General features: G+C 39.2%; 7 protein-coding genes and 1 long non-coding RNA gene across 21 annotated transcripts; 2 read left to right on the forward strand and 6 right to left on the reverse strand.

Annotated features, from left to right (window-relative positions):
* Positions 1-52,608: 52,608 nt before the first annotated feature.
* LOC101166173 (claudin-11) lies at positions 52,609-56,708 on the forward strand. The gene is made up of 3 exons (XM_004082161.3): positions 52,609-53,005; positions 53,145-53,309; positions 55,559-56,708. The coding sequence occupies exons 1-3, from the start codon at positions 52,780-52,782 to the stop codon at positions 55,825-55,827; spliced, it is 660 nt and encodes a 219-aa protein (XP_004082209.1). The 5' UTR covers positions 52,609-52,779; the 3' UTR covers positions 55,828-56,708.
* A 1,768-nt stretch (positions 56,709-58,476) lies between these two features.
* On the reverse strand, positions 58,477-88,885 carry slc7a14 (solute carrier family 7 member 14). The gene is made up of 10 exons (XM_023951554.1): positions 88,781-88,885; positions 72,592-73,085; positions 72,118-72,354; positions 69,745-69,962; positions 68,857-69,003; positions 66,605-66,813; positions 66,373-66,520; positions 63,548-64,043; positions 63,239-63,475; positions 58,477-63,110 (listed from the first exon to the last, which is right to left on the reverse strand). The coding sequence occupies exons 2-10, from the start codon at positions 72,896-72,898 to the stop codon at positions 62,815-62,817; spliced, it is 2,295 nt and encodes a 764-aa protein (XP_023807322.1). The 5' UTR covers positions 72,899-73,085; positions 88,781-88,885; the 3' UTR covers positions 58,477-62,814.
* A 28,271-nt stretch (positions 88,886-117,156) lies between these two features.
* On the reverse strand, positions 117,157-121,945 carry LOC101166426 (eukaryotic translation initiation factor 5A-1). The gene is made up of 5 exons (XM_004082162.4): positions 121,824-121,945; positions 120,644-120,818; positions 120,446-120,550; positions 119,096-119,227; positions 117,157-118,900 (listed from the first exon to the last, which is right to left on the reverse strand). The coding sequence occupies exons 2-5, from the start codon at positions 120,803-120,805 to the stop codon at positions 118,838-118,840; spliced, it is 462 nt and encodes a 153-aa protein (XP_004082210.1). The 5' UTR covers positions 120,806-120,818; positions 121,824-121,945; the 3' UTR covers positions 117,157-118,837.
* Positions 121,946-125,489: 3,544 nt separating this feature from the next.
* On the reverse strand, positions 125,490-131,125 carry slc2a2 (solute carrier family 2 member 2). Its single transcript, XM_020713737.2, has 12 exons — positions 131,005-131,125; positions 130,778-130,873; positions 129,945-130,141; positions 129,710-129,834; positions 129,467-129,582; positions 129,225-129,387; positions 128,790-128,896; positions 127,276-127,356; positions 127,061-127,165; positions 126,871-126,972; positions 126,287-126,490; positions 125,490-126,191 (listed from the first exon to the last, which is right to left on the reverse strand). Exons 1-12 carry the CDS (start codon positions 131,017-131,019, stop codon positions 126,000-126,002), a joined length of 1,503 nt encoding a protein of 500 aa, XP_020569396.1. The 5' UTR covers positions 131,020-131,125; the 3' UTR covers positions 125,490-125,999.
* Positions 131,126-131,684: 559 nt separating this feature from the next.
* On the reverse strand, positions 131,685-201,456 carry LOC101155647 (TRAF2 and NCK-interacting protein kinase). Of its 11 annotated transcripts, XM_023951368.1 has the most exons (37): positions 201,069-201,456; positions 185,368-185,433; positions 165,104-165,160; positions 164,153-164,278; positions 162,228-162,338; positions 161,496-161,586; positions 161,040-161,170; positions 160,908-160,962; positions 160,357-160,435; positions 158,717-158,892; positions 157,270-157,336; positions 156,982-157,180; positions 155,154-155,270; positions 154,327-154,413; positions 152,403-152,591; positions 151,609-152,121; positions 148,005-148,169; positions 147,499-147,753; positions 146,481-146,587; positions 146,259-146,374; positions 145,595-145,692; positions 145,426-145,449; positions 145,085-145,093; positions 144,580-144,648; positions 143,304-143,410; positions 143,001-143,103; positions 142,013-142,147; positions 141,822-141,921; positions 141,512-141,682; positions 141,289-141,432; positions 141,018-141,152; positions 140,820-140,920; positions 140,595-140,744; positions 138,380-138,397; positions 137,225-137,384; positions 134,507-134,646; positions 131,685-133,730 (listed from the first exon to the last, which is right to left on the reverse strand). In XM_023951368.1, exons 1-37 carry the CDS (start codon positions 201,123-201,125, stop codon positions 133,647-133,649), a joined length of 4,512 nt encoding a protein of 1,503 aa, XP_023807136.1. In that variant the 5' UTR covers positions 201,126-201,456; the 3' UTR covers positions 131,685-133,646. The 11 variants fall into 11 exon arrangements, with proteins under 11 accessions (XP_023807136.1, XP_023807141.1, XP_023807142.1 ...); XM_023951373.1 differs by lacking the exon at positions 154,327-154,413; XM_023951374.1 differs by lacking the exon at positions 151,609-152,121.
* LOC110017523 lies at positions 181,579-182,570 on the reverse strand. The gene is made up of 2 exons (XR_002292945.1): positions 181,933-182,570; positions 181,579-181,848 (listed from the first exon to the last, which is right to left on the reverse strand). It is a non-coding gene; the product is annotated as an uncharacterized LOC110017523 (long non-coding RNA).
* Positions 201,457-202,962: 1,506 nt separating the features above from the next.
* pld1 (phospholipase D1) lies at positions 202,963-240,881 on the reverse strand. Of its 4 annotated transcripts, none has more exons than XM_020713736.2 (26): positions 240,815-240,881; positions 225,709-225,915; positions 224,655-224,824; positions 223,306-223,448; positions 222,371-222,482; positions 222,106-222,171; positions 221,563-221,621; positions 221,352-221,444; positions 220,247-220,399; positions 219,703-219,852; positions 218,624-218,707; positions 216,553-216,634; positions 216,224-216,334; positions 214,044-214,229; positions 212,654-212,837; positions 212,443-212,571; positions 211,459-211,577; positions 210,875-210,988; positions 209,754-209,864; positions 208,662-208,750; positions 208,370-208,483; positions 208,213-208,262; positions 207,990-208,124; positions 206,594-206,747; positions 205,725-205,842; positions 202,963-204,476 (listed from the first exon to the last, which is right to left on the reverse strand). In XM_020713736.2, the coding sequence occupies exons 2-26, from the start codon at positions 225,881-225,883 to the stop codon at positions 204,252-204,254; spliced, it is 3,126 nt and encodes a 1,041-aa protein (XP_020569395.1). In that variant the 5' UTR covers positions 225,884-225,915; positions 240,815-240,881; the 3' UTR covers positions 202,963-204,251. The 4 variants fall into 4 exon arrangements, with proteins under 4 accessions (XP_020569395.1, XP_011488473.1, XP_011488472.1 ...); XM_011490171.3 differs by lacking the exon at positions 240,815-240,881 and adding an exon at positions 236,111-236,210; XM_011490170.3 differs by lacking the exon at positions 240,815-240,881 and adding an exon at positions 234,809-234,982.
* On the forward strand, positions 238,674-241,492 carry LOC101167158 (growth hormone secretagogue receptor type 1). The gene is made up of 2 exons (XM_004082164.4): positions 238,674-240,693; positions 240,850-241,492. Exons 1-2 carry the CDS (start codon positions 239,778-239,780, stop codon positions 241,161-241,163), a joined length of 1,230 nt encoding a protein of 409 aa, XP_004082212.2. The 5' UTR covers positions 238,674-239,777; the 3' UTR covers positions 241,164-241,492.
* The last annotated feature ends 2,301 nt before the right edge of the window (positions 241,493-243,793 follow it).

The following is a 243,793-nucleotide window of genomic DNA, read 5'->3' on the forward strand; positions in this document are numbered from 1 at the left end:
TTAAGTCTTTGATGCACCAATTTTCCCGTTTCCATCCAATCTTTGTAAGTGACTGGGCTAAAAGTCACGTTTCATCAGAAAGCTTGTATGTTTCAAATGGAAACAAATAAAGTGAAGACTGTCTTTGAACATACTGATGGTGTGAACAAAGTGTGCTTTAATTTCATGCCTGGGGGTTGTGCTTCTTGATTGCATATTTTTTTGTACATTAACATGCAGGAAAGACTAGGAAAATATATAATTATTTTCTCGTCTTTTGTAAAATATAAGTTTTGACCTTTTTTTTCGAAAGTTGAGGTCTTCCCAGTGTTGTTGCAGTTTATTTAATTTTTTATATAAACATGGGTGGATCAGTTTCTTCATGGCGTGTCAAAGGGGGAAAACCAGGCTGCAGCAGACTGTTGTGGTGAGCAAGATGTACATGTTGAGTTCCACAGGTTAATGTCCCCCTGGCTAACACTGAACTGTAATAATAGGTGAGAGCTGCGCCCATTACTCCCATTGTCGTAGGAGAGGCTGCTCTGTGCTGAGCTGGCAGAGCTGGGTGCAGGGGATTACATTAATACAAGCCTCCATGCCTCTCTCCAGCCGTTCACAGCAATTTGCAATGTGTAGAGTGGGAAAGAGGAAGAGCAGATGAAGGAAGACGAGGGGGAGCTGTTGTGCCCAACTCGCCTCCAAACCTGAGCAGCTGCTAAGTAATAATAGGAGATGCAGTACAAGGCCAATATGTGCAAATCTGTGTCTCTATGATCTATTCTAACCTAATCAGCCTCATTCCCATATTGGCCATTTGTCACTGCATTAACTTGAGGCTTCCTAACTACGCTGACAGCAGACAGCCTTATTGGCCAGCTCTGACCCGATAAAATGGTGCCATCAAAGGAGGACATCCGATCTGCTCCTCTCTTTCTGCTCCTCTCCTAAACTGCTAGCGTGCCGAGCTGCTGGAACACATCTGAGCCAGAGATCATTTCTATCATTTTATAGACCACTGATACGTTCACACTTCAGTATTTAGGGATGGGAGCAAAGCTAGTGAGGCTCTGCTTTTGGCCACCTGTAGCTCTGGACTCATCCAAGCCAGAGGTGGAGGGACTATCCAACCATTACACAGAATATAATAGTACTCAGAAGTAAAAAGGAAGCACCTGAGTAATGACTGGAGAAACTGCAAAAAGGATAGTTGTTAAAATATACATACATTTTTCATGTTCATTGTTGTGTACATTGTGTTTTTTGGGAAGACTCAATGATTTCTAGAATAATCTGTGATTCATTTCATCCATTATGCATATATTTTAAGAAAAAAGTGTTGTGGGGAAGAATCAATATGCTATGTTTTTTATGTTGGTCAATATCATCAAAAAACATTGGATTTAAACCTTTTTTTTCAATTAGTTTCTAGGACTTAAATAATTGTTACTTTTACCCTGCAGTGCATTATTGCTGCTCTTGCAAAATTGTAAGCCTTCTATAAGGTGCCAATTTTGTCAAAGGTCAGGGAGTCTAAACTAAACTTTGTTAGTGAGATTTACATTTAGAAATCCTCACATTGACTGTACAGACAATTAACTTTTCATACAGCGATCTGTCAAATGTTGTGCACCCCAACAATAAACACAATTTGCTAGTTAAAAAGGGAAATGTTAGGGGCTGAAAAAAGGACATCTTTTACCTTATCTTTTAAATTGAAGCATAAAAAAGCTAATCTAAAAGCTTTAAGACATACTGATGAATGTTGTGTTTTTGGTTATTTTAGTAGGTTCTTGTGGCATTTTTCTGAGGATTTGTTCATTCAAATTGTTGAGAATCAAGACCAGATGAAAAAAAAACAACCTTTACACGCTCCCTGCTCCGCTCCATTCTAAAGCATCCACTTGTAGACAAATAGATCCATGTACATCTTTGTTTTCCTCCTCCGAGCTGGCCTCTCATTACTGAGAACTAGAAAGCTCCAAAATTGCTCAGCATTTTTGTTGCGCCTGTAAAGTTTGGTTGGAGTGTGTAAACAGGAAGATGACGGGAAGTGTTGGTAGACGTACTCTGCACCAATAGTCTTGCTCACAACTCAGAGGCAAATTTCTAATGAACCACTTCCTCTCTGCAGAAACTACATCCCAGAAAACGACACAGGTTTTATGATTTTGGCTGCAAACACAATCATGATTAAAGGTTTGGGACAACTTAAAGGACTTTAACTTTTTAAGGTTTGTGTGGCCACTTTCAGTTTTGTTATCAGACAAGCTTCAACCTGGAAGTCGAGGAGCTCCTTTCTTGTTTAGTTCTATCACAACTTTGTAAACAAATGTTGAAATACCATTCAGCAAGAGTTTTGTAAAGTTATTTACCTTCTACTCAATATAAATAATATGTAAAGAGTTACATTTCTAGTTCTACATGACAACCTTAATACACAGGCATCTTTTGGGGATATTACCATCAATGTCAGAGGCTTTGGACAGCCCTGGAGAACCTATGGGAGATTTCAAAAAAATAATGCTGCATTGTCACCAAACCTAATGACCAACACTGCACACCACCCACACAATACACTCTTGACCCACAGAGCATTCATGCAAGACAGGTCCACTGCAGTGATTGATGGGAGGACATTGCTGCCACAGTTGGAACATCATTGTTTCTAATGGATTTCTGTTATTTTTTTCATTTTGTCATCCATGTGTTGGAATGGTCTCAGCTCCAAAATAGCAAAATAGACATCATACAAGAGTTTTTTTTTTCAGTCAGCTTAGTTCTCCACCCTTTTTCCAGGTAATTTTATGAAGATGCTTCCTGATTACATAATTTCAATTGGGATTTAACTACATATGTGTATTGAACATGGGGTGCCATCAGCAGTATTTTTACATGATTAATTACATAAAACGCTAAGGGATTATTAGTTAAAATAAAATCTCAAGTTGCATATTGATAATTTTTGCTTAGCTCAACCTTAGATTGTCGGTTTGGGGGGGTTGTTATCCAGCAGGATCTTAAAGTGAAGCTGCTTCTCCGAGTCTGGTGAAGTGGTTTGGACATCTGGGAAGGATGTGTTTCAGCAGGAGCATTTAGACACCTCCCTCAGGGAAGGGGCCTTTGGGCAGACCCGGGGCTCGCTGGAGAGATTATACCTAGCGACTGTCCTGGGAAAGCTTCAGTGACTGAGATGGGTAAAGTGTCTGAGTAAAGGGAAGTCCAGAGACGTCTTCTCGACTGTTACAACTGCAGCTCAGTCAGGGATGAGTGGCAGAAAATGGACAGATTGACAAATTAGCTTAATTGAATGCGACTGCTTTAAAATGAGACAGAAACAGGTCGGGAAAGGTGCTATTTATCGGTCACATTATTCCGGGGAACGGTTGGGTGATGGACCGGAAAAAGAGACACTTGTCAGAGCCAGCGCAGGCTGCCTGCTGAACAAGCCGGGATTGGACTATGCTTGAATTTTTATTTGGAGACCAGGTGGATTTAAATTTGTGTACCAGAGCGTAATTTACCGTCTAAAACAAACCCCCTTTCTCAAAAATGTATGAGTGGTTTGGCACCAGATTTCACTCACTCAAATTATTGCTGTGCCTCACGTTAAGCTTTAATGTAAGAAATTTATGAGCGCTGAAGCAGAAATCCATGCTCTGTTCAAGCACACTGACAAGACCAATTACATCGCAGCTTGATCCTCGGACATAATAAAGTTATCCATGTACAGGAAAACGTAAATCTGACAAAAGTTGGGAGCAGGGTCACTCTTTGTCTCACTAAATCACTTGCCGTCTCAACTGCTTAATCTCTCTCTTTTCTCCAATCTGTACCTCATTCCCTCTGCTCCTTCTCTGTCCTCATTCACACACTCCTGTCTCCCTTTTCCCCTCGTCTCCCTCTCTATCCGTTCTTGCTCGGTCCGTTTTTTTTTTCTTTTCATTTCCCTTATGTTCAAATGCATTGCTTACTCACTTTATTGATCCCTGTCCCTGTCTTTGCTACTGTACTCTTAAAGTCTCTTGCCAGATCTGTAGTCTTTGCCTCACCCCGCTGTGATTCTGCTCTGCTCACCCAGCATATAATGATGTATTCTTCTGCTAACTTTGCTAACTTCTCCTTCTGTCTGCCTCCCTTTGCCTGCCTCACACCCATTATGCTCCTTCTCCTCTTTCTGTACTCTCCCCTTATATATGTCTCAGTGTCTCTGTCCTTCTCTCTGTTCTCTCTGAGCGATGGCTCTATCGATTCTCCCAGTGATGATATTGCCCAAGGACGACCACAGGGCTGAAAACCTCTTTAACTTCCCAGAGTCTGTGCGTTTTTATTTATTTATTTATTTCTGTTTGGGCCAGAGACTGGTGGGTGGGAAAGACACAATCTGGCAAGCATTATTACTGATCAGCAGAATGAAAATGTTCATTGAAAATATTTAGATTGTAGGGGCTGCAGGAAGCTTGTTTATTTTTTTTTTCTATTTGACTTATTTATTTTGGTTTATGCTGCTTCCATGAGTTTTATTTTGGGGTGTAATTACTTAACATAATCGGTGAATCAAGTTATATTCATGCGGTCCATCGATCTGCCAAGGGGCAAATTGTTAATTTAAACGACCTATACCTTTACAAAATCGTTTTATAATTAAATAAATCAATTATATTGATATTAAAAAATACCATTTGGATTGAGGCACAGTAGGGATATTTTACAATAATGTAAAGATGACCATTGCAGCGTCAACACACGTGATAGCAGCAGAAATGATCAAGCCATCATTCCAGTCTTTTGTAAAGACATCAGACCTGTCAGTGTTTGTAGGATCTTCTAATGATGTTCCCTTTGGATTATTTTGACATGGAAAAGTAACAACTTTATGAAACCAAAATTTATTCTTGTTTACTTGTTTGTTTGTACATATATTTCATTTACAATTTATTATCTTGCAAGAAATGCAAGGAATCTGGAAAACTTCACCTTCACTGTTCAGTACCAAGATATTTATCTTTGAGTCACACTCTCTTAAGTTTTGGCTAAAGGTGTCCTGGTTCGATTTTAGGTTGGATCGTTTTAAAACAAATCAATTTCAACAATATATTGTATTGGCAACCACAAATGATATGAATCAAATGGTTGTTAAAATGTATCGTTTTACCTCTAGTTTTTATGAAGACTATCTGCTCTATTTGTGGACGGTACTTGTAATTATGTCCCACAAATGGCTGGAAATCGTCCTGCACTTCTGGCTTACACAGCAGGTTCATAAACACGAGTGCCTCCTGTCAAAGCTGCAGATGTTTCCAAAGTAGCCAGACTGTCAGCTCTAACGTAAGATACGCATCTAAACTCTTACACACACGTGCGTGCATGCACATGCAGATCAGAAAAGATACAAGAGCTGGAATAAACAATAAAAAAGTCGAGTCTGCAGACTGTCTTTTTTCTCCTTGGTGTATATTTATTTAAAATCCCTGACATTTTGAGCTGCACAGCAGATATTTATTCAATTCACTGAAAATGAACCTGCTGTGGTGGCTATTGTAGAAATTCTGCCTTGCATGCAGCTATCCCGCATTAGTGCTGCAGGATAGCTACAAGGAAGCAATTTGTTTTGGTTACAGTATTTCCCCGTAAGTACAGCCGGTGTGTGGACAGAATCTGGAATGTGCCTTCCTTCACTTCATCTGCATTCATCCCCAAGAGCTGCACCTAATTCAGGTGCATAATGTTGAGCTGTCAAGTAACCACTCATAAAGCTCAAAACTAATTGAAAACATTCAGCAAAATGCTGAACAAGCAGGACTGGAATCATATATCTTCAAGACATTAAATTAAGAACATTAAGTAAGAAAACATCCCATGCAATTTAAACTCACAGAAATTGCCCCATTGCGTTGCTTATAGATCACGCCTCCAACCAAAGTTATAATGGAAGATTTGTTGTTAGGTGTCACTGACAAATTTTGCTATTCTCAAAGTTTTTGCAGCTGAGTAATGTTTAGCGTTTATCATCAGTCTTCAAAGGTCATCTCACATTCCCGTTTAATTAAGTGTCCATGAATAACAATGCACATGTGGTCCGACGCTACTGTCTGTTCCACAAAGACATGCACACTTACATTCTTACTGGTCACGAGGGTTTCATTATTGAATCTTTCAATTCTGATCAAACTCAAAAAGACACTTTAAAATATTTGAATTGATGCAGCGCTGATCAACAGACTGTTTAAAGAAAGGTAAAGCACTTTTAAGAAATTTGGTGGATTTAAGCATCTGGAATTATTTAATGAACCAAAAAATCTAGGACTCAACTTAAATTAGAATCACCTAGAAAGGAAAAAACACAAATTGTTTTTTCATACGATAAGAAATAAATTCAGGCATGAATGGGTTAACGAGCATAATCTTTTTTATTTTTATGCTATTTGCATTTTTTTCTATACTTTTCCTTTGCAAATCGAAACATTGTCACATATAATATTTCCCTTTCAGAATATTTGAACAATTTTTTGTTGAGATGTTTGCTTAATGTGGCTCATGGTAAACAACCTTTCAGGTTTTGGGATGTGTTTCGTATTATTAATTGTACATACTGGCAAACGCAACTCCTTTTTGTGTCTAAGTAACTTTTTGTGAAAACAATGAAAGCAAAGGAAAAAAAAAATTCAAGTACAAACACAACTTTATTTATCTCAAAGGTAATCAGCTCTAAATCATTCCTGAATCAGTTTCTCTGACCCAGAAGGTGCAGAAAAAGTGACAAAACTGAGTTGTTACTGATCAGAAAGAAGAATTTAACATTCTTGACCAGAGCTTGTCAGTAAAACATTTATGGCCCACATTCCATTTAGTGCTGCATTCATGTAATACCAGTTCAGATCTGAATATACTTCTCTCCAACTCTCATGAGCTCCCACCCTGCAGAGAGATGCTAAATTTAACTTCCATCTGACAATTACATTGTTACCACAAAACACCATGGCAAATAATACCAGGCATGTGTTACAGTAGAAAAGTGATTTAAATATGTAAAAACATAAAATATAGTGAAACACTATACTTGGGATTCATTTTCTTGTTAAGGTTTATTATTTTTGGTTTACAATATTCCTTATAAAAGTATGTTATAATGTCCATCAAATGGAAAAAAGAGCAGATTATATTCATGCATTCAATCATTCATTTTCTATTCAGTTTTATCCCTTTCGGGGTCACAGGGCTGCTGGAGCCTATCCCGGCCACTTGTGGGCAAAGGCAGGTGACACCCTGGACAGGTCGCCAGTCTGTCGCAGGGTAGAATGTCCACAATCACTCACCCATTCACTCTCACTCTCACACCTATGGACAATTTAGAGTTGCCAATTAACCTATGAAGCATGTTTTTGGACGGTGGGAGATTATATTATTTCATAATTATAGTTTTGGAAAAGTTATCTAAAGTTCCCTGTGGTGTTACTCACCTGAGCGTTAGATCGTCTTCGTGGACCCAAACCCAGAAAAAAACACAAATACGACCGTGCTTAAGAACTTTTTGGTTATTTGCCACAAAGTTCCCCCCCAGGAAGCACTGGGACACAACTTTTGATTTGAACCCAAAATCTGCCCCAGTCTCAGGCCAGACCCTCCACCACAGAGATGAGATCCGTCTGTGAAACTTTAAAAACATACACTTACACTCATATTTTACGTTTAGTTCTATCTCACTGGAAACCTGATGATTTTATTTAAACCTGACTAGATCAATAAAACGGTAGAATTTTCACATATCTTTGATCAATGTTTATTTGGGTTTTTTCACCACTTATTGCTTACTGTGGACCTGATCCATTTTCTTCAATTAAGTGGCATAACAGCCAAAATCCTCAATTATTGAAATTTGACAAAATTTAAATCAATTCAAACATGTTTGTCAAATTCTGAAAACCAGACTTTGTTTAGTCATGAAATTTTTTTTACCAAGTGATTTCAAATAAACAAAAGTGGAAGAGCAAGTACATTTTGATTATTATTTTTCAAATTTAGTTCAAACGTAGGGGTTTTTAATGTCTTTGTGAGAACCTTAATTCATATCAGTTCCATCAGTCTATGACACTTGCATGAAATTAATTCAGACATGGTTATGACATTCAAAAAGAATAAAAAAGATGACAGAAGACAGAAGGTTGATGGACTTGGACATGCCATGAAGCTGCCGGGACCTGCATGTTGGGGAGTTTACAGTTTGTCATCATAAAAAGCTGCCTGCTCATATCAGTGACAGCGGCAGGTTCTCAGAAAGGTTTCCTGTCAGATATTTTTTTATCCACTCCAACATGGAGCAGGTAAAACCTTACACAGTTTTTCAGGGAAAAAAGACTTTTTACAGACTTTCTCATGATCCTTGTTGTTACATTGCCTGTTTTCTTTTGTTGTAAACGGATACAATAAAAATAAAAAAGAATCTTAAATTACTCACCGTTTTCAAAGTAAGCGGATCAAGCTTTAAATTATGACATCGTTGGGCGAAGGAGTTTTGCTGAAGGCGATGAAGCACACTCTTTACACCATACACACACAAAAACCCTCTTTTTAGTGCTGATGAGGTCAGCAATGCAGTTGATCTAATTACATTTAATGCCGAGTAATAGCGGCTACAACAAATGAATACATTTGGATAATGGGTAATTAGCACAAGAAAAAAAGGCCATCTGAAATCACAGAAGTCGTGCTAAAAACAAAATCATTAAAAGTCGTTTTCAGTCAATTATTAAGACCTGGTTCTCCGGGGCTGCAGTTTGACGCGGTCCACTCTCTTTCCAGTCTCCAGCTTTTCCAGGGGGACACAAAGTTGTTTTCAAGTAGTCAGGAGATGTAATCGAAAAGTTATGTGCAAAGCACCCTGACCAGATGTCAGAACAACCTCAACTGGCTTCTATGAATGAGGAAAAGAAATAAAGTTCGGCTGCAACCTGATGAATAATGTCTTCACTCTCCAGAGCGGCTCAGATTTTAAAGCTTCTTTTGTTTCTCTTCCTTAATTCCTTAATTTCCAAAGACATATTCCTAGATAGATTACAAGATGAATAAATCAGTCAATTTAAATCCATTGAAGTTCAAAGCAAAAAGACCTACTTTTACCAATCACTGCTTCTAAATTAGGAGCTCATAACTGTAGAAAAAACATGTAGAACAAATAGAGCCAACGTTCCTCCACTGTAGGAAAATCACGTGTAAAAAGAAACAGGAGGCTACAGGTTACCCCAAACCCATTCATTCAATCATTTTCCACCGTTTTATCCCTTTCGGGGTCACGGGGCTGCAGGAGCCTATCCCGGCCACTTGTGGGCAAAGGCAGGGGACACCGTGGACAGGTCGCCAGTCTGTTGCAGGGCCTCAATCACAAACCCATTCACTCTCACACTCACAGACAATTTAGAGTTGTCAATTGACCTATGAAGCATGTTTTTGGACAGTGGGAGGAAGCCGGAAACCCCGGAGAGAACCCATGCATGCACTGGGAGAACATGCAAACTCCACTCAGAATGGTCCTCCATTGATGTTCTGTTTCAGGTCCCCCCGCCGGGACTTGAACCAGGGGCCTTCTTGCTGAACATTCAGTTCAGGTGTGAAGAAAGAGTGAGACGTCCCAACCTGAAAAATGGCACCAAAACACTTAGACTCTAAGTTTAACTGTTGGCTGAAAAGTCAAACACAACACAGTTTAATCTCTCTTTTACTCCCAGCAACTTGGTGGAAAGCCAGATACAAAAGCGCTTCTGCAAAGGTAAAGGATGAGGAGTCAGAGTTTCTTGGACAAGATTTACAGCAGGCAGGTTGTCTTAGTGTGAAATATTGCTCTGCACCAGATGTAACCCGAGAACGGGGAGGTCTGTGGGAAGCGACAGGGTGAAAGTCACATCAGGTGCAATCCGAGACATGATCTTAATGCAATCACACTCATAAGTATACAGTCAGAGTGCTCGATCCAGGCCACAGAGTGTGCAAGAAATCAGAGCCCACTATTTAAGAATCTAAACACAAAAAAGTCAGGCACAAGGTCAAAAAAAGAGAGACTTTTGACTACACAAACACTCCTGATGGGATTAGGATGCTGGAACGCCACAGCGTGATCTCATGAGACGATCTGGATGGAGAATTCTGTTTTTACCAGACACAAAGCAGGAGACGTTACCAGGCTGATTACAATGACCTCAACAGAAATGTCACAAAAAGAGTTCTAAAGTAATCCATAAAAAACCGGAGCATTGACTTTTTTTTCCTGTTTCTGATTGTAGGGTAAGGTCACATTGTCGTAGATCTAAGTGATAACTGTTAGTGTTTAATCAGAAGACTAACCCAGAACCTGAAAGCTCTGATTAGACACGAGCAAACATCCTAATATTTGTTCAGCACCAAATGAGGTGGTGTTGATAAAAAATGTCTAAATAAAAGTAAATAAACGCTGTCCTGGGAATGTTTTTGAATATTTTGCAATTCATTGCATTCTGCTGATTACCCACTAAATCTAAAATACTGCGCCACACTGAACTAAAAACTACACAAACAGGTACAGTGGAAATTATATTTATATAGCCCAATATTACAACAATAGTCGCCTCAATGGGCTTCATACCAATAATTGTAGTTGAACATGAAATCATAAAAAACATGAAGTCAAAGAATTCAATTGGTATGGCTAAACTAAACTAAAATGACTATACTGAACTGGGCTTCCCTGCCCTTAGACCCTCCTTTGTGATAATGAAAAACTACTAAAAAAAACAGATTCCAGGAAAAAAAAGAAGAAACCTCAGGGATGTCCACGTGAAGGAGGGATCCTCCCCAGGACGGACAGGCAATATATACCACAACTTTTAAAAAATAGCTTATCTAACTCTACAACTACATGTTTGAATAGTCCATTCAGATGTGTTGGGGGACAGCTGGGGGTGCGAGATGAGCCAGAGGCAGGATCCACGGCCAAGTGTAAGAGCAGGAGCAGAGAGGAGGTACACTGTCAGGTACAGGGGCACAGACAAGCCAACTGGAATCTGGAATCCCTCCTGCTTCTCCAGAGGGGATTGGGAGAGAGGGACAACACATGAATCTCACTGCACCAAACAGAGAAATAAATGAAGAATAAATGATCAAGAACAGAGAAAGGAGAAGTAGATGAGAACAGAACCCCAGTGCACCAAACTTTCCCCAGCTTCTAACTTTTAGAAGGTAACAACTATTTTTTATTGTTATTAAAAACATTCCTCTTGTCCAAAGAGGAATGTTTTAAGCCTAACTTTGAATGTAGAAACCATGTCAGCCTCTCTTACATGAGCTGGGAGATGATTAGACAGCGGCTTGTTGGCTAAAGGCTCAACCTTTAGCCAACAAGGAACCACAAACAGGGAACCACAAACAGTCCTGCATATTGTGAGCAAAATGATATGACTTATAAACAAGTTAAGTTTGTTAGGTGCAGTAATTCTTTTTTCTTTTTTTTTCTTCTCACTTGTCTCCACCCACCAATGGTTTGTAAAATGTGACATGTGCTTAAAGTTTTGACAGTATGTTTATACCAAAAAACATTCATTTAGCCTTTGAAAAAATTCACAAGAAGATGACTTTAACCTGGACACAGGCTCTAAAAGAGGTTCGTGTTTCTGCACTCTTAGAGGGGAACTTCTTTAACCCTTCAACACCTGAGTTTGAGCTCCAGTCTAGTGTTCACTACTGCAACTCTTTAGCCGTTAACCCAATAAAAGTCCCACTCCAATCATATTTTGATCTTTTCTAAAAGTGTTCCCAGGGGTCCTTTAATGAATTAAAATTGGTGATGTTTTCTTGGGCATAGTTTCTGCAGAGGAGCATGAGTTTAATATCCGAGCCATCCAGGGGTACAGTTCAGAACCAGATCCCAGCTCAGATCTATTTGTCTGCAAGTGGATGCATCAGAATGAAACAGAGCAGGGAGCTTGTGGCCTGTGTTGTAGGTTCCACATTACTGCTACAAACCTTTTCCAACTGCATTTATTTTTGTTGCTGCGTCACAACTTTTGTTTTGTTTTGTTTTACATGTCTGAAATGAATCTAGTCCTACAAAACGTGAACTGAAGTTGGACCTTAAAAACACTTTTTGATTATAAAAAAAGTTTTTTTTAAATGTTCTTATCATCTTCTTGTGGCATTTTTATGGAGGACATATATCATTTAAAGTAAGCTTAATATTGGCTTTCTGAGTATTTCTTTTTCATGTTGTTGTAAATCAGGAGTAGTCAAAAAAAATGCTGTAGGAAAAAACTTGTAGTTGTGATGTAGAAGCTACTACTGCAAGCCCAAGCTCCCTGCTCCACTCCATTCCGATGCATCCACTTGTAGACAAATAGATCCATGTACGTCTTTGTTTTCCTTGACAAATGCCATCAGGCTCAAAACTGTATGGCCTGATAGCTCCAATATTGCTCGCCATTTTTGTTGCACTGGTAATCTTAGGTAAGGGGTATGAGGGGCTAAAAGCTTGCAAGAAAGGATGATGGACAGGGGTCCCTTCAACTACTAAGAGGGACACTCACTCTGCAGAAAATGTCACCTTTTTTTTTTTTTTTGTGGCCAAAAACAGCATAATCGTAATTTAAAAAACACTGGACCCTAAAAAATAGTTTAAAATATGATCAGAGTGAGCGTATAATGATTGAGGACCTATGGAAACCTTATACTGGATTATTACTTAAACAATGGGATTTTTTCTTTATTATTTGTAACTTCAGTGATAAATTGTTGAATATTTGACTACAGTGGTTGTCAGATAAATAGTAGTTTCTGATGGCTTCCTTAGGCTAAAGAAATGTTTGCAGCAGCACTAGCTTTTTTTTTGTTTTCTTACAAATTTTTGCTCCACAGTCTCCTGACAGGGGAAAGTTTTTGCAGAAAACTCATTACAACCCTGACACTTGAGACTCAGCCTAAATGACTCATGAGCATCTCTGCCAGGATATGATACATGACTGCAAACATTAGGGGTCCTGTTTAATTTGTGTTGTAAACATTGCCAATTATTAATTTTTATTTCTCCGGTGGCTAAAGGTGCCGCTTTGACAGCTGTGGGATTCAGCTCACTGCTCAGAGTCGCTGCCTTTAAATAAACTGAGCATCACCAGAGATGCCAATCAGGAACATTTCCATTGAACAATTTAACAGTTGAGCAAGTGTCAGTAGGAAGAGAGAAGAAAACACGCAATTTAACGATCTGCTCAGCGTGTCCTCATCGTATTTTTCTTTTGCTCTTCTAACCTCAAAGTGTGATTAAATAAATCTAAGAAAAGCTTCAACGAGTAACACCTGACCCCCAAGAACAGAGTCCAACCAAAAACGTTCTGTTCATTAAAATTCACAACCAAGCAGTTAGAGAAGCTCTGAAAAGGATCAAGAAGAAGGAGTTGAAACATACCAGGAGTTAAAAGATCAGATAATGTAAAAATGAGGCATGGTAATTTGGCAGAATTGACTAGAGATATTTTAAAGAGGACAGAAGCCTCCAGGGTTTGGGATGAGCCTCCTAATTACTATGGAATGTCAGAAAAAAACACAACAATCACTGCCGTCCTCTTTAGATGTCATTTAAGGGGAGAGAATAAGAGGAGAGCTTTGAAAAAACTTCCAAGCAAAGCTGAAAATTAAACCCACATCACATGTACTTGTAGCCTTTGTGCAGTAAGTAACCTATTCCACCCATGAGAACTTCCAAAAAGACAGGCAGGAGAGTAGAGCAATATACTGAATGGAAACCATTCTAGGTGGAAAAACACCTACATTTCGCCCAGATGAATTCCACATCAACTTTTGAATATCTTCGGACGTTAATATTTTATTGGCAAATCTTGCCCAATCAGTTTTTTTTCTCCACCTTGCACAGAAATGCTGTTCTGCAACTTTAATACATTATTAATTGTTAATAGTTCTCCTGCTGTTTGGGGTACGTGTGGAGCTGAAAGAACCAAACTGAGCGATCTACCTGTTTTTCAGATTCGCTTGCGAAATTCCGACCGCAGATCTGCTGACAGCTTCAGAGGCTTTGACGAGCAAACTCATCAAAACAGATTCCTGATGCAATCAACCCTTTGCTCATTCATCTCTGACGTTTGCTGTTTTTAAGGTATAAATAAAACACTGTGATGGCATTTTCTGTTAAGCCACACCCAAGGTGGTAACAAACTCCTCTGAGCTTTTTTTTTTTTTAAACGTGCAAGTTTTGGGCTTTTTATTGGGTCAGATAGAGCAAGATGCTACAGTATTAAGGATATTCTTATGCTGTTGCTTAAAGCTACACTTGCATAACCTGAGTCATGTTTAATTTGTAACGCCTCCTGAGAGACGGTGGACCGTAATTGCTCTGAACCGCGGGCGGTCTGGCTATTTTTCCAGGATAAGATAACATTGTGCTGGGTCTGATACAGTTCCCGCAGAGAGCCCAGGCAGAAAGAGGGGGTGCCAAAACAAAAGACAAGGACAGAGAAGGTGTGTGATGAAGGGAAAACCCTCAATCTCTACCCATGCTGAGGCTAAGGCAGGCTAGCTCGCAGCACGTTGCACACCAACCTGTTTCTGTGCATGTTTTCACATTTGTACGCCGCTGAAGCGTCTGTCAGACACCTGTGGCCATGCATGCACAACTGAGTGCATATCAAGGAATGCCTGCCTGGCTGTGAGTACGTTTAGCAGCCTCACTGTACCTAGGCCAATAATATAAAGTGAGAGCGTGCATAAATTCCTGTCAGTAGCAGCTCGATCCGTGAAGGTCATAGCTCTGTTTAGCGGTGTGCCTGCCGTTTGACGGATCCCTGCTTTCTTCAAACTGCATCTGTGCACAGCCTGTCTTTCCTTCTTTGTCTTTATATATTTTTCTTTTTGCTGTTACTCACTCCTCGCTCCTCTGTTTGCTTGTGTTCACTTCCTCCTTTCATATTCCGAGACTCTCCGTTCTTTCCCATCATTCTTCCAGTCCCTTTGATCCATAACAAACTTCTTGTCGCTGTCTCTCTGACTGCAGATAAGGTTTTTTTATTCTCTTTATTCTCTTTTTTTGTCACAGTCCTCCTCTCTCTGCCCAACAGGCACCAAGATTTATTCCTAATGATGAAACGGACCCATTTGAACGGCACATTCTTGGGGTCTTTTTCCTCTAATCCCATCACATCCCCTCTTCCTCTGTACACTGTTTCTCAGTATTTGCTGTCGTGTGTATGCGTGTGATCTTAGGATGCTCTGTGTGTGTCTATCAGACGCAGAGCTAATTGAGGTCATTGGTGGTGCGCACGCTTAGGAAGGCAGACAGGAAAAAAAAAAATCCCAAGAGCTTTGAACCTTCTCTTAGCCAAAAAAAAAAAAATCTCCCTCTTCTCTCATCATGCTCTAATAACACAGACACGCACACACACACAGAAAAAATGACACATTTAATTTGTGACCAAACAGAAGCTTTTAATCCTTGGATTTAAGTGAGGACTGAGCATCAGTGTTTACATTGCAGCATGTGTGCAAATGCGGTTTTGCAAGCGACGAGGCAGGTCTGAAAAGAAAATAAGTCACAGGATGATACATTTTTCTTTCAACCAGCGGGTGTTTCTCCCCTTCTGCTGGTGTCAGCCGCTGACGCGCACACACGCGCCATCCAAAAAGGATCCTTCTCTCTTCTAGCGCCGTGGGCGCCGCTGATGCTCAGCGATAATTCACCGAGGAGGGGAAATAAACCCAAATGTCAGAGTTCATTTGAGGAGCAGCGATTTCATTCAACCCTGAGACATTTAGACACCTCCTGAGAGAATATTTTCATTCATTTCCAAGCAAGACCAAAGGGATTTACGACACTTTTTCCTAAAGCTTTAGCGGAATGTTAAAACAGTGGAGGGGAAGAGCGACATGACATACCTGAATCGAACCAACACCCAAGGGTGTTGGTCTGTCTTCACCCCATTAACTTGTTTAGCCTTTGCAGCCTGCATTCTAAATACTTGTCCAGGAGGCACTAACATTTGGTTTTCAGCACCTTCCATAAAGATCCACTCAAATGAAAACCGTGTTTTCGGTGTCTTGAACATGTTCTTGTGGCTTTTTTTTTTTCTCATGATGGAGGACATATATAAGGAAAATTGAGCTTAAAATAGGGTTTCTGAGTATTTATTTATTTAAATCATTGTGAATCAGGAACAGATGAAAAAAATGCAGTTGGAATGATGTAGGTGTTACAATTGGAGGCTACAAGCTCCCTGCTCTGCTCCGAATTGGTACATCACCTTGCAAATGAATCTGTATAGGTCTTGGTTTTCCTCCTTCAAGTTGGCATCTGGCTCCAAATTATACGACTGGATAGCTCCAATATTTCTAGCCTTTTTTGTTAAGTTGCTGCTGTTGGATTGACGATGTGAGGGGCTGTAAGCTAGTGGGAGAAAGCGTAAACAAAGGGATCATGAGAAGTGTGGGGAGGCTGAGACTGCACCAACAATCCTGCCCATAACTCAGAGGTGAATTTCTAATGAACTACTGCTGCTCTGCAGACAATATGTCCTTCAAAACAACACAGGATTTTTTGATTTTGCCCAAAAATGGCATAATCATAAATGAAAAACCCCTGGGAACACTTTTATGATACATCAAAATGCGATGGGAGTGGGACTTTAAGCAGGAGAAATATTAATGTGCCTTAAGATCTCACTTCATGTTTGCTTCATAGCATAGATGTGAACACATAAAATTAAAGGAAGCCAAGTGTGCAGGATTTATTTTGGAAGTGGCTGTGCCAAAAAATGATCCCCAAATATATATTTGTATGATAAGTACAGATGAGGAATGCAGGCGCTCGGCTTTAATTTGAGAGTGCAGTGAAAGGCTTCAGAAATTACAGCATTTTTATTATGCAGAATTTTCTCAGATGCAATGGTTTAACATTAACATAATAATTAAAATGCTTACATTTCATGCTATGTAGTGAAAAATTACTGCCTGAACACAAACAGAGCCTTGCGGTGCCTTGGTCTGTGTCCTCTGCGAGTGCAATTCAGCCAGACTGAAGTGAAATCAGGTTGTTTTATTTTGCGTCCCAAGGATGTCCTGTTCCATTGAGAGCGTCGCTCGCACGGCTTTGTTTTCTGCTCACATGATGAAGAACTTACAAAAGGAATTGGCTGCATGTCCATTAAGCTAAGGAGTTTAATGGTCCAATTATACTGAAGGCCATGAAAAAGTACGTTCTGCATATTAGAGTAGCAACTCCTAAACCTTTCCTCCTCTGTGGCTGCGATTCTGCAGCTTTGGCACATATTAATTAGAGTAACATTGCCGTGGCATGTTACAAAAAACGGTTAAAAACAGAAAAATGTGCATCCTTTTTGTATAATTAAAACATTCGGTTAATGAATAGCTTAAATACCTCTTTTTTTCATCTCAAAACTTCATCACAAGTGGCTCTCTTGAGAAAGAAACCTATCACTGAGGCCTTGAAAAGAAATGTGTAGCTACATTTTCTATAAGGGAGCTCTGTTAGTGCAGTAGATTTAACACTGACTTTATTTTTTTTCAAACTGCAAACTTTAAATAAACCCTTTTTTAAATCACATATGAGCACAAACTAAATCAGAATACTGGGAAATTGAAGTTGTTTTGGATAGATTACGGTTTTATTACAACATTGCCATTGCTGTAAACCACATCCAATCAAAAAACCTACTGTCTTTCTTTTTGATTTGATTTGATAACATTTTATTTTAAATTTTTGGCACTTATTTTTGATATTTGAACTGGATATGTTACAATGATTTCTGAAATAAAGATATGTCTACTTACATAATTAAGAAGATTCTCTTTGTCATTTGATTTATTGATACTTACAAATTTTTTTACGCCCGAAATCTGTGTTGGTAAAGTATACATAACCAGTCCGAAGTTAAGAACTGGATAATGATAATGAGCACCGCCGGCTTCCTGGGCCCGGCGGTGCTCTCTCCGCGCGGTGGGGGGGTTCACATTACATCTGAGCCGGGGGTGTTCGTGTCCCTGGGGGGTGGGTTCTGGTCCTTGCTCCTGAGTGCTGGGCCCCGCCAAATTTCCAACTGTGGCCGACCCTGGTCGGGCCATATTTACAACACCCCTTGTGGGCCCTCTTTTTTCCCCGGGGTTCCCCCCTCCTGGGCGGGGGCGGGCCCCTGCCTCGCTCCTCCCTGGACCAACCGTCGGCCGGGCGGATGGCTGCCTGGAGTGCGGAGTGGGTCTCCCTTGGGGGGTCCTGGCTCGTACCTGGGGTTGGGGCGGGGGGATGCCCGGAACTCCTGGGTGGTGGTGGGGTGCTCGTCTGGGGCTGTGGGCGTCCTTCTCCGGTGGGGCCCTGCGTTGGGTTCTCCCGGCGCGGCGGGGGGGCTGCTCTCCTGGTTGGGCTGGGGCGGCCCCCTCTTTCCCTCCGTGCCTCCCTGCCCTCTGGCTCTGGGGGCCTTGCGGCGGCCCTGCTGGCCCCGGCCTGGGTGGCGGGCTTGGTCGCCCGGGCGGCGGTTGTTCCCTGCCGGTTCCCGTGTGGCGTTGGGGGGATTCCGGCTGCCGCTGCTGGTGCGGTGGGGGTCTTGGGGTGGGGATGGCTGGGCACTCTCCCTCCTTCTTTTCACGTTCCACCATCCATTTTAGAAGAACATAAACACTCACCTGAGCACAGGTGTTAGCTCAACAGACTGAATGACTGAAATATTTCACACTAGTTGGTTTTAAGGCATAAGTATGCGTGTGAACATTATCTGTTTTGTGTACATGTCGACAGGTGGACATTTTTGCAACTAACAGGTGTGTTTATAACATTTGAGTGTGTGTGTGGACAGGCTCCGCCCTTTTTTTTCTTTTTCTTTTTTTTACATTTAAACCTTACCATAATGATTAACAACCAGTAAACTTGTTGCTTTATGCTGCTTCATGGTCTTATCCCCCTTCCCCTCCTATTATCACCCCCTACCCCCCTCTCTCTAACGTCCCTCTCTCTTCTTCCCCTCTTTCCTTTTCCGTCCGGTCTAACACCAAAGATTTTCAGACATGTTTGAAATTAATAAAGTTTGGCCTCGATTACAAAAGGGGTTTATTCAGACATACCTTTGGTTTGTCTGAAGATTAATAACCCCTCTTGTTAAAGTAAAATATGTCCAACCCAAGAGGCCCTCAGCTCTCATCTGACTGCCCAGCTGTTGGACAGGACAAGTTGAAAAAAAAAAAAAAAAGAACTGGATAATGATAATTTATGTAAACAAACAAACAGAAAAAAATTAAGTAAAGCTAAGCAATGGTGGGATTCTATAAGTTTGTTTCGTCCCACTCCCTTTCAAGCTTTTGACAAACCTATGATGTTATGGTTTCATTGTGTCATGTGCTGTATGCCAAAGAGCTACTATGTCTATGATTAAGAGTAATAATTGTATTCTTTACAACTGTATATGAAATCTTGTAATCTTTTTGTAGAAATGACTAGGTTTTACAATCCCTCACATTTACCACTTTAAATTTCCGGAGCACTTGAGGTTCTTGGACTTCCATTAACTTTGCCAGTGAGAGACATCATCAGTTGTGCACCCCAACACCTTAGGGTGTTTCGGCCGTTTATCACAATACACCCTCCGCTAAGGTAGGCCCACCGTAGGTTGATCAAGCCTGGGTGTCTGTCTCGCTGCTATTTGGTCATTTTTGTCCATGTGATGTCACTTCTCCTCAGCCACAGCCAATGGCTCGCCATCTTAGCGTTGTTGGTCAGTTCTTTTATAACCTGTCAGTGTGCCCGTCCTCTGATTCCAACTTCTCTGAAGAGCCTAGTAATTGTACTGGCGACAAAGCCCCTGCATCCCACTTCCACTGGGCGCACCCTGTTGTTCCAGGCTGTGTCCTCTGACTCAGCTGCTAAGTTGGAAAAGCGTAGTTTCTTTTGCTCATAAGCTTCGTCAAAGGAGCCCTCCCACGGGACTGTCAGCTCCACGATGTAGGCAAGTCTGTATGAATGGTAAATGGTAAAAAAGTAAATGGCGTATACTTATATAGCGCCTTTCTTCCTACAAGGACAAAGCGCTTTACAGTCACAGACCCATTCACCCAGTCACACACATTCACTCACACATTCACACACTGGTGGCGGCTCCGCTGCCAAACACAGGAGCCCGCCTACCGCTGCACCACGGCCGCCCACACAATTAAACCAAAGGGAAAAGGTCCGGACGCAGAGTAATATGTACATGTGTATATATATATATATATATGTATATATATATATATACATATATATATATATATATATATGTATATATATATATATACATATATATATATATATATATATATATATATATATATATATATATATATATATATATATATATATATATATATATATAATGTCATATTTGCCTTGATTGATTGCTTGAATTAAAAAGTGTCAAGGTGCTCGAAAAGGAGTGTGCAGAAGTAAAAATCTATAAGTTCCCTACTATACTTTATTTATACCTTCTTACACGTTAAACATCATTCACATGAACACACAAGAATTAAGGAATAAAGGCATCAAGGTTTACCAACCCAATATCATAAAGTCCTCATTGTCCGTACGTTGTTCAATTAGACTTCCCATTTTTTCATTCATCCATTTCCCACATTTCAACCCTTGTGCTATCCTAGGCACTTTAACATTGGGAGTTGGGTCATCTAGTACCACTAGACAGTGCGCTGAACCTTTTTTCTTCAATGATTTGTGATCTTCTCTGGTGTCCATGGATTACATGAAATCTTTCCACCTTTATCCACCTTTGTCATGGTAGGGAGAACACATCAATGTAAGGGTGGGCTCATCTAAGATAGCACAAGGGTTAAGTGTGTATTCTTTTTTACATTTTGTTACATTTTTACTCCTTTTGATACTCTCCTCTATTTTATTCCACAATTTCGACTGAAATGCACATCATTTTTCGGGTTATTGTTAGTCGTCTATAGATTGCGCTTTGAACTTTTGGTATCTTCGTATTTTGATAGGTCATCTGTGAAGATGGAGCTCTGGGTCGAGATTTAATCCACCACCTAAATCATGAGGGTAAAGTGAAAAGTTAGCATTGTATGGTGGAGTCTGCATTATAGTATGGGTCAGGTATTCCATCACCGAAAAAGAAAGAAAGTTTGTCAGAATTGTGAAAATACTCCAGGAAGAGAGACTTAAAGATGCATCTCTGCAGCCAACAACAATCCCACATTATTTCTGCTGGATCACACTCTAAGGTGTAAACACTCGCCTGTATGTAGCAGGGTATGTTAGACGGCAACTTCCGAATCTGGAGGTGATAATATGAAATGGTCGCTTGCCAGTACAAAGAAAAAAAACTTGTTGGCTAACTTGTAACAAAAGCTGGTGGAGGAATATCAGTCCATCGTACAGAAGTGTGTGACCAGGCTGCTGGCCAACATGAGGAAATGTCAGGCTGCTGTGGCTGCATCACTACTTAAGAATAAATTGTTCAAATTACGTCATGTTTTTTCGGGGTTCAATTATCCAGTCCATCAAAAAAACAATGAATGGCAAAAGAATGGAAAAAAAAAAAGTATAACCCTTGTGTTATCCTAGACACTTTGATATTGAGAGTCAGGTCATCTAGACCCCACAAGACAGTGCGCTGAACTTTTTTCTTCAATGATTTATGATCTTCACTGGTTTCCATGGAATACATGAAATCCTCTCCACCTTTGTCATGGTAGGGAGAACATGTCAATGGTCATCTTGACCCCATAGGATGGCACAAGGGAGAACACCCAACTCTTATGATACACAAGACTGTTTTCTACCCAGACAAATGCTGTTTTCATACAAACATCACCAGAAGTAAAAGGAAATGACTATCTTTGGATAAACTTCTTTGTTGATTTAAAACAAAACTGTGAGGCTTGTCATTAAATCCTCAATAGTATGACAGTTTTGTCAATAAACAGTAATTGCTGATTGCAGATGCTGTAGGTACGAATAACTTTCTACAGAAACCATAAACCTGCCGGAAACCTCTTTCTAAAGACATTGTTGTATGAGAGATTCTCCAGATAATGTGCTCTAAAACGTTCATCCTGGAGCGGATGCAGCCTTCTTTCACAGCTTGCGCAGATGCTCTCAGTCTCTGACGAATGCTGGCACCTCAGTAAAGATTTGCAGCATATTACTTCAAGCATTGATCACCTGAGCGCTCCTCAGAAGTCCATCTGCTTTGTGCTTTCTTGTCTCATAGGTGCATTTCTAGTTCAGACTGTTGTCCAGCTGAACACACAGATTTATGTAGTTTTCCTCTACTTCTACCTCCTACCACAATGGAAAGGCTCTTCCTTTGAGTCACGCAGGTACATGTTCTGATATCTGAAACCATGCTTTTTGTCTTCTTGACATCCTAGATGATTGTTTAGATACGATGCTACACACTGTAAGTGCTCCAGCTTCTTTGTACCTAGGTTGGCTGAGGTAGGTAACAAGAAAGGCAGGTTTGTGTTTCAACCTAAGGGCCAATTCAGTATTTAAATTCCAAATCTACTTTTTAAACTGATTTTTATGTGACTTTTTTAACAACAGTTTCTTTTTTTTTTTTTTTTTTTTACCATATTCATGTTCATTTAACTTCACAAACGGCAAAAAAAAAAAAACAAGACAACTCTGGCAGAAACACATTGATCATTTCCCAAATGTCCAACAACTACTAAAAAAGACCCAAAGTCATCAACCCCTGTCCATTTAAAAATATTTTGCAGAAACTTTTTCCTGCAGACCCACATAAAAAATGAGATTGCTACACTGTGGTAAAGTTAAATTGCTGACCTCTTTTGAAAGACAACACATCAATTTTTTTAAAGTTGTGCAAAAGTCTGTCACCGTGAGTTGGGGTTACTTCATCTTCAAACTTTAGAGGTTCTTAAAATAGCCATCCTGGTACAGTTTCGCTGCAAAATTGAAAATTGGGGGAAGAAAAATTGGGAGAAAAAACCCATCAGTTTTCGCTGACAACCTTCCATTAGTGATGCATTACCTTTGTGTTGCTGTATCATCTCTGCAGACAGTGTAGCTCATTGATTAGCAGAAAATCAGCAGAAACAGAAAATGTATAAGGAGCAGGGGGGGTCACAGGGTGTCATGTTGCAAAAGGGCTTCGAGGAGGAATGATATCGTAAACCGCTGTCGCTGTCGACACAATGCGCCACCCAGCACAATGATAACCATTCATCACAGGGGCAGGTTGTTAATTACTACCATTCATAATTGAGTTCTAAACTGACATATAATGAATACTGATCATAAAAGAAAATAGTTAGCTCTTTAGATCTGAACACAGCATGCAGAGATGCTCCAGTATTTCTGAGATCAATATGATTTGCCATTCCAACTGAGATTGCTGCTAAATCGGGATCAGCATTTCAGTAACAAATAGAACAAACAGAAAATTGGGATGTCAGCGGCAGAAAATTCCTCATATCATTTTTCTACACTGTGACAAGCCACAGTGAGTATCAATAACCCTCTAATCAATTTCCAGGGATCACGCCCGATGGAGGAAGGTTATGATGCATTTTTACCATCACACTGTGAGACAGAGTATAATGGCCTGCTGGGTGAGTTTGTTTCACAGAGTAAACACAGTCGTCTATTGATCCGCTCGTGTGAACTCACTCAGTTAGACGGACGGGGAAAAAAATGATCCCAAAGTAGCATCTAATGAGAAACGTGATTCCATCTCGATAAATCTAATCTGAGAATTCCTCTTCAGTATGAAACATAGTTTGTCATCAAAGAAGAAGTGTGTCAAGATGGGGCAACAAAAGAGAGGGACACACATATTCAAAGGTAATTTGTGTTTCATTCCGCCTAATTCATTCTCATTGGACTCAATTCACAGCAGGATTAGATGGGAATCAATAATTCTCCTCAAAATTCTGACATCAAAGACAGAACCTCCTCATACTGAAAAGAATATCAAATAGATGTCTGGCTCACTTTAACTTTTTTCCAACGGTTATTCCAACCACCTGTCAATACCATATTTACCTAAATTACATTCACAGAGGAAATTCATCTTATTTATAACAGTAATTGCTCCAGATTGCGAAAGTACATCTTTATTGGTTTGAGATGAAATTTGATGGAATGAGAAGAAACAAACACAGAATAGTCAGTAATAGAGCAAATGTTCTCTGGATTTCAGTTGCCCTTCTCAAAGGTTTACCTTTTGAGCTGCAAAACACAAAGTCAGAACCTGAATCTCCAGCACAGTTCATATGGATCTCGAGGATGCATCAGAATGGGGCGGAGCACAGCTCCTGTGGCCTGCCTACCGTATTTTCTACGTCACAAATGCGCTCTTTTCAAACGACCCTTTTTTTTGTCTGCTCCTAATGGACAACAATTATGTCCTATATCATCAGAAAATGCCACAAGAACACGTTAAAAACACAAAAAAACGCAATTTTTATTGGAGTGGGTCTTTAATAAAAATATTTGGTCACATGTTGAACGTTCAAAAACTTGATTGAGAAAAACTCCATTTAGTTGGAGCCGGAAGTAAGCCATTTTTTATAGGTGATGTAACATTCAGGTCTCATTCTGGCTTTATGTAGTTATAGGGTAAGAATACCTAAGAATAATGTAATAAGAACTATCTTGTAGAGTTGTAAAAGGTCTTCTGGAAAGTAGGAGCTGAAAAGGATGGGCCGATGCCACCAATGCCATTAGTCCTGTTATGGTCAATGTTAATACAATCGTCATTTCTCCTAATATCTTTTTATCTTACAGTTCTGCTACTAAGACATTGGTAATTGGGTTACCAAATCTATACATACACAAATTTACATAGATCTGCCTTTTGAAGTTTTCAGGATGATTGATGCTTTGTTTTTGTCCAGTATCATTATTAGCTTAGACACTGAGTAATGCCACTGTGGTTCTTCTTCCAACTTTGTCTTTAAATAATGAAGCTTACACAAATTTGCACTGTAAATCTTAAAAAAATAAAATAAAATAAAAAAATAAACACAAGTAACAGGATTCACAAGGGCACAGAAAGTAACTTTTACACAAGATATGATTGCTCTGAAGTACCATAAAAGCCCAACTTTAAATCATCTAAAAGCCATATAATTTCTGTACAGGCGGAAAGCAAAGCTTTCTCCCTCAGCAGCTTCCTCAATTAGATTATTAATGTTTCTCCTCTTACCTTTTTTTTTTCAAGGGGACTGCTTTTGCTGTGATGCAGAGTAAACGCTCTTGTTAGGCAGAAAGGATCTGGTTTGTGTGGTAAAACATTACTGGAGCCAGCTGGCCGTTAGCTTTCAGATTAACATGAAAGACTGGCAACATGGGGTCACTGCCTGACTTTCCACACATTCCACTCTCACCAGACTCATGCATTTTCATGTCACTGTAATGTTTTGAAACCTAAAAGTGCAAATAGTCCATTTTAACACAATCAGACCTTCTTCCATAATAGTCTTCAATTGTTATCTCTGAAAACAAATCTGCATTGTTCTCTGCATTTTAAGTAGCAGTCAACCAAGCAGATTGCTCTTGTTCTTATTATGCTCAACTAGATTCTAAGAATGGGGCCCAGCAACAACAACCGCTAAAGTAAAGCAGACAGAACAGCGTTAGAAGGATAAACAAAAAGAGGAAAAGGAGACCCTGGCTTTGACTCTCCTACTTAAAGAAACCTTTACAGGATTACCAACAAATGTCTAAAAGTCATGTTAAAAATGTCTAATATTCGAAACAATTTGCAAACAAATTATTATATAATAAATGAATCAATATATGTTTGCCTAAGAGCTTATCTGCCTGTAGCAAAATGTTTCTAAAAAGTGGTTGGTTCAATTGGAAGCATCAAATCCAAACCCTACAGGGGACAGTATGTCCAAATAAATGAGAATATTTTGTCAGAGACTTTAAATGAATAAGCCTGATTAAATGCGATTTAAATAATTTACCATGAATTTGCAAAAAACCTTGAAAAAAAATAATGATACTAATTTTGTTTGACTTAGTCTCTGGACACATTTTACCCAAATTTAATTTCCTTTTCAGTCTTGAATCTGCTTTTTTTTGCCAGTGACTTAAAAATGTAATAAATATTGTGCCAAGTACTTTAATATGCACATTATTACAAAGGTACAATTTTTTAGGATTCTTTTGACCCGAAAGACTCAAAATTTTAAGAGGAGGTAAAAAAACTAATTTTTTTAGTTTTTAAAAATTGAATGCTGTGTTTCCTAATGGTTTACATTTATTTTTGAGGACTCCTCAGACTCATCTAAATTAATGCAGCAGGTTTTTGTCCCCGCTTTAAAAAAAATACAAACACCTTTTTTTTCTGACTTAAAAAACTAATCAGTTAATTCTTTAGGCCATTCTACGACGGAGTTTTAGGGCCACCAAAAAAAAAAAAAAAAAGGAAAATTACGACTTTTTTCTCGCAAATTTACGAGAAAAAAGTCATAGATTAACAAGGAGAAAACACCGAAGTTGTCCGTTTATCGGAGCATCGCTTGAAGATGAAAGATGTGGAGCCTTTTGTGAAGCTTTATTTCCGGATTATTAAGGTTTAAAACAAAGAGATTCTGAACTTTTGGCGACTCAAAATCAGATTATTGTCAGTAGAGGCGGCTTTCCGGGGTTCAGTGTCAGTAAAGTGGAGTTTTATATGTAAAATAAGGAGCTCAGAGAAACATTTTGGTGCAGATGATCGCTGCAGCTTTTAATCCCCTTTTCATTCACAAACCCTGAAGTTCATCTGTCACCTCACGTCATGAACCTGTCATCAGATCCGAACACCAATGCGGAAGTAAATGTCCCGTTATATCCACTTAATATCGTAAATTTACGAGTTTTTTTCTCATAAATTTACGACTTAAAATCTTTGAAAATTACGAGTTTTTTCTCGTAAATTTACGAGTTTTCATCTCCTAAATTTACGAGATAAAAACTCGTAATTTTACTTTTTGTTTTTTTTTGGTGGCCCTAATACTCCGTCGTACCATTCAATTGAGTGACCACTGTTGAATTATATTTAACATTTTCTGTGAAAATTATGGAGTTCACGCACCGTTTGCTCAAAGACGAGTCATGAATTAAGTCGCCATTGAGGAGCCACTGTACTTCTTTTGACTTCAGGTCTTTTTTTAAATGCAGCCACATAGTGTCATTAATGCACTGCATTTTTCTGCTTAAAGATAAACCCTTGGGTTTTCTTTGACACCATTCAAATTCCCGTTAACACCTTCTACAAACTTTAAGTTCCCCTTGTACACAGAAGATGACTGCAATTCATTCTTATGCTCTTCTGTCATCTCTGTACGAGTGGATGTCCTTCACTTCTGCGACTCTACAGGATCTGAAGGCATAAACCATGCCATTTTACAAATATTGCTTAATGTAAATGGTCCATTTAATGGGACCAGGAATTGTAAAAAAAAGAAATGGGATTTTCTTTGAGACTGGACAGGTTTTCCAGCAATCTTGAAGACCCTGCAGTAAACACTATTCTTAAAAATTCTGTTAAAAAATTATTCAAATCTTTCTGAAACCTATTTGTATTTCTCAAATTTGCATAATGATGCTTTAAAGGTTATTTATCAAACTGGCAATAGCTGGAATAAAATGAATTTGTTACCACATTAAACCCCATTTGGTGTACCACCTCAAGATTTTCCTTAGACCCATCTGCACCCCACCCCCATAAAAATGTCCCCGAATTACAACTGATAACAGCTCCAGTCTCCTCTGCTTTATATTTGATTATTTTTATTCTTAAAATGAAGTTCTTCAACTTCAATTTTATCTTTCCAAATTCCCACCCATGAATGATCACACTCGACTAAATATTAGATGACAGTTGCGTGTTAAATAATGAAGGTCCTGTTGAGAGAGCCACGTGAAAAACAGCCGGTTTGGATGCTGCTCTGTTTGAATCTGCAGTAATGACAATTCTCCTCCATCTGGCAGAAGAAAAAAAAATTATTCCTGAAATAACATGATTAGTATTGTAACTCAGAAACTGCGTGGACGATTTTGCTCCAGTGACAGCTGAAGTCATGAACACCACCTTTGGCCACACCCTCTAGCAGCTAGAGTCCAGCTGAATTGTTCTGTGTCAGGACTGGACCACACCCTGCTTCACCAACCGCCATTACACAAGAGCCTTTATTTCCTGTTTATGACCTTTATCATGTATTTAAGTCAGCTTTCAAGAAGTCAGCTTTTGTGTGCTCATCCATTTTTTCCAAACATGGATCCAAAATAAAATCAACCAAATCAAAAACTATTATCAACAAGGGATCTCACAATAATAATAATAATAAAAAAAACTGTCCTCGAAACTACACAATGAAGGCCTATAAACAAATAAACAGACCCCCAAGCCATACCACAAAACAAAGAAAACTGGCCACCAAATATAGTCCAACACAAAAACCAAATACATTCCCGGACGAGCCCCCAATTTAAGTTAATCTCCTTAATTGTAAAAGGAAGGATGTAACACAATAATAAAAAAACAAAATAACAAAGCAACCTGGGATTTATTACAGCAAAAAGCAATTTAAAAAAAAAAATTATTTTAAGCCTGCGAAAACAGAGAAAATATAAGCTCTGTTGCTTCCAGCTGGGAAGGGGATGTCAAACCGAAGTTGCTCCAGAAATCCTCGCCCAGTCAGATACTTTGGAAAATTAGGTACAAACCTGCAAACAAAGATGGCAGAAATAAATACAGACAAGCTCCCACTTCGACACAAAAAAATAAAAGTGAAAAGTGACAGAAAAAAAAATGCAAAAGTACAAAAAAATAGAATTACAGTCTCGGCTGTAAAGCCTGAATGCCCCAAATGAATAAAAATCCTCATATTAACAGAATGTTCTCTGTATTTCAAGCTTTTTTATGCAGTATTTGAAATATATTTTAATATATTCCCAATGTTCTGAGTCTATGCTAGATTTATTTCAATCATAGTGGATCGAAAATATACATTTATATCTAGACAAGGCTGAACCTTTGGGGTGTTCACAATAGACATAACAATGTAATATAGTGAAGCAGACAAGAGGAGTATTCAAATGTAATTTCTATGACAGGGGCAGCCAGTAGCTTCATCAACATGTAAGTGAACCAGAAAACACCACAGATGGAGAAGATTCAGAACAACAAGCATTTCCCCGTCAGTGGAATTAATAAAGTTTGAGGTTGTCGCCTGCAAGAATGAATCTTGTCCAGTGTATTGTAACAGTTTATTAAATTAATATGTTCTGAAAGATTTGAAATGTTCTGGAATATACTGGGGCTTCCCACATATAAGAATGGAAATTAGTTTCCAGGAAGAAAAAAACTTGAATCAGTAATTCTGCTTTTACATCTTTTGGACATACAGAGCTACTCGTGCTGTAGGCAGTGAGCAGAAATGCACACACCAGTACATTTCAGCAAAAGAGCAACAGGCATAGTCGTTATCTTGGTGACCCTATCTTGGTGCAGGTGCAGGGACAGCAGATGGGATTGGCCCGTGATTGCACGGAGGAAAGTCTTATACTGGGCTGAGATAAAGCAGATCGCTTGCTTTTCTCAACACCTCTGCATATCAGCAGTGCTGACAAAACAGGGAGTGTCGGCACATAATGAATATTGACACACAAACAGGCGTTTGGCCAAACAAGCACATTCTGTTCTGTTTGGGACTGTAAGGATGTCCATATACGGACTAACACACACAGAAACACACACACAGAGACACACACTCGGGGGATAAGAAGCATATGACCCTCGGCTAGCTCTTCTTATCAGTCTAAGCTGGCCCGGGCTTAACTTAAGGATAAGGAGAAGTCTAGAACTGACACTTTGGACAGATTTAGGAAATATTGTAGTGCTGAATATCCATCCCTCCCTCCATCTCCTGTTCTGTTTAGGATTTTACTGAGAGGTGGTGGTTTTGGTGGTGGGGGCAGCAGGGACAGATTACCAGTCTATCACAAGACCTCCAAAGGCTAACAAGCATGCTCACTGGTTCGCTCAGGAATCACCAGGCTACCTGACATGTTTTTGGAAAAAGTGGGAGAAAACTGGAGGATCAGGAGAACCCCCCCACCCGACACACATACAGACACAACCACAAGCAGCCCTCCACCGTGCAGCTTGGTGCAAAATATGGAAAACAGGAGAAGCTGTGCAGTATCACATAGAAATGATGAGCTTCTACCTTAACAGCTAAAATAGGAAATAACGCGCTTGCCTTTGCCTGTATATTAAACAGAAGTTGTGATTATGCATGCACCTCACACATGCTTAAGATCATATGGCATGACTTATTTTCAGAAGCAGACTGATGTGAAAGATAAGGTAACGTGTTGAAGAAATGATAGTTTGCAGAGCCTGAAATGTTTCCATAATTATGTTACAGCAAACTCATTAAATATACAATTACAACAATTGACCTTCCACTGCAAATTAAAGCCCAACGTTATGTTTATTTATTTTGTTAGCTATTTTTGTCACCATTGAGTTTATTATATATTTTTTTCTTTTTCCATTGATTTTTTTTTTAAATGAATTTCATCTGGAAGCTGACAATTATTTAAAAGGCTGCTGCAAAACCTTAACTATAGTATTGCAGACATTTTTGTAGTGTGCTTATGGTTTCAGACATAAGCCTCATGAGGGTCAAAGCGCCAAAATGAACCTGGTTTAATGTGCACTTAAAATCCGACACTGCAGCCGCAGGAACTTAGTATTTCGTCTTCAAAGTGACATTTTATTATCAGTAGTCAAAAAGGAAGTACTTAAATCCCCCTTTCATCTTTCAGGTTTTACATGTTTCATCTGTGTGATAAATTTACCAAATACAGACCAGCCAGTGGATTCAATCAGGAGAGGAAGAAAAAAAATCTGTCCTTAAATTTCCCAGCCACTTAAATCCCACACGAGCAGAACTCGCCAAAGCATCACAGTCATTTTAGCAGCCGGTGGTGAACTTGCAAATCCCCTTTCTTCTGCCTCACGCAGCTTAAGGCTGCAGAGCAAGAGGAGTGCCAGGCTACAGCACCAGGCTTTGATGCTCTGAAACACATAAACACGAATGCATTAACGGGGCTGGTCCGCTCAGCAGGTAACACTTTGTCTTTGTGTGTACTCTCATTTGAGTGCACATATATGCTTGTGAGTTTTTCGTGGTCAAATCGACTTGTATATGTTTATGTGTCATGCATTTACGGCAGGCAGCTTTTGTGAGACTGGAGAGCCATTTCCTTCTGCCTGGCTGTGTGCTGATAAGGATGTGATTCTCCAAAGAATTAAATACACTACAAATTGAAGAGAAAATTAGGGCTCTGTTGTTTTACAATCAGTAAAGTTGCAGAAGCACAGTTGGAACAGAGATGTCCGTTGAATTAGAAAGATGATAGGTCACTTGCTGCCAGTGTGGTCTTCAAAAAATGCAATTTTTCAAAGGTGCAATACATAACAGCTCATTTTAATTCAGATGTAAGTTCCACTGCAATTAATCTCTTAATGAGGCTCAAAGTGAACACTTTGAATATGATTTCCTAATTTAATTTTAATTTCCAACATTAACCTCCCTCGTTGGACTCTTCTTTAGGAAATTTTTGTGCTCCTCATTAACCAAAGTACCATATAAAAAAGTACAACCTGTTAAATTGAAGAATTTTGGTTGCTCAAAAAAGGCTCATGAACATGCTATAAAAATATTCTTAAAATTTTGTAAAACCACAAGCGGAAGAGCATTTTAATGGACACAACGTGAAAAAATATCGAGAAAAAAAGGATTAGCAAACCCTCTGTGAGCTCAATCAAAAGGCTTCATTTGCAATGGAGCATAATAATTAAATTCTGGAGCAACAGAAATGGTCACACGGTCTGATAAATCCAGATTAACTCCATTTCAAACTGGCTGGAACAGAATAGGAAACACAGTGATGCAATCACATATTGAGCTCAGCAGGTGGGGGGACTATTATGATTGGGATTTCTGCAACATTATGAACCTCAACTTGGAATCAACACATGGTTGAAAGCAGACTTACATTGTTATGCAACACCCATTTTGACACATTGCGCATGCAGCTGCTATGGCACCTTTGAGCATTTTGTTGACAATGTGCCAACAGACACGTTGAAATGAAAGGGAATTATGATAATGTGAGTCACAGCAGCATTGCACTGCATAAACCAGGTCAGTGGTTAAGAGTTCAATCACTAGTGTCATTTGAAAGGCTGGTATAGTATTATAATGTATAGTGATATGCCATGCTATGATGGCTACCTAGCTAAATGGGTTTGTTTGACATTGGGAGCAGCCGAACGAATGCAATCCAAAATATACAATTTAGTATGTCTCCATGCTCTTGGTTCTGAAACAAATGAGTAAATACTGCAGTCTTAAATACAGAGAAAATATGGCCTAAAAATGCAAGTTTTTTTATTTAAATAAAAAATAACCCCAAAAAACTAGAAAAATGTCAGAAGGTAAGACCATTAACTGGGTGTCACTTTAGTAAAATCCAGATATGCAAACATCAGTATTGTGAGGAGTGATGTGTTCAAAGAGGGGTTTCTTTGTAAGAATGTCTTTAATTAAGAATCAAAATTCACATTTAACAATTTTCTTCACTTAGTGTTTTTCAAGTATTAAAGACAAAACAGTTATAAATAAAAACAGCTCTAAATTTGCAGCTGGCATCGCTAATAATGTTTATAAGAAGCCCCATTAGGTGTCTGTGTTTAAAACTAACTCAGTTTGACACGACCTTTGGACCAGAAGTAGCCCCATTGACCACCAGGAAAGGTGTGATGACAGCTCAGATAGGGGTGGGGGCACCAGCAAGTGGAGCACTGAGGTTTAGCTATCCAATCTGCAGCTCATGAGAGGGAAAACCAATGAAGCTAAGGAGTGCATCAAGAAAGTAACCCCAAAGGGCTGCCCTAGAGGGAAAACTATAAGAACACTGGTGGGATGGGTTTATTGGTAATGCACTAAGCCAACAGATCCAAGTTTGAGCACACACTGTAGATGTGGTTTACCCTACATGGTTAAAGGATCAAACAGGTCAGTGTGAAGTGCTACATCTTAAAGTAGGGAGTAAAGCTTAAAGGTGTTAAACTTGATGGGAAGCAGGTTAAGCCTGACCCAAAACTCAAGTGTGCATGTCAAAGCTTAAAACCATTTCCAGGTGAAGAGGCAATCAACTCAAAGGCAAAGCATGGGAGCAGGTAGATGAGACTGTGAACCTTATCCTCAAATGGACATGCAGGGAAGATGCTGAGTAAAAGCTGCCAGCCATTAGCTCCAGGATTTCTTTGACCCTTGAGATCCTCGGTGCAGGAATCACACTAAGCAAACAGCGAAAATCTGCTTCATCCTTCTTTTCTAATTTTAGAGAAACCAAGCAGCAAGACGTTTATTCATCAGTAAGCATTCTGTCATCAGACTGGTACAGGCAGCTGAAGGTCAATCGGGGAAGTAGCACATAGCTGTACCATTTTTCACACCCGTCTCAGTAGTTTAGTTACAATCTTCCCAGAGAAACTGCTTGTGCCCCTGACGGAATAGATATGGTTCAGACAACACTGACACAACAAAGCCAGAAGCATTAACATGATATTTGAAAAAGGTTGGAGGGTTGGAGGTCAATCACCAGGAAGTTCAGTGGCTGTGGAGGTCTCCTCAGTGTCACGTCTGGTTATTTTATCTCTTCTCGACAGAAAATAACTGAAACTCCATTAATTATCGAAAATCGAGGGTATGAAACTCAAAGACGAGTGGTGCATCCAACAAAACTGGGTGGAGCAGGCTCAAAGGGATGTCAGGTACGATCCAAAGTACAGTAACATACAGTCCAGCAACAGGAGGTCAGGCAGCAGCCATAAACTACAAAACTTGGAACTTGAGAAACATTTACCATTACAGGTCAAGCAGGTACAGTGGTTCCTCATTAATTGCTGGGGCTGAAAGTACCTTGCTATGGCTAAAATCCATAGAATTATACATGTTTAAACGCTGCAAAACTACTCACTTCACACTTTTTTCACTTTTTCAGACAGACATGAACATTTTCACAATTTTCTCTCTTGTTCAAACTCTGAAAGTTCAAACCTTCATAGAAAAATAACCACAGTATGATGGAATGAAAAAGCTCTTTTATGCTCATTTATGTAAATGTTGCAAAACTGAACACATTCTATACAGAAGACACAGCACGGAGGAGATGGATTAACATCAACTAATCAGTATGCGGAACATTGCGCCGAAAATGTATAAATAAAGAGAAATGCACGATTGCACTGAAAAAAAATATGCAAAATATCAAGACCTCGAAAGGGGAACCATGATATAGCGAGGGACCACTGAAAGGAAAATCGCACAATGGCAACTTGTGAATGTCTCAGTTGAGCTGAAATACTGGATCTGGGAGGTGAGAATGATGAGCTTGATTAGAAGGAAAAAAAATGGTGGGAGGCTAAATTTTGGTTAAACTGAAGCATGGAGATTCTGGACCAAAAAAAAGAGCATGGACAGGAGGGAAACTATGACACACGTAGAAAAACAGAACAATACCTTTTGCTCTTTGTTTCTGTGAAGTTTGCTAGACAAAAAGTCTGTAAAAACAGGTTAAAACAAATGTTTAAACCCTTAAAACATAAAGACCTTTTGAATGAACACCACAGACAGGAGGCTTCTGAGCCCAGGAACTGAGGTTAGCTGACCTGTGTGATGTTACTTCTGCATCATTAATGTGACTTCACTGCTTCCTTCTGCCAATCTCTTGTCATTTAGCCTTTAGCCTCATTAATAAACTCCTTCTACCATCCAAGCCCACACACCAATACAGACACACACTTTAATACAGACACTGATACAGGGATGGTGTTTAGGTCTTTTTTCAGCTGCAAGTCATCTCTTGTCTACATCAACAAGATACCGTTTTATTTAATTTGTTTTGTCACAATAATATTTAATCACGAAGAAAATTCAGAAAATACCTGCAAATTAACCTTTTTGACAAGCAAGATTGTCTTTTCCACCCAAATTTCTAGCATCTTAAAGATCCACTCCAATGAAAATTGTGTGTTTAAACGTGTTTTTGTTGCATTTTTCTCATGATGGACTTACATAAAGGAACTTAAAATCAAAACTGTGTTTCTGAGTATGTCTTAATCCAAATCATTGAGAATCAGGAGCAGATGATAAAATGCAGTTTTAATAAGCTTGAAGTTGTTACAAACAAACTACAATCGATTGGATGCATCATTCCAATGCATCCACTTGTGGACAATTAAATATTAGTAACCCTTATTATCTTTGTTCGAGCTGGTATCTGGATCAAAACTATACAGTTGGATAGATCCAGTATTGCTTTAAATCTTTGTTGCACATCTAATGTTAGGTTGGGGCTGTAAGCTAGCGGGAGAGAGTGTAAACAAAGGGATGATGGGATATAAAAGCAGGCTTACCTGGTGCCAACAGTCCCACCCACAACTCAGAAGTGATTTTTTTTTTAATAAGCTAATGATGCTCTGCAGAAACTATGTCCTAGAAGGTTCCTTGATTTTGGCAAAAAATTGCATAATGTTAATTAAAAGACCTCTGGGAGGAGACTTGACCAAATAGCCAGAGTAACCATTTTGTTTTCATGTTAGAAATATGTGTTATGATCAGATCAGTCTTGTATTCTTATTTTTTTCTATTCATGGGAAGAACTAGTTTTTGACATCAATAACATTCTCCATCCTGTTTAACCCTCTTTCCATGACCATCTCAGGTCCAAGTATGGGTGTCATGATGCACCTCTGCAAGCAGACTGAATGATCTGTGTTGGAGCACAGCACCAGTGATCACAGATAATTCCATATTTTGGGGATTAATTGACTTTAATTAATTTTAGTTTTTTCTTTTCAAGAAAATCCATTTAAATTGAATTCATCCCATTTTTGGTCAATTTCGCTCAGCTCCACTGTCAGCTGTACATCCCTCCAGCATCCCCTTGTGATCCTTGCCCACCCATCTATTACTCCTCTTTAGACAGCTCTGCTCTTCTTCCTCTTCCTCACCAACTGTGCTGATACTAAATCACTTCGGCTGTTATCGCTGGCTGCAGAAGGGAATGGGGAGGAAAACGGGATGGAGAAAAAGAGAATTTCAGTTAAAACAACTGGTTCAGCAGCATCTACCTAAAATTCTGAAAGTTTTCATGCAGCTTTGTGTCATCTCTGCTAAAGCAGACGTGTTCATCTGTTTGTCGTACATAATTATTGACCAGTTCTTCAGGTTGCTGGGATTTTTGCTCTACAGCTCATCCACTTGGCAGGCAAATTTAAGCTGCTCGATGAACTCAAGCTTTCTGGGAGATTTACCCACTTCAGCCAGAATCTACAGGAGTTGGACAGCAGGTTAACGTGCTGTCAGAGTGGTGACAGCTGTCAAAGTTGTAGTCCAGATGTATGCTCTAGTGGAAAGACCAAAACAGATAAAATTACAATATGTTTCTTTGGTTTTGGCACAAACTACTTGGAAATGTTAACATTTGCGGCGAAGTAAGTTGGAAACCTTGTTAGTTTGAACCACTTTGCATCATTTCAGCCTCTTCCTTGCCACCCCCTGCTGTCCTCATGTTTTTTTGTGTACGTTTTGACAGACAGGCGCATGCAACTGTATAAAGGTGCAGCAAAAGGCCTCATTCGTCTTTCCTTGTGGACCGATGTTGACACGTTCGCATGACAAGTTGTTTGTGTGACAAACAACCCTGAAGTATGTCAGCCGGAACAGATGAGGGCCAGAGAGAGCAATGCAGACCATTTTAAATACTGAGATGATGGAGACGCGTTTTTTCACAGAAGGGCCCACAGCCAGGTTGCCTTTAGTGAGAAATGAATTAAGCTCCCTCTCCCCCTCACAGGAAGCAGGAAGTTGTCACAAAAGACGGGAATCAAAGCAAAAGTCACACAGAGGAGCTGCTGTCTGAATGATTGATGGAATGCAAGATCAGGATTTCCTTCCGCACATTCATTCTGGCCTGTCTGGAAACATGGTACACTGCTGTATTGTTGCTGTTTGCCTTCAGTCGGGCGTATTTTACGAAAGCCCTCACTGATAAAACACTGTTTGTTTATTTTTGTCAGAAATGTTTGCTCAGGAGAATTTTTATTTTTTATTTTTTGTTTTTTGCAGAAGATGGCACCCTTTTTCAAATTAGCATTTTTAGTTTAAATTCAACAATTTGACTCTTTTTAAGCCTTTTTTTTTAAATCCAACTTTCTATCTGTAGTAGCTTCAGGCTAAAAAACTTGATAAATATTCAATGTTGCCTCTACCCTTTTTAAATAAAATGCATGATCAAAATTAGTTTTATTTGTCCATTATAGAAGTTGAAAAACAGTGTAAATGTGACCCATAAATCACATGCATCCTGCACAACGCCACTTATTCAAATGGTTACAGAAATCTTTCAAAATGAGACGAAAAAAGTCTTAAAAGATCCAATTCGCGGAAGATCTTGTTTTTGGTGTTTTTAACATGTTCTTGTGGAATTTTTTCGATGAAATCCTGTTCACACTGTACGGTTGGATACCTCCAATATTTCCCGACATTTTTGTTGAACCGGTAATGTTGGGTTGGGGGTGTGAGGGGCTGTAAGCCAACGGGAGAGCATGAAAAAAGAAGTGTTATCACAATAGATCAAAAGATGATCGAAGTTGTTCTTTAAGATTAAGGTCTAATGCTTAAAAACTGATGCTAATCTTTGAAGAAATATTAGTTTGTTGCAGTGGGTGTTGCACAAACAGACAAGTGAGGAAAATAGGAACACACCTGTGCAACTACAGTTCTGCACGTGTATAAACAAACGGCATAAGAGGTCAGGTAGGTGCCACGCCACAGCCCACTGACTCGCTGACTGGCAAGGTCACGCTGTTTTGGATGAGAATTCTGGGCATCACTGAACCCAGCACCAACAGGGGAAGTGAGTGATGCACGTGCATGGTTGCAAGCACCCACAGAAGCCTGAGAGGATTTTTCTCCCACTCTGTCACACGCGGAGACCCACAGAGTTACTTCCTGATGCAAGCACATACACACAGTAATGCACAGGGGCGCAGAAGCCTTCATGATTAAATTGGTTTATTTAAGAGGGGAGAAAGCGAGGTTGGCAGTCAGAAAGTAAAGGCAGATATGGGGTAAATACATTTAAATGAATTTAAATGTTTGGGTGGGGGCGGGGTTAAGGTTAGAGAGAAAGCAATAAATGCAAGTTTTAAAGGAAAGCCAAAGGCAGGTCAACATGTAGAGGAGGATAAACACTGATAAGACTGAAGTAAATATTTGAGGGCGAATTATTAAACAAAAACAAAAAGGGCCCAACATATATAAAATGTGTGATTGCTATGCAACAAAAGAATGCTTAATGTACACACCAGTTCACACACATTCATAGTTCAAATATTGTAATTGTCAGAGACAGGCTGGAGGTTAAGGCTGGAGCAGTTCCCAACAGCCTCTTTGACAGGCAGCTAAAGCGCATTAGCAGAAACAATAGAGCACTCAATCTCTGCCTGGTTCCCAGAGGAGTCCCACTCCCAAAGAGAAGTACTGAGGTGAGAGGAAGGAGATTTAGGCTAATATACATGGTGGAGGCCCAGGCTTTGGCTTGACCCTGCTTCCACATGCCTGTCAGTCAACTGGTAATTGAAGAACGGAAAGGTATGGATCAGCGCCCGAGTGAGTTCATAATTAATGATCTTCTTGGGTCATTGGCCCCCGTCCATTATATTTATTCTAATGTGAAAAAGAAATAATGAAAATCCCCTGTAAGGCGGCTCCACGGTGAATCTGGGCTCAGGTGTCAGGACTCGCGCTCAGAAGTGTCGGTTCCTGCTTCTTTGAAAGACGGCAAAACCCGTTGATTCTCTCCGACCTGCTGCAGCTGCTTCAAATGCCTGACTGACCCAGGAATTATATCGCACTGCAAGACTGCCTCTCTTTCTAACAGTATTGATTTTCCCTGTGTTTTGGGGCTGAAAAGAAGGAGAGATAAACACAAAAATGCCACATCTTATAAATTTTATATGGAAAATGTGTTTTTCAGCAGACACAGAGTAGTTGGGAAGGTGTTTGGCATGACCCTATAAACAAAGCTCCAGTATTTTCTCTCTATAAACACAGTTGCTGTGTTGACCAACACTGGAGGGAATTATCTTTAGCAAGTAAATGGTTCGCAAAGTTCACTGGTCTGTTGCTGACTCTGTTAGTTGTGAGCATGTAGTATAGATTTTTGGCATCTTTGTTGCTAAAAACAAGCTCTGTGCTTGGATTCAAGAACTATTAGTACAGTTAGAGAAGAGAAGTTGCAGGCTGGAATACCAGAGAGAAACAGCATAAATAGCGACTCGTCGCATTTCGGGCAGACACTCGGCAGAATTGCAGGTTACTCCCCTAGGGCGGGTCAGTTAATTAACCCACCTGCTTAGCGTCCTATTTAAGTCAGGTGTACAATTGTTCATTCTCTCTTACCTTCAGCGCTCATTCTTTGCCCCTCCCTCCTCCCCGGCTTCCACCTGTGGGATCCGTAAAGGGGGTTGTTACCCGAAAGTGTATGGAAAAAATAAGTGTCTCAAGGAATTGAACGGAGCCTTATGCCAAAACGAAGTTGTGAATCAAATTGTGAATGTCAACCTAAAGATGTTGTGAAATAAATATTCTTCTGCAAGAGTTGTCTGACTGAAATGTTACAAGCATCCAATTGGTATAACTTTCAATGGTCTTAAACTTGATTTTAAATGACTGGGGACAATGCTTGTAGGCTTTTTGTTATTCAGAAACAATTTTGTACAGATCTAAGTCAACTTCTAAGTCTTTGTTTGAAGTCTTAATGTTCAGCAGTTATTAAAATCCACCATGATCACATTATGTCGAAAAAGCAACAGTTGGAAGACAAACCTTAGGACTTCTAAAAGTGGTCCACTAAAGTGAAAAACTAAATCTTGACATATTTTTTGGATGAGTCTAAAGTGAAGTTTCAAATTCCGTGAACACACTTTTGACGTGCGATCCAAATTCCTATGAAATAGATTATGGATTCTATTCCTTGTGGATTTGGATTGCACTTCAAATCCATGAGGAAAAGACTTTATGGATCACATTCCTACCTTCAGCCAAGTTTGATGGAGTGGATAACTGAGGCCGATGACTCAGTCAACTATAAAAGAAGAGTTTTACTGCTGTTGGAAGAGAAGGAATCAGGAAACAGGAGTTTCTCAAGAAGTGGGCTAACATAGGATGCAATTTCCTGAAGCCAGTTCATCAGTTTCCCGGATAAAGATCCTTTGGAAATAAAATTCTCAGGCGTGGAGTTGAAAGTTTAATCTGGCACAATCAATCAGATATTCTTGTTGATTGAGTCTTTGTCTTTAAAGTGTTGTTGTTTTAGAAGACAAACCTTGAATAAAGAGCAACAGCAACATAATGGATTTTGTGGTCTTATATTAAGTCCCACCATTTGTCACACAACTTGGTGTGTGAAATTTGTTCTCTGCCTTTGAATCATCCCCTGGGGGGGTGGGGGGGAGTGAACTGCAGTCACAGCCATACTTGGGAGCCTTTTGGTGGTTTAACACACCAATCTAACCCCTTTAAACTGATTAGAAATTAGGTGCAGCATTGGGTCCATAATTTTCTGACCTTCCAAACAGGCAACAGTCTGACATTAAGCTGGAGCTTGTGTGATTATTTTTTATTTTTTGTAATGTCCTCAATTAATGCTCAAAATAAATCAAATCAAACCTAACTTGGTCGAAAACTCAAGAGAATGTGCTGACTAAAAACTGCTTGGGATGCAAGCCAAATATTTTTTTCTGTCTAAAAAAACTACGTTTAGTTTTTGTATTGTTTTGCTTGCCTTCCTGATTCTGTTTTTTTCGCTTGAATGATTTGGTGGATTGTCTGCCCCATTTGTAAATATTTAATCTTTTGTGACTCACTACCTATGAAACAAAGTTATCAAGGCTTTCCCATGTAATAGCATTTGATCCTGAGTGTAGTGTAGTTACGCAGCTTTGACCATACCTGGGAGGTATTCCAGAAAGCAGGTTATGAGGCTAAGGAAGTGCACAACCTCAGCTTTCGGTTCCAGAAATGGAGGTATGTTTCAGGGTATGTCTAGTTGCCATAGCAACTCATGCTCTGAACATAACCTGGTCTGGACCAGGTTTAGTTGAAGGTTAGTTTGTTTTCAGAGAGCAGAAGCAGCATGACGTGTCCATTTGAAGATAATTTAGTGGATGAAGAAGCCCGTTTGGATGTTGGAAAGATAAACTTTTTACTTTGATCTAACTTAATTATTTGCTTCAGTAAAGATAAATCTTTTTTTTAGTTAAGTCAGCTTAAAAATAACACATAGTTATCAGACAGTTATTTTACTTTCATTCAAATTAATTCAATTAAGTTGTCACGGGTCCTCCGTCAGCTGCCTCCCTCCTCCCTACTCTGCTCATTGGAACCAGCTGCACCTCATCACCTCATCACCGGCAGACCTTCATAAGGAGATCCATCCCAGCATTCTACGCCAGTCCATTACACGCTCTCCGGTGCTTATGCCTGGCTTCAAGCTAAGTCTCGGTTTTCCCAAGTCAAGTCACGCTCTTACCTTGTCCTACGCCTTCAGGTTCTACTCTCCACGGGTGCTGCTGGCCCCTCCACGTCTCAGGCCGTTCAAGCCACGCAGTCCTCCTTGCTGCGCTCAGGATCATCCGCCACTGCGCGTCCTCGCGCTCACAGGATTCTCAGCGCTGAACCACAGACGCTCTTCTGGAAACCCCACTGGAACTTCCTACCAGACTCTCGTGCTCTAAGTTTATTTCTTGGAAGTTTAATATTAATTAAACTTACAACCAAGTCCCTGAGTCCTATCTCCTTCCGGGTTTCAGCAACTGGGTCTGTTTCGTCATCGCGGCCATGACATAAGTAGGTGTAACTTTGGTGCTGCTGTTAGAACGGCACCGCAAGGGATTGTGGGATACCATTCCCTTTGCCTGTCTGGAAGGATTTGGGGTTTAAGCGTGGGTTTTTGATCAAATGTTTTTCATTGTTAAGCTGTTTTACTGTGTTTTGCTAAGTTATTTTGTCCTACATGCTTAAGTCTCTGCACCATGAGTGAGAGGGAGGGAGAGGATGATGAATTTATATAGCACCTCTACTCTCATGCCCTTTTAATGACAATGTTGGAAAATTGGTATTTAAACGTATGCATTTGTATGTATTGTTTCTTTCTTTTCATTATTATAAAAATGAGTATAGCAGATGGCTCAAACTTAGACATATGACAGTTCAAGAATTATAATAAATTAAGATGGAAAAACATTTAATTGAATTGGAGTAATATGACATTTAGTTGGATAAATATGTAAATTTGAGTTTTATAGACATACGAAATTAGGTTGAATAAATTTAACTCAATTACTTGTTACCAATTGAAGTAATTCATTTAACCCTTTTGCTATCTTAGATGACCCCACCCTTGCATTGACGTGTTCTCCCTACCATGATAAAGGTGGAAGGATTTCATGTAATCCATGGACACCAGTAAGGTTCACAAATCATTGAAGAAAAAAGGTTCAGCGCACTGTTTAATCGGTCTAGATGACCCAACTCCCAATGTTAAAGTGCCTAGGATAGCACAATGGTTAAGTTGACAAAATTGGATAATATATATATATATATGCGTCGCAAGGAAAATAGAAATATCAGAAACTCGTGCATTTACTTTGTTCTTTTTCTACAAGCAGAAACTCTTTCTTTTGCTGATGCAGCCGTGTTACTTTATTGATGGACTTATAATCTTCATACGCTGTCATTAAAATCTCAAACTCCATCTCACTGAAGTATAGCGCTCTCTTTTTTTCTCCACGCGTTTCCATGGTGACTCCGGAAATCGGCGATCCATTGAGAATGTCTTTATGTACTTGCTGTGCACGTGCATTAACCCAGGGTTACCAAGTCGAGCATAATTACACTAACTCATATCCGGTCTTTTGGAACCGACACACCCAGAGTAAGCAAGTTCAGGCGGATTTCATCCAGAGTTCAGGCTTAAAGTCAGGGTAGTTTAAACATGCTTCCTGGAATACCCCCCTGGTCATCTTTGTTAAGCAAATTATAATAATAGGAGGATGCTGTGTTGATGTGTGCCATGGGAACTGCATGGAAATCAGTAAGAAAGAGTTCACAAAGTCCCAGAGCGTAAAACGAAGAACTACTGAACTCCATACTTGATGTGAGCTGATAAGGATTCGCAGGGCATTCACTATGCAAAGCGTATACACCACCAGCCAGCCCCACTTTGATCATCTATATCAGGAGTTGTGAAGGTTTGATCTTTGAGTGTCAGGTCAGGGAGCGGGGTGTAGGGTTGAAGGCAGCTCAAGAACAGATGCACACATCATACCACCTGCACAAAGTTTCCATCACCGAAAAACTTCCTGTGATGAGGGGGAGGGTTATCCAGCTTGACAGATTTGAGAAAGGGGGCAGATTGACACAACAGTGCAATGAATGCAGAATTGTGAAGCCTTAACTGACTTGATTGAGTGGTCAGACAGTGATGTGTTGCAGCAACTGATGATAGAATTACAGTCCTTTTCTTGGTTCATAGGATTTTACTGCAGCTTTTCATTTCCCATTTATTATAAGCCTGTATTGAACAAGCGTCCACCCTCCAGGTGTGAATTTGGGATTGTCAAATGCAATTCTTCATGTGACCACTAGAGCTCGGTTTCAAAAGAGAGCAGGTTTTCAATGAGTCTGATTGATTTTACATAAAAAATAAACAATTTTTGAGTCTGGTTGCAAAGACATTTTTGATGTGTATTGCTTTACCTAATGTTCATGACAACATTGTAATGGAAGCGGCGGTACAAGTTCTTTTTTTTTAATTGTTGGAGCTCAAGTATATTGGATGTTTTTAAATTTGATTGTTTTTTGTTTGACAGGTGGGTGGAAGTGACTGCACAGTGGAGGAGAGGTTACCGTTCCCTCCTCAAATCTAGAACGACCTGGTTCAAATCCCGGCTATAGTTTGCATGTTCTCCCCGTGCATGCGTGGGTTTTCTCTGGAGAACTCCGGTTTACTCCCACAGTCCAGCTTCATAAGTTACTCTTGTCTCTAAATTGAATCGTTAGTTCAAAAGGGGCCCAGGTCCACAATTTTTAAAAATAGTGATATTATATGTTCTATGGTCTTAAAGGGAAAAGCTATCTGATTGTGTGCAAAAAAGTCCCAAGTCCATTGTAATGTATTGACGATACTTGACATGTAACCCTTGTGCTATCTTAGATGACCCCACCCTTACATTGATGTGTTCTCCCTACCCTGACAAAGGTGGATAAAGGTGGAAAGATTTCATATAATCCATGGACACCAGTAAGGTTCACAAATCATTGAAGAAAAAAGGTTCAGCGCACTGTCTAGTGGGTCTAGATGACCCAACTCCCAATGTTAAAGTGCCTAGGATAGCACAAGGGTTAAAATGCATTGAGTGCTAAATTCCTGGACTTGGGCTTCTCTTGCATGGGTTTAGCTTTATCCCATAGATCAGTGTTTTTCAACCTTTTTTGAGCCACGGCACACTTTAACCTTGACAAAAATCCCGCGGCACACCAGCATCCCAAAAACAAAACAAAAAGCAGAAACTCAAAGTCTGTATTGATCTACAGCCCCCCCCCCCCCCCCCCTGCAATCTCACGTGCATTTTTGTGATAATTGTGGCAGAAAAAGCAGGAAGTTTATTTTCTAAAAGATGTAATAAAAGTTAAGTTAGAAAATTTAACCACTGTGTGTTCGTTGTGGTTTCAAGACGTTTAACAAGGACGACTCATTGTACGCTGAGGCACTGTCACTTTAACCCAATGCATCATGGGAGAGGGCAGAAAGGGCAGAAAGACTAGCGTCTCTGAGACTAGCGTCTCTGAGCTTCATTGTTTTGTTCACTTTTTCCACGGTCTGATACCGGATTCTATGGAAAGCTACACCGCAGACGAGCTTTGGCTGGTACTTTTTGAGCTAAATTGGAACAAGGAAGTTAAGACTTTAACCACTTCTGATTGGTCAGACTGATGACATGTGATTAAGCCTTCAAGAATGATTGGTGGAGACAGTTAAAGGGGCTGGACTTTTCAGGAAACAGCTGAAGCTACGGCTAAATCGCGGTACCATCATTCTTATCAAAATGTCTTTACTAGAATCAAATAAACACAAAGAAAAAATAATTTTATGATCTTTCATATTCCTAACTACTCAGTGTTTTATCAGGGCCTGTTTGGATGAACACAGAGCTGATATCTTGGAGATGGGAAATGTTTTTAGATCAGTAAATGAGGGCAATTTCCCACGGCACACTTGACCATCTCCCAGGGCACACTAGTGTGCCGCGGCACACGGGTTGAAAAACACTGCCATAGATGGCAGCACTAGTTGTCCAATATGGCAGTGCCACTGTTTAATTCAAGAAGGGCCCAAGTCCAGAGACTTTAGTTTGCTAGTCCACTTTTGGGTCAAAAGTGAGGTGCTTCATATTATAGCATTTGTAAGCTATGAACTGGTGCTAAATCTGGGTAAAGTATTAATCATTTGGTGTAGCCTCCCTTTAAGCTATGCAATTAAAATCATTTCCTGGAAAAACAAACCTCTTGGACTTGGGCCCCTTTTAAACTAACCGATTCAATAGTCCCAAGGTGAGCACGAGTGAGTATGTGGCCCTGCAACAGACTGGCGACCCATTCAGGGTTGCCTAATAGTAGCTGGGTTGGTTCCAGCAACCACAGAGCCCCAAAAGGGGTTAAGGGGTTAAGTGGGTTCAAAGACTGGATAGATGTCTGGAGTTATCAAACCTTTCTTTATACTTTGTCTGCCCTATTTGGTTCTCTGTTAAAATGACCAGAGCAAACTTTGGGTAATGTGTGTGTCCCACTCCATTTTTGCACTTCGGAGTCCTATAGGAGAAGTCAGAGAATATTTATGTCAAAGGTAGAAAGTGGTTTAGCCCCCACACTGGCCTCATCAGGTTTGGAGGTTACATCTTTCTTATACAGAGTCAATATGTTAGACTAATATCATGTGTCTAAAAACTAAGGATCTCTTTAAATACTGTAATGCAGTTCAGAGGTTCTCATATGGCCCAACATCAGCTAAGTCCATTGCTGCAGAGCTTCTCATCAAGATGATGTACTAGTCACGACATGGCTCCCTCTCTCCATATATCTCCCTGGCTCCTTCTCCTTCCCTCTGTCTCACTGCCCAAAACATCTCCATCTCCTATATTAGATCATGCACAGCCTCTCCATGTAAAACGCAATAAATTTTCCCCCACACTTGGTAACAACAGAGATGAAGGGGGAAGGGGGGATTATAGGAAAGCGGAATGATGAGGATGTTAATTCAAGCGGTTTGGAAATGCAAAGGAGGCGACAAAATGATAAAAGACGGCGAAGAAGAAGAAAAGGTGTTCAAGTTTTTCTTGCGAAGTTTTAGATTATACTTAAACCATCTGAAGCATAATGGAGCAGGTGTATTTTGGGGGGAAAAGACTCTTTCATCTCTCTCTTCTCACCTTTACAACCTACAGTGTGTGACTCTCTATTCCCAGCATAAATAAAGTACTATGACAAATACCCAGGGTGTATTTACAGTGTTGATAGAGTCTGCTCTGCTCAGTCCCAGAGGAGCAAAATGAGTTATAAATCACCTTCTTTTTTGTTCTTTACCTCCTCTTCTTCTGTTTGTAGTTGTAACTTTCCTTACTCCCACTTCATCAGCCATATGGAGGATGACATATGTATCCCTCTTCTCCTCCCACTGAGAGACTTGGCTGGGCCACTCCGTTATGCTCCACGTGGTATATAGTTAGTGGAGCCTGTGGTGATGTATTGAGTGTAATGACCAACAGCGTTTGTTGAGATTAATTGTTACTAATGGCTAACACAGTTAGCGGTGAGTGATGGCTGCTACACTGTAGACACTTTGTGGGCCTCCACACAAATCAAGTTGTAACTCTGCTCCAACTGCGGTAACCGCGGTCCCTCTGTTCTGGTCAGACACACAAAAACGGCATCTTTGCCTGGAAGTTGAATACAGGCCCTTTAAAAAAAAAAAAAAAAAACTGCTTGAAAATCTTGTCTTGCTCAAAAACTTTGTGTTGCATCATGCACGCCCAGCAGCTGATTGTAATCTCAGATAGCAACAGCGTGACAGGGAGTGATGTGAATGATGAATACGCAGAGTCATGTCTGCCAACTTCTTCAAAGAATAGCAGGACTATTGGTAGGATATCAGGACCATAGCATTACTATGTCCAGTCATAAAAACTTTAAAACCAAAGTAATGTATTTGTGTCACCAGCAGGTAAATGTTGACAATAACCGGTACTTGTGAACGCAAACAGAAGTGTTTTCCACTTTTGAGTAGTTTGCTTAACCCTTTCTTTCTTTCTGTCTTTCTTTCTTTTACTTGTCCTGTCCACCAGCTGAGCAAGCAGATCAGAGCTGAAGGCCTCTTGTGTTGGACAGATTTTATTGTTACAATGGGGGTTTATGGGGTTTTAAATTGCATTTCTGACTATTTCTTTATTCAAATTGCCGTGAATCAGGAGCAGGCAAAAAAAATGACAGTAAAAAAAAAGAAAAAATTAGGATAGAAAAAGCCTGTAGCAGTGATGTAGGTACTACGAGTGCTTTGCCACAGGGGATGTGAGGGGCTTTAAGGTAGCGTGAGAGAGTAAACAAAAGGATGATAGGAAATGGGGGAAGGCTTACTCTCTCCCAACAGCACCGGCCTCAACTCAGAGGCGAATTTCTGATGAACAACTGCCACTCTGCAGAAAATGTGCCCTCAAACATTAACTCTTGTTTGTTTTTTTATTTAGGCAAAAACACCATAATCCTAAATGAAAGACCACTGGGAATGCTATTACAATAGATCAAAAGATGATTGGAGAGGGACTTTAAAACATTTCTTTTGCCTTTTGTCTGTAATTCCCCTTGACTCACGCTGATCATCTCGCCTTAGCTCCTGCCTCTGTTAATCACAGAATGTGACCAGACAGCTACTTAAAAGATTGTCATGTGGGGCTGGATGACTCATCTAGTGTGGCTGCTACTCAGTCACAGCGGCCTGACCGAGCTCCCCTTCCACCTGCGATGGCCCTCCTCTTCCTCCTTCACTGCTTCGTTTTTGTAAGATCTAACGCCACCTCTGAGCTGAGAACGGCAGATTTAGATTGCAGCACAAAGAGCATGTCATTGCTCTTCATCTCCCACAGCTGAGTAAATGACATCCCTGACAGCCTGAAGGGGAAGAGAAGAGTTACTCCATCTTGGTTCCACTCTTCTTCACTCACAGAGAACCCCCCACCTTCCCTCTTTCTCCACCAGAATCCCATCATCCCTCTGTGTCAGCATTGTCGTTGTCGTCCTCAGCTCATTAGCATAATATTCCCATTCTCCTGGTACTGCACTTCTTGGGTGAATCACTCAAGGAATCATGGGTAGATTCTCTCCTCGCACTCAGACTCACGCTTATGCTGGAGCATTAAAATCAAACCTCAACCTAAGCCACACCTGCAAACTCACTTTGACAACCATGGAGCTGAGAAGACTCAGCAGAGTCTTCATCGTCTTTTATTCATCACTTATCTCGCACTGCATCAGGAAGATGAGTGACAGAGGTTGTAAAGTGAGAGTTACCAGAGATCAGAGCGATGGTAGGAGAGATGAAGTGTATCGCTCCTGACGCGCCTGACTGCCTCCAACCATTTACCCCAATCATCTATAATGTGTTTATATTTCATCGCTTCTGCACAAACAAGACACTTACAGCGTCTAAATACACAGAAAAAAATGTGCTTTCATTTCCTTCTTTTTATTGTGTGGACTTCCTTTTGTGCATAAAGTCATAAGTAATAGGACTCAAGTCTCAAACCACCTGCAACCACCACAAAAAGACAGATAATCCCTGCTGGAGTGTCAGCTGGAGGTGGAAAAAGGGCTGCAGGGGTGACCAGAGAAGTGTCAGGCGCTTGCAGATTGGGTTGTAGAACTTTGTAATTGCCTTAACTCCACTAAGCGCCCGCAGCTCTTTTTCACATCTTGAGTAAAACTCATTTGCCGCACAGCACAAAGTGAAGATAGTGAGCAACTTGTCGTCTTTTAAAAACATTACAACGCTGTGCCGGGTGAATGCGACTTGATATCCACCAGGTGAGCGCCTTAATTCATTATCTTCAGGGGAAGCTGTTCCCTTTGAAGCAGCAGCAGGAAATATTAAGCATGTATTACACAGTGCCATTAGTACAAAACACTTGTCCTTGTGCCGTTGATGACTTCTTGTTCTTTTTTCACCTGCTTGAATTGAAATTTTGTAAGAGGAGGTGAGAAAACAAGTTCTCCAGTGCGGTGACAAATGTACAAAAAAAGTCATTTAAACTGTCAAACTTCTTTGGCAAAAAAAATAAACAAACTAGAGGATTTTAATTAGCTTCTTCCAAGTAAATACACTTATGAATTAACTATGTAGTTTGTCAGCATATGAACATGCATGCATCCATGGCCAAAAAAAACAGGATGTGACCAAAGACTTTTGGAGGTAGAAGGAAGACCAAAAGCAGCTGAGCAATTCTCATTTTCCTCTTACACTGAGTGCCACGCTGCTGCTCTTGGGATGGAGAACTACTTGACTCCATCCTGCAAGGACAGGAGAAATGAAACAATTTGTCCTACAAGGCCTGAATGTCAATGTGGGATCACTGCTGTGTTATATTGCCCCCTGCTGATAACTCAGATGATCAATCAGTGGTTCTAAGCTCTGACCTCCGGCAGGATGAATCAAGCAGAGGCTGCTCACTTACCACCTCAGGGTAAAGCAAAATTACATGGGCGTTGAGTTCAATTGAGCATGCATAGTTTTACAGACATAAAGGACAGAGAGTCTGTCATCAATTTTCCACAAAAAGAAATAGAAACGAAGATAAAATATGTTTGTGTTGATGAAAGGGGGGAAAATTCAAAACGACGAAGGTTCACAAATATTAAGAAACGTTTAAAATGCATAATAAAATTACAAAATTGGCAATTGTTTTATTTGAGTCAAATTAAATTGGATTTTTAATGTTGTTTTTGCACTATTATTTCCAAAATTATGTCATAATTATATCTCTGTGCTGTAAGTTAAAGTAGCCCAATTCATTCATGTCATTTCATTTATTTATTTGTTCCTTTCATGAAAATCACTGATTGTCCAATATGTTTACATGTTTGTCTTACAATATTGAAAATTTTCCTGATTGGAATTTATTGATTGGATTGGTATTGAGATATCCTATACAAGATAATATGCAATTTTAAAACTATTATAGTAATAATTTTAGAAAAGCCTGTGGTGACACATAATTGCAAAATAAACACAAAATGAACGCTGCTCATCTGCATCTTTTGTTTAATTCATCACACACAAACCTAATTACTCTCAGTTTTTTAGAAAAAAGAAAATCCCATTAAAAGAGAGAAAAATGTCCTGCTGAAATCTTTAGATATTCAAATAAAGATAAAAGACAGACACTGATGTTTGTAAAAGGTTCAAACTTTTTGTAGCTTCGGAACTCTAGAGAACCACAGACGGAGTCATTATCTGCAAATAAACATCATTTGGATGAGTGGAAAACCTTTATGTGACTTAACGAGAGACCAAAATGACTCCTTGATCACAACAGTGACTCATCCAGAAGGTCACTAAAGAAGCAAAACAACCTAAAAAAAATAAAGCAGGCTTCACTTGACTCAGCTGAGTTTGAAGTTCATGATGCAGCAACACAGAAACAACTGAAAAATACTGATTCATGACAAAGTTCAAGGAGAAAGACACAGCTGTGTAGAAAGAAAAATAGCTTTTCTTGTATTTTACAAAAAAGCATCTGAATGATCTCCAACACATTTGGACAAATATTTTTTATCAAGTCCAAGAAAAGAAGAACTTTTGGTCTTCTAAATTTTTTGGTTCAACAGAGAATTAGCATTATAGCAATAGTAAAACATGGTGGTGGTAGTGTGATAATATGGGTATATTTTGAAGCCTTGGGACTGGAACGAATTGTCACAAAAAAAAAAAAAATAGCAGGATGATCCTGGGCTCTATGACAAAGTCATGTTCAAGATCCCAACCTCTACAGCAACATTAGGATTCACAGATGTCAATTTGCCCAACTCTGACTTGCTGTGGAAACAAAGTTATTTATATTGGAAGATGTGATCAAATCAAAACCTTTTCCACTAGGGGTTTAACGATTCATTTTGACAATGATTCGATTAATATAGTAGTTAGTGGTTGCCAATACAATTTATAATCAATATTTAATCATTTTGAACGATCTGATTCACTGACCTAAATATTATTCAGGTCATCTTTAGCCAAAACGTCACCTAGTGTGACTCAGAGATAAAAACCTGAATACTGAACAGGGCAGGTGAAGTTTTCCAGATTACTGGGATTTCTTGCAAAAAATGAAAAGTGTAAATGAAATATGTGTACAAACAAACAAGTGTTTAAGAATTAATGAAAACAGTTCAGCCCACTGCTGTTTTTCAACATAAAAATTCCACCTTTGGGGTCACAAAGATTAGTCATGTTGTCATTGGATTTTACGAAAGGCTTCAAATGGCTAGTGACTTTTTGTAAAACGTTTGGGTAAAAAAATCCAAATTGCTTCCGCACATTGGTCCATAATGATGGCTTGAAAACTTTTTGCACGGTGTCTTCTGCCATTGTCATCGTGTGTGTCGTCTACTTTGGTGGTTCCTTGATGTGACGTCATGTAAAGGCAGAGTAAAACAATTTCTGTTCAAAATCGTTAGGTTTTTGTAAAATGCTCCAAAACCTGATCGTAACCCTTGTGCTATCTGAGATGACCCCACCCTTACATTGAGGTGTTCTCCCTAGCATGACCAAGGTGGATAAAGGTGGAAAGATTTCATGTAATCCATGGACACCAGTGAGGATCACAAATCATTGAAGAAAAAAGGTTCAGAGCACTGTCTAGTGGGTCTAGATGACCCAACTCCCAATGTTAAAGTGCCTAGGATAGTACAAGGGTTAAATAAACCTACTGTGCCTCTATCCAAATGTTACTTTTGGCAATATTAAAACAACTTTATTTTGAAACTATTTTAAAATGGTTTAGGTCATTCCCATTACCAACGACTGATTGATTGTGGTAATGTATTACCACATAAAATAATACCACGTAAAATAAACCCAAAATAAAGCTCACAGTTTTGTCAACAAAACTTTTTCAATCAGTTGATTTTACTGCATCAGTAACTTATTTTATCAAAATCCTAACGTTTTACACATGAAGAGTAGATAGACAGACTTTGTAACACATTTATGGTGGACACTTGAAAAAGTCCACTCTGACCAGCAGATGGAAGCAGCATTCTTTTTAAATATTCTCAGCTTCCAAGACAACCACATACAAACACAGGAGGGTTTTTTTTCTGTGTGAACTCTGATTGGTTGAAAGTTTGGACATTTTTCTACATAAAGCTTACGATGGTATTTTACGGCTTCACTCTTTGGAAGCGAGCGACTGGGTCTCTGATGGAAATACCTGGACTGGGGAACTAAACTGGGATTTTTTCTTGGAATAATCAGATTTTTGTGAGTTTACTTGTGTTTCATTTAAAGACTTTCCAACAGTTTTCCTACCCTGGGAGAAGGGACACTTACGCACATTCAGCACCATGGCAAACTCTTGTGTCCAGCTGAGCGGCTTTCTCCTCGGCTTCCTCGGTTGGCTGGGCATCATAATCGCCACAGCTACAAACGACTGGGTGCACACATGCCACCATGGTATGAGCGTCTGCAAGATGATGGACGACTATAGAGCCATGGGTCCCTGGGCCAACTGTGTACTCCGCGCAGGAAATTCCCACTGCCAGTCCCTAACTCAGATCTTTGACCTGCCAGGTAGAAATAACCTCTAAAAAAAATTTGTTTTCTTGAGTTGCACAGCAACTTATTTATTTGCTTTCAACCATTTTGTGTCAAATTTCAGTAAAACTGTCTACATTTTGATACCTAATGGATATTTTTCCTGATCCTGCAGTTTACATTCAGACCACTCGAGCCCTGATGATCATAGCCTCCATCCTTGGTCTCCCAGCGGCGGGAATTCTGCTCATGTCCATGCCCTGCATCAACCTTGGAAATGACCTCCAGAGCTCCAAGAATAAGCGTGCAATTCTGGGAGGGGTTCTCCTTCTTCTAGTTGGTAAGATCCTCACTGAAAGCAGATGAGTTCTGCAGACAGAGCAGAAAAAAAAGAAAAAAAACTCAGCTCAACATCCTCCAAACTTCCAAACTTTGACCTGATCCAACATCCCCTCAGATGCTTCCAGGTTTCAGAGCAGAGGATGTTAGGTATGACTGCTTTTCCTCCCAGGGGGGTAACACACATGGAGGGCCTCAAGCACGTGAACCCCTTCCCTTCAGACCCCATCACATTCCTGTCACCCACCTACACTCATCCACACCCAGCTTTTTCTGGAGACACATTCTCTCCCTCGCTGCCCAAATTACTGTAATTATAAATATTTGGCGGAGCAGCATTTTCCCCGGACTTCTTTCCTGGAAAAGGACTGAACTCCAACACCTGCATCTGTGTTGTATTCTTTCCACAGCTCAGCATCTACACAAACAAAAGCTGTTATCAGTGAGAACTGAGCTGCCGCTCTGACTTGTTTTTTTCTTAGAAACTCCACTTTGGAAAAGTGAGATTTTTTTTCTTCACTGCTTTTTCTGTTTTTTTCACACTTCCCATGTTGCCCATTTCAGCTATGGTACGTAAAATGTGTCACAGCTTGAACCTGTAGCCAACACCCAGCTCTTTTTTTTGTTCACTTCCTGTTGGTGGGATTCAGTTGGAAAGATTTCTGTGCTTCTTCCTCGTGTTTGTTCGGGGGAAAATATCTAACATATGTTGTTCTTTCTTTGGCAAACAGTGGCAGAATTGAGCATAAGGCTGGAGGAACTTCAGAAAGTCTTTAATGAGACTTTAATCCGTCATGGTTTTGGCTGCTCTGTTCAAAGTGAATAAGAGATCAAGCATTCAAAAACCTCTGATGCACCGTTATGAAGCCAAAATACAAAAAAAAGTCAATGGTCTTGTATTGGTTACAAAAAAATAAAAAAACAAAATAAATGCAGCTCCTAATGATTAACATTTTAAATCAATATACTGGTTTGCTTTTAAAGACATTTTAAATATTTTTAGACATTATTTTCAGTTATTATTATTATATTAATTATTATTATTATTTTAGTTAACATCTTCATTTTCATCAATTTTCACATATCCTGTTTATATGACTGGATATGAACAACTGGCATAGTCAAAATTGTTGTTTTTGTGGGATGTGACTGTTAAAAAAGTGATGGTTTGGATTGTGTCACAGTTTTAGAGTCACGGTCCAGATCACTTTTCCAGTCTGTAAAAATGAAAAATAAAAACAGGACAAAATAAGATAAAAGCCAATAATTATTTTTTAAAGCTTCAAAACCTATATTTAATAAAGCATATATAAAATACTTCAAAACAAACACACACACACATATTTATCACATTTGCTCATAGAGGCTTATTTATAAATAAACAAACATAGATGACATCTCTGAACTCAAGATCTTTCCTAAAATATTTGAGATGCCCAAACAGGCAAAGTGCACCAAATATTTAAAAAGCATTTGGTCCTTTTTAGATTTATACTTCAACATGTGTGTGTGCATAAATGCACACATTGGTTTCCTAGAAAAAGATGGGGGGGGGGGGGGGACACATGACTCAAAAAGGCACATGTTTTAGCTGAAAACTGGAAAAAACCTGTATGTGCTGCAAGTCTTTGGCCTTTAGAGACAGTAGTTGTGAATCACAACGGGCCTTTGGTGGTTTTACACCTGAAACAATAAAGAACTCCTGTTATTGTGCTGAAAAAAGCTGTGGGTTGTGACTGTAGGCGATGGCCAAGCCTTTTCATTGCACCAATATTTTCATTATATAAGAAGTCCTAATTGTTGAGCAAGCCTGCTTTTACATTTAAAAAAGCCAATTCAGCAGTCATACTCATTTTTTGCAAATGATTAATATCCAGTGTTGGGGTGAATCTGTGTTTCTAAACGTCATGGTTGTGCAACTATTTTTTCTGATGTCTTACATCTTTGTGCTTTTTTTTCTTTCTGTTCACCTCAAATTGTTCACACCAGTTTGTGGAGGTGTTGGATCTCAATGTGCTTTCCAAAGAATCTTGGCATTAGAATCCTCCATTTCTCCTCCTTCGTCCCAAAATGGACTTCTGTCGTTCATTAGGAAAGACAGCTGCAGATGATATCTATTATTACCAAAAGACATTCTGTGCTAGTGTGGATAAAAATAGCTTTGCTATCACCGTTTCTCCCACAATAAAAATATTTTTGTGAGTTTAAAATATTACGTATCCTTAAACTATTCTTTTTTCGTCTCACCAGGATTATGTGGTTTAGTGTCCACCATCTGGTTTCCCTATGCCGCCTTCTATGACCAGGAGTTCACGTACTTTGGCTTTTCTCTCTACACTGGATGGGTGGGCACCGTTTTCTGCCTGCTGGGTGGCGCCATCCTTGCCTGCTCATCCGATTCCTCTCCCCCATCTTCCCGCCCATACCAGGAAAACAACCGCTTTAACTACTCAAAGCAGGGGGGAGGCCAAATGCCGGCCCCCTCCACCACCAACCATGCCAAAAGCGCCCACGTCTGAGAGGTTTCTGGATGTGGATGAAGGACTGTGGCTTTGCGTTTTAACAAAAGAGGACGCTTACATTCAGATTCAGCTTAGATGCAGATAAACTCACTCCTTGCATAAATGGTTTTGAATTAACATACGCTCTGCGACAGACCGGCGACCTGCTTGGTGTGTACACCGCCTTCGCCCAACAGTGGCCTGGACGAGCTCCGGTAACCCAGTGACGTAAGGGATATGGCAGATTGAGAAAATGACAAACACAAACAGTTAATTAGCAATAGAAAAAAGACTGTTTGGGTTGAGCTTTTTCATCCTCCGCTGGGTGTGATTTGGGCTAGAATTCCTTTGCTCCAGTAATACACTCATCTCCTGATCGACTGCCTGCAGAGCTGTCTATTGTCCTGCTATTACTCAAATCTATTCAAAAAAAATGTTTTTCTTTACATTTTTTCCTTATTTTTTCTTTTAATATAATTTTTTATGAATATTTTTTAAATAAACTGAAATCATTTTGTATTTTTGTGGTTGAAATAACTGTAAATGCTTTTTTTTCACTTTGTTTTTAAATATTGATTATTCTCTGACAGTTTTTGAAAACTTTTAAACTGATTCCATTGGTTGTAGCTGTTTTCACAGCTTAGCTTAGTCGAAAAGTTTTGCGTTAAAGTGTCAGAATTTGCACTGTAAAACATCCTGAGGAGTAATCCTGTCATGTGAAAAGAAAAACCAAATCTTATTTTTAATTTCTACTAACTTCTGTTTATCATATACTAATAATGTGACAAAAAGGAAAGCTGCCTTCACACAGTGGCTTTCCAAAGGACTTTCCTGAGGGGATTCAGCGTCAACAACAGACGTTTGTTGTTTTTCAAATAAATAAAAAAGTGATTTGAAAATCTGTCCTCTGAATTATTTACCTGCTCTTTCTGCCATGTGATTATGTCAAAACCCAGAAGGAAGATGCAAAAATAGAAGTAGAGCTTTCTTTTCAGTTCTGCTGCACATCTGTGACACACATCCTCAATTTACCATCATCCCAAGCAGAGGAAACACTGTTGCAATGTCATTTGCCACAGTGACCTTCTGGGGGAGAAGCACAGAAGAGCCTGTTCCAATGAGTCTGAAGCCACACAGAGCAGATACAACATCAAGGTCACTGAGTAACAGCACAGATATGAAACTCTGAAAACAAAATGTGCTTCCATTTGTCCTCAGCTTATCCTGAAACAGACACAAAGATATCATCTTTTCTGCATTTCACATACTGTCATTTTTGATGTGAATTTCCTGGCACGCCTGTGGATGCAGGTGGGTCATCTGAGGGTGTGTGTTCCCGCAATGTGATGCTGTTCCCGGCACAGAGCGATCTGGTCTACAGGAGGCATGGAGCAAACAAGCTGTCCCGTATTGACTGCCATGATACACTGTAACAAGGCTGTCTTAAACTGTGGCCTGTCATCATCACAGTTGAAATGTTTGAACACGGGATCTGTTTCCTCTAATCGACTAACAGCCGTAGCGGTTTATTCCTCTCAAATCCAGCCAGTGCTATCACTTGTTTTCTGAAGGGAGATCTAGTGTTTTGTTCAGGAGGATCCGGTGTTCGCCGACATGGTTTGCTTGTTTTACTCCTGCTCAGAAAATCTCCCAAAACTTACAAAGATCCTCCCAAAAGCTGTGAAGAAAAGAAAGAAAAACAATCCCAGAAATGTTCCGACTTGATGAAAAGTGGCCTATGTCAATAAACCTGAGGGGAAACTGAATGCATAATCTATCTATTTCTTACGCAGTTTATTATTCGTGCCAGATATAACACAAATTATGTATTTGTATTGTAAAAATGTGTATTATTTATTAATGCAGTGAATTTTTTTTGTTGAAGATGAAGAAATATAGATAAAAAAATCAATTTCCAAACAATAAACTACATAATTTATCATAATTTATAATTTAATGTATCTGAAAAGAGACATTTGGTCCCATTTCTTACTGACCAAAACTTCTTTAAATGTAGCTTTTGAATGTTTACAAAAATTAAATTATAGCTGTGTTATACTTTTCTCTATACAACAATTTCCACATGTTTTACTTTAGACACAAGCACATACAATTTCCTTTCAAAATAAAATGCATATATATAATTGATTAGAATACTTTTGTCAGTAAATAAGAGTTAAAACTTCTGCAGACGCTTCTTGACAAACCAGTCACTCAGTGGACAATGCCAACTCCAAAAGTTAGCATTCCCGCGTTTCACAATTAAAAAAGAAAAGTTCACAGAACTTTATGAACTGCAACTTTGATATATAAGTACAGACAGCTCAACAGATAATGTTGAAGTGTACAACTACCTTAACTTACTGAACTGACTTAAATTGTTGAATTGATCAGCAGAACTCAGATTATTCTAACTAAGATTTTGTTAAGTCAAAAAATTTAAGTTGGATTTATTACAGTGTGTGTCAAATAACTGATTGACCAGTTAATTCTTTTTGGCATGTTTCTGTAAAGCCAAAGAGCCAGAGTGGAGATAGAAAAGAGCGTCAAGTGGTGCCGGCAGACCCCTGATCCAGACCAAAACCTTTTTTTGTCTTTTTCATTATTGTGATCTACACACTTCAACCAGTACTGAGGTACGAAACGCAACAAATGAACCAGCCTGAGTAGTATTTGCAATAAATCATTTTCATTGTTGCATGGATGCATCAACAACTGAGAAACAAAAGTGCACCAAGGAGTGAATGAAGCACACATATGGAAGAAACCTTTAAAGAAAAAAAGTAGAACATTAAAACAACAATATTATACAACATTTTCCCAAAGTATATCGAAGAGAAGAAAAGAATACAGAGTCGTCGGGAGAGAATTCAACCTTAACAAGTGCAACACCGACCGGCCACAGCGAACACAGAGCACAGGAAGAGCATTGTACACTTCTCCGAGACAAAACAAGCAAACAGTAGCTTACTCGAAAGCAATATTACATGTTCTCTGTATCCTAATGTACTAAAATAAGTTTCTGTAATTTTCCGTCATGAACTCCTCTGGATGTCTAAAGCAAGAATTTTAAAATCCCTCAAAGAAAAAGATTCAATGTTTCGGTTCAACTGTTGCAGACAAGTGTTAAAAATAGACTTTTATCTTTAATCCCTCGTTTCCTCGTACCAAAACAAAACAGGCATAATTTTACTTAGTTTACCCATCGTTAAGGAAGGCCTGTGGGTAGGAAACAGCTTTAGAAAAATACTTTTTGTTTTACTCCTTCACTTCTGCTTCTCTTGCTGCTTTGTGCAAGACTAACTAATGCCGGAAAGGCAATACTGTCTTATCTTTTAGCTTTAATACCATCAGAAACTAATAGAAGACCTAAATAAACCACTGGTCTGATTGATGATTAGGGTACAGACCAAAAAAAAAAACGAGTCTTTTATGGTAAAGTAACTTATAAGCAGAGATTTTTAAGAAAAGGATATAGCTCTGTTGTATGGTGTGTCACCTTTTTTAAGAAACTACAGTAAGTGTAAAGTAAACAAACATCAATACTTTGGCTTGATGTTTGATAAAAAAGACAGGCGTACTGTAGATACATTAAAGAGATTGTGGGAATGTTGTTGATACGCGGTCCTATCTAAAAGACCAACAGAACACAATTTTGTACAGTTGCTTTTTTAGCCCAAGAATGATTCTTTTTAGAGAAGCAACATCATATAAAGTCTGATTTGGTTTTGTTGGGTCCTATAAAGCAGAACAAAGATCGTTTGGACTGATGTGTTCTTCCAGAAAAAGAGCAGCAAAGCAGGTTAAAGATCAAAGCTTCTGGTTGGTTTGGTTCAATGTCAGTTGTGTTCTGCTTGAACGCCTCACCGCATGCAAGTTGCAACATTTATCAACTGGACTTCGTGCGCAAAGCATGCTTTTACATTCAGCAGATAGTCACTCTAAACCACAAACACACATTCACAAACATTAGCACTGAACAAAGCGATGTCGATCAGTCATTCATTCATTCATCCTCACAGCAAGCAGGGAGATGTGGGAAGTTAATTACAGTTTAGAGTAAGGTGTAGGACTGCCTGAGTCTACGTGTCTTGTTTTGGTTAAGCATAAAATAGCAAGAAAGTTCCATTATTTTCATGATCAATATACAGAATCGCACGTTCAGCACTGATGGTTTTAATCTCATTAATGTTTGACAGTTTATTAGCTACATTTTGTCATCTTTAATGTGCAACCTAAAAACTAAGAGTTGACTTTCAATCAACATTTTCAATAAATTCATCAGTTACTCTTAAAGCATTTGCTTGAACAGAGAAGGTTTAACAAAAAATGAACAAATATTTAGTCCCATTTGAACTAAATATAGTTTATTGGTGAACACTCTTAATTAACTATAACTTCCTAAAATCTGACATATTCTATGTTTTACTTTATTATTTACATTTACATTTGGGTAGAAAATCACATAAACCATAAAAATCTATTTGATCAAATCATTGAAAACATCTCTTTGCTGTTCCTTACTTATAATTAAGTATCTATTTTACAATTTCATTCTTGCACTCGTTGTCAAAGGGATTTAGGACATTACAGGTTTTTTTTTCTGGGGGGGGGTTGACTCAGAACTAAAAGCATGGTTTTAGCTAGCGTGGCAGTCTCATTTTTAGTGCATTGGACAAATAAGGCTTCCCTGGAAGGGACTGATGCAGCAATATACAGTATGTGGGTCATGCAGAGCACCTTAATGCTGCGAGAAATGCACTCTGCACAGTCTAATCATATTTCTGTCTGCACAGGGTCCAATCTAGCGACCTTTTATGGTGAACTGATTTATATGCATTTCCCAATCTCTGATCAGTGCAAGATCCATTTCTACAGCATGTCCAATCTGCTTGCATGTTTGCAAACAATGTTATGCTCCCTATACTCTGAAATTTCACAATTAGATGCAAATTATTTGCAGATTATTTTGTGCTGAACATGAAAAGTGACAGAAAAAAGTTAGATCTTTGTTTGGTGCACCATTTAAAAACAATAATCATAGCTTCCTGGGAATCCTAGTTTCATGATGTGACAGTGTCTCTGTTGCAAAATGTTGCCATGCATCTTACACTAAATGTGAATGTGGAACAGGGCTGACTAAAGTGTGATGCTCAAGCTGTTTCCAAGAAAATAAAATACGCAAAAATAGCACAGATAAGTATAGAGCTCACCTGACCAAGGAGCTCAGTAATCTTCACAAAGGTTATAATTGTGTCCCCTCTTTAGTTACATTTTCCAAAAAATAAAAATAAAGATTTGCATTTACACAATAATATGCTGATTTAGGATTAGTATTATTATGCTTATCACCACATGAAATCATAAATTCATTCTGACTGTGAGGGCAGCAATGGCCTGATTTTAAGGTCTTTAAATGAGCTCACGTTAATTTTTGGCAAGGCCAAAATAATACTACAAACAAAACAATTCTATTTTCAAAATAGCAGAGGTCCACAGGCATTTTGACCAGACAAGGCCTTCGATGCAAACATCACTTAAAACTGATTGATTTGAACCACTATAATGTTCTTGCGCACATATGAAGGAAGAACTGTGGTTGAGTGGCTTGATGATAGCCAGAGTTCACAAATGTAAGTCAAACAAAAGAAAGGAATGAATATGAAACGGGTGGGATTGTTGTGCAACTGCCCCATCAGAAATATGGAAGTCCTCGTTGTGAGTTGGAAAATTCCTGATGCAGGAGTCAAAAACAGAAAACAGAGGAAAATGTGATGGTGGGAGGACATTGGAACACAGTAGAGCTACATTTAGATTCATTTTCTTTTTAACTACAGACAGGAAAAAGTGTTGACTGGTTTCCTTAATTTGCTCAAACTAAATTTTTGGTTAAAAGGAAAAGCTCCATTAGGTTGCCAGCAAGGATCTCACCTTTTTTCTGATACAGTTTTTTTGTTAACTTTCTAATCTTTTAAATCCCAATAATGAGCGTGTGTTGTACAGAGCACCATGGGATGCTTTTCTGAAGGTGGGTTGAGTACTGAGCTTCATGCTGGGACATAACAAGGTAAACAAAACAAGCAAATTAACTCAAATTCACAGCCATAAAAATTCCCACTTTTCACCCACAAATAAAAAGGTTTTTGTGCACCCGCAGTAGACACTGTACACACATATACACAAGCAAGAATGAAAGTAGAAAAACAGACAAAACCAGAAAGTCACATACAGAATATGAAGGCACTATTGCAAGCAAAGTCCAAAAACTATTTGTCACAGAAAACATCAACACCCATTTCCATATCCATTTCAGTCCCTTGGGCTAGATTTTAACAAAAGAAAAGCAAAAACAGGCTAGATTTTTTTTAAATAAAAGAATTGTGTTAGAGGTATGAAATGCTTTTGTGTCATACTTAGTTTCAGTGTGTGTGGTGTGTTTTTCGTAATAAAGGATCATAAAAAGACCTGGCCAGGAAGTCATCTGGGCATGCCGTGCTGTTAGCCAACTTTTCTGTCCACCTAAGCTCGAAACAGGAAAGGAGTTGCTGATTCAACTGTCTCATCTTTGTAACACTCATGCCTCCAGTGTTATTTCTGTCTGTAATCAGTTCACAAGTGGCTGAGAACATTCATATGATTCATGGTGCACATTTAATCTTATCTTTTGTTTTGTTTGCACTTTTCTTCCTGGCCTTCTCTTTGTGTTGGATGTTGTTGTTGTTGACTTCATTGAGCGAGCTGTAAGGGAAGTTATCAAGACTCCCATGTCCTTGACGTTCACACTTATACTGGAACTGTGTGGCAAGCTTTGGTAAATACGGTTAAAGCCGAGGTGTTCAACTGCCCAGAAACCATCTAGCCCAAGGGTCAGATTTACAAACACTTACACACACATGCAGGCATGCAAACACGCACGCAGTTGTTTGTGCAGTCACACGTCGTTCCCCTCCCACCCCCCCAGGCAGCAGACAAGGCAGTACATTCAGGTTCTCAGAGTCAGTCCCTTCAGAAATCCATCGGATCTTCCTCTGCAAGGCCATTGTTAGCAATGGTTCTGGGTCCATCTGTTGATGCAAAGCCATCACTTTCAGGTTTTGCTTTAGGGGGAGACGTCTTTGACCCCTCCCCTGGTGCGCTCCAGGCGTCAGACGTAGGCGGGTAGAAGTCGTCATCAAAGCCGCAGAAACCTTCGTCCACACCTTGATCGTAGCGCTGGTAGGTGGATGCGTGCACCTCGTTTTCTCTGGCTGTGATCTCCAGTGTGCTATTCCACATGCCGTAGCCAAAATAGATGAGCACCCCTGAATAAAAGGAGACAAGACTTTTAGCAGTCCTGAAGAATAAATCTGAAAGACACAACTTATGATCGAAAAAGTCAACCTAATTCTTTATTTACTGAGTTTGGTCAACAACCAGAGTCGCTTCTTACCCACGAGGCACCAGACAGAAAACCGTATCCAGGTGATTGCAGACAGCTTAAGCATGAGGTAGATGTTGACCAGCATGGCTGAAGCAGGTACAAATGGCACACAGGGAGCCATATAGGGCAATCGCTTTGGGTTCTCTGGCTGCTGGAGGATGATGATAACCAGAAGTGCAATGAGGATGATGAGGAGGATTAATAGTAATAAGGCCCACCAACGACCCTCCCCAATACTGTTGGCCCCTGGAAAAGAGAGAATGGATGAATAGAAATCTACCATACTTGTATGTTAAAAGTGTGTTGCTGTGTTCTCACCAAAGATGATGAAGGAGCAGAAAGCAAAGTTCAGGATGAAGAGCAGCAGCACACACACTGTGACGGTTTTCCCTGTTGCTGGAGTTGGCCTGTCCATTTTTCCAGGGAGCCCGAGTCGAATCCTCAAAGTGTAGTAACGTGGTCCAATCAGTTTCTTCAGCCGTCGGGACATCCCTTCTTCTGACTCCTCCGCTTCAATGCCTGAGGTTATGTCCACTGTGCCGTAGTTGGGGTGGCTGGCAGTGTACGCGTTTTTATCTGGTTTGCCAATCAGCATTTCGTTGTCACCCAACGAGGGCAGGTTCTTGGCTCCACAGGTGTTAGTTGGCACGCCTCCATATTCGTCTGTTTCACTGGTGGGTGAGCATGCATCCTTCTCACACTCAGCCAGCACACCCTCTTTTCTCTTCTTGTTTTGCTCCTCAGAGAGAAAGTTAACAAAGCCGTGAATGTCGCTCTCAGGTTGGTAACGTAAAAGTAGAACGCAAAGGCTCACCTGCAGAAGGAGCAACAGAGAATTTTTCAGTTTTCACTATGGTTTTTGGCTTAAAAATAGAAAGTTTTATAGATATTTTCACAAACATTTTCCAGCAAACAATGCGATTAGAAATACTTCAAATCGAATATTATTTTATATATATTTACAAAATATGAAGACATGATGCCTTTAACGTAAGTTGGAACCATTGACCGCATGTGAGTACCGGACCGCGTGAGTGTGGCATCACCCATAGAAAATGACTTACTTTCAGCTCTAACGAAATGAAGTTAATTCTTTTTCTGGCAAAACAGACGTCACCATGTTGGAACCAAATGTCGTCAGAAAGCAGAGATTGGTCCGAGTTGATTTGAGTCAACAATTCTATGGCAACCACTCTAACCAATCTGGAGTGAACACCCCTACCACTTGAAAGCAGGCTTGGGTGAATCTGTTAATTAAATATTTCAAACGCTGGACGTGAGACCACATACTTTTAGCTTGCCCGCAAGTACTTCCTGTTTGGAACGCAAAGGGGAAGGAGGTATTCAGTCCAGTTCTCATATACAGTCAACAGTAGAGACAAGAGTCAGTAAATGCCTCAACCAACATGGTAGCCTAATCGCTTGTTATTACACATTCAGTCACAGAGGCCAATGGATTTCAAATAAAATGCATTTCACTTAAAAAAAAAATTGGTTTATTCAATTTTATACAGACTCAATATTTTACATCTGACACTGAAGCAATCCCGATAATAAACTCAAGAGGGGCTACAGAAAAAAAATGAAACACCTGCCTAAAATGTAAATGTGCAATCAATGAAAATTTAAACTAAATTAAACTTGCAATAATTTGTGAACATAAGAATTTGGAGTTAACCTCCTTTCTCTCCTGAAACTTCACCCATCCATCAATATCAGGATTCAGATCCTGTGCAGAAACACATTTACTGTCATTCAAGTGAGCAAAACACAATGAAATGTCCAAGAATCTTTTTCTGGTTTCTGCCTACACCTGCCTTCTTCCTGACATTTGATGGGACGCCATCAGTACCCACACGGACATCACATGACCAGTTCACTCCAACATCGTCCAGCACTGTTACTAGAGAGCTGACTATGACTATCAGCTGTTGTTGTGGCCATCAAATCTATAACTCCGCTGTGACGGTCTCTTTAACACCTCTAATAAATATGCACAGCTGTGCAACATCCGTGATGTTGGTGCTATCATCAACAGCGGCCGAAAATCAATAAATGACTGGATTCCTTCATTTGGCCACCCAAGTCTCCTCAGAGATGTTGGATCTGTAATCGTAATTCTTGATTGACTCGTGTTGGCAAAGGTCGACTGCTTTTTGGGGCACAAGACTTCTACGACCTTCAGTGTTTTTCAATAAGTTCACCATCTTGAAATGGTTATGATGTTTGCTCCAACTTGTTTGCATTAAGGTGTTTGTCACTGCTCCATCACTGGCGTCACTGACGGCTGCAGTAAATGCAGATGGTTATTTTTCAGTCCAGCTAATAGTTGGTAATCTTCTCTTTTCTAAACTGCAAATGGTGAAACTTTTCTTTATGGTGAGTCTCATAGTGGTGCTGAATGTATTCTTTGAGCACTGCGACCTGTTGATGACATACTAAGTATGCAGGTTTTGCATTCAGCTCCATGAACAAATAAAACTCAGCACACCACTTCAACTTTTTTTTTTTTTTTTTGACAATATTTTGGTCGTTAGGGTGTCACGGTGTCAACAGTGGTGAGGCTTGCACGGAACCAGATTACATCTTACTCAGACACAGAGCTGTTTGGTTTCGCTTTTGGCACGTGCAGAGATATGCTGTTTCACCTGTTTTGCTTTTCCTTTGCACCCCATAGTGGCGGAATTGCGCATTTAGTTTATTTCTTTAAAAAAAATCATAACCCGCCACAGGAATGGACTAGAAATGTGCTTGTTTCTTTAAACATCCTTATAATTTTTACTCTTCATGACTGGGCCGGATTGAACCATCTGGCGAGCCGGACACGGCCAGCGGGTCATATGTTTGAATCCCCTGATCTAGGATTTATAAACTCAGGTAAATTGTCGCCTGTCAGTAAGTTAAAATAATGAGACATAGCAAGATAGGTGATGATGTCATTGACAGGCACACACACACTCAGTTTCAAAAGAATGAGCTAAAACACACAGCAACCAAAACTAATTATTCTCTAGGATCCAGAGCAAGTCATGTAGAGCAGCAAACTTTGTCTGGTGCTATTGGAATGACTGACAGTAGGCAGACACAGGGACATCCAGTAAACATCAATAGGGAATATCCACCCTCCATTATCCACCACTTACAAGAGTATAGGCCAGCAGTGTTCCGATGGACATCATCTCTATGAGGTCTCTGAGGCTGACCAAAAGACTGAGCAGGGCAGCAAGAAATCCTGAAACCACACAGGCTACAGCAGGAGTCTCTGTGTACGTGGAAACATTTGCCAGGAATCTGCAAACATGAAAAAAAGTACAGAGACTCAAATTTATGCAGTTTGAGACATTAACTTCACGTTGAAGACACAATGACACTAACTTAAATAGCAGGCCATCTCCTGCCATGGCGTAGATGACCCTGGGCATGGGAAACAGGGACCCCAGGAGAGAAACAGTCAGTCCAGCTATAGATCCCACCGCCACAATATACTTAGCGAACATACAGCCATGTGTTGCAAACATCTCCATCAATGGGGCATCAGCATCAATCTCATTGTATGGGACCATCAGAGTCAGTATCACAGAAACCTGCGTGGAAGATAAAGGGTTACTAGTTAAAAAAGTATCTATTTGCCTTCAAAACATTTTTACACACTTGCTAAACAAAGCATTCACTTTTTTTGCATCACAGACATCACAAGAAGAGATAAAGGCTTAGTCATATGCAGCCATACAGGGGTTGGCCTGTACGGGTGCTGCCGGTCTTTGGGTTGTTCAGGGCCCACGGAGGGTCATAGAGAATAGCAGCTTTATCCTAAATTGAGTATAGTTATGTCCAGCAAATCCCTTGAGGCTTGTGCAGCCACCTCAAGGGACGTCATGAAATGTACAATTGTCATGCATGTGGTAAATGTCATGAAGTATTTAAGGATAATGTCAGTTGCATCCACTCTAAGGGCAGTTGTGACCAAGTGTACAAGAAGCCAAATTGGACTAAAACAAACCCTAAAGCTCATAAGTGTAAATCTACATTCACACTGCCCTCAGCAACGTGCATTTAAGCGATCACTTTCGATGAAAAGTCTATGTATATGCAGCTTTTAGGCTATCACGTTCAAGACACTCATGTTCACTGTGCAGGTTTCTGTGACCATTTTTCGGGCTCTACGTACAAAACACACTGAACCCAGTCAGTCATATATCAGAATAGAGCTGTGAGAGAAAAAACCTGGGGCAAGATTTGCACTGCTTCAACATTTCACACCAAGCCTCTTCCAAGATGGCGGACATGTGCTCGTATCTGATAGCAATAGTCCAGTGTGAACTCCATTTGTCACATCCTCAGTGTGAATGCAGCATAAGAGAAGTCAGAATGAATGACTGATTCATCTTAATGAAACAAAAGACAAATCCCCAAAATTTTGCACCAACACTGTGTCAATTTTTCTACTTTTTATCCGTTTGTGTCACGCTAAGTCATGCAGGGCCATCTTTCACAAATCCCTCCTCACAACAGAGACTGGTTTATCAAAACAGGATGGAGAAAGAGAGGAAGGTGGAAACAAAACGTCAACAACTTGGTAACCCAGAGACTTTTACCAGTTAACAGCTAAGAGTATTTAGGAAATTTTTAAAGACATTAAAATTGAAGGTTTGTATTTTTGACCTGGACAAGTAAAAAATGAGATCTACAGAGATTTTAACTGGCAATTCCTAATCATAGTAATTACCTGTGCAAAGACATGACAGTAACTATCAAATGCTAATTACCAAGATGTCAAACTTCATGCTTGAAAAATGTAATTGAAAATGTCAGATATGAAAGGGCATCATTACGATAGTCACATATTAATTTCAGAACATATTCACTTTAAGATTCAGCTTTAACCTAACCTCTCTTCCTTCAGTCAGTGTTCACAGGCTTTCTTCTTCAGTCAACCATATTTACTGAAGACGTTGGAAGGAACAAAAGTGTCCCTGAAAATCTGTCAGTGAGATTGCTCAAAGGAGTATCTGGGTTAGTTTGATCATCTTGGAGGATTCATTATTGCTGCATCAATGTCACCTGAAAAAAGGGATGTGAACAGTTCTCATTGATTAAAGGGATTCTGGAGATCGAACAGCAGCAGGGAGAGAATTCCTGCAGGAGCAGGAAAGTTACTCCAAGGTGCCTACGTGAGAGAAATCAAGGTAGAGATTTAGAAAAGGTTTGAAAGTTGATTTGGAGGAATGGATGCTACTGTGATGAAAGGAGAAGTTGAAGTTGATGCAATCGTTGCCTCAGGCAATGTAAGAAAATTCCTCATCTCTGATTGGATGCTTTTACAAAGCACCTCCAGTAACAAGCATACAGCATACATTACGCAGCATGGAGGTTGTGCAAGCTGAATACACAAGATTCACAGGTGAGATTTAACCACAAAGTGCTACAGTGGATTTTTTTGCAACTTTTATAATTTTTATCTATTTAAATTAGTGAAAATATATGCTAGGTAAACTGTGTTGATGATGTGTGCCCTGAAAAGACCTGCAGTAAGTAATAGCTCATTGCTATTAACATACATTTCTTAAAAAAAAAAAAGCAATCGTGTTTAGGTAAATGAAATATTTGTGGTGAGAGGCGCTACTCACCGAGACATAAGCAGTGAGACAAGTGATGAGTGAGGCAGTAATGGCATATGGGATTGAGGTGTTGGGACTTTTGGCCTCTTCTCCGGTTGTTGCAATGATGTCAAACCCAATGAAGGCATAGAAGCAGGTAGCTGCACCCTGCATCACCTGCAACACAAAAAAAACAACAGAAGTGATGGCCTGGACAATAAAATCAACAGGATTTATTCTGCTGTCTTGCATATTAACTTAAAAGGCAAAATATATTATTTCAATCCAGTCTGATAATCAATATCCCTATAAAATGTCACATTAATAAAGAAATTTCCCAATTAAAGCACCTCCTAGTAGTAGCGAAGAGACATAAACAATAAAACAGGTGAGGCTAACAGCTTTTTTTTAATATCATCAATTAAATTTCTACTGTTATAAAGAAGCAGAATAGTTTTTTTTGTTTACCTAGATTATTGTTGTAAGAGGCAGAGCCCTTAAAAATTAAAGTCCAATAATACATTTAAAGAACTAGGGGTGGATCACAGAAGTCAATCTTTAAAATAACTGAACCTATCAAAAGAACCACATGGTAGCAGCAGTGGGATGTTTACCACATAATGAGTATTTTCTGACTGTCCTTGTTTTCACTTTAAAACCATTTGATTTATTATTCTTTGTTTTTTACTGTTTTATGTCCATTCTAGCAATGTCTAGGATTAATGCAACGATTGCCCTGCATGTGGTTATCAGCTGAATGTTGTTTTTATCCAACAGAAAAATTTTCACTTCACTAAAGTAGGTCTGAAGATTTAATGGAATAAAAACTGTGTCCATGAAATAGAAATAAGTGTCCAGTATAGTATAGTATATATAGGACTGCGTGTTTAAGTGGGGGTGGATTGCATGTGTTCATACCCCAGACCAGCCAAAGGGCAGGAATCTCCCCTCATCCCAGTTCTCTCCATTGACAAAAAACAGCCCTGCAATCATCATGAACACCCAGACTATGAGGTTGATGACGTTCAGCACGTTGTTGAAGCCAACAGAGTTCTTAACTCCCAAAGCCACTATAATCGTCACCAAAAGAGCTATAAGCAGTGCCAGCAGGTCTGGATATGACTGCTCTCCTTTACCTGCAGAGGAAGAACACACATGCCAGAGTTAAACAATGTAAACCTGTCATTTGGTCACAGCTGAAGCCAAAAACACCAAAATAATTCTATCAAACTGATAGTTACTTTTTTGTGCTAATTGTCGCGAACGAGGGAGGCTTTTGCCGTTTGTCGTCAAGTCAACGCATTCGCCTTTAAAAAGCAGGGAACCAACTTTTATTTAAAAAAACAACATTAATAGGACACTTTTTGTGAGGATATGGAGCAGCGAGCCATAGATACCTTTTACCAAACTGCATGGTGGGAATGCTTTTATGTGATTGGTCATTAGGTTTATATTGGCTCAGACAACAGAGCTGATCCCACTGGTTTTCATTAATGGCCAACAGGAAGAGTCTGACAATGCATTGTATCTCAGTTGAAAATGTGCTGATACGCATTCCAGGTAATACATGACACTGTTCCAACAAATATCCTTCCCATGACTCTAACCTGGAAATGTGTACCAGGAATCATTTCAAAACTCATTATGTTGTGACTTCCAACATAAGCAGCAAAATGGCATCTAAATGCTTGCTGCAAAAACATCAAACAGGGTTTGGATCATTTCCCAGACAGTCCCCATGACCCAGCATCAATATTTTGGTTAGGGTTTAAGAGTTAAGGAGTGATTCCATCCCAAAGTCCAGCTATACTTACCCACTGAACAGTAAAAGGCTTCTTTTCAGTGAAGTAAGTAATACCTTTGCTGAGCAACATGTTAAAAAAAACACACAAAAAGAAAGGAAAACATTTAATCTAATCTTGTTTTTTAGGTCAGGTCAGCAGATTTTTACCACTGTCATTCTACTCTACTTATGACAACTCTACTTATGATAAACCAAAGATAAAAAATGGATTTGATCTTTAAAAATGTTGTCTTTTCTTTGAAAATCTTAATAGATACTGATGTACAAGCAGCATAAATGATAATACAATGCTCTAATTCCGCATAAGTAAAACCATTTTGATATAAATATGGTGGTATCAGCAGCAACCTTATATTTATCCTGGCGGTCCATCATTTATACCAGGAGTTAAAAATAACCTGCAATATGACAAAATCCACAAAGGGATGAAATTAATTTTTATTATTGATGTCTTATGGCTCTAAAAAACCCTCAAAACACACTTCATACACATTTATTAGACAGACATTAACATTTTTAAGATTTTCTCTCTTGTTTGAACTACTAAAGTTCCACTTGTTTTACAGAAAAAAGTCTAATATTTTAGAATAAAAAACAAAGACATCCCAGCATTTTAAGATTTATGTCAATTAGGTCAATTCTGTGCTGTACAGTAGACGGTATAGAGATCCACAGCCAATGAGGATGGAAAACACAATGTGCTGTGCACAGAAAAAAATAATTTTGTAAAACAGTAAGACCTTAAAAGGTGAACCATTAAGGCAACACTATTCACATCACAGGTTGACAGTCATTTACGCTAAATTGAACACAATTAAACCTTTTTTTTGTCTTTGTTCAGTCAGTGTCCCTTAGTGTTCTGTCACACCAACATTAACAACATGAAAACTTGAAATGTTTTGGTTTGCGGAAACTGTTTTCACTTTCTTGTCAAACAAATAGAAAATGTTTAAATATTTTCTATCTGTGAAACTGTCAATATGATATGACATTATACTTCCCAACAGAGTTGTCACGTTTTAAGTAACAAATATGTGTTCCAAACTTTAAGCTGAACTTGAATAGTCAGCATCGTTAGCTAGGAGACAGTGGGTAAGTAAAGCCAATGAGTTGTGTCGTTGCTAAATTAGTTAAAATATTCTGTTCCACAGATGATAAGATACTAGCAAAGGCACTGAATAGTTGCGATGTTGCCCGCGATTCTTGTTACACCGCGTATTTTAGATTGAAGTTATGATTGGCTGTAAGCTAGTGGGTGAGTGGGGGATACAGATGGATGATGGGAGATGGTGGCGCGCTTACTCCACACCAATCGTCCAACTATGTCCTATAAAACGATAGTTTTTTTTTTTTTTGGCTAAAAACGGCATAATAATGATCAAAAAAACAACTAGCAACACTTTTCCAAAAGATCAAAAGACGATTGGAGTGGGCCTTTAATTCTTATCCATTAGAATTTGAATAACAAAATAACCAGTGGTTCTTACCCAAGCCATTGAGCACTCCAATATGTGAAATCATGAAGTTGCTGATGCTGTGATTGGCCAGAGAGTCTGCCATGCTGCTGAGGGCCGAAGCTCCTGCCGCTGTGCCGATGAGGTACTCCAGGATTAAGTTCCAGCCGATAAAAAAGGCCACGCACTCGCCCACCGTCACGTAGCTGTACGTGTAGGCTGAACCCGTGGTCTTAGGCACGCGAACACCAAACTCTGCATAACAGACTCCTTTGAGGTGGGGATGGACAGCAGAGCAGACAGATCCATAGAAGTTATTGGACAAACTCAAGTTAAGATATTAATAAGAGAATTTTGTCAAGCTCTAAAATGTTGTCCTACCCTAGTAACTTCAAACATACCCCTGATATAAATCATGCCAGTTTTATGATGACAGGAATTCACCTTTTATTATTTTCTGTTTAATAACTCCACAATGAGAGTATTAAAGCACCGGTCCAGTCTTACCTGACAGTATGGAGGCCACAGCGGCGATAATGAAGGACACAATGACCCCTGGGCCAGCCATCTCCTTAGCAACAAGCCCTGAGACCACATACATCCCTGTCCCAACACAACTGCCCACGCCGAGAGATACCAGGTCCACAGTGGACAACACCCGGGCCAGTCTGGTGCCATGGGAGCTGGTACCCGATGTGGATGAATCCAACATGGATTCCACAGGTTTGGTCCTCAGAACACGGGACGTAAAAGTATTCCATGTTGAGCCCCATTGTATCCTTCGAGGGTCCAGCTTCCCCACCAGACCACTCATCCTGAAGTTGAGCGGTGCCAGTCAGTGATTCTCGGATGTTTCAGGTACTGGACTCGTTTGCTGAGAAGTCGTTCGTCTAAAACTCCTGAATTAAAAATTTGGGAGTAGCGTTACTTCTGCAGCCTGTGATTCCAGTTCAGATGAATTCCATGTTAGTTATTCCCAACATGATAACAAAGGAAGTTCCCTAAAAGACAAAAAAAGTTCATTTATTTAGCATTTCAGCATATTTCCTTATACCATCATGCACTGCGCTTCATTTGAAAAACACAAGTCAATCCAGAGGAGCTTAAATGCTGAGATGCTGTTTGCTAATCAGTGCAGCGGAGCCTGACGGGGTGCTTGTAATTAGACGCTCACTCCCCACAGTTCTGTTGTCATTGTTGTGGGGTTCATTACTAACAGCCATAAATGCTCAATCATTTAGCTTTGGCTGACAAGGAAAGAGAGACAGCAATGAGTCAGTGTTACTTAAATGTACTAAACAATTCATATTCTTAAGGGCTGTTGTTAACCTTTCAGCTTATCCTGTCAGGGGTCGCCACAGAAAATTAAGAGCAATTTTAATATTGCACATTAAAAAAAAATACATCTTATTTCCAAAATTGGTCTAATTTGCAGATTATTAAGCTGTTACTAGAGACCTGCACACATATTTTTATTGAACGGGTGCATTTTGCTGCTTTATATCAAAGGGAATACTGCCATTAAAGTCTGCCATTAAATATAAATACATAAAAGAAAATGGGATTTATTTTAAGTTATATTTTTTAATAAACATTTGTTTTTGCTGCTTTTTTTTAAAGAGAATAGGTAAACGAAGACGTAAATAAGATGTGGGAACATTCCCCAACAACAAAGAGAGACTTTTAAAAGCCTTGCACTAAGATAATTAATGTATTATCTACACCTTTCTTAATCATACATTTCATTGTTTTCCTGTATTACAGTATATTCTCACCAATACCATAAAAAAACTTGGATAGATTAGTTGTCTTTTCTTTAAACCCCATTTTGACTATTTAATTTCTTACTTAGTTTTAGGCAGGCCAAATAAATAGTATCAGTCACATGTCATTTCTTTAAACATTTTTGGTGATTTGCAATTAATATTTATGAATAACACTAATACTTTGCAACAATTTATGTATGAGTTAACAGTAAGATGTTTTTTTTTTTTTTGACATAACAATTCAAATCAAATTTTAATAGCAAAATCAAAGCTTCCTCACTTCAAAACTGATAAGCCTCATAAATACATTCCAGGATTTCCCTTGGATGTCACACAGTTTCAGCTAAATGTATTGCTGCTAGTAAACGCTATCACCAGAGGTGAATCAAGAAGTTTCTTCACAAAGCTTGTGACAGTCAAACATGCTTCATTGCTTTGTCTTCAGTCCTGTTGCTACGGTGTTATTGGTGAGCCTGATAATGGAGGCTTATCAGAGCTAATAAATAACAGCTGGAACAGTCCTCAGCTGTAGCACTCTCCACCCTGCGCCGTCACTCCCTCTTAACACTGAAGTAGCACTCACCATTCATCTGTTCTGAAAGCAAACATTCGACAAACACACGCGCGCAGACTGTGCTCTCCCACTCTGCCTCTCAGCTTTAAGGCTGCTATTGTCCAACTGTTTAACACGACTAGACCAGGGCTCAAGTTGCGGCTGCACTCAGTGGGACTCATCGGCAGCCAGCTCAATTTATGATTTCATTGACAAGCTGAGAACAAAGAATGTTTGGGATTTCTTGAAATGACTCGAAGTAGGAAGGACAAGTCCAACTTTGATTCGAGTAACAGGTGTGAACATGAAAACAATCTGGTCAAAGAAGTCACTGGATAAATCGATGACGCTGAAGAAGATGTTAAAAATGTTGGTCACAAATGAGTTTTCATCAATTCAGAAGTCTTTGAATTAAGTCAAAAGTTATTTTGAAAATGCTGAATCCAGTCAAACCTTTCTAACTGACAAGAGATATCACCGGGGATGCCTAAATTACACACACTCTTTGAAACCCCTTAACTCTTCAACCGTTCACACGAGCAACGTGAATCAGCTGATTCTGACACGGAGAAAAGCGGCTTTTTATATTAGCTTTGCACCAATATGCATCACTTTACGTTACGCAACATTTTACAATAGTAAAGTGTAGCATAACAATCCAGCTTTTCTCTGGGACAGTATCAACTGATTTACACAGTTTGCATAAGCACTTTACAACTGTAAAGTGCTGCATATTGACGCAAGGCTGCTTTTCTCCACTTTAGAATCCCCTGGATTGCGACAGACTTGAAGAGTTCTGATAGTCAAAAGAGCTAAAGCTCCGGTGTTAGCAATTAGCTTTCCCCCTTTTGAATGATTTAAAGGTCTACTTTTACCTATATAGCACTAAAAATAAATACAACGATTTTTAATCAGCATTTGATTGAAGCCTGATGTGGATACAATACAAGTCATATTGTGACGACAGAGAGAGAACTGGCGAGACGTGGCTTAAATTCCCCTTAATGAGAGACTCTGATGCTTGTGCATGAATCTAATAACATTCAACAATTTCTACTAACCAAAAGAAATGGGATCTCAGAAAGTGTATCGCAGAGAGTGCCTCACACAAACAAAACTGCAGATCAATTTTCTGACCCTTTTATTTTCCCATTTTCAAACTGGCTCATAATAGCCACCTGCCACACTTGATCAACAGTTACTTAGGATTTGTTTGAACAGTCATGCACCAGAAAAACTGCGGTCAAAGAGCTGGTCTTGTTTTTATCTTTCCTGAACAGAAAGGTGGAAACCCAGTGGTTTGGTATAAATACAGAACAATTACCGTCAGTAATTGACTGTAAATGAATCAGAATGGGAGAATCAAATGTCGTCAGTTAAAAAAGATTTCTCTGACTCATGAATTTCTTTTTTGGTACCAGCTTGCTGTTAGCCCTGTATGGTCACTTGCAAGGTTTTGTTCAGGTTGCAAGGTTAGTGCCAGGTTATTATTGCTTCAGTAGATTTTTCGTCTTTCCTGCATAATCACAAAAACGCATGACACGGAACACTTCGATTGGAGTCAATCCAAACAGTACTTTCAGAAGGTAAATCTACACTCATCTTTAGGTGCACCTTAAAAACAACAAACAAGGCCATTGCAGCCTCAGAAAACAACAAATGACCAGTGACTGTCAGCACAAAGTTTGTAGATGTTCATAACCTCAAGACTTCACAGGAAGTTTGGTAAAGAAAGACTGGCGAGGAAGTTAAAATCCTCCACTTTGATCATAAAATTACTCCAAAGCTTTAGCAGAAGCCCAAAGACAACATCAACATATTTAAGAGTAAAGTGTGAAGGATAAAGTAAAGTTCAGGCTGCAGAGCAAAGGGAAAGTGTTAAGGGCGGGGTTTAGTGCTGCTAAAGGAAATCTAACCTTTTCCTGTGACCCCCCATCATCCACCCCACTCACGTGGACTGCCAGTGTAGAGTGAGTACGCTTAGGGCAAACTGGAGCACCACTGTCGTATAAATGGGCACTCACCCAAGTTTCATAGGCTGAGAACAGAGAATCTGATTTGAGACTTGAACTTTAAAACAAATCCTCCCTGTCAGAAGCAACAGAAAGGATTTCATTCCTAATTTTACTGTTCGTGTGACAGCAAACCTACAACTGTGCCCCCATTTGTTGTTTTAAAGTACCTCAGTAATAATTAGCAAGAACAAAATGGTAAGAGGTAATAATTGGAGACTTGACCGTTAGCTAGAAATTTCTAAGAGTTTCTTGCACCAAGATACTCAAGATACTGGCATTTTTTTCAGGACCAGGAGATATGATTTAAGCATCAATACTTATTAATTGTAAATACCATTGACTGAAAATGAGAACTGGACTGAGTGAGTGTGACGTCACCCAATGAGTGGGTTACTTCCATCACCACATTGGCGTTGTCAGTAAGCAGTAATTGTTCCGATGGCATTGTAGTCAACGTTTCTATGACAACCACTCTCACCATTTAGAAGAGAGCTTTTTGGAATTCCACACCCCCTAGCACTGGAAAACAGGCTCCAGAGAATCTGTCAATCAAACATTTTGACTGTTTGACATGAGACCACACACTTCTATCGAGGCATCTGATTGGCCAGTTTATGACTTGAACAACTCGTCGTACAGATAAAATATCACGGAAAAAAAGGGGGGGGAAAGAACATGCAAAAAACAAGGTAGTAGGATAAATATCCCAACGAATATAATGACTGAGTGATAGCTTTGTTTTTCAAAAGAAGTCTAAAGAAATATGGCTTCGTGGAGCCAGTGGCTACTCACTGTTAGGAACTTGAGAGAGGAGAGGTCCAGTTCTCATATACAGTAAATGGTATATACTTTAGTTTTAGCTGTAGTCCATATTGTTGACAGTGAAGCCTCCACAAATCCCCCAAAGTACAAACTTATATCAAATAACAGTAGAAAAGGATGTTAAAGTAATTTAGATTGGTGTGCCTCTTCTAACATTCACTAAAATCTTGTTTTATGATTTTAAATTAGATTTTCTTCCCTCAAAACCCTTTTTTTCTGAACACAATTACGTCCACAGGCAGATCAGATCAATATTTGAATCCTTGTCATGACAGCCATCACCACCGGTTTTCTCCAGAACTTCCATCCTTCTGTCCAATCAGCTGTGACTAAGGCTATTTCTGTCACTACATCTGCTTGTATCAAGAGGGCTGCATGAATAAGTGGATTGACTTGATGGTACAGAGAGAACTGTAATGACTTAATAAAGATAAAAGCTTTCCTGATCCTTCAACCTGGCAACCTGCTTAGTTTAAAAGGCTTGAGCCTCTTCTTTTTTTAAGAAGAGGCTCAAGACCCACCTTTTTAGTCTGGCTTTTATATAACTTTGATCATTCCTTATGTCTTTTATTATTCATCTATTTATTAATTGAGGTATTTATTTACATATTTAATTATTTATTTTCTTGTAAGGACTATTATTATCTTTGTTTCTAATATGCAATTCTTTTTATTGTTATTTTACCAATGATTCTTAGGTTATGTTTTAATCACTGACGTTTTTATTTTTTTTATTTTTTAATTACTAACATTCTTATATCTTATTTTATTTTTTATCTTTTTCTATTTTTATTGTTGTTATTTTATGATCATTTTTATTTTTTATTCTGATTTTTTTTACTCCAGTGTTTCCTCTGGGGGATCCATCGTTCTTAGGCACCACCAGCTTGACCTGTAGGGCATGCCGTTGCTGTGGTGCCCGTTCTGGTTGGGCGGGCTGGGGTCCCACTCTGTGGTCTAATAGCCATGGATGGGGCCCTGGGCTGCCCTGTGTTGGGCGGGCGCTGCGGTAATGGCCCCTGTGGTCCGGCTGGGCCTTGGAATGAATGGATCCCCATGATATCGTTTCCTCGCAGCAGTACCAAGCCAGACCTTCTTCAACTGCAGTTCTTTTTCTGTTCACGGTTCTAGTGGGGTAACTGGGTGGGTGGGGGTGGGGGTGGGGGCGGGGGGTGGTGAGGGAGGGGTACCTTCTTTGTGTGATTGTCCTTTGTTTTCTGTTTTTAATAACTTTCACTTTTTATGACTGTTTTATCTGTTTTTATGTTAAGCGCTTTGTGTTTTTAACCAAAATGAAAGGCGCTATATAAATAAATAAAGTTTGAGTTTGAGTTTAGATTTGGAATGCAGCTTGGCCGTATTTTCCTTACCTGCAGAAAAGAAGGAGCAGACTATTTGGTGAAAATCTGAGTCACAGCAAAATGTGTATCCTGATTTATTTTTAATCCTGTTATCTTGTGTTCTTGTGCATCAACTGTGTTCTTTGTCTTATTTTGAACACGCTTAGTTAAAACTAAACTGCTGAGCTGTGGGCACCCCTGAGGTTTCTTCGTTTTTTCCGGAATCCGTTTTTTTTGGGAGTTTTTCCTTACCGCGAAGGGGGGTCTAAGGGCAGGGATGCCAGTATAGCTTAGTCAGTTTGTTAGTTCATTTTAGTATTTTTCTATTGAACTCTTTGTATTCGTGATCCTTTTGATTTCATGTTTTACTTCGAAGCCCATCGAGACGACTGTTGTTGTGATTTTGGGCTATACAAATAAAATTGAATTGAATTGAATTGAATTGAGCTGTTCAGATCAGACAGCAGCATAAGAATAATACAATGGTTTATTAATAGGCATTATTAATTTGTTTGTGGACTATTAGATGTTAATTCTTCTCATAGTTAGAATTTATGAGGGAGTTTCTGCAGAGTGCTTGGAGCCCATTTCAGTCTGCACTTAAATCTCTTCAGTGTTCTACCATCATTCATCGTTATGCATTCATTTGCCTCAGCAAAACCTTAATGCAGGCATTTTTAATAATGTATTTTACAAACTTTTTTATTCAGCCTGTGTTGCTTAAGGTAAAAAAAAGCTGTGGGCAAATGGGCTGGTTTAGTTTGGGATTGATGCCAATGCAGCATGTCAAGGTACAGAAATATTAATTTCATTGTTAGTAGTCCCTTTTTTACTAACTTAAACCGTCCATGTAAGCTTGAGCTTCTGACAGACCAGAGAATTATTTATTTCTTTTTTTTAATAATAAAATGAATGCTGATATCCTCTTTGAAATTGTTGCTCCTACAGAAATTGCATTTATTGCATTTTGGCTGAAACAGCCTAATTAAGCCAGGTCTGGTGCAAAAAAGACAGATTTTGAAGGGTCTCTGTGTTCCTTTTAAACTACTTTGAAATATATTTTTAAGTTCCATTAGATCAAACTCCTAGGAGACAAAGCCTGAATGCAACATGTAATTCAGAGCTAATGTCACTCTGCTGCATCATTTCTTAGAACTATTTCTAGCTGGTTGCCTATCTAAAATCCTCACTACTCACAAAAAGTAAGATGTTGTGAAAAAGTCAGTGGATACACAGTGTTTGCTTCACTTCACAGATTTGTCGGGATAAAGAGGTAAAGAGATAAAGAGGTTATTGGGGTGATAGACACACCTCATTTTGTTTTTCCCACATAATGGTCTTACTATGTGCAGAATTCCTTCCTTATTGGGGCCAAAACCCCAAAAAATAAAAAAGAACAGCCTTTTCTATGAGGCATCAATTTCAAAAGGCTGTGGGCATAAAAAGTTGATTCTTTCAGTAACTCTCAAAGTGTCATCAGCAGACTTAAATCAAGACACAGAACTATTGCCAGAGTTTGGGACAGACACAGGAGGGGAGCCCCGCCAGTGACAGACCACAACCATGATCAGTACTTAAGGACCTCTGCATTCAGACATGGTTTATCAAATGCCACACAGCTGCAGGCTCATTTACCAAATGTGAGGGTTATTAGGGTTTCCAGACAAACCATTCACAACCGACTTCACCGCTTTAACTTGAATGCCAGACGACTGTTGCAGGCGACTGCACTGACACCATGACACCGCCATGAACATTTGCAGTGGGCACAAGACCATGTGACCTGGACAGTGCAGCAATGGTCTACTGTCATGTTCACTTGAACAGAAATGATGGTCGTCAGCATTGCCAGAGAAGGCGATGGGAGCAATACGCCAAGCCCAACATGGTCCCCAGGGTTGGTTTTGGTGGAGGAGGTGCATCAGATCGGGCCGGTCACCAGTCAGTGCAAAACCAGTTTGGTTATTGTAGATATCCTAGTCGCTGCACAGGCTTACCTCAGAGACATCATAGAACCATTATCATCCTTCAACTCCACCAGCACACCCACAACTTTCTGTTCATTGATGATAATGCTCCACCACATGGTGCTAGAATTGTCACAGATTGACTTCAGGAAGTGAGAGTGCCTCATATGGTTTGGCCAACAATGACCCCTGGCCCAAACGCTATACAGCACATCTGGGACCTGCTGAAGCAGAGACTGCATCATCGCACCCCACCCCCTATGTGACCTGGCAGATGTGTATGTAGCACTTGGGGAACGCTTTGCATCAGAGCAAAATCATGAGGTTAAAGAGGAGCAGGAGACATCGCTGTCAAGCTGTCATTCCAGCAAATGGTGAAAATAGCAGATATGGAGATGGTCAATTTTTGTCATTTGGTGCAATCTTTATTATTGTCCTAATTTTGGGGGTAATAAACTAAAGAAATAATGTTTTCTCATGCATTATTAGTAATATCAAAGAGATTTTTTTAAAGTATTTTCCTTAAAATTCAGACCAAGTAGGAAAAGCAGTCCTATGAGTAACAATATCCCTAACTTATTGGGAGTAGTGTGTCCAGTATGTGACATAGATTTTTGCAAATATGCTAACACATGCAGAGTTTTTAAGTTGTATTGCTCCATGAAGAATAAAGAAGTAGTTGAGTCCATTTCACTGATATGGTTTATATCTGTGGAATCAATTTAGTACGATTTGCTTTCGTGATCACTTGTTCTTCTGTGGCGTTTTCATCGCTCCTGCTGTAATGCAGCACAACAGAGGCCTGAAGCTCAAATCAAACAAGATCTAGCTGCAGACTGTGAAACAAACAAATGAAAAAAACTGTTTTTCCAAGCAGCCCTGGGCCTACCCAGCCATGTCAATGACATCTATGTCTATTTGTCTAAAGCGCTAAGAGAACAGCAGGGCCATTAGACTCACACAGAGACAAACCACATTTAATGCTCAAGAGTACGGTAAACCTCAAATAGGAGACATTTAGTCTCAAGCACAGGTTTACGCGTGACGGACTAATTCAATTTGTGCCTCTTCTGCACTGAACTGTTTTAAAATCAAGTTAATTTGATAAAATATTGGCATTTGCAGACAGTTGTTTTTTTTTATATTTGTGCGTAGCATCAATTAGATCCCTTCAAGATATGATTCCCATTAAATATGAGTCTGTCAGAAAACTCCTCACCTCCCTTCTCATTTCAATTACTCATTTTTGCACTCCCACTTGTTCTTTGACGATGCAGGGAATTGTTTGTCATAGTAAGCACTTTAAAAGCAAATGACTTATTTCCTGCTCTCCGTACTTGAGCTACTCTCTCAACTGTCAGTCAGTCTGTGCTGTTTCGAGCAATTTTCCTCCCCTCCACTTTCCGTTTCTGCTCTTAAGTCACTATAAATGTGTGACATGTTAGGTTAGACAGTTTTCCCACAGGGTTTGTTATTTTTAGATAATTTGAGAATTATTTCTCATTATGAGCAGTGGTGGGTTACAATGTAAGGGAACACTTATAAGGATGTTTAGTGTGTTTCCTCTATGTCTTCTAAAGCTGGCAGGTCTGAAAGCACATTTAAATTCTGGTTTGGAGCAGAAAAAAGCCACAATAAGAAATTGTTAAAGAGTTTGGAAAAAGGGAAATTCTCTTGAAGTCTTAGTCACATCATACGAGGCGTTGACCCATATGGGTGCTGCAGGCTTTTGTGTTGTCCAGGCCTGTAGGGGGTCATAGACAGGAGCGGCCGCATCTTAAGATGTGTCTTGCAGTTGCCTCGACGCTAATGCAACCACCTTAAGGGGCGTCATGAAAATGGAAAGTACCATTTATTGTGTAAAAGTATTGTGAATATTTATAAGGATAATGTAGGTAACATGCACTTATGACGTTTGGGTGATGCTGTCATGCGGTGCCCTTACGGTGCCACACTCTAGCTGTCAGTAAGGTGTGCACGCTGGCTCCTTACTGACTGCACGCAAATGCCACACTCATGGGGTGTGCACGTGATACGTTGGTGCCAGTAGGACCCCTGTAGGATGTCCACACAAACTACACCCTGGTTATCTAATTTCCTAAATTCTAGCAGTACGGCTACATGTAAAGAGTGTGCACTTATCTTGTGAACAGCCATTAAGTAGTGCACAGGATTTGGGGGGAGTTGAAAAAAGGAAAAATCCATACAACATACATGCACCTCACCTACTTGCCTATTTCTCACCCACAGACAGCCCTTATCCATCTGTAAGGGCTGTTGTGATGAAGGCTTTAAGTAAATGTGGAGTTAAGAGAAGACTCTTTTTGCTGTATGACTGTTCATTCTTCGTATTCGTACAGTTCAAAGTTATTTTTAGATAATACTGCCACTACATCAGCAACTGTTGCAACTGCAGGATTGATTTAGCTAAAAAATAAGTGCAAACCAAAGCAAATTTAGGGGATAAACCAGGATTTTTCTATCTAAATTTGCCAAAAGTTAAAAAGGAGAAAGAGTGTTTTGCGTCAATAAAGCTAACATCCACACTTAGTTGGCACTAGAGTCAATATAATGCAACAAAAAATAATAATAATTCAGAAATGTATTTTCTATAATTACTGCCTGTGTACATTTTTTTAAAAAGGAAGTGAACATTGGTACTTTCCAGTCCACAAGGAACTACAATCAGCCTATAATGACCAGAAAAAAATAATCAATTTTTAAAACAGAAACAATTATTCTCCACATAAAACATTTATTTCTAATCCTGAACTGTTATGCTAAATAACTGCTGGAATTATCATAAATGATGCTCACAAATGCACAGTATTTTTTAGAACATAACCTCACCACCTGTGCCACAGACTGTTTATTTTGACATGTTCAACAAATTTTAGTAAAAATGTTATTTCTTTCAAATTTCCATAAATCCTCATTGAAGCAACTGCAATTAAGAATCAATGACACAGATCAGACAACATTGTGGTCCCCCTCACACCCACTTTCCCCACAGTCTGGTGCTTTTCAATCAAAGCTCTCTGTCGTTCTTTTGTTCAACGCGAAACCCCAAACAAAAGGTGTGTCCGTGTCCACTCTGTTCTCTGTGAAACAAAAAACCAAGTGTGTGTTTTTGATTACATTAGCCTTTCTGCACAGACTGGTTCTCTGACATCAGCGCTCAGAGTCATCTGATAAAGAAATGGCATAGGGGGCCATTAGACATTCATAAATACGAGCGCCTGTGTGTGTGTGTGTGTGTGTGTGCTTCTGCTGCATGATTGTACTGCATGACTCATTTGATGGTAACAGCCTAGAGAGGATGTAACTAATTCAAAAGCATTGATCTGTGCTTGGGGAAAAATGATATTCACTCAATCATAGAGTTTGAAACCTAAAATAAAAAAATCAATAGTGAACAAACGTGTATTTCATAATTTATTCACCAGGTTTCTCTGCTTTTTCATGTGAAATTTAAACTAAATCTATTATCTTTGCTTTTAAAATGTTTTCTGTGAGCTCTGGGCTTTTGCTATGCTCCTGTACTTCAGCTCGTTACTGAAATGCTCCTGTCCGCAGCCCTTTGTGTCACATTTTAACGGGCAGGGTAGGTGGCTTTGCTGTCACTTTTCTGTGGGAAGTGCTGTGATCCGTGTCAAGGTGCTGCAGGAGGAGAACTTTTAATGATCAAATCTGGGCGTAGGAGCTTCAGCTCCAGATTTCCATGCAAAGTTCAGGTTGTGGCTTAAAGGAAATGATGTATGAAGCATCTCCTCTTTTCATCATGGTTGATGGTGCCATGTCTATCTCTCCACCTTGAAAGTGGTAATTGCCTTAACAAAGGGGCATGAGTCAGCAGAAAAAATAAACAACAAAAATTTGTTGTTCAATGTCACTGTTCTTTAGTTGGTTCTTAACTTTCCTTTACTAAATCAAATAACTGATTCACTGTCAGACTGAAAAAATTATTGTGTTTTAATGAGCAAAAGCTTTCAGGTTTAGAGCCTTTTTTCTCTCAACAAGACATCTCTAAAAATTATGACAGAGACAATAAAAGAATCAGTTAATCAGAAGAAAGACAAGAAATCTGTCTCCGATGTTTTAGAAAGATTTAGAATACATGAAAACAGAGCTAAAAATAGATATCCAGCTTTTTTGTCTCATAACTTTTCTGTCTGCTATTTGATGTAGCTCTTTTTTCAGCTCCAGTTTTCAGACAAAGATGCTTTGGATGTCACCCCAGTGGTGCAAAATAAAAATAAAAATCCAGTTAATTTGTTTGAAGAAAGTGAATTTGATTTGCCTGGGCACAACAAGCGTTACCATATTGTTTTATAAGACACTGATGGATTGAAATGACATTTCTAAGCAGTTGCGTTTCCATTGACCATCAAATTGCACAGATTGGATTTGCGATAATAAATTTGCCTAATGGAAACATGACAATTTAAAAAAAACTCACATTTATCGAAACAATTTTTTTTTGGCTCAGGCGAGGGGATTTTTGACCCATATTGAAATTGACATCTTTCACAAAACTCCAATGGGAAAAAAAAAGTTGTAATTAAATGAGTCACATGACCAAAAACCAAATGGCAATGCGCTTCTTGGTAGGAAGTGGGGGCCTAGCTGCACTGCACAGTGGGCGTCACAAGAGGTCCAGCAGCTCAGTAAAAGTTGTGTGTCTTATGCACCGCTCCATGGCCTGAATAAGACGCTGACATCTCCTTTGATAGATGATGCTGAGCGCTAGTGCTGTGACAGAAATGTGAATGTATCTGCTGTAAATCAAAGTATCGTTCACAACTGTATGTATGGATGACTTAACCCTTGTGCTATCTTAGATGACCCCACCCTTACATTGACGTGTTATTCCTACCATGACAAAGGTGAATAAAGGTGGAAAGATTTCATGTAATCCATGGACACCAGTGAAGATCACAAATCATTGAAGAAAAAAGGTTCAGAGCACTGTCTAATGGGTCTAGATCAGTGTTTTTCAACCAGTGTGCCGCGGCACACTAGTGTACCGTGGGAGATGGTCAAGTGTGCCGTGGGAAATTGCCCTCATTAACTGCTCTAACAACATTTTCCATCTCCAGGAGATCAGCTCTTTGTTCATCCAAACAGGCATTGAGAAAACACTGAGTAATTAGGAATATAAAAGATCTTAAAATTACTTTTTCTTTGTGTTTATTTAATTCTATTAAAGACATTTTGATAAGAATGACGGTATCGCGATTACCCTCCAGCTATAGCAGTTTGCGGAAAAATCCCGCCCCTTTAACTGTCTCCGCCAATCACTTTTGAAGGCTTAATCACATGTCATCAGTCTGACCAATCAGAAGTGCTTAAAGTCTTCACTTCCTTGTTCTTAATTCTGCTGAAAAGTCGCTCAGTTCTAACAAAAATACCAGCTAAAGCTCGTCTTTAGCGGTGTAGCTTTCCACAGAATCCGGTGTCAGACCGTGGAACAAGTGAACAAAACAATGAAGCTCAGAGACGCGAGTCCTTCTGCCCTTTTTCGGCCGTTTTCACACTACATCTCCCATGATGCATTGGCTTAAAGGGACAGCGCCTAATGAGTCGACCTTGTGAAACGTCTTGAAACCACAACAAACAAACAGTTTCTAAATTTTCTAATTTAACTTTTATTTCATCTCTTAGAAAAAACAGCAGCAACTTCCTGCTTTTTCTACCACAATTATCACAAAAATCCACGTGAGATTGTGGCGGGGGGGGGGGTCTGTCGATCAATACAGACCATGAATTTCTGCTTTTTTATTTTTTTTGGGATGCTGGTGTGCCGCGGGATTTTTGTCAAGGTTAAAGTGTGCCGTGGCTCAAAAAAGGTTGAAAAACACTGGACTAGATGACCCAACTCCCAATGTTAAAGTGCCTAGGATAGCACAAGGGTTAACAAGCGAGTTGGTTCGTGTTTAATCCCATAATTATTATTTAACAGTGTTATTGCGAAATTGTGGGGGGGATTTTTCTACATTTACAGCATCTCAATAAAATTGTCAAATGTGTGCACTGGAAACACAGCTAATGTCAGTTAAAACAGTTAGTCACCTTTAACACTTTTTCTACGGCGGTCCTGAAGTACAAATCAATCAATGCAAAAACTACTTTTAAAGATCACAACAACAATTGAAAAATCCAAACAAAAAAAACAAAAGAAAAAACTATAACTATAACATTATTTCCAAAAACGGAAATTTTCAGGACTAACAACTTTTTCCGGTTTCTGTAAAAAAAGAAACACAAAGAAACAAAATGAAGCACAATAAGAAAAAGACGGTACTGTGGGGCATTGAAAGTTATTTGGCATGAAGCAAAACTGGAAATGTTCTGTACTATCCATAAAACATTTGTAAGCAAGCGGCCATCGAAGACACATTCAAAAATTTCAAAAGTCAAATGTTATCCTCCAATCAGCAAAGTCCTTTACCAGTGTTTTATGTTTAAACATTTCATGTTGATTTCTGGAAATTACTTTTGTTTTCCAGTTTATTCTGATTCACTTTTTAGTGTTTGTTTTACTTTCTGGAATTGTGTTTTGATTTCTAAAATGTAATTTTGCTGTTTTTTTTTAATTATTATTATTTGTTTCACAATTTTAATTGTCGTCGTGATTTTTAAAATGGTTTTGAGTCGAGTGATTTGTAGATGTGATTTGTGCTTTAGGGCCACCATAGTTTTGGTTTGGTGTAGTCTGTAGGGCTTTTGCATCTTTAACCCTTGTGCTATCCTAGGCACTTTAACATTGGGAGTTGGGTCATCTAGACCCACTAGACAGTGCTCTGAACCTTTTTTCTTCAATGATTTGTGATCTTCACTGGTGTCCATGGATTACATGAAATCTATCCACCTTTGTCATGGTAGGGAGAACACGTCAATGTAAGGGTGGGGTCATCTAAGATAGCACAAGGGTTAAAACAACTGAAGTATCAGTTAATGCAAAATATAGTTTAAAAAAAATTATAAAATACTACAAAAAAACACCTTTCTGTGGAGGAGTGCAGCTTGTTTTTTTTTTAAGTTGAAATGATGCTGAACAGAGCAAGGCACGAGCAGACAGTGTCCACGCCTTAAAGCTTCTGCATTCATTTGTTTGCACGTGTCTCTCTGTTCTCTCTTTCCAGGCTGTGTTTCTGTGAGGAATATTCAGAGAGACACTCTGCAGTTGCCAAACTGGTTCGTTATATAACCGTCTGCCTTTTAATGATGTTGTTTTACGCCATCAGCTCCACCATCGTGGCGTTTCTCTTTATCCTTATTGAATAAAAAAAGTGTGCAAAAATAACAAGAAGCTGCTTATTTTAATCTTTGAAAATGCAAAATCTTCTAAAGTCATATAAAAAACGATTTACTGGTAGAAGATCTATGCAAACAGAAAAAAGCAAAGGATGAGTAAATCGACTTAAGTCTAGTCTTAAAAGACATATTTAGTGTAGACACCTGTTGAGAAGTGACAGGCCCGTCCAGCCTCCACAGAAGCTGTTTTCTGATGCTTGTTTTCAGCAGCAGGACATCATCAAAACTGAAGAGATGAGAAGAGCAGAAGTAAAGGGGGAAAAAAAGGCTTGTAGCAAATGGGAAAAAAAGCAGAAAGCCAGAGATCTGGCTATGTCATTAGGGATTAGCCCAGTTTCAGAGCTTCGGGCTTTCAGTGTCTGAGTGCTGCTGTCCTCACACCAACACGCACTCAGACCCAGCAGCGCGCTGAGCGCCTGCGCTCTTTGGAGGATCAGAAATAAGAGAGCTACAATCCTCTTTGTTTCCGAGATTTTACTCTTCATCTAATTAAAAATAATAACAAATATATATTTCACCTGCAAAAAAAAAAACGCCAGCGCCAAATATCTCTCCTAACCTGTTTAAGTTGAGTCAGTCCCGCCACCCTCTTCTCCTCCTCCTCCTGCAGCTCTGGTCCGCTGGGAGAAGCGACACCCGCCCCAACCCCCCCCCCCCCCCCCTTCTCAAAGTAACACACCGCAAGGGTAGGATGCAAGAGCGGGCAGGGTAAGACCCCCCCCCCCCCCCCCCCCCCATTCCGCCAAACATCCCCTTCCCGCCGCGGTGTGCGCCATCGCGCGTAAAAAAAGGGAGCAGAACAAAGGAGGACGATACAGGCAGGGGAAGGGGACCGGATAGGACGATGATGGTGGGGAGGAAGGTGAAGCGCGGAACGCAAGTTTAAATAAAGAAAAAGTGGTGGGAAAACACTCACTGTGGCGCCGCGGGATCAGAAGATGCCCATGTCGGATGTTGCAGTCGGTCAGCAACATCAGCAGCAGCATCTCCGGGCTGCTCGGTGCAGGAGGGAGGAGGATAAGGAGGGGGGAGGGAGGGAGGGTGAGGCTGATGATGTAAAACGCTTTAAATCATTCAGGAGCCCGCTGCACGACATGTGACCGCCGACACCGTGGATTACTCATCCGGTTCGTTTTCTGGCCGGTTGGGGAGCAGCAGGAAGGGACACGCCGGTGCCCGCCCCACCGCCGTGATTTACACAGATCTGAGCATGATATCAGATCATAACCACAAGACGCCCCCATGCACCACCACGGCAGGCGCGCATGGCTGGCCTGAATGGTCACACAACAGACTGCTTTCAGATAAACAAGAAGATTAAGAGATTTGCAGGCTTTACATTATAACTTTTTTTCTGTATATTTCGAGAAAAAGAATGTTTTGATCAAAAGTCAAAATCTGTCAGCATCCAAATAAACAGTGATTTTCTGATGTTATGATGAAACTTTATATTACATCAAATCAAATATTTGGAGCTTCATCAAATATGAACATCTGTCACTGATATTTTGTGTTTGAGCTTCAACAGTGACATTAGCTTCAGATCAAAATATTATGATGTCAACATATGGCCATTTTATTTAAGTTGAGCAGGTTTTAACGGTTACAAACGACGCATATGTCCAGACAATCTTAAATTACCCAGAATCTTTAGTCAGTTTTTTTTGGTAATAAACTCTAAAAATAAAAATTGGAGAATATGAGCAAATATCTGTGCAAAGAGGGAAATTACAAATGTGAGGCCACTGAGATTTTAAGTGAGCTGTTATCTTTTTCAGGATTTTTCATTTGACCTCTTTCTCAAAGTAAAGGTCAACATTTGGTACAATTGTCACACAAACGTAACGAGACATCGCTCAGCTCCAACCAAATTGAGTAGATTTCAGTCACACAAGAAAACTCTGTCAGTTCTAATCATGTCAGATTAACACAGTAATTGAAAAACTTCTACATATGTGATTTGCCTACAGACATTTGTGGAGGAAGACATCCCGAACCACAAAAATCACGAGTGAATCCTTCACTTTTCATTAGCAACAGGCAGAGGGTCTATTATGATAAAGGTGCAGGGGCTTTGTGCTGAATAAATAATGGGCACTGATTAAATATTCAACAGATGGTCATGTTATTTGCAACAGATAGCCTTTAATGACAGCTGCATTGTGGGTAACTACATGTGTTGAGTGTGCATGGGCCATTTTATTTCTTACATCAAAGTAAATGCTGTGGAAGCTGTTGGAAAACTCACAGAGGGCTAGAAAACCTGTTCTGAAGTCTGTCCTGCAGTTTTAGACGAGTACAAGACACAAATATCTTCTAGGTCTAGGATGTACCATTCATCCTTACAAACGAAAAAATGTGGTGTTAAAATGTCATCCTGACCTGCTGTTGGATTAATCTGCATATATATTTGATCAAAAAAACTAAAGACAAAAAAGACGGAGAACAAAATGCATTTATGCAATTCTTCTTCAAACAGGACAGTTATGAGTTTGAATATAAGAGCAAGACCCAACAAACACCTAAAGCATTGAAAAAATTGTAAAAACATGATCTTTCAGTTTTGATTATACCATTTTCAGCCAAAATCAAACAAAAGTTGTGGTTTTCTAGGACATAGTTTCTGCAGAGCGACAGTAGTTCATTAGAAATTCATTTCTGAGTTGTGGCTGGGACCATTGGTGCAGAACAACCCCACCCCCCTTCCTCTCCCCATCACTGATAGCTCTCTGTTGACACTCTCTCCCACTAAGGTTACCGCCACTCACAACCCCAACCTAACATTATTGGAGCAACAGAATAATGAGCCAGATGCCAGCTGGGTGTCTTCGTGGTGCCTGCCCTTTGTCCCTTTGCTAAAATTGGTTTTATTCCTTCTTTTTTATGGTTAAAAATCAACCATGACAAATTGGGAGCTTGTCCAGGATGTCCCACCTAATAAAGTATACTAAAATTATTTATTCAATTATTTTCCTATCTATACTTTTCCATCCCTTCTTTGTTATTGTTAAGAGTCAAACACAACAGTCTAGTGGATGCATGAGAATGGAGCAGAGCAGGCAGCTTGTGGCCCACCCAGTCTATTTTCTGTCACAAAGAAACTTTTTTTTCAAAATGCTTTTTATTGTCTGCTCCTTCTTAGAATATAGAAATACTCAGAAATGCTATTTTGAGCGTAATACTCTACATTTATGTCCGAAAAAGGACAGATGTTAAAAACACCAAACTTTTCCAACCAACAAAAACACAATTTTCATTAGAGTGAGTCTTTAAAGGGCAAAAATCATAAAAAGTAGAATTCAGTTACGCCATCAACCCAGTGATAAGATTATTTTCATTCGAGCAAAGCAGATAAATGTCCTCAGTGAATCTGACTCTTTCAGTGAAAAACTGAGACCCAAAAACACAATAAAAAATGCAGCATTCCCAGACTTTCTGCTGGGTTCAAGAGAACAAAGCAGATCCATTTTAAAAGCTTTAAACCTCTTCCTCAAAAAGAGTGCTTCAGTGAATAATCCCAATATTGACACTGAAAGGACAGTAGCATTTAAAAAAAACAAGCTTCTTTTATATACAACCCTTGTGCTATCCTAGACACTGTAACATTGCGAGTGGGGTCATCTAGACCCACTAGACAGTGCGCTGAACCTTTTTTCTTTAATGATTTGTGATCTTCACTGGTGTCCATGGATTACATGAAATCTTTCCACCTTTATCCACCTTTGTCATGGTAGGATAACATGTCAATGGTCATCTTGACCCCATAGGATAGCACATATGAAAATTGAAACGAGCAGTCCAACAACCGTTGGAACCTTTTTTTCTGTGAATTCCTCTTGTCGCTTCTGCTTATCTTTGACCCAACTGAAGCCTACCCCCCCCCCCCCCCCTTTCTTGTATCACAGCCTAAAATGTTGCCTTCTTTGAATGCTAAATGTCAGCTGCCCTGCAGTCTAGCTGCTACATGAGTATGGAAAGATTCTGTGAGTGCATGTGTGCGTGAGTTGTGAGTCACTGTGCCCTAGGCAGTCTGACAGTTGTGAGACCTAACTGCCACTACCCATAATTCTTTTGTGTCTGATGACGTTATTGGACTACAGGGCAGGAGTGACCCTTGTGGGATCTGAACCTGCAAGCGCAAAAATGCTCACATCACTCACTGCTTCATATGGCAGATGAGACCCGAATAAATGTCTTTATAACACTTTCTGACTGTTGATTTTGAGCCTCAGAAGTTATAGTCTTTTTTTCTTTATCTGGAAGTATTTCTCCGCTGTGGCATACTATGTAATGCAAAGAAATGTGAGATAAAAGCATCCATTTTATTGTTAGTGGCACCTGGTCTTACTGCCTAATCCACTGAATGCACTACTGCTGTCGTTCATTCTTTTACAGCAAATCAAAACTAAAGGTTTAAATTTGAATTTAAAGTTCACATTTTGTTTCATTAAATATAATCTACCAATAATATTAATCTACCAAATTGTTCAAACAATTGTTTTTTTTTCCCATCAATGTTTTTTTATGACTTAAAGATCATTTCATTGACGTTTCATCTTTAGTTGATAAGTGGAACATAAATTTGACGTCATGCATAATTTTCCATGCTAGTGCCAGCTATAGCTAATTAACAGACATTTATTGTTGTTTATTTTTGAAAACGTTTTTTTCCCAAAGTAATTTATACAAAACTGTTTTTTTCTTCAATTCACACTGTGTTGCTATTCCAACAAAACTGAAAAATATATATTTTTTCTGCATCGTTAAACAAATACGTTCTTTAAAAATCATATGATGTGATTTCAAAGATGATTTTTTTTACATTTTTGTTAAGAAAATCAGATCCAATAAGTATTTTTCTATCTTAAGTAGTGCTAAAAGTATTTTTTCAGTGTTTTAAAACGTTATTCTAATATGATTGTACAGACTTATTCTTTTCCTTTGAGCTACTCTTTTCATAATTAAATATAGGCCAATATGGGTATGTTGTGTCAATTAAGGTGGGGTTTTTGTCTGCATTGAGTCAGAAAAACTGGATTAATCCTAAAGATTCACTATGATGAAAATTATGTTTTTGGCGTTTTTAACATGTTATCGTGGCTTTTTGAGTTATTTCTTTGTTTAAATTGTTGTGAATTAGGAGCAAAGTTTGTAGACGTGATGCAGAAATTATGCTACAGTCTACCAACTGTCCCCAACCTACCCCCTTCCTCATATAACCTCATATTAGGGTGAAGGGGTGGGGGGTTTAGCCTGCGATGCGCCTTGAGGGGGAGCTACTTGGCAGTGGTACCCCTCCCATAGTTGCCGTATGGAGCGGGCCCCCCCTCTTTCGGTTTTATTTGCACCTTAGACATGTAGGGCCCTTGGTAGGGGTGGGAGCTTGGACATCACTGCCAGCAAGCAGCGGATGTCCTCCTAGCACCCTACCTGCCAATTTAAACCGCACCTTAGACATTTAGGGCCCATTGGTGGGGAGGGTGAGGGGACATCACTGTGAGTAATCAGGAGATGTCCCCTCAGTGCCCTACCCGCCAATTTTAACTGCACTCCACTTAGTACACACACCCCTTCCCCCTCAAAATATACACTCCAACATATAACACACACACATGCATGCACACACACACCCTCACAAAGACACATACACGCACACACACATTTTGCAAGGAAGGTGGGACCTAGGACCATCTGTCCCCTACCCCTTCCCTGGTGGGGGGTACGGGTCCCTTGGCGGCGGCTGCCGTGTCCCCTGGGTGCCGGTCTCCTGGGCCCGGCGGTGCTCTCTCCGCTCGGGGGGGGGGGTCACATTACACCTGAGCCGGGGGTGTCCGTGTCCCTGGGGTGGGTTCTGGTCCTTGCCCCTGGGCGCTGGGCCCCGCCAAACTTCCAACAGTGGCCGAGCCTGGTCGGGCCATGTTTACAACACCCCTTGTGGGCCCCCCTTTATCCCCGGGGTGCTCCCCTCCGGGGTGGGGGTGGCTTGCCCCTGCCTTGCTCCTCCCTGGACCAACCGTGGGCCGGGTGGGTGGCTGCCTGGAGCGCGGAGCGGGTCTCCCTTGGGGGGTCCTGGCTCGTACCTGGGGTTGGGGCAGGGGGATGCCCGGAACTCCTGGGTGGTGATGGGGTGCTCGTTTGGGGCTGTGGGTGCCCTTCTCGGGTGGGGCCCTGCGTTGGGCTCTTCCGGTGCGGCGGGGGGGCTGCTCTCCTGGTTGGGCTGGGGCGCCGCTCTCTTTCCCCCGTGCTTCCCTGCTCTCTGGCTCTGGGGGCCTCGGGGCGGTCCTGTTGGTCCTGGCCTGGATGGCGGATTTGGTCGCCCGGGGGGCGGTTGTCCCCTGCCTGCTGCCGTGTGGCGTTGGGGGGTTCCGGCTGCCGCTGCTGCTGCGGCGGGGGTCTGGGTGTGGGGGTGGCTGGGCCTTCCTTCTTGTCACATTCCACCATCCATTTTAGAAGAACATAAACACTCACTTGAGCACAGGTGTTAGCTCACCTTTGCACTAATAGTTTGCATGATTGATTGAATGAAAGATCTGACACTAGTTGGTTTAAAGCCATAAGTATGCGTGTGTGAACACTATCTGTTTTGTGTACATGTTGACATGTGGACATTTTTACAGCTAGCAGGTGTGTTGATAACATTCGTGTGTGTGTTTGGACAGGCCCCGCCCTTTTTGTACTACATTTGAACCTTATCGTAATGATAAACAACCAGTAAACTTGTCTGCTCTATGCTGCTTCATGGTCTTATCCCCCCCTCCCACTATCACCCCCCCCCCCCCACCCCTCTCTCTAACATCCCTCTCTCTTCTTCCCTCCTTTCCTTTTCCGTCCGGTCCAACACCAAAGATTTTCAAACATGATTGAAATTAATAAAGTTTGGCCTCAATTACAAAAGGCGTTTATTCAGTCATGCCTTTGGTTTGTCTGAAGATTAATAACCCCTCTTGTTAAAGTAAAATATGTCCAACACAAGAGGCCCTCAGCTCTCATCTGTCTGCCCAGCTGTTGGACAGGACAAGTTAAAAAAAAAAAAAATTATGCTGGGTGGGCCACAGACTCTTTACTCTGCTCTATTCTGATGCATCCTAGACACAAAAAATCCATGGTTTTCCTCATTTGAGCATTTTATTTATTTATTTCATTTTGCCATTTTGGCATAATCATAATTAAAAGTTGCTGGTACCTGGGAACACTTTTAAAATGTGTAGATCAGTAGATGATCAGAGTAGGTCTTTGAGCCAAGCTGTCTGCTTACATATTATCCAAACAAATGTCCCTCATACATGTCCTATAAAAACTCTGTCTTGCTGAATGGTCTCCTGACTGTCTGTGTGGCTTCATCTCCAGCGTGCATCTATTATTCAACAAAATCACCAGAAATAGAAAATGGGCTTTTAAAAAGAAGATAAGATTTAAAAAAACAAAAGAAATGGAGAAAAAGTAGAAGACAAATGAAGTTTGAAGTTAGATTCCCCGTTTAGACTAGAGTTTGCAGAGAAACAGAATTTTAATTGCTATATATGTGAAAATATTATGGAGATTGACAATAAAGTTTACTTTGACTTTGAAAACAACAAGGAGACAATAAAGAACAAACTGAAGATCATAAAAGTGTCAGGAGATAGAAAGCAGGAACAGATTTTTTTTAAAGCAATGAAGTTGTTTTTGAGGGAATTTCTGGAAATGATTGAAGAAACAGGCTTTCTTTGAGTCTGTTATCTAGTTGATATCTGAATCTTTTATCAAACTTTTCATCACCTGCTTATAATGCATAAATGGCAGTTTATTGTAGATTTTAAGGAAATGAATGAACAAAAATGCAGGAAAATACCCAAACTTTCAAATTTGCCATAAAAATGTTTGTAAATAGATGAAAATAAATGAAAATAATAGTAATATTATCAATTATTAATAGTGGCAGTCCCTTTAAGAAACACATTTCAGTGTAACAAAGCAATTAAATGCAACAATAGCAGTTGCAAGCCTTGTTATTGTGACTGGGAGACACTTATTTAAAGTTTTGCTGAAAATCTTTAGACTCTGGGTGCTGAGTTATAGTAGAAGCCATTTGAAAGAAAGACAAGTGTATGCAGAGCAGCTTTCTAACAGCAAATAACAGCTTAAGTTTTTATAAAACTTTAGCATCCCATGGTCAAGTGGTTGTGGTTTTGATTCTGTAGGTAGTTGCACCAGGAGTGGAGAAAAACACTCATGTCAGGATGCTGTGGCTCAAATGTCATCCAGTTTGCAGCAAACATCTTTCAAGAGTGAGGCTCTGTCAGTCAAACTGCAGGAGTCCGTCTTTTTCCCCCCGGGGGAGAAATGCTGCAAATCCAGTTGCAGCTCCAGGGCCACCATTCTCTGGCCTCAACTCTATTAATATCTCAGTGTCTGAATTGAATGAGAATGACCATTAAAATGAAATGTCCGCGCCAAATGTTGGGGGAAAATATGTTTTGGCGTGTAAGAATGAAGTACTTTCTCCATGGCTAAGGCTTAATAGTCAGGCGTGATTAGAATCAGCTTTTCCACTAATTTACTAAAATAAAGACTTAAATATAGGTCACTCATAGAAAAGCAAAGAAATGAGGGATGTAAAAGATCCAGTCTGTGTTTCTGGACATTCTAAAAGACTTCATACGTTTACAGTATCTTTAATTTTGTGCCTACTGCACCAAATTCAAATTTATGTATAAAACACTTTATAAAATGCAAGATCTACAGTGCTGGAATATGGCGTTGATGTAGCTTTGTGTTCTGACTCTTCGGACCACCAGCAGACCTGCACCTGAGGACCCGAGGGCTCTGGGAGGGTCATAAACCTTTAATAGAACTTTTATAAACTAATCAAAGAACCAATGATTTTACCCTTCTTGGTCTCTAACAGGTTCAAGGTTAGGGTCCCTGTGGTCTCATGGCAGGTCTCTTCTGACTGGTAGGTTTGACGAAGGGGGGCTCTGCTGGCTGTTCTGTAAGGATCTAATGTCTTTTCTGCAGCAGATAAGCACAGGAAAAAGAACAAGGAACATTTGTAACACAAATCATGAAGGTATTTAAAAGCTAAAAGAGAAAAAAGGTGAAATGGAATGTATTTGCATAAAATGTCAACACACAAATTGGCCTTAATTGAAAATTGAAAAAAAAATGGCTCACACACCTTGGCTTGTTAACAACTAATTTTTTTGCAATCATCACAGCAGATTTACAAAAATTTGTTCATGTTTTGTTTTTATTACATGGCTTTGTGGTTTCAGTTGTAAGATTATATAACCTCTTGTATCCATTTTTTGTTACTTTTGTTCAAATTTGTGTTGTAAAAGGTTAATTTCCCTGTGTTTTTGTCCCACAGGCTGCTTAATGGCTGCTAACTTTCCACTTTTCTTACAAAATCCCCTTTCCTTAAAGGAAGATTTATTCTCAAACACTAAAAAGCTTAGCAGGTGACGGCTGTGCTTTCCCTCAATTATTAGTCTCTATAGAGTCCAGAAACTATGACATGCACTTCTTTCAAGAAATAATTCACCAGTATGTGAAATTTCGTGAGCAGGTAAATCCATATGGAAATTGACTTCCATGCTTGCATATTATAAAAGCTTATTTTGAAACCTTTTTGTTGAGGTTTCTGCCAACAAATGTTTTAAAATGTCTTCTCAGTATGTTGTTTTCAGCATGCTTCACTGCTTGGCTAACTCCTGAAATGACACGTAAACAAGCCTCGTTACGCACATGTAAATTCAATTATCTCAGTTTTCATCAGCTATAGGAAAAACCTGGAGGCCCTCAGACTCGTTGGTGAGTAAATGCCATGAATTCTAAAGTCTTTGAGGCTCGGCTGCTCTGGTCTAATGACACTTTGTGTCATCCAGCTTCACAGGTGTTTATGGATTATTAGTGGTAGTCTTCTCTGGTTCTATATATTAGAACTCCCCCTGTATTCACGTGTGAGCAAAGACTTTGACACCCAACCACCTAACCAAGTGAAGTGTCCACATTTCCAAGAGTTACTGCTAACTGATATCCATATAAAGCCTTGATTCATTATTTCTGACAGAATGAACAGACTTTTTTACGTAGAAGATGTATCCTTCTTGTTTGTGTGTCAGCTCCGTCTTACACCGATGTGTGTGAGGTCGGTGTGATTGTCTTCACCATTGTAAAATGTGGATGATCAGATGATCAGTAATATGATACCTACCCTGCATGCGAGAGGGTAGCCATGGCAACTGGGTCTGCACATATTTATGTGTATCCTGGAAAAGAATGGAGGCTCTAGGGTTTCTTGTTTAAACAAAAACTGGGATTTCTAAAATATTACTATATAAATATAAATGACATTTGTTAAAAAAAAAAACACTTTCACACATCTTCAGTAATTTGGGTTAAATTTAAATTCTGAGCTTCAACAGTCAGAAAATATCTGTCAAGTCATGCATGTGTGAAATTGTCTCTGTGCAGGCTCAGGAAATATTGAATCTTCCATTAAAAAGATTCAATTACACTCCATCTCATGATGTGTGGGAGTGTAAAAGGAAGGAAGCACAACCAAATATTAATGAGTAATGAGGACAAAATGATGGGTGGATTGTACAGTACTAATATAATTATGTCTACAGAAGGATTTTTGGAGCATGGCGGTTAGAAGTCCACACTTCCACAAGACCTGCACTCAAATAAGCAATTGGAAAATAATTATTCTAGCAAAATGACTGCTGTGCCTTCCTTCACTCTTTTCCTGCTAATATTTTTCTTGTTTTGATCTCTCCTCTAAATGCCCTCCCTGCACGTCACCATGGAGATGGAGGTCATAAGGAACGGTGCAGGGGGTAACTGGTGATTAAAAAAGGGACAAAGTGTTTTTAAAGCCTTCTTTTTACCTTTTTACTCTTTAACTTTTGAAGCCATAATGCACTGTTTGTGCAGGTTTGTGTTGGATTTTAATTCCATGAAGCCCTCCTGTGATTTAATTCTGTTCATCATGTTTACAGATGACAGAGATAAAGATAGTTGCTTCTAGGCCGTTAATGAAATTCCCCTAAGGTCATCGTGACTCAGACAGTGTTTGTCCTGTGTTTTGTTTCTTACGTCCATCCTTTGCACACAGAACCATGCCTGCAGACCACATATACACTGAACAGACCATCTCTGATGTCATACATTGCATTCTGAACAGCAAACAAGAAGCCTGAGTTTACTTTGCCCAACTCAACCATGTTCAAATAAATGTCAATCCAAAAATGCCAGTCAAGAAAGACATGTCCCTAAATTGTCTGATAAACAGTCTGATTCCGCCGTGTTGGTAATACATCTCTGAAGCCTTTCTGATCAAAGAGAAACATGCAGCACAAAGGAGCAACTAAGCTGCTTAAAAAACCCAGTCTGATTAAAATCTGGTGTTTTTAACATGTTCTTGTGGGATTTTTCTGATAATGGAGGACATATATAAAGAAAATTAAGCTTCAAATTGCATTTCTCAGAATTTCTACATTCAAATCATTGTGAATCAGGAGCAGACAGCAAAATGCTGTTGGAGAAAGCTTGTAGTGGTGACGTAAAACTCAGAATGGCAAGCCACAAGCTCCCTGCTCCGCTCTATTCTGATGTATCCACTGGTAGAAGAGTAGATCCATGAACGTATTTGTTTTCTTTGTCTGAGCTAGCAGCAGGCTGAAAACTCCACAACTCAATATTGTTTGATATTTTTGTTTTGGCAGTAATGTTAGGTTGGGGGTGTGAGGGGCTTTAAGCAGAGCGTGTAAACAGAGAGCTCTCAGTTATAGGTGATAGAAAGGGGGGTGATGTTGCTCCGCTCCAACAATCGCACCCACAACTCAAGGCGAATATCTCAAGAACTCCTGCTGATCTGCAGAAACTATGTCCTAGAAAATGACACAGGATTTCTGATTTTGGCTAAAAACAGAAATAATCATAATGAAAAGACCACATCTAGATCCATTTTTTAAAGCGTGGTAATTAAAAGTGATTTTTTAAATATGATTATCCTGTTTTAGCCAAAATCAAAAAGCCTGTGTCATTTTCTAGGGCATAGTTTCAGCAAAGCGGCTGGAAGTCATTGGAAAATTCCCTCTGAATAGTGGGCAGGACTATTGAAGCGGATCATCCCCGGACCCCCTTCCTTTCCTCGTTGCAGAGCAGAGCAGGAAGCTTGTGGCCCAGCCAGCGTATTTTCTATGTCACAAATATGATCTTTTTCAAAAAAAATTTTTTGCTCTACTCTTGATTTACACCGATTTGAATAAAGAAATATTCAGGAATTCAATTCTGGGCTTAATTTTATTGATATATGTCCTTCATCATCAGGAAAATGCAATTGGAACATGTGAAAAACAGCATTTTTATATTGCTGGAGGACTTGCAGCAGAAAGCTGTTTCCTTGCAGGGACTGTTAAAGTAATTCAGTCATCCACTACCAAAAGGTGCACTTTTCACAGTCTTGCAGTTTGTGGATTTTTTTTCAGTACAATTTAGCATGTTTTTTTTTATTCTTCTTCTTTTTTTTTTAACAGTTTCTGTTTAACAGTGTTCTGCATCCTGATTGGCTGTACACCATTGGTAATCAATCACCTCTGTGCCATTTCTCTCGTACAGAATGTTTTCAGTTTGCCAAATTTACATCCATTTTGGATTGTAAAGAAATCTTTTTTTTACCCTGTAATACTAGACTTATTTTTCAATGAAGGTTATGAAAATGTTCATGTCTGTATGAAAAAAGTGTCCCATGAGGGGTTTTACCGCCCTAAAAAAAAATCAAATCTGACATTTTCGCAGATTTTCCCTATCGTAGGTTATTTTTAGGACGCAACTCTGATTCAATGATGATTCTGTGTCTACTTGAGTCGGTTTTGTTTGATGAATGCACAATGGGGACTTCACCAGATGTCCATGACTCGAGCAAACAGACGCATCCACCTGCGGGCCGAACGCAAAGACGCACCCATGCTTCGCTGCAAAGGAGGACTTACAAAAACTTTACATAGACCGACCTTTTCCACTTTTCCACTTGCTCGTACTCATCCTCAAACACACGGACACAAAGAGAAGAGGCTCGTCAACATCTGCCCCTCAGGCTCACATTAGCCCTGTGAGCCAGGTGCAGAAGAATAAACAGAGCAGTCAGGATCTCATTACAACCACTAAACATCAAACAATCACTTTTTTCCATTTCCGTTTCACCTGCTTCTGTGTATTTTCCAAACACTTCTTTTCTTATCTTAATCCTCTAGTGGTTTTTCACTTACATGTTTTCACGTTGCACCAATAAACGAGACATTGACACAGCAAAAGGGAGATAAATAAATCCCCCTCCAATAAATCCAAGATAAGAATGTAAATTTGAAGGTTGTGAATAAATTATCTTTCATTGGGGTCATGAAGAGGTCAAATTAGAGAGGAGGAAGAAGGGAGGCGTCCTCATTCTCAACATGTTAAATCACTTTTACAACACTTTTCTGCTCATGTAGGAGTTTCTTTGCCACAAAAAGAGGCATTGTGCATGTGAGTTAACATGAAATATGGCTGTCCAGTTTGTTCTCTTCACCCTGAAGGGGCTCAGAAACAAAGACAGTGCTCTTTAGTCCATTATGCACATGTAAGAAATTAGGATTGATGCCCTGTTGGGTCAGGGGTTAACAACCATAATTGGTGTTTCCTTTACTCTGCAAATTAAAGCAAAAAAAGACTAGTGTTGTGTTTGGATTCTACTGGTGGTAACTTTTTTGAGATTTTTTTAACTGATAAGAAAAGTTAAAGAAAAAAGCTCTGCAGAAAAACAAGACTGTCTAAGGATTTTTTCCTTCCACTTCAGTCCAATTGTGCCTTAATCGGTCTTAAGTTTGCTTCCCCTGTATGGACACTCGTCGCTCTAATCTAATAAATGGTGAAGTTGAGCGTTTCATTGGATTAGATAGCAGGAAATGATTAACATGTCGGAGCACCGGGTCAAGTGGGAAGAGTTTTGCAGGAAATCTCTCTTCTGGTTTCAATACCAGAGCAAACATTTGGAGTGTTGTGGAGATACAAAAACAGAGCGTGAGTCATAGACGGAGAGAACTTTGATCAAATCATTTTGAAAAGTTGAGTCTTTCTAAACTGAACCAGATGACCAAGGATCAGCTTTCAATGACTTGCAGCTCAGCCTGTACAGATGCTTAAAGGATAAAATCTGTTGATTATGTTTTCAATTAAACAATATTTAGAGTTTAACCTTTCGGGGGAAAAAACAGTAAAATTTCAGTTATCTCACAAACTTATTTGGGGGTAAAGCTATGACTTTTCTGGTATGTTGAGTCTGTCCTCAAAAGTTTAAAGCTGGGAACAAAGCCAACATAGAATACAAAATCCCTCAAATCTCCAAGTAAGAAATACCTGTCGTCTATGAAATTTCTCCTTGAAGTCTAATACAAACCGATTTTTGCTTCTGAACCAACAGTCCAAGGAAAATTCAGCGGGCAGAAGGCATCCCCTGAGATGAGCCGTCTGACCTCCAAGAGGAAAGCTAAATGCAGAGAAAGGAATGCGTCTGGAGACAGAAAGCAGCTGGAGGTTTGGGCATGTGCAAGGTGGCATCGCAGTCTTCATTTATGCTGAAAAAGTGTGTTTAGTTTTGATCTCTTGGCTACCGGGCCAGGCAGCCGCATGATTAACATCAAATACCCGCTGAAACCCCCGCTTGCAAAAACCAAAAAGTACACATCATTTATTTACATGCTCTCTCCTAAACCTCTTAAATCAACATAAAAATGGATGAAAACAACCATTAAAACACACTTGCTTGGAAATGACAGACCCAGCGCACGAGGTTTTGACGGCCCGCCAAGCAGAGATGTTATCGCCGGACCTGAATGCTGGGTTTTCCACTCACTCCCTAACTCAGCAAACAAAGACGTATTATTAAAAAAGCAGAACAGGCCTGGATTCTGTGTTTGCTTATCGGGATCATGGCATCATTTTCAGTGTTAAGTCAAAATTGTCGGTGCAATTACTTTAACTTTTCTTTTGCCAAAAAGACCAAAGTGTGTTTGTAAAATCATCAGGAGCTTAAATCATTAATTTTGGGTTTGATGTTATTTCTAAAAGAATAATACAGGGAGTCATATTCATTTTATCTCAAGACAAGGAGTGAATAGGTTTAGATGTGTAATTTGTTGTGGCTATTTATGCCTTTGCATTTGAATATAGAGTGAGAATGTGCATGTGCATGTGCACACGCGTGTCTTCTCAGGCTCGGCTTGCCGTATGCAAACATCTGCCTCTGACAGGCCTGCGATGGCTCTGCCTGATTAGAACGTGGACAGTTTATTTGAACTGGAGATGAAAGTGCAGAATTCAACTTTTTAACTCTAAACACTTGATCCTCCAGCTGCCCATAGGCTCAATGCCAACGCACACCATGCTCATAGAATACATGCACGATATATGGTGTGGTCACGCAACACATAGTAGAGAAGGTAATTACCAAACACTGAAAGCCCAATTTATGATTTAGAAAATGCATGCACAAAACAAAATAAAAAAATCTAAATGCAATGATTAAAAGGGCATTTTTTAATCTGTGTTTTAATCTTTTAAGTGGTCTTAAAATGATGTCTATGCCATTTTAAGCCAAAATAATTTTAAAAAATGATTTTTTTTTGTTCACATCACACATACCTGAGCTTTCTGTTTACATGCTCTCCCACTAGCTTAAAGCCCCTCAAACCCCTGAGGGGTTTGCCTGTTAATATGTAAAGCTGTTCATTTAGTCAGCAATGCAAGTTTAGGTCAAAAAAGCGTTAGCGTCAGCCGTCCTATGGGAAATTCCATTCTATGTTGGCATCGAGCTAGCAGAATTTGGCTTTATTGCTGATTTTCATTAGGTCACCGGAAAAGGAAAGGCATGAAAGATCGATCTCTACTTTTATCGATTATTGATTTATTATGCTTGGATCGATTCAGATTGATTAATCGATTTTGTCAACCAAGCCCCAGCTAAAGTGTCCACTTTCTCCATAGCCAAAAACAAAGAAATTCCTACCTTTAAAACAATTGAAAATTGTTTATTATAATTTCAGACATTTCCCACCACCGCCCCCCATTCTCCTCCTGGCTCTTCAAATCGGTGCAGTCTGGCCTTAACCAGCCTCAGCCTCAGCGTCTCGGGTCTCTTCACTTGGTCCAAGCATGCAAGATTATTTCCGTCCAGAGACCAACCGCCCAAGATTATGGACTGTTCATGCTCAATGCCTCTTTCACTATAAAATCTTTCAATCACACTTTTAAGATCTCTCCCTATTGAACCATCTTGGTCAAATGTGACTAAATATCAGTGAAGCATCAGCTGTTTCTGAAGCTGAGGATTAAATCGTCACATGTCAGTCAAAGGATAGTGCTTTTGTGCCAGAGGAAAGCCAGGCAAGACAAAACCATTATCTCATGTGTGCTATAGCATCAAGGTAAAATGCTAAATGGAAAATGTTGTATACTTGCATAGCACTTTTCTACCTTCCTTGAAGGCCAAAGTGCTTTACAGTCACATTCCCATTTACCCATACACACATTCACATTCACACACTGTTGGTGGCTCCACTGCCGAGCGCTGCAAACCTACAACAACCAGGAGCAAAGTGAGGTTCTGTGTGCTGCCCAAGAACACGTCATGACACAAGAAGGTAAAGTGGGAATGAACCTGTAATCTTCCGATCAGAAGAAGACAGCATCATGATCACCCTGTTCAAACAAATATTGTGTCTATTTGGGTAAAAAACAAAATATTAGCAATAGTATTATAAATAATTTGTTTGTTCCCTTGCAAAAGAAATATAACTGGGTTTGCCAGATGATGGATGAATTTTAGATCCAAGATTATTGGTATTTTGTTGCAAAAAACAGGGAATGGAAAAGTTATTTGTGGCTTGCTAATGCTGCAATGTATTACATTAAATCTTTAAAGGTATTGCAAAATCAAGTTATTGTTATGTTTTGTTTTTTTACCAAAACACATCAGTCCAGTTTTACCTTTTATTACTTAAAAAAGAAAAAAACAGACAACACTGTTATTATTTTAATCATAGTTCAACCGGGCAGGAACCACTTTTCCCTTCTTAACAATGATGACGAAAATGAGGGGAAATACTTTCATCCATCCAGTAACTTTGGCCAAAAATGTTCTAGACCAAAAGCTTATTGGTCATTTTGGTTTATAGTAGCTTGAAGGCAGTTTTAGAGTTTTGCCTCCACCTCTGACTGAACTTACTGCACATGTTTCTGTTGTCTGGTATGATGAAATGGGAGTTCACATGGAGGGGGTGAGCCTTTGATCTTCCATAAATGACAGCCAGACATGAGGCAAAGAGAGGAGATGGACCAAGTAAAGAGAGAATGGGATAACAAAGGGAAAAAATGTGGGGCCCAAAGAAAGCAAGACCACCGGTGGACTGGCTGTATGATCTAGAGAACAACCATAAAGTCCTGTCCTGCACTTTCATGTTTGACCAGAGGTGAAAAAACATGTTTTGGATTAAACGCCACATTCATAGGTCTCCAAGCTCTCAGCTAAGGCGTTGCGTGCCAACATTCCTGCCCACAACTCAGGGGTGAATTTGAACTACTGCTGCTCTGCAGGAACTATGTCCTTTAAAATATTATAGCTAGAAACAGCATGGCCATAATCAAAATACCACTGGGAAAACTTTCAAAGTAGCTCAAAAGATGATTGGAGTGGGTTTTTAAGGCTCTTAGGGACGGAAGGAATAGTGCATGAAGATGTCCTTTTTTCCAAATTAGTCTGTAAATTTTAAGTGCTTTCTGTTTTTTACTGTGAACTTTGAGCTCTAAGTGACTTTTTTACCAACTCAAAATGTCTGGATAGTAAAGACCATATAGCATCCTTGCTGCTTATTTTTAAAGAACAATAGAGTATTTAGATTCTACTTTTACAGTGAAAGAGCTTGATTTTACTTTTGACGCCTCGTGTATTTCTTACATCTGTCAGCAATATTGTGATTTTAAATTCATATTTAATGTCCCAGAGAATATAAAAGAAAATCCACTCTCTAGTCATTTTATACATGTTCTGTGTAGTTTTTTATATACTTTATAAAAAGTGTGTGCAGTCTTTCTTATGAAGGCTTTTTCTCATCATTACTATTGAACATAAATCAACTTTATATACAACTCCACTACCGATCAAATCTTTTTTGTTACTTTCCAAACGCCAAGCTATTTTTCTTACCTTCCGTAGTTATTATTATTTTATATGTTTTATTTATTAACAATTTCCCTAAAAACTTCACTTATAGCCTTTTTTTGTTTTTTTCTCTGTTTTACTCGCAGACGTTTTTGGTTTTTTTCATTTTATAACATGAAAAACATTTTAAAAATCCAGTCTAAAATTGTGCATGGCACTAATTCCTTTGCATCTGCTACAATGAGGTATGTGCGTCAGTCACTTAGAGTTTTTCAATCATTTCATATAATTTGATTTTGTTCATAACCTCTTATTAAAGAAGGAAGTTCTTTATTGTGTATCTGGAATATAAAGATCCTCTTTTTGCTGATGTAAAGTCAGAGGTCACACTTCCTTTACATGTTTCATCTGCAACATGACTAAAGTCTTGTTAACTTAATTAGGCCTCTCACAGCAGAGTCACAACTTCTTGACATTTTTCATCTTTCACAGACTCACTTTCTTGTCTCTGCATTCTTCTGCTCATTCATTTCTGCTTTACTACAGACCATGTGAAGTCAGTAACAAAGATTCCACACAAACTCGATATGTTAGAGGAGGGACTTGGATTGTGACTGACAACTGTGACAGCACAATGCATTTAGTTGTAATCTATAACTAAAGGAGAATCAAGAATCTTGTTGATTTTTAGTTAGAAAGGGGAAATCTCAGTTTTAAATAATTCACTTTGGTATAATTCACTGCTTTATTAATGTAAGTGACTTTCAAAATAAAAGTGCTGAAGCTTTTCATAGCAGAATCTTAGGTTTATGCTGCAGGAAAGTTGCTGGGCATTTTAAAATGTTGGTTATTAAACAACAAAGGAGTTTAGATGTGCCAGGCTCTCGGACAAATTACAGCAATATAGACATGTTAATGTAAAGAAGGGAGGGAGGGAGGGATGATTAGAAACTGTGAAAGACATCCAAAATCAAAAAGCTTCTATGAGAGATTGTGTTTATCAGATCCTCACATCTGGACTTTTCCATTGTGGGAAAAACAAAACGATTTTCCACACAAACTCCAGCAAACTGAATTTTAAACATGAGTGTTAATGTGTTGGTGCTTTGTACTCTTTCAACAGCCTTTACAATGTTGTTGGAGCCATCCACAGAGGAACCGCTGACTGACCTCTGTTTACACACAGAAACAAACACTAAATCCTGTCTGTAATTAAATTCTTAACAGATTGGCAGCTCAATAAGAAAGGTCAGTTTTCAATCAGTGCGTGTCTTCCAACACTGTGAGTTTTAAGCTGTGACTGCATGTCCGCATAACAATGTTCACACATTAAAGGAACAGAAGGAAGAAGTCACGAAAGCACATTTCTCTCTAAAAACGCAAAGCTTTGTTTTTCAAAACCATACACCTGTCTTTGTCTTAAGCTTCATATTTCATGGCCTAGTATTAACAAAGATGTGTAAATACAAAACCAACGATATAAACAAAAGCAAATTTGATAACATAATTGTATTTCTTTACAATGAATGAAGCTAAAACAATAATCTGTGCACACTCAGGTAAGGCCTCTTCCTTTTAGGAGCTGATTTATGAGGTTGTTGTGTAGCAGATCCCTCCCTACTCCTGCTGCCAAGACAACAAGCTCTGGAAACAATGATTCAGAAAAACCCCAAGGACAAAAGCAGCCTATCACACAGACGGCACCCAGGAGTCCCTCACACATCCACTGAAATTTATTGCATATTGTGTGCCACTGCATAACCAGACTAACAGCACATAAAATGAAGACACCAGATACTTTTAGAGTACACCCCCAGGTACATCCCAACATCCCCATGCATGGAGGGTTTTAAAGTGTGGCTGAAAAGAAATATTACGCACAGTGAGAGCAATGGTTTCACTTTAATGTTGCAAATTTCCCCTTTAGTTCATGACCCCTTTTTTCTAATGTTTATGGCCGGGCTCCATTCCAAAGCAGGAGAGCTGTGGTAGCAGGCAAGTTCATTGGCTTTTCCACTGTGTCCGAGTTTTTTTTTTTGTATTTTTAGATATTTAATTTGTTTTCTGGGTTACCATAAAGACATTAATTGGATTAAATTAACCATATTTTCATGAACTCTGTTCTTTTCAGAGTGGTTCTGTAAACAGAAACCTAAAAGTAGATGGTAAATGTTGTACAGTGCTTTGATCAAAGCCCAAAGCACTTCACAGTTATAATTCCCCTTGACCCAACAGTTCATTTACATTTAAAATTATTAGGAGGGCTCAAATAAATGGTTGGCCCTCACATTTTCACCTCACCAAATCTGGCCCTCTATTCAGAAAGTTTGGCAGCAGCCAGACTTGGGACCTGCTAGTGAGCTACCCCCTCCTGCTGGTATGTAAAGGAATACATAGAAAACAGCTGATTTTATCCTTGGCATAGGAGAGTTGAGTGGAAAGTTGGAAGTTTGATCCAAATGACTTAAAAATGAAAAGTGTCTGTCTTTTGAGGAAATTATTGGTAACTTCGGGGCGTTGCCATTCGGTGACTCAGGTTGATAATTCAGGGTGGTTCTTTCTCCCACCTTTTTTTTGTCGCACTTACAAGGCTGGTTGAAGCTGACAGGCAGGCAGTTGGGATATTAAATGTATGTAATGCTTATCCAGTTGAAGTATGGCATTAAGGAGCATTCATAATGGTTAATTTGCCAGTTTTCTTCCCTTGACAATCCACTTTGTTTGATTGCTTGATTGATTTTAAGCAATTTCAGCAACAACAAAAAAAGTCAAAAAAGACTATAAAAATATACAGATATATCAATCTATTTTAGACATTAAGTCAAAATTTCAAAATAAAGTAAATGTAAGAAAGTGATGCTATCTTATATTGCAAAGTGTGAAATCTTATCCAAAAGTAGGTCCCGAAGTGTTAAAAAAAACTTTCATAAGTGTAAAACTAGGAAAAAGTCATTTTCGAGACGTAGTGGAGACGTAGGAGGCAGTTTCTATGTGATTATAACTGGGTTAACAGAGGTTTTATCTTCTTAGTGCTTCATTTCAGTTTTAAAGTCTTAAAAAAAACAGTTTTTAAGTGGAGGCAGCAAGCTTATATTTTCAGACGTGGGCAGCATTTTAAACTGACATGAAGGATTGCAGTCTTTGTGCTTGAAATAATGCAGGTTATCATTCAGTCCTATGGTAGGGGAAGAGGGCTGTTGGCTTCATAAGGGCTGTGATCTCGTGGGAAAAGAGCCCTCACCACTGTAACAGGTGCTTTCCAGATGTGAAGAGCCATAATGCTTGAAGAAAACTTGAGGGGGGAAGAAAGACAGAGCATTAAAAGAAACTAAATTCTGTTGTTTTGGCACTGAATCTTTTTTATTATTATTCCATGAAGACTCACAAAAGAAACACGACTGAACTGTGAAGCTATGCATGCATTAAATTAGGAAACCAGCAAAACTTTATCCATGTCAACCTGCTGGAGCTTTTTCTATCTTTTCTCTGACTAAATTTACCTTTGAAATAGCAGACGGTGGGTTTATGATGCACATTTCAGAGATTGTGGGACCACCTGCTGTTTGAAAAGTGAATAACCAGTTATTGTTAAACAGCTATTTTTAAAGGCCATATTTTTAAATTAAGTGTAAAACATCTTGATTATCTTTTGGTTTCCTTTATTTTCCATTTTTCATCATGAAAGCAGAAACCGCATGAATTTTGACTAAAATATGACAAGAAAGAATCCTAAAATCCTTCCTTAAACATTATATTCACATTCTAGTTGGTAGCAGGTCATTTTAATGAGGGAAAAGAAGTTCTTTATTTATTTCCTTTTATGAAGCAACAAAAATACAAAGACATTTACAGAATACAACATGGGTTTTGTCCAGCTCCCTTTAGCCAAAAGACTAAACTTCCAGCTGCTCTGGTCGACTCCAATGACCATATCCACATCAAGCAGTGCTCACAAATAAACTAGAAAAATTCCTCAAATTAAGGTTAAGATTTAAGAATAAAACATTCTAAATGTATTTGTTGGAATTTGTTCAGTCATCATTACAGCAAAGGGCAGTTTTGTGCTCAAACCTTTGCTTGGTTCAGCATTTTTAGCAGCTTTAGAATATAAATCTACGCAAAAAGCAGAGATTGATATTTCTAGACTTCTAGAATATCCAGTATGTATTAAAGCCAGCACTTTCTTTTTGCAATAACCCTACATCAGTTTCAGTGGGTGCTGTAGTGTACTGAGATTACACTTTCAATGCAGGGTTAGTACCTCTGTGGAAACCTGGAAATAAATAAAGACCACGGAGGTGTCCATAACCACTAACGAATAAGAGCAGGATGCCAAATTGTCCTTTCGCTTGGGTTTTTATTATTTTTATACTAATAAATCTTTTTAACAAGCTTATCCAGACTGCAAGGTGCATTTCCTGTTACATTTATCTTCTGTTAGACAGTCGCCAATAAGCTGTGGATCTATTCAAGGCCAAGCAGAAGAAGCTGGTGGAGGACTTTCATATCTTGGTTGAAGATGCTTCTACTTCTGCTGCAAACATCTTGTTCCGTTTTTTGTTTTTTACGTAATGCTTCTTACTCATCGTCCTGCTCCTCTGAGGTCAGCAAGAAACACTCGCCCACACATACAAGTGAGCCACCGTTTGGGTTATCCGCTCCCCACCGAGGGCTGGCCTATCCCACAACTCCCTGGGGCTGTAACCCGTGGTCCGGGGGAACTGTACTCTGGATAACACTGTTTTGCTAACCACTCCCAGTCCTTTGTCCACAAACATACGGAACCACAAAACACATGTACCACATTACACCCTCCCTCACTCACCCAAAGAACATGCCAAAAAAAAAGTATCTTCAAAAGGTAAAGATGAGTTTTTAACAAACAAGAGCTCACACTGCATTTTGGTTAAGGCTAACAGATCTGAAGGGATGCCTAAAATACTGTAAAACTCATTTCTATTTAGCACCAAAACGTTCCCAATTTTTCCAAATGCATTTCATCCCTTTAAAAAACAGCAGCCGGTTTGTTCATTTAAGTCAGGCTCTTCCAGATAAAGACCTCAGTGCAAATTTTCTCAGGAAATTTAGACAAAACATGAGCGAAGAGCACCACAAACAGTGTGTGGATGTCCTTGAGATTGTTTTCAAAGCACTCAGAATTCTAGTTTTTGCAAAAGAATAGAAGAATTATTTTCCAATCAAAATGGCTATTATGTGACTTAACTGTGACTAAAACCCCCCCAACATCCTGATGAACAATACCACACCTTTTCTTAGGTAACCACTTCCCTGAACAGCTTTCTTCACTAAAATGTTTCAGGAATGGGAGTAAAATCCGACAGACCTCTCTATTTTAAGCTGCTGTGGTTATTCATCATGAGTAATATTGCAAATGTGAAGATATTTGGGACATTGGCTGCTGATTAAGAGAACATTTTGTTACTTCTTCCGGTCGGATGAAGTAGAAAAGATTAACAGTGTGGCATTTTTTTGCTGATGACTAGCTGACCTTCTGGATCCTATTTGCATGATAATCCCGCATAAAAATGTCCAGTGGACTTACAACCATTAGGGTCAGACGAAAGCCTCCTTGAGATGGCTGCTAACCATTGCACAGGTTAGAAGTTGTGTCGCTCAGAGGTCAGAGCTGCAAGAAGAAGAATAAAATGTTGGGTTTACAATCTAATTTAAAAGGCTGAGGGTAAAGTGGTGCCCCTGCTCGCGGAGGATCAGACAGATTGAATGCTGAATGGTTCTGATTCTTTTATAGGATGGAAATCCATTTGGACAATTAGCTTCCACTGATCCATGCTGATCGCGGAGCATAAGCATGCTGGCTTCAACCTGTCAACCTGTCATGTCTGATTTGATATCATAAGACTCAAAGATTCCTTTGGAAAAAGAAGATTTGGCCAAGATTTGGCCATCCAATGAGTTTTCTAGGAAGAGAACTTGACCTATCCAGGATGTAGACATCACCATCCCGGAAGTCGGTGACAGTGCCCTGCTGAGTCTCCAAAGAGCAGCAGATTTCTGTCCATATGTCGTTCTCTGAAGCAGGCATTCATTTTGACAAACACTCAAAGGTCTGAGGAGCACGAAAAACGACAATTTTCATTTAAAACGAGAAGTTTTAAATTCTGTGGCTGCTTGTCAGCTGTCAAGTTAGACTGATCACTCTCACTCTCTAGTTCAAATCAGGCTTTATTGGCTCCATCTCTCACTGTTGACCGTCCAAAGCTGCTCATGAATGTTAGCACACTCATTTCCCACTAACACAGAGCTTTTCAGGACCAGTGAGGGCAGGACAGGGCCGGTTACCATAGAAACTAGTAAATCAATTTGTTTTTCAGTTCAACACAATTTGGTTAAAAATGTTGTCGAATTTCCACTTCATGGTTTTGGAGTAATGATGAGCAATACTAATATTCAATACCGACAACCTTTTCAATAAAATTTACCAATCTTCACTGATACCAATTGCTGGTAATTTCTTATTGGTGAATTTTTTCTGAAGCATATATTTAATCTTAAAAACAAATATCAAAAACTGGCCAGGTAACAACTTTATTGTGCAAGGTTAAAAATATAACAACTGTTCTTTCTAAAATCACTTATTCAGGCCATGCTGTGTTGTTGTATAGTGTAACACACACAACTCGTGGCACCTCTGGTCATGTGACTGAGGAAAAACTCCTTTAATAACCAAAAGTAAGTACCGGTATGTTCTACATTGAAATCTATACGATTTTTAAAATGTGTTCCTATTTAAACGTTTGATTTGACATTTAAGTTTTGCTGTTTTTAACATTTCCTTTACAAAATTGATAATCTATCAAATAAATTTGAAATTAGAATAAGTTGTCATGTTCTCAGCTTATACCGCTCCAAAATGAGCGGCTCAACTTGGACAGACTTTAAGAAGAAGCTTATGGAGATCACCAGGAAGTGAACCCAACTCCACCTTTTTGCTGTTTTCTGCTGGTCAGGGGGTGCATCAGCCAACACAACACAGCTTCTTCAAACTTCTTCAAAGACAAAGGGAACTTTGGTTTGGTAGATTTCTAGCTACTTCCTCAGCATAAGGTGTATTCAAAAACCGTCAGGACATATTTTTGTTCATGAAAATGGGCAAAATGACACCTTCTATGTATATATGCCCAGGACCAGTTAATAAATGACTTTCCAACACCACTTTCTTTTTTTTAAAACACCAGAATCTGTTTGGGAAAAACAGTTTTTGGGTTCTGCGTCAAAACACTCACAGCTCTAAATGCGGCTGTAAAGTTTTGTCAGTTGGTTAATTCATCACTGAAACACAGACCTCATGTCATGGTGGATAAAAGTCTTGAAAACAAAAAGAATCTCAAACAGAAGCATTTCCGTGCTTTGGCATGAAGCCCCTCATCTGGTTTTAATAATGCCCCCCCACCCCCAAGCTTGATCCTCCTGGAGTCCACCTCCAGATGCTGGACATTCCAATTTCTCGTCCACCAACATTCCTGAAAAAACTACACACATGCATTCACACACAAATGCACCAAAAGGGAAGTTAAAAGGTGTCCCAGAGGGGAAAGTGTGGCTCAAAACGTGTGGTGAGGTGTGTAAGGAGGGAGGGGGACTTCTCTTTGAACTTTATTCATCCAAAAATGTGTTTAAACAGACCAAAATGATTTTTTCCCCTTAGAGTTAACCATCTGTATTTAGTTGCAGCTTGCTTAGATTGCAAACCAAATCAAACAGGTTGTTTTTTTTTGATCACTTAATAGGTACACCTTGCTAGCATTGGGTTGGACCCCCTTTTGCCTTCAGAACGGCCTTTATCGTGGTGGCATTGATTCAACAAGATACTGGAAAAATTCCTCAGAGAGTTTGGTCCATGCTGACATGACAGCATCACGCAGTTGCTGCAGATTTAACGGCTGCACATCCATGATGCCAATTTCCCGTTCCACCACATCTCATTCCACCAGGTGCTTGATGGGGGATTCTTCTATTGTTTCTGCCATGTGATTGGCTGATAAAATTTGTATTAATGAGCAGTTGGACAGATATGCCTAATAAAGTGGTGTGTGTGTGTGTGTATATACACATACATGTTTGTCTTTATGTTCCTTTACTTTTCTTTTCCAATCAATTCACAATTAATTCTTCTAAATTTGATATGTCTATGAATATTTCTCTTTTGATCTACTTTTGTTTTGTTTGAAATAAACCAATTCCAGATTTAAACCATAATGTCTTCAAATACTCTGCAGCCGTATGACAGCATAGCTAAAATAGAACAGTCATGCTGTGAGCCCCGCCTCCACTGAGCATGTCTGTTATTGTAGCTGAAGTCGGATCCCTCCTGTCCGCTTCTGGTCCAAATCGCAGCTTCCTGTAAGCGCGCACAGAGTCGGCAGGGCCTGACGCGCTCAGTTTCCTGAACATTCGCACGATGAATTAATCCTGACCTGAAACTGAAAGCCGACATGTCTGTATTCTCCCAATCCTCCTGATTTCACAATTTCAGTGCTCTGAGGGACCGGTGACATCACTGAGGAGGAGGAGGAGGAAGATCCATCATATCACAGATAATTGGTCACTTATTTCTCAACTTCCACCACGCAACCCGGCTTCAGTCGTCACACTTCCACGTGCTCCCTGCACAGACCTCAGACAGAGAGCTCCTTCATCCTCTTCGCTGAAAATCTAGATTCCATAACAAAGCTTAATGCAAACAAGAAAACACGTGTGGCTCCTTTTAGCAGCTCATCACCAACCACACCTCAGGGGTCAAACATCAATGCAAAAATATTCAACTGTAAATATATTTTTACGTTTAGCTCAAACTTTATGCTACGATCACAGAAAGGATGACAGTAATAAACGTATTAAAGATTGAATGAAGCAATCATTACTCAAACACAAGTTCATTTGTCTTAACTCAAGCAATTAACCACTTTTTTTTTACCTGATACCTTTATTGACACCAAACATTGAACAAAGAAAGTAAATGAAACTTCAAAAAAGTTTCCATAGATGTTCAATGGTGTGAAAAACACGTCCATGTTTGACCCCACCTTAGTGTTGACATTCTGTGCGTTATGACCCGACTTTTTCTGCTGAGTCTTGAATCGAACTTTAAAAGCATTTGAAACCAGTTCATCCTCCCAGTAAACCAGCCAGGAAACCAACAGCTTCTCTGGAAAGCTTCATCAACACCTAATGTAAATACGGCATGCAGGTATGGGACGACCGTTTAGCACGTCTACACGAAAAACACAAGTCTCCAACAATCAGGACAGTGCAAAGATAACTTCTAAGCTGATGTCTCACTGCCACCTACTGGACACTTAGAGGATTGACATGTAAATGGCACAGGAGAAGGTTACTTCAGAAATAAACACCTGTGTGTACCTGCCTGAGTTATAGTCCAGAAGAAACGTGAGCAGCTGAAGAATAACAAAAATGAACATTTATTTAAATAGGCTTTAAATCTTTTGGGGAAAATAATTAAAATATGTTAGCGCAATAACGTTTTTAAGTTGTTACAAGCTTAGATCTGCTCTGCTTCTTGAAAAAAAAAAAGGATTTTCTACATCAATAAGACAATTTTATTCTGAAATGACAAATACATTAGAAATCTGAACCTTAGATTGGACATTCTCTTCCTGCAAAGAAACTTTGGTCTTATGGGCTCTGTCATAAAAACCTGATTTCAAATGAAGCGTTTTCTTAAAGTATTTATCCTTAAGTCATCTGAGGAAGAATTTTTCCTAACCTGCCTAACCGTTATGCACAGTATCTCTGCTAAGCTTTAGGATCATTGGGAAACTTCTCCTGAAGAAGTTCTCTGAAAACCACCAGTTAGCTTGAACAAAATCACAAATGGCAAGTGTTTGTTTGGCCCGTCACATCAGAAATAACTTTATTATGCAAACTGCAGTAAAACTACAACAAGACAGTTAGTCAGAACAGATAAAACGGGTGACCTCACATCCTTACACTTCAAGAAATTCAAATAAAAAGGGTAAAGATGTGCGGCGAGTTCTGAAAATTCTCATGAGTTACTCCTCTGCATATTTTGTATAGTTTTCAAGAACTTTACAGATAATACAAGCCGTTTAACATTTCCAGTAATAAAAAGTTGAAGCAGAAAGAGTGAAGCAAACAATGAAGGAGAAAAAAATAACAGTTTCAAACCTGCAGAAGATGAAACACAAAAAGAAAGACGTTCAAATGAACGAGTTCCCCATCGCTGCTGCTGAGAGTAAAACACTGTTTAAAGCGCTGGTTCCAGCTTAGAGCAGGGAAACCTTCCTTCCAATGTCAACTTTTTCTCAAACTGGAGCTGTGATGTTAGAAAGGATGAAGGAAGCCAACACTGACAGGGGTAATGGAGGTGTGCAGACGCTTTCTAAGAACGATGGAGACGCCATGAAACATCCAGACCTAAACACAGTTATGTTTGACGTGCAGATTAATGCGGAGCAAGTCCAGCTTTTACGATCAGATGTGTCAAAAAAGGCAGAAATGAGGACAATGTACTTGTCCCTAATCAGCACCTATTATGGAAATGTTGGTCATATGATTATACACATTTTCTGACCACACTGAGGTTTGAGCGTTTAGAACTTCTTTACTGCATGACGATGGAATATGAAAACTGAATCGTATGGCTTTTATTGTTCTATTGCAATCCATGGTGCTGTTTTGTTAGGCTTTAAACTTATGACAGCAGATGCGCTTCTCAAACTTTAGATAACACTGAATCAGTGAGTTTGGGGTCAAATCAGGATCAGCTTAGTGAATGAAAAACCAGATTGTGAAAAGTTAAAAGGACGCATTACAAACTTGATGGAAAAATTGGAAATTCAAAAACAATTATTTCAAACTTAAATGAAATGAAAAAAAAAATGAAATTTTGAAACTTAAAATTGAAAAAAACTAAGAGTGTTGCCCCAAAAAGTGTTTGTTTGTAAAAGCTGCTGTTTAGTATTTTCAACGTGTTTTTATGTGTGCGTTTTTTCCCTCATTTTGTTTTATTTGGCAACAGTTATAAGTTTATAGTTTTTTTTTTTATTCAAGTCTTAAATCTACAATTGTTTTTTTCAAACAAATATTTCTTTTGCGGGTTTTTTATTAGCAATATCTTTAGTTTACAATATTTACTTTCAATTTGAAAGCTGCTTTTAAATTTTTAAACTTGTCAAATTAAAAGGATCTTTTTTTCTAACTTAGTATTTTTATTTTTTCTTTCTTTAAGCGGATTCTGATTTGACCCTATAGATGAGGGGAAAAATAAAATAAAAATACAAACAAGAGCGACCCTCGACCAAACATGACACATGATCTCAAACCCTGCAGTCTGTGGTAACACACACAAAAACAACATGAAGGTCAACTTTTGCAGTAATTTGAGGTCATTAACATTATGTAAACATTTGCATACCTGCTGTAAGGGGGCGGAGCTTATCCGCTGTCAAAAACAGCCTCACTGTCAAAGTAAAACACTTAACAGCAGCTCTAACCCCAAGTTAATGCAAACATGCTCATTTATATGAACTGATCAAACCAAACTAACTGTTTTAGCAGCTTATTACAAACTTTTCAGAAGTTTCTATTTGTTTGTTGTCTCAGGTTGAGAGGACCCGCCTGCTCATAACTCCATTTGCCTGCAATTCTTTTTTTCCAAACAAATATTCCTGAAACCAGATTTTATAGACAAGAACATGTTTGCATTAACAAAATACGACATGAAAACTTTAGGAAGCTTAAAGGTCTCAAAAGAAATTCTAACTTTTGACAGCTTCATTTCTCTGAAGAAAAGTGACCAATTTTACTGTTTGTTAACACTTATAAGCCACCATATTAGTTACACATCCTTGCCTGCACATTGCTTAGCCAATCACAGAGCAGCATTGTGATGCCTTTAGACTGACTGGCTGCTTCCTTTGCTTTAATGCAGTTTGGCAGATATACTATTATAGTGTTTATATTTGCAGCCCTCTGGTGTATCTATGAAAAGTGATTAAAATGCAAAAGTTTTGGATTTAAATGTTTTTTTTCCTTCAAACTTGTTAACATTTACCTGCTCAAAAAGGCCTCAAGTGGAAAGAAAGTTGAACAGCATAGAGAAGAAAATGGCCCCGCCCAATCACATGGGTCCCAACGCAGATGTCAGCGAGGATAGCCCGACCTGCAGCCCAGGCTCTCCTGCACGCCTGCAGCCTCAGTGCTGACTACTCTCCACGTTAAAACAAAGTGGCTAAGGCATTTCTAAAGACTGGTTGGTGTGCGTGTGGACGTTATCAGAAGCAGAAAGGGATAATTCGGCGAATAATGAAGGCGTGTTTGCGGGCTGTCTGAACTGGGAGCCAGATTAAGCCGTTATGTGCTCGGGGTGTGGAGCCATGCTACAGATAAAATCAACTAGAGGCACATTTTAGAGAACCTAATTAACTAGATAACAAGACATTACCTTCTAAAAGGATTAACAGAGATTTTGAAAGCAATGCACCCTAAAAAGCTAATGGTTGAAGGCGGGTAGGAATGCTAGGAGATGCTGGAATGTGGTCATGAATGCCTGGAGCAACAGCAGCATGGAATGACTGACTGTAATGACTGAGAGAAACGCCACTGTGGCTCAAATCTGAGGTGAAACTGGACCTGACCAGATGTGGTTCTCACATGTGCAGATGTGTGTGTGTGTGGGGGGGGGGGGGGGGGGGGGCAGTTGCTTTGGTGAGGCTTCAAAACCAGAAAGGTGACTGGGAGGGGGAGGTCTCCTTCGTGGTCCGAGATTAATTAAGAGGTCATGTTCTTTGTGCCGACTATCTGCTCTTCATCCACGGCTTTCAACACAGAGACCTGGAAAATGGAAAAAAATAGAGCTAAAATGTTTTAATAAACTTGTTATATGAATCTTGTTCATGAAAGTTAAAGAAAAAAAACAACTTCTGGAGATCTTAAAGTGATGAACAAGATTACAGTTAATCTCAGTCTACAGCAGTGGATTTCTAAATCTGAGGGTGATGTTTGAGCGTTCTTCACATCAACTCTTACCATGAACAGCTCTCCATTGCTGATCTTCTTGATGATTTCTTTGCCCAAATCCCCTTCAGGCACTTTGAGATCCTCCCTGGTTTCTCCGTTGTCATCCATGAGCGACAAGAAACCATCTGAGACATCGATCGCCTGCATTTGCAATGGGTTCAAAAGAAAAACAGAAGTGGAACAAAATCTCAGACAAGACTGAAACAAATCAAGCAGCTCGGTTTGTTGCTGAACGTGAGAGTGAATGTCTTATGTGGGTTTCCTGGATGAGCCGCTTCTCTCTCATCAAGTTTAGGAAAGGAAACCCATCAAAACTTTAAACATTTGTGCTTCAAAGATGGACAACTTTTGTTTCCAAGCAACCATAAAGAGAAGAAAGACATTTTTACAAGTGTTATTACTCTTTAAGAACTGCTACAAAAAATAAATAGATAAATGTTACGACTGATTTAAAACAAAACTTCTGCTGAGAAATAAATCTATAAATTATAAAACAAAAACAGGCACATAATCTAAGCACAGTATTATGAATTTGTATAAAGTGTGCTTTTAGGTGGTGTAGCTATTTTTATCCTGTTTCGGGTAACATTTTAGCATTTACCGAAGAGTGTGTTGATGTACGATGGGTCTGTCACCGAAAAAAAACCAAACAACAAATAAAATGAATAAGAATTCAAATGCAACTTTTATTCCGCCCCTTTGACGAACAATCCTGAATTTAAGTCAGCCTATAAAAATAACTTACAACTCTGATAAATCTCCATCAGATACAGAGTCGCACATCAGCAAAGGCTTAATCTCACATACTGAGGAACTTTAGGTGGTTTCCATAACGCTAACAGAGTGTAGGTGCTGCTCCAACACATCTCCAGCATGCGTAGGATGCAGACGGCAGTAACAGTAATATAATTCAGCTGGACTCATGGCTCCCTGCCCTTAAAGACAAGGCCCTGGGGGCTGGACCCCTCTTTTAAATGATGGCTTCAGAAAGAAACAATGTAAATGACATTAATTCAAATATTCAAATGATTCATGTATTAGGGAACACGTAAAAAAATCAAGGCACACTGGGACAGAAGTTAAGTGGATCTTCAAAGATAAATTAGAACTTCTATCTTAGCCACTTTCTGTTTTGCCGTTTCTACAGATTTTGTGTAACAAATCAGAAAAATGGCCAAAACCAGGCGAAACGATTTATAGCTGCACTATTTTTCCAAGAACAGCTCATCCATGGCACAAAAAGACAGAATGTTTTATTTATATTTGAAACATAAATAACTAATAATCAAAGCATAAAATCATTTATAAGATTTACCGGTAATCGGAACTATACACCATTTTTAGAGAGTAAAATCTGACCTGGTAATCTTTCCTTATCACATTTGGAACATCCATGTTGTGAGTAGATGGGCAGATATCTTCATACTTCTTCTGAGTAAAGATGTCGAGTCCAGTAAGGTGCACCTGAGAGCAAAAGCTGATAAGTTTTTACTTAAAAACCACTGAAAACACAACATTTAAGATCCTAAAGTCCCAATTAGAGGACTTAACGCTTACCTTAGCATGGCCATGCTTGCCCGTCTTTGAGGTAGTCATTTCGACTATTTTACAGGGACGTCCTTTTAACATGACAAAGCCATTCTTTCTCAGTGCAGAACACTGCATGGGGAACGTTGTTGATGCCCCAGCATCTGCAGTGGAGAAGTCGTCATCTGCCATGATGTGCCACGGGCTGCTCAATATAATGAAGCAAGAGCCAAAAAAGAAACCATTTATCATGATGGATAAACTCAAGATGCATTTCCTTATGATAAATGCGAATGGTCCATTAAGGATACGACATTTTAACATGAATAATTTAAACTTTTACATTAGAAAAACATTAAAATAAAACTAATAAAGAGATTTAAAAGGTAAGGCGTTGTTGAATGGTACAACTAACCTGACAACCCCGGATTATAGTAAGTTTGCCGAAAGTTTTTGTTCCAACTCTATTTAAACATGCAAAACTACAATCAAAGGCACTGTAGTCTAAACGTTTTATAAAGCTCACTTGTAATGGTAATGTAGCAACACCCGAAACACATTTCTAAGGAAACTTTCAAAAGTGAGGATCAACTCTTAATGAATCGGTGCGACTGCGAGCGACTTATTTTCTGTACACTCACTGTTTTAAGTTACCGGTATCCAGTAAAGTAGTAAGTAAAGTAACCTGGTAATGGGAAAAATGAAAATCAGGATGGATTTTTGCCATGTATGTAATGCTGGTTGTAGCCATCAAAAACAAAACTTTAGATACTAGCATGCCTTTATTTAAAACTACTTTCGAAACAGTTTGAATGCTTAAGTTAGCTAACAGCAGCTAGGTAACTTAAGCTAGGAAGCAGGAAAGATATCTGCCTTGCGAGCCTTACGAGGTCACTGAGTCGGAGCAGATCAGCATCCAACACGTCAGCTTACACAAGTGAAGTAGCTTCACGTTCCCACCCCAAACACTGCCACGCGATCTCAGTTAGCAAACACATCGCATCGACTACTAGCCGAGGCTAAAGCTAGCTAAACCAGTACTACTCTTTGACTGATAAAAATAAACATTGTTACCGCTTGTTTAGAGACAAGAAAGAAAATTTCAGTTTCTGAAGCATCGAAAACTAAGGTATGATTTGTTTTTCATGTAAAATAGAGTAAAATGACACAAACTTATTAACAAACTTTTAACGTTCAGCGGTCTGCTCACCTTCAGTCTTGCGTTTGCTGGCGGAGCGGGTGAGTGCGCATGCGTGAGAGACCCCGCAAGATCTGCAAGCGCATCTTGTAGTTTGCGCTCCACCCTAAACTCCGCAAAATTAGTCTAGTTGTTTTTTTTTTTGCGTTTGGATATCAAACCATGTTTAAATGGTCGTTCTGAGGCAATGCAACCACCAAAATGCGCCAAATAAAACAAAAAACTGGATGCTATGAAATTAGCGTGTTTCTTTATATTGCCTTTAAAAAAACTTTATTGAATATGAACACATTTACAGAACAAATAAAGACAAGTGTAACCAATATCAATTATCATAATTATTTACACACAATAATTACACCACGGGCGATGTGAATAAGGAATGACCAGTTAACAAATGGACAACAGAAAATAAGAACAATTAAACAAGAGAAAAAATTAAATTCCACTGTTTGAGATGCTTTGGGAGCATGACTATTTTTGAGTGTCATAAAAATCGATAAAATTCAGCAATAAATCCCCCAAATTTTGGATAAATCCTTTTTACTCTGCATTTATGTTAAAACTTTTATTTGAAAAAGAAATAACAATATTTTGAAGTATGTTTGAAGTTTGTGCCACTATTATTTTTTTTATTTTCTATTCAATAAAATAACAACAAAAAATGCAGGGTCAATCTTTGATTCTGGAACAACCCTATAGCACAAAATACTTTTGTCAAATCTAGCTGTTTTTAATAAAACTAAATGACAGGTGAATTTGGAATGCTGGAAGTCAGTCAATCTATTGGTCTTTCTCAACTTGGATGTAAAAATCATTCATATCAATTTACATAATCTTTTGAACACTTATGATATCAAAGGATAATTACCTGGAATCCAGAGGTTTGCATCCATTTAATTAATTATTTTTTGTTCAGTCTAGTTATATCACATCGTCAATAGGGGGTGCTGTAGACGTCACACAGTTTTTAAAACAAGGCATCACACTTGACTGTAAAGCTGCTTTTCCATAAACTGGGTAATTGAATTTTCTTTAACTGTCAGAATATCTTTTTGCTAATTCAAACATTACATTAACCTAAAAACTACATTTACATCACCAATCAATAATAAAATACATAAAAACTTTCAGCATAATTTTAAAGCAATTTATTTAATTTTTCATGAAAAACATGGTTTCATGTTTAAACATATTGTTTTTGCATTTCCTTTTAAAGTTTTATTTCACATCAAGACAAGTATTGTCTCATACATGGCTGTAATAATGATGAGACAAGTTGCTTGTTGCTGCAGTGTTGTATTTGTTTGAACAGAAGATGTGCAAGCATACCATTCATTATGTTTTGTTTGAGACATCCCATTCTCTCATTTTCTCTTTACTCTTTCTTTTACAACATAATTTTTTTTTAAACTTAATCAAACAGTTCTGACATTAGCTTTGTCATTTCTTTTTTTTAATTAAAAAGGCATGTTTTATTACAATTTATAAAAAGAAAATCATACTAGCACCATGTCAGTCCCAGTGAAAGAATATATATCTCTGTGGATGAAATGCTTTCAACTTTATCATAAAGCCATCTCAGCTCAGACCCTTTTTTGAGATTTACAAGTTCCACACTTCTGTCTTTGACTCAGATTATTTTTCAAGCTCCAAGCAGAATATTCCCTTTAGTGCTTGAATGTCAAGACCACAGTTAAAGCTCGCGAAGGGGGGTCTAAGGGCAGGGATGCCAGTATAGCTTAGTCAGTTTGTTAGTTCATTTTAGTATTTTACTATTGAACTCTTTGTATCCACGATCCTTTTGAGTTCATGTTTCACTTCGAAGTCCATCGAGACGACTGTTGTTGTGATTTTGGGCTATACAAATAAAATTGAATTGAATTGAATTGAATTTTAGCTCAGAAAAGAAAACAGAGTTCTAAACAAATTAAGGCAGTAAAAAGGACAAACATCTGGTTATTGTAAATGCAAACTTTTCAGATTTGCTAAACAAAAATGGATACATTTTACTACTTCATTGCATCCCTGTTTTAAGACCTCTGCAAACATCATCTCTGCTCAAACTAATGCCATCAGGGATGAAATATAGGTCCCCCAAAGCCCCAATAGAATTAAAAACAGTTGTTAAACATGGTCCATCGGGCTTCTGAATTTAGCATTTCAAATATCCCTGTTTATACTGCTATTGCATTGCTTTCCGTTATTTTTCTTAATTTTATTTTTAATGCAACTTGACATGATGCCCACCTTAAATGTAGTCATGCTCCTTCAATGATGATAATAAATCATTCTATTGTATTCTATTCTATTCTATTCTATTCCGTTCTGTTGTTTTCTTGGTTACAGTTGAAAGCAGATTATTCACACCTGAGTATAACTGGGAGTATTCAAGTGACAGAGAAAATCTTCACATGCTCAACTGGGCAGATATATTTAGATGATTTTGAAACATCATTTCCAAGTATTATTGTGGCTGAAATCTATAATTTTTCACTTTCTTTTTCAGTTAAGCTGCTCAGTTTGTTGCTGACACACTGGAGGTTGCAGCAGTGGCAGTGGTAAATGGGACTCAATCTAGTCAGTCAGTGTTGGAAAACTAGAGTCACAGAGATAAACAAAATCAAGCAAACGTGAATTCTGTCATTATAAAAAAAGAAAGGAAATCAACAAAGTTCACTTTTGAAAACAAAATTGAGTCCCCAAAGTGGTGTGCTCTCTGGAGATGTTGAGGTTCAGTTTGAGAGTGATGAGGATGGACAGGATCCGAAATGAATCCATCAGAGGAACGGGTCATGGTAGATGTTTTGGAGATAAATGCAGGGAAGCAGATTGAGAATGTTTGGACAGGAGGAGAAAGAGTAAGGATGTTGGTAATAGGATGCTGAGGATGGGGCTACCAGGAAAGACGCCTAGAGAGAGAGGAGGTTTATGGATGGAGAGGAGGAGGACATGAGGATGGCTGAAGTGAGCCTAGAGAATAAAGGAGGAGAGGATTAGATGGAGGCGAATGACTCGCTGTGGCGCCCCCTAAGAAGAAGCCCTATCAACTCTTTAAACCACCAGGTGACCTCATGTGTCATCCATCTGTCTGAAAATATGTTCACAAAGCAGGAGTACGAGTTCAAGCGGCCACTTCCAATGAAAAGTCTATGCAAGTTAAACCACGTCAAAGTTGAACCAATCAGGCACTCGCATAGCACCCCTTTCAATTCAAGAAAGTGACAATCGCTTAAAAAACGATCAAGGAGAAGAAATTAATAAACATTTGTGGTTAATTTGCGGTTTGTGCCCGGCCAGAATTACGTGACACCAAGTTTATCGGATTGGAGCTGTGAAAGAAAACTCCTGAAACAATATTCACAAGATTTGCACCTCTTCGACATTTAGCACCACGTCTCTTCCAACTGTTGGTGGCGAACATGTGCTAATAAACAGCAGAAAAAGAAGAAGCCCCTCCTTGCTTATACAAAGTGAACACCGTGGGATAAACATGCATTCAAGGACCCGCTTCAAATGCTCGGTGTGTACATAGCTGGTGGCTTGGTTTGGCCAAATTTCCCAAACATTTTTGTCAATTTGTAAATTAAATCCAAAAAGATTTGACCTTTTAAGATTTAACTCAGATGAGAAGTGCAGATTCAGTCATAGGTCAAAGCTATACGTAACATCTTTCACACTGCTAAATAAAGTTCATTTATTAGGGAAGCGTGCAATAACTGGAGAAGGTGTAACCTCCTTTTTATATTTATACATATTTTTACATATCTTTCTTGTATTGTCTTATTTCGCAGTTTAGTTATTTATTTTTTATTCTTACTTTGACTTTTTATTCCACTGGAAAAATTGCACTGTAATTTCGTTGTACATGTACAATGACAATAAAGATATTTCTATTTCTATTTCTATCTTTCACATATGTGATTTGTCAGCATTGTAAAACATTAGTTATAGCTACTCTGACCATCAAACCACATTAGTGTAATGTCTATGTAGATTCTCATTAATTCAGGTATAATCAAAGTGGTGGATAAAAAACACTCAGCTGGAATAAATCCAGTGTTGCACATTACTTTGACACACTCCTGTAATACAAGTTTATGTAAACTCTGCTCCATGTTTGACATTGCAGGATGATACTTTTTCTTTTGTAAATATGTTTTTATAAAGAGTATGGAAACTCTGCATCTAAGCGTCTGTGGATGTCTTAAGCTGATCCAATTCAGTGCTGTGCTTAGCCATTGGACGTTTCTTTTGGAAGATGGCGGCAATCTCCTCAAAAGTTTTGCCCTTCGTCTCAGGGACACGAAAATAAATAAACAAAGTGAAGCAGAGAAGCAACGCAGCGAAGAGGATGAAGACGTAGCAGCCCATCAGTGCCTGATGAGGAAGAGGAACACAAAAGCATAGTTAGAAGAGAAAGTGGGCTTGGCTCCTAAGTGAAACAGTGACGTGACAGGTCTTTTTCTACCTACCTGTATGTAAGGGAAGGTCAAGGCAATGATAAAGTTGCTGGTCCAGTTACAGCAGCCTGCGAGGGCAATGGCCGCCGGTCGGGGCCCCTGGCTGAAGATCTCCGCCACAATGAACCACGGGATAGGACCGGGGCCAATTTCAAAGAAGCTCACAAAGAGAAAGATGGCTACCATGCTGACATAGCTCATCCATGGCAGGTCAAGCTGCGGGGAAAAAAACATCTCAGGATGGCAAAAAGAATAATTAAAGACCTTGTAGGTGTTTGTGTCCCCTTTTCTCAGGAAGAATACACTGTATATAATTATTTGTCCTTTTTCTTCAAAGGAAACCAAGAAGAGGGAGACTAAAGGACATTTAAGTTGGTTGAAGACTTTGCATCATACATTTGTTGGCTCCACTTTTACGTCCTCATTTAACGATCCAACTCCTCCAATATGTTGATGACACACAGCAAATTACAATATGCCAACTGAAGAAACTCAATTTAATCGAGTTGTTTAGCAGAGGGTGGAGCACAGTTTATGACTGCCTTTTGTTTGTGCCAATAACCTTCAAGGAAGTTTTCAAACCTGACTGAACAAACCTGATATTTGAGGCCCACAGTCATAGCGATGGCACAGACACACATTCCTCCCAGACCAACCAAAGTCAGAGTGCGCCTCCCAGCCCTGTCCACCAGCATGACCTGTAACGCAATACACGCACTCTTCACCTGCGTTCTGGGAAACATTCCATTGTTAGCGTGTTCTTTTTTTCTTTTTTTGGACACTCACAGACACCATAGTGAAGATTGTGTTGATCACCCCAACTCCTATGGTGGCATAGATCGGCTGGCTGACACCAGCTTGTTCAAAGATAGAAGTGGAATAGTAAAAGATCTAGAAAACAAAACAGATCAACATCTGATTTACCGCAAAGGCTTGGGAGCTAATTGTGTTGTTTGTGAAAGTTTGCAGTAAATGTTGAATCAAATCTTGCTGAGACTCACTGCATTGATGCCGGACAGCTGCTGGGAAAGGTGCATCATGAGGGCAACAATCAGCTGCTGCCTGTACACGGAGGAGAAGATCTTGAAGAAAAAAAACAGCAACATTTTGTCAAATGCTTATTAAATACTGTATCAGACAAAGACGTGTTTTTTTTTATTTTGTTTTTTAAGCTTTGGTGACAAAAAAAATAGAAGAGGAAACAGGAACAGTAGGTAACAAAACAGGTAAGATGAGACATGACCTGAAGTGGGAAAAATTACATATATAATTTGTTATATTAAAGAGCACATCGCAAAGAAAAATATATAGAAAATGTGTCTTATTAAGAACGTTTTTTCAATTGCAAATAAATAATCTTAGATTAAAGAAACATGTCTTAGTGACTGGAATTTTTTTCTTTCTATGGCCATTGTTCTTATCCCAGTGGCAGGTTTTTTATTTTTACTTTTTTGCCTTTTTAAAGAAAATATTTCAAATTTCAGAATTTTAAACTTATTTCTAGGGGTCCTGTTTTGCAGCATAGGTATAAATATTGATAAAGGTTTGAGTCAGATTGAAGAGAGAAAATGAAAAGATTAAAGATTTTACAGAGAAACTAATCGAAAGTTATTTTGTGTATTTTATTGTATTTTATAGTTGTGATTCTTCTTTTGATTTTTCAAAGGGATTGCTTAGAGCTTTGATGATTAAACTCAGAAATCAGTCATGTATGTTGATGTATTCAAACTAATTTTGTCAGACATGTTTAAAAATGTCCATTTTGACAATTCAGTAAATGTAAGCGTATGTTAGAGCAAATGCTTTCCTACTTTAATGTTTCCTGCTGAATTAAGATGAATAAGACACTGATGGCTAATAATATCTTACAGATACCTGAGCTCAGATAAATCTCTGGCTGATATAAGCTTTTTTATCCAGGCAAAAATATTGGATAGAAAACAAGACAAAAATGTGAGGTAAATGTTCAGCTAAATCTTGATTCTCACTTTAATGGCTAAGGTTTTACTACGGCCATTGAAAACTGCACAGTGCAAGAGTTAAAGTTCAGGTAGAAGAATCTCACGTATGCAGCTTATCTGCTTTTTTACAACATCTTCAAATGATATAACCAGCCTGTGTAGGAGACAATGTGCATGGGTTTTATTCGTTTCTGTGTTGATACATTGGATAGAAAACTACATAATTGTCTTACTAGGAAATTATTACACGCGTTATTGCGCAACCTATTTGTCTGCAAGTGATGCATCAGACTGGAGAGATTGTAGCTCCAAAGTCACCGCAACAGGCTTTTTATAATGGCTTTTTTCGTTTGCAACAATTTGAATAAATAATAATTTGAACTAGTCAGAAAGGCAATTTTGAGCTTAATTTTCTTCATAAAAGTTCTCCATCATTCTCCATAAAAACACAATTTTCATCAGAGTGGTTCTTTAACATTTTAGTAAACTCTGTAAACATCTATTCAAAGATGCAACACCATAACTCATCTGGTTTCACCTGCACCAAGACCCACCAGAGAACGGATGGAAACCTTCGGCTCCTTAGCCGCCTCCTCTTTCTCCCTCTTCATCTCTTCCAGATCAGAGGTCGTATCACACGGCCCCTTTAGACGAAGAAGACCTACAGCAATAGTTAGCAGCTGCAGTAGTAATGCTCAAACCCTGCAAAGAAAAGCTAAATCTGTGCAATATTAGGAAAACATTGTAACTTTTGTGTTCCTTTTATCATGTCAAAAATTGGTAAAGCAACTGTTTACTCCCTCAATGTTTGTAAAACTCTTGACGCTCACTGATATCTTAAATTGAGTGCGGGAAAAGCACAAGCAAATCAATTATTAAAATAAACAGATGCTTTTTTTTTCAAAATATTGATTGAGAGATGGGCTGTTTAGATAAGAAACAGCTTGAGGGGAAAGTGAATTCTATTTCTGTGAATTAATGTATCTTACTTTTTTTAGCCTCTTGCTCTTTGCCAAGCAGGATGTAAAGGTACCGGGGGCTCTCGGGGCAGAGGGGCAGAAGAAGGGACTGCAATATGGCGGGGGCTCCGGACAAACCCAGCAACAGCGGCCACATTTCATCGTTGCCCAGTACAAAGTCCAAGCCTATCACCTCCAAACACAGTGATCACAAGCTCAGCGAGGTTACAAGCAAAAGCGGCGCTATGCATGGGCAGATGAGTGTAACTCACTTGACTGAGGAGGATACCGATGACTATAGCCAGCTGGTGTAAGGTTCCAAGAGCCCCTCTGTATGCTTTGGGTGCTATCTCTCCAATGTACATGGGCACCAACCCCGAAGTCAACCCTGAAACAAACATCACGAGATCACAACTATATTTTTGTGGTTTCAGCACAGAATGGAAATTATTTTTCCTTCTGTCTAGTGGTAGTTTATTATTCCAAGACTTGGGTAAGAAAGGGTTCAAAAGTACCACAGTAGAAGCCCATAACAGCACGACCCATGATGACCATGATGTGGGGCATCCACATCTTACAAAGTCCCATCAGAAGTCCAGCTATGATGGCCAGAAAATTGACCATTAACATGCCCTTCACCCTGCAAAGCAGAAAGATGGAGGGCTGACATCAGAATGACCTTTTTTTTTTTTTTGGCAACACCTCTCATTCAACCAGTCAAATCAATAATCCTTTAGCCTTCCTCCTCACCTCCCCCTCAGGTCAGCAATGAACCCCACCAGGAAAGAGGAGATCATTCCACCAATGGAGAAGACAGCCACAGACAATGACCAGTACATGACCACTGAAGGGTCTTTTGGCTCCTCAGGGAGGTCGGTGCTGTTTCCCAGCATCCTAGACCTCTCTAACGACACCCCCAAGGCCCGAGCATAGTGATTTTCTATGATCTGGGGCACAGATAGAAACAAGAAGAGGTAGAATAAGGCCTGCAGTTTAAACACACCCAACTATGCCATTTAAACTCAAAGGAGGCCAAGGACAGATGGTGGCTCTGTGACAGTGTTGTTCATTAACAAAAGGCACATCTGCGCCTTATTAGCGGAAGGAGGGACCTGCTGTCCTCTGAAAAATGTGGAAAACACCGTACGTAAGCATTCCTCAAAATGTGTTGACTGCTCGAATATTTGGACTTTGATTCTAACCTTGTCACAACAGATCACACACGAAGAAACACAATTTTACGAAAGTTTCAAAGCAGTCAAGGAAAGAAGCCACACGGATTACAAGCTAAGCATTTCTACAAACAAGAGAGTCCAAAAACTAACTACACATAAAGAAATATTGAATTTTATTTGGTTTGTCTGTTGCCAAAACAAAAGATTTGTGCTTTTTTCTCTGAATCAAATTGTACATCATGATGGCTAAACAACACCTGAGAAACAAGGTTAGTCTATTTTTTAAAATTTTGTTAATTTGCAAAGATCATGACTTCAGTGGAAAGCAGAACAATTTAGCATGAAACACTTTTGGACCGTAAAAAAAGCTCTTTTGGATATTTAGAAGTAGTTCAAGTTAAGTACAACCTTCTGCGGGGCATTGATGACTCCAAGGCTGTATCCAAACTGCAGGGATCCCAGAGCTGCTGTGAACACAGCTAAAGCCAGCGTGCCGGTCAGCTGCTGCAGGTGCAAAAAGAGCAGCGAGATAAAGAAAATAACATGCAACAAAAGCTTGAAAAAAAAAAAACCTTCATGTGATATTAATTTCAGCAAATTTGCCTTAATTTTTTTTAAAAACAGATTCAGTGTACCTTTCCTTCATCCATAATGGGTCTGATGTCTCTGGCAGGTGGTTGGTAATGATCAATGAACGCTGCATGTGTGATTACAGAGTCCCCTGTCTAATCGACTAACACACACACACACACACACACACACCCACTCACACACATGTATGAGCACACACAAGGCCTCCTAAACATTATATAAAAATAATAACTCCCTTTATTATCTCTCATGCTTAGGTACACATTGATTTAAGTTTGTTTGTTAGGACATCGCTGACAGAACTTTATCAGTTTTCTGCTGAAGACGTCATGGAGAGGTCTATAGAAATTAATCAAAGGTTACAACAATTTTGGATAAGCCTAATATGTGTATATCAAATTCAACTTTATTTGCTTTGTTCCCACCATGAACATCTTTGTTAATTTTAACTTTTTGTTTTGCACAGATGACGTGAACACGCCTGCTGTTAATGATATACTTGCTGGGTCGAAGTCTGAGGGTCGATCTGATACAAATGTGCACACTTTGGGAAAAAAAAAAATAGAAGAAGCAGAGTTTCATAGACAGACACACGAGGAGGCTTTTTGCTTGAGTTTCATTTATTTCTTTTTTACAGCATTTCTTTTACAAAACATTTAAATTAGTAGTAATGCTTTTTTTCAAAATAGAAGGCTAACCAAAGAGAACAGAAGGATTCAGTGGCTTTTTTGTTGTCTTTGAAAGGAGAAACCTCCAGATTTCCCAACAGAGACTCTGATAATGGACAAACATTAATGATGCCCCGTTCATGCTAACACTACTACGTGCGCATCCAGGGAAGACAGTGGTTTCATCCGCTCGGCTCTTTATTGCTAAAACATTAGCCCGTTCAGATAGAGCCAAACGTATGGCAACTTGGGAACAGCTACAGTAAAAAGTCCCTTCACATTTAAAAAGTAAACATTTTGAGTATTTAAAAGAATAAAACTTGACATCTTGTATCATTTTGTATTTTTCCTAAAATGATGAAAGAATGATGTGCAAGAGTAAAGTTACTCAAAGAAAAGCAGTTTCCCAAGCTTTTAAAGTGTTTTTCGGACTGCATCAGGTGGAAATGGCAAGAGAAATCCCTGATGAACGGACCTTAAAATAGACAATCTCAATCTTGACAGAAAAAAAAAAAAGATGTTTCATTTCATCAACCCTCTTTTACATTTTTCCTCCCTGTTTTGGAGAAATGTTCCCATCAGAAATGTGCAACACTTTTGGAGAAGATTGCTCACACCAAATCCAGTTGCTCCTTTCAAGAAACAAATACAATTTTAGGTTTTATTAATGGGCCTCCGATAGAGACAAATCAACAATGTGTTAAGCTTCCATAACACAGAAACAACCGGGCAAAAAAGAAGCAAGAAAAAAAAAAAAAACTCTAAAAAACATTTGAATGCTAACCATCATCGTTTGGCCTCTGTATGAGTTCTTCTCACATCATGCTAGGCACTGTACAGTTAGGAACCAAAAAAAAAAAGAAACCAGGGAGGAGCATGACTGCAATAGACACCAATGTTCTTCAGCACTGAGTGCTCCACACATGCACAGTTTTTGGGACAAAAGCTCTGCTGAGGTTGTTTTTAGGATCAGCTCTTTGTAAGCATCTTAGCCACACTGCTGCGCTAAAAGAACCAAACAGATCCCATAATCTTTAATATTGCCTCTTTTTTTTCATAAACAGTGCTCAGACACACCAACTTCCTACCAAGGAACTGCCTGAAAAAGAAGTCCATCTTTCTTTGACGCAGCAGGTATCATAGACTCGACGGTGGCAGGACGTTGATTTTTAGCGTTCTGCTTTGAACTGCAGACTTCCGCATCAAACACACATAAAAACATGTGCACTCACACACACACAGACGGACAGACAGACACACACTCCTGATTTCAGAAACCCAAATGTGCTGTACACTTTTCAAACTACAGAGACTGGCTGAGTCCGAACTGTTCCACAGAGAAAAACAAGATCTGAAACTAGTAAAATGAATACAATGATGCTCTCATTGTTCATTTCAGGTTACAGTATATCTGATGCAGCACCTTCAGAGGTTAAGGAGGAGGTGAGGATGGTGAGGGACAGGCGGGATGGGGGAGAGGCTTGATTGGCATATTTGCATATTGTTGACAGGAGAGTTTTTCTCTTCGTCAGTAAGAACAAAATAACGGTGTTGGGGAGGAAGTGGATCAGTCTTGCTTAGGACTCAGTTTGTCACTTTTCAGAACAAACCTGATAAGACAAACAAGTCAATTTAGGTCAAATTATTTTCATCCATATTCCCCTGTTTGGGAGATGCATTTTCCAGGAGTTAGGTAAAGGACAGGAGGTGAGGATGACAAAAAAAAAAGTAATCCACAAGTTCAGAAAACCAGAGTGACAGAATGAAGGTGAGAAAAGTTTCCAGAGAAAAAAGGAAAAGACACAATATTTGGAAAGTTAGTGGCACCAGTTTTCCAGTCACTTGAGTAACAATGGCTTCTGTGCAACCTTTAATCTAGGATTACTTCTTTGTTTTTTTTTCTTTTGAGTTAATTCTTTTGACTGCATTAGTCTGTCCAGTGTTAAAAGAGTTCATTCATGGCGTCTGGGTTCTTTCGTAAGACGGCTGGAAGGACTGTGATTTTCCAGGCAGATGCATCACCAGTTCATCATAGAATTCCTGTTGAGTGTCATGAAGAAAACTTGGCTGCTGCCTCCCGAACGCACAGATGCAAAGAACACCTGAAGGGGGAAAAAGACAGAAATGATCATACGGTGAAAATAAAGATGAATCCTTATTGGAGTGGCATTTAGGTTTTCTTATCAACAATAATATGACCTATATGCACACATTTTAAAGACCCACTCCGACAAAAACCGCGTTTTTATTTGCTTTTACATGTCCTTGAACCATTTTTCTGAGGATAGAGAAGATTAAGCTTAAAATCACATCTCTGAGTGTTTATGCAAATCGTGGTGAATCAGGAGCAGATGAAAAAACCTTGACGCAGTGACAAAGAAGCTACTCTGGCAGGCCAAAGCTCCCTGCCCCACTCCATTCTGATGCATCCACTTGTTGAAGACCAGATCCATGTAGGTCTCCATTTTCTTTGTCCGAGCTGGTATCCGACTCAAAATTGAATAAATGGACAGCTCGATCATTCCTCGCCATTTTTGTTGCCCTGCTAATGTTAGCTTAGGGGTGTGAGGGCCTGTATAAAGATAGAGGTCTCAGCCATGGGTGATGGCAAATGGAGGGAGGCATAAAGTCCAGCCCACAAATCAGAGGCTAATTTCTAATGAACTGCTGCCGCTCTGCAGAAACTAGGACTTTGAAAACAACACAGGTTTGATTTTGTCTAGAAACGTCATGATTATAATTAAAAGGGCACTGAGAGCGCTTTTACCATACAACAAAAGATGATCGGAGTGGGACTTTTAGGGGAAATAAAACACTACATTTGCTGATTTTACATCAAATAGAAAAAGAGAATTCCTTCAATGTGACCTGGATTTACCTTATCGTTTCGCTCACACAAGAATTTAAGTCTCTGAGCTCTTTTGTGCATGAAGACTCCATCCAGATGACCCGTCTCCACAGAGCGGATCTCAATGGCTTTCTCTCCCCAACCCATAATCTGATTAGAATGGATATAGGCTGGAAAATATCAAACACACTTTTTGAGGACAAGGAAACATACTTAGAATTTACTAAATGGAAGAGTTGGTCTGATCTGAACAACTGGCTGTAATAAGACAATTATGATTAACAATAAAGAAATTGAAAGAGTGTCTAAAATTAACATTTCTTGATGTAAAACTGAGCAGGAAGAAACATAAATATGTTATTTCTAAATCAATGTATGTTTTTCACAAACAAATCTTTAATCAGTCGTCGATGTACACTTGGAATTTTCCCTTCATTCTTCCATACATGATCAATTGTGTTGAGGTGTGGGGAAACATAAAACAGTAAACTGTTTTTCTTCTTCTTCAAAACAAGAGCCATAAGAATAATCCACAGATCATCTTTACCTAATTAGAATTTTAAAAAAATTGGACATTTTTAAAAGATTCTAATCAGCTTTTGGACCCGCTTGATCCTAATTGAGTACTTTCCGTTTTTATTTATTTCAATTCAGTGAGAACTAATTTATGTATATATTCTTAAATTTGGATTGGAAAAAAAAAGACTCTTGGATTCAATAAGTTGTTAATCTTTCTGCAAAGCCATTTTAATGTTGCATTTTAATCGTTATACTTCTGTTTATGAAGTTCTTCTCAGTGAGAAGATTCCTGAGGAATGGAGGAGAAGCGTTCTGGTTCCGATCTTTAAGAACAAGGGTGACACGCAGAACTGCAGCAACTATAGAGGAATAAAGTTGATGAGCCACACAATGAAGCTGTGGGAAAGAGTAGTGGAAGCCAGGCTTAGGAAGAAGGTGGAGATTTGTGAGCAGCAGTATGGTTTCATGCCCCGTAAGAGCACCACTGATGCCATTTTTGCTTTGAGAATGTTGATGGAAAAGTACAGAGAAGGTCAGAAGGAGCTGCATTGTGTGTTCGTAGATTTAGAGAAGGCGTATGACAGGGTGCCGAGGGAGGAGCTGTGGTACTGTATGAGGTCGTCTGGAGTGGCAGAGAAGTATGTCAGAGTAGTTCAGGACATGTATGAGAGAAGTATGACGGTGGTGAGATGTGCTGTAGGTCAGACAGAGGAGTTCAAGGTGGAGGTGGGACTACACCAAGGATCAGCTTTGAGTCCTTTTTTGTTTGCTATGCTGATGGACAGGCTGACAGACGAGGTAAGACAGGAATCTCCCTGGACAATGATGTTTGCGGATGACATTGTAATTTGCAGTGAGAGTAGAGAGCAGGTGGAGGAACAGCTAGAGAGGTGGAGGTTTGCTCTGGAAAGAAGAGGCATGAAGGTCAGTCGTAGTAAGACAGAATACATGTGTCTGAACGAGAGGGATCAAGGTAGAAGCATTAGGTTACAGGGGGCTGATGTGAAGAAGGTGCAGGAGTTTAAGTACTTGGGGTCAACAGTTCAGTGTGATGGGGAGTGTGGAAAAGAGGTGAAGAGGCGAGTGCAGGCAGGTTGGAGCGGGTGGAGGAAAGTGTCAGGAGTGTTGTGTGACAGAAGAGTGCCAGCAAGACTCAAAGGAAAGGTGTACAAGACAGTGGTGAGACCAGCTCTGCTCTATGGGTTAGAGACGGTAGCAGTGAGACAGAGACAAGAGGCTGATATGGAGGTAGCGGAGATGAAGATGTTGAGGTTCTCCTTAGGAGTGACCAGGTTAGACAGGATAAGGAACGAGTACATCAGAGGGACGGCTCATGTTGCCTGTGTTAGCGACAAAGTCAGAGAAGCCAGACTGAGATGGTTTGGACATGTTCAGAGGAGGGATAGTGGATATATTGGTAGAAGGATGTTGGAGATGGAGCTGCCTGGCAGGAGGGCAAGAGGACGGCCAAAGAGGAGATACATGGATGTCTTAACAGAGGACATGAAGTTGGCTAATGTTAGGGTAGAAGATGTCCATGATAGAGTGAGGTGGAAAAGGATGATTCGCTGTGGCGACCCCTGATGGGAAAAGCCGAAAGAGAAAGAAGACTTCTGTTTATGAAGTTTAGGTTTTCTTCTATCTTTTAAAAAACAATTGTAAAAAAGATCAAGTAATTTTTTATAAACTGTGCTTTTTCGCACTGCTAAAGATAAAAGCTTTCTGTATTCTACAAACCCTGCAACTCCACTCAGTGTAATACCTCAACTAGCCACAGGAGGGCGGTATAGTCTGAGAAATATTGCCCACTCAATCAGTGTGAGCTGCAGCTCTCTCCCCCTCTCACTTTCCTCATAAATTAAGCATCAATTAGCTATTTGGAGAGCATCTTTTGATCTCTTTTTTTAACTCTTACTTACTACAGCCTCTGTGGTGGTTCTTCCAACATCTCTACAGACTTTTATTACAAACTGGAATTTAAAAGCGATTATTGGAAACACTCCACTCAGTGCAGTTCTAAGAGTTTAAGCATCACATATGGAACACATATATTAATCTAAGTGCGCTGTTTATGTTATTCAGAGCTCATATTATTCCATTTTGTCATTATTACACCTTTATTGTCCACTTTTGGACAGAGACATCTTGAATTATTGGATTATTTTACAGTTGACATATTCTATGTAAATCCTTTCTATATGCTTAAATAAAAGTGTGGAGAAGACATACCAACAGAGGTGGGCATCTCTCCCCACTGCAGCACCACGTCCTTGGTGATCCTGCCGTAGGTGTTCACGTAGACCCCCTCATCCTCGTAACACAGCAGCATCTCCATCCCATCAGTCTTCGGAAGCACCACGATGGCATGGGGGGTCACCTGGCTCTGGATCTAAGAGGAATCAGCACACGTGACATGAATCAGCACACGTGGACATTTCTGAGGCTCGTGTTGTTCAGTTAACGTGAATGTGTCCTCACTGAAATGAAGTGAAGCGCTTTGCTGCAGATTTTACTTTGAAGGAAAACAATTTGAGTGCAGAATAAAGTTAACTTGTGCAGCTACAAGGAAGTAGGACTTAAAGGGGACACGTTACGCAAATATTTGAATGTTAACGGTAACTTTTGCTGTGTTTCAGAGCATAACCTGAGGATTTAAAGTGAGTACCAAATCGGACACTTAGAAACCCAAGCATAAATAAATGTTTGCTTTTGAGGGAGCTGCAGAGATTTGCAGAAAACTGAATTGCTTCAATCTGAAATTATTCCTTTAACCACTATTTTCTTGAGTTCACAAAAATTAAACTATAACCGTTTTTATTCAAAACTTTTATAACAGCCTAATCTGTTAAGCAGATTGTTAAGATGGATGCACAGAATTTAAGTGGTTTCAAAGGCTGTCCCTTCCTATTTTTGTCAAACACTTTTCACTAACTGGTAAGAGCAACACGTCCCCTTTAAAATCACAGTGAATCAGCAGCAGGTAGTGAAAAACTCATCTAGTCTCAGGAGAAATAACTTTCAAAATCGCACCAAAAGAAATCCATTTACATTATAGAAAGCCACAGTAAGGGTTGACACACTGCAGGTGAGGTCAGCGTCTGAATAACAATGATGTATCCGACACCCCTGTTGTGTCATTTCAACACATTTCCAGGCTGTGATGCTTCTTTCTTTCTTTTTTTCTTTCTTTTTTAAAGAGACTTGAGATCTCAGCGAAAGACGAGATGAGTTTGTTCACGTCCCAAATTGGACTGGACTCTGTGTTAATCACTAAACTGGTGAAATGCACTTTACATTAGAGACATTTTGATGCTGTTTCTGCATTAAAGGGGTTTCTACAAAACATCTGTTGATCTACTCTACGGGTGGATGGGAACATGTCACCTTCGTCTGTCTGGAACACTGGAGGAGAAGGTGGGAGGGGAGGAGAGAGCAAAGAGGCATGAAAGATGGAACACAAAAGGGGAGGAGAAGATTTTACAGATCGAAAGTATTTATCAATTATCCGAGAGTGTTTTTATAGATTATTATAAACTGAACATAAACAATGGCAAAATAAAACAGAAATATGACTCAATTTTGTCACTCTTTACACCCACGTTTGTGGATTCTGATCTCTGAAAAACTCTAACTTAACCACAAAAAATGCAAAACCTTGATATTATATATTTTATTTTTAGCAAATATTTGTTCAACTGTTGTTGATTTAATCAAAAGATTAAAATTCCACACTTTAAATAAATGCCAAACATCTCTGTTGTTACAAAACCAAAGAAGCTCATTAAATGAAATGTTTTTTTTGCCTCCTAAAGGGGGTCCACAGGATTCAGATTTGTAAACTGATATTCACCCTCTACAAACTCCCTCTAACTCACATTATAAACACATTCACATTTTAACTATAACTTTATATCATTTTTATGGTCGTTTTGGTCTAATTCTTCAGAAATCTGTACTTTATTTGCAGCTAATTTGATGGATTGATAAATGTTATATTCTGTTGTTAGAGGCGGAGCTACAGGGGCACCAAGGGGGCAGCTGCCCCCCAAGTTGCGCCCCAATTTTTGAGTCAATATTAGTTTCATTAATGGCAAAGATTGGGAAATCATCAATACAAGCTTCTTTCAGCACTGCAAAAATAACAAAAGCCATATTATTAAATAAAATCTTGAATCTGAAGCCTTAGCCACAAGCCACACTGTTTGCATTCTATGGCAAGAGGAAATTCTTAATTTTCTGAAACCTGTGCTTTAAGAAAATAGTCTTGACAGTTCTTGCTAAATGGTACGGATGATTAATGTTGACGGATAAATTCATTTGTTGGATCTGTAGAATTCAGAGTCTCACCCAGTGGGTTTATTTGCGCTGTTTGCTGCACGACACTTAAATCTGAACAGAGCAACGGTTCTCATTCGCCACCCTTCCAAAGTCTTCACACCCCCTCCTGTTCCACCCATGGAAAATGCACTGTCTGATTGCCTGAACACTCCTGATGTGGGTGATCAGATACAAGCAATGCATGAGTAGCTGGATAAAAAGCAGAAGGAAAATCTAATGAACGGTTTCCAATAGATTCACTGCTGAAGCAGAGATGTCTGGCTGAGGTCTTCAGGGGCTGGTATCCCGCTTCTTTTCCAACTATCCCAGCTGCTTCTGCAGCTTCTTATGTGAGGAACACACTTAAGTCAGGTTATCAGGATACGTGGAAAAGAAAAGAAGCACAACTTAAGACTACCAGGCTTAAAAGGAACTGCAGTCTTTTAAATTCTTGGAGTTATAGAGTGATGACAAGTGGCAGTCTTTGGATAAAGGGGAAAAAAAGTCAGTCGTACTGCAGAGCTTGACTCAGGAGAATAACAGGCTAAAATGTCTCATCTTAACTGACGGAGACATGAAGCTGATTCTTGTAAAGTGGCGAAGTCTTTACTTCCAACTGGCTGGACTAATTTAGGTGGTCAGACCTCAGCTCAGAGCCAAACATCCTATGGGTCACATCGACAGAACCAGTGAGCTCCAAATGTATCCAGGTTAAAACCCAGACTTTAACAGGAGTTTTTGCTTCACCTACTGCACCACCTTCCCTTTATTTGCTTCTAAGGTTGGAACTGTTCCACATCACCATTATTTACAATGATTGGTCCCAGCGAGCACTATTGCACAGTTTGCATTCAAACGAGCAGCAGTCTGCATTTATGTGTGCACGGTGCAGCAAGAACGCAGTAACCTCTGAGCAATAATGCCCTTTGGATAACCTTTGTGCTCCTTTCTTAAGCTGTGTAATTAGATCAGTTGGGTACCATTCTGCCGTCTTTACATGTGTGGACCAAACCCACAGCACCATTTTTAGAAAACTAAAAATAAAGCTGACATCAATCCTTTAATTGCATGACAATGAATCAATCACAAATGACATTTTTAGGGTTGCAATCCACCAGAGACTACCGGAATTACCAATGACCCTGATGTGGTAACACAAGAAAGCACTTCAGGAAAAGAAAAAAGAAAAACTCTCTTAAATATTTTAAACAAGCTTAGATTAAGATCTTTCTAAAGAAAAACATTTCTTCTTTTTAAAGTTGAAACAAAATCACGCACTTACATGTGAAGGGATATAAATGTCATAAGGGTTGCCTGAGTCCACGTCAACCACATGAAAGCCCACAGTTGAGCCGTAGATAACCTTTAACCTTTGGCCTTCCTCCACTGTGAGGTCAACCAGAAGGGGGCGGTGTTGCAACTCAGTGAACGACTGAAAGTCAAACAGAGGAAGACGATTTTAAATGAAAGTCACGTTCAGTGGTTTGGACAAATGCGCTGGACGTACCTTGAAAGCCATAAACTTGTGGTAGGGTTTGGGCGCCCAAGCGTAGATTTCCACAGAGTTCTTTAGTGCGATCACCAGGAACTTAATGCGCTCATATTTAACTGGGAAAAACGTGGAGAGATTCACAAACTGAAAATTAGAATTAATTTAGGAAAATTCAAAAGAAGGACTTAAAAAAAAAAAGATTTGAATTCTTACCAACTTTATAATGCACACATCCCTCTAAATCTCCAACAGTAATCCAACCCTGCTTTTTCTCAACTTCTGGGTCGTTATGCAATATTCTGTTCCTCAGCCAAGACAAATAATAAACCCGCAACTTATTCTTTTTCCCTGAAGGAGAAACAAACATGTTGTTAAATCTTGCTCCAGTGAAACTGCACAATAGTATACGTGGAAGCGCATGTTTCTTTTGCTTTGGGGAGCTGCCACTTGTGGACTGATGTGAGCACAAAGACTGAAAACCTACCAGATATCGTTACTAGAACGTTGAGCCCCTCCAGCACATCCATCTGCAGGAATCGCCGTCTGGTAATCAGGTTATAGACTTTCCCCTGCCCACTTCGGTCAAGCAGCATTAAACCATTTTCTGTCCCCACCAGCAGGTTGACGCCTGAACACGCAGATCAACGTTACGCTCAAAGACAGACGAGAGAGAGGGGCAAAGGTGGGGAAGTCTAAGCAACAGTTACCCCAGAGTGCAGCGCACAGGATCTCCGAATTGAAGCGTTTCTTGTACTTTCGGATCTCCGGTGTGTCACTGTGGGGTCTGATGTTTGTGGGGTTGACATTCACCACCGAGATCTTTCTGGCTTCGTTCAGTCGGGCCTGTTCCTGCCTCAGCAGCTCGTTGGCAAACATAGCTAGGATGACACCGGAAGAACCAGAAAAAGACATTTTTCTGTACTGTCTTAAGAACAAGCCCAGGCACATCTATTCTGCCGTTTTTGTCATGGAGGGACCGAGGATTGTAACAATAAAAGAAATAAAAGCCTGCACTACCTGCAGCAGAACTCTCATCGTTGCTTTCACTCGGAGACGTTTGGTAGACCCGTGGATCAACAAATGGGGTAAAGGATGTTTTGGACCCGCCCACTCTGAACTGAAAAAAATAATGAAAAGTTCAGCAGTTAGCCTGGCGCCCCACACGTTGTTACCAAACTTAAATAGCATGCATGTATATCGCATTTGACCTCTGACATGTCGTTCAGCTCCTGCAGGGCCATGGTGGCTGATGGCGAGTTGCTCTGTTGCACAAGGTCAGGTAGGTTGCCGTGGTTACCAAACCCATTACTTTCTGTGTGACTACCCCTCCTCCTTTCTTTTGCCTGACAATAATGTAAGAAATGAAGGAAAATTTGGGTAAAATGTTTCAAGTTTCACCCAAAGCAGAGGTCTGCAACATTAAGCTCTGGAGCCAGACTCATCCCTCCACTGAGGCTCTTTTTGCCTTAGAGGAAAAATACTAACAATCTAAATAAAGAATGGGTTTGCAGTTTTGGTTCATTTGTTTTAGTTTTTACATTTTGTCATTTATGTTTAGTTTTTTAATATGGCAGATGACTGATCAAAATTGTGGTTTCCTCTACAGTCAAAGTGGTTTAATATTCAAATACTATCATATTCTGTTCCACAGCAGTGTGTGTGCAGTGCTGAGACAAAGTCCTTAAAGTATATAATTGCATTTACATGTACAGATTTAAAAAGACCAATCATTATTGGCATGTTTTGTATTGTTTTGTGATGCAACAAAGTCATGATGATTAAAAAAAGCATGTTTGAACTGGCTTTTCAGCCTTTTTAACTGGAGTAAATCTGCTGCAAAAGTAGACACATGGTGGATTTTATTTTGAAAGGAACTTGTATGTGCTATTGTCAAAAGTTAGAATTGTTAGAAATAGAAAAACTTATCACTGACTGAAACATAATTATTATAAGTTGTAATCATAAATATTAAAAGCTACATTTGATAAATGAATGGCTTAAAGGCCACAAAAAGATATATTTTCTACAGGATGAAGAGGTACTTTGCGGCTCTCGTTGGGGTTTAATCAGTAAGAAATTGGACCAAATGGCTCTCTTAGCTTTAAAGGCTGCAGACCCCTGAAAAATGTTTGCTCCTGGTGTAAACAAAGTGTTAGTGTGAGTGTGTACAAGCTTTATACAGTGTGTGCTCATCACCTCTCTCATCACTAGAGTGCTGTCCTTGGAGCTATTATAGGCATCACCCACAGCATCTTCTGACAGCCCTCCATACGACTCACCGCTGCTCTGCACTGATGGCCTGTGACCCCCCCCAAACAAAAAAATATGGATTTGGTCATTTACAAACAAATTCTCCGAAACCTTTCCTGACAAGCTTCTGGCACAGTGCGTATTCTAAATTTATTAACGTTTTTGCATAAATTGAAAGTGACAGGTCAGACTTCAGAGGAGAAAAAAAAACACAAGGGGAAAAAACAAAAAAAACAGAAAACTACTAACATGATGCGGGGGATGTCGCTAACAGCAACAGTCCCATCATGCCCCACTGCCTCGCCATCCTCATCGCTGCTCTCTGATCCTTCACTGGAGGATGAGTAGTCTGTAACCTTCATCAAAATAGGGAAAGTTGTCATAAAACATGCAATTTTCTAGTTACATTTTTCAAAACAGATGCCAGGCTGATTATAATCTTATAATCTTTTCTTCTTCTATTTCTTTTTTTTATAAATCAAAAACAGGAGAAAATTTTCAAATCTGTTAAAATTTAGAAAAATGGAACAACCTTTACGTCAGTCATGTGTATTTCAGAGCTTTGTGTGTAAAAGATTTGCTCCATTAAACGATTTTTATGCAAAATGGTTTGGAGAATTCAGAACACAATGCTTGGTCTATTCACGAATTTCTTCACTAAACATTTGGACCACCAGATTGCCACTTTCCAGGTTTTTGAAGCTCAAAAAACAAAGACATAAGTGTTAAACAACATTTTGCAGCCTTTCTCATTTTAAACTAAAAGTGTAGTTCAGTTTGTAGAACGGTATTAATGTGAGAGGTTGCTCCAATTCAAGCTGCTGACTGATATATTTCAGTTCCTGATGAAGCAAAATTCTCAAGGGAATGCACATATTCTTATTATTACCAAGAAAAAAGTATTTTTTGGGTTGAATGGTTTGGCATTCACAGAAAAAAAATAACATTTTTGCTGTATTTATCAAGTTCTTGTGGTATTCTTCTCATGATGGAGAGCATATACAAAGAAAATAAAGCTTAAAATTGCATTTCTAAATCCTTCAAATGCTATTTAAAAAAGCTTATGGCCGTGACTTAGAAGCTACTGCAGCAAGCCTTAAGCTCGCTGCTCCACTCCACTCTGATGCATCCGCTTGCAGACAAATGATCCATGAAGGTCTTTGTTTTCCTCATCTGAGCTGGAATCTGGATCAAAACTGTACAGCTAAATTGCTCCAAAATTGCTCCCCATTTTTGTTGCCCCACTAATGTTAGGTGGGGTTGTGAGGGGCTGTAAGCTAGCAGGAGAGAAAGATGGATGATGGGAAAAGAGGACAGGGTTGCTCCGCACCAATAGTCCCGCCTACACCTCAGAGCTGAATTTTTAAAGGACTCCTGCCGCTCTGCAGAAACTATATCCTAGAAAACAATATCATTAAACTATGATTGGAGTGGGTCTTTAACGTTTCATAAACTGGTTGTGGTTGCGTCAATACCACAATTTCTAATAAATTTACTTATTCAACATAATGATTTATGACTTTACTTTTATTGGAGGTCTGCTTCCTTCTTCCACCCTCAGTTCTCTGAGTTCCTTCGCCAGGGCACTTAGGTCCTTTAAAAAGAAACAGAAAAAAAAGAGGAAAAAAGTTCTTCATGTGTGCCGTTTCCATGTTTAGGATGGAGACCCGGGGAAGGAGGTCAAGCTGCATTTGAGGACAGAGCGTCATCAGAAGCGGGACGAAGGAAGGGTAACATCTGGGCCTGCATACATTACTGTCCCCGAACAAGAGTGCTGATTCAAACCACGTCTTCCTTTTCAATGTTAAAAAAATGGAACATCAACACTGTTATTCTCTAATGAGCAAATAACTTCAAAAGCACAGAGAAGACAGATGAAAAAGATTGAGAGAGCACTTTTCTCTCCTCCCTGACATTAATCCACATGCCAACAGGCCTCTTCTTGCCCCCCACCCCCACACCCTCCATAGACATCAGGCCGAGTCATGCAAACAGACGGGGAGAGAACCGTCACACAGCGGTGGGCTTACCAGCTCCTCCTGAACAGTAACCATGACAACAAAGAAAGAGGAAAACAGATTCAGAAACTGTTCAGGTGAACTTCATCTCTCAGAATCCCCCCCCCCCCTCTCTCTCTCTCCACACATGCATGAAGGTCACACGCTCCCTCCCAGGAATGTGTGACAGGGGACACATGCACTGTCAGAGCCGTTGTACCCTCCTGCTTCAGCTAGAAGAGGAATTCACTCCTCGGGGAGCTAGCTGATGCAACCATGCCAGGAAGGGAAGAGGAGCCCCCGAAGATCGAAGCAAAGAAAACGCGAGGTAAAAAAAAAAAGGGGGGGGGGGGGGGCACCCGATTGTCACTGACCTCATCTATGGCTTTCTTATAGCTCTGATGAGAGGAAGGGAGGAATACAGAGGCAGAGAAAGAGAAAGCAGGTGAACAGTAGAAAAAAAAAAAGAGGCGATGTATAAAAAAATCCCAGAGAGAAGCTCGCCGCGACAGGAAGAAAGCGTCTGTCCCTCAGGTGACTTACTGCAGGCCTGCTGGGTCTGGCAGATTCACGACCCTCTTCCTGTTTGGGTTTGGCCTCCTGATTGGCTCCTGGAGGTGATTCTTCCTTCTTCGTTTGGCCTTTAAGGACAACAAGAGTTCCATTTAGAAAGAGAGCCAATTTCAAAGAGGACATGGCGGCCGACATCAACGTCTAAAACCAGAAGTCCTAGATGAGAACTGGAACTACCCTCATATCACCCAAAAATAAAAAATGTGACCCTAACAGTTAGTTGTTCCCATTTTAAGCTTTAGTAAACTGAATACGTTATTCACATTCATTTATTTACAATTTTTACACTGTGCTTAGGAATTTTTCTTTAGTCAAATTTTCCACGCTTACTCCTAAGTTCTGTGTCAATATCATTATTAACAATGATTAAGAAATTATCAATACAAGCTTTGTTAAGCATTAGTAATAGCACCTCAGCTAAAAGAACTGCTGTTTATAATAACAATAGTAGAAATGCGTATTTCTTTACCTTTTTTGTAATGGCCTTGCACTCTGCTGTTCTTATTTGCCACCCCTTCAAAATCTTAAAAACAATCGGGGTTTGTATTTGCACTAAATAGTGCTCTAGTATTAAATGTTGATGTTTTTTCTAGTTTGTTGCCAATTTTGAGTTTCTGCCCCCTTTTTTTTTTACCTCTCCTCCCAGCTGAGCCTCCCTGAGATGAAGGGGAGGATGAGGATGAAGAGTTAGATGAGGTTCTCTGCAGCATGGCATCTAGTGAAAGCTCGGAGCGCCGCAGGTCTGGATTGCTGCACAGAACAACCACATTTTGTTTTTAAATTGAAAAAAAGCATTTTTTTTTATTTATATAAAAGACTTTTTATTTGAAACAAAGAAAAAGTGTTTGTTTTTCACCTGGCACGTGCAAGCTGGGAACCTGCACGTGGTCCCAAACCCACGCCGCCATTGGGCGAGTTTTTCCTGACCAGGGCTGGAGAGATGGAGGTGGTTCTCTGTGGGACCTGAAAAAAACATAAATGAAGCCAGTTCATGCGACATAAACTCCTTAAAATTAATTTCAGTCATGATATAAAATCTCAGCACCCAGGTTGTGACTTAACAACTTCTGTAAGATTCAGACTCAAAGTCAGTTGGGCACTTAGTTTCATTTTGCCAGAAAATGTCTTGGTCCCAATAAAGTTCAGAAAGGAAACTAATTTTTTTAATCATATGTAAACATGAACATTATTCTCATCATTGTCGCAACAAGTTAAATGTCTTTCTTACCTGCAAATAAAGCAGGGATTTCTAAATCTCAGAGTACCTTTTGATTCCCTTTAAGAGATGTGACAGTTTTGTGGGTTTGATTGATTGCTCCCGTTACAGCAGACATTCAGGATCAGTCCTTTTTCCACTGTGGAATTCTTTTTCCATTCTGGAAGTTTCATTCTGATCTGGTTGTTCAGCTAAAGTTTCTTCCTTTTTTTGTTTTCATTTAACCTCCATGTTTCATTTTCCAGCTTGTCCCCTAAACCGCTTTTGTTCCATGTCATGTTAGCTGAACTGCTTTTGCTTCAGGCTTTGCTTATTTTTTAAACGTACTTCCTCGTGTACTTTTTCTTCTACTTTGGGTCCCGCCTGTTTTCCATTTGCAACTGTCACACTGCTGCTAAATGTTAGCAGGGTCTTTATTGGATGACATTCTTCCGTGTTTTTGTTCAGTAATTGATGCTGTTGGTTACTTCCTGGTCTTTGAATTCCATCACACCTGTTTTGTTACTTCATCACTGATTTGTGTTGTTACAGTTTCTGTTCTGCAAGAGCTGCACTTTTGTTTAATTTAAAAAGGATTTCAGCAGAAAATAGCTCTGATGGGTTTGTTCCTAACGACCTTTCTGAAATTTTCCGTCTGAATGTGAATGGAAGGATCAACCTTTGGCGGGACGTCCTCGTCTCTGAGCCAGGCCGTCCTGTCCCGGTCCTTGTCCCTGTCTCTGTCTTCCCTGCCGGCGATGCGCTGTGGGGGATCGGGGGTGTCTGAGGAGGGGTCTGAGTCCTGACGGGGCATCTCGGGTCTCTGTGGAGGACCGCTTACACTTTCATTTGGTCCTGAACCCGTTTGATCTTGGAGTGACTGAGAGGTGGACATGGACCCAGAGTGGGTCTTTACAGGGACCAGGTGAGCCATCTGTTGGAGGGACAGTCAGAGAAGATGGTGAAGGTGTGGGTATTGAGATGGGATTAAAGAGAAGATAGATAGCAAGGTTATATAGGAAGTTAAAAAAAATAGACAGTAAAGTAGGAATAAAAGACAAAATAAAAAAACATTATGTATAAAAGCCTGAACTTTCAAAATAAAGTAACAGGTAAGTAATTATTTGCTGGAAATACAGGTTTACCCACACTTCCTTTTGCTCTCGCAGGCACACACACACACACCTGTGGTTCGATGGGGCGGTGGATGGGTGGGGTGCAGGTGGGCTGCACCCCCCCGCTGCTGAAGGACTCGGAGCGGGGAGGGAGGGAAGGGTCGGAGATGCGGTTGGACACTTTGTGTTGGAGTGCTGGGGAGCTTTGTCTGTTCATCTTAGAGCGCTCCTCCACCTGAGACAGGTCACATACCACACAGTCACTCACGGCACGGTTCACCCCAAGTCACTCCACCATGCACCCCTACAAGCCACAAGACAGTCCTCGCCTCTTTGTGGGACGTTGTTGTTCAGGGATCGTTCCATTTCATGTTCTAATATTTTTAGGAGTTACACCCAGAGGGCCTGCTAGAAAGTCCTGTTTTTCTCTTGCGCAAGAGCTAGTCTCTCCAGTTGAACCTCTGCCAAATTTTTCAAAAGCAACTTCATCAGAAAACATAAAATCCAAACTGACGTTTTCAAGATGCCAAAGAGGCAGATGTCAGTTTTATCACCACCCGTTTAATCACATGCACCTGTTTTTTTGCCCCGGCAGAGGAGTGTCTGATGGCTTTAGAAAAAAAAAGGTCACAGATCTTCTTTAGCAGGCAGCCCTTCCAAACTGGAACACGTTCATTTATTTATCCATCTATTTATGTGTAAGAGGAGATTGCACACTTAAGGAACTGTTTCTTTTGTATTGTAGTCAGAGTCAGAGGAGACAGTTTAAATCCACAGGTAAATTATGCAAAATTGTGAACATGATTTGGTTTGCTACTGTAATCAGATAAAAAAAAAAACTCTCTCGATGCTTATAATAGGGGAAAAACTCTGTTTAAGCACAGGTAGGTAGAAAGTTGATTAAAGGCTCTGCAGAGCAGTGTCAAAATGAGACATTAAAAAACTGAGTTAAAACTATGTAACTCTGTCCCTCCTCAAATTTGTGCTAGGTGCCTGCTAAAAAGTCCACTTTAACACTGTTAACAGACTTTACAATGTTTTTTTCAAAAAGAAAAATGCAGGTTCTAACAAAAAACTAGGATGTCACAGAATGTAAAGACCTAATAAATAAGACATATTTAGTTGGTGATTCATGAGTGCCATAAGTTGAGATTTATCTGTGAAAGTTTACAGTCAACATTAGTCCAATAACTCCCAAACCTACAGAAAATAAACAGGAAGATTGTTAGTAGATCCCCCTTCTGTTAGAAAAAGCTTTTGGGTGTTTGACGTTTTCCTTCATATGCTTGGATTTGTCACGACCCAAAAACTTTCTCTCACCGAGTCTACATGAAGATTAAAAATCTTCAAAAAAAAAAAAAAAAAAAAAAAGATTAAAAATGGTGAGAAGTTAAAACAGTTGATTGAAAGGTAACCTAAGAGAATTCAGAACCCATCACCACTTGGCCAGCACCCACCACCAGGACTTTATTTTAATGCTTGACTGACCTAAAGGTTGTGGTGAGATTCTTTGAAGACATCGAAGCCAAAAGCTCAAAAGGCCGGGCTCAGTGTGGCACACTACAGGTCATTTGGGTATAAGGGTCACAGAGAGCTGGGGTGTGGGATTATAGTTAACTATACTCCTCCTCCCAGATGGGTTTTTATTCTGAAAGTACCTAAAAACAGGCACCTCACCTTTGGATCTCAGTCCCAGTTGAAAATGTTTGAGGTAAAAGAACAGTAACTTACACAAAACAAAAAGGTAAAGAAAAAAATGAACTTAGAATCAAATGTATACAATTCATCCAGCTATAACTATAATTTAGCAATGTTTACATATTATTTTGTACTTCTAAGTTTGTGAGGAAATTTGCCTCCTAAACTGTGCAATCTGTTCATAATCTGTTTTTAAGTTTAAGTTATGTTTAAAGTTATTAAAGGAGTTATTCCAAAAAGTTTGTAAGTCATAAAGGGTTCTCCACACCAAAACTAACAAAAAGTGCTTTACAATTATACTGAGGTGCTGTTGGAATTAGATCAACACACTGTAAAGCAAACAAAGCACAGCTAAGATCATTTTCTCTCATCATCCATAAGAAATAAAGCCGGCAGACAAGCTTGATTTAGATAATTGCTCCTATGATAATGACATTCTGCCATGTTATCTGGATGGACCAAAAAACGTCTTTTTCCTGTTCTTTAACGACCCACTCCAATGAAAATCCTGTTTTTGGTGTTTTTAACATGTTCTTGTAGCGTTGTTCTGATGATGTGGGCATGTAATAAATCAATCAATTAGGAACAAAACTGTGTTCTACTCAAATAATGATGGATCAGGAGCAGATAAAAACCCGCCGTTCATATTTGTGCCGCAGCAATTGAAATTGGCGGGCCAAAGTCTCTCTGTTCCCTCCATTCTAAAGCATCCACTTGCAGACAGACAACATTTTTACTGAGCTGCTATCTGGCTCAAAAGTGTATGGCTTGGGTTTGTGAGGGGCTGTAAGCTAGCAGGAGATAGTGTAAACAAAGGAATAGTGGGACATCAGTAAGGTTACTTCCGCGCCAACTCCAACTCCTGCTGCTCTCCAGATACATTTCTTTAAAAAAAAGACTTCTTTAATTTAGCTAAACAGCATTATCATAATTAAAAGATCACTGGGAAAGATTGTACAATAGATCAGGTGAGAGTGGAGAGTGGATCGATAGAGTGGTGTCTACAAATTACATTGCACTGGTAGAGCTAAAAAAGTAAAGTAACCTTTAAAAATCATTCTTTTCAAAGTAAAATATTAGATACACTTTTGTGACATGATATTATTACCAGTGTTTATTAGGTAAATATGTTGCTGGCATTATCCTTAGAGTTTTTCTATTTGGTGTGGATAGCCTTTATAAAGATAAGGAATCAACCATTTTAATCACAAACATAGAAGTACAAACAAATGGGTGTTCTTAGAAAAAGTGTTTTACATGGGGGGCCACAGCGGCCCCCCAGATGGGATGGTTATCTGCGATCCATAGGGAGAGGCGTGTGGTGAGCAGCGAGGTGCATTGGAGGGTTTCAGGGTGGAATCAAATACTGGAGACCACCTGCCATTTATGTATAGTCCTTCGATGGGGGGGGAAAGGTTTTTGCTTGACCACGATAAGGGGGATGGGGGAGAGAACAAAGGCGAGGTCTGTGGAGAGGTTTCATGAGAAAAGGCCTGGCGAGAAAAGGGAGTAGTTTTAAAGGTGGGTGGTGTGACTTCAGAGGAGCGACGAAACTTTCGGCCTATTTTGTCAAAGGCCTGCTTGAGTATGCTTGCGGGGGTAGAATCAGTAAGATCACACATGGAGTTAGATTGTCTGATTTGATTTTTTTTTACTCCCATGTCTCCCCCATACATTATTGTAGGAGGGGACAGTAAATTATTGTTACTAGGAGCTTGGAGAATATTGCCAATGCCGGAGGAAGGTGAGTAGGAGTTTCTTTGCCTGGGTGGGCCAAAGACAAGACCACATGACGGGTAGGACTGGGAGAGGGGGTCACTTTTGTCAAATGATTCCGAGTCTGCCCGCACAAAAATATTGTTGTGGCTCAAAGATAGCTTCAGCTCACTGCTCCAGTCAGTCTTATATTCAGGTTCTATATCTACATCTATTCTACGGGAAGGTGAGTGAGATTTAGTGAGTGAATGGACACTAACCGGTTGAACCACAGGCATGGGCTTAGATTCAGACTGAAAAGCCTGGACTTGTCCAAGATGAGTTTCAGGAAGCTGAAGCTGGGATGTTGGGCCCTGATCGGGGTCAGAGAGGATTACGATTCTGGGGTTCACTTTCTGATCATTTGCCACAGCTGGATTGAGTTTTGACCCTTGAGAGTCTCTGTCAGGTGCCTTTGCGGCCCCTCGGCCAGAAAATTGTCTTTTCTCTTGAGCAGGCCCCGGACTACGACCTCTCTGGTTCCGATCCTTTTTACCTCTGACATCCTGATGAGGCTCCTGCTTCGCTCTCTGATCTAGGGCCTTCTCTTGTTCTCCTAAAATGCGTATCTGGGGGAGTTTGGTAGGGCTGATTTGGGAGGCATTGGACCGGGTTCGTCTAGGAGCATTAGCTTTGGACGGATTCTGAAGGTTGGCAGCTGGGGACAGGTGTTTGAATAAGTTCTGCTGTTGAAGATGGGGTTGGTTACCATGAGCATATTGGTGCTGTGGAACCTACAGGAGTCAGAGTTACAGGACGGTAAGCAGTGCCACAAACACATCCTGCAGAATCAAAACAAAAACACTGTCTTTTTTTGAGGCAAGTCTAAATAATGGGCCTCCTTCGCCATTGTCTTCTTCTTATTGGTGCTTCCAACAGAACCTACTAAATGATTCAGCTTTTTTGTATAGACAAAACTTAAAAAAATTCTTAAATTTTTCTCTTTTTTTCATAAAAAGCATCTAATCAGTGCGCTTGGAGAACGGAAAATCTTTTCAAGCATGAGAGAACTTGCCTCTTTAGCCCAGGCAGGTTTGTCATTAGGAGTAACAAAATCCTTGTAGTGGTAAAGTTGTTTCTTTTCTTGCTGCTTGGCCTCCTGCTGTTGATGCTGCAGGTTCACCAGGTAGGCTCTCTCTGTCTGGAGCTGCCGCTGTAGACGTTCAGCTTGCCGCTGCTCCTCCAACTGCTTACGCTTATACTCCTGGAAAGAGGAAAATAGTTAGCGGGAAAAGCAGAAAAATTGTGTTTTATGACAAAGTAATGGTGATTGGTTTTACAAATAAAAACATGAATGAATAAAGAAAAAACACGGCCTGACAGCGGACTAGAATCCCTGTGAATCACACTGTAACACAGCTTCTCCTTTGCTTTAGATCCAATGGGGAATGTCTGATTGGGGGAAATTTAAAAGTTTTAGACAGAGCTCATGTGGTGAACTGCAGGTGAGCAATTAAGACTGATGCCTGCTTCACACTTCATAGCCATTGGCCATCGCATCGATCACATTGTGTCCCTACCGCAATCCTGTGGTCTAGTCCATACTAAGGTTGGCTGGTTTTGCTTGCGATTGTTGGCATCATCTTCGATAAACTTTCGAAACCTGATGACGTGATTGTCTTTGACATTTTAGTGATTTCAGATTCAGTTTTTGTACACATTTACATAAAGCTTGATTTTTTCATTTGCAATGTTTTTCTGAAGATGCCTACATGATGATCTATAAAAGTACAGCTATATAAGTTTGTGTTAAATAATAATAATGAATATTGCAAACAAATCACTTTTGCACTCCTGACTCCAGATTTTTTTGTCTGTTTTTTTGCATTTTGAAAGCCTCAAAATACTAAATAACTATAGTTAAAAATAAATAAATAAATAAATAAGCAAACTTGAAATGATTTGCCACCTGCTCCATATCTTAATCAAATATAGCTGAACTTATAGTTGCATTAGAAAGTGAATATGCAGTGAAAATGTGTTTTTAAAATTTCTTTGGAACTGAGTCCGAATGAAATCATGTCTAACCCTTCTCGTATTTAGAGTGCAGTTTAGCATCAGTTCGAAATCCTGAGAAATGGAAATGGCAATTTTCTGGATCAAGTTTGCCCTACCATAAGAATAGTTTAAATGGCGCGACTAAACTACGGACGTAAAATTTTAATCGCAGATGATGTCATCAGCTTGTGTCACATTTAAAGTGATTGGGTCAATTCCCTTTCAATAGCCTTTTGACCAATACGACCCAAGCGATTACAAATCGCTATGAAGTATAAACCGAATATAAGACTCTTCAGTCCTGGCTTTGAATCGAACCTCTGAATCCACTGGGTCACATGACCTCACCAACCATTCAAATTTGAGTCATTGTTAAGAAAGAAAGCAGAAAATCTTTTTCTTAGGACTTGCAATCAGATCATGTAGTCTTTTCTACATTCAATGAGTGATGAAGATCAGGGAGCACATAAAATATCAACGACGAGAAGAAAGCAAGCCAAGCATGTGAGGGGAAAAGGTACGACAATAAAAATGAGGCTTTAGTGTTTTTGCACGATGTTTATGCTGACTGGATCTTAAAGTTTTCTTTAAATCTTGCAGCAAACAAACTGATTCAAAAGGAAAACAGAAGAAATAAAAATGTATTAAGAAGCAACAAAACAAATTTGCTGAGGATTTTCAGATAGATAAAGGAAATATTGTGCATCCTCTGAGGAACCCTTTAAGATCCAGTCTGAATCTCAACAATATCCATGCACTCAATGAACCAAAACAACAGGCAGATGCTATTAATATTTCCAGGAAAAAATAAAAAACATAAAAACTAAATTAAGACTACAGTCTGTCTTCTTCCCAGCTGTCCTTTGGGTGCATTCATTAGAGATATGGGACCACACAGAACAAACAGGGGGCAGTAAGAGCACATGGAGGGCCACGGTTACCATTAACAACGCTTGTTCCTGCAGCAACTGCTGCTGGAGGATCTCTAACTGTCTCTGCTCTTCTTCCAGCTGTCTACGAATGTACTCCTGAGCAGCATGTCAGCACAAGGAGAGAGGAGCAATTTGAGAGAAGCATTTGGAAAGAGGGAAGCATCGTACGCAGAGAGAAAGACAGAAAAACAGAAACGGTCATCTCCAGAGGTGGCTGTGAAAGTTAAAAAACAGAAAAAAGTAACCCTGCAAAAACAACTAGAAGTTAAAAGAAAATGTAGTTTGAGTTTGTTTTTCCAAAGCTTGTGTACATGAAAATTTATGTTACGCTCGCAAGAAAAGTTATTGTAAAAAAAGGAAATTTCAGACAAACAACGAGAACTTTTAAAAATGCATTTACGGTTTGGAATGTTTAATATATTGCAAAAAAGAATACTAACTACAAAAATTTTAGACTGATTTTCCAATCATAAAAAAGAGCTTCTGATATAAGTTCTTTGTTTAAGGGCCACTACTTTTGATAAATGACGAAACCATAGTGTCAAAAAGACAGATCTTTATTCAGTCTTGGAAAAAAAAAAAAATTTCTTGCAGGACAGCAAGAAAATACTAAAGTTACAACAGTTGACACCCAGCATTAAGCCATTTTTATTTAGAGGAAATTAACGATTAGACTATTGAAATTTACGTGCTGGTAACACATGAAAGAATGACCATAAGCCATGACCTATGGTATTAAAAAACAAAACAGCGAGCAGCTGATTCCAGTCCAGTTGTGTTACCAATGCCTGTGTACTTGAATAAAGGAGACAAATAACAAATGCAAAGATGTAAACCTGTTGTCTCTGCGCTGCTTCTCTCCGCTCTTCCTCTTTACGGAGCCTCTCTGCCTTTTCATATCGCATCCTCAGCAGCCTCTCTTGCTGAGCTTTTAGCTCAAGCCTTCGCTGCTGCTGCAATCGACAGGAGAAAACAGCCTCAGTAAGGTTTAGCACACAAGACAATCTCACACCTCACCCTAAGTGGCAGGGTCACGTAGATGGAGTGAAGTCATGCCGTGCTGCTGCACTAAGGGGAGGAAAAACTGGTAAAAACCCACAGAAAGCGCATAGATGCTGCTTTGAGGACTTTTCAGTGTGTGACGGATACCTGGAGCTGAAAGAGGAACACTGGGGAGAGGTCTGTGTGTGTCTTTACTTTGGTATATGTGCAGCCCACAGAATGTAATATATAAAAGATATAAAGTCTGACCTAATAAGAACATCATTTCATTGAAACCTCCTGATGTCAAGTTCTGCTGCTGCCAGACCCTCAGCATCTGTGGTTACTCAGGACTTGCCACACTCCCTTCCCTCCTCATCAGCCTCAATGCTCTCATCTGGTTTGAGATGCACATCTTCATTAAATCCACACTGTTTCTCTACAGTCGCTGTGGGATTTTATTTTGCAGACATTAAAGCCCTGATTATCTATTGCCTGTCATCCCTTATTCTGTTTTTGGACCTGGGCTTTTGGATTAACAATGTGTTGAAACAACTTTTGGATCTGGATTAACACTGTGGGTTTTTCAGCTGAATTTTCCTCTCACCACCAGCCTGATCACTCCTGCCTTATTTCCTCCAAGGACTTATTTAAACTTCACGAGCACTTCAGAGACTAACAACACTGGTGCCTCCTCCACAGCATCCAAGCTATTTTTGGTCTAAAGAGATGCAACTTAACAAACCTTTATAAGGCTTGGTAGCATCATTTTAAATTGAATATAAGAAACTCTTAATAAGCCTGACTACTGTTCTGCTTGTGCACCTATAAACAATTTATAATTAGCATGCTACCTGAGGCCTGTAGAATCTGAGATGCAGACTCCTGAGCAGTTTTAACTTATAATGCTGGAAAAAAATTAGTCACTTTCCTAAGTGATTTGATAAGAAACATTTCTTTAACTATATTTTGAAATGTATTTGTATTGTATCAAGTACATTGTATTTTTTTTTATTGCTTTGACATCAGGATAATGTAGAGACCCAGGTTAAGTGAGGGCGGGGGGGTGGCAAAAGGAAAACATTCAGCTGTTAATTTGAAGGCAATATTCCCTAAATAAGTATTTCAATCAAAATGCATGGCATGGTTTTTTTCCTTACTGTGGTACGTGGAATAATTTGTTTTTTCTGAGACTGTCGTTAAACTGTATCAGTGTTCACTTGCAAGCAAATCCAGACCCTAATTTTGACTAGTTTTCACTTTTGGTCCTTACCTGAGTTCAGGTGAACTTTAACGCTTGCAATACAAAGCAGAATTTCCAAAAAACCAACCTCCAGCAAGAATCAATTTGAAAATTGTGATTTTGTTGTGAAAGTTTAATCTAATAACCTGAGGGCTTTAGACCAGTTCAAAACCAAAACAGGAAACTGTGAGTAGATTGAACTGATTACTATCAGTTATATTGTGCATTTAATCAAAAGTACTTGTCTCCTAAAACTATTTTCTTTTCATTTTCCACTTGTTTCCACCACTTTTCAGATGTTTTTCTTCACTTTAGAATGATTTACTAAATGACATGCTTTGGTAACTGATAGAGACCAATCAAAACTCAAAATTCCAGCAAAGAGTGGGCTTATTGCTTCAAACTGCACACTTGGATGAACGCTCGTTCTAGCCTCATACCTCTTCCAGCTGCTTCCTCTGCTCCTTCCCAGCTTCAATTCGTGTCTGTCGCTCAGACAGCACAATTCGCTGACGTTCATCATTTTGCTGTTGCTCCATCGGTTGGCGCCGCTGGACCTCCGAACGCTCCTTATTGGCCAGCTGGAGCCGCAGGAAGTCTCTCCTGAGGGTTGACTCTCCGGGGATGTTGATGATGGAACTGGGAAATAGGATTTTGTAGATGAAAATGTGTCAAGTCTATTTTTTCGGGTAAAGAATTGTAGTGTCTATTTTGGGGAAGGCACTGACCTCGGTTCACCAACATCCGTCGCTTCATCCTCCTCTTCGCTGCCACTATACTCATATTCCGTCTCATCTTAAGAAGAGAAAAGAGGAGAATCAAAACACAAGTTGGAGAGGGAAAGGTAAAAACTAGCGAAGAGGAAAGCTTTTCTATTTTACGGTTTGAATGTTTCACCTCTGTTGATTATCAAACTACTGTTGGCTCCAGTTTTCTGAGAGTCTTATTTCTTTCAGCTGCTTCGAAAGGGGGTATAGCTTATAATTTTACAGTGTGTGGCGAGGTGGAGAACATTTTCTCAGGAGCGGATTTTACCTTAAAGTATAATAGTCTTTGAAACGGCAGAACTCTCCCGCTGCACCTTCATCTCTGAATATATAACTTATCTGAAAAACGTGAGGCTGCAGGAACATGACTTCTGTTCTGTTCTAATCTCTCCTGCAATCATCTTCTTTTTGGTTCTGTTTTTTTCCACAGCACACACCTCTACGGCTATAAAAATACTGTTCTATTTTAGCAAGTACATTGAGTTCGTCCCATTTGGCACTGCTTTTGAATTGGGTCCAAGATCTGCGTGTTTTTAGTCCAACCGGTTCTTCGATTTGAGTCACCAGCTCTGAAAAGCGTTTGACATTTTTTACTCTTCAACAAACTGCCATCGGAGCATTTGAAACATGACCACACTTTTCCACAGAATGTCTCTTCTGGTCAGTTTGTCTGGTCTAACCTCCTTTGTTTTGCAGAGACAAGTTAGTTTAGTGATGTCTTTGTCTCGAGCTTTTCTCTGGAATGCCCTTAAGGCATTTTACTGGAAAAAAAAATAAACTACAAAGCTTTTATTTTTTACAAGTTACTTCAAACCCGGTGCAGCTGGAATTCTTTTATCTTGCTAAAGTCCTCTGGGCTGGAACAAGTCCCCTTGTTTATTGATGTTTAAATACATCACATGAAGATGATTTTGTTCTTCTTCATTTTTGATTTCATGATTTCTACTAGTAACGTATTTCTTTTCAGGGCAAGAAAAAGCTGCCGGCCCCTGAGATACGTCACTTGTTTTTCATGATTCTTAAAATCGCTCTGTGTTCTCTGAACTATTTTACTTTCTGAGCCATTATCCAGAGAATTATTCAAATCTGTGTCACTCTGTTTGTTAATTATGTTGCCCATTAAACTGGTTATCAATCAGCTTTAAAGCTGCTGTTAACCCTTTTAGTCTTGTTTCCGTCTTTCCTTCTAACATCATTTGCTTAAATTGACAGCAGCAGCAAGTACATATTGAAAGGTAAATTTTATCTTCTACTCAACAGGCAACACACCAAAACAGTATTTAACTTCTAATGCGTAGCAGTGGTCACATGACACAGGAACTGCAGATGTTGTCAGACTCCTGGCTGTCTGCATTTCTCACGCTCACAGCTTAAACTTTTCTGTGGAAGCTGACGTTGCTCCTCTCACCTCTTTCTCCTCTCCTCTTCTTGGTGCGGTCGATGTGGTCTTTCAGCTGGTTGCGGACCTGCCGGTCGTTAGTCAGCTCCCTGATGAAGGCGTGCTTGCTCAGCTCTTCTGTGTTGGGTCTTTGGCCGGGGTTCTTCACCAAACAGAACTCTATGAACGACTGGAGCTTCCTTGACCTGCAAGAAGGCAGAGCTACATTTAAAAAAAAAACACACAAAAATTTGTGGATGCATGAAAGTTATAAAACTTTTTTTTTTTCCAATTACCAAACAGAAAAAAGTCACAGGCTGAGAAGAGGGAGATACTTGAAAGCCTGACGATTCTATATGTTTAAAAACAGCTGTCTCAATGAGAGAATTCAGATTTATCAGCAAGAATCAGATTGACCTAGAGGCATTTCAGTTTCTAAAATGGTTTAAAAAAAAGACAGCTTTCGAATTAAATTAAAGGAGTTTGTGGTATTTAAAGCTAGAGGACTCCTTTAGGGTTTGCATGCAAGGGCATGCTTAAATTAATTATCTGCAGTTATATGTCTGCAAGATTGTACACAGAATAGGTGCAGTTATAGGTAAGTAATGCATCTGCTGTTATTCAAGTCAAAGACATGCTCATAATTTTATTCTATTTTAAAAACAACCTAAGTCCAGGGTTTTTTTCAGACATAATGTGGCTCTGCAGTCCCGTCTTGGTTCAGATGCCTCCAGGTCAGGGAACTGAACCTTTTTCCAGCCTGAGAAGAGGAAATGTTTTCCAACAAGCTTAACTCTGAGTAGCACTGTTGTTATATAAGTTTGCTTTTTCTTCTCACTCCCTTTAAAACAATGAATCAAACTCAAAATGTTATTGCTGACATCACTTAAAATAAAACAACCAATCGAAACTCTACGATTCATAGGAAACAGTGCAAACAAAATTCAAACCAATGTCTTATTAGTTTCTTCAAATCTGCTGAAATAATAACTAATAATAATGAATAGGACTACTTTATTATCGTTCAAAGAAATTAAAAAAGATTGAACTGTATTGAAAATATTTTTATATAAATATTAACAAAAGGTCACAACTACTGCAAAAAACAGATGTTTGACAAAAACATAGCAAAATAATAGAACACTGTTTTAAAGTCAAGGTAGTCAGTTTATGAAACATCAACAAAAAAGGTAATTCACATCAAAAATTGTATTTTAAAAAATTCAGAACATGTATGAGTCCAGAAACCGAATATGTGCTTTTGTGGCAAACCTGTTAAGCTTTTCTATTAGATCTGTTTTTTTATCTGAGCAGCAAACTTCTGATTTTGTATTTATACATGATTTTTATTATTATTATGGTTTTTTCATGTATAAATATATTTAATGACTTAACCCCTTTTTTTTAAACAGTTATTGAACACATTTTAAATTGGTTGTAGTTCAATTTTTGTGGTTCTTGAAGTGGGTGAGAAAACTTGAAGACAGGATAGTAAAACTAATACCAGACCAAAACTGTAATGTCTATTTAGAGGGATACTTGGTGTGAATGTTTTGCTTTGCATCTCCAGTTGGTCACAGCCTGATTTGTCCAACCATAAATAAAAGGTTTTATGGAGACATTTAAAAAAATGTTCCTTTTTGTCTGACACTTGACAGAAACACACTCACCACTTCTTTGACTTGAGTCTGGGGGCGGGGTTACGTGGGATGAGGAAGAGGGCTCTCATTGGATGCATGTCACACAGTGCTAAGAATCAGATGTTGATTAGAAAAGGAAAAAAAACATCATTATGAACAGAACTGTGCTTAATGTAATAATGCAACACAATAAAGAGACTCTGGCCTCATCTTATCTCTCATAAAGAACACCTGTTTAGGTTTTAGATAATGATCTGTTGCTGCAGAAGTTTAATAGATCATTTCCGCGCTCTGGTTGGTTGTCATGTGTCAGCTTGCTGATGGATCTAGCTTTCTAATCAGCTGTGTTCTAGCACCTTGAGGAATAAGATGATGAATAAAAGACCAAACACCAAGCAACAGCCCGACAAACTGACAGCCAATTTTATATCTCCTTCTGTGCCGTCATTAATATTACGCTTGAAGATGTGTTGCTGTAGCGTGAGCTGAAAAATGATCCGACTCTTGATTAAAGCAATCCAGTGAAGCAAGGCTAAGAAATGATGTGCCACGGAGGTGTGGGATATTGACTGGGTACGTACGCGGCGCTCCTTCAGCCATCTCTATTGCCGTGATTCCCAGCGACCATACATCACTCTGCAATGAAGGAAGGATAAATAAATGCCCAGGCTCATCAAAACAGAGAGCGGCTTATCTTCAGAGGATAAAATCACCTTGAAGTCATAAGTGGCGGCTGGATTTTCGTCACAGGCAATAACCTCTGGTGCCATCCAGTACGGAGTCCCAATGAATGTGTTCCTCTTTCCTACTGTTCTGTCCAACTGGGCCGAAACGCCAAAGTCCACTGCAGACACACAGACAAAATCAGTGGGGCTTTCAAAATTTCCTAGGAGACTGAGTGGAAGCAAAGCGTAGGCAGTGGGTTGCCCTTTCGATAAATGCTCTGTAATCACATCTTTATTGGACTTTACAGTGGATGATAAAGTCACTTCCTCAGCAGTCTGCACTGTTAATAGTGACAGATATGCAAAACAGAGGCCAGTATTCAGCATAACCACACACACACACACAAATATACACCGCTATACCACAGGAAAGTTGATACCCCACATGTACTGCCCTCCCAGTCCTAAAGCGGTTTTGTCAAGTATGGTTAGACTTGGTCTGACCTAGTTTGACCTCAGCGTTCTCCGTCAGCAGCACGTTCTGTCCCTTGATGTCTCTGTGGATGACCTTGTGCTGGTGGAGATGAGCCAGACCCTGCAGACACAGACCGAGACAGGAATGCCGCTGTGGCGATGAGTCGAGCTGCGATTGTTTTTCAAGAAAGAGCTCATTTCCAGAAGGAAGTGTCCTTGAGGGTGAACCATTAAAACCACCAGGGCAAAAAAAAAAAGAAATGTGTGCAAAAAAACTCTGAATAGAACAATCGTCTTCACATTTGAAGAAAGAAACTGAAGTAAGAAGAGCCCATAAATCAAACCAAAAGCATACAGTGAAACCAGTAAAGAGAATTTAAAAAGAAATTCATGTGAAAAAGCCAAAATAAGTTACATTTAATAGAAAAATGTAGAGGTCCTGCTGCCCTATATTTAATGTTGTTGTTGTTGGTGGCCATGATGACTCTTGTGTCACAAGAATGCAGAAAAGGCTTAAAAACCAGTCAAATATTTTGAGAAACACTCTAAAACATGGAAGATAACAAGATTGGCTTTTAATAAAGAAAGAGGATAAACGTCAACACTATTTGCAAGGTGTGCCACTTGAAACTGTCTGAATCACACCCCAAATTGGAGAAAACAACAAATGAGTGATGCCTTCGAGATTAATAAAGGTTACACAATACAGTACATGACAATTCTTTTACAACTTTTAAGATCAAGCTGCAACTTGTTACTTACTCTGAGAATCTCTCTGCAAATGTAGGACGTCCACTCCTCCTTTAGAGAATTTCCCTTTGTGTTTTTGATCAAATCCGTCACCGAGCCGGCGCCGCAAAACTCCATCACCAGCTGGAAACACGCAAGCAAAGCTGAGTTTAGGAAGCCTGTCTCTCTCAAAGACCCACTCCAATCAAAAAATCCTGTTTTTGGAGTTTTTAAACATGTTCTTGTGGCATTTCTTTGGATGATAGAGGACCTACAGTGTATGATGACAGTCGAGCTCAAAATTGCATTTCTGAGTATTTCTTTATTCAAGTTATATTGAATCATGGGCAAAATGTTGTTTGAAAGAGAGCATATTTGTGACTTAGAAAATACGCTGAGCGGGCCACAAGCTCCTTTCGCTGAGCTCTCGGCAACGGGAAGGGGGGCGCGACTGCTCTGTGCCAACAGTCCCATCCACAACACAGAGATGAATTTCTAATGAACTACTGCTGCTCTAAAGAAAGAAAATGCTTTTAAGTAAGTCTAAAAACTGCATAATCCTAATGAAAAGACCACTAAATGCATTTAAAATAGACATAAAGATGATCAGAGTTGGTCTTTAAGAAACTTCAGCTAAAAGCATAGCAACAACTACAGAGAAAAATCACAAATTATGCAAGATCAAAGTTATAATTACCAGCAGTGACATGCTTTTTGGTTTGGAACACAAAATATGGCATACAAATTAATGTATTAGCCTTTTTTGGTGCAGATCAAAATTCCTGATTCCTGGTTTCAACAGAAAATGAGTCTCTGAGAAACCAAAGATTTTTTGTCAAATCCCGCCTGGTCTGAATTAAAGCCTGTCCTTTAATTCAGAAGAGGGATTTAACTTGGACCTCCGCCATGGATCCATTTATGTCATTTTGGTATTCCAGTCACTCCTGGGAAGGTTCACCACGGTTCCCAGTTGAGACTTTCTTTCCCATCTCTTCTATTTTTTTTTTTTATTTGCATCACCATGTGCAATAGACCTGTTTATATGCTCTACTTTGTCAGACAATTAAATTCTTGACTCAGCAGATCTGGGTGTGGGAAGTGAAACCAAACTCAGCTTGGAGGTGAATCACAGTTTTTTTTTTGCACAATAAGGGATGTATTTACTTTTCACGTGTCTCTTACAAACAAAATCATCAATCAAAAAATGACAGTTGTCTATTATGTGTGGTTATCTTTCCTTTAACTCCTATTAGACAACATTAACAACAATTTGGTAACGTAATAAAGTATATTGAAAGTTGATCATAGTAAGAGACTTCATGTCAATCAAATCCCAAAGCAGATGGAGGACTGCCTTATATGAAGCTGTGGGCACAGTTTTTTTCTTATATGTTCTAATGGAATACAATCATTTCAATATTTATTTCCTGTTTCTGTGTTTTAAGACAGGTTTATGTCAACAGACTAAATCGAGAGGATTTTAGGAGCCCCAACAAGTAAAATCTAAAAAAAAAATAGAGCAACCGTTTTAAATTAATCTGTTTGCTTCATGGAGAAAAATTTAATTCCCTGGTCTTGATATCATTCCCAGCATGCACATAGGTGGGTGGACACAATATCAGCTCAGTCACAGCCCCACAATCAGCACTCTTGATTAGAGGAAGTCAGAGCTGCAGAGAAACAGCCGAACTCCTCTAACCTTATTTGTGAGTTTGCAGCATATATATATAAAAAAAAAAAATGCGCAGTACTTAATAATTATACAGTCTTGCACAATCCAGCCCATTCCCTGAACACACTAAGGTGCAGGTGATCTGTGTGTCCTCCTGTTTTTGCTGATAAATACACCAGTTATAGCAAAAAAATGTTTCTTCAAATCAAGTTTTTTTTTAAGAGGTTTTATCCTCCCACTCAAACAATGAATGTGTGTGTGCACAAACAGAAAAAAATCGACATACCCATAGCTGGTCATCTATGCCCGGAGGGTTTTTCTTGATGAAAGCGCCGTAGTAGGTGGCGATGTTGCGGTTGTTGCTGTACTTCTTCAGCATGTTTATTTCTGCTTTAATCTCCTCCTCTTCATCCTGGCACAAAAAAATAATGAGTTTAGTGTAGAACTCCTATTTCTGACCCTTAACACATCTAATAGGATGCTAACAAACCAAAAGCAAATCGGGCTGATCGCACATTTGCATTTCGAATTTAAAGCAAAGCACACAGCTGGGCTACAAATTATCCACAGTAACTGCATTAACCTTTAATTACGTAGCTCCATTTTGGTGGCAATCTGCATCACAGTCAATGAAAGAAATTGTTATAGTGAATGATGATAACTTGAAATGACTGCTGCTTATTATGATTTCAGATGTTTTGCTTTGAAAATATAATTTGTTTGTTCTTGTAGCTCCTAAAGGATTCATATTTCTTTTGGTTTTATAAATAGTTAAAGGTAAATCACTTAACACATTTGTTAATTTACAGAATATCTTTCTGTTTAAGCCCTTCACTGTGCACATTCCTCTTTCTAATTCACCTCGTTCCCTGACTCATTCCTTCTGCAGACCCGGTGCTCCATCATTCCTGCACTCCCTCATTGTTTCGCTGGCAGCTGACAGGGAGGCACAGAATAAAAGGATCTCTAAATATAGCTGAGATTCCCTTCTGTTTTTACAGAAATGCCTCAGACCACACGGCAGTCCTGATACATCCAGCTAATATCACCATGGCGATGGGCTTGTCCTCGTTTCCTCCCTCCTGCATCCAGCGCCCACACAGACTCGCACAGACACTGATTCATCTCTCCTAATTAGATGCTGCGGTTGACAGTCAGATCATTACTCGAGATGATTTTCTTGGATTGGATATGTGAGTGTTTGTGTGTGTCTACGGCGCATGCGTGTGTGTCGTACCCCAGTGACATCCATGACCTTGATGGCTGCCAGCTGCCCTGTCTTAACATGGCGACCCTGGAGACAAGAGGAAAAGGGGACAAAGACAGGGAATGTTAGTGAAGGTGAAAGTTTTGCTTTTCAGGGAAGGAAATCTTGCCGTTTATGAATTATAATACACTTTAAAAACAGCAACATAGCAGCAAATACAGACAGAAAATCTTTTTTTGAAACTTTCATTGATGCTTTAAGGGGCAGACAAGTGCCAGAAAGTAGAACAATCAGAATTCACCATTTGTCAGTTTGCTGGGACATTCAAAGTCTCACAAATGGGTCAATATTAAAGTAAAAAAGTTCAAGGAAGCAGTTTTTAAAGACTTTTTTGCCCATATGGCATAGAGATGCTACCAATTTTCAGCCTAAAACAAATCTGTATACTACACCATTGAAGCGAATCATCAAGAAGGTGAATCTTTGCATCTCTGCTGGAAAACCGCATATTTACAATGAAAGTGTCGAACATGTGTTACATTTAAGAAGGATTTATTATTTATTGCTTTACACCAGGCTTAGTATGAGCCAATTGAAAGGGGCATGGCTGCAGACAAGATGGTGCCTGATATATTACACAATACAATTTCCCCTGACAGCAACCCCAGGGGCGGAGCTACAGGGGCGTCAATATTAGTATCAATACATCCAAAAGTGCTCAGAATTGTAGAAAAAGTTTTAATAAACTTAAATCAGGGGAAGAAAAAAAAGTGACTGTTGAGGGTCACCAGATAAAATAGTTCTTGAAGGGACTTCCAGTTCCTGACATTAATATCTGAAGCTAGGTCGTCTTGACTGAAAGCTTTTTCTTCATTTTTATTTGCTCATTAAAAAAGCATTTTTATGAATGTTTTCTTTTTTTTTTTGTTATGGTAAAATACACAAATCACATATCAAACCATGACCCCGACATCATGAGCTAAATCAGGAAGAAAGTGTACAAAATACATTGCCAAATAAGTAATTTGTTAAACTGCTGAAGTATTTTCGGTAAGGCTCAGGAATCAAATTTTCATCAAAAAAAGAAACGAAAGTTCCACTAAATAAAACTTTAAGACATGCAGTTGTTATTCACATTGACAGTTGCTCAGAAAGCCATCAGCGCTCTCTTTTTCCTGAAAAAACTGCACACATTCTATGTCAAACCTCTGGTTGACATACTTTTGTGTGACATTAGCTAAAGTAACTTTAATTTAACCTGTATTGGCTTCTTTTTAGACATTTACCAAACCGTGATAAACCCAAAGTGAGTGTGCACAGATGGCGTCTGTGCCGCCCTGCAGCCATTCTCCCAGTGTCGGCCCTTTCAAAGAGTTCAGCGGCAGTGAAGTGGCTGTTTGATGGTAAGTGTTCTTCAAGGCTGCTCGAGACTTCTGCATATTGGCACAAACAAATCAGTCCGTGCGTAAGAAATTTCACGTGTGAAAAACAAAAGAAAGACACTTCAGACGCCACTGTTGAGAAATATCAAGGCTGCGAGAGCGCCTGAGGGATTTGGAGGGCGAGGAACTAGAAAACTGGAAGCTGAGGGGCAAATGGAAATCCCAAGTGCTTCATTTGCAACAGAGCAGCTGTGGCAGAGATTAACTAATGAAGCTAACAAGGACAGATACTCTAAAACCTCTGACAGCTATTCCCTCCACCTGTCTGGACTTGAAAGATTAGCATATTACTGTCCAATCAGAAGAGCTTAGCCATAGCAATACATACACTCTCAAAACAAGGACGACTGTTGTCCTTCAGGAGTTGTTACAAACCAGAAGGCTGTAACCCTTGTGCTATCCTAGGCACTTTGACATTGGGAGTTGGGTCATCTAGACCCACTAGACAGTGCGCTGAAACTGTTTTCTTCAATGATTTGTGATCTTCACTGGTGTCCATGGATTACATGAAATCTTTTCACCTTTATCCACCTTTGTCATGGTAGGGAGAACACATCAATGTAAGGGTGGGGTCATCTAAGATAGCACAAGAGAGCAGTTTTAAAAAGCTGTTCTACAGATCCATTCAGAGCAACATGCAGCAAAAACATGTTGATTTTGAATGTATTTCAGTTTTTCTCACTTTGTAAAATTACAACCAACATCGTCTTAAGGTTTTTTATACATAAAATACCAGAAATTAGGGGTGTGTGGCTTTCCTTCTAACATGATTGATACTCATCTGGATACATGGTCCACCAATTTATACAGTCAAATTATTTTACCTAAATGGATACAGTCTTGAGATACAGTCTTGCTGTTGAAAAAAGGGTTATCATGTAGGTTTAGTGAACACAACACACATCCCTCAATGTGGTTCACCTTCAGCCAATTGGAATTGACCAGCTTGTGACTAGACGTCTTTTTGGCGAAAACATCAGAGACACAAAAAAAGAAACTGACAAAAAATGATTATTTACTCTCTGATCAATTGTATACCTTTTCCCAAACATAATCTTGGTATTCAACCGATACTGCCGTTACTTCCTGATCAAATTTTCAATACTTATCTGTCTGTCTGCTTGTTGTATTGCCCTTCAGTGTGATTACTTCAATGAAACCAAGTTCTTTATAACACTGTTTGAAAATAATATTCTAAGAAAATGATCAACTGATCACACTAAAGAAATGTTTTATTTTCACTCAGAAATATGATCTTTGTACAAAAAAAAGTCAAACCTTTACGAAGTAAAAAGAAAAACCTAACAGCCATAAAATTTCAATTTTTTAATGATATCTCCATTATAGTATTCATCTACAGCAGGAATATGACTACATCAATAAAAGTTGTTAAAGGTTAATGTCATGAGTACATTTCACCAACCCAACATTTTCATTATTAAACAAAACACAACCTTATTATTTATTGATTGTACATTTACATTTAGGGTCTTGAGAGAAAATGATCTCAAAATGACATGGGGATTTGATTTAGGCTAAAGACGGTGCACTTTAAATATATATGGCCCACACACCCCGTCAAAGTAAGAGCTTCTAAAACCAGTGGGTGGTTGAATGTGTAAGGGCAATGAGGATCTGCTGGAAAAAGTAGGTCAGTGGTTTGTGTCTCTACATAAGGTCAAGATTTTTCCTGCAGAAAATCACCAATAAATGTATTTTACCACCACTGTACTTGAAATGTTAGAAGGGCTAGCATTAGTTATAATGTTGGTGTTTTTTACCTATCCATCAGCGTCACGTATGAATGTGCTTTCATAGCAAAACTACAGTTCAGGTAGAAATGACGTACATAAACTGCTTTAAAATGCATTTTTAACTATTGCTAACAATGAGCGGTAATGACCCCCAATTCACCACCTTTCTCATTTTAGATCTGCTTTTAAAGCCACTATGCTAACATTTAACATATTGCTTTCAAATGACATTATAGCTTTGGCTTCATTTTTTTTTTGTGTTCAGGAGAAAACTTTCATATTTACTGTAACCTTTACATTTTAAATTTGATTTTGGGAAAGATGCTTCTAAAACCAGTTTTACGAACAAATATTAGTATATATTGTAAGCTACATTAATACTCAATTACATAAATGTTTATTTTTGTCATTTTATAATTCTTTGAATTGTTCTTTGAATCAAATTTGAATCAAATTTTGCTTAAACTTTATTTAAATTTTAACTATGTATATATATATATATATATATATATATATATATATATATATATACACACACAAAAAATGTGTTTTTCTGGAGTTTTAAACATGAGGCTTCTTTTTTTTTGATGATAACAAAATTAGCCTCAAAATTGCATTTCTGAGTATTTCTTTCTTTAAAACTTTAAGGAGCAGACAAACATTTATAACGTAGCAAAAACAATTGATGGACCACAAGCCCCATGCATCCACTTTTAGACAACTAGATCCATGTACGTCCTTTTTTTCCTCATCTGACCTGTCATCAAAACTGTACGGCTGGATAGCTCCAATATTGTTTGCCATTTCTGTTGCACCAGTTATGTTAGGTTGGAGTTGTGTGCGACTGTAAGCGAGCTGGAGAGCTCAGTTCTAGCGAATTTATAATAAACCACTGTCGCTCTCCAGAAACTATGTCCTAAACAACACAGTTTTTTTATTCTAGCTAAAAACAGCAAAATCATATTTGGACAAACTACTGGGAACGTTTTTGAAATAGGTTAAGAGATGATTGGAATAGATATTTAATGATGTTTGTATCTTATCTAAAACCAACAAGTTTCAATGAACAAATCTTGCAATAAAATCCATTTTTGGTTATTTGTTCAATTTAACAACAGCATGTGAAAGTCATCTGGAGGACTTTGATGGTTTGACTTTTAAACTTGCTGATTAGTAATGAAAAGACAGCTGGGTTTTGACATGCTAATTTTGAGCCCACTATGCAAACTAAGCACCGCTGGAAGGTTAAACTCGCTGATCGGCCTCTCCCTCTTCTTCTGTCTGGGTCTCTTGCGCTCACACGCCCTCCAGCATGCCTCAAAACCAAAGTCCTGCCTCTGCGAGGCGAAAGATTGACCTAGGATTTCTCATTAGGATCAGGCTGCCCCAATTCCAGCAGAACAAGAGGCAGCTTTGTTGGAACTGCACAAAAGAATTACAGCCACTTACAAACCAAAAGCGCACACATGTGCTCGCAGACACATGCATGATAGAAAAAGATGGCCCCAACACAGAGACAAGAGCTCTTGCAAACACCCACACATGTGCTCAAAAACGAAGAGGCAGAACACAGATTAACTGAAGGAGGAGGGGACCAGCTAGACAGCAGGACAGTTAACGTGTCAGACAGATATTGGATGTTGGTATCATCAGAGCTGGATGAGGACTCATAAGTCCTAGCAAACTGACAACCTCCCCCTCTCGAATTCTGCTCATATTCTCTGCTCTGTAACCCATCCATGTGAAGTGACCGAGTTTAAGAGCAGCACCAGCGAGAGATCTGAACATTCCTTGGTACTCAACCATTTCCTGCTTTGTTTATTTAGAATTTCACAAGTAGAACACAAAGAGAAAGGAGTTAGAAAAGCTGATGTTCCAGAGTGTTCAATTACAAAGCAGTGCAGGAGAACAAAGTAAAGATCGCTTAGTCAAAAGGTGAAAATAATTTGAAGCCGTCAGTCTCAAGAGGCGATAAATGTCATATCTCTCACAGTTTGATGGCAAATCATTGACATTTCATGTATTGACCTTTTTGTAAGTTAGGGGAAAACTAAAAGCTTCTACTAATCAAGAAGCTAATTCAGGATTTAGTTTCCTGTTTTCACCTTTTAAAAAGAAGACCATGATTCAATCTACAAAAAAGTTAATTTTTAAGAAAATCGTGCTTTACCTTTTCTTTTTTTTACTTTTTGTTCGTTTCTCTCAATACGTCTCCATTAAAATATTTTTATCTGCAATTTTTTTTCTTTCTCAACCAGGATTTAAGTCTATGTAACAACACAAATACTGCATTTAAATGTTATAACTTCTGCCCTCAAAAGAAATTCTACAAACTGCTTACCAAGGAGGAACTGGAAAGAGATCTTCAGAGTGAAAACAAAAGTTCTTCATCTTTAAACTGTCTATGAACAAATTTTGCAATAACGCACCTCATGTTTCATTCATTCACATTATGTTCTTGCAAATAAATGTCACTTGTGCACAATTCAGCATTTCCAAAAAGATGTTTAAACTGTTGGAGAAGAAAATGGAATTAATTTTTTTACATTAGTAAGATTACTAACTGTGCAAAGTTAAAGCTCTCAAATACAGAGAATTTCTGAGAGAAACTTGAGGAAATTCAGTTTAGAACTGACCAATCCTGGATCTGAGAACCAGCTGCATGATTGAGGATTTTTTTTACCCTAAATTCATAAATATTTCCTTGTGATATAAAATATTGTTCATTTTTTAAATCTTTATGGCTTTTTAACCTGCAAATAGTTGTTTTTCCTCAGTAGGCGTGAGAAAAACAGCTAAACTAAACAATTGATTCAATTTCAACCAATAAGTTTGATTTAACATGCAATTCTAAAGTGAGTACGTCGCGTCCTGCATCTGATCAAAAGTGGAATTTTAATTACCCGAAGGAATAATTTTCAAAACTAACATTAAAGCTAAAATGCATTTCAGAAATCGCTTTGAAAGATAAGTTTTTAAGAATCAGTGTTACATTTTTCAGTGGGTCTATTTGGTAACCTGATTGTTTAAACTCCCACACTGATCATCTTTTAATCTATTTTAAAATCATTTTCAGTTATCTTTTTATTAAGGTTTTGCGGGTTTTAGGCTATATCAAAAACCTGTGTTGTTTTCTAGGACATAGTTTCTGCAGAGCAGCAGGAGATTATTGGAAATTCACCTAAAAGTTGTGAGGGGATCTGTGTTAGCCAGAGTAAGCCCGGCCCCATTTCCCACCAACTATGAGGCTCTCCCACTACCCTACAGCTCCTTACAACCCCAATATAACATTACTGGTGCAACAAAAATGGCGAGCAATATTTGAGCTATCCAGCCGTACAATTTGAACCCAAATGCCAGGTCAGAAAAGGAAAATGAAGACGTGGATGGAAGCTCGTGACCTGCCGATTGTAGCACTTACATCACAGCTACAGCAGCCTTTTTTGTCTGATCGTCATTCCTATAAATTTTAATTAATAAATACTCGGAAATGCAGTTTTAATTTTCTTTATCCTTCATCATAAGAAATAAGCCACAGGAACATGTAAAAAAACAACAACATGATTTTCATTGGAGTCTACAGTACTTGTATTTTGAAACAGAGATAATAGTAAGAAATGTGTGAAAGTGGTGCCTCTAAATGATATCTCAATCATAAATGTGGCGTCATACATTTATTCATACCTCTCCGTTAATAAAAAATGAAAATAGCTGCAGTCCTGTTAATGATAAATAATGCAGTGGACTTCACACAGTAAGCTGCCATCGTTCTCCCTCTGTGATCCATCCCATCCAGATCCAGCACTACTGAGCCTCACAGGCTGGTTTCTCCCTTCCTCCACTTGTTTGTTGTCTGCGTTTCTTCTCTGACCTAGATCTGCAGTTCCCACCTCCCTCCCTCTGCACTCCCCTCCCTCTGATTCTCTCTTACTATCTAAATCCTCTTAACTTCTCACAATCTCGTCTTTATGCCTTTTCATTAATTCCCCAAATCTCTCACCTACTTTTCCTTTTCCCGTCCCTTGTATTTTCTGTCTCTGTCAGTCTCACCCCTCTCAGCGCAGCCCTGAGAAAAACTGCTCCCATTTCAACACAACCAAACTGACCACTAATGTCAGAGAAACAACACCAGGCAGACAAATATGGCACGTGCAAATACTCTACAACACCAGCAGCGGCTAATATTGGCACATTAGGCTTTTCTGCAAACTGTAGTGTCTGACAAAAAGTCTGTTGCTATGCACATTTTTAAGACTCTTTCTAGGTACAAAACACGCAGCCATTGAATGTGCATTACAACCAAGTCAAACTTTTACCAAGTAGGGACTTGGATTTGGTTGTGACTTATGGGTGTTGTTGTTTTTTTTATTCATGGAAGTACCACCATTTGAAAATTATACATTGAGGAGAAATTAATGATTGCGGTTTGTGCCCGACAGACTTATATGACACCAAGTCTTTCATGTATCGGAATAGAGCTGTGAAAGAAAAAGCCTTTCACACCAAGCCTCTTCCAACTGTAGTTGGCAGACATGCACTAGTATCGATGAGCAACAGTCCAGTGTGAACATGGGCTAAATATGCGTCACATCCCCAATGTCAATGTAGTTTTAAACGACCATATACCAAAACTTTGTCTTCCGTTTCCTAATAGTCACGTTTTTTGCAACACAGTACTTTTATGAACCAACTATCAGTACTCTGCTGTTTTAATTCTTACAGAGTTCTTTCCATCTGTAGATCCATCAGCCCAGGTGTGTTTTGGCGATAACGGTCTGAACCTACGGGTTCTGTTCCACCCTGATGACCGTGCTGGAGGCAGAAAAGTGAAACAGAACTAACTGATCTCCTATCAGCCTGAAAGCAGAAACATCATGAAGGCGCTTTTCCTCTGCATCATCTCTGCAGCTCAGGTCCGTTCAAACAGGGTGAAAAATTCTAGATGGAGTCAAGGAATCAAAGCAAAGGATTTGCTTCTAAAAAAAGCCTTCATTTTTATGTCTGTTGCATTCATGTTTAAAAAACATTTTTACTGACTTGTTTGGCATACACGAAGAGTTGTAATAGTAATTCTATTTGAAAAGGAACTTAAATTAATTTGATTTAATTGAATGTTGTGAGTTTTTTAGGATCTTTTTTACACACACAAGAATAGAAACCAACTATCATTAATAAATTTAATAGAAACTCGAATGGTTTTTGAAACACTTTTATTTATTATTTTTTTAATCTTGGAAACTAATAGGTTAGACTCAGATTAAGTTATTTTAGAAGAGACATAGTTCCCAAAATTCTTGGTTTTGGATTGATGATCTGGAAATTAAATATCTGTTTTCTTTTTTATTTAATCATAAACAACTAAAAGCTAGATCTAAAGCAACCCTATTCTGTTTCAGGCTTTTGATCCACTGCTTTTAAACATTAACTTTCAGCTCTTCCGCATTCAGTCGAGGTGGCATCGGAGAAATTAAACTGTTCAGTTGGATTTTCTGCACCGATTTCTTCGGAAGCTTTCTCCATCACGTCTCAGAAACTCTCAGTGAGCTTTGTATGGATGTCTGGGCCTTCACTTTCTCCACAATCTGACCCTAATAACTGCTGTCCTAAAATACACGCCTGCAAATCGTAACACGCATACAACAGTTTACCCCAACATCTAACATATCTTTGCTCTATGGTCTCCAATCTCAGAATTTTGTGTAACAAATTGATTTTTGCCCAGTTTTTTCCTGCAGGGCAGTTGCTATTAGGGCTTAACCCGATGAAACAAGACCAAACAGAAACCTGATCTAAATTCATCTGTTTTTTCAGTTCCTTTTTATTCATGGAAAAAAGTAATCTGATCTGTAACAGGAATATTTCACTGAAACTGTCACATCTCATTCAATACAAGAGCACAAAGTTAAATATCTTTGCTTCATTTGTAGCAAACCCCACCACTTCTGTTCTGCATGCATTAGACTTAGAATATAGATCAATCTCCGGTTCCTACAAAACAACAAAGTACACCAATTCATTAGTCAGTTAAAAGTCTCCATTTTTTTTAATAAAACTTTAGGCTGATTTAAATCATAAAACATTCATCACGCTGTCCAAATTAGTCAAAGTCACAAAGCATCTTTTTCAGCAATTATCATCAGCGCATGATTATTATTAATTACATCTGCGGAGAGCTCCTGTAGAGAACAGCAGTGAGACAGCATGCATCTTGCTTTTCTTGGAATTAAAAAAAGAAGGTTGGTTTTATGGGTTTCTTTTGGCATTGAAGTCAAATGGTGATAGATTCAAACACTCCTCGCACTGCAGGCTGAAGACTAAAGAATACCTCCACCATTATTAACCTGTAGGACTAGTTTGAGAAGCCTAACCTGCTAACCCATGCCCTAATAAATCGTGCACTTAAAAATGAACATTCGCAAGTGTGCTTCAGAGAAACAATTAAGTGCTTCAACAAAGTCTTTTTTTTGTTTCTTTTGCCCTTGCCAAGTCAATTACACAAACATGCACTCTCAACGGACACATTTGCTATGCAGGACACTTCCTTTTGTAGCCTAGCAACAGTCTTGGCAGGCCAGAGTACAGTGGGCACACCACTCGAATATACACATCGCACGCCAGGGTGCACGCTTCCACAAAACCATGAAGACAGGGATTTGTGAGAGCTGCTCGATGGAGCCTTCTAACAGCATGTGGTAAAGTCAAAAGCAGAAATGTTTTCTGATCTTGGAGGGAACATTTGCAATCTGAAACGTTGTCCTCATTAAAATGCTAGAAATCGTTGAGGCCAAATTCAAAAACTCAAGGGGTTCTTAAATATTAACACCGCATTAACTCTGGACTTCACAAAAAAAAGTTTAGAAAAGCCATTTAACCCCCTACAAACTTGAGGCAAAAAATGACTAAGCAGGTATCATGTAAAAGCTGTGGTGTCCAAGCAAAAGTTTCACAAAAATGCATTTTTACCTATATTTTAATCTCATCTTCCACTGAAGACCATCTATCTGTCTATCCGTCCATCTACCGGTATCTATTTTTGAAACCTGCTATATTCCAAGTCTAGGTCATGGGGACACTGGAGCCAATGCATCCACTGAAGGACAAAGGTGGGGTACACAATGGACAGTTCAGCCGCCCATCACAGCACCACAGAAAGTAATTTATGAGTAATTATTTAAAAAAAAGTCTGCCTACTTGTACAAAATATATTTTCATTTTCCAGAAACTGGCAGATCCGTTTAGGAGGCCTCGTGGCTAAACAACCTTATACAAACAGACGATGTCTGATTGTTTTAAGTACTTGTGAATCGCTTTAAATAGTCACACAACTGGTTTTTCCAACTTTATATCCACTTTCCCCACACTTTGTCTAGAAACCGATAGAATAAAAAACAGAAAAGGTTTTAAAACCTCCAAAGTTGATTTGATTCATCAGGACACCAACCAGTTCTACCTGTTTGTGACTCCTCCTAATTGTAAATTGTTCACATAATTAGTGAAATTAGGTGCTTGCTTTTTGTGTTTGTGAACCAGTGCATGTCTTATAGAGAGGTTAATGACTTGTAACTGAAGTATAAATGCAAGTTTAAACTTTCCATCATTTTTTTCCTATTTTAAAACGAGGAAAACCCTATAAACTTTTCTAAGATCAGAGGGATTCTTCACAAAGTGCCAGCAGACTGCCAGATTGTGCTGTTAACTCTTTGCATAAAGGAAATGGGTCACTTTATAATCCTAATCTGTGACCTCTTGGTAATCCACCCTGTCACAGATGTCAAAAACTTCCTTAATGTCATGTAAGCATTTTTTTTCCTCATGTTTTCTGTCGCCAAACATCACTGAGCAGACGCAGGCTGAGGGATGAAGCCCTGCACCTCCTTTCCGTGCCTCTTTCTCCTCGTTTGTCCTTGACAGACAGAGTGAAACAGCTGTGAAACAAACTTACATTCACGCAAAGTTAACTTCAGCAGAGTTAAGGAAGAAGAACTTAAGGCAACATGTTGTTTTCATAACAACAGCCACTTTGATTTGGTCCAAAGGTGCTGCCAGGCCAGAGGAAAAGCTTTTTGAACACGACAAAACATGTTTGGCAGAGGATGTCTAAAAGAAATACACAAGCAATCCTCCCAGACTCATTGCAGCTCGGATACCTGCAGTGGATTCTGCAGCTGTGCGTGCACGCACACCTGTGTGCACAGGCGAGCGTGCACATTGATGTCCACGCACACACGCTGCTGGGAAATCAGTGAGGCAGTAAATAAAAGTGACAAAGGCCTCCGTTCCAATCTACCACTGCAATACCCAGGAAATTTAGAAGCACCCCAGGGCCACACTCACACACGAGCGAGGAGGCAGGTCCTGGCAGGGAGAGGTTTGAATATGAGACATAACAAGGACTGCTAAAGAAAAGAGTGTGGGAGAGCAAGATAGACAAGAGGGAGGAAGATGAGTGCAACAATATCACTGGCTGGGGTGATCCTTCGACTTTCAATGAGCCTCAATTTGGAGAATTAAAACAAAAGCCTCTGAAAAATAGCTGCTCGTTAACCTGCCTGCACAAAGAGCAACTACCTAATTAAGCTCCAAAAAAGCCTGTAAACCTGCACAGACATATAGAAATGCAGAAACTAATCCAAGCTCAGCAAAGGGATTTGGAAGCACAAACCCACTTTAAATGCCTAAGAAAAGCCAGAAATAAAACGCAAATACACTCAACTGTCACGTGAGGCTAATTAGATCAGATAGATGTTGGAAAGGAGGGAAGGCACATTACTGCTGATTTCATTGAATGCTAAATTGTGCTGTGTTGTGTAGAGGATTTTGCACGTCTGTTGTGTACTCAGAAAACAGCGAAAGTTTCTCCTCATGGTGATGATTCTTCATCCCTTGTGGATCTGAATCAGCTCTAAAAGGATAACCTCTCGTTGGATGAATGAGTGTGCAAAGCTTATTTATGTGGGCCACCACAGTGACCCAGATTAACGAAATGCACACTTAACGCTTAAGCAGATCTGATGTAAACAAAGAGTTTTCCTTTAATCCCCCCCCCCCCCCCCCAAAAAGTAACTAATCTTCCCTCTAGAACAGTGGCTTTTTTAACAACAAACTCAAAAACTGATTAACTACCCCATCCAATCATCTTTTGATCTCTTTTAAAAGTCTTTTAATTATGATTATGCCATTTTTAGACTAAATCGGAAAACCTGTCGATTTCTATTACATAGTTTCTGCAGAGCAGCAGGAGTTCATCAGATATTCACATCAGAGTTGTGGGTGAGACTGTATAGAGCAACTCCACCCCCCACCTCCCTTCCCTTCCCCATTGCTAGGAGCAAGGAGCTTGTGGCCAACCCAGCATTTTTTCTGTTATAAATAAGATTTTTTCCAAACAACATTATTTCATCTGCTTCTGATTTACAATGATTTGAATAGAGAAATACTCAGAAATGCAATCTGAGGCTTAATTTTCTTTATATATCTCCTCCATCATTAGAAAAATGACACAAGAACATGTTGAAAAATCCAAAAAGAAAAACAATTTTCATTGGAGTGGGTATTTAAGTGTCACAATCTTTTTAGATATTAAGATTTTTAGACAACCAGCTTGACCTTCCTGCTTCCTCTTTAAAATTCTTACATTTTAAATCAGATAAGCTCCTGCGGGAACCTAGAGTACACGGTTTCTTGTGCAGAGAAACAGAAAATCCCCGTTGAGAATAACCAATGAAAACCTTGAAAGATTTCTTTGAGACAAATGAGAGGCAGTTGAAAAAAGGGTTCTCACAGTGAAGTTTCCACCAAAAAAAAAAAAAAAAAAAAATCAACCAAATCAGAAGACAAAAGCATTTTTTTTATAAACCTTAATATTACAGAGCTTCTGATCTTGAATCAGGACCTATATTTTGGAAGTTAAAGAACGTTTTGAGCACAGACACCTTCCCAGAGCAGAATCTAGAGTGGTGATGATGCCCCTGATGCACTGAGCATTGCCCCATGCTTCTCATACCCATTATTGAAGTAACTTTCCAAAACAAGCGTCCCTGCCTGAGGCTTAGTTCCTGTCCCATCCTCTCAGCAGAACCATCCTGGCTCTGGTTCTGCTGCGGGTCTTTATTTTCCACTCCACTCTCATTCAAAGGCTGCTGCACGCTTGATTAGACTGAGCCTACTACATGAATTAACCTGTTAGTATTTATGCTTAAAGAGCTTTACATCTAACTCCAACATTTGCTTTGAATTTATATTTGAGTTGGTATGATGTTATTTATAGAATCAGTTCAAATGACTTAAATTAAAAGGACTAAAAAGATTAGACTGCTTTAACAGGTTTAATTTCTGTTTTTCATTTTTGTGTTTAGACGTGAGATTTCAGTTTTGAATTTGGTGGAATGTCCACCTCTAAGATTGCAAGAAACTAAATGTGTGTGTGAAAAACCTCCTTCTTACGGTTAAATGATGGATTTACAAATCGCTGGCCGCTGCTGGCCTGTATTCGGTTTATCAGAACTCATGCTGTCACCAACCTCACCTTCCATTTAGTGGAGAAGACAAACTCACACATGAACCAATCCCCCTTTTTCAGGCAAAGGTTTGACCCAATATAAGAAATGTAATATAATCAAATCTAAGAAATGTTATGATATAAAATACAAAGAAAAAAGTGCAGATGGGGCGGTAAAACACGTCTACCGGCTAAGAAGAGAAGACAGGAGAGTGACAACGTGAAGGAGGAGGAGGATGGTGGAAGCTGGGAAGTAAAGCGGCACGTTCAGCACATTGGCATCATGCTCCAACAGCTACAGAGGTTAAACCGACAGCCGGGCTGATTTAAAGCAAAGGCAGAGGGTGAGAAATAAAACAGAAGAAAACCAAAGAACAAGAGAAGATGAGGCTGGGCAGATAACCTGGGATGACAGAGGGAGACGGGGATAAAAGAGTGTTTCTGAGCTGCTATTGGTTATTGATTGAACTAGTGATGGGTAGTAATTTACACAGACGGGAGGCTTTGTGGCGTGCACTACTACATAAGGACAGGTGGATCCATCTTGGAAAAATATTGTTGAAAGAAAGAGAAAGAAAAACAAAGAGAGAATGACAGATTGTTATTGACATGAAGCACGGCTAATTGACTCTGGTCTAGGTGGCAGGAGTGCATTGTGGGTAATTGGGATGTGTGGCCTTGGAGAAGCCGGAGTGTAGATGTGGGCCAATGAACACACTGCCAGGTGTAAATGTGCGTTGGCATGTTTGTATCCCAGGAGCACATTCTCTGTTCCCACGGTAACAAACATCCAGCTCAGATCACATTGACGAGGACAGAGGGGGAATGCAGAGGGGGAATGCGTATATGCAGACAACACAAATAAAGCAATAAACATGAGCGGTTACACAGTAAACAGCTGCAACAATCCCTCAGCATATGGCAACACAAATCACACTTATATTATTATTATTAGAGAAACAGATAAACACAAACCAAAACTGAGAATTCCAGACTGAACAGCTGAAACCTCCTAAGAGAATCAACAACAGCACAAATTCACAAAAAACTTCAGATACTATCTGTTGTCAGACGTGTGAACTTATGTAGCACTTAAAAATCTGTCCTCGAGACTGGGCAATCTTAGTTCTGGTTCTTAATTAATCATTGAAACTAACTTCCTTTCAGGACCACTGCAGTCATGTTTCTGTGGAAATTGTCTCATGTTATGCAAAACATGAGCAAGTTACAAACTGCAAAAAGAATGCAGATACTCAATACCTTTGGAGCGTTTTAGTTTTCTTTTTTGTGCAACATTTTTACATAATACCACAGAAATGATGGGATTTTATCATCTACAAAAAGAGATGCAACTTTTAGAATAAAGCTCCTTGATGCCTAAGTTTATTTCCAGCTATGAAAGAAAAACTCACTTGTTTTTATGCTTTCAAGTAGAAGCTAAATTAAGGGACTTTTGGTTTAGAAGTGGTTCACAGCATATTTGCATGAATAGGTGTCTCAATAGGGACTATGATCATTTTAATAGGATATTACTTATTTAAAGGGCTTAAGTGTTCTTTCTATTTAAATGACTGAAATCGTTAACTTGTAAAATTACACAGAAGTAAACACAATTCACTGTTTTCTAAATAAACATTTTTAATTTATTAAAGGAGACAAAAGGGCTGATGTCCAGGCCTTATACACCTAACTCAAAGGGTCCCCACATCATTATACTGCCACCCTCATGTTTGCCTGCTGTGATCAGGTTTTTATGAGCAGTTCTTTAATGAACAGTCACAACAGTTCACAAAAAATGTTTTTGAAAGTCTTACAATACATAAAAATATGTTACTGAACAACTGAAAAGCCATCATTCTGTAACGTCACATTAGTGGCTGTATTCATAAAGCTTAAAACTAGTTTTAATTCCCCTGGTATAAATGGTGGGTAACATGATCCTAGTGTCCAACTATTTTAAATTTGTTGGTTAAAGCTCTGAAATTACAAGCATTGATGTTTGGCTTCGGCTTTGGTGCTATTGATCCTTCTTGGGACTTGAGCGGCTGCATAGCTCAGCTGGCTAAGTGCAGGATTGGCACATGCGAAATTAGGGTTCGATTCCCAGGGGCTGCGATGAAGTTCATCCAATCTAGGTCCTTGGGCAAGACCCTTTGCGCTACTGCCTAACTATTGTTACAAATTGTCCCTTGGTATCTAGAAAACTGTGTCTTCAAAACAAAAACTCAAACTTAACACAGCCTTCTCACAAGCCAGACTAAACTAAATTCCACCTCCACCCAAGTCTCTAATAGTTGTAACCCTTGTGCTATCTTAGATGACCCCACCCTTACATTGACGTGTTCTCCCTACCATGACAAAGGTGGATTAAGGTGGAAAGATTTCATGTAATCCATGGACACCAGTGAGGTTCACAAATCATTGAAGAAAAAAGGTTCAGAGCACTGTCTAGTGGGTCTAAATGACCCAACTCCCAATGTTAAAGTGCCTAGGATAGCACAAGGGTTAACTAAGAAGCAGACAGCACAAGTAAACCTCTTATTTTCACTGTACAGATTAACCCATAATGGTGACATCAGTGTAACAGAAAAACATCACAAATGTTTTATGTGGTACACTTGGTTTGTATATAACCTTCATAATTTAATTTTTAAGAGAGAATGGGTTTGGGTTCTTATGGGTTAGATAAATCTATAAAAATATTTATTTTGGGAAAACGAGCAATTAGTGTTCTTAAAATGAAAATATTAAAGAATCATGTGTATCTTTACAGTTATTTTGAGCCTTTTCTTTGTTTGTCACATCATTTTATACTTACATCTTTTGTATTTCTTAATAATAAAACAAAAGAACCAATTTAATAAGTGCATTTATTACTATGTTAAAGAATAGTCACATTACATTTTAAGCCACATGGATTTAGGAGCATTAATTCATGTCAATGAAACTGTATTTTATTCTAACAGACACTGTAGTTGCATTAGTGTAAACCATACTGTTGCCGTTTGTAAAGAGTCACTGTTGTGATGTGTGAGCATGCAGCACAAAAGCCCATGAGGTCCAGGTCTCAAACTGCCACTTCTGTGGAACACACACACATCCAGAGTGTGTGAGAGTGCATCTTTCAAAGCCGCAAAGAGCTGTGCACACTCTTCAAATATTCACCAGACTGAGGAGGAGCACAGTGGACGTGCTCTGTCGTCAGGGAGGAGGAGGGCGGACACCTGCTGTCTGCTTTTTCGACTGCATGAATACAGCAAAGTCAAGGTTAGAGAGTATCTGAAGCACACAAACAAGCAGGAAATGGCTTGTTGCACCCCGAGCTGAGGAGACACCCGATGGAACGATGCACTCAATGTGTCATCTGTCATGATTGTGGGTTTTTATGAGAGAGATATGGATAGAAGCGCCGCAAACTTGTCCTTGAATCCATCAAGGGGGGAAAAAAGTGATCTTCAGTGCGTATGACACGGAACTGTGATTAATCAATTAACCAATCAATAAGTCTGGCTGTCAGTCAGTTTTTCTGAAAATGAATGGACAGTAAAGGAGTTGCTCCATCCTCTAAACATGGCACCTTGGGGGAATAGCAGAGCCTCCTGGCCAATAATCCCCATCAAACATTTAAAAGCTTCAGAGGGAAAAATGGAGGGAGGACACGGTGGAGCAACAAAGGCGTGATAAAATAAGAAATGGCAGGAAGAAATACTGACGAGGGAGTGGAGGAGAGGCAAATGATGGGAGAGAAAGCCGAAAGGAGGAAACAGTTTGGTAGCTGAAGAGAGAGGGAAGCAGATAAAGAATGTGTTTAATTATTCAGCATTACTGTGTTCGCTATTTATGGCCTTTTAAAGAAAGATAGCTGGAGATATATATAAATATACTGTTTTATAGGCACTGCCTGCTGTCTTGAGTAAACCTCACTTCAACGTTTCAACCAAAAATCAAGGAGAAACAGAAATAAGAGTTAGATAAAATTTTAATGTGAAAATTGTTGATACATAAAACCGTATTTTTCGTAGTATAAGTCACCTTTATGCACAGTTAGGCTGTGGGTGCAACTTATACTCACTTATATGGGTTTTTGAAAAGAAAGAAAATATAAAAATAAATAGCAACAACAGCAAGAGGGCACTGTAGATGTGTGTTTCAATTATTGCTACTGACAACAACACAGAAGAAGAAGTGTTGCTCAAACGTATTTTCTCATCAAGCTTGGAAACGTTCGACAACCACTTCCAATGAAAAGTGTTTGCAATCGCGGGTAAATGCATGCTTTGAGCTTTTGCATTTAAAACTCTTGTAAAATGTGAAACCGTTCAAGTTTTTAAGTGCGTTTTCGGGCTCTAGGTACAAAACACGCAGCAACTAAACACGTGGAGCAAGATTCACAAGATTTGCGCCGCTTTGACATTTCACACCAAGGCTTGTCCAAATGTAGGTGCATGTGTGTTGGGTAGCGACATCACATTGTGAACACCGCTGTATGCTAAAAGTGCATTCAAGAATACCAGTTTACCACGATAAGAGTATGACTTGTGTCTTTTTTCTTCTTCTTTATATGCATTTTTTGACTGCTGCGACTTATACTCCAGAACGACTTGTAGTCCAAAAAATAATAAGCAGTGCGGCAGAAAGGAGATGAAACCAGAGTGAGATAAGATCCATTAACGGTGGAACAACATAAAGCAAATCTGTTGTACGGTGTTTTATGATTTTTATTACTGAAAATCCTTAATAGAGAAGTGGCTTTAGGTGTATAGGGAGAGGCAAAGAGGGAAAAAAGCACTCAGATGGAGATCTGTATCATAACTATAAAGGGGGAGCGGAATAGTTGATAAACCTGTTATCTCCCACTCACAGGCACACATAGTAGGCCTGCCCAGCACATTACTGGACTTCTATCAGCAGTAAGCTCCATACTGACCTTTCCTTACATATAAACTAGACCAAATACTCATCTGCAGATGGGAATGAGGTGGGAAATATAATCATCACAGTTACAGCCTAAAAAATTCATGTTTACAGCAACAACTGAAAGAGAACAGTTTGAACAGATCCTAACTTGTTGACATTTTTACATCACGTAGTTGTTTTAGAAGAGAAACCGAAACCTTGCAGTGCAGTTAAAAATGTTAATGATTATTATTTAACAACTGGAAAAAGACGCTTCAAAAAACAGGAATCCTAAATAAGGGTCTAGAGTTTGGCTTCAGTTGTTCAGACATTTGGAGTATAAGCTAATATTTGCCATTTATTGTTATTTTTCTGAAAGGACACACATGTGGAGCATGTTGCAGCATGATGTATTCACTAACGCTACATAAGAGACACCTGTAGTGCAGAGAATGACACAATTTTAAATCTAAAAATAACTCTCCAAAATTTAGGTCTTAAATAATAGGTATAATAGTGAGCAGTAATAATAATAGTAATAGTAATAATATTAAGCATCTTTTTGTACACTTTAATTATTTTTTTTTCTTTCTTTCTGCAAAGTACTCTGAGTCTTTTGCAGAGTGTTTCAATGATTACCATTGCAAACCACTCTCATATTTTTAAGTATGACTACTTGCAGAATCATCGACTTGCATTTTTTTTCTGCCTCACTGTATATAAATGTATATGTATATATGAGATCCAAGGGACAAATGCCAGTGCTGCAGGCATTTTCCGGCTTGGTAATGTACAAGATCAGCTGAACATCAGCCGGTAAATGAGACATGACTTTCACCAAGACACCAGTGAGCAGAGTCAGCCATAAATAGATACTTGTTGCTGTCTTCTGCGTTGCTTTTACTCCTTCTTTCTTTTGGCAACAAAATAACGTGCACACGAGAAGATGTCAGATTGTCTCTGGTAGCTAAAGGAGCATGCCTGACCCCTGTCTGACCTTACACTTGGTCCATTCAACTGTAAGAATTATCATTCCCACCTGTCCTTGACTCTGAGGTCTATCAAACACACCATCTAAAACGCATTTACTATGACATCCCAGTAAACAATGTTGACAATAGCAAGAAGTAATGGAAGAGGCTGGTGCCACCTCTTGTATCAGGGTGAAGCAGCAGCTTCAAGAAAGGAAACCATAAGAGCAAGTGGCCGTAGAGGAAAGAGGAAACAGAAAAACAAACTGGGACATGTTTCTGTTGTTGATAGAGCTACTCAAACCGCAGTGATGTAACAACTGTAGAGCAACTTTTCTCAAGCTCTTCCTGTGCCCCAAAGACACGTTTCCCCTAAAACATCTCATCTGGAGGAGCAAATGTAAAAGACTATTGTGAATATAGAAAAGGAATGATAAAGTACAGAAAAATGGGCTCTGGTATTTCCCTGAAAGATGTGCCCCGGATCCTACTATTCCCTTCAATATACGCTCCGTTTCTCTTAAGCTCCTGGGCTGCTTTTATCTCCCGTGTTCTTTCCTGTTCCTGTGGTCTGTTTCCTTCACACACAATTCAGTCCTTTATTTCAGATCCACTATTTTAAGAAAAGAGCCCAGAGCTATTAGTGCAGGAAAGGATTGCATCAGAAAGCCTGAGAGAGAAGGGTGTATGTGTGTGTATAGGGAGTATCAGTGTGTTTACAGCAGAATTTTACCTTGTACACCTGCCCATATGTGCCATTTCCCACCAGCTCAACCACCTCAAAGATGCCAGCGGGATCCTGCAAAATAAAGGGAAAAATAGAACAGTGAAGATCCATGCTCTGAAATACGAACACATGTGAGGACACAAAACACATTTGGACATTTCTGAGAAAAATGTAAGGAACTTTCATCAGATGTTTAAAAAAGTATTTTAAAATGTTTTTTCCCCCAAAAAATACAAGTGAAACCTTAAAAGAATTGCAATGTTAGCAGTAAATTCTAAAAGTATTAACTCGACAAAGTTGAAAAATATTTATTTATCCATCTTTTACACCTGCTTAATCCCTTTCAGGGTCACTGGGTTGCTGGAGCCTATCCTAACTACTGTTGGGCGAAGGCAGGGTTCACCTGTCGGCAGTTCGTTGCAGGGCAGTTGGATATAATTATCTAAAATTGGATCTGCTCTGTGGAGAATTGGGGAGATCATCCATCCGTCTTTGCTTCCTGCTTTGTCCTGTGCTGGTCAAGGGAGTTGCTGAAGCCCATCCCAGCTACTGTAAGCAGGGAAATAAAAGCAGGGAACAACCTGGACGGTCCATTGTAAGACCACACACACTCACACCTACACTGCAAAAAGCAGCCCTTTAGAAATAAGTAAAAAATGCTGTAAACCTCATTGGAAGATTTTTTTAACAAGCAAAGAAAATCTGCCAATTTTTTTCTGCAAGACAGAAAAAAAACACATTTTTTTCTTTAAACAAAGCTCCTTTTACTTTCATAAGATTCAGTTTTCGCAGTGTATGAGACACTCCAGAGAACCAATCAACCTTTACAGCTTTTTTCCTGGATTGTGGGAGAAAGCTGAAGTATCCAGCCGGGATTCAAACCAAGGCCTTCTCACTGAGTGCAGCCCCTGTTGGATCCTACCAAACACTAAAGAACTGAACCAGTGCTTGGCAGTCAGCACCAAAGGTTGGATTAGGGAAGTTCAAGTCTTAGATGTTTTCTGAGCTGCATCTCACAAACCTCGGAGATGATGATGCAGACAACCTTTCTCACAGCCCAGTTATATAAATACTAAAATGCTGAACACAATCAACACACATAAACACTGCGAGGCATGACCTTTTATAGAGAGAAAACCAAAGTGTTTAGAGTTTTCCAGCAATCGAGGTCAAACGCTCTACAAAGATGAAAAACTCCTGCAGTGATATGTTTGCTAAATTGATTATTTATTCAAAGCTGAACATTTTTCTACATAACAAAAACAAAATTAAACAAAATGGGTTCACAGCAAAAAACGTTAGAGGAAACTGGCATTCAAGATTGTTGCTTTGGTCTTTGAGTCTATTGATTGCTGGTTTGGAACCAAAGTTAGAAGCACTTTTGGAGGCAAACATGTATGTTTATACTCATTGTGATGTTCTGGTTCTAAGATGATGTCAGATGTTGATTTAGTCTTCGTTGTAACTCATCGGTCTTTGTTTCAACCTCACCTTCATCATGTTTGGACTCACTCTGAAACCCAGTACTGAACTGTTTTAGGCTCAGGTCCAAACTAGGTGACAATTCAGACCCTCAGAAGCGAGACTGCCAACACTAAACTTGAAGGGCCTCGAACAAAACCCACTGACCCCACAAACTCAAACACTTCCCCCTCCCTCTGTGCTGTGTGTTGCTACGGCATTCCAACAATAGCTGGCATTCACACGCTCTCCTTCCTTCTCCCTCTCTTCCACTTGTTTCTCGCTCCGCCAACTTCTGTTTCCAGAAGAACTCCATTTAAGTCTCTCCTGGTCTCTTTTATCTACACAAGTCTTCCATTTCTAACAGTGTTCATGACAAGTTGCCCTCGCCAGCACTCCACTCATTCCAGAACCCAATGACTTTCAGTCTCAGAAACATACTTCTTACAGTCAAAAAGCTCAAGTTTGTTAGTAGTTCTGAGCTAAAAGCTTCATTAAAGTCTTAAAAAACTTCAAAGAATTCCCTTAAAGTATTTCTTACCCCAACATTAATGCTTCAATATCAGAAATAATTCAAATGTAGAGCCTTGTTCTTGTTATGATTTCGTTCACAAATGGAAAACTGATCGTCCACTAATGTTTTTTTTCTTTCTGAATTACATTCCTATTTTTATTGCAAATAGAATGATATAATAACTTGACACATTAGGGGGGATTCTTTGCACATGAGCTCTGGAGCACACACAGGTTCACACTCTAAATGTCTGCACAATAATCTGGGTCATGTGGTTGCAAACAAGCCCGAATCAGCACAATTTAAGTACTGTGGTATACAGCTAAGATACTTTAAAAAAAAAACACACAAGCAAAGCCCCCATAAAATGTGTGAAGGATATCACTTTTCAGAATCAAAGACTTTTTTTTATTTCCTCTTCCTTCACTTATTCAGTCTCTACTCTAATTTTCTCTGCTGAAAGTCGCCTCTTCTTTCTCACATTCATGCCTGTTCATGTTCAAGTGAACTAACAGATACGTTTTCTGAGTCACAAGCAGCTCTTGGAGCTCCTCCCATCACCGGGTGATTGGGATAAACTTGAATCACAGTCAAAGTTTGTTGAAGCTTGCATCTATATCTTTATCGTTTGCCGTCTCCCCTCTTTGCCATCGTTTCTCTGTCTGCATCTCTGCCTCCTGTTTATCTTTGTGCTTCTGTCTCCAAATGTTGCTTTCTGTTGGTCTCAGCAGACCTGTCAACCTGTCAGCTGTTTTTGAAGACAAGGCCTTGTCCTTTTCTTGCTCCCTCCTTCCTTTGGCTGTCATTTTCTTCATCCTTCTTCCTCTGTCGGGTTCTGCAGACACACATCTGTCACGTGAAAACATCCCCCCAAAATGAATTCTCTCACTCTCTGTCTCAAGTACATCCTCCTGCTGTCTCACTCTCTGAAAAACCACACTTGCAGAGTCAAACGCTGAGCCAAAAGCAAAACTCCTACACCGGTTCTGGTGCTCAAATGTTCAGACGAGTGTGAAAAGGCCTAAAAAAATGAAGAGTACGAGTCTATTAAATGCAGAAGATGAAGTTATACAACAAGCTGTGTGACTGTGTTGACAGGTGGACCTTTCTACCCCTCATCACTGTTTTTGTGTCACTTGTTTGTCTGTGACTGTTTGCATGTGTGTGGCTTTGCATGAATTAAATCTGAGAGCTAAAAATAAAGTTCTAACAGCAACTTTCAAGACAACAATTCCTTTTCTTTCCTGTGTACACAATCAAGTGAGAGTAAATGCTCTTATTTTCAGTTAAATTATATATATTTTCCTTTTGAAACATTTCTGAAATGATTTCCATCGTGAAGTTGCTGCATCTTCATCTAAACAAACCTGTGCTTTGGATGACCTGGATCATTATCTTTACAACAAGGAGGAAAGATATCAAATATTCATCCTCTAGGTATTAACATAGGACAAAGTAGGGTAGATTTTGTTTTAAAACTGGGTTTCTGTTACTTCCGCTTTGGGAAAACTGGGTGTATTTTTGGAAAGATGTTGTGTTTGATATTAAACTGCTCCCATGAATTATTTTGTTTATTTATTATAGGTTCTGACCAGATGGAGGAAAAAAAGAAAGTGAAGAAGAACACGGGAAAGGTAAATAGGGTAAAGGTGGATGGATGGGGTAGATGGTGCAGATTACAGACTAGCTACAGTAAAACATTGAACCCAAAGAGAGAAAACATTAACATAGACTATTTAAGTTGCTTCAATTTTAATGTTTTCGATGTCATAAACAGCCATTTAAAGAACAAATGCACTTTTGGACACAACAACACACACATGTCTATGCAAACACAAAAAGCTCACATATATATTAATATAAATCCATGGCTCCTCCTGTCAGATGCTTTTCAACATTGAACGAGACTCTAGGGATTTCCTGATTTTTTTAAGCATAAGTTGTAAACTTGTGCTTACATGTATTTTCTTAAATATACTTAAGAAAATACATGTATAAGTACTGTATATGTATTGCAAGTATAAGTGTAGACCATGTATGTGTAGGAAGTATACTAACTGAATATTTCTTCAGACTAAATTGGAACATTTTAAATTTACAGTATATAAATAGTACATAAAAAACAAACTTCAAGTATACTGCCTCACTTTTAGTATAGATTAGTAGACTTACAGTACAGTTAGACTATTTTGTGTTAAGGGAGATCTAGTCAGGCAAACATATAACTACTTCTATTAAGTTTGTCTCTACAATTATTTAACGACAAAGAGCTCCAGATTGAATTTAACAAATGAATTTAGTCTCACAGATTAGATTTCTGAAGAAACAGCAGAAAACACTTAATGGTTTCTCAAACCATCGCCTTTGCACAGACGGTTAAACCACATCAATATGTGGCAAAAATGTTTACAATTAGGTTTGGTTAAGAAAAACAAAAACATATCAAAAGAATTTAAAATCCTCTCAAGGACAGAGTTACTGTCAATGTGAGCTGAGTTTAAAGCCAATGGAGCGGATTCCTTATATTTCACCATATATGGTGTTAAAATCCACAGGCAGCATAAAAAAAGAAAAATAGATTTCAGGAAGTGAAAGATTCCTCATTGTTGCCTCAATCTTCATTGTGCAAACTGTATCATGTTTTCTGCTGCTTTCCACTTATTCTAACCTCAAAAATTAAAGCGACTTTCAAATTAAAGGATCCTAATTTGTTAAGAAAAATGCAAATAAAGATCCACGCCCATGAAAATAGTGTTTTTGGTGTGTGTGGTTTTTTTTTCTTCATTTTTCTGATGGTGAAGGACAAATATAAAGAAAACTAAGTTCAAAATTACATTACTGATTATTTCTTAATTCAAATTGTTGTGAATCAGGAGCAAATAAAAAAATATAGTTTGAAAAAGAGCGTATTTGTCACATACAAGCCACAAGCAACCTGCTCCACTTAAAAGAGACCGCTCAACAATGAGGGAAAGGGGGTGGGTTTACTCCATGCCAACGGCCCCACCTACAACTCAGAAGCTAATTTCTAATGAACAACTCCCACTCTGCACAAGCTATCGCCCAGAAAACAACACTTCATTTTTTTCTTTTTTTGGCTAAACACAGCATAATCCTAAATAAAATCTCACTCGAAACACTTTTACAATAGATCAAAGAGGGACTTTAAAAGATTTATCCTTGCTTCACAGCCAGCAAGGCAGAGTGGTTCCCGTTTGGTTTACAGGTGGGCAAAAAATGTGTGCCCCAAATGGGTTTGTCCGTGGTCGCCCCACCTGTGTTTGCACTCAGTAAGCTGGCTCAATGCTAGCCAGCCTCCCGGTAGACAGCGTAGAGAGCTCCGCTCCGGCAGAGCCAGATATGCTGTCCATCGGGCGGCTGGCTGGCATAGTGAGCCAGCTTACTGAGTGCCCACTTACGCCAATGTAGGTAAACACAGGTGGGGCCACCACAGAAACTGCAGACAAACCAATTCAGGGCCCATATGGGACCCACTTGGCTTTGCTGGCAGGGAAGTTGCATTTTAAAGAAAAATACAAGTAGCCTCAAAACAAACAATAACTTTACTACAAAAGTGGAAAATTATTTTAATTCACTTTAAATCAGTGGCAGTTAACAACCAAGGTTGTCTGAATACTCCACACAAATAGCAAAACACATTGTCTAACTTTCTAAATTATGATTGTTATAATTTAATTTACTGCGACACACTGGAAAACGGTCCAGCATGTCCCCTGCTTTCGCCCACGAGTGGCCGGAAAAGGCTCCAGTAGCCCGGTGACCCCAAAACAGGTTTAAAAGATAAATAAATAAATGAATAATCCATTTGAGTCCAGATCAGTCCATCAGAAACAGGATATCTTTGAGCATAGAAAACTAGGCAGAAACTTTCAGCAGAACCAGACTCTGTGAGGGCAGAACAAATCAGACTTGATTTGAGCAGTCACACCAACTATTTACAGTATTTTTCTTCTGACTATCTTCATTACATCTAAACAAATACAGGCCAGACTGGAAAGAATATCCAAATGAACATAATAAGAAACAGAAACTAACTACTGTGCTTTCTGAAACTGTCATTCCCAAACCGTTGGATGAGTAATCATGATAGAGTCTTCAGACAGGAAAAACAGAGGTATTTCCGCAAAATCATATTTAACAACACACCAGTATTATGACACTTACAATAAACAGATTAGCTGTCAAATGGCAGCACAATGCAGGTTTATTGTGTTATTACTACTTAACTTTTCATTTGGTTTGCAGGATAATCTGGATTAAGATTTTATGTAAATTAGTTTAAGGTGCCCCGTGTCCCACAAATGTGTGAAAGAGGAGTCAAAAAACCTTTGACTTATCATGTTTGTAACCAAAAACTTGAGTTAAAAAAAGAACATGTAATTGGACATGACAACACCACCAGTTAGTGTCAACATTAGATGACCATTTATCTGCCACTTTGGACCCACACTGCTGCACAACATTCTAAACAATCAAACACAAAAAACAGGTTTGACACTACTTTCAGTGTTAAGATATTAAAACACTGACAGTTTCAAAAGAATCAGCAAAGACTAAAAATTTGGTTTATTTAGCATTTTTTAAAGTATTAAAATGTATGTAGCCTATTTAGCATTTATCCAGGCACCTTTACCTTGCTTGCATGTGGTTTAGATTTGTGCAATATTTTGTCTTTTTAAACTTTTTCCTCTTTATAAGCATATTTACAGCTACGGTAACTTATCTTCATTGTTTTAGCCTTCTTTATTTTCATAGGTTCTTAACCATAATAGCACTTGAAGCCGAACAAATGTCTGGTGTTGTGACTTAACCACAGTTTAAATGACAATGTGAGACAACATTTCTGTTGTTGATTTAATTAGAACAGTGAAATGTGTTGTTAAAAATGCCTAGAAAAACCTTATTGTGAAAAACCGGAAGTGTTTTTATTTTGAAGGTGCCTTTCATGAACTGCATTGAGTGTAACTGTGTTGTTTTTCCCCGACTGTTGGATGAAGCAGCAAGTTCATGTACCCTTTACCCTTCAATAAATTCTGAGTAAGAACCCAGAAGAGCCTCCGTCATCTATGCAAAAGCTTTCACTACATAACATCTGGTATTTTGAAACGTTCAAACCCTGATGGCATAAATTCACTGAAAGCGCTGCATTGAACCCTGTCCCTGTTGTCTGATATCTCTTTTTCAGTTGGTACAAACCAACTTTGGTTTAGCACCTTTTTTCAAAAGAATGTTCACAGCTAACCCAAAAAAGTTGAATAAATTGAAGGATGAGGTTTTTGAAGGTCAAGGGCATCTTCTCAAGGACCTGGTAGGCTTACCAAAATACTCCTCAAAAGTTGTTCCACAAAAGTAGAGCACATCTGCTAACCTTGTGCTTTTTTTGTAGAAGCTGGCCTGCAGGTGCAGGTCTGATAATAAACCAGACATCCTTTTCTGTGTCACTTCCCAAAAACAAACTTAGACACCAGCCAATGAAAACAGCACCAGCTCATAATGTGATTAAATATGTAAATCCCAAATCCATCTTTGACATTGTTTTCTTCAGGATGCCAGAAAATATTAAGTTAAGTAACAATCCCATGAAGAGTAGGTCTACTGTTGCAACACCTCAGTGGTTCAGGTTAGCATTAGAATTTGCTGACATGCAATCTTTGTTATGCATGAGACAGAAGCAAGGTGAGTGCAGTTAATATGTGCAGAAAGTGACGTGTCAGAAAAGTGAACTGAATTGAATTAGAGACCATAAGAGGATGATGAGAGTCATGCTGAGGCGGGATCTGCTCCCCGTCAGACTACTTACACTTAACATGGCTGCTTGATGCTACAAGAGGCTGTGGCAGCTTTGCTTCTGGGACGTGCCATCCAAACATGAGCAGCAACAAAACTCTTAAGCTAAATAAACACCGAGCATGTGACACGTGTTTAAGAACGCACTAAACGTGGGTTCTTGAATGCACATTCAGCCCACAGTGTGTAACCCTTGTGCTATCCTAGGCACTTTAACATTGGGAGTTGGGTCATCTAGACCCACTAGACAGTGTGCTGAATCTTTTTTCTTCAATGATTTGTGATCTTCACTGGTGTCCATGGATTACATGAAATCCTCTTCACCTTTATCCACCTTTGTCATGGTAGGGAGAACACGTCAATGCAAGGGTGGGGTCATATGATAGCAAAAGGGTTAAGCTGGACAAACAGGGAGGGGCTTCTTCTTCTTTTCCTTTTTCTACTCTTTTCTAGCGCATTTCCGTCAACCACAGTTGGAAGACGCTTGGTGCAAAATATCAAATTGGGTGGCAATCTCACAAAACTTGCTCCAGCCTTTTTTTTTACAGCTCTAATCCAAGAAATGAAATGTTTGGTGTCACAAATAGTACCGGCTGGGAAAACACAGCAGTTATGAATTTATCCTTTATGATCAATTTCCAAACAATTGGCACCTACCAGAAAAGGACTCCATGCATAAGTCACTACAAAATCGGAGTCCCTGACAGTTTGACCTAGCTTAACTTTTAACACACATTCAGTGGCTGCACGTTTTGTATGTTTAGCCTGTAAACAGTCATACAAACTTGAGTTTTGAACATGGAAGCATAAAAAGTATATGAAAAGTCTATGTAAACACACGACCTGGACTTTTTATCAGAAGTAGACACTTGTGCCTGTGTTGCCAAGGGCAGTGTTAACGTAGCTTAAGTTCCAAAAGCACAAGTTAAGGCCATTTTTGTTGCAGTTCAGAACAACGCATCTGCTCATTGCCTCTCACCTCCCTTCCTGTCCACCCATCATCTCACACCTCATCCTGTCTTCTCCTCTCCCATCCATCCATACTCCTTAGGAATCCGCGCTTCGTCAGCTGTTAACTGCCACTCTCCCCGTCTGTCACATGAACATCTCCTTAAAGACCTACTCTGATGAAAATCATGTTTTTGTGTTTTTAACATGTTTATGTAGCATTTTTCTGATGATAGGACACATACGAAGAAAATAAAGTAGTCAAAATTGAATTTCTGAGTTTTTCTTTGTTCAAATGTGTGAATCAGAAGCAGACCAAAAAAAAGCCATTTAAAAAAGAGCTTATTTGTGACGTAGAAAATACAATGGGCGGGCCACAAGCTCCCTGCTCCGCTCCACTCTCATGTACTGGTATCCACTTGTAGACAAATAGACACATCTTAGACCCTCCCGCGAAGGAGGGTCTAAGGGCAGGGATGTCCAGTTTAGTTTGGTCAATTTGTTAGTTCAATTTAGTATTTTCCTATTAAATTCTTTGGATTCATGATCCTTTTGATTTCATGTTTTACTTTTTCAATTACCGATTCGAAGCCCATCAAGACACATTATCCTTGTCCTTGCTGCCAATATTGCCTGCCATTTTGCTCGCCATGGTGCACTAGTAAGGTTAGGTTGGGGTTGTGAGAGGCTGTAAGCTATTGGAAGAGTATGTAACCAGATGGCTGACGGGGACAAGCTTTGGGCGTTGATAACAAGAATTTCAGGGAAAATGTGAAGATGATTTTGGGGATTACGTCAACCTGAAGAAGACAAAGGAAAGACAGGGTGGTGTCTGAAGGCACCAAAACTCATTCATGCCGTTTGTTCTGTCACAGCTTGACTAAGTCAACTGCTTTGTTTGTTTTTTCCATCAACTTGACAATGAGAGATAATTCCCTGGAAAACAACAGATCACCTGTCAATTACACATTTCTGTGGAAGTCAGTAACAACTTAATGCAACTTAATTATTGTGGGAAATAGGTCAGCAATAAGCATGCAGGCAAAGCTGAAGAGAGCCTAGGAGGAAAAAAGAGGCAGCGACAAACGGCCATACAGTATATGGACTATTCATGAATAAGCTCTGTGTAAGGCCCGGGGCGCTGCTTTGGCCCTGTTACCATGGTCTCTATGGTGAGGGGCTGAGGAATGTGGCCTTACTGGGCAACATGGGTTTACGGGGAAGGAGGGGGGATCTCCAGATAAGGCTCTTTGACTACTTTAGTCTCTGGTCACATCACTTTTAGTCCAAGCAGTGCCTCCTCTTATCCTCTTTTTCTGCTTTCCACTTCTTTAGGGGCTCATTCAAAACAAGACAGACCGAACAACTTGGTTCAGTTAAATGAGGAATAGAAAAACATGTCCCTTTTTCCTTGTTTAGGTTTCTTTCATGTTGCACTTTTCACACCCAACTGTGTGTCAGTCATTTAATGCCTATGACAGAATTGACAGTAAGCTAACTATTAAAATCTTAGGGTATTTAAAAGAAGACTTAATGGACTTTTAAATGAAGCTTTGGTGCAATTTCAATAAGGAAGATCTACCTCACTTATGCTTTGTGTTCACGTAACGCACATTGGAGCGACCACTTCCAATGAAATATCTATGCAAACGCGGGTCAAAGTGCTCGCATTCACACATAGTTACACACATTTTTAACTCAGTTTTCAGGCTCTATGTACAAAACACTCGGCCACTGAACACACTTTAAAGGTTAAGACTGGTCCAACTGTTACCATTCAGGGACTCAGATTTGGTAGTAACAAATGGGTTTAGCATCCCTTTTAGTTCACGAAAGTGCCAACTGTTTGAAAATTGACCACGAAGGAGAAATTAATAAATGCGGTTTGAACGGTATTTTGGAATGCCCTCTAACCACCGTCAGGGTCTAGGCTCTGGGGTTTATGTAGGGTCTGAGTTCAATCCAAGCAAGAAGTCATCAACCCAGAGCCAAACCACCAAATATTATGAACTTATTTCATGGGCATTTTTCTGTAACACAAATAAATCTTTACTCGCATTTCTAATAACTCTGTTTTGTTTATGTTTTGTGTGTTTGAGTGGGATGAGGAGAACTTTGTTTTCATGTAAAATGCAGATTGCATAAAGTTCTCTGCAGTCTTAGACAAAAACTGAAAAAGAGAGTAAACCCAGCTCGGGTTGTACATACTAGTCCTGCATCATATTGATAAGCGCTGGCCCCTTCTCACTATTTGCCAACAAGATATTTTTAATTCTTGATCTGAGCTTCTTCAAATTAGCACTGCAGCCATTTAATTCTATCTACTTGATTTATGAGACATTCATGTCACGCTGCTCTCTCCAGTGTTGTTCTCCTCTTTGGTTTCCTGGCCAATTGGTCTGCATTCACACTAAGCGAGCAGAACTAGATATCACTTGATTGAGGACAAACTTTTTCAGTACAAGTGTATTCATACTGGTACCATTTGATCTGAAATTCTTAATTTTTTCAGCAGTCCAGGCGAGATATGAAAGGGTGCACAATCTTGTTCAGACTGCTATTTATTTGAAAATCCACTCAGTGAAATTGTGTTTTTGGTGTTTTTAACATATTCTTGTAGCATTTTGCTCATGATGGAGGACACGTATAAAGAAAAATAAGATTGAAACTGCGTCTGAGACTTTTTTTTTTAAAACGTTATGAATCAGAAACAGATGAAAAAATGCAAACTACAATTGGAAGGGAGCAATCATCCTTCTCTGCTCCATTCCAATGCATCTACTTGCAGACAAATAGATCCATTAACATCTTTGTTTTCCTCGTCCGAGCTGATATCTGGCTCGGAACTGTACAGCTGGATAGCTCAGATATCAGTCCACATTTTGTTGCACTGCTAATGTTAGCTTGGGGTTGTGAGGGGCTGTAAACTAGCGGAAGAAAGTGTAAACAAAGGGATGATGGGATATCAGTGCAGGCTTTCGCTCCACCAATGGTCCCGCCCACAATTTAGAGGTGAATTTCTAATGAACTATAGCCAATCTGCACAAACTATGTCCTAAAAAAACAACACAGGTTTTCTCATTTGGGCTAAAAACTGTATTATTATTAGCAAAAGACTACTGGGAACGCTTTTACAAAAGACCAAAAAATGATTGGAGTGGGACTTTCAAATGAGGTGTTTTGTTTTTTTATGTGTTCTCAGATTAAACAAAGCCCTGGCCTGAGCCGGAGATTAGAAGGCCTTAATGAAGAAGACGATCCCAGGAAATGAACTTTAGTCTGAACCAACTTATCCTGACGTGACTGTGTCCTTATCCTCTCCAAGTTGCACTCATCTTCACACCTTCTGGTTTGCTTTTCCTCTCTGTGACTGGGTCACTTTCGCGTCACACTCACCTGCTTTCTCTTTCATCTCAGCTCTCACACCTGAATCCCTGCACAGCACACGACTCCATTGCCAGTGTGTGCGAGTCTCCTTGTTTGTGTGTGAGCAGAGCTGTGACTGTGCTTCTCACTGTTCTACCATCTGTTGCACTCATCAGCTGACTGGACGAGTCAGTGATCCAGACACCTCTGACCTTCGTGTGCTGGCGTGCTTTTACACAACACGACAGCCACTCCTGCACAGAAGCTGCAGCGCCTCGACCTCCTCTCTTTTGGCTGTCATTGTGAGTCACAGTGCAACGGGTAACGGCGGCCTTCCCCCCGCACAGAGCCTGGCCTTTCTCGCTCATGTGAGGCATGCCGCAGACATGCAGGTGTCTGATGCACGACGACAGCAAATGTCGCACAGAGCACATGATAAAAAGCCACGGAACAGAGCGAAGAAAAGCGCAGAGGGTGCAAACATGAAAAACCACTTCTCTCTCTGTGCTCTGAACTTCCTGTTTATTTCTGTCTGTCTCGGTGTTTTTTTTATTGTTTTGTGTAATAGCCAATGAGCCTTGAAGCAAGGCACTCCTTCACAAAAAAAGAGCAGTGCTCTTTCGTTACCAATGACTATATTATAATGAGTGACCCCCACCCCCACTGCGGCAGACAGCTGACCTATTTCCTGTCTAGCCACTCCAGTGGTTGACTCTTCATCACTGCCTCTATAACTGACTGACTGACTGACTGACTGTCTGTCTGTCTGTGTATGCGCAAGTAAATAAATGGGAAAAAAACTTATTATGACAGCTAAAAATGAATACTCTTGGATACCAAGGAACATCCCTGTTACATTTTCTAACCTGGCACCCAACATTAAACCTATTATAAGTCCTTTCTGTGTTGGCAGAAGCAAAAAAAAAACACCATGCGCTGCCTGACATTGTTTAATAATTATACTTCTGTTCAGAAAAGCTAACCACATTTAATCCTCTTAAATTAGCTTTTTGACTAAAAACACTGGTTTTTTATTAAGATGGCCAGAGAGGTTGCTCACTGCAGTTTCCACATTTGTTCCTGTCCATCTGATATATTTTAAAGCCCCAGCAAACATTCAAAGCGTTCTTCAAATAGCCTTGCAAACCAAGCATCAAACACTAAAGTGAGCAGGTTTTTAAACAGACTCTTCTTGTCGGATTAAGTTATTCACATATCTTTCAATGACTCACTCCAATCGGTTTTGACCCGTTCATTTTTTTGATTGTGATTATGCCATTTATAGCCAAATCCAAAGAGCACGTCTCATGTTCTAGGACATAATTTCTGCAGTGCGGTAATTGTTCATGCTGAGAGCTCTCCGTTTACACGCTCTTTTCCTTACTTACAGCCCCTCACACCACCAACCTAACATTACCGGTGCAACAAAAGTGGTGAGCAATATGGGAGCTATCCAGCCGTACAGTTTAGAGCCAGGTGCCAGCTGATTCACAACAGTGTGAATCAAAAAAATACTCAGCAATGCTATTTTCAGCTTGATTTTCTTAATATCTGTCCTCCATCATCAGAAAAACACTACAAAAACATGTAAAAAAAAAAATTCATCAGAGTGGGTCTTTAGTGGTTGCAGGTGCCTTTAAGACTCAAGCATTACTCATCTGAAAGAACAGAACAAACATGCACTGGCTCCGCATGTACACACTCCCCTGTCCTCCTCTTCAATCTTCTTTCCACTCTACCCCTACATTCTCCTCAAAACCTAAAATGTTATTTTTTGCTTTTTTGCAGACAGGTGATTCATCTCCTCTGTGACCATTCGTTTCAGTGCGTGAGGGGCAGGGAGGCAGGCACACAGACATAATGCTGGCAGACAGTGTAGCTGGCAGATAGACAAGACAAGATGCAGGAAAAGCAGCAGATAAAATAGGAGGAATGGGGAAGACCGATACACATGTGAACAGACTTCTCATCACGTAAAGGTCGGCAAATGCCTTGGGCCCCATCCTAACCAAAAGCCCCCACTACAACTCCCCCATTAAGTTGCAGCAGATATTTTCCCAGCTTGAAAATAAGCTCTAGATAATGGGTAATATAAATCACTTTTGGGTATGCAAAATCTAAAACCAAAAGCTCTTGCACAGTTTTCAATGGCTTTGAGGCCAAGAGAGACACAGGAAACCAGATATTTTAGATTTGCATTCTGAAAAACACCATGGTGTGCCTTCCCTCCCCCACTTCAAGAAGGTGTTGCACATCTTTGATATGGACAGGTTTGCTTAACAGTAAAAGGAAATCAACAGTGTTGGAAAAGTCAGTTAAACTTTGGAAAACAGGGGAGTGGAGCCAGACGAGAAGGAAGCAGCAGGGTCATGAGTCAGGTATGACGGCCCCACCACTTCATCCACAAGCGCAACTTGGTAATATAATCTTTTTGTAAAAGTTTCCTGATGACACTAAAACAGATAGGGAAATTTTCAAAAGCTGCCTGACGGATCAAAAGCCGGAAGCATTACTCAGCAGTCAGCAGGAGTTAATAAAAAATAAGTACAGGAAGATAATCAGGAGTAATCACAATCAAATTCAAGATATATAAAGAAGAAAAAAAATCAAGGCTATATGAGACTTTATGAAGAAGAGATGAGCACTGAAGAGAGAAGGTAAAGCTCTTTCAGGGAAATTAGGAGCACACTTTGTTATGATAAAGGCTAAAAAGAAGTACCAATCTGGACTTTTTCACTAATTACACCAGTAAACATGTTAACTAAAAACTACAAAGACTGTAAAGTTCTAGCCAGCAAAATTGAGGCGACCTCATTCTTATCTCTTGTTTATCTTAACCTTGGCCACACAATTTCTAAATCTGGCCCTGAAAACTCAGCCATGCATAAAAAAACGCAGGAAATGGAGAGAAGAGATTAAGAAGTTATGAATACTAAGTTACAATAAACCAGATAAGGATTTTTGCTGACCCAAAATGTGTTTCTCAGACCTGCAGCTGAAGCTGACGCTCTGTGACTGGCTTCCTTTCCTTTTATCTTTCGTTGTTTTTTGTTTTTTTTTACAGTTGACTTTGAGCTTGGCAGACACCCACTCAGAAATACACAAAATGCCCTGTGAAATGAAAACTTGGGTATCCACGCATGAAAAGGAGGGCAGCACGTCGTTTATGGCTGTGATGTGGTTTTGCAGATCAACAAAAGAAGCAGAGAGAGCGGTGATCCAGCTCTCTTTTTGAGAGGTTACTGGAACCAACCACACAGGTGTACCCATGCGCTCTCAGACGCACAAGTGGCGTCAAAACATTATGAAAAGGGAACTAGTTTGGACTTCTAAAGAATCAGCAGAAAGTCCATGAGCCTCGGAATCAAACCCCCAGGTCAGCAAAAATCACAGCTACAGCATCCTCCATCCACATCACCCCCTGTCACTGACACGCGCGAAGATAAGCGGGGCGGCAGGGATGTCAGTTCACGTCTCGCTATTTTTGAAAGCGTCTCCAACGCATCCGCTGTTTGCAGCCCTTTGTTATTAAGGGAGCCCCGTCAGGTGCAGGAGAAGAAGGACACACGAGTTCTGCACATGTCTGAACTGAAGATCATTATCATCTCACCTTCAAAGCCGACAGGTCGATTTCATTGAGACTCCGAGCAGGAGAGTCGCTCGCCATGATGGAGGAGTCAGGAGGCGAAGGAGCCGCTCTCAGCTGCCAGATATCCTAAAACGGTCTTCCACCGTCAGTGTGGACGGTCTCCTGCGCTGATCCTCCCCTCCTCCTTCGAGTCTGGTCGGGAGGAATAACCCCTTCCTGGTCGGAAGAAACGTGCCTCGGGTCCGGTGCGCACAGCTAGAAGAGCGCGTGGAGGAGCGAGAGCGCAGCGCGCATCCGCTGTCACGCGTCCATGTCTGCTGGATGAGGAGGAGTGAGCGCTACAGAGGGAGGTGAGGCGCTGCGGAAGATCTGCTGCCTCTGCCTGTGGATGCTGCTGCTGCCCTGACAGCCGCTCACTTCATATACCGGGGGGTGGGGTGGGGGTGGAGACCGTACTACAACCCCGCCTGTTACCGGGCGGGGTTGGCTGTGGAACAGGAAAGTTTTAGTTGTTGTTTTTTTAATTACATTTCTGCAGTTTCGCACCTTTTAAAACAAAACTTTAATAGCAAATTTATGTTTAATAATCCATTTGTATGTATCATAATCAATGGATAAAATATACTTTAAAAAACAAGTAGAAAATCGAATTTATGTTCAATTAATGTTGTTCACCTTTCCCTTGAGGGGGTTCCACAGTGAACCAACTTTCACTGATTTGCACAGGTGGTTTAGCAATGATTTTCCCTTGAGGAAAGTGCAAGGAGGATGCCCTTCCTGACATGATGCACAACCCTGTATTTTGTCCGGGCTGGGGACCTGCAAAGGGGAAACTCAGATCTTGGCCCCCTAATGGCTGCATTGTTAGGCAGTAGCGCAAAGGGGCTTGCCCAAGTACCCACACTTGATAAAACTCAAAGTACTAACTTTGCATGTTTGCGGGTGTGCTTAGTTTAATTCCTGATGATATCCAAAAGCCGTCAAGAAACTTCTGGGATCTTCCTGTATGGGGATAAAAATGACTTCTTTTCATGAGTGCAAAATCCTTTGCCAGGTCAAATCAGTTTTCTTTTTTGTCTGTCCTCCTATCCCTCCATCCTGCATGTTTCTTTAGGTTATTTGCCCAGGCACAGCATGTTTTTTCGATATCCTTAACCACTGATTTGAGTCGTTATCATCATTGTCTGCAATCTGACAGTAAGAGTCATTAAAGGCAGGTGAGTAAAACCAAAGAAAACATGTAGGACGTTTGGACCTGAGGACTGGTTTTGCAAACGACATGAAAGGAAATGCAAAGTGTCAAGACATTAAATGTGTCCATGATAACTGTGACAGGATGGGGGGAACAGTGAGGTGAACATTTGAAACAGTTATTTAAATATAGCTGATTTTTTTTCTTGTGTTTTTCTATTCTTCTTCAAAGATTACATAGACATATAAGCAAATAAAATTGTTTTGTTTTTTCATGTTGTGCTTCAAACTGAATCAGCACAGTTGAGTGGTTTTGGGGCCAAAATCTTATTGCCAATTCTCATCAGATCAGTGGTTTGTAGTGCAGCAACGCTGTCACCATTAGAAATGCTGCCCAAGCGACAATGACAATGACAGCTCCAATGATCAGAATTTTTAAGGTAAATCTGACTTAATTTAGGATTAGGAATATTAGATAAAAACACAACAGGCTTCCTTCAAAGGCTGAATTTTTGAGGTTTTTTACTCCTATTTCAGGCAACAACAAGTATGTCCTCAATTGAAATAAATAAAATAGTCACGTTTTTTTTTTTTAGCTCACAATGATTAATGAATCGAAAATCTCTAAAATGCCAGAAAAACTGCAAAGTGCATAAAAACAGAAAATAAAACTACTACAACTTCACTACTACGACAGATACTTTTGAAAAATGAGAATTTTAAGGAAAGTTAAATGCTTTTTATTTCATAAATAATAAACACAAAAATACAGCATTGATAAAAATCACAGACAATAATGCCTTAAATGTGCTTCTCTGGCAGTCCTTCACTTTACATTTTTGGTCCCAATCCAGTTGTTTTTCAGGAAAATTCAGCTCAATTCCTTGAGGCGTACAACGTGGGAATATTCCAAAGAATGGGATACGTCATGTCTTTGTCAAGACAGGATCATGGGAAGAGAGAAAAAAGGGGCCTCCAAAAAATATTCAAGGTATGTTTTTGATTGACATTCTCTTTATCCTCAGGCATTTATGTACCACTGGCTTCAATATGTGGTTCCAAAGAAGTGATTTTCACATTCTGGGAAGATCTGTATATATATACTGTGTAAAAGAAATGTAATCTAAAAGAAACACGACCACAAATGATAATTAACTAGCAGACCTGAACCAGCAAAAAAGAAAAGTGTTATTTAAGCAGAAATGTGTCATCTAAAAATATTAAATATTCTATAACCAATTCAAACAAAAATACATGGGATCATAAAAGCTTCTAAGATTGAGATAATATCTCTTTAAATAGAATTTTTACATTGGAATTTGTTAAAAGCTGTTCTCTTGAGACCAAGACAGCACAAACTCAGATCTTGTCTTGTTTTTGGAAGTAGCACCATCTTGTGGCCAATATCCGAATTGCTTAATCAAACTCGGCTCTGAAAAATAGAAAACAGGCCCATAAAATGTTTGTATTTTGGGCATGTGGATATATTTTAATTGCATATGAAGTCAAACCTGTCATAACCAGGTTTAATGGCTGAAAAGTATTTATTTTTTTTTTATTTCACTCAATAAAAACTTTGTGAATTTGCCTAAAAGCTTAAAATGTTCCTAAATGCAGGCTCAAGCACCACTCCCAGTTCCAACTTGTGAAGCGATGACATCACAGACAGCAGCATCTCCTACGTATTTTATAGGATAATTCCTACTTCCTATTTGTGGTCCCTTAAACAAACAGCTCATTTCTTTCCAAATCTCAGCATCCAGAGGTGAAAATGTTTCACCAAACTTCAGTTTTCCTCAATGTGAAAACAAAACGTGCGGCCTTACACACACCCAACAACTAACAAGCAAAAACTTTACAGTGTAGTGATTTTGCGTTGCAATTTTTAAATGTCCAGCACTGTCTGAAGTCTGGGTTACGATATCATGAGTGATTTCCTCAACATTGAGGGACTGTCCAGACAGTCGAGCCCTCCTAGGTGTTTGTGGGTTTCTGTTCAGGACTTCACGGCCCTCACGTCCAGATCTCCGTTGGGACCATGGACTCCTTTGTTCCAACTGAGGGCATGAGGTTGTGTTCAGACAGGAAGTCCAGAGGAAACTGCACAAGGAAACCTCGGATTTTGCGCAGCTCCTCCTGAGCGCGGGCTTTCTCCGTTTGGGCCAAACCGGGCGTGGTCTGGTAATTCTCCAGCTCTGACATGTTTCTCACCAGCGATGAGGGAAGGCAGCGAAACACCTGCAGGAAAAACACATTTAGCTTTTCTCTGCCATCAGAGCAATGAACTGAGTTTGTAATTTCATGACCTGAATTGCACACCTGCAGCAAACAAATTAAACCATAATTCGTTTTTTATTTAGAAGTTCCACATATTCTCTAATTTATTCCACAAGTCTTAGAGCTCAGTGAATTCTAATAACTGATCAAATCCCACAAAATACCCAGTAAAAATAGACTGAAAAAACAAAACAAAACAACCTGAACTGTGTGCTTCACAGAAATGCTCTTGTTTTCACAGCACTTCCTACACATCATGACATTTGACACTCTGGTAACTTTAATGTTGCATTTTTAGCTTTCTTTGAAATATTTTTTCAGTCTCTATACTGTTCTTCTAACGTCCTGCTGGTTAAATGTGGATTTTTGCTGTACATTGAGGTCACCTTTTCCCCCACAGATGCAGTGCAAAAACAGCCCCGTAGAAAAAAGTAAAAGAAATTGTTTTGTTTTTTTTACATCAGAAGTAAACAATCTGCCAAAAGGGTAAGAAAAATGGTCTTAACAAGTATTTTTATTTTATATGTTAGTAAAAAAAAAACTTTATTGTAAAATTTATTTTTCTTAATAGACAGAAAAGAAGGTTATCTTGAAACAAGATTCATTTTTACAGTGTGGATGTTCTTTGATGTCACTCGATTTTAAATCTTTCAAATGGAAAATGTGGTTATAACTCTTTTTTATAACAATGTACATTATTTGACTTTTCTGTATTGAGGCAGAAATTGGAAAAAGAAATAGTTTTTACGTTTCTCCCACTTTGGGCACTTCGCTTTTGCTGATGTTTTGATGTTTGCATTTTGACAAAAAAAGAATGAACAACATAGTAAAACAACTTGAATCCTAATCAGTTTGAATTAAAAAGTAAATTCCAATTCAAATGAACAGGAAAATGATTGAGAAAAAATAAAAAGTCAACACAATTATTGTAAATCTCAATAATTTCCACGTTGGATCATTCTCAGATCTCATTCCACAAGGAAAAAGTCACTTTTAACTGTACATGTTTTACATAAGCTGTCATTTTTATTTATGTAATGTTTATTATTGTTACATTTTTGTTGCATATGTAATTTATTGTTTCCTCCTAGTCAAGACTCCCTTGATTCTTTATCTTACCGGGACATTTCCTGGGTAAATAAAGGTTAAATGAAATTTCCTTTAAAAAGGATTGTAATTTGTCTTGGGGACTCAGCACGGGCTCTCTACCTTCTCATAAATGGTGGCATTGCGGCCGGCTGTGGTCATCCACACCTCCTTGTAGAAGCGATCGCTGATGGGGTCGACCAGGTCGATGCTGGAATCCGTGTGACCTCCCAGGATGGTCCTGGTTTTTGGGAAATAAAATATTCAGGAGGAAATATTAGTGAGTGATTTGGAATCAATTTGGGGATAAAACCTCTGCTTTGAGGACATTTTTTAGCTGTTTTTAAGTTTCTGTCGAGGTTTGCCATTAGAAATTTATACCATGGTGCTAAAACTAAATAAACTCATTCTAAAGACTTTAGAATTCATAAGCTTTTTCAAAGTAATAAATCGTTCTAATGTGGTAAATTGTATATTTGGCAAAAATCTTCATTGCTATCTGAAAAATGGATGTAATTTGTTGCTGTTCCCGAAACATTCACGAGACTTTTTACTATGAAATTTACAACCAGAACCTACAAGGAATTTAAAAAAATTTCTGAACAATGGAAAGAATATCTATAAAAAAGTTGTGAATCAGCAACTCTTTCCAATTTCATAAAAATGTTACAAAACCAGCAGAAAATATGAGATAATTGTGGTGTTTAAAATACCAATAATTAAGACAAAATATACAAAGCCCAGTTATTGTCCCAAAAACAGGAAAAAAAATGAAATATCCCAACTTGAATTTAATTTCAAAGCCAATCCCAAAATCACTTATACATGTGGCCACAACTTTATTTTTGACTATATGCAAGTAATTCTACCGTATATATGATACTGGAATTGTTCCTCTGGCAATCTCCCACTAAATCCATTCTTTTCTTCAATAAGAACAAAAGCATTACTACATGAAAAATTCTATGGTAATACTGTATTTTTTTATTCACCTGAAACATTCAAGGCGCAGCTTCAGCGCGTACGCTCCAGCTTCATACTCCTGTCCGTCCATCAGAGATGGCACCGTTTCCAAGTCCTCCACAATCACCGCCACTTCACTGTCACGCTTACCCAGCATGCTTCTGTCATTGATGTTAGCAGAACCTGCAAATGTACATCATTTACTATTTTAATCATTAAAAAAAATGTATACATATATATAGCTAGAAAGGGCTGGCCTACTGGACAGCACCGAAGCGCTCATCCTGGCAGCTCAGGAACAAGCCCTGAGCACCGGAGCAATAGAGGCTCAGATCTACCACACAAGACAAGACTCAAGGTGTAGGCTGTGCAAAGAGGCACCTGGAACAATCCAGCACATAACTGCAGGGTGTAAGATGCTGGCAGGGAAAGCATACATGGAGCGCCACAATCAAGTGGCTGGAACAATATACAGAAACATGCCTGCAGAATATGAACTAGAAACCCCAAGGTCAAAATGGGAAACACCTCTGAAGGTGGTAGAGAATGAGAGGGCAAAGACCCTGTGGGACTTCCAGATCCAGACTGATAGGATGGTAATGGAGAACCAACCAGACATTGTAGTGGTGGATAAAGAACAGAGGAAAGCCGTTGTGGTGGATGTGGCAGTACAAAGCGATGGCAACATCAAGAAGAAAGAACGTGAGAAACACCAGAGACTCGGAGAAGAACTGGAGACAGAATAAAAAGTGAAGGTGAAAGTGGTTCCAGTGGTAATTGGAGCACTCGGGGCAGTAACCCCCAAGCTGGAGGAGTGGCTACAACAGATCCCTGGAAAGACCTCAGACCTCTCAGTCCAGAAAAGCGCAGTGCTAGGAACAGCTAAGATACTGCAGGACCAGCAAGCTCCCAGGTCTCTGGTAGAGGACCCGAGCCTGGAGGAAAAACCACCCGCGGAGGGTGAGAGGGGCGTTTTTCTAATATATATATATATATATAGTGTAAACACAGGGATGATGGGATGAGTTTTTTTTGCCTAAAAACGGCATAATCCTAATCAAAAGTCCACTGGGAACGCTTTGAAAACAGATCAAAGGTGATCAGAGTGTGAGTTTAAATGATTTGAGTCATAACTGCTTCAATAATAAAAGGACCATCTAAGCAAACTAAAATTAAAGGTCTCGTCTTTTTTCTGAAACGTAATGAGTGCTTCCATTTAGTTCTGGTCACATTCACCAGTAGATGGCACTGCAGAGCTGCATCACATCACCTGTCTATTCCAAGAGTATTGTGCAGAACTGTTCACTTTACCATAAACAACAGCAGAGACGGAAGCTTGAGCTTTTTCAGATTTTGAGGGTATCAAAAAAATGTTTGACAGCTTGTAGGGAGAAATGGCAGAAATGAACTCAACAGCCCGCTCACCAATGATGACCGTGTTGTCGTCAGCGATGAGCATCTTGCTGTGGACGTAGATGAGCTCTGTGACGAGGCGTCCTTCCAGCTCAGCGTGAGTCCGCAGTCCAGCGAAGGAGATGTAGTTCATCCACTGATCGTCCACTACAAGAATGAGAGCAGATATTTTTAAAAAAGGAGAAAAAATGAAGCTTTCAGTGGGATTCAGTGCATGCTTCCTTCTTGAACTTACTCTCTCTTTTTAGCTGGGAGATTATGGAAAATTCTCCTCTGATCATGGTTCTGAGGAAACACCAAACTCATTAATGTTTACAAACTGCACCTTTACAGCATAATGAGCTCAGGTTGTCACATCCCCATCCTCCTTCCTTCTATCCCAGCTGAGCTACCTGTAGTTGAAGTGCATGACAGCCTGGATGGCGTTCCCTCCTCCTGTGGTGATGTCACCTTCAAAGCCGGGGAGCAGCGGCGTCACCACATACACGCGGTACTTCTTACCTTCCCTGAAAGCAAATCATTTATGATTTTCGTTGCAGGAATCAGAAGATGACTCTGTATAATAGAAACGCATAACTATAAATAGATCATCTTAAATAATAGAAGCCTAATAGGAAAAAAAACACATTTTAAGTCATTAGTGCCTTTTTTCTACAAAAGAACTGTAATTATCAAGGAAGGTACTTGTGTGCTCTGATGATCCTCTCAATGATGGCGTCTCCAATCTTGTTATAAACCGTTTTGTTGTCGGCACAGCTGATGAAAAACTGATTCTGAGGGAGAAATGAGGACAAAAAGACACACAATTAAAAAAATATATAGTGATTTTCTGTGAATTAGTTAATACAGATTATTTCTGGGGAAAAGTCACACAACTATCATTTTTCCATCGGTGTTACCAACTATTCAAATCTTCAAAAGAAAGACAAAGAGAAGTTTTTCCCATTCAGACTTGATGGGTATTGAGTGACAGGTTAACACAGAAGCAAACTATTTTTCTAGCAACAGAGAAGGAACATTTCCCAGGGGAGCTGAATAAAACAGTTCAAAGGTAATCCAAGACTTTTTCATGAAAGGAAAGTTTCCTTGAAACTGTTCAATTCTAAAAGAAATAGTAAATTTGAATAGTTAATTAAAGAGGGGCTTGTAAGAAAAATAGATACTTCAAATATTTCTTTGTGATAGTAATACTAATAAATCCAATCTAATTACTGACTATATTAACCATAGTAATGGTCGATATTGACTGACTCACTATCTGAAAATGTTATGAAAGGCAAAAGCTTTGCTTTTGCCTTTCATAACATTTTCAGATAGTGAGTCAGTCCGCTCGCTTGTTACACTTTAACTTCAGTGGTAGAAAATTAATTTTCTCTGAACCTGATTTCCCCTGAAAAATGGGACAATCCAGTAGCAAACATTGAAAACCACTGGTAGGATTCTCTACACCTGAGACGCAGGTTCCAGAGAAAAAGTGATGAGCTTTGAGACCAGCTACTGCTCTGAGCTGCAGCGTTTGTTAAGCATTTGATGGCGCCACTATCAGCTCTGAAAGGTGGGCCTGGGGAAACAATTACCTGAGCAGCACCACTGCTTACCTGTGCTAGATTGGGACAGAAAACTTGTTAAAGGAAGAATTGAAGCAGAAAGTGATTTAGATTGTTTTTTTTGTTTTTTTTTTAAGCATTTAAGATGAATCCCATCGGAACTGTTTTACAATCAAAAAATGACTGTAAAAACCTGCTTTTGGTAATCCGTGCCTCATCAGTGACGTACCTCGATGTAGATGTAGTGCTTGCTCTTGGCGATGACCTGGATGTAGGCGTTATGGATGGACTCCTCGTGGTACTTTATGCCTGCTGACCAATCTGAAGCAGACCGCAACACCTGTAACACAAATATTGATTACTTTTCCAAAGAGGCACAGTTTGTACATTTTTATGCATGCATATAAAATATAAAAGGGGTTACTTAAAAAATGCTATTTTGTCATTGTTCAATTTAAGTTTGATGTCCCTGACAATAAGGAAACTTATCACAAATCTTATCAAATTACAAAACTTATCACAAATCTTATCACTGCAAAAACTGTTTGATTTACATTCTTAGAAATAAAGCAAATGCAGCCAATTTTGCAAAAGAATTATTTCCAAAAGTCCAAAAGACAGATATTTACTTTGATTTAGGATTTAATAACAAAATACACTTTAAACTTAATTCAATTAGAATGTTGAAACTTAACTAAATTCTAATTATATGTTCAGCTTTACCATTTTTATGTAAGTGAATTCCCGATCGTTTTTCTCATGTTTCAGCTGAAGCAAGTCCTTTTTTTTATTTATTTTATTAAACCACACACAGATCTTGGTGACCACGGCCCATGTGATTTATCAATCAAACAATTCCAAAACTTCTTTATCAGAGTACTCGGTCTTAACGGTCAGCTTTATAACAAACCTGTTTGTTTGTTTTTTAAAGGTCAGTCATGTTTCAAATGTAAACATAATTTGACTGGACTGACCTACATGGCAGAGGTCAACAAACCACCATTCAGCAACAGCAGCAACAAAAAGACAATTGGTCATTTAAGAAACGCACCAGGGTTCATGTTGAAAAAAAGACCGAACCGAGGTTGTATTTCCTCTTTCAGATCAGTAAGTTTAGTTGTGTCTTTCATTCGTCAGTTGGAAATTTGTTGCAGTTATGTAACTTTTTGGCTCACATGGACTCTTAGCATTTGCTGTCTTGTTTGCTTCCAGCAATGCTTGGAGATGTGGTAATTGTTGAAAAAAAGGAGTTTGCAGAGTGTGAGCTCTTCATTATTCTCCTCTCTTTCTCATGCTTTTTTTTTGATTTGTCAATAAACATCAGAATTTCACATCCACATGTTTTCTTACCTGCACTTTGGCATTCACACTTCCTGGGACCTGGTACTTAAGCTCATTGGCTGTAGAATGAGATTTGGGCAGCAGGAACGGGTACGACAGAGAGCGATACTTTGGCTTCATAATCTATGAGAGGAGGAAAATGTGGGCAGAGATGGTAAATTTAGAGTTAGAAAGAGGCGTATTGGAAATGAAAGCAACTCCAAGAGGAGAGGAGAAAACTTAGCAGTAAGAAAAGACTAAACAAGAAGCAGTTGACTTTAACAAACTTATCTTCTCCCTTCTCCCCACTGTGGCATCAGTGTAACAGGAAAACATCACAAATGTGTTCTCTGGTCCATGTGGTTTGTGGAATATTCCACATAATTTTTTTTTAAGGAAAAATAAGTCTGGTTCTAATGGGTTAATAAAACAAACCAACTCCTGCTCACTATAACTTTTAATATAACATATTTTCATTTGTGAGACACTAAAGAAGAAATGATTGACAGTCAATGAAGCCACAAAAACACAAATTCCTGGTTTTAACACAGAAAGGCCGTTGTTTAAAGGATGCACTGTACTGTTTGTGCTTCTTATTATGTAAATGTTCCTGCCTTGGTGAAATTCCAGCGCTGAATAAAATGCCTTGCCACATCTCGAGCAGCTCGGCCGTGAACCACAGAGGCGATGTCATGCCACGGCATTCTGGGAGTGGTGTACCTATCAATAAAGTCTGCAAAGAAAAAAGCAAGAAAAAAAAATCAATAAACTCAAAGATTAAAAGATTGAAGGATTATTAAAAAAAAAGGTGTGACCAGACGGAAGTGACTCAAATTGATTGTACAATCAAAGTTTTGAAAAGTGTCGGTGGAGAGCAGTTTGAATCTCCATAAAGTTTTAAAAACATAAATTGTCATATCATAAAATATCTGTGAATTTTAACAAAACCAATTGCTCTGAGCCAACAGTCCTGCCCACAACTCAGAGGGGAATGTGTAATTAAGTTTGACATTTCTAGATTAAAGAGTAAAAAAAAAACACATTAACACATTATCATTAAGATCTGAAAACTACAGTTACCACGATCTAAATTATTTATTTTTTATAACTTCTGAAAGGGACAATTACAGTTGCATAGAAAACATATGTTTGCTTGTTACTCTAGCATTAATCCTTTTACATTTAATTCTGTCAGGTTAGGTTATATGGACAGTGTTTAAGTCATAGTGTATGTTGCCCAATCCGATATTTCAAGTCCAATTCCCCCTAGATATGAATAAATACACACCAATGTTTATTTTTTATTTTAAGAAGTTAAAAACTTTTATGGCCCGCGGGCATTGAGTTTGACACATGTGGTCTGACCAAGAATGGGTAAGATTTGACTTAATTTCTCTAAAAGTGCTTCTACATTTCAGCTTTGTTTAGTAAAAAAAACAAAACAAACTAAAACATATTTTTGGCCACATGAAGTTATTTCCATACATGTGAGACGATGGATTACTTCTTTATGATCACATGACCTCAAACCTAACCAATAGGGTGTACTTTGCCCCGCATAGTGTTTTATTTAGAGTGTGTGTGTTTGAGTACCGGACCATCAAAAGGTTTCTCCAGCTGGATCCAGTCCCTGTAGACGAAGTTGCAGTAGTCTTTTCCGTGCCAGAAACGGGTGTTGCCCTGCAGCTCTCCGACATCAGTTTTAAGGCTTCCCACAGAACCACTCCCTAAAAAAAGACACACAAAATGAGGCTTTCACCTGAGGGGGTGTATGTGTGTTGTTTTTCTGCAGGAGCAGCTTTCCCCCACCCGCACTGTCGACACTGCTAACACTGTCCACATGCTGCAGGGTGTGTTTTTGCAGGTGTCTGTACAGACTGAAGCGGGCGATCCGGGTGCGCCCGACTCCCTTCAGCTTAGGCAAGTCTGTCGAATCTGCAGGCGGCTTCCCTTGACCATTAGTCACAGATACTCCATCAGAGGGGAGCAATCCCTTATCAAATGAAAAGAGAAACAAATGGATTTGAGAATAAAAAATTATTATTGCAGCTGAAGCTTTTCCTGTTAGCTAGCGCACAAGCAGGAACAAAGTTTTAGTAACAAAGTGTGTCAATCTTATTCTGAATTTCAAAATATTTTTTCTCCTGTTAAATCAGTGAAACATGTTCACAGCAGGGCTTTTTAAAACATACAATGTATGAATTGATTGCACTAAATCCAAAAGTTAGCGTTTGACATTTAATCTGCTTCATGCATTAACCTAAAGATCTTCACTCTTATTTTTTGTGTATAAATAGCAAATAGTTTAAGCTTTAAACCTTTTTACGCTGGCAAACTTTCCTCTTGCTTTTGTATCAGTCTGCTGATGGGGAAAATACCATTTTTTGGAACAGAAAACCTTTTAATATTGTCTTCCAGGACAACATTAAAAACATTTTTAATGGATCAATTCCTGGGACTATCATCCATTCGCTGAAATACAACCTTTCTTGAAAAATGTAAATGTTAAGAAGAGCTCCCATTTCATTCTGGGTTTTTCACATATATACTATTTACAGTATTGATACTTATTTAGAACATCTTTGTATAATTTAAGACAAAAATGGCACAATAAGTGGATATACATTGTAAGAATTTAGCTACTGTAATTAAGTAAATCCTAGTAAACCTCGCTGAGAATCATCAAACGCCTCTGGACAGAGTTTTGCAATGCAATAAAAAAGACTGAACATCAAACTCATGATGCGTATAAGGAGAAGACTGGAAATACTCTAATAGAATAAATAATAAAAATAATAACAATCTTTGTACCTTTTTTTTTTAAACTGCATGCCTCTCAGTAGGAAATCTAGCTCAGATTTTACCGTTAACTTCTATAATGGAGATAATAAAGTTAATTTTTATTCAATAAATGCAAAGGAGTTGAAAGAAGAAGAATAAAAAGTTTTTTGTTTGTATGAATGAAAAAAATGAAATGATGCAGAGCGATGGAGTGTAATCATTTGCACTAAACCTTCAATATATGCACACCATGTCACTGCAGGATGTCACTTCATATACGTAAAGTGTTATTTACTCATTTCGCCTTCTCATTTATGTCTTCCAGAAAGTCCCTTCTTTCCTGCTCATATCTTTTTATCAGTCAGAAAAAAAAAACGTTTTTTTTCTGTATAAAGTTATTTCAGGAAGAGTGTCAAACCTGCTCCAAGGCAACAGAGCGCGTCACGCTGCCGACATCTGTCAGCCGATGCTCTCCGTCGTCCCAGCGACCATACGCCAGGTCAATCCCACCCACAAAGGCCACCGATTGGTCAATAACCACAATCTTCTCGTGGTGTGCCCACAGATATACGGAGGAGGAGACGTGGTCTGGATGGCGCATCACCTAGATCCAAAAAGCAGAATATGACGCATAACATGCATAAAACGTGATATAATACGTGTTGTATTTTTTTACTATTGGGCTCTGTAAGAAACTGTAAAGGATAGAATATTTTAGATACAGTGAGATTATGACTAAATATTGAAATGTTGAAATGCACTGTCATAGTAAATGCATAAAAATGAATCACTTTCAGAACTGTGACAGGTCTAATAGGTGCCATTGCAAATAAGAGTGAGGGTAGTACTGATCCAGACCCACTCTGATGTGTTATGTGATCTGTTTTTAACGTGTTCTTGTGACATTTTTCTCATGATGAAGGACATTTATTGAGAAAACAAATCTTAAAGTTGCATGCAAGTATTTTTTTATTCAAATTGTTGTGAATAAGGAGAGGATGAAAAAAATTCAGTTTGAATAAGATCGGACTGGGGTTATAGCGAGCCGCAAGCTCCCTGCTCTGCTCCGTTTGGATGCATCTACTTAGAGACGACTAATTCCACATATGTCTTTGTTTTCCTCGTCTGAGCTGGAATCTGGCTCAAAACTGTACACTATTTTTGTTGCACTAGTAACATAAGGTCTAATCTAATCACTAAGGTCGGGGTTGTGAGTGGCTGTGAGCCAACGGCTGTAAACTATGAGTGACAGGAAGGGGGGCGGGGTTGTTTTGCACCAACAGTCTTGCCCTCAACTCAGAAAAGTTTGCTAACGAACTACTGCCGCTCTGCAGAAACCATGTCCTAGAAAACAACACCGTTTTTTTTTATTTTGGATAAAAACAGCATACGCATAATTAAAAGACAACAGGGAATGTCTTGAAAATAGATAAGAAGACGGGAATGTCTCTTAAATCTACTGTTTGGCTTTTGAAGGATGTTACAGGCGTTAGGACAGTTTCTGAGTAACATGATCCATTTAAAGGCTTTCTAAAGTTGGATGGCACAGGTCTGCTTTAACAGTTCTACCCGAAATTTGAATTGGAACCAATGAAGGTACTGTATAAGGAATTGCAGGAGCAGAAAATATTTTTGGTGATCAAACTTGAAAATCAGCCTGAAAAGTTTAGATTGCAGTGTGCAGAGCCTGAAGTTACTCTGCAAAAGGGGATTAGGAACATGATGCAGATTCAGGCAGTGAAGTTCAATGAGCTGTGAAGATGAATGTCATTAAATAGACCTAAATGTTGGTGCTTTATGGGCCAAATTTAGAGGCTCTAATGCGAAAGGCATCTTACTCAGAAACATTACAAGCTTTAAAAGGACATGGGTGGCAAACTGAGTCAGGCATGAACTTAATGTGTTATGTTGTCCAAAGAGACAACTGGAATATGGTAGAGTGGAAAGGTAAAAATGAACAAAAGATCTTAGCACCATGCCTTGGGGGGCATCCTTAATGATGCAAATGGTTAGAACTGCTTTTCCCTTTTTATTAAATCTTGAAGGAACGTTCGCTAATCTCCAATATAAATCAAAGAAATCTTTACTTATGCAGCACTTTACAAAAGGTCGCACAAAGTGCTGCACACCAAAATAAGTAGTATATAAAAAAGAAAGCACAATAATATAAAAATGGAAACCCACACACACACAGACACACACACAAACATACACACATACACTCCTGCACAAAACCTCCAACCCTCTTTATCGATGTAGACAGACATTGGGAAACAGACAAGAGTCTTTGACGCCTGGAAAAGACATTTGAAAAAGATCACCTTCCTGGATCGAGTATTTTCACCATATTGAAAGGTGTAGAAAAGTCCAGAAAGATAAGAACAAAGTTTTACAGCAGCTTAAGTTGCCTTAAAGATGACTTTCATAAACCTCTACAAAACACGACAGAAAGAACCACCAAACCTGAAACATACTAACTGAATAAATTCGGAGATACCAAATGATATTTCCTAACTTCTATTTGTATTTCTAAAAAAATTACATTCATGCTCCCTGGTAAAATATGAGATCAACAATGGTAAGACAGGAAAGCCTAACCTTGATGTTGGGGTGTAGATGCATGAGTGTCCTTTTGCTGTAGCCTGAATTGATGCCCAAAGCGAGCTCCACTTCCTTATATAGCATCACAAAGATTCGAACTCCTTGTTGCTGTGGGAAAAGGTCAAGTGAGAAACATTTGAACTAATTTTGAGGAAATTACATAAAATCAAGAGGAATGTGGATGAGGCTATGAAAATTTGACTGAACAACTCTTTCCACACCTACACACTACACATGCCCGCTTACAGAACATAATGTGTTCATTAGCAGAGAGCATTTTAGCCAACAGGTCATTTTACCCAAATAGAACAGGGCTGCCAACTTACTGCTTTACGTTTGAGGATATGATCAAGCCGCCATCTGTTGCCCTCCACCACCGGTCTTTTCAGGAAGATTTCTGGACTCAACCTGGGAAAAAACCCAAAGCAACGTTAACAAGAAACAGCACATGAACATAATTTCTGGCATACATTTGTGGGTTAATGCTTAACTTTTCAAATGGTCTTTGAATAGACAAACAGCCAAAGCTTACACATCTGCAACACAACTGGCTCTAACGCCACAATGAAGTGTGGCACTTCACTAGTAAAGACCATAAGCAGTACCAACGAGTACTGCCTGACAAATATAGAATTAAACAGCTGCATGTGCTGCTTAGTGGGACCAAAAACTGTGACGCCTGAAATCACAGACGTGAGATGTGAGACATTAAATTTAATCACATTGCAATTCTCCTCAAAGAACAGAAGCCTTTACATGCAGATGCAGGCAGACATTGTAAAAAGCATCTTGAGGTACTTTGTGACATCTAATCACTGCACTGTGGATACGTCAGAACCATTCTGAAACGTCACAATCTGTGATGATAAACATACATAAAGAGACAGGAAGTAAAGACAGGGGGGGGGACAAAAGGAGGCACAGAGGCAGCGTAAACAGATACAGAATATGTCTAAATCATGGAGTAAGAATATAATGTGAGTCAGTCTAATCTATTGGCCCTTTGGTAAGCCTTGACTTTTTAGGAATACACATTGTATTGCACCAATGTAACTGCTTGTTGTAATTCATCGGAGATCATGGAGGTGTCACAAGAAGTCAGGCACAACCTTCAAAAAGAGTCTGGATGGGAAATACATGGCCCTGACAGACATTCAAAAACTGGATCCCTGTTGATAGTTGACAAAACCACTGGTGTCAAGACAAAAAACGCTTAAGAAACCCCTTGGGAGGGGTCGGAGGGCGAACTATCAGAGTCACCATCCAAGATGAAGTCAGCAATATCTAGCTTTTAATCAGCCAGATGGTTCCCCGCAACAAATATCAGCAAAAATCCAGTAAGAAGAATGAATAAAGAACATGGCTCCTCAGATGGAGGGATACGCCTTTCATGTATAAAAAAACAACTGGTCTCAACTGAGCTAAAAAAGAGGTGAAGACAAGACCCTAAAGGGCAAAAGGTTCATCTCATTCCAGCACATCATATGAGTAAGGCAGCCACGGCCATACCCATGTGTCTGGAATATGAAGAGGAACATACAGCATGTACCGAATATGGACTAACTACTAGGACTAAAATTAGAGTCCAAGTCAATCTATGAAGATAATAAATGAAAGACAACTGACTCTAAAACTGATGTCTAATGATAGGAGTCATGTGAATCTGGATGGAGTGTCACTGGTTTGAGTCTCTGGAGCAGGATGATCAAATCTGTGAGAGACAGAAACCTTTAAAAAAATGTAGTTTACTGTTTCGAATCTCACCTGGATGCTCCTGCGCTAATGCTAATCTTATCTTTTTCCATATTTTTTTCTGTTGTGCAAGTTATTCAAGTTCTAAACTGGCCAATCTGATGCCTCAATAAAATTATGTGGTGCCTGCTGGTCCCTATGCCCTACATTTAAAACATTTAATTGACACATTCTCTTAAGTCTGTTTTTAAGTGATGGGGGTGTTGGCGAGAGTGGATGCCATAAGAGCATTTATACACTGAGAAAAAATGGAGACGGAGTTATTTGGTTGGAGTCTGAAGTATGTCATTTTTTATGGGTGACATCACACTCACTCGGTTTAGTTCTCATATACAGTCAATGAACTCTAACAATAAAAATAACAACTTCAATAGAAGCAGGTAAAACAAAAAACAAATTTAAATGGTGAAGCGTTTTCATGACACCAGCACACTGAGGACTGAGACATGAAAACCCCAGAAATAACGTTCGCCATCTCAGTCCAGCAGAGTGTAGCCCATTTAAACCCACTGTGAAAAAGCGTTAAGCTTCCTGGTGTTCTGACACCAGAATTTATGTCGAACACCATGACACCAACAACAGAAAACCTTTTAAAATTTTGGAATCTTCAGTGCTGAAAATATAAATAAGGACATTGAAACTCACCACCAGTCAGTGATGAAGATTTCCTCTTTAGCTTCTTCCAAAGCATCAGCCACATCCTCCATGTAAGTCTTTCCGTTCACATACCTGCAAAGATTGTTTACAGTTAGGACTTAAAAAATACAGTCTTCTTCATTTATTGATGGGAGGATGCATGAATGGATAGATGAATGACACAAAGATGCAAAAATATGCATAAACTATACATTTTAGTTGCATTTGCATTTCAGTCTTTTTTCTAATTCCCATGGATGAGATAACACGTTAAATGTTGTTTTGCAAAGCAACAGGCTCTACAATGGAATGACTGTCACTAGCAGTTCAACATTACAGGACTTGCCAGCTGAGGGGGAGAGAGCACAAAAAAAGAGGAGGGAAAAACTGCCAAAAGGGAGATCCGACTGCAGAGTCCTGTCGTGCATTTCCATAGTTACCAAGAGGGCAAAGAAGATCTGCTTTTATTGCGATTACTCAACAATGCATCTTTTGTGTAACAAGCAGAATAGGATTTACTGAGGCTTTGGATATATCTAACACATAATAGAGATGGGGAACAACAAATTGGCACTAAGTTTACTTTTTTTTTACGTCAAAATGTACATTAACAATTTTTAAAAAAAACTTTAAATTTGGAGACAACAATTTTATATATGCCCCAAAAGTAACTAACAAAGACCTCTATAAAACTTTTGAAATAATAATCATAATTTAAATGTCAAGTCTTTCCTGAGGTCTTTTTAATTTTTTTATACATTTAAAACTTCAGGGAAAAGTTATATTAACTGATGATATGAGCAAAAGAATGGGGCAATCCTAAAAATCTTCTAAATAAAAGGCTATTTAAAACTTATTGTCCTTTCCTTGAAGTTAATGTATATGGATCGAGACTGACCCAAACACCATAAATGTTACTATAGCTAATTTACTATGAAATGCCTTTTGTTGGCAGGTCAATAGGAACTGACTAATAAATGGCATTGTAACAGAACGCTAACACAAGAGGGAAGATTAAATATAACTACGGATGCCCCTGCAGGTCAAATTATTCCAACAGCTTCAGTGTTCTCTTAATGCATATTTACCATTTGGCTGGGATGTTTTCCTGTTCTTGTGCAAACGACCCAAAGCGGTGATCTCTGAGGAAAGCTTTCCCATGGCTCCTCACGAAGTTCTCAATGCTTTGACCCCACCAGCGAGCATATCTGTAGCTGATGCATTTAAACACAAGGGTCCTGCAAACAGGATACACAGAAATACAGACACAGATGCTGAAAAGTCAGACCACTGACAGGGGCAAAAACTAACTTTTCTAACTTTCTTATTTGAGTCGTACATTTCTAATGCGTTCAAATTAGGATATTTTTATTGGTTCAAATAACATTTGGAATGGCGAAGTTCAAAATCCTGAAGGCCTCTGGACTTGGAAGCTGGAGCATCCATTGACCCAGGTGAGGTCACTATGGTGGTTACAAAATAAAAACCTCAGCAACAGTATGGCCTTAGGGGTGATTGAGTTTCTTAAGTCTCTGGATATTGTAGAATTAGACCCACCACTCTTTCACATCAAGACAATTCAGTATCAATGGTTTAAACATCTGCAGAGAACACAGAACTATGAAATGTAACCTGGAGAGACTATCGACGCGGACTCCATGTTGGGTCTCTGTGTCTTTGGAGTCCATCTTGATGTTGAACTCTTTATCGACAAGTAGGACGAAGGAAATTGCTCCCGAGTCTGGTTTCATGTACAGCAGGAATGAGTCCTTCACTACGAGCCAGCTGCAGAACACACAAAAAACATGATTTTAGCAGCGTTCTTCCCACTCTGGGGAAAATCTTGCTTTTGGTGTTTTTAACATGTTCTTGTGGCATTTTTCTCATGATAGAGGACATATATAAAGAAGTGCTTCTTCATTCAAATTGTTCTGGGTCAGGAGCAGACAATTAAATGCCATTTGAAAGAGATTGTTACTCTGATTTACAAGTTACTATGGCAGGCCAAAAGTTCCCTACGATTTCATTATCTTCTTCTAAACTTGCTTCTGGCTCAAAATTGTTACGGCTTGACAGCTCCAATATTCCTCGTAATTTCTTTGTAATAGTAATGTTACGTGAGGGGCTGTGAGCTGGCAGGAGAGCACATTAACAGATGGATGATAGGAAGTAAGGGCAGGATTACAGCGTGCCAACAGTCCTGCCCACAACTCAGAGGTGAATTTGTAATGAATTTAACTATAAACTATGGCAATCATAATTAAAAGAGCACTGGGAACACTTTGAAAATAGATCAAAAATGATCATTTGTGGGAAGAAAACCATCATAAAGATGTAACTGTTTCGTTTGTTAGGTTTGTTTTTCTCTTGAAAACATCCTAAAAAATGAAAGGTGATTAATGTTCTTCGTATGTTTTCCTGAACTACAAGGAAAATGGAGAGTTCTTTGAAAAGAAATACAATCATGATAGCTTTAATGTTTTTCAATCTTTTAACGAACCTCACATTTCAATAACCAGTCAGTGGGATTTGTTTGTGAATATAAAGACATTTTTAAGCAAAGAAAGAATGTTTTCCCGATCACAACCACAAAGTCTATGAAAATGCAGAGAAAGAGAGGCGTATTTGTTAACATGGTAACTGAAGGAGTGGGTGGAAAAACAACTAATTTGGAATAAATATAAATAAAATACTGATGCAAAATACTGATGAAGAGCAAGCAGCACAATCCACGCACCGTTTGGACCACCGGTAGCACGCTCGATTCTGACCGCAGCAGTTCAAGCCGGGGATGCGGTGTCCGCCTGATCGCTTGTAGACCATCCCCTCACTATCAGAAATATCCCAAAAACTTTTGTCAGAGGAATTCTCAAATGGTCACAGGTCATTACAAGGAGGCATTTCATTGCCACTGATTTCACAAACAAATGAAAATAGATAATGCTCACAGTCCTTTGGGCCCCAAATCATGAATGAACGACAGCTGACTGACGTCAATGAACTCCATCTGGGAAAAGATTAGGAAAACATGACTCCTGCAGAGGCACACCTCAAATTCCGAAATGTATAATCTAACCAACAAATCCAAACGCTTGAAAGAGCTGTGACTCAGGTGAAATTATGGTTCAGAGATGGACTTGAAATGTGCCAGAAAATGACGCGTGGCAAGCACAAAATGGTGTGATGCAAGAGCATTATTCTGCCAAAGTCAACATGAGAACAACCAGAGTGGAGGCTGATGACTCATGTTACAAACATAGGATCGCCCAAATGACTGTTTTCCTTTAACAGAAGACATCAAATTGTAAGAATTCACAAGAATTAAATATAAAGAAAGAGTTTATCAATCGCATTTTAGGAAAACAAGGACTTTCCTGCTAATTTGGTACCAATGTTTGTAATCTAAAATAAAGTTGGGTAAAAGAAAAGGAAGAACATAACAAAGATCACGTCATGTGAGAGTTTTTATCCACTTCATAATTATTACTCACAGTATAGTGGAGTTTGCGGTACAAAGCCATCTTCAGAAGACCATTCAGGTAGTCCTCCAACTGTCTCTGTGGAAACACACAAGTGTTTTCAACTCCACAAAAGTAAACACCAACATGTGTACACAGAGTGTTGAAGATAAAGTGCTGACATGGAGTTGACTGCCCTGGCAACAGAAGAGCCATATAAGCTCTGATATGGCTTCAAATGACTGCAGTCGCTGTTCTACACATGAAAACAGACTGCCATCAAATTGTTGCAACATACCCTCCTGCTGGAAACCTGCTCGTCTCGTGCCAGCTCATCTCCTCCGCCCCGGGGCAAAGTTGGCATCTCCCTCACCTCACTTTTCTTCACCGTTTTCCTCCTCACTGTGTGGCTGCAAGTAAACCGATGTTTATTTAGGAAGCTAGTTTCAACTGGCAGAAAACATTATTTTTATCTGAAATGCACATCAAGACGTAGAGTGCAACACAACCATTGGGGTTGACAGTAATCAAAGTCGTTTATAAACTTATAAGCTTCAGTGGAGTAAAACTTTTTTTTATCATGGGTTCATCAATAAAACTGACTGATCATTGAATATGTTAATCAACAACATGCATGACTGTTACAAAAACAAACTAGTGTTGTAGTCATTTTTAGCAACATTAGTAGTCTTTAACTTTTCTAACTTGAAAAAAAAAATGTACATACTATATGTGTTTATGAATACTGCATCTAAAAGGGTAATTTAGCATCAAATATTTGGAAAAACGTTTCACACCAAAACTTTTTTTAAATAGATTTGTTGCGCATATAAATGCCAAAATGTTTTTACATGTTAGGCATAAAAATAAGATATACAAAGTCTACTGATGCAAAAAAAAACTCCAATTTGAAGCCATGACTGGACCACAATTTTGAATATAGACAGCAATATCATCAGCAAATAGAGGATTTGTCATTAATAATTAGGGAAGCATTCGTTGTTTTTTATTTGAGACATTATTGAAAGTCTGCTTTATGGAATTTAATGCTAAGTTAGGTTCACTCTCTTTTGCTGTTTACTGAAGGCAGGCCCCAATTAGCTTTTTTTGTTACAAGGATGATACAATTTTTAAACTTTTTCTTTATCTTTTTGTTAATGTCATGGATACAAATGCATGCTCAAGTTATGTTAAAATTGAGGATATTACCATGACTGGTTGATTGCAAAGTACCTGCGTGACGGCAGTGGTATCCTCATGAGGGCCTTGTAGGTCCTCAGCTCTCTGTGCAGCTCCAGGAAATGTTTCTCCTTCCTCTTTATCACCCAGGTGAACTCGCCATGTTTCATTTCAATCCGAAACACTGCTGGGAGAGACTGCAGTTACACACAGGGTTAATTCAATTTACAAGACAAGCAAAATATATTTGATTGAACAAATGTTTGTGCCAACTTATATATTGTAAGTAAACTCTAGGGCAGTTGTCTGCAACTTTTAACGCTAAAAGACCCATTTGATCCAGTTTCCTGCTGACCAAAACCCAGCCAGACTTGATCACACTTGATCATTTTGAAAAATACACTTTATTTATGTTTTGAGGAAATGAAGTAAATTATGCAGCTTTTACAAATTTAGAGTAACTGAATTATAAAAGTGTTGTGTAATTTTATTTCTACATTGTAACATTGTACCATCATTATGGCTTTGGTTTGCCACCATCCTTTTCCCCCATTAAGTAAGGGTTAATGGCCGACGACACTTCGAAGGCCATTAACCCGCTTATACCATGGTCACTTACAAAAGCAATACATATAAACCAGTTTTTAGTCCTTAATTCTTGTTTTTTTTCCGATTTGGATCGCCTTTCTCACAAAAAGCGGACTATGTGTTGCGCCGCATCACATAACATTTAGTCCGCATCGCGCAGCACAACCGCTGCAGTCAAGATTCGGCGATATATATATGCTGATCGTCCCGATGGGTTGAATAAAGCATCAGTTCAGAGAGAATGTTCACCTCCTACCGCTTGTTTTTGCCAAAATGATGAAGCAAAAGGTTGTTTTAAAGAAGCCAGCGCAGTGATACAAAACATTTATGCTAGGTGACCGGAACTTCTTTTTTCACCGTGCGGTTATCAGGTTTTAATGCACACCCACCAGCCAATCAGAATCGAGTTTTCAACCGGACCATGGTATAACAATCAATAATAAACATGACAACAATGTAGAATCCTTTCTTTTTTAAAATATATACATGTGAATGCAGTTTTATAGTTTTAAAACTTTGCCTCCAAACAGCACTAAACACTGATGTGCAGCCGAGGATGAGAATATTCCAATAAAAAACCACTTTAACAGGAGATTAAACCTTGTACTACAATTTGGCTCAGTTATCTGACATGCTAAAAATCTAAACATAAGTGACAAAATTTTAGTCATATTGTTTGCATTTTTCTTGAAAGTCAAAGAGTCACAATGGAGGGATAAAAAGAGCCGTGTGGCTCCGGAGCCTCAGGTTGCAAAGGTCTAAAAAGTCTAAAAAACAATGTCAGTATTTAAAAAAAAAATGACTGTGTTTATTACCTTATTCACACTCCTGTGGTGTGATAAGTTAAAGCGATCCTGTGCTGCAGTAAACCGCTCAACCTCCAAGATGCGGGCAGTGACCGGCACAGTGGGCAGGTAGACTTTGGCGCTGTTCTCCCTGCTGCCCACAGTGGCATACACCGCAGAAAAGGGGATGCGACAGTCACCTAGAAGAAGGAAAAAGGAAGCAGTCTGATTATTGCAGTTCAATGGGCTGAATTCAAGCAAAGCTGGAACTTTAAGGAACAGCCCTTTATTCTAGATTTTAGTGTTGTGAAGCTTTGAGCAATTTCTATAAGGAAGATCTGCATTATTTTCAGGTACTCTTGGAAGTGATGTAATGGTGTGTAATAGACTGGTATATAATAATGGTGGGTAAATCACTCCACACACCATTATGTATCAGGCCTTCACTTTGAATAGCTAAATGACCCAAATCAAGAAGTCTTGTAAAAAGTTACTTTGAAGTAAAAAGTAAGAAGTGACACATACTTCATTCAACTTATTCCAAAACAGTTGAAAGACGGTACGTATCACCCCAAAAGGTTCCTGATCCTGACTGTGGCAGCCATAACTCTCCATGATGCTCCAACAATCCATCAGTACTTTTAGTTTACCAGAGTCGAACCAAAACACTTTGACAGAATTTTCTGAACATCATGTACCACAGAAAATTAATTGGAAGTCAGTCAGCACAACCAGAATTCATACGTTAGGACCACAAGATTACAAAGCATATTTTCTATTTTTTGAATAAATTTATAAACTTTAAGTGCGCCTTGTGGTTTGAAAAATACAAGGGTTATTTGATTAGCTCTGATTTTAATTCTACTTCATTAGAGTAATTCCTTTCTGGCTGAGATGCACCATAAATGGTAAAATAAAGGTATTTTTGTTATTATTACTGCATTGAGATGAGTGGCACAGGGTGTCTTTTATTTTGAAAGGAAGTTGGGTGAAATTATGACAAAAGTTAGAATTATGTGATGTTTTGAAAAAAGTTATTTTCTCTTTCAACATTAAAGCTTTAGTAAACATTAAGGATACATACCCAAGTAGTTCCCATCGTAGTCTAAATCATCTCCCTCCTCAAGGTCAAGCTCTCTGGCATCCAGACTTTCCACCAGGTCAGCCATGGTGATTTTGTCGTATTCGTCCGATGAGTCAAAAGCCTCCGATTTTACCAAGTCAAGCTTACTGGGAGTCGACTGGCTTTTGCCAAGCATGCTTAGCAGTCAGACCCCGGAGCAGGGTGCACCTATCAGCGAGATAGAGACGATCATGACACAAAACGGAAAGAAGCACTTTTATAGCAGTTTTTCTACAAACACACTCCCACAGCAAGAGGACAGTCACTTGACTTGTGACCTTCCCATGACCCAGCATCGAAGCTGCAATATCATGAGTCATCGCAACTGTAATAACAATTGTGGCTAAAAATGAACTATTGTAGAAATTGTAATAACTGAGAGACACAAACTGTAGACTTTGTTTGTTTTTATCTGTAAATCAACATAAAAGGAAAAGCAAGGCAAATAATGTGTACACATTCTAAAACCAGCTATTAAAATTAATCAAGAAATCTCCTTGACACTTTGTTGAATTATACCACAGCTTTTATGCTTTACACACAATAGCAAGAAAGCAAAAATTACTTATAAAAGTCAAACCTAATTTTTACTGTTTCCCCAAAATACCTTTTCCCCAAGCCAGATTTCGACTTTGCTTCTTATTCATACTGAATTATATGTTTTATTATGTTGTGTGATTGAGGATCAGGGGAGGTTGTAGGAATTGTCGTTTTTTTACATTAAATAAAATGTTTTAGTATGCAAGCCCTTTGTGTTAAATATATGTGAAAAGAGCCTTTAAAAATAAAGTTTGATGTGATTTAATTTGACTCATGTTATCTACAGGAGATAAACAAGTCAAACAAGTTCTACTAATCATCTACTGTGATTTTATTTTTGGCAAAGACAACAAACTATAAACTAAATTCAAAGGAGATTTTGAACAATTTCTAACACTGATGGCTATCTGAAAGTCATAAGATTGTCAAGTTTCCAGAGTTTTGGTGTCCAAATGTTTCTGCTGAACATTTTCTGTCAAAGAACAGTCAGAACTTAAATTATTAGGAAAAAACTTTGCAATTTATGGAGCTAAATTGTGACTGTTCAGGACATCAGAACACAATGATTTGACAGGACAGGTTAGTGAAAATGTCATAACATTTCTTTCAACTCAAAGTCAATTTTTAGCTGATTCCTTTTCTAGCAAAAACTCAAATGCAAAAAAAAAGAAAAAAGCTAAATACAGAATTAAAGAAGAACCATAAGGATGTATTTCAGAATTTTGTCACTGATCATCAATAAACTGCCTCAATGTCTCATAAGATTTTTGTCACCTTTTTTAGGAGGTAAAGTACATTTTAGGATACTAAAAATAACCTTGTTTCAAGAAGAAATTTCTTATTTTCTGTCTTGCAAGAAAAATAATTTCATTAAGAACATTTTTCAATAGTAAAACAATCTTAAGTTTAGAAAACGAGTCTTTAATTTCCCTAAAATAATAATTCTAGGTACAACCAGGTTTTTTAACCTGATGGCAACTTTATTTAATTACCTTGTTTGCTTGTTTAAAGAAAATCTGCCAATGGGTCAGAATATGACTAATTTCTAAGGGGACCTATTTTTGCAGTAAATAATATGTAAAACTCAAACTACGTATTTAAAATTTACATTCAAACTACAACTGATCAGCTGCTCTTAAAGGCTGTTCATTCAGTTTTTGTGATTCAATGGCTGTCTTCTTAACCCTTTTGCTATCGTAGATGACCCCACCCTTACTTTCTCGTGTTCTCCCTACCATGACAAAGGTGGAAAGAGTTTATGTAATCCATGGACACCAGTCATTGAAGAAAAAAGGTTCAGAGCACTGTCTAGTGGGTCTACATGACCCAACTCCCAACGTTAAAGTGCCTAGGATTGCACAAGGGTTAATGTACCACATTTTGTTTCACAATCAATTCCTCAGAAACCAAAACTTGTCTAACTTGAAACGAAGAGGATTTCTGTGTTCTTCCTCCACACACAGTCAAACTTCTGACTTCCATGAGAAACCCGACCTCTGAATTTGACATGAGGGAAACCCAACAGGATTTGGGGAAATACCCTCACCAGAAAAAGATGAAGTGGCGCCGCATTCATGTGCAAAGCTCCTGCACTGCGTACTTTGTCACTCATGTTAACACACGCTCATGTGACTTGTTAAACCTCTCCAAGCCGATAGAGAAAAATAGCACTGAACTTCATAGAAGAGAAATTAAAAAGGAAGAAGAAAAAAAATTAATTTGTCACAAGAAAAAAAAATAACAGTTCAGGTCATCTGGCAGTTTCTATAGCAGTTAAAATAACATTTATCAAAAAAGTAAACTTTTTCCAGAATTCTTACAAAAAACAAAACTTTGGTAAACGTGTACTTCCGGAAAGTTGGTTACATGACTACACAACCAAACAAAAGAATAGCGATGACTCAAGCAATGATGCAATGGCTGTGCTGCAGAAAGAACTGCTTAGCAACTGCAAACACTTGCTGGAAAACAGGGGAAAAAAACAAAGTAAGATATAAGCCTTCAGTTTTTGGTGCAAAAGTCAAACTGAGGCCTTAAATATTCCAAAGGTTTCTGACATTTTTTAAGTGTTTAGACTAAAACAAAAAGGTCATCCAGAAGATTCTCTAATGCATTAAAGGTTAAACAGATTGTCCACATTCAAAGGATTCCAAAATATCAAATGAGCATTAAAAGAATAGTAGTTTCTGCTGGTGCAGAGTAAGTAAGAAATAAAAACAAATAACCTGATGTTTAACATTCCAACCAACAAGCCTCAACATGACCCATAGAGTATAGGAGTTTTCTTTAAGGGTGTGGATTCTGTTAAGATCCGTAATAAAAGGTAAGTAATTCCAGTTCCTCTTTGTTTCTCAAAGCATTAAGCTGCAAAAAAAAATCCACAATATTGACTTTGATAGGGAAATCCACAAGATAAAGGTGAGTTTTTTTGCTATATCAATTTGAATTGACCAGCTCTTCCTCTTACAAGCATCTGAAGACACATCTTAAGGCTGACTTAAGGCTGAAATGTTTTTTTAGGGAGGAAAAAACGTTTTCTGAAATTCCAGATGAATTTATGACACAGCAGCTGTTTCTTTCTGCTAAATTTATTCCCAACCTCAGACCCTGAGTCATGTAAAGGTCAAATGAAAAAGATCCTGAAATGTTTACACTCTCAGCTGACGCCGAACATGAATGTACATGCACACAGACACACTGGCTGTCTCCATCCATGCAAATAAAAACAGAGAGGAAACCATTTATCTCTGCAGTCTTCTCCAACAGAACAATTCTTACTTCCTGCTTCCTGACATGTTGTCATGGTGATAATGTGAGCAGCAAGAAGGCTACTAATGTACAATTATATATATCTATATAAATATAGATATATATATCAACGGTAGTAGCTGAGAACAATAACTCAATATTTGTGTGTGGAACATCTGAAATACAGAAGAAAATTAGTGGATCTTCTTCCTTCAATTTCAACATAGACTTTCTCCAAATAACGTGTTACACATGCAAAGAACAAATTCTCCAAATTCCATGAAAAAAGCAAAATGTCAAAACCTTTAGTTTACCACAAAAGCGATAAAATGGAAATAAAGGGTACTGTAAGCTGGGGCACTGTGGTTTCATGTTAATAAATGTATTAGCCACGGAGCAGCTAAACTGATCAAGTCTATCTGAGCAAGCAAAAACTTCTCACTATGGGTAGGGTTGGGATTTTGCTGTTTGTTTTACTGCAGCAGCACAGTAGTGCACAAGTCAGAGGAAGTCCAGGTAAAATTCAAGCAAACTCAGATCACCTTTGCAATTAAGTAAAATAACTTTTTAGTCATCAGAACATAAGATTCAATTCAATGCACATAATGGAGACCAAAAAAAACCACAATGTGATACCAAAACCCTAATGCAAGCGTTTACGAAGACCTCACATCTGAGAGGGCAGGGCGGTTCTGGACAAAAGTTTTGTGGCCTTTTCCAGTAAACATGCAGCCGATCATTTAATAGGCTTTGGTAATCCCTTCTTAAACTGCGCTTTGGCATAATCACCAGGTGAAAGAGTACACTCTCAGTGCGGGAGTGAGAGTATTTGCAATATCTGCAGATTTCTTTTTTCCAGCTATAATTCAGTTTCTTAGATTGCCAACGCCCCCAAGAAGCTTGAACGTTTCTCTCACTTGCTGACAAAGAACATTTTGCAAAAGCAATCTAGTGATGCATTGCAGCTTGTGCATTTCAAGGAGACACAACCCTACAACAGCACAGACACTTTGAATAGAGAAACTAATTGAGCACAATGGGAATTTTTTAGGAGAGCAGCCCAGGGTCAGAGATGAATCAGTTTACTCAGAAACAATTGTTTTTAAGTTTGACCAGGCTAAGTTCTTGCAGGGTGCCACTTTTGGCTCAAAAGGTTTATCAGGATCAGAGTATCTTAGACTCTTTGCGCTCAACATGTGAGGGAAGAAACCACTTTTCCTGTATATAAAAAAAAACAGAACTCTGCTTTTATATTCTTTATTTATTACTCATAAACAACTTCTTAAGAAAAGATCATGCACTGTTTGCACAATACCTATATTTTTTGTACAAAACCATATAGGAATTGTTTCTTACCTTCTAGACAAAACACTTTTTTTATATATATAATTCTGTCATCAATGTCAGAAAAAAACATTAAATTGTTCTTTTTTACTATTTACAGTCATTGATCTGGATTTGATCCAACTTGTCTTGTGATGGAATGATTTGCAATTTTCTATCATGATTACAGATGGTTGATGGGAAACAACTTGTGACGGTACCACAAAATGACTTAAGGTTCCGTTTGGTTAATCAACAATCCAGCCTGTATGAAACACAGCTGACTTATTCCTCCTTTTACAGCCGGTCATGACACTAATGCACACAAGAGAAAGAAGAACCCAACAAAGCTGTGCAAATCATGTGCGGCTATCTGACCATACCAAACGTGGTCCCAGAACAGCCATGTGAGGTTTGTTAGATCATAACGTGCTTCCCTCCTGAGGTTTTATGGGAAGATGAGGTGCCTATAAATGCGGCTCTGCAGACAAACCAACTGAAGCCCTGTTGATGGGGATGTGAGCGGATTCAAATAAGGTCATGTTGGTTTTGGAAATATGCAGCCAGAGAAGGGGAAGAAGTAAATTTATATCACATCAGCTCAGCAGCTCATCAAAAGAACGACAACAACGGAGTTTGTTGGATTTATATGTAAAGGGATGTTTCCAAAAATTAAGCAATCAAATATTCCTTTAACAGATAACAGAAAAATGTTTTTAGAATACCTGCAGAGAAACTGGACTTTAACTTTCGCATAAATCAAAGTTGTGGGCAGTAAAAATAACTATTTTCTGTATTTATCTGTTTCGCTAAAACCTCTTTAGACCTTTGATGAATGAAGACACTCTGCATCATCTGTTTATTTGTAGATTTAAAAAACATTTGCTAAAAGTGTTAGGAATTTTGAAACACTTTTTTTATGTCAGACAATTAAAAAAAAGTTAGAAAAGTTCAAATAAGAATAAACATTTTTTTACGTTCTCCCTCAATGGGGAAACTGCCTTGTAAAACAGCAGAAAGAGAAATAAAAACAAGTCAAACTTGTTTGAGAAGGTTCTGGACTGCACACACATGTATAATTTATAAATTAATGTAATTTAGTTTTAAACAGCTTGTTTTGGTGAGGTGTAAAAAAGAAAAAGAGAAAAGGGAAAAAAAACCGCTAAACCAAAATCTTTTTTATAATAATAATAGTAATATGACTATACGTTTGGTATCAAGGTGTTTAAAAAAAGAAATCAAGTTTATCGATTTATTTGGTCTTTGTTTACAAAGTCTGCCAATGACTCACCTAAAGACTTTTTAAAAATATTAATATTGAACATTGTCATTGAGTTGGACCTTTGTTCAGGAAAAAAAAGCAAAATTACCCTTAAAACTAAATGAAAAAATGAATCAGTTATATTTTTTATGTCCATCACAAATTCCAGATTCTGAGGTAAATGGCCAAAAATTGTGGCGAAATCGAGCTCTGGTGAGCAGCCAATGATCCCATTGATCAGTTCAATTCAGTTTAATTTAGTCTGTTTTGTTTGTTAAGTTTAGTATTCTCCTATTGAATTCTATGTATTCATGATCCTTTTGATTTTATGTTTACTTTACAATTACCGGTACGAAGCCCATTAAAACGACTGTTATTGTGATTTTGGACAATACAAATAAAATTGAATTGAATTGAATTCAAAGAACCACTCCAATAGAAACAGTGTTTTTATCATGTTCTAGTGACATTTTTCTTACGATGGAGAACATTTATTGAAAAAAATAGGCAGAAATTCCATTTCTGAGTATTACTTTATTCAAATCGTTGTGAACCAGGAGCAGACGAAAAAATACCTTTGGAGAAAGAGCTTATTTGTGATGTAGGAAATACACTGGGCAGGCCACAATCTCCCTGCTCCGCTCCATTCTGATGCAGCTTCTTGCAGACAAATAGATCCATACGATCCATACGTCTTTGTTTTCCTCGTCTGAGCTGACATCTGGATCTAAACTGTACGGCTGGATAGATCTGATGTTGCTTGCCATTTTTATTGCGCTGCCAATGTTAGGTTCAGGGTGTGGGGGGCTGTAAGCAAGCGGGAGAGTACGTGAATGGAGGAATGACGGTAAGTGGGGGAAGACTTGCTCCCTGCCAACAGTCCCACCTACAACTCATAGCCAAATTTCTAATGAGCTACTGCTGCAGTACCGTATGTCCTAGAAAAATGACACCGTTTTTTGTTTTTGGCTAAAAAAAACGGCATCATTATAATTAAAAGACCACTGGAAATAGATCAATATATGATCAGAGTGGGTCTTTGAGAGCATTTTTTGCAGCTCAGTCACATCAGTTTGTTTAAAGTATGTTTGAAATCTTTGTCTGGAGTGTCAAATGACTAAAAGAAGAGCGGAGGCGGACCGAGCATTTCTGTCAACATCGGCAGAAGCGCCACCACTGTTTCCCATGGAGTGTGAAGAGAAACATGTGGATCGCCTCATCTATTCCCAGATGTGTGATGGAGAACTTGAGGTTTTTTCAAAATTATCGAGGCGAAAATGATAAAAGACCATTTGTGCAAATCCTTCCTGGGTAAGAAAAGAACCCCAGTGCTGCACACGCTCAGTCACGTGCATACAGTACGACCAACATAAACGCTGCTTGGCATTTATAGATCTGTTGGTGCCAAGCTCCTCGTGGCACAGATGGTACTAATAGAGAGAGAGAAGAGAATTGGGAGGGAGACGCAATAAGAGAGGTCTGTGACACCTTTTTTTCTCTGCCCACACTAAAGCTGCCTATTATCTAATCTTTCACACCATAGATAGAGGGGTTAGGGGCGAGAGCCAGAGAAAGGAAGACACAGTAAATGCAAGGGAAAAAAAGAGAGAAAGAAGGGGATCGTCATCTTTGCCGAAGTGGAAACACAAGGCATCTTTGTGCTGACGGACGGAAAGCACAGCTCCCTCTGACTGTTTGGGCCAAAACCTGCTTCAAACTCTTCAAAATCCTGGAAAACTGTGGCTTTTCCTGATTCCCGTGAACTCACAATACTGTAGTCATGAATAAAGGAGAAATATTTGTTGGGTTTATCTCTTAAAGTTCCACTGAAAGATATGAAAACTAAAAAAAAAGAAGAAGGAAAAACAGATGTTGGCGCTCAAAGCGTTGGAGTCAAAAAGGGTGGGAGAAAATCTTAGGGTGGATGGTTTCTCCCTCAGCTGGGTCTGTGATGTTGCAAAGTGAAATTGGAACTGCACATTTTCAGACCAATCAAATTTCCCTCAACTATAAAAACAGATGATAAACATGCCGTGTGAAGGGATTCTGCTATTTAGACTTCCTTTAGGAAAATGGTCTCATCAAACCTGTCAAAAGTTATTTCCCTAACAACTAGTGAGACTGTGAACTTACATGGCCACATTTTCTTTTTTTATAATCCAAAAATAAAGGTTTCTTCATTATATTTTGTGTTTGGAAAACCACAGAATGCAATGTCTTGTAGCAGTGACACCTGGAACACATTTACAGTAGTAACTCTGCCTAACTTGTTAAAAAGAAAACGTTTCAGTTGTCTACGAATACAAGAGGTGAATTGCAATAAAAGAAAAAAATGTACCAGCTTACGAATTCCAACGCTCCTAACTGATGTTTAATACAAACACTTAAGCTACAGGAAATAGGGAGCAGGTTTAGCTCGTGCTGGTTTGCGGCGCCTGCCGTCCGTGAAACCAGGGTTCGACTCCAGGCTGCTCCCTGTTCCCTTCTCTACCTCTGCCGGTTCCAAGCCCGGTCTGAGAAGGTTGCGTCAGGAAGGGCATCCGGCGTAAAACATTGCCAAATCTACCATGCGACTCAATCGCTGTGGCGACCCCTGATGGGAGAAGCCGAAAGTGGAAGAAGACTTAAGCTACAGGAAATGTAAAAGAGCATTCCCACACTTGAAGCCTCATACAGCGTATTGGCAACCTAACAAAGAACTGCTGAGGTCACACCTCTTCCCCCACTACATGCCACAGGAAAGGGTCATGTGTACGCCCCACAAAGACAACAGAAGAAGAGAAGACTGAGAGGGAGCTGGGTTTGCTTCTCCACATGAAACGCCATGTGCAACAACAAACTTCCACAGCTCAGACAGGGAACAGCCGCACAGAACAGACACACCTGGACTTAATTTGAAGCCACTTTATCAGTTTTTCAGAACCTTCACATATGTTTTAATTACTGAAAATACAAAGTGTCCATAAAAAAAAAGACCCAGAGAGTGTTACACACTGATTTTGCAAAAGATAACTGTACTGTCAAGTGCACGCTTTCATGCCTTTGCAAATATGAACGCATGACATTATTAGGAACAAACTGCCACGAACCTGATCACAACCCAAATCCAAGGAGTGCCACGCAAACTTGTAATGTATCTTCCAAACCCCATGTACACAAATAGAACAAACAGAGGGAGACATTACCAACCTGCTCTTTCTGTGGACGGGCACGCCACATGTTTGCTCAAATCCTGTGCTTTCACTGACTGATCAGCAGAAGTGAAGCACACAGGCAGCTCCTGTATGCACAAAGAACTGTACAGAAGAAGAAGAAGCACCCAGTCCTATAAGATCCCTTTACTGCAAACCACAAAGAGTAGTGAGAAAGGAAAAACTAACTGTGAACTCCTCAGAAAGAGGAGGAGGTGCTCCAAAACTCTGAACCAATGACAGACTGTGATTCTCCCCCCTGGGCTCGTCTCATTGGTCAGCGGAGAGCGCTGGACTTGTGGTGAGGTAGGAGGAGACCTCTGGGGGAAATACTGACACGGGCTCTGCATTTTTCTCACCACTATCCCATGTGTTTGTCTAGTGGCTGTGCTGCAGCGTCCATCCACATGTGCTCCCGTGTATTCACAGCACCTTTCTTTGCTTTGATCTGTACATATAGTCAGCCAACTACCAGTAAGACACTACAGCTGTTTCAGTGAAACCATTTGAATTTGGCTGCTTCCCCACTACCAAACGCAGACTGACAAGTCTGCAGAGGGTCTGTGGGTTAAACCGGAGGAGCTGTCCCGTTCAAAGGTTGACTGCCTCTCAGTCGCAGAAATGGAATCAATCTCTCCCTCCATCTAGAGGGTGAAATAATGTACTGCTGTGCTCACATGATGGCCGCACACACACTTAAGACCAAATGCATGCCTGCCTTCACCGCCGGACCTTTAACCTGCACTCAGCCACACCCTGATTGACCATTACTATTTGAAGTGACCACCAAAGCCTTATCCACATGTCAATCAACAACCTGAGGCACACTAACCATCAGCGACATGTGGAAAACCTTAAGTGGGACCCTTAGACGGAATAAATAGCCACTAAGGCATATTGAAACAAACTTTGCTATGCTTTGGTTTGATATTGTTCAAAAGTACAAAAAAAAGGAGAAAATTGGTTTTCACGTGTTGAATAATAGTACATACAGTAAGAAAAAAAACACCACTTTCATTACTTCCTGTTCCCAGACGGCGCTCCGTTTGCATGTTTGATTTGCGTAAATAGTAACATAGGATGGTAATTTGACTTTTTTCCAGCTAACTACATTCATCATGAGAGCAAACTCAAAATAGAGAACAGATTAAAAGTACACTGATTATAGAGGACATGGGTTGAACCTTCAAGCACAAAATTGTTGTCTACATGAGGTCATGTCAGAGAGAATCATCCACACACACACACACAAGCTGGTCCAGACACACTCAGATTATTTAACATCCACTGCTGTACTTACCAGATGTGACGAAATAGTATTTTTCAAGACACAGCTCTCACCACAGGTTTCTGGCTGTTGTCCTGTAAAGTCGTCTGTCTTCCTCATTTTCATGCCTTACCTTGAAGACGCACATTATGATTCAGCGGTCATAAATATAATGCTATCAGCTGGTAAACATGGCGCAAAGGGCAGGGAGATAACAGGAGCTGTGCAGTAGGATCACAAAAAATAAAGAAATACTTGATGTTGAAACTCTGATTGTGATCAGATTCCCACCCATGTTTATTAAAAGCCAAACTAACCTTTAGTCTTTTATGAATTAGATTCGCAATCACCACAAGTGATATCACATCACATGATTCAGACACTAAGAAAACACTGTAAAGATTACCTAGAAAGCTTTTCAGTTTTGATCTTTTAAGCTGACAAACACTTCCGTATTTTCAGTAGTTTACAGAAAGGGAGACAATCAAACTTGGAGAAATGGGCAGTTTGCACAGTGAGTTCTGGAACGTCTGTTAGGTTTTACATACAAACTGGAATTGGAGCAGCTGAGTTCACCCAGGTAAACTCATTAGCCTAGTGGTAGTGTTTTTTCCCCTGAAGCTGAAAGGCCATGGGTTCAAGTCTGCAGTTGAGTCATACCAAATATTACATATGGGACCCAATGCCTGTGTCCCACTCTGATCATGGTTTGATACATCTTCAAAGCATTCCCAATGGTCTTTTAAATATAAATATGCTGTTTTTAGTCTAAATCAAAAAACTTTTCTAGGACATAGTTTCTGCAGAGCGGCAGTAATTCATTCAAAATTTGACTTTGTGTTGCTCCGTTTCTGCAGAGCAACCTCACCCCACTTCCCCTCCTAATCATGGAGGAGAGCAGGGAGCTTGTGGCCCAAACAGCGTATTTTTTGCTTCAGAAATAAGCTCTTTTTACAAAGGATTTGAATAAAGAAATACTCAAGAATCCAATTTTAAGATTTTTTTTTTACATATGTCATCCATCATCAGAAAAACGCTACAAGAACATGAAGAACATGTTAAAACTCACCACTTTAATGGATGGGTCAAATGTGGAGAACAAATGTCTTACATCTCCTACACAATAATGGGACTTTAAATTGAAATTTTAGAGGGTATATCAATAGCCAGAAAACTTAAACTGTGCCATGCATAAGATCTGAAGAACTACACAAGCATGAGCGATCATTATGTACTGATTTATCACTTTAGAAAAGTTTATAACAGAGGGAAATATTGATAATAAAGTTGTGCTTCAATGTTTAATGGAGGTAAGATGGGGCAAAACCCCTCAGGATTGTAGTATGACCTGAAAAAATACTAGAGTATCATCTGCAAAAGAATGAACATACACAGATGAACCGAAAAGTTGATGTAAAGGTTGTGGGGCCACAGCACAGAGCCTTGAGGCACTCCTTTGAAAACTTAAACTATAAAAAGAAGCTAATTTAGTCAGTCGATATGCTGTTATCATACTTGTGTCTCATTTCAGAAGAATACCATAATTGTAACATTTGCAGTTTACTTGGTATCTTAGACTAACTCTGATGAAAATCATGAACATTTTGATTATTGTTTTATTCTAATAGATGTTAATCAGGAACAGATGTAAAAAATGCAGTTTAAAAAAGATTGAATTTATGCTGGGCAGGAGACAAGCTCCCTGCTCCACTCTGCAACAGGGCAGGTGGGGGGAGGGGGCAGGGTATCGGTTCCTCCCACAACCCAGAGGGGAATTTCTAATAAAATGCTGCTGCGCTGCAGAAACTATGTTCTGGAAAACAGCTGTGTTTTGGTTTAATTTTATTTTATCTAAAAAGTGGTGTATTGAAAGACCACTGGGGATGCTTTAAAAATAACTCAAAAGGTGACTGGAGAATTGTGTCAAATAAGTAAGACTGTAAGATGCTGTACTCCTTAAATTAACCCCAATCAGAGCTGAGGTTGGGAGGGAGAAGGGAAAAAGGCACGTCATTTACAAAACCACAATCAGTGTCCAAAAAGATAAACAGGAAGTTGATCCCTCCTTGTTTTATAGAATTTTTCAAAGTATTATCTGTGACTGATATTTTATAGGAAGAAAAATTATATAAGAAGCGGTGTTTTGCGTTAAAGGAAAAGTTTTAATTTAGTTTTCACATTTTATTCTTAAGCTAATAAGTTGTATTGCTCTATTTACTCTAACTATTCTATTAGTTTTATGAAATCTTCTATGCCAGGCTCTACTCAATAAAGCACATCATAAAACAGGATTTTATGCTTTTGTTGTGATATTTTACACATATTTTATCATGAACTCCTAAAACCATGCTTACTAAAAACATTTTTCCTGCAAAGCAAAAGAGAAAATCACAACACTTTATGTGTTAAATCAATATAAATATTGAGTTCACGTTAAGTTTTACATTGCGGCTGTGATAAGAGGCTTTTATTGTCCTGGGGGCATTTAAGGAGTTGCCCAAATGAAACCTTATTTTTGTTTCTTCAGACTTAAATTCAAAAACGTTTCAGGATTGATTTAAAAAACTGAACTTGGAAGTCAAGAGTTGTGCGCAAGCTGATTCTTTGTGTTTTTAATAAAACTTCAGTGAACCAAATAATAGGTTTGATGAAAACTCAACCAACCATAAAAAGAGATGATTTTTCTTTTTAAAAAATACATTCTCACAGGACCTTTCTTCCTAGCAGAGCTAAGATGTGATTTGTGTCACACTTTAACTTTCTTAACCATCACGTGGACGAATTTACGCTCTGAAAGATTTGTTTTGTGGGGGCTAAAAACGCTGTCCACATTGGTGGCGCCTGTAGGTGTCGTTGCAGCTCTGGACCCGCAGCAGAGCGCCCCTCACCTCCTCCTTATGAACAGCATCACTTCACCTGATGTTGTTTTGCACACTGGGAATCAGGATCCTCTGCACGCCGCATCTAACGCGTCTAAAGCACCTCAAGCTGGATTTCTTTTGCCTTTGACTCATTTTATTCCCGATAAACTACTCCATGAAGCCTTTTTGGAAAATGCTGAAAATTCGTCGCTCTTTCCTGATTTTTGTGAGTTTCATAAAACTGTCTCCTTTTTCTCACACGGTCTTTGTGTTCACCTTGGTGGTTGTTTTTCCGTTTGGGTTTGAGTGACTTTGGAAATGCGGAGTTTCTTCTTGGATGTGGGTCCATCCCTGCCACCCTATCACTACATCATCGCTTGAAGCTCACTCACTGTCACCCGCCGCCCGACGTGACTCACTAACCGATCAGCTGCCCTGGGTTTGTCTGCCCTGCGGGAAGTTGCTGGACGTGACGGGACTTGTGTTTGTTCTTTCGTTTTAACACTAAAAGAAATACCATTAAGTAAGGATAAAAAACAGAAATGCTGATTTTCTATGTTTTTATTTCTAAAACGTCCCGATGACAACAATTCAGCTGACAAAAATGTGATTGATGTGCCTTAGGACCTCAGCTGGAGGTTTGGCTGATGGTTTAGATGCCACAAACATATATATTTGCTATGTCTGTGTCCGGGTAATATTGTATTTCCTGCGCAAAGAAAACGCTTTTACGCAGTGGGTGCCCGTGACATTCGCTTTTACGCACCAACGCTGCGCAATTGCCGCTAACCTCGGTGCCCAGACGGAGATGGGAGGAGAAAAACTCCTCTCCGGGGGGCATGAGGAGTATCCGACTCAAGGTGACTTCAGCAGCCAGGGGCAGCCGCGGTCCCGTGAATAGTTGCGGCGCCAGCATGCCCTCCTGGCCCAATGACTCTGAGTGTCTCCCTCCAAACTGCAGCTGGGAGGAGACCAACAACGGCACTCGGAACCTGGAGTTTTCTCTGCCACCACTTAATTATTACTCCATTCCTCTCCTTGCGGCCATAACCGTCGCGTGCACACTACTGTTTCTGGTTGGAGTGACCGGAAACGTCATGACTATTCTGGTGGTAGGCAGGTACAGGGACATGCGAACTACTACCAACTTATACCTGTGCAGCATGGCTGTTTCCGACCTGCTTATTTTCCTCTGCATGCCTCTGGACCTGTACCGCATGTGGAGGTACAGGCCCTGGCGCCTCGGGGATGCGCTCTGCAAACTCTTTCAGTTTGTGTCGGAGTCGTGCACGTACTCAACCATACTGAGCATCACTGCGCTGTCCGTGGAGCGCTACCTGGCCATATGTTTCCCGTTACGCGCAAAGGCTTTGGTCACCAAAAGGCGTGTGCGCGCTCTGATTTGTTTCCTTTGGACAGTGTCTCTTTTGAGCGCTGGCCCCGTGTTCGTCATGGTGGGAGTGGAGAGGGACATCACGGAGCCTCCCAACTTCAGCTCATGGATCAACGAGACTGGCTTGTTTTTGGACGTTGGGGACACGCGGGAGTGCAGGATGACGCACTACGCCGTGGAGTCTGGACTGATGGAGGCCATGGTGTGGCTCAGCTCAGTTTTCTTCTTCATGCCAGTGTTCTGTCTAACAGTGCTCTACAGCCTCATAGGCCGTCGGCTGTGGCAGAGGCACAGGGAAACGAGCGTAAGCTCCCGAGTGGCCCACAGGGACAAAAGCAACAGACAAACCATCAAGATGCTCGGTAAGTTTGAAGGGTGCGCCAATTAAATAAAAAATACGCACCAGACGCATCAATATAATTATGACTTTTCAAAACAAACATTGTTTCTCTTTGTTTAAAGAATAAGTCCTCATCCACTTACAAGTCTTCCCTTCTTTGCTCCTCTTCTTCCTGCAGTGGTGGTTGTGCTGGCCTTTGTCCTTTGCTGGTTACCGTTCCACGTGGGTCGGTACCTGCAGTTCCGGTCTCTCGACGCGCCCTCCCCATTACTGTCCGTGTTGTCTGAGTACTGCAGCATGGTGTCCGTGGTTCTCTTCTACCTGAGCGCCGCAATAAACCCGGTCCTCTACAACACCATGTCCTGGAAATACCGGGGTGCAGCGGCGCGCCTCTTTGGCCTCGCAGACAATCACCCGGCACGGGGCCGCACCGCCAGCACCGTGAAGGGAGACAGCTCCATCGGATGGACAGAATCCACAATCAGCCTGTGAGCTGATGGTCCAAGTTTGTTGTTGCTGTTGTTTTTTCATTCTCATCTTCAGAAAAGTCACCAAAAAGCCATAACTTCCGTCAGGTCAGAGACTGTCTGCAAAGATAAAAAGGAAAAAGCAACAAAAACTGTAGACTAAAAACTGCGGTTCCAAGTGTTTTCCCGCCGATTGTTTCCACAAGTGCCATAGATTCATGCAAGACAATGAGAAGATGGGCGCTCACACCTCAAGTGCTCCAGATGAACGCTCGCCAATGCATGCGCATACATGCTCCTTAAAGAGCCACATTCTTTGACAAATGCCTTATTTTGCTTCCATGCTCAAAATGTAAAAAAAAAAGACTGAGGGGAAGATATAACACACATTCATTGTGTTACATCTGCTGCGCATTATATCTTACACAAGACTCTGTCGGGCAGGAACTTCTGAATTTTCTGAGGGGCCCAGGTTGAAAAAACTGCAGGGGATCAAATTCAGAACAAATACATAAAACATTAATACAATGAAAATATGGATGTTATGATTACTTTAAATCTAATGTAAAGGTTAATTGCTTGAAAAATCAAAAGAGCTACATAAACCAAACCAAAACATATCAGCAATGAAAAACTGAATTATAACTTTGGAAAAAAATAAAGAGAGCATTTTATTTAAAATGTACAAAAATTAGCTTTTAAAACGTTTTTTTTAAAGTTGGTACAAGAACAATATGCAACAAATGTTTAAAGGTCGTTTGAAGTTGGTCAACTCTCAGGGGTCACCCTTAGAGTCTCCCAAGGATTTGGCAAATAGGCTTTTTGGTGTCACAAAACTTCATCCTGATGTCAGAAATGTTGCTTTGGAGACCATTAAAGGATCTGGGAAGTTGTCATATATTTTTAGCATTGGTTCAGGTTCCTCAAATCGTCTTGTTAAGAGATATAATTCTGCTGCACTAAAGGTGCAGGAGAATGTAAAACTAAAGGTTGCTGTTACTCAACATAGTGGTCTTGGGGTCTGCAGTCTTTCAGATTTTTGCCATTTCTAAATATCCTTTGGAAAAACATCTCTAATGTGGTTTTCAGGTTCATTTGGTTTTTTTTTTTTTGGTTTTTTTTTAACCCTTGTGCTATCCTAGGCACTTTAACATTGGGAGTTGGGTCATCTAGACCCACTAGACAGTGCGCTGAACCTTTTTTCATCAATGATTTGTGATCTTCACTGGTTTCCATGGATTACATGAAATCTTTCCACCTTTATCCACCTTTGTCATGGTAGGATAACACGTCGATGGTCATCTTGACCCCGTAGGATAGCACAAGGGTTAAAAGCAGACCTCGACTGTTCTAGGATGTATTGATTAGGAGATTGTTCTTAAAAGTTTAAACCATCCTGTATACATTTTTTTTTACAAAAAAGAAAAAAGCAGATCATAATATACCCAAATGATCCCGAATGTTAAATCAAAATCTTCAAACAAATATGTCCCCCTGACTTTAAATTTGTTCTAAAAAAATTAAATGGGCCATGACTTGAAAAGAAAAATTTAATAAAAGTTTGTATCTTGGGTTTGATCATCTGAACTCAGAGGACCTTTGAACTGCCAGGAAATGTATTCATTTGTAAATAGATGCTTTATAGAGTTGATACTGTGAAATCTACAGTTCAAATCACAACAGCCTCAACAAAATTTACAGCTTATTCCATAAAAAATGTACAGTGCTTGTATGACATTATTTATTAAAATATTGAATGTAAAAAAAGACAAAAACATCCTTTTTATTCTTAAAAAATTGTGATGCTCATCTGATGCTTTTATGTTTCTGTGATAAAGTATTGTCTAAAAAGGAAAACTTTGCATTTTGTTATTTATCATTTTTGTGTCAATACTTTGTACTTTAGCTAACATTTGCATAAAATATCTTTTCTTCTCAGGCAGACGTTGGATTTCTGCGTTCAGTCGAGTGAAACAGAGCATCAAGCATTTACTGCCCTGATCTGAAGCAGAGAAGATTAAAACTGTCGTCTAACAGAAGAAAGCGCTCAGTTTAAACTCTCACTTCGACTTTTCAATGTGAAAAATGTATCTATGTGCCACTTATGGCAAAATCCCCCCCCCCCTGCATACTCTGGGTTCCTCCAATGTCCTTGAAAGATGGTCTAACAAGAAATGTCACGATTCAGGCGTTTGTTTTTTGTTAGATAACACAAACTCAAAAAACTGAGCCATGTGGAAAACTGGGTGAGAAATTCTAAAGAGACTGCTTTTTTTTTCTAAATAAAACCGTAAAATGAATCCAGAACTCTACAAAACTGATTTATCAGCTTACCTGCAGCATTTGGGTGCAGGGAGACCCAAAGTCAGGGGGCAAATATCTGCAAAAAGGGTCACTGCTCCTTCTATTTGGAGAGGATTGTAAAAGCCTAACCAAACTCTTTGAAGACCATTTACAGACAAAAAGCATTTAAGGCAGCTGCCACTGTGGACACTAGAAAACATTTGCAAAATGTTTAAATCCTCAACAACAGAACACATGTAAAAGTAGTTTGGAAGAGCTTCTAATTGCTTCTAATACAACTGTATCCTATAAATATACTAAGCCGAAGAGGATTTTTTTTTTAAAAGCAGAAACACCAGAAATTCACAGCTA

The sequence above is a fragment of the Oryzias latipes genome, chromosome 22 (genome assembly GCF_002234675.1).
Source record: "Oryzias latipes chromosome 22, ASM223467v1".
Classification (NCBI taxonomy): Eukaryota; Metazoa; Chordata; class Actinopteri; order Beloniformes; family Adrianichthyidae; genus Oryzias; species Oryzias latipes.

Coding starts and splice junctions, on each gene's coding strand:
- LOC101155647 (XM_023951368.1), bottom strand. CDS start 201,125: ATGGCGAGCGACTCTCCTGCTCGGAGTCTCAATGAAATCGACCTGTCG. Junction 164,279..165,103: donor AGGTCATGGATGTCACTGGG/GTACGACACACA, acceptor TTTTTGTGCCAG/GATGAAGAGGAGGAGATTAA. Junction 141,683..141,821: donor CGATGAGAGTTCTGCTGCAG/GTAGTGCAGGCT, acceptor GTGTCATCCTAG/CTATGTTTGCCAACGAGCTG.
- slc7a14 (XM_023951554.1), bottom strand. CDS start 72,898: ATGAGTGGTCTGGTGGGGAAGCTGGACCCTCGAAGGATACAATGGGGC. Junction 66,814..68,856: donor GTCTCACTGCTTATGTCTCG/GTGAGTAGCGCC, acceptor TCTTCCACGCAG/GTTTCTGTGATACTGACTCT. Junction 64,044..66,372: donor CACTGCTGGCCTATACTCTT/GTAAGTGGTGGA, acceptor CTCCTTCTGCAG/GTGAGCCTTTGCGTTCTACT.
- slc2a2 (XM_020713737.2), bottom strand. Junction 129,388..129,466: donor TCGGTATCCTCCTCAGTCAA/GTGAGTTACACT, acceptor CTGTGTTTGGAG/GTGATAGGCTTGGACTTTGT. Junction 126,973..127,060: donor CAATCTTCACTATGGTGTCT/GTGAGTGTCCAA, acceptor ATTGCGTTACAG/GTCATGCTGGTGGACAGGGC.
- LOC101167158 (XM_004082164.4), top strand. CDS start 239,778: ATGAGGAGTATCCGACTCAAGGTGACTTCAGCAGCCAGGGGCAGCCGC. Junction 240,694..240,849: donor ACAAACCATCAAGATGCTCG/GTAAGTTTGAAG, acceptor TTCTTCCTGCAG/TGGTGGTTGTGCTGGCCTTT.
- pld1 (XM_020713736.2), bottom strand. CDS start 225,883: ATGCTTGGCAAAAGCCAGTCGACTCCCAGTAAGCTTGACTTGGTAAAA. Junction 216,635..218,623: donor ATCTTCATCACTGACTGGTG/GTGAGTTTCAAT, acceptor GTTTTTTCCCAG/GTTGAGTCCAGAAATCTTCC. Junction 208,125..208,212: donor CTCCCAGCTAAAAAGAGAGA/GTAAGTTCAAGA, acceptor TCATTCTTGTAG/TGGACGATCAGTGGATGAAC.
- LOC101166426 (XM_004082162.4), bottom strand. CDS start 120,805: ATGGCAGATGACGACTTCTCCACTGCAGATGCTGGGGCATCAACAACG. Junction 120,551..120,643: donor GCAAGCATGGCCATGCTAAG/GTAAGCGTTAAG, acceptor TTTTGCTCTCAG/GTGCACCTTACTGGACTCGA. Junction 119,228..120,445: donor TGATAAGGAAAGATTACCAG/GTCAGATTTTAC, acceptor TTGCAAATGCAG/GCGATCGATGTCTCAGATGG.
- LOC101166173 (XM_004082161.3), top strand. CDS start 52,780: ATGGCAAACTCTTGTGTCCAGCTGAGCGGCTTTCTCCTCGGCTTCCTC. Junction 53,006..53,144: donor TCAGATCTTTGACCTGCCAG/GTAGAAATAACC, acceptor CTGATCCTGCAG/TTTACATTCAGACCACTCGA. Junction 53,310..55,558: donor GGTTCTCCTTCTTCTAGTTG/GTAAGATCCTCA, acceptor TCGTCTCACCAG/GATTATGTGGTTTAGTGTCC.